Raw genomic sequence first — 220,574 nt, 5'->3', positions numbered from 1 at the left:
TCCTTTCACTTTTTTCCGTTCCGCTCAATCTGTGGATTCCGAGTTCGCGACGATCGTCGTCCCCTTTGCGCGCTCGAAACGACGAATTTCGAAAGATCGGGAGGTTCCCCTAGTTTCGCGCATCCCCCGTTTCGAGGCTCCGGGGAGAGACGAATAGAGAAAGTAGGACTCTATGCATTTTTTACACCTACCCAAGAGCCGAGACCATGCCCGGGGCTGGGTTCGCCGTGGGAGATACTGTCCCCTTCTACTCACGGGCGTAACTACGAAATGTCGTGTGTGTCGTCTTGTGTCGTGTTCGAGTGGTTGTATTTGCGGGCGTATCGACCTTCCACCCGGCCAACAGTTCGAGACGTTGAAAGATCGTCGATCGATCTCGAGTTGTTGCTCGGTCGCTGGAAAAGAACAACGGATGTTCGCCGAGTAGAGGGTCAATTTTCCCGCGTGCGATCGCGTGTTCGTGTTCGTATTCTTGTTCGTGTCCGTGTTCGTGTAGCGTGAACAAGTGGTCGCTTAACATTTAGATTAATTCATTTTCATATCAATTTATGTATATATATATCATATACATAATCTAACAACAATATAATATTATCATCGTCACCATCGTCAACGACCCATTCGGCGTTACTTGTTTCGTATTTTCAAATGCTACGTAATATTTTACGCTCAACGAGAAAGTCGTTCGTGTTCCAGTTTACTTAGCCACTACGCGCGCTACTTCGCACAAGAGATTTTTTCCCTCCCTCCTTTGGTGTCGTTCCTTTCCGAAAAAAAAGTTTTGAAAAAAAAATGTACTTTCTTTGTCCGCCGAGCGAGCTCCGTGCGATTTTTGAACGTTCGAAAAGACCGCGCGTATGTCTCTCCGTCTTCCGTGGTCGGTCTGCTCCGTTTTATACCGTTCCCCTGTATTTCGTTTCCTTCGTTGGATATTTCTTATTTTCGCGCCACCCTAATAGGTAACGATTACAATAATTGGTCGTTGCGAGCGCGGGACACGCGTCGTGCCTTTGAACACGCGTTCGTTTTTCGAGTAACCGTGAGAAGGACCGCCGAAAAGTTTCGTTTCATTTATCGTTTGTTCGTTAAAGTGTCACATGTACGTAGAGTGTCTGTTGTGTGTTGGCGCGTGTTTCGAATTTTTGTCCCTTCTTCTCGTGTTTTTTCGTTTTTCGTCGTAAAAGATGCGTACAATAGTAGTAAATTATAGGCATCTGGAGTATTGCTTCTCGGTTGAACGAATTCACGAATACACCGGGCACGGTACAACCGTGAGATCCAAGCAGCGCGTATCTCGAGAGTCACGTTCGTTGCGATTCTACGCTCCTCGTAAAAAACGTTTTCCACGATCATCGGTAACGTCGCGATCCAATTAGAAACGCGAGTCGTTTCGGTCGGAATTTCGAACAATTTGAAATTTCTCGCAAAGGTGGCAACTTTTGCGAAACTTCGGATCGAGTATGCGCGACCGCGCGGGGAACTTTTCGTATCGAGTTGTTCCTTCTTCGATCGGATCGCAGCACCGTGATCCAAATTCGTGGGTTTTCTCCACGAGGATACGCGGAGAAGAAAACGAGTACAGCGTAGAATCGATACGAGAGACAAAACGAGGATTCGAACGACAACGAGACGCGTTCGCGGGACCGTTTCGATCGGAAAAATCGCACAAGTCCTTCATCGTTCGGTCTCGGTACTCTCGCCAATCGTATCGGAGCTCTCCCTTTCTCTTCCCCTAAATTGTCTTGGTTTTCTCGGCACTCTCTTGTATACAAAGCTAACGTCTACTTACTTAACATTGTGATTTTGCTGCGTTTAATATTTTTCATATTTGTTCTCGTTTCAATTTGTTCGTTAAACCGTCCGTTTAACGGGGGGTGTTCACACGCTTATCGTCTAAACTGTATTTTTTTTTTTTCTTTTCATTTTTTTTTCTTTATCTCGCACAATACGCGTGTACCGTATTTTTTACATACGTGCACCGCGAAGAACGCACAGATCGTGCGACACGATCGTCGTCGAGCGCCCTCGCGCTGTAAGAGAGTATTATTAACAACAGTACGTCGATTTTTGTAACGTTAGGTTATCAATTATTACTTTATAATGCGTTGTGTCGTTGTCTCTGAATAAGTCGAATCGATTTTCATCTTCCGTAGTCTCTCCTTGCCGCGAGCCTCGAGGAACCGTGTCCCATCTCGAGCGACGATTACTCGAGGCTCCCGGTAAACACGGGTTCTCGTTTCGCGTTCGTCCTTTCAATCGCTTCTTGACACGATTACACCTCGAAAACTTGTGGTTACGCTAAAAACGCGGGGTGTTGAGGGGGGTGGGAGGTTTTTGGGTTACACGCGAGACTATGTACATGGAGAAAAGAACGTTACGCAACGTTTCGGCGCATCTGGTGCCCAACGCGGCTCGTATTCCTTGCGTATTGTTTTTTCTCTTTCGAGTGCTTTGTCTCCGATAATTAAGTACCTAAGAAAGGTCCGTTGAATATCCTTTGCGTACGTATACGCGCGTTTACGCGCCTCGACGCGCCTCTCGTCCCGACGAGTCCGTCTTAGCGGACCGATCGAACGGTCGCTATTTGTAATTCGAGAAAATCGGCGCGAAAGATTTCAACATCGAAAGGCAATTTTTGTCCGACCCTTTCCACTTGCGGCGGACTCGTTCGACCGATCCCTCGGGACGAGATCGCGCGTCGCGGTATTTTTTTGAAAAATTTTTTTCTCTTCTTTTCTTTTGCTTAAGTTCGCCCCCTCGATTAAAGTCTATGAAACACGAATTAAGTAGATATTTAAGTATATTTGTTTGTATCACTTGCCACGTGCCGCGTACAGGCTTAGGGTGGCTTCAGGGGGAAAGGTAGCGAAGGGACAGAGCGATAAGACGCCCGAGATCCTCCTCGGGCGTCCGTGGAAAGGTCGAAGTCAAAGTACGCGTTAAAGGGAATTGAGGAGATCGAGGACAGACAGTTCGCAATCATAGAGAGTACAAAAGGAATCGGAGAACAAGAGAAAGTCTCGAGAGTGTTCGTGCGACTGGCAATCGCGAACTTGGAACGATCCGGAGATTTTTGATTTCTCCTCGCGACGAAATTCGCGAAGCCGTTTCGTAGACGGGAAAAAAAGACGATTTGCAAAGCGGAAAGCAGATCCTCCTCGAGCGTGTCGAACACGGCTGAACTCGAGAGACAACTCCCGCCAGTTCTGGACCGCGTTTCGACGAAGATCGTCGCGCGTAGACTTTTTCTTATCTCGGTCTTTCCATGGATCGTTCTTTTTGTTTGTTTGCTTTTTTCTTCTCTTCTAACTTTGCGCGTGACTGTTATCGACGGTGTTCCGTAGTGTTCGCGGCGGTGAAAAATCGTCGGCGATCGGCCTGCTTACCCAACATTCTACCAATCATCGAATCATCTTGAACGGTTCGAAACACGATCGAACGAACCGTCGGCGCCAGGGATTCGTGGCAAAGAACCCTGCCTCGAAACGGGTCGGTCGTCGCTCGCGTTCGAATTAAAATACACGAACTAAAGGCACACAGAAAGCTTTAATCGATTCGTCGGGATTTACATAGAGAGCTTTAACAATATATAACGGAGAACGAGAAAGGGGGAAACGAAATCGGGCTACTTAAGTGGTAAACTTTAACATCGACTAGACAACGCGACGAACAACACTCATGCTGATCACATCGAGAAACAACAACGACACACGACATTAATCGGTAGCGACAACAGCAGGATATCTCTTATTCGTTCGCGGTTTACCCTTATCAGCGCGTCGATCGAGTACGACGTGATTTGAAAGAGAACATCGAGCATAGGGGGTTTACACCGAGCAGGGACATCGAAAGAGAGAAAGTTTTGCTACGATCAAAAGACGAGAGAAAGTACGGTAAGCTGCCTGCTAGATAGTTACGTGGTCGAAGTTCGAAGTTGACGGAATAATTTGATGTCGAGTCGGTCGGAATTTGACGTTCGGTGTTCGAGCGTTACTTGAACTTTCAAAAGATCCCTTCGAAGCGCTTGGTCGCGAACTCGCGCGCGCTTCGTTGCGTTTACGTTTATATTTATATCGAAAGGTCGACAAGAAAAAATGTACAAGTGTGTATTCTCGCTAAAGTCAATGTATGTATGTATGTATATATATATATATATTTATATATATTCTTTTTTTTTGTTTATTTATTCGTTTATTTATATCTTTGGGTTAAGGATCGAGTAATTGACTTGAAGTGTGTATCGAATAGATTGCACGGGAGAAGCAGAATCTGCGAGACAATAGTTCGGATCCGGTTAAGGAACCGAGAACATAGTTGTAGGATAAGAGCGAGAATTACGAAGTAGAATCGTTCTAGGTACTTTCCAAGCATCGTACAGAGAGAGAAAGAGAGAGAGACAGAAAGATGCGACTCGACCGCGATTCCGATTTTGGGAAATCATTTGTTCAGCACTCTCGATCGGTGATTTCCAAAGATCGTTTTCCAACGGTCGAGAAAAAGCCATACCGGTGAATATTCAACCAACGACATCGACATCGACGGAGATGCGTGACAGCATGCACTTAGCGAGCCAGAGACAGAGAGAGATAGTGCTAGAAATAGATAGAGAGAAAGAGAGAGAGACTACGCCGAGTAGATTCAGACACTTCTTTCTCTTTGAACTGTCCCGTTCGAAGAACTTGGCGCGAAACGAGCATCGCGCGACTCCGCGCGCACAAAACGCGAACCCAATTCCGCAACGTTTTCTCGATCGTCCCCGGTCTTCTCCGAGGGATCGAGCGAACGAACGATTAAAGGGATAAAGAGGAAAGAAACCGGACGCGAAACCGAGTCTCCGTTGAAAGTTGTTCGCCGATCCAGCCGGTACGGAGGATATAAAGTCGAGGACTCGAGACGGTGTAAAAGTTCTCGGTTTGTTTTCCACGGACAAACAGCCGCCAAGAGGTATTTCACGGGGCGGGACGAACGTAAAGGGGTTGGGGAACGGTTTTTCGAAAAGTTCGGAAAACTGGGAGAAACTTTCCCCGGAATTTTCTACCGGAACGAAGAAGTTGGTCCTCTCGGATTCGGTACGGGGAATCCGGTGGTCGAGAGAGAGAGAGAGAGAGATCTCGCCGCGATCTCTTCGCACGTTCGGGAACAATGTTACGTATGGGCGAGGCTGTGACGGAAAATGGGGAAAACGTTGCGTCGTTTACGGCGAGTTTCCGCGGAGTCGTGCGAATCGAACGGTGAAAATCGACGACGTGATCGTTACTAACAGGTACGCGCGTTTACATCGAGAAACAAGAACAGAGAGAGAGTGCATTCACGACACACAGAAAGCTAACATGCGTATCCCTTTCGGTTAGAGCGAAACAACGTTTACTGGATAGAAGGCCTTCCGACTTTTGATTTTTCTCGGCTGTCGTCGATTGTTGCTTTTATCGAGTCATCGGGAGCGAATCGGGTCACGGTCCTAAACGCAATGTGCTTCGGTATCGACGTATCGATTCCGTTCTTCGATCGTTGCTCGGTTTATTTATCCGTCGCGATCTACGATCTCGTTCCGGAGCTTGTTGGAAATTTTGAAGCGTTTCCTCGCGCGTGCGAATCCGTAATGGTCGGGGCTCGATACAGAGCGCGTGTTAGGAGAATCTCGAGCGTGGCAAAGAAATCGGAGGGTAGAGCCCTGTACAGTTGCTTCGGAGTCCGAATCGATCGAAAGAGATTCGAGAAGGTTCGATGGTCGAGAAGATATAAGAATAGATCGGTATCGAGAACGAGGAACGATATCGAATCTAAAAAAGTACCGTTTCCTATCAATCTTCCCCTCGTTCGTATAAAAAAACAGTTTCACGTCTCCTGCGTCCATCGCAGATTCGTCTCGCCTTATACATATACCAAAGTCGCTACTTGGCCAAAGGACACGGCTTCGCAGCGCGTTATTTAATTAATCGAGAATCGTACTCAGTCTCTTCGACGCGTAGACCGTCCGTATCGAGGGTGTAGAAACGGTATTGTCTGAGCAAATTGTTTCTTCATTTATTTTTTTCCTTTCTCCCCCCCCCCCCCCCCCCTGTGTTTAGATATATCCGTATATGTATAAGGCTCGTATTGATTCGCCGGCAGTCGATGCTCTGTCCATCCCGTCCACCGTCGTTCGAGCGTCGTTCTCGCGACAATCGTCCCGGCGAACAGGCACGGTGAAAGACCGGTGAACCGCGAAAGGATGGAACAACGGCTCTACTTGGTAACACCTGAAACTTCTTTTCCCCGTAGGCCCTGTCCCCTCTCCAAAATATCTCGCCCCAGTCCGTTTGTTTTCTCGCTAAAACGATTAACCTACTTGTACAATTACGCTCGATAGAAACGCACCGTATAAACGTGAAAGAAAGGCATTTTCTTTGTCTCGGTTTCGCATCGGAAACGCGAAAGTCGGTTTTACTTTCCTAACGACGCGCACGGCGGTCGAGTAACGCGTGTACGTATGCACGCACGTGTGTGTGGGTGTGTGTTTGCATTTTTTTTCGCAGTCGCAGTCGCGTAAATTTTTTTCAACTTTTTTTTTCGTAACGCGTCTTAACTAAAATGTTCCTAAGAATCGCTCAGGTGTTACGCGTTTCGCTAATTCGCGATCAGAGCTACGTCCGGTGGAAGAGAAAATTCGAATTCTGGACGGAAGGGAGAGCAAGGGCCGCCGGTTACTCTCGTATATATTTTTTTTTTTTTCCCCGGTATTTCGTTTCGTCTCTCTCAGCCAATCAGTCGCCGTCTTTCGTCTTTCGCGTTGATCTCTCAGTCTCTTGACGCTAGTTTCTCGTGGCCCTCGATCCTTGTCTTAACTACCATTTTTTTTTATCTCCTTTTTTTTTCATCTAAATACAAACATTCAATGGTAACAATAATAAGAACAATGACCGTGGTAATAAACTATGAGAATAATTGATAACTGCAATAATAATATTAATGACTCCCTCCTTTCTGATCTCTTTATTATTGAACAGTCGTCGAACGAACTAGCGACTACGTAACTCTGCTACCGGTAGTTTCTTTCTTTTTTTTGTTATTTTACCGCTATTCGAAACTTTGCTAGAAACTTAGGTACTAGTTTTCTTTTTTTTTTACATCTTTTTTTCGTTTACTTCTTTCATGTTTTCTTATTTATATATATATATATATATATATTTTTGGTTTTTTTTTTTCCCCTTTATATCCACGCGCCCTTCGACCGCTCACGTTTCGTCTACGCCACGGTGTCGGTACGATGATTCGAAACGAACGAACGATGTGATTCGTTCGTCTCTCCTTGTTTCGAATCGTACAGGCGCGAACGAACATTCGGCTTTCGCCATCGTCCATGTTTCCCCGTTTCTTCCTTGAACGTTGACTCGCGTTAACGTCTCCCGTGCATCTCCTCTCGGTCGCGTCCGTCCATCGTCGTCCATCGTCGTCGACGATTCGCGAGTTTCCCTCGCAGGATTTTCCGCTTCGTTCTGTACGCGGACCGTCGACGGTACTCGCGTTTCGTAAATTTCTCTCGCTGGTCGATATCGATTCGGTTTACTTTCCTCGACGGGTTCGTTTCTCGAGGTCGTACTCCACGCGGCGTGGAAAACCCTCGAGGAAGATCGTTCGTCGGCCGATCGGACGACTAAGAAGGGTGGTTTCTCGCGTGGTCTCGAGTACCGTCGCTTCCCTTTGCGCTACGAGGGACTCGGGGCCAATCGTAATCTCGAATCGATGTACGTTCGATCGACGTCGACGACGACGGCGAGGACGAGGACGGTGACGCTGGTGGCTTCTCGTATCGTTGTTTCCCTTCGTTTCTTCGACACGTCGGATCTCGGTGGTTCCCTTCCTGGTGATGTCGTGGGGGCTGAGAGGCGGATACGGCTCTGGTGGCACATGGTGCCAACCTTCTTACCGACCGCTTCGAAGGTGCAGGTAGGCTTATTGGAGATCGCAATTACCTTCCAGTACTTGCGTTTTGATCTCTTGTATATGCGATTCTATCGAGTTCTTGATTCCTGGAACAGACAGTTGCACGTGTAACCAGCCGAATCTCGCGCGTAAGCTGTGTATATTTCGGCCCGCGACGCGTTACTCGTTCGATTCGCTCGAAATGTAGGGTAACTCTGTTCGATTTCTAGCCACGGCTCGTTAACCCTTCATCGATCAGTCCCTGTCGTGTCGGAGCACCGCCGCGTTAGTCGAACGGACAGCTAGTCTCTCGGTACGCCTCGTAAATTCGCAGACCTCGGTTCTTAACCCCGTTCCGCGATTTCCACGATCGCGTCTCTAGGAAGACGCACGCGAGGTCTTTCGTATTTCCGTTCGAGCAAGAAACACGCGTATACGTACTGGTTAGCTCGTCGTCGTCCTCCGCTTCGGCTTCGGCGGCCAACTCCTCCGGCGTTTTCTTCTTGCGCATCAGAGGATTCGGTTCTTCCTGAGTCAGCTCCTGTACCTCTTCTCGCTTCTTTATGTTGTACTGCAACAACGAGAACGAGATGAATTCGCTCCGCGAGAAAATAGCGAGGAGATCGAGTTCGACGTCGATAACGAAGCGATACGTAGCAGGTAATTTCCGGTGCGTTAGGTTCGTCGTCTGGTTGGGCTTCGAGGACGCAGTTACGCGCGGTAGACGGATCGATGGCTCGATCGGGCGCGTAAACGTTTCGCGCGATTTCGAGCGATCGTGGTCGTGTCGCAGTCGACTCGCGATCGGTGTGGATATCGTCGGAACTCGGCTTTCTCCGAACGTTTTATTCGCCGAAGAGATTTGCCGGTTTATCGAGCAACAAATAAACTATAAAGACACGGGGTAACTCGATTCGCGTTTCACGGGGTCGGTGCGCGCGAGTTCGACAGGTTTTACGAGCGACGTAACAAACGTTTCGGCCCGATATCGCTCAGAGCCGTCGTTTAAATCTGCATTAAACCGAGCGGGTTCTTGCCGCGTTGGTCCGCGCGGGGCCCCGAGTTTCGTTAAATGAAACGTACGCGGCCATTTACGACGGATTCGCGTTTACGCGAGGCAAACGTTCCTCGCGTTTTACGATCGTTCCTTCTTCCCCGGGGCAATTCGACGGGGGATCGCCCGACGAGAGAGTACCCGGATCGATTTCCGATTCCGCGCTCGAGCCTAATTTCTACGGCTCCGCTCGATCCTCGCGCGAGACCGACTCGCGAGTCTCCGAGTTTTCTCGCCGGAGACAACGAGCCCGTTTCCAAACATCGTTAACGAGAAACTTCCGGCGTTACGAAATAATCGAGAGCTTTCTCTCGGTTCGGGGGATATCGGTCCCGAGACGTCTCGTTCCCTAACGAGAGCTCTCGAACCCAAGATGCTCTCGAAATGCCCTTCGAAACGTTAGGTCGTTGCTGACGCTTCGTTGCAACCGCGAGACGCAAAAGCGATCCAGGGTCCTGCGTAGAGATCCTCGGGTGGCTGGAAACTAGCCATCTGCAGGTAGATGTCGCGCGCGGTACAAAAGTTTCGTCGAATTTCGAAGGGTCGATCGCGTCTGGTCCGGTAATGGTATCGGTCTCGTGTATCTGGGTGATCTCCGGGTCTGGAAAGGCGGGTTCGGTAGGTAACACGGTGGTACACGTTACCGCGGTGTTCCCTATTTACGGGGTATCGTCTAGTCGGATCGAGCCGCAACGACGTTCGCCGCAGCACGCGTTTACGAGGCCGTGGCAGGTACGCGCGGCGAGTACCTCGATGCTTTGTACCCTCGGCACTCTTGTCGCCGGACAATGAGCCCGATTGCGGTACAAGCCAGACACGCGATCGGTTGTACGAGTGCTGCTTCCATACCGCGGTATTGTAACCGCCTACGGACATACCGTGGTACCCTACAAACGCTGCACGGATCCTCTATCCCTATCCCTTCCCGTGTTTCGTTGTTATTGTCGTTGTTCCCGTCTCGTTTTCCTTTTTGCATCGACGTTCCGCGTTTTGTTCCGATCCCCGTGCACCGTTCCCTTTGTTACCGCGCGGTGCGAGACCAGACGGGTCTTCTATTCTCTCGATTAGTCGATTCGGTGCTCTCTGTCGCGAAAGATTGCCAACGAGCGATCCTTTCGTTTCGTATGTTCGCGCAGGTGGGTCGTCTTCGTCGACTCGGGTCCAGGGGCATCCTGGTTCGCGAGCGCGGGCCCGTGTATCGACGCGCGCGAAATAAGCGAAAAAACGAACACGGATCCCACCGTTCCTCGTTTTTTCCTTTCTTTCGAATAATTGATCGAGAAGAGCGCCCGCGAACGCGAAGGAAGTATTCAGGTTTCGGTCGTTCTTCTTCCGAGCATTTTGCGCGCAATTACATTTACGTGTATTTAATTCCGCTAGAATCTCGTTTTACCCCCGGGGGGGGAGAGCGTGGTCGGACAGAGACGAATTTGTCTCTCCTTGTTTTTCCGGTGTTCGGTTCCATTAGCACGGCGCGGCGCGGTGGAGCCGCGCGACGAGCAGACAGATACCGCGAGGATAAACGACGCCCGTGGCTGGCGTACGCGTCAAACACGATGCACCGATCCTGACGTTAATTAATGCATCGCGACACGCGTAACGCTCCGACGCGATAGAACGCATCGCGCGTCGTTGCGTTTAACGTCTTGTAATTATCGGGGGGAGTGGGCGGGAGTAAGGGGGAGACGCGTCGTTACCGCGGCCGCGTTGTTTAATTCGAAAAGTCGAGCGGCCTACGGAGGAGAACGACGCTTTGCATAATTGCGACGCACTCGCGACTCGCCCCGAGAAATCTTCAAACGCTAGTCTTTCGCGTTGAACGCCGGCGTGCGTGTGCGAGCTGCATGTGCACGCGCGGCCCGAGTCGCCGCGTCGCATCCGCAAGCCGCGTCGCACTGCGACATTTTCGGCGAGACCTTTTCACCGAACCGCGCGTTGCCTATTTTTTTCTTTTTCGCGTCGCGCGTCCGGTTCGTTCGCAAAGACGGTAGCGCGTTCACAAGAGCGTACGCTCGAGAAACCAGAGTTAATTTCGTAATCGAGGGTGTATCGGTATCCCTGGATCGGTCCACGGGCTCGCGCGTCGATTGCGAAACTTTTTTCCGTTTTCGTATTTCTCTTTTGTTTTGTTTTTTTTTTTTTGCCGTTCGCGGAGAATCCGGGACGGTCCGATTTCGTAACCGACGAGTCGGCGATTCTCCGGTTTCGATTTTACGTCGAATCGCGAACGTTTCGAACGATCGGCGAATTCCAGCGTGCAATTTCATCGCGCGGATAAATAAAGGCCGAAAAGGGGGTCGCGACACGTTGGCCCGTCCGATGCACTTTTTCCTTTTTTTTTTCCCCCGATTTTTTTGTTTCTATCTTCGCCGCGCGCCACTGGACAACAATTTCGCATCGACGCCGTGCACCGTCGTCCTCCGCCTCGCGTTTACAATATTTGATTAATATCGGTACGATGTAATTAATGAAATTCAATTAATTTCGATACACCAATTACGTAGATTAATTTTCTAATTGCGCGTACGCGAGTGCGGCTGCATTAAAATCTGCAATTTCGAGGCGCGGCGCGGCATGGCGCGTTCGACGAAGCGCGAATTTATATTACGGGCGTTTATCGCGCAGAGATTGGAAAAGAATTTATCGACGCTCGTTGTAGTTTTAATCGGGAAATTATCGGTACGCGGTACCGAATCGTTCGCATTTCGCGCGCCGTTTTCCTCGCCTCTCGATCGCGTTACATAAAACACTCGTACGTGTTCGAGGAAAGAACGCTCGAACGCGCGATATTTAGCGCGCATCCTCGAGTACCCTCGCGATGGTTCGGCGAACGTCTTAAAAGGAGTCAGCCTGACTCTATTAGGAAGTCGCCATATTGAATGCAGGGACTCCCTACTAGAGTCAATTTGACCCCAGTTAAGTTCAATCTTCTCTCTTCGGTCGTCCCGCTCGGCTCTCGTTCCCTCGTTTCCTCCTCCGGGGCGCCCGGTTGTCCTCTGGTCTCGGTTGGTCTGGTTCCTCGACTCCTTCGAGGTCGCCCGACTCGTTCCTCTTCTTCTTCTTCCGCCTCGTCTTCTTCTTTTTCTTCTCTTTCCCTCCCCGTCGCCTTTGACGCCCTCCCGGGCGCTATTCGTGCTAAACACAATATCGATTGGACGCCGGATTTTAATTATCGCCGGTGAAACTTAATTAGCCCGACACGTAGTTTGTGTCTCGCTCGATCGAGCCTGTGTTCGGACTATCGAACGACGTTCGAGCGCGAGATGGCCTGGAATCGATGTTCTCGGTGCACCGGCTCGGTACCGGGTGCATCCTCGTAGCTCGAGCGACCTCGAATCGCGTCTCGTCGACGCGTTACAAACGTATCTCGCAAACCACGGGAACCAAACATTCGCAAACATCGAACAATTTTTACGTAAGATCGTTTCGTTTGGCCTACGCGTTCGTTCGTAGCCCCGTGGACGAAAAATATTACGTCACGGGGACGCGCGAGTGGATCACGAGAGAGACTCGGGTTGATTTAAAACCGAGCCGCGTATCCCCGACTTTCCGTCAGTTCCACGCACGACCCACGTTCCCGTTTCTCGGTATTGCCGGGCCGTTTTATTGACACCAGTCAGTCAGTCTACCCGAAGAGACGTCGCAGTTTCCGCGGGTCATGAATTTGTGAAATTGGAAAGCTGTCTGTTTCCCTTCTCCCTATTTTACACTTTTCTCGTTCGTTTTCCGGCGGTATACGGCCCGCGCGCTTCATATTCACCGTGGTTCTAACGCGGAGAAAGACAACCGGCTTTCGGATATCGAGAACCTTGACGGGTTACGCGTCTCGATACCCGTGCGCGTTCTCTCTTTTGTATCGAGTCCGTTTTGAATTTCACCACGACGAAAGAACGACGCGCAACCTTCTCCGTTTCCATTTCGAACGAAATTCTAGGCGCACCGCGTCTCTGGATTCTCTCGACGAGAGCCTAGGCCTAGAGGGGACACGTTTTTTCGGTTCTTTCGCGGATAAGGTGTAAAACAGAAACAATGAGAGAGGGTCGAGCAATCGGAGCAGCTCCTCGTCGATGGGCGTTGCCCGACCGTGGTTTCGTTTCGAGAGGATACACAAATTAACACGATTACTCCGAGCACCTGGTAGACACCCGATACGGGACTTCGATCCGCGGAGCGTCCGTTCTTCTTTCAAAAAGGAGGAAATTCGACTAGAAAACCTTACGAGGGCCTCGTCCTGTGTACCTACGGCAACAAGAGCAACGTTCGTAGCGAACAAAAGGATTCCTCCGATAACGAGGATCGAACATCGCTGTATACGCGGCTAGGTAAATAAGGTATATAAACGGGATATATATTAGATGCATCTCGTAAAGCGTCCCTTGCGTAAAGCGTCCTGCAGTTGCGAACCGACGCAAAAGTGCCCTTCGGCGCTCGTGACCGCGCAACGATCGCGTGCTCGCGTGTTACGAACGTTGAAGCGGTTTCGCCCCGATTGCGGTCCTATCGAAACGTAAAAGAAAGCTATTCTCGGCGGGGTTCGCGAATCGGTATCGTTTTATTCCCGGTGCAACTCGAAACCCGGTTATCGACGTCGTTCGTGACCCAGAGATCCATTATCGTCGCGCGTGGGATTTGGAAAAATTGATCGTCGAGTAGCTAGGAAAATCGCCAGATGGAGCAGCGATGCGGAAAACGATCGTCTTTCGATCAACGGTGATGACGCGTGCTACGGTGGGGGAAACGTTAGGCTCTGAGAGTCGAGTGGGGATGTAAACACTGCGTAGGACGCGAGGACGAAACTGTAGGCATGAGTCGCGAGCATTCGTTGTTCTCCTCGTGGTCGGATGGCGCGTTGATCGTACGATTTGGAAAAATTGGCCGCGGAGTAGCTCCGAAAATCGCCAGATGGAGCAGCGATGCGGAAAACGATTTTCTTTCGATCAACGGTGATAACGAGTGCTACGGTGGGGGAAACGTCTCTGAGAGCCGAGCGGGGATGTAAACACTAGGTAGGACGGGAGTAGAAAAGTGTAGGCCAGAGTCGCTCGTACGATCCGCGAACGAAGAGCTCGTGTCGGAAACGAGTTTAACGGGGATCTCCGAACCGCGATACGGGGGTTAAGGTTACCACCGATTGCCAGAGGAGAGAACAGCTGCTACCGGAGAGACTCGATAACGTACACGATAAAATACAGCGTCGCTGGAACGGCTCCGTCGATGGGGATTGGTCACGACAAGGTGCAATAATGTCGTTCCTCGGGCAATTTCTCGGTAAGAGCAGGAAGCCGGTGTCACGATGGAACAAAGTGCCGGAGATGGCACGGGGCAACATTTTCTCCACGGCTCGAAAATCGTGGGACGTTGGATCGATCGACGAGGAACCGAGGAGCTCCGTTTCCGCGATCCAACGGCCGAGGACCGGCTCGAACAACGAAGAAACAGCTACGCGCGATATTTTTCGGTCGCTCGGGTGCATCGAATGCCTTCGAGCAACCGGTTAAAGAATAATCGGGTATGTATCGATCGCGGTGGAGAGCGACGCTAACACTTTTCCCCCGTTGATACTGCCAAAGATCGTGATATATCGTCGGTAGCGTCCGCGACGATAAATCCCGGCGTATCATATTAGAATCCCTGTTCCATATGGGTATTCTCCTATTTCATGCTGTCCGTTTCTTGTTGGATTTATGGGCGTTCAGTTAGGCCCTCGATTTCGGTGACAGGGACTCTCCATTTCCGGCGTTTCCTTCGCCGCGCGGTCTTCGTTTACATTTTCTATCCAGCTTTCGGATCGTTCGTGGAAATATCGGTCGGTGACGCGTCTCGGGAAACTCGAACGGAAGAGATGAAATTTTCAACGAACGATCGATAAAATGGTACCGCGTACTCGCGATTGGATCCTTCGTTCGCGATGTTGACGAGGAATTCGACGTTGTTTCGTCCGGATGGGTCCACCGAAATATTCTCAACTACCAAAGTCCGTGTTTCGTACCGTGTATCGCGAATTAAGTTCGTCCGGCGACGGTTTGGAAAAATGGTTCGTTTGTTCGACAAATGGAACTCGTGTCTCGGAAATGTACACTCGAAAAGATCTCGAGCCTGCCGGGTAATCCGAGCGAGGAACAAGCAAGCGTATAGATACGCGATCGCGGATCGGATTACTCGCGCTCGCGAAACACGACGAATGCGCGGGAAAAAACGTAAAATATTCCTCGGAACGAGACTCTTTCGCGACGTCTTGTTTCCACCGCGAGAAATCTGGCCGTCGTTGAAGTCTCGTATCGATTAAAATCAGAGTTAGCCAACCGGCCCGTTACTTTGCTCGCCGAAGCTTTTATCGATTCGTATAGTTGAAACTGGGACGCAACAACTATTTCGCTCGCGTCGGTCGAACGTAGGAATGGAAACAAGCCTTTCCCGCGTTCGAATTGAAACGTCAAACAACGATGGGAATTTATATATCCGTGTACCGGCGAACACACGCGCCCGCGCGCCCGCGTTAATAATTGTAAAATATTATCTCGCTATGGACATGCCGATGCAGCGCGTTGCACCGAACGCATTGTTTGTATAATAGCATTGCAATTTACGAGCATCAGCAGCTACCTCCGAATACAGAAACCGAAACAGTTGCGCAACTTTGCCCGTATCGTTGTTACGGAACGAGTTTAAACGGTTTTCCTCGAAAATTAACGGGATTCCTCCGAAGTTTGCGTTGCGATGATGCCGTTCGCTGTTTGGAAATTGCCATCGATCGATGGAATACTCGTAGATCCGAGCAACGGAGAGTCGACGATACCGAGGACTACTGGAAACATTTGGAAAAGTCGCCGCTCTCACGGATTCGATTCTCCAAGGTAAAGGACTACTCGATCGTAACAGTTCGATCGTATCGAACGCGTGTGACCGATTTTGGCTCGCTGCCAGTGTCTGGAAGATTCTTTAATTAATCGTTCGGGTTGTCATCTCTCGGTAGGGATCCTCGAACTTGGAATCTCCAATTACGGGAATAAATCAAGACTAACGGTATTAAGCGAGCGTGCTCCAATCGGGGGTACGATCGGCCATATTTAATTATTTCGCGCAGAAGAATTCTCTGACGACGACGGAGAAGGTATTTCCTGAGAGACGTACAACGAAATCTCTTCCCGATGATCATTAGCCGGAGCTCGTAATCGGATTTTCGTTGACCCTGCGGTGCCGACGCGATTACCGAAGAAAAGCTTCTTGCGGGATAGCTTCCACTTAAGAATACATCTTTATTCTCGTGGGGATCACGGATGTTATTATATCCGGAATTGTCTGCTCCGTTATTGCTGGAAAAATTGCGAACGAAGAGATCCGGGAATAACTTTCGGGAGTACGATTTTTTATCAACGAACCCAGCCGAGTCGAAAGAGGTGCCTCGAACACCGCGTCTAATCCTTCGATGTTTGCTACGCGAGCGAATACCGCGGCCTCGGGAGAAGTGGATACCGAATTGACGGGGATTCCAGCCACGGTAACGAGATGCTCGGATAGCGGTTCCTTCTCGTTTAACGAGGGAGTGATATTTCAGGAACCGAACTGCGCTCCCCGCGTATCTACGCGCCGATGCAAAGCGGTTTCAATTTTCGTAATCCGCGCTTCGAAGCGAATCTACGGGAAATCGATTCCGATCTCTGGTCCAGCGAAGGAGGTTTCGAGCTCGTTTCGTTCGGGAAACGATCGGATCGGTCGTCGTTAATTCTCGAATTCGATACCGGGTATCTTTTCGCGAAATCGCGCTCGTTTCGAAAATCAGCTGCATCGTCGTCGTCGTCGAGGGAAACGCGTTGAACGCAGCCAATTTTCCGAGCACTCGACGAACAAACGCGACGCGAAAAGAATTAATCGCGCGACGTCGCTGCGCCGATTCGAGAGTTATTCATTTAACACGCACAATGCATATCGGGAGCACGTGTATTTTTTTTTTTCTCGATTATTCCGTAAGAGTCCTCGATTCCATCTGGGTCGTGTCAACGCAGCTGACTACGTCCCGACAGGACAATACATCAGGATCGACAATGGTACGATTCCGCGCGACATCCGTTTGTCCTTTTCCATCTCTCGGTGCCTTTGTCGGACCCTTTTTCATCCCGTCGGCTGTTTCGCGGTAAATCGGCCGCGTTGGAAAACTTTTCGAACATCCGGTGGTTCGTCGCTTCCACGAAATTATCGCCCCGGTTCCACCCCCCTCTGTTGGTCCTTCGTAACGCGCGAGGACGAAATTGGAAAATACTCTTTTATTTTTTTAATTCCTTTCGTTGGACGACTTTATCGGCCGTATCGAAGAGAAAATAACGTCGATCGGGGACATTACTGGTGCGCGAGGACAAATTGGAGCGGAGTCAATTAAACCGGTAGATGGGAGACTACGGGACGTCGGTTCGACGAGCAAAATTGGAAAATACTCGAGGATCGTGAATTCCGATATTTTTTATTTTTTTTTTAAATTCTTTTGTTCGGCTCTGCTCGCCGTATCGATGGAAAAAATTGGCGAGGAGCGTGGTAAACACCTGTTCGATGGACAGAGCGGAGTACGAGAAGCTTGGAAAGGAGGTATATTTTAACGTCGTTTCGGATCGAGGGTGTACGAAAAACGTAAACACCCGTTCGATGAACGAACCGGCTGCAAGGACCTTGGAAAAAAGGTGTGTTCGGACACCTGCAAGTTTGGCGTTCGTGGAGCAAACTCGAGTACGAGTTTCGCTCGACGAAGTATAAGAAACGTAAACAAGGCTGGGTTACAAGGACGGATTGCCAATATTCGGGAGAGTTCGGACGTTGATCGTTTTTCATTCGGCCGACTAACGTCGAGTAATATTATTTCCGAGCGATTCCCTCCGCGGAAAGGGAGGAAGATCGAGTTTTTCCCGTCGCGACAAAACCGAGCAAACAATGGCCAGCTTTGCTGCGCGTTTCGCGATAAGCAATTCCGTTTCACGGTGTACTCGTAAATGTTTTATACCGCTCGCGATGCCGCAGCCGCGAAAAGTTCCCGGAACATTCGTCGCTGAATACGCTGAATAAGAGTTACGTACGTTTCAAAGGGAAGTTTTTTCGCGGTGAAAATATCGGTGTTCTCTCGTGCGGTGCAACCCGGAATGGAAAACGCAGGGACAGCGAACTGTACTCGGTGATGCGGGAACGCGTGTCCATACCCGGTGGTGAGTAAAAAATGTTCCGCGAACGTATTCTTCCTCGGAAAATGTACAGTAGCGCCGGAGCTCGAGAATTTTCTTCGATCGTTGGAAATTCGAAGAGCAAGAAAGAAGGTCTACTTGCCCAGTTTGTAAGATTGCTCGTAGCTCGGATCGAACGGAGACGATCTCGGTGATACGAACGGGGGATAAAATGTTCTCGCGTTGGACACGTTTATACGTAGGAGTATGTCGTGTCTGGGACGCGACACGAGCCGTTGGTGCGTGCTGGTGGACCGGTCGCGTAATAAAATTTACATTTTAACTTGCTCGGTTCTTGGCGGAGGTCTGACGCGTCCATCGCGGACGATTTATCTTTTCGATGACGTTTGCCGGGATTAACGTCTCTCCTCGCCCCGGACGAATAATTATACCTCTCCCCGTATTTGCACGGTGATCCAGGCTGGAAATTTTCCCTGGAAATTAATACATTGTCCCGGCCCCCTTTATCGCGTTACTTGTCCACGTTTCCCCCGTTACGGAGGGTTTTTTCTCTCCAAATAGATTTCCCCCGGAATCTTTCGTTTGAAAGGGCGGTAAGCAGCTTTCGTAACGATTCGAGCATCCGGTCGATCCGTTACATTTTCCGGGGCTTTTCCCTCTGTTTGCAAATATCGCGAGCGTGTTTTCGCAAAGCCCGGCAGGAAGCGCCGGACGAGTCGAGCGGACCGTTTACCAAAATAAACGCATTAATCGCGAGCGCGCTTTGAAAATAGACGAAACGCGCAAACGAACGGTATTTTTCGCGGTGGGGGTGGACACCGCCGGGGAGAGGGGGGACGGTCCGCCATTATCGTTCATTGTTCGCGATTCGAAATTGCGCACTTGCGAAAGTTTGCAGAGCGACGCGCGCGAAAATGATCGCGGCTCGAGGATTATTCGTTAGTGTCGTTATCGGGTCCGCGATTACGAAACCGCGGACCGTACTCTCGGTGAACAATGCTCCTCGTTGATCAAACGGTTACGTATCATCGATGACCAATTAGCGCGATTGCAGCCGACGAAATACGGGACAACGTGTCCTCGAATTATGAAATCAACTTTGTCGGATAATTACCCGGTTTCCCATCGACGCCGCGCATCGCGATACCTAACGCGCTCCGACCTTACGAGAAGACCTCCGCCTCGAACGATACGCTCGTTTTACCCTCGTGCTTCCACTTGTCGGGAATTTCTCTATCAATTCGCGAGACAATATCGAGGATTCGAAATTTCCAAGATTCGCATCGGATTAGCTACGCGGTATAATCGCGAGTGTTTGGAAATTCGCTCGCAAATCGGGTTCGTTCCGTGGTCTCGAGGAGCGGAATGTTTCCCCGTTTCGAGGAAAATTTCAATTTCGCGGGCTCGCTCGTCGAGTCCACGAGCGGACGCGTACAACGCGATAATAACGAGTAACGATCGGGGATGAAAATGAAAATGTACGCTCGCGGTGGTAATTAATGGTCCTCGAACGTGTCCTTACGCGGGCGCTTAAAACGCGGCGGAGAATACATCGATCCTCGCGAGCAATAATAATCTCGGCTGGCTCATTTTTCACCAGGATTCGAGAGGAACGCCGGGGCGTAGATTTATCGCTTATCGCGCGATAATCTCCGCCACGGTAACGCGACCAGCTAGTCGTCGAGGTAAGCGATAAGAAAGTATTAGATTCGGTCGCGGGATTGATTTCATCGGGTTGTTCGATTTGAAAAAATCGGCCAAGACGGATTCGTGCGAGCTGGTAGAAATTCTCTGCGAAGAGTCTGGGTCGCGAATCCATCGGCAAACAGAGCCAGCTGTTCGTTTCTCGGGAGGGTGTGAGCGTGAAAAGACGTTCGAGAGACCGTGAATACCCCGTACGTCCCCGATATTATTCATCGGAGCACGGTTCTTTCCGTAGGAATGCACGGAAGATTGTCGCGGGACGACGCTCGTAATTGAAAATTCTCGGTTACGGTGGTCCGAGGTTTCACCTCGAAGATAACAGCGAAGCGAGGGTCTCGTAAACCGGTATCTTTGCGAAGTTATTTCGAGGGTGTATCGCGCGCCGATGCTCTCGAGACGCATCCATCCGCTTTGACGCGAGCTTTGGAATTTTCGAGCGTTCCGAGGCTGGGTACCACGCGCGGGGATTCGAACGGCCTCGTACATTTTGCAAATAACCGGGGTGTGTTTCGATCCGTGGCTTTCCGCCATTCGTTCACTATTTGCGCCCGCCTTCGAACGAAACTGGTTCCAAGCTGTTGAAAGATATCGAAACGAACAAGTCGGTCGTTTCTTTCGTCGTTTTCGCATTGCTCGACCCTAAGAGAACTTCGAAGGGCGATCGGTAGCTTTCGCGCGCAAAGTATTCATCGTTCCCTACCTTGTCCCTGATTTCCTGTCGCATCTTCTCGCGCTCCTCTTCCATTTTACGGTGCTTCTCCTTCCTTCGCTCCTCAGCCTCCCTGATGGCTTCTTGCCTTTCTCTCTCGGCCTCTTCCTCCTTCTCCTTGTCATCTTCGTCTCCGCCTTCGCCACCAACGGCTCCTGGAAAAACAAAGAAAAGGACCAATGACTCGCTGTACGCTCGGATATGTATACTGTACTCGCGTTAGGTAGGCACGGTGCCCTTTTATCCCCCAACCGACGCGACCGATGAGAAACGAGAAGAATTCGCGGGAAATTCGCGCGAGGTTCGTTGTTACGTAAAGCTGGCTCGCTTTGAGTTCCAGCTCGCGCGATGTTGGCAATATCGAGAAGGTAGACACGGACTCGGGCCGAAGGGAAGCGAAAGGGATTCGTCTTTCCCGCTGTCTGGCGGAGAATGATGTGCCAGGACCTCCGGGCTCGAGGAAATTAATACTACTTCTGTCCCGGCGCCGTCTGCCGTTTTCCCTTTCTTTCCGCGCTATCCGTCCGCTATCTCGTCCTTTCTATTTGCACTGTTTCCCGCAGTACTGGTTTTCGCCAACTGGAAAGGTACTTTGAAGTCCGAGCCAGGGACGACGACGTTCCGTTCCGTTCCGTTCCGTTCCGTCCCGTCCCGTCCGCTTTCATTCTTCGAGCTGCCCGACACACGCTCTCGCTCTCTTTCTCCCTTTTTCTCCGTCTATTTCGAATCGGACCCAGATTCTACAAAGTGGCGCGCATAATTGAAACTACCCAGGTAGCCGGGAATCGAGGAACGTTGATTCGCGGTTGACCGTAATCTTTAACAATTTTTGTTCGGTTAATTTTTTCGAGAGCACCTTTGATCCGAACGAGCTGCTCCGATTTCGGTGGAGGGAAAGTCGGATCGTTCGGGGAGGTTCTTTCTTTTCTTTGACGCAAGTTCTGACACGTACGCCGTTTAATTAATTAATCGCGCTCGTCGGCGCTTTAACGGTGCACCGTTTCGGTTGGTCGTACCGTTCCACTTGGCGAGAACGCGTTAAATTTCTTCGTCTTGTCGTTTGCGCAGCGTACACGGTGCATTTACATTATTACGTCGTTCCCCGTTGCGTTTCGCTCGTCCTATCTTTCGAGTCTGGCCCCGTTCTCGCGGAACACGGTCTTTTCGAAAAATTCGTTCCGACGGGGAAACTAAAATCCACTTATCTCCGTGTCCAGCCGTCCGTGGCGGACTTTAATTACATTTACTTGGCGACACCGATCCCGAGCCGCGACCTGGCCCAGTTCCTTTGCCCGAAAGTGTTCGGAGATTAAGCGAGATTGATATAAACTCGCGGCGCTCCGGTTCTCCCTATTGTGACGATCGAATATAATAAAACAATGCGTTCGACCCAATTTCCTCGATTCTCGGCGCGTAAATACCGCTCTCTCGCTCGACGATCGAGCAACTTCGTTCTCTTTTGTTTGTTAAATTCCTTTCAGCGCAGTTAAAAGTCGCGGTAATTTCCGCGCAGCGGAAGAATCCGTTATTAGTCGGACTCTGAATATTATTCGGTCGCTTCGTCCGCTGAACGGTGCTCTACTTTCCTTTTTTCCCCCTTATTTTCTGTTTTTGTCACGGAATTGTTCAACGAGAATCGAACTTTTTCCTCCGGGAATGTTTTGCTCCCGGCGACTGGGAAAATAAGAAACGAAAATAAAAGTCGGACGTTCGTCCACTCGATTTACGAACGATACGACTCATCCGCGCGTCGAAACATCGTCTCTCGGGTGCAGTCGCGCAACAAGAACGACCATAATGGCAAACGAGGACGATTGTCCGCGGTGCAAATCGAGCGACGAAGGAGGGATCGTTTTCATTTACAACGACCTTCTCGCGGATCGACATTTTTACCGAACAAGGATCCGATCTGTCCACCTCCGAGTCTAACGCGCTTATCGCGAGAGGAAGCTACTTCGGCCAGAGGCCTGATTGAAAACCAACGAAGGTTCGAACGAGGTTCGACCAGGTCGCGCGACTGCGCAACGAAACGCGATACTTTTTTATATATATATATATATTTTTCCTCTCCTTCTTTTTTTAACTCGACTTTGGCCGGGATTTGAATACCGGCGATGATTTAAAAGCGCGGCGATGCGCCGGAGTCATCAACGGCTTCTAGTCGATATTTCAGCGCGAGACGAGCGAGTCGACCCTCTTTCGGGCTGTCTTCGCATCTAGGCCAAGAGTCGTTGCAGCTGGCTTTTTGTTCCCGCGGATCCGCGACGCGGATCATTACGCGAAACGATGCCGTCTCGCTGAATCCCGCTTTCCAGACATTTTTTTCCACCGGTATTCTTAATGATTACACGCCCCTTTAAAGTCGACGGCTGCGCGCGGTGTTCCACGCGATAATTAAAATATTCCGTTCCGGAATTACGCGTTTCGTCCAATTACCGTTTATTTATTCGTTAACGGGGCACAGAGGCCCGGGAACCGTTCGTAGAAACGAGGGGATCGAGTTTATCAATCTTCTAGGATTCCCCGCTCGCGAGTAGAACGGCCTATTTCTCTCGAGGTGGAGTCACGATGCTTCAGCCGTAAGAGACAAAAGGATCCGTGAACGGTCTCCAAAAGAAATTGCGACGGAGAAATGCGGAAAACGATGGTCGCGAGTTCTCTTCGAAATCGCCATTGTTTTTCTGTCTGGCAGCCAAACGACAACGACGGTATGGAAACCTCGAGTAAATCTAGCGGTGTGTGCGCGGCCGCGTGTGTGTATTTTCCTCTCTCGGAGAACGGAGAAACGCGGAGAAAAGGTGAAGCATAAAGGGTGCAACGCAAAGGAAACGAGCCACCGCGGCCTCGATAGTCATCGGTAATCATCCGCGTGCCGGTGAAATGAAAGCGACGAAAAGCAATCTCCGACGAACGTTTCTTCGTTCGTTCGTTCGTTCTTTCTCCCTCGGCCGTGTGTCTCTCTGTTTGACAGGGGTCCCTTTTACCCTCGAATCCTACGACTCGCGGCCCTTCGGGGGTTATTAATCGGGCGAGCAATCGAGTTTACGAGCGACGAACGCCCGCCCGTGGATTTTTCCGCGATTCGTTCTACAGGGTGTTCAAGATCCACATCGACGAACCCCTGTTCGATATCGTCAGGTAGTCGCGCAACACCGTGGACGATCGACGTGCGATTTTACAGCGGGATTAAAAATTCCACGAGCGCCTCGGGATATCCCTCGACGACGAAATCGTGATTTTAGGTTACAGTTAACCGGAGAAAAGCTCGAGGAGCACTTTAAAGAAAACGGGCTGCCGGTGGAGGGGACGCCGACTGCCGTGAATGCGCAGTTGAATTCATTAACGCGAATTCGGCCCTCGTTCCCTTTCGCATTGTTGCTCCGCAACGAGGAATCGAGAGAATGGCCAGGAGTGCTAAACACTGTTACTCTCTGTCAATTAAGGGCGAATAACAAAAGAAGAGATTAATAAAGGAAGCTTTTAAGGAAACTGTCGGGAGAACTGGGATATCGGGCCACGACTCCCTCTTATCGTCTCCGGGTGACGCTGAAACTTCTCGCGAGGAGAATTCTTCCCTCGATGGAAAAACTCACCGGGGAATAATTTCAGCGTACCGAAATGTTTCGATAATTTCCAACGACGAGTAACGTATTGTTTGCTCGCAAAAAAATTCTCGGACGCGATAGGGAGGCGCGCGAGCGAGCGAGCGGCACCGAGGAGAGCTCGTCCGGCGAAGATTAATACGAGTTTTCCTTTATTTTTCCCCGTGATCCATTTTTTTTCCCGGCGATCGCGGCTTAATTCCCCGGCGAAGGAATTAACGCGCGATCCTCGTTAACGTCGAGAGCTCGCATTATTTTCACCGAAAATGCGAGAGCTTTCTTTCGCGAATTATTTCCGTCGAGCGGGTAGCGTTCGCCGTTTTCGACGCTCGTGTCCGATTAAATGAAATTCTCCGGCAATCGTCCGAGAAAGGACGTCGGGAAATCGGTGAAAATGTCGGCCGCGAGGGGATTACGCCCGTAAAACGTACGAAATGTGCAAACACTGGACGATCGTTCGGGTTCGAGCGTCACGCGGCAAGAATAATTTCAACGCGATACGCGGAATCGCGAAAGTGCGAAGTGACTCGTGTATTCGGTTAACAAGTATCGCCGCAATTCCCTCAAATAGTACCTATTTATCGCGTTTGGTATAATTTTCCCGATTAAAATTCAGCCGGCCGCGAGGACCGATCAATGGACGTTAAATTACCGATGGTAGCGTGGACGAAATTCGAAACCAGCTCGACGAGGGTCGATAACGTTGTCGTCGGTGCACCGATGAAAAATTAAGCTCCGCGCTTTGATCCGGCATAAAAAATTCAAACTAGCCGGGACAAGAGCGTTAGGAACCCGGAGAGCGAGGAAATTACCAGCTCGGGGAACAATTGATCGCCGCTCGACACGAAACTCCAAGTACGTGCATACGAGGGATGCGGTTTCGGTTAGGAGGAAGAGCCAATTCCACCGGAAGTGGAACCCGGTTGCCAATCGTTTCGGTAAATAGAGAAGGATTAGACGGTAACGAGGTGGTTGGAAATATTTTCAAAGTTATCCGCCAAAGTTGCTCGAACCGCGAAAATATTGTTCCGTTCCGTTGGCGTCGCTCCAAGGTCCGCGCGCCGATTCACCGAACGTTCATCGGAGAGAACGGACCACGAGAAAAGTTAGTTTTTCGCGGACCTATTGAACGATTGGCAGCGAGCTTCGATCGATCTTCGGCTAAGATTCTCTCGCATTACGCCGCGAACTCGAGGAGATTCGTTCTCTCGGTCGGAATACATCGTTCCGTAATATAACGTAATGTAATAATATCGTCTACGCGGACAAATCCGATGGATTTAATCGATCTCTCGTCCCGGTTCGTTCCAGGAGGTATTCTCTCCGCGAATTAAAAAGAGCACGAGTTCCTATCTGCGCGTTTTCTTCCCCCGTTTGCTATCCAACGACCGATATTTAATTACTCGTTTCGTTGATCGCGTTCCACGTAGTTTTCAAGACGACCGAGAGGGGTTTCGAGTTTCTCGCGTGCGCTACAAAAGTTTCGAAAAAGAATCGCGATGATATCGGCATCCCGGCCTCGGCGTCACAGTAGTTTAATTAACTCGGCGGCGTTGATTGAATTTTTTATCGAGCGGAACGCGCTTCGAGGCTTCGTTGCGATACCAAAGAGAGAACGAGAGAACGCGTGCGAAAACTTGTTTCCGTCTTCGATGACAATTTATCGAGCTCGCTCGGAATTGCGAACAAGACGTATCCGTGTAGGCGAGAATCAAATTTGCGATCGCAGCCTCGCATCAATCCCGCAGCGAGACTCTCTCCTCGGCTTTGCCGGCGCTCGCTGGAAAATTCACTCGCGAGCGAATAATCCTCTCGTTTTCTCGGTCCAGCCGGCTTTCCAGCTGGCCCTTAATCCGGCCGAAACAGGAACGGGGAAGAGAGGCGGGAAGAACGATTCCTATATTCCGTGACGGTGTCTAGGATTCCTTTGAAATCGGCGTAAACTTGTTTCGCCATCAGGTGCAACATCTCCGAGCCGATGATTGGATGGCGTATTGTTCGTCGGCGAAGCGAGGATTCGCATCTGCACCGATCCTTCTCGTTTTCTCTCTGTCTTTTTTTTTTTTTTTTTTTTTTACAACTCGTTAGCCGGCCTGTAGCGGAACGACGCGGTTAAGTCTTGTAAAATCCAGTTAAAATGCAGATCCGATCAACGGTAGCTCGATAACGATGTCGTCCCCGCGCTTTCGAAATCGAACCTCTACGTTTCACCGCTTCGAAATTTATGCGAGCGCGTGTTTTCCAACCGGCTCGAAATTCCAGCGACAATCGGCCCGCGTCGTTTCGCAAACGGTTCGCCCATCGCGGAACAAACGCGCGACACGAAGAGAAACATCCGTGGGACCGCGGTCGTTCGTTCGTTCGAGCGAAGATCGTTACGAGCTCGCAAACCCGGTTTTACGATACGATCGTTCGATACGTTTCGTTTTTCGAGGATCGTCTCTCCGGTCTCGTAACCGCGCCAGAGACCCTGGAGGTGTTTCGATGCTCGCGATTCTGGGCCCGCGACAGGTGGAATTAACAAGGACCGAAGGGCGCGCGGAGTTTTCGTTGTTCGAGTCGACGGTCGGTGCAAATTTTCGTTGAAGGTAAATTCGATCATCGGTCCGATCGAAGCCAATGTCCGTCACTGGGTTGTACAGATGTTCCCAACGAGCGGTTCTCGCGTACCAAAAACGATCGAGTTTCGTCGATGGTTTCTTCATTCGTGGATAAATTGTCCTCCTCCTCCTCTGTTTGTAATTTCGCGAGGGAATATCGAAGAAGCACCGAGGAAGGAGACGGGCAACCGTGGTCTCGAACGAAAGAGGGACAATTTGTCGGTGAATTTTCGTCGATCGTTTTCCATTCTGCGCACGTTCGATCGTTGCACGCACGTTCGCGAACGAAACGTCCCCGTTCGGCTGGAAACTCGGCAATTCGCCCGATAAAATCGGCGGTGGTGTATCGCGACGTACGGCCATGCGCGCGTGCAGCTGCGGCCGCAGTTGCGAAATTGCTCCGAAATGTGTTCGCGAACCCGGCCGGGGCTAATTTTAACGAAACTTTGGCCACTTTGGTTTCGCGCTCGAGGACCCGGTTCGTTCGTATAATGCGAAATTCTCGATCGACCGTCGACGCAACTCGTACGTTCCAACGATCCGTTATCGCGTTTAACGACCACCGATAAGAACCGAGAGCACGCAACGGAATTCCGTTTATTAACTTTTATCTCCGTCGGAGGGGACCGAAGCCGATCCTTGCTCCTTAATTTTCCATTTTATTGTCCCACGAACCCGAGCAATAATTCCCGGGGCGGTCGGGGAAGGCACTTGTAAAAAATTTCGGCTCGAGATAACTCGGCCGAGGGCAATGGCACCTAATTTCCGGTAACCGGTTCGCACGGTTAGGCGCGATAGGGCATCTGGTAGCTCCACCTCGAGCGATTCGGGCCTCGTTGCTCCGATCGAGGCTCTAGTTTCTTCGACAAGCTCCGACATCGCGTCGGGGACACAGATTCTTATCGTTCGTATTCTATGGACGGGGTACACGTTTTTCAAGACTGCTGCCTAAATGACTCCTCGGTGTTCCGGAAGCCCAACGAATTCCACGCCGCGTAATAAAACGATTTCGAGGGGACGTCGATTTTTTACGACCAAAGCGCGCTCGTTAGTTCCTTCGGACGGAGGGTTTTTCGAGGGCGGTGATCGGTTTTCGATCGAGGGAACGCGCGGACTTGTTTCTTTCATCGGTTGGACACGGAAGGATCGTCGAAAACCAAGCCCCGGGAAGGGTGAGATTTGCATCGAAATCGGACAGCAGCCCTCGGACTCTCCGAAACTCCCTTTTCCTACGGAATCGCCCTCGGTCCGCGATCTTAGCGCGTCGTTCGCGCGACATCGATTCCCCTTCGATGCTCCTCGATAAGAAGCCGAATCGACCGAGATGCTGCCTCCCTGCAACGCTCCGGGAACAAATTGTCCGGACGTTTTTCCGTTCATGCATAAAACATCGGTCCGTCGTCCGACGCTAATGCAACTAGACGTCGAACTTGCTGCCTCGAATCCAGTGGATTCACGGCTCGTCCGGTTCCGAGCCATCGATCTTATTAACCGCTCCCTTGCATTTCTCTCGATAAATTTCGCGTCTCGTTTTCGAACTCGTCCCGCGGTAGTTTTTCTTTCGTTTCGTATGAACGCGCGCCAGGAATCGGCTAACGAGATGTTTCGGTAGCGGTAGCACCGAAGCCAAATATCGTGCCAGCTGCGTTTGGCGACGATCGATCGACCGAGACTACCTTGACGGGAAATTTCGAATAATCAGATTTCCTCGTTAATTGGCCTTGCGTCGGATTCTCCGAATAGTAGGGAATTTTTAAGAGGGCGGGGTACTCGGCGGCCACCTTGTCCGCGTACACGGTCTTCGAAGAGAGGGGCGTTCGAGGTTGACACGATGATCGCGGATCACGGTTATGGTATTGTCTCAAACGACTGGAACGTAATCAATAATCGATAACCGGCCGAAGCGAGTAATCTGACATTCACGTGACACGTTTACACGGTTACGTCGGAGTAACAAGCGTATGGTTGCCATAAGCTCGAGTCAAGTAGTCTCGATTAAGCCACTCTGGCATAATTAACCGCATCTGTAGAATTTGCTCTTGGCCCGATCGATGCGGCCCGCGCTCGCCCCCGATTGTGAGTTCTCCGCGGACGGTTCGTTGATGTCCGTTTAATGGAATTCACGTTTCTATTTGGCCGTTACGCGATCGGGATATTCCCGTTAATTGACGTCCGCGCAAACGTACAAATACTCTGGGTAATTTCCTCGCGGGGTATCGCCGGTGGCCGGGCAACCGTCAACTTCGAGTCTCTTTAAATGGGTCTCGAACACGCTCTTGCTTCGGTATTCAGACACGACGAGGGCCACTCGTCGGTGCATCGTAGCCCCAAAGTAGCCTCAAGGATTCCACGTTTACGGTTTTCCTCGATCGCGTCGATGTTTCTTCGAAACCGTGACCCGTTGGGCCCTCCGCGTCGAAAAAAGGCAATATTTACCCCGGTGGATCGTATCGTTTGCGATCGAAATTAGAAGGGCGAGGGAGACGCGTGGTCGAACTTGTTTCCCGGCTCCCTCTCCTCGGTGTCTGAGCCTAAAATAACGAGCTCGTCGGATCGCCGAGGGCGCTCCTCGGTTATTCGTTTCCTCGACGAGGATCGGGGAGGACGTATCGGATCTTTCGCTCGCCGTGATTCGTTTATGTAAATATTTGTCGTCTCGAATTTGCAAACCTTCGCGTACCGGCGACTCTGATTTTTCTCGCGATTAATTTCAAGAAGGAGATCACGAGGGTCTCGAGGACGGAAAGAAGAACTCGATAAAGAAACCGGACAAAGTTCACCACGGACGCAGACCGATCGTTTTCGTTCGTGCCGGTCGAGGTTTCGCGTGCTCGCCTGGATTGAAATATTTCCACGAAGCGTCGCTGTTTACGATCCCCGCGAACTTTGACGAGAACTCGAGAACACGGTTTTGATTTACGAGGAACGTCCAGGGCGAGGAATTTGTCGTAGACCTCCACACCTGTAAACCGGTGTCTCGAAACCGCTCCTCGAACCATCCACCGTCCGATCGCGCTGCGAGCAAACGTTTCGAACGGTTCGTTTCGAAGAGGGTCGGTGCACGGGTACCTGGTTTCTTTCCCGTTTTCTTCCCGACCCTTGACCCTTCCTTCGGTATTCGAAAGCGCGGTTGGCTCGCCGTTCTCGAACTCGGCGTACGGGTTTCGCGTCGGCCCGGAGCGGTTACGCAAAGGACGTACACGGATGGGTTTCCATTGGCGATGGTTTCCAACCGTTTCTCGGGGCGAGAGTTCCGCGTAAAATTTCTCCTCGACGCCCCGAGTCATTTCCATTCTCGTTACGAACGAGACACCGCGGTTCCCGGGTCCTCCTATTTCGATCTCGAACGTAAACACTCGGGGTAACTCTATCTCGTGCATCGTTTCCAAAACTTTGCACCTCCTTCCGCGGATGCATCGTCGTCCAATTAGAACTCTCCCCATCCGGATGCGGTGAAAATCCCTCGGGTGGCTCGTAATTAGTCGCAGAAACGGGGCCAGAAAACAGAAGTGTCTCCAAGTTGGTCCCGCCCGTTAGTATTCGGAACACGTCGTTGAATTAGTCCTATTGATTCCTGGTTCTCTCTCTCTCTCTCTCTCTCTCTCTCTCTCTCTCTCTCGCTCTCTCTATTCGACCGTGCCGCGATAACTTCGTTCGGACGGAAACACGAGATGATCCTTGTCTCGGATGCAGCCTCGCTTTGCCCGCCACAATAGCCGGGTAATTCCTCTTCGTATTTCCGCCTCCCTCTTCTTCGTTTCTGCAGCGCGGAGTCGGATCGCGCGGCGGGTAACTTGTTTCGAGTTCCCGGTACACTTTCGCGAAATTGCCAAGTCGGCTCCCGGCCGCGTAGCTGGCCTTTTCGGGCGATCTCGGATCGTTTCGAGTTAATTAAACGGGGGGATCCGGTGCCAATCAGCGACGCTCCCAACAACCCCGAGAGTTTGGTAAATATAGCCCCGTGGTTCGTTGCATCGGTCTCTTATGAAATTGTCGCCGAAGGATGGAACGGATGGCTCGAAACGACGAGAATTAGGTCGAGATTCGTTCGTTGGCCGATCGGTCCTCGAGGAAACCGTTTTTCCAAAGTTTATTCTTCGGTTACGGCGAGGTCTCCTTGCTCGTTCGGAGTTCACCTCGGATACGGTCGGCCGTGAGACCGGATACCCCTTTCGGGTATACGAATCGAAAGCTGTACAGATTCGCAAATAGGTACTCGACGAGGGAAGAGCGTACGCGCGTCCCGTGTGAGCTTTCGAAACGTAAAAAGAACATTTTTCGCTCGATTTCTTTCAGGAGTGAACTTTTCAGCTCCGTCGACAAGTTGCACGGATTCCTCCTACCCTTGGCACGAGTCTACGAAGAGTTTACCGTACATCTGGTTGTCTTCGCGTTACTTTCATCGTAGCCGGGGATTGGAGGTTTTAACGAGTGCACGCGATACACGTAAGGCTGCATGGAAAGTCGTGATACGAGAACGTGGAACGCTCGACCGCCGTCGTTATCGCGAAAGAGACGACGACGACGACGACGACGACGCGTTTCACGACCTTGTCACCAATAAAGCTCGAGTGTACGAGCTCAAAGCCCCAGTAGGTCAAGCATCTGGCTGACCGACGACTCGGGAATACGCTGCACGAAGGAGCGAGCACTCGAGACCCTGCACCGAAGCCGTTCTTCGGGCACGTAAATACGTCGTTCGTCCTTTTTTTTTTCGGGCGTCGTTTAAATATGCACGCGGCTCTTTGCGATTTAGAGCGCAGATATACCAGGTGGCGAGGAAAAACGGCTCGAAACTCGAGGTAAGCGGAAAACTTCCAACAAGAGCGATCTTTAACGCGTCGAGCGCATTTTGGCGATCGGCCAGCAAATTGTGTTCTCGGTCCACGTTTATTGCAACTTTTTCGTCGAACTCGAAAAATTACAAACCTTATCTTTTTCCACTTTGCGGAACACAGCTACGAAGGCACGGTTCTGCTCGACAATGTTCGAGGACGGAAGAAAAACGCGAGGACGATTGCGATCGAAGGCTCATCCCGAATCGGAGCTCGAAAGAGGATCGAGCGAGTATTCCCAGCGGTCGGGGGTCCTTTCTGGAACGAACCTCGGCGAATCTGCCTCCGCTCTGCATTTAAATTACAAATATAACGAGGACTTATAAGGGAGCTTTTGCGGAAAACGCGTCTAGATCCGGTCGGTCTGAAATCGTTCCGAACGCGATTTAACTCAATGGTCGCGGCTGTCCTTTCCGATTATTTATCGGACTCTCGATTAACGAGCGACCAATGAACCGTAGAAACGGTAATTACCAGACAGCGGGTTCCCCATTTATTCGCCGAGCTAAACGAGCACGAACAAAGGCGAATGTTTTATCACCGACGGCTAATAAACTTATCGGTAAGAAGCTTACCCGGAAGTTTACTTTCGCGAAACTCGGGACCAACCGAGACAGACCGAGTGGCTGAGCGGGAGAGTGTTCGTCTATTATCGTACCGACGTTTCCCCCTCGAAGAAACAGGAGATCCACCGTGTTTTGTTTACAGCGGATCGGCCAAAGTCGCATTAACGTTCGCGTCTCAGTTCCCGTGCCGCGAACGGTACCGTTAATTGTACCATTCGTGCAAAACGGTATCGTGGAATTGTTGTAGGCGTGCAATTTTTTACGAACGACCATCGGAGAATCGAAAGTCTCCCGGTACCGAGGTCCGTTTCGATTTTCTACGGTTCTCGCGTCCCAGCAGCCGCTTATCGAGATGGCGAGAGTCGTTAAAAGAATACGGGTCACGCGGCATAGGTGCGCGATAACCTCGAAGAGAAATCTGCCAACGGGCCACCGAAACGGTCGGTGGTTCTTCCCTATGGAAATCCACGGGGGTGGGTTTCGGTGGACGAATTCGCGCAGGTTGCGTCGGCCGTAGCTCGCGAGCGATAATTGTTTATTTTTTTTTTTTCGTTATTGGCCAGGTCGAGCGCGGCCCGTGGAACCGCTGACGCGGTGGGTCTCTCTCGTTCGCGAACCAAGGCGAACGCTCGAAGCTCCGAGCGTTCGGGTAGGGAGAAGTAGGCCAGCTTGTGCACGTAAAGAATCTACTTTTTGTGACGCATAACCCGTCGAGGTCGGTCGAAGGGAAACCTCGGCAATTCAGCGAAATCTGACACGTGACGGTGGGATCGCATGCCAGTCGATCGGGCCGTGCCGTCGATCCTTGAATACGAATTAAGCGATTTCCGGTGTGGCTTTTCGGCCCACGAACCGTCGCCTAGATTCCACCGCCGGATTAAAAACCGGACGGTGTGCGCCGTGCCGCGTAATTTTCCACCGTGGGTTTCGACGTTTCCGAAAATAGCGAGTCGGTTTTTCAGAAACGTGCGAGATCTCCTCTCGCTCGGAACTCGAACACTTTCGGATAGATAATCTTTTTAAATTATTCCCCGACCGCTTGAACGGGTCGAAGCGCGCGCGATAAGCGCGCCCGCTAGCCCGGAGCAAAATACACCAAGAATTATTGCTACGTCGGGATAAGGATAATCCCCGCGTTCGAGGATTAATTGTATAGTTCCGAGTTCTCTCGCGTGAACGCTATCGGGTCGCTTCGATCTAACGATTAAGCGATTCTAATTGCACGTTCTGGCACGCACGTGACCCTCGGGATCCCGGTAAATCGGGCAAGTTCGACGAACGGAGATCTTCCTCGCCACGAGCGGAACGGGCAGCTTCGCGTGGCTGTTTTTTTCTTCGAAAAACGATGCTTCCGTCGATCGTTTCGGGTCCGTTCGAAGGTCCAACCGACCGAATTGCTATCCAGAAGGGAAGCTTCCGGCGATCGACGTTCCCCCATCGCGCGCGTAATTAACCTTTATCATCGCCGGAATCGAATTAATTCCAGACTCGTCGAAGCCTCGACGGTTGTCGATAGCGGCCGCCTTTTCGACTCGGTCGTTAATTACACCGAAACTCGACGAGCAGCGCGTGCACGACGCGACACGGGCTACCTTGCTAATTAGCACTCTCGTTTATTCTTCGGAGAGTACCGAAGAGCAACGGTAGGTGTTGGAAAATTTCGAGAGGAGCCGGTCCACTGTACGGAGGGTCGCTGGAACCCCAAGATCGACAGAGGCGAATATGAAAAGGTTCGAAAGACGAGTCGATCCGTGACCAATTCCCATGTGCTTGGGACGGAGGAAGCAACGGATGTACCTATCGATCGTCTTGGACGATTTCGTCGCGAGACGAATTGCGTCACGCCGGGGAACGGTTGAACAAATTAACGACGAAGATAGCTGCGTCGACCGCAGGTCGTTGGAACGTTTGAGATTCCTCGGCTGGGAAATTCTTGGAGCTTCGTCGTCGAGAGTTTCCGGCCAGGGTATCGTGGCAAAGTTACGCGTGTTCCTCGGAGAAGCTTACCCGCAACGAACGTCAGAAATCGCGCGACGATCGTTACCGTCTTGCGCAAAATTCAGAGGGAAACTTCTTCGGATCGTCGTTCTCGAAAGTTCGCAGCATCGATTTTGATCCTAACTTCCGCCGATCGGCTGCTCTGTTCCGCGCAAACACAACCGCCGGTATTATGCAATTTAGAAACTCGCCTAGTCCTCCCGAGTAAATTTTCGAACTCGTCGATCCACGATACCGGTTACAAACGAAACGGTCGTTAGCGTTTCGAAGCACTCTCGTTAAAATCTCGAACGGTCGACTTTGATTTTAACGAGCTTTCGTAAGACGATACAAGCGCGAAATATTTGCCGCGCGTTCCTCCACGGTTTTAAAGACGCGAACAATTAAAGTTACCCGAGGAGGAAGATCTTGCCTCGTCTCGGCTTTCGTCGTTACTCTCGTTGTAGATTTCTTTCGCGACGAATGGTCTCTTCCCCTGTAGACAGATACCAATGTCGGTATCGTTATCGTTGTTTCGTAAGTGTTCTCAGGAACACCTTTGCGCATTGTCTTTGAAAAGTTCGTTAACGTGGATACGTTCTTTTCCCCTCCACGGTAGGAGAAAGAGAGACGAACCGCGGTTTGTAAGGGAACGAGATAAACGCGAGTGTACGCAAAACGTTACGGGCTACCAAGGAACTTTGAAGCACATATTTAACGAATCAATCGCGGCTCTGTTTGTAATTGGATTCCAATGAATAAACCGAATTCCATATTCCGTGTCGCGTTGCGCCGGTGTTGGTTGATTCGATTAAATTATGCGCGGCTGAAACGGCCCGGTCGTTTGTACGAAAATTTTTGCAGCTCGAGTTTGCTCGCTGCAAAATCTCGCTCGGCGGGTTCTCGATAAATTCAACGATGAAACATCGAACGCGTCCGAGTGCTCTTTATTACGAACGCGCACCCCGATCGTTCCGTTCGGTGAAAGTTCTCCGTTTATTCGTCCCTTTGTTTCATTTTTTCTTCTCTCGCCGACCATCTTCTCTTTCGTTTCAACGGTACGACGCGACGTTTAATAACAACCGCGCGAACGAGGAACAATTTAGCGATTACACCGGCCTTTATCGTCGCGTTGAAAGCGTCCGCGAAATTCCGGTTCGCGAATCGACGCCGTTACGACCCATACCTTGCGAACATCGCGTCCACGATGGCGCGGCTTCTCCGTAAATTCGAGCAGCGAGCCGAAAAACGCGGGAAATTTCCCGCGACGAAGGTTTCGTTCGCCTCGTAAAGGGAGCGGTTATCGTTCGACGATTGCGGCCGACGAGAACGTTCGAAAAACGGGGTACTCGCGGTCGTATCGTTGTAAACGCGTTCGCGAATCGTAGAAGCGGGAGTTCGGTCGCAATCGTTCCCGATTAAATCCACCAGGGACGATATTTTGCTACCGGACGGGATACGAACAGGTAAGAGCGGTCGACTCTCCGCTAACGGACGTTAGGTAATCCGTTTCGCGAACCGAATTTCTATTTCGAGCTGCAAACGTTCTGGAAGTTGCCAACCGGGCGATTTTAATCCCCCTCGATTTCGAGTCGACCTCCTTTCCTAGCCGCTTCGTTTCAAGGGAGAGTATAATTCTCCGCGTTTCCGTACAACTCGTCTCGTAGAAACTATAGTCTTTCGGAGCGAATCGCCTCGAGATCTCGTCGATCCCCTTTTCCGACCGGTCGATTTTTCGGGGTAAATTTCGAGTATCGAAATTACGAACGATCGAAAACCAAGCCGGTCCGTCGCGTGCAACGAGTGTCGGTGATTTTCGAAGAGCGTTTCGCGAAGCGTGCCACCGAAATTAATTTCCCCGGCAAACAGAGACTCGTTCGGTTCACGACGGTCACGTTTTTCGCGAACTCTTTCCACGATGGACAATCGATTTCGCGCGTTCCCGTCGCGCATATATTCGCGCTCGTTACGTGACCAGCTTCGTCGAATAAGCGAAAATTTCCCTCCGTTCCCGCCCCCGTCCCCCTGGTTGTCCGGTATTCGATTTCCAACCCCCTCCCCTCGGAAATCGATGATTTTCCTCCCCGTAACGATCGTAAATATTCCTTCCAGGGGGATAGAGAGAGACACAACGACGCGGCGGGCCCGCTAAATGTGGGCCTACTCCCGAAACACAAGGGGGACCGTGGAAAATGGGAGTGGCTGGAGAATTTCCAGGCAAAGGGAACCTCAAGAGCACGAGAGTGCGAATCTTTGCGGCGAAATGGTATTCGACGCGCGTTTTTCATTATTTCGAAACAATGAGGAACAGCGTGGCCGAGTTTTGCCACGAATACGAAATTCGAGCGCGTTCCAAGGCGAAACGAAGAGATAACGAGCAAACTTCCTTTAACTCGGATATCGCGGCAAGTGGTTGTTTTCCATCGAAACTCGTACTCGGCTTTTTCTTCCCTTTGGAAACCGGAGAGTGGTTCGAATTTCGTTCGGCGAACAATACCGCGGAACAATATCCGTCCGTAGACCGGACGAAACAGGGAGAAGCGTCGCTTCGGAGAACTCGCGAGTCGGTTCGCAACGCGAGCGTTAGCCCGATTGGAGCTCGACGCTGGTTGGTCGCGATTTTCTTTCGAAATTCGAGGATCCGCCGCAGTGCAGTTTGCGCGTCCATCGAACGATCGTGGCGCGCAAATGTGAATCGTGTATTTCGTTGTTTCTCCACTCGGGAACGTACCCGAAGCGGGGTCGAGCGGACGTCCAGCGCGACGCGATTCGTAAAAGCAAAGAAACCGTGCAAAGCGTGTACTCGTGTCGGGTATCGAGTTATATATGGTTGATCGACAGTACCTGAATCCGTTCGGTGTTACGGGGTGCAAGCGGTGGTCGGTGCGTCGATCTGGAGCCCGGTCCCGTGTTCGGTATCTCGCACGAAACGGAAATAGGAAATAGAAAATAAAGGCGTGGACGGAGAAACCGTGGCGTCGTCGGCGTCGTCGGCGTGCTCGAATTTTACGCGTCGGGACGGGCTCCAGTACGCGCGATACTACGCATCGATCGAACGACGAAAACTTGGCGCGAGTATCGCGGCCGAATCAACAAGAGCAAGCGAAGAGGCTAAGTAGCGCATGCTTGACTTTCTAACGGACATACCCAGTATGTCCATGTCTCGGCCTCGTGGCTGCGCTCGTGATGCTGGCGACAGTAGTACTGACGCCGTTTCGCTCGGACTTGGCTCGCCAGCACCGACGACGACCACCACCACTGCCGCCGACGCCGCCGACGCCGCCGACGCCGCCGCCACCGCCGCCGCCTCCACCGCCTCCACCACCGCCAACGCCACCGACGCCAGCATCCTCGGCGTCCCCTATCGAGAACCGAGTTCCCCACCAACGCTCTCGGTGGGCGTGCTTCCGCGCGATACTCGGAAGGGGTTCTCGCGGACAGAGAGGGGTAGAAAAATGTTGCTCTCCCCCTCTGGGAACTTGTGTAACCCACCCTCTCGCGCACCGCAACCCCCGTACGCGATATACCGGACTCTGGCGATTTTCTCGAGGAACGACCACGGGACGAATCGACGACTCTGGCGAGGCGAGGGCTGCCCGTAATTCTCGATAGTATCGTCGATGCTCTCCTACGGAAAGGGAAAAAGACCCAAAAAAACCAAAGAAAAAAATAAAAAAAAAACACGCACGGTTCTTATCGATCGGCTCTTCCGGTCCAATTCTGGCACGGTGTCCGATGTTTGGAAAAGCCGGGAGCGGAACGAATAGAAGAAAAGCGGTCACGACGTCGCGTCGCTCGGAGGCGAGGAAAAGCCCGGGCGAAACGGAGTACGCGATTCTTGCTCCCGAGGGAAATTGCAATTAGGAAACGGGAAAGCGGCTCGGAACGCACGCATTCCGCGCGACGCAACGGGAACCCATTAAGGAATATTCCCGAGCGCGAGCGAGCCTCGCTTAATGAGCGATATAATTTATTGGCTCTACTTAGAAGCTGGTCTACTCGCGGTTCCTAGTTAATAGAACCCGCGACCTCCGACCCATTAACGGCACCAGGTCGAACCGTAAGACGGCAACCCGACGTCGAAGAGACCCGGTCAGTTTCGGCTTTATCGTCGCGCGAACCCACATCGAACTTGCCCTTTGCCACCCTTTGCGGGTTCGAGTCTCTCTTCGTCTCGATTCCGCTCGCTCATTGTCTGGCTTCTTGTTCATTGTCCGCCTCTATCGCAGCTTCTACCGCGCGTATATCCATTCTCCGGAACTATTCCAGGCCCTCCTCCTCCTCCGTCTCCCCCTGCTGCTGCTGCTGCTGCTCCTCCTCCTCCTCCTCTACCCGCTCCGGCCCATTCTGCATCGGGTACGGGCTTGACAGACACGGAGAGGAACGCGCACCCTTCATCTTCCAGGCATCGAGGACCCGAAGATTTATCGGGCTTTTCGCGCAGCCATCAGGAACGCCTACGCCCTTCCTTTTATCGCTTGAAATACGGCGACGGTATTATTTTCGAGCTACGCGGAACTTTGCCACGACGAAGGCCAATCGGAACCAACTCTCGGAATTCTCCTCTCGATCGTTCCTCGTCGAGACTTTTCTCCTCTGGTCGCGTTCCGCGGGAAGGGAAGTTTCACGAGGTGTCCCAAACGGGAGGGCCCTTTTACGCAAAATCGTTTCGGCAAAGAACGTCTCCCGTCTCGATACTCGTCGATACGTCGACACGGACAGGATCTGCGCTCGATCGGGGAGCGGAGGGTTCGAAGGAACCTCGTCGACGTAGCCTTCGAGTATCCGAAGTGCCGTGTCGAAGTAACGAGAGCTCGCGGAACAACCACTCGAACGGACGAACCGACTCGGTAGCACTTAACGAAAAGAAACTCTCGTAGGGTCTTCGCTGCGCGATAAACCAGTCGAGCGTCGCTGACTTATGGCGCGCGTAAGTCGGACGACCGGATCGGCCCGTAGAAACTGGAGAGCAACCGAATCCATAAACATCGGCAATCCACTTCTCGCGGAGGGGTAGCTTGGTCATCGAGAGAACCCGAGGCGATCTCTCACCTGTTTACGCGAACGCGCTGCGACGTGTTCTCGTGCGTGTTCGCCGTGTGTGCACGGGGTCTCGAGCCGACTATCGGCTCGATAAATACAACCGCTCGTTGAATAATGCAACGCCCGTTTCGGTACTCGGGAGTAAACAAGTAACGCAACACCGTGCCCTCGCATCCACGGGATACCGATACGCCTAAACCAGCTACCTTTGCACGCTGGACTCGTCCTCGGTCAACTTTCGCGCTGATTTCGCGTTCACCGTGCTCCGAGATGCGAAACCGTTTCGTTACGCGGTGACTTACTCGCGTAACAACCGACCGAACTTCCTCGATCGACGTATCGATGGTTTTTCCTCGCCCAGGTTTCGGCCCTTTCGTCGCGAACGAACCGAGAAAATCTACCTCTCGACTCGGAACGAGTGCGCCTCGAATTCGAATCATCGAGGACCGGGAGGATCTCGGAAGTTTAAGTTTCCCGCGAGGGTGTTTACTCTTGGCTCGTATTCCTCGCTGGAGTTACACGTGCCCTCCTCTTTTCGATCGGAGCGACAAACGTCGAGGAACAATTCCAAACGGACGTCTACGAGATCGACGTCGCTCGTCGGTCGATTTCCTTCGAACTCGTGGCAAATGTTGTCCAGCTTTCTCGAGAAAGCAGACACTCCGCGCGTATCGATACCGTCTTTAGCTTCCGCGAGTATTTCTAAGCCGACCTCGGGATCGATGTCTCCAAAGGCGGCGCGCAACTGCGATAGAATTCGTCGAGCGGAAAGCTCGTTGCTCCTCTTATTCGTGGAAACTCGCTACGAGAGTCGTGCGAGCGAATTAACGACCGACGACGACTGGTTTCCGTCTCGTCGATTCAAAGCGAGGAGAGCTCGCGGGGCTCGTTCCTTTTCGTTCGGTTAATTGGGCCGCGTCGTCGAAGACGCGAGCAATTCGTCCGTTCGGGGCAGAACGTTTCGAAGACGCGTTACCGGATGTATCTCTCGTTCGTATCGAGTCGAAGTCTCTTTTCCCGCGTTTTCGTAGACGTTTCGAGGGACCCGTTGCATTTCCCAGGGAGCTCGCGAACCTCCTCGAGTAACCGGATGCAACCGCGATCGCATCGAGGTCGCGTTAACGAGATAATTTCGCGTCGTCGGGGATATTAAGCCGTTTCGGTAATTGCGGACGTTAATAACGACAGACGCGTTGATGGAACACCGGTAATCCGTGTCTCGGAATACTAAACGGGACGGACACGCGCGCGTACCTCGATGGACTCGTCCGGCTCTGTAAACACTCGGACGCAATCAACGCAAGATAGCAACGCGCGAATTAGAGACGAATTCCGTCCAAGTTGGCGCGAGTAAATATTTACCGTGACAACGACAAAACCAGCCGAGGACGCTTATTTCGAGATTTCGATCGAGTTTCCACGGTTCCTCGTTGCCGAACCAATTATCTCCAATTAGACGTTGGCCGAGCCGTTACGACTCGCGGCCGAGTAAACACCCTCTCGTTCGTTTTATTCCCTAGCTCGAAGTTTTCCTCCACGTTCGTGGTACCTACCACCCCTTGTACTCTTCGATCGCGAGATCTTTGCGCGTCCAGGGCGTTAAAGGTTGCCTCGTGTTCTCCGTAAACGGTTCCAGGTACTCTGTCGGTTGCCCCTCGACGCGAAATCGAACAGGTGCGCGCCGATGCGATACCTCGAGCGCGAAAAAAGTGACGAGCGTAAACGTTGAATTCCTCGAGAAAACGTACGGTCGACGATTCGCGAAACTCGAACTCGTTTAATCGCGAGCGGTGGTTACGGCTCGGTCGCGTTTTTGTCGAGCGGGTACATCGGGGAATCACGGGTAGACGAAGACTCCCCAGTAATTCGGTTTAATATCGTCGAGAGGGTCGGCCAGGCCGGCACGAATTGTCGAGGATTGTCGTCGTCCTGGTCGGACTCCAGGCAGTCCTGCTGCCAATCATTATCTCGATGGTATGCAGACATACCACCGCGTGCGAAACCGGGTATGCGGGGGCTTCCTGGGAGACGATGGTCTAGTAGGCCGGGTCGATGAGGGAATACGTCGGCGAAGGGGCTGCGTCCGGGAACGAGAAGGGGCCGACAAAGCCCCGGGACCGCTATATTGGCATACCAACGGCCGCTGATATGGGAATACTTTAAGAACAACTTTATAGTGGACGTACACGGCCGAATTGAGACGATCGGGAGTCTCTTTTTCCGCTGGTGGTCCGTCCCTCTCGGTTTTATTTCGCGATTTCGATTTCGTACGCGTACCGGCGTTCAGCCACGGTTTTCCGAATTCTCGATATTTCGCCGGCACGCACACACATCCGGCGGTACTTGCCGACACGTGGGACACCGTATCGTACCACGCCGATAAAATAGTTTCTCGGTGTTGGCTCGTTTCGAAACGCGACTCCGTTTCCAGGACGAAACGATTCCTGGAGTTTCGAACGAGGCGTCGTAACCCTACTCGCGTTACAAGATTCGGTGTTCCTCCTAGCTTCGATTCCCAGAGTTACGCGCCCGAGGGCGTATTAATATCGGCGAATTAACTCCGAAGGACGATCTACGCGACGTCGCGAACAAGAAGAAAGGGAAGAAAGGGAAGAAACGGAGAGAGTTTAACCGGAACGTATGGGGCCGGATAAGGCGTCCCGCGCTTTCTATTGCGCGCCGTCCTCGGCTACGAGAACTTATACCGGGCAATTCGGTCGCCGGTCCGCGAATACTTCCATAAACACGCGCAGCTTACTCCGCTCGGGGAATCCCGTTAGTTCGCATTGGCGACAAATTGAGTCCGAGCGTTTCGTTCGATCGTCGTTTCTCCGATAAAACGAATCGACGAGTCCGTCTCGACGTTCTCGCGTCCCGTACGAACGCGCGCTTCGAAATTCGAGCTCGCGAACGCGTCCACCGTTGGATAAAACCGAGAGGGACTCGGTCGCAGGTTAGGCGCGATACCGATCACCGATCGACGATAACGTTGCTCGAAAGTGTCCGCGAAGAAGGGCCCGGCTGGAAGCAATTTGTTCCGTTCTCGTCTAAATAGCGCCGGTCGTTCAATTTCGCGTCGAGCGACCGATCGAGCGGAGTACATTGTGCCGTCGGGAGGATCCCCTCAAGGAGGTCTCGATCGTCCTCCTAATTGCCGCTGCCTTTCGCGCAACGGTCTCCTTCGCCCTCTCGCGCTCGTTCGGGATCGATTTAGCGCCGAGGGAATCGAGGCCGCGGAAAAACCGAGAACCGAACAGGACCGCCGAGAATACCGTACACCTACCCGATGGGAAGCTCTTTTATCGAGGAATCGAACCAGGAGGAGGAGGGCGACCCTGCCGCCGGACGAGGGACAAAGGGAGAGTTTAAGAGGCGCGGTTCGCGAGGGAGAAGGAATCAACCCGGAAAGGTAAATAAAGAGAACCTCGGGCGCAGAAATTGCACGCTCGAGGAACGAGGGGGAAATTCGGTGGGAGCGAGTACACCTATACGAAAACGAAGAAGCATAGAGACTGGAAGAGATAAAGCTCGCGCGGATATTTCGCGAATGGAAACCGCCTTTCCTCGACCGTACACGGATATACCGAAAAACACCAACACCACCACGGGAAGAAGTTCTCTACCGGCGGTACTAACGGCAGCTTACCACCGTACGGAATAGAATCGTGAAAGTCCGCTCACGTGCGCGCGAACCGCGCCACCGACATTTTACTCTAAATCAGCCTTAAACCGGCCCGGGCAGCTTACAATCAAACCTACTTAGCCGACCTTCCGCCAGACTCGCGGATAAAGTGGCCGAAGACGAAAGCGGAATATATCCCGCGACCATAAAGCATATCCACGTGCCGGCGGTGCGTTTTTACGCGATCGGTCGACGAAAGCCGTCCACCTACGACGGGAAGCCAGGCGGCTCTTAAACGCGACACGCCGTACGTTACGAGTGCCCTCAGGAAACGTTACCTTTTACCCCTCGGTTTACGGCCCTGCTCGCGAAAAATTCCAACGAGCCGTGTCGCGCGCACGGATTCCTCTCGATCCCGACCGAGTAGAATTATCGCGTTCGGCCTTCCTCCGTTCTCCGATTACCGGCTTCCGTCTTTCGCGGACCCGTACAACTTTTACCGCCCCGACTATTTTTACTCGCGAGCTTTAACGGCCACGCGCGCCGGATAAACTTTATCGGGGCCGTTTTTTTATCGTCGTCGAGCACTCGCTCGACGTACACGGATACCCTCCCGATTTCGCCCAATTTATATCCATAATTCGCGCCGCGAACCACCGCGAACGATCACCGATAAACGCCCGTCCATTTACGAGAAATTCGAGCGTACATTGATTCGTACAATTTTTCCTCTTTCGTTTCGACGACGTTACTCGAGCCGATGTCCCTGCAATCGCCAGGACTCTTCCCGAGCTTTCCACTCCCTTCGTTGTCGGGTAAGTCGCATCGGGGTGCATTTAGATGGACACTCGCGACGAATGGAGCGTCGAGACGGTATTAGATGCTCGGTCACGTCCACTTGATCTTCGCCGTGCTTCTCGGAATCTCGGTACCGCTTTCTTTCATCCCGCGGATTTAACACGCGAGCGGAGGAACGCCACCGACGATCGATACCGCGACGAAAACGTATCGTCGCGTACCAGAGAAATTACCAACGCGTCCGGTCCGGGAGTAATTACCTCGCGGTGGAAATTTGTAATTGCGTTCGCGGAACGGAGCGACCGCAGCGTCCGCTTTGCACGGACGGTTTTTGAAAATTGCGATAACCGTCGGGAAAGAAACAGAAACCTCTCGAGGCTTCGAAAGTTCGAATCTAACGATCGATCTAGCCATAGTTTTCCAAGGAGTCTCGAGGATGACCGTTACGCGAGTCTAACGAGATTAATTTCCCTCGCGTTATCGCCAATTTCCATATGACTTCCTCGCGGAAGGATTCGCCGGTTTAACGCGATAACCGGGATCAGAAGGGACCGTTCCGAGAGCTGTACAAGCTTAGACGGAATACGTTAAAGGGTGCAACGATCCGATCGGTGTTGGAGCCCACACGAAACGTTTCTCTCGCTTGGCGAGAATTGCGCGAACCGTGTAAACTGTAGGGAAAAATGTCCGCGAACCCGACTAGACTCGTAAAGACAGATTGTCCGTGTTCGTGACGGAATTGACGCGGAAAGACAACGCGCGATGCTCCCGAAAGATAGGGGACCGTAGCGAGCGGAGCGGGCGAGGAAATTCGCGAGAAAAAGTCGTTAGGGACGCGCGATAACGTAGCCCCTCTCGTCTCTCCGTGTCTCTTACGGCAACGAGAACGGAACAGCAGGAAATACGAGAAGGGGGAAACGCGTGGGTTCGTTGGTTGGTTCGCGGTATTCGAATTTCACCGACAACGCGAGGAAATATCTCACCGGTGTTCCCGAAGCGTCTTTCGAGCCCGTTCTCCGACACGGTGAACATTTTTCTCCACCGAGGGGAACGACCGCGTCGAAACCCGACATTTTATTAGAATTATTTATTTATGCCCTGTAACACGGGGAGTTCCTTCAACGGCGATCCGTGTCCGAGGAAACCCTAATTTTCCCACGGAAAAATTTCCCGGTAATTGCCGTGTTTCGAAGCGGCAAAAAATATTCAATTTAGCAAGGTTTCCTCTCGCTTTCTTTCGTTTAATCGCGTCGCAGTTGCTCGAGCGGTTCCCGCTACACCTCGCGCCGACGCACGTGCCACAAATTACCAAAGTAATTACAGAGATGGAGAGACCCCGAGAGAAACATCGGGGAACGTGTTTTCCTTTTCCGCGTTTGCGGCCGGCGAGTGTTCGCCCGGTTCTGTGATCGATCGCCGCTATGGAATTTATGTAAATAACGAGTGCCGTCTCGATAGCACTCGAGCCACTCCTTTCTAACGAACGGGCGAACGGAAAATTGGTTCCGACCCATCGAGGCGGACGGTTTCCTCTCTGTTCGTAGCGTCTCGCGAGGGAATCGAGCAATTTTCGATTCGAAAAAATACCTCCCGATGTCAAAGTCGAGAAACGATTGCCCAGGGTTTGGCAATTATCGCCGCGAGGACACTTGGAGAGTCCACTGTGAAAAAGAGAAAGAGAGGAGAGAGAGAGACGCGGTCCTGGAACAACCTTGGTAACGAGAGACGACCAGAAATTTAGTAGCTTCCATCCCGTGGAGCCCGGGGCCGTGTTCGCGTGCGTTTCAATTTTCCTCGGTGGGGGAGAAAAAAAAAAAACAAAAAAAACAGGGCGTGCACAGACGCAACGGTGATGAATCGTTCGACCGTAGGCGCGTGTCCGTTTTTCGTCGGTAAACAACGTAATTTTTCTCTTCCATCGACACCGAGGGATGACGCGCAAAAAGCATCCGAGATAAAGATAAAATTGACGGGAAGCGGTCGACAGATGGACGTAAATGTCTTTCTTCGAGACGTTATCGCGGCCGGGCATTACAAGATAAATAGTTTTCATCGAACCGCATCGTAAATCTTCGGGGCGATTCCACGCCGAGGAGAAGCTCCGATGGATCTTTAATTCTATCGCGAGTCTTTCGAGAGAACGCGAGATCCCTTTCGCGACGATTTTCAAAACGCGCGCGATTCGACGTACCCAACGATCGTGCCTTTGCTCGGCCAAAGTCGTGCGATGTCGTGGTCGCGGTTCGCCGATAGCGGCAGTCGAAGGAAGGACACCGGCCAGTGCGGAGCGAACGACTTTCGAACAAAGACACCTGGCGGAACGGAGCGGACCGGAATCGACGACAGTGGAACTAAGGACAGCGAACCGGAAGCTCGGTTTAACCCCTTCCGGCCGCGATACCGGGCGAGCTTCGTGGTAAAGAAATCGGGTCAAACCACACGACGATAGCAAGACTTGTTCGCATTTGTTGGTTCGAGGTTCGTTTCGACCGTCTTCGAAAAGAAAATCTCCACCTAGTTTATCGTTAATTACGATTAGGGTTTCAATCACCGCGTACGCGGAGTAACTTGCTTCGACTTCTTTAGCAGCCACTGTTAATTTTAAACACCCTTGGACAGTGGTTCAAAGGATAGAATAAAAATAAAAGCTGGCCGTTTCGAAACGACCGTTTCGTAAACAGCGAGAGCGAAGGTTATCGACGTCTTATTTCGCTCGGGCAGATCTCGTCGAAGCAATGGAAATATTTTCATAAGAAAACAAACACAAACGATGCTCGTGGTTCCCGTATGGTTGCCCGTTCGTGTCGTATTTCACGGTTTGCAGGTTCCAACGGGGGATGGACGAGGAATTTGTCGATCTTACGGGTATCCAGCGCACTATATTTACCTCCTGTTGGCTAAAGTACGATAAGTTGGAGAGAATTTCGGCCACTTTGCAAGACTCGGGGTCCCTCCTACGGTATTAATTTATCGTCGGAACGGGGTCATATTTTGATAAAGGGTCGATCGTCGTCGTGGTCGTTGGCACGGAAACGAAAAGCGCCGTTTCCCTTCCTTTCTTTCGCATCTTTACGATCTCCGGGCCGAAATTCCGAGATTTCGGGAGCGCTTTAACGGTATCCTCGTCTAATAATCGTCGAGCTCCCGAATGGACGGACCGTCGAAAATCCCCGCGATAAAGACGCGCGGGGAGAAGCCCGAGTAACCCCGATTTACTAAGCAGCGGGCCAGGCTGCGGAGGGGCTGCATGTGCAGGATTTTGGCCGGATGCCAGTTACGGCACTGCGGATGTCGATGGTGACACGAGCTGGCAGGGCTTGGCGCGGGGCTTCGTTCCCTCGGACGAGCCAGCAGCTCCACGCGAAAACCATGGATACCGTGAATGTGTGCTCGCGTGTACACGTCACCGTACAAAGATCGTATTTTCGCTCGACGATACCTAACCCGATCGCCCTGGAAAACGAACCGGAGTCGAAATTCACGTTGGGCGTGGTCAGGGTTTACGAGACCGCGATACGTACTCCCGATTTTACCGCGAAACCGGGATTCTCGAGATCCGAAACCGTTCCCCCTTAGGCGATAAGAGACCACCGAGGATCCAGTCTGGTCGCGCGTTCGTTCGTTGAAATCACTCGCGAGATTTCCGACTTTGACCCAGTGAACTTTTTACCGAGGTACGACAAAGCAGACAACCTTACCGCGCGACTCTTTACATCTAGATCGTTGGTGCATCGTCGACCCTTTGGCGTACACGGATTCCCGATTAGGCGCGCGTAACGAGAAACATCTGTAAATTTCGGATCGAAATTCGAGAGGAATTAGCCGAGCGTAATAAAACGGCCGAGTCGGCGATTCCGATGGGGGAAACTGCCGGAAGGGGTTCGGGATAAAACTTTGTCTCGTTTATCCGGTCCTTTATCCCGAGAGGATTACTCGGGGCGAGCAGGTTTCGGCCCGCTTTAAAACGAGATCCCTCGTCAATGAGAATTACGTTAATCGGGATTATGTAAACTATTTGTTCCTCGGAGGTTAGCGGACACGCCGGTTGGACGTATCCGTGGTTACGAATTACAGCGTCGCGGCCCGGTGTCGCCTCGTTGCCCTAGAAACTACGCAAACGTTAGATCGAGCCGGAAGTCTCGTATTCGAGACTAAAACCGCGTCCGCGGTGGATATACTTTATTAAATCGTACGCGGTAGCTAATATTTACATTTAGCATCGCGCGCGGCCGTTTTCTGCGTTAAATCGAATAATTTCCGTGTGTGCGCGCGGTTCGCCGTACTCCACCGGGGACGAATTTTCTCCTACGCGGGTTATCTCGGTCCAGCCGCGCGCGACCGACGATTATCTTCCTCGGTTTCGGGGTTTCTTCGTATGCAATCGGTGGTTGCAATTAGCCGGGGAACATCGACTCGTTACGCGCCATCATCCGACCGTTTGCTTTCGCTCGCGATGGAAAACGATTCGTCTCTCTGTTCTTCGAGTCTCGCGTACAAGGAGCGAAGCGAGTAATTTTTCTCGAGTTAGAAAAGAATGACAAAGGACGCTCGCATCGTCCGATCGCTGTCCCCGAATTTCGTCCCGCGGTGGCCGAACGCGAGTTCGAAATTACACGGGATTTTCCTCGAGGCTTCCTCATGAATATGCACAGGGGCGTCGGCATCGAAAAAAGGAAACACCCGGTTCTTCTGCATATGCATTCGAGTCCTCGCTCGACGGCCGGCTTTGCCGATATAATAATTTCCCTCCCGTCGTTTGCCAGCCTGTCGCGCGTCGGTCCGCTTACGCGCTCCTAAAACGATCCTTTTAACGAAAGGACGGACATTTCAGCCCGTTCTTCTCTCGGCCCCGTGGACGCGAACGCTGCGTCGGAAATTACTATTTTTTTCCACGTGGTCGTTCTCTCGTTGACAAAGTCGTGGACACTCGCGGAGAAAGTGACAACGATAATAACAGGGGAGAGCAGTCGATGCGCGAGAATAAACAAATCGTGTTGCGTCGGGACGCGATCTCGTCGATTACCGGAATACGTGCGCGACAACAGGACACGCTTAATCTCGGGGATCAACGAGAAGGACGAGGAGCTCTTCTTGCGATTAGAATGAAAGAAACGACGGTTCAGATTCGGGTCGGTCGCGGTGCATCGGAGAAATCGGGAACGAATAAAAGCAGCGAGAACGCAACCGTTATCTCCGATTGCGAGAAGAACAGTCTCGGAGACGATGATACGATTATCGCCTCGGAGTATCTCGGCGAACGTTTATACGAACGGATCTTTGGTTTATTTCGCGTGGTTTTTACGCGTGGTTGTTGCTCGGCTCGAATCGGACGCGGTTGCACGCAAACTCGCATCACCATTGTGCATTCGAGGAGGTTTCCCTCGCGAATGGAGCTTCCTGGAAAGGAATTTATCTTGTCGGGAGAAGACCGCCCTGCTCTCGTCGGTTGCACCGTGATATTCGGTCCGCGTTGTACGTCCCTGGTTTCTTTCTTTCTCCCACGAACGATGATCCCTTTCCTCGCGAGCCATTCTTCGGCTCTCGCTGTCAGCGGGGCTGTCCCGCATCGGCTCTTTTCGGAATCCTCGTGAAAAATGGTCGACCGGTTCCAGAGGAACGAAAAAATAAATAAACCGGAAGAAAACACGGAAACGATGAATGGAGAGAACGCTCGGGAGAGTAGGGCCCTGCTCGCAAGGAATTAATATCCGCAATTTCGCGCGCGGTGGATCGACGGAGGAAAGTTTTTCCGGTCCAAGGTTGGAATAACGATTTCGCGAGGGGGAGAGGAAAGTTCCCCGCGTATCCTCGGCATTTCCATGACAAGGGGGATTCATTTGCATGTTTCTCTCGCGGTACAAAGTGAACCTCGATCTCTTTTTCAAAATCCGGACAAACTGGCCGACCCGTGATCGCTTCAACCCCTTACCCTTGGACGGGATCCGTTCGATGGAAATTTTCCCAACCGCTCGCGAGCCATCGGTGGGGAGGGGCTCTGTTAAAAAATTCTGTTCGCCTTCTCGGTCGACCCAATTTCCCGGAGACCGTGAAACGAGGCTCCGTCGTTCGGGTTAGTTGCTGGACGCGACCGAAAGGTTCCGAGTTTCCGGTATCCGAGCTCTGGGACACCATCGATACTCTGTCAACTTGGAATCAATGGGGTTAAAGCCGCAGGACTCGCGCTCGCGTCCTCTTCGTCCACCGAAACGTCGACGAGCCGTGAATCGTTGCGATATCGCGAGGTAACGAGTCGCCCCTGCGTTTTCAATTTCTCGAGTCACTAGTCCCGCGTTGAAAATAAAAAAAATAGTCGCGCGACCGCTCGAGGTTACGCTTATCTGCGCCGAACACCTGGGTAACGAATCTTTCACGCTCGAACCGATACGATCCGGTCGAGGGGACGTCGCGACGCCACGGACGCCTCGGACGACGCCGCGTTCGCTCCTCGATGCCGTTCGTAACGTATCGCCGCGGTAAATACGTCCCACGGTTTCGTTACCGCTCGTTCTTGCGGAAACGAGATAGTCTCTGGATCTGGTCGATCGCTCGACGAAATTTCTACACTCTCCGGAGAAACTAGCCAGCCGTCGCGACGCTTTAACGAGATTTACGCGAAAGAGCGACGACGAGTTTGCTAGGTTTTCTTTCGCGGTGGAGAGCAAAACCGATCCACGACCCTCTTCGGAAATACGAGAACGCTAAACGGAGGGAAGGTTCCCTCGGTTGATATTTTCTATCGTCGAAGGAAGTCGTCGAGTCGCGCGTGGACCTCTTGGAACGAGAATGGTACTCGATAATCGTATTCGAGATCTACACTTACACGTACAACGGTTTTCAGCCGTTTTCTACGAGACGCGCAAAGTTGGCCACCGTAGCGCTCGCTCGGGAAGAAACTAGTCCGACTCGTAGTAATTAGACCCCGGGACCTTTTTACTCGAACGGAGTTTCGTCGTCCACGGTGTGAAATTGAATTCGCGGAGGCCAGCTTGTCTCGATAATCGTCCCCGGTGGGTCGTTCTCATCTCGAAAAGTGGTCGAATTTTAAGGAATCGATCCGACGGGGGCCGTAACCGCCCGAACCGATTAAGAAGCACTCGGAGGGAATTACGGTTCGACGCTTAGCCACGTGCGTGTATCGCGGGAACCTCGAGGAATCGGGAGTCGCGAAGTGCTCTTAGCTCGATCGACTTCGATTCGAGCAATATTGCTGGCTGGGAAAACAAGGCCGCGAGGACCGAGAGCCTAAACGGAGTCGATCGTTCGCGCATCGAGGTTTCCGGCCCGCTACTTTAACCGCTCCTCTCTCCTCGGAATCGCACTTTGCCTCTCGGTGAATTTTCTCGGTTAATCGCGTCACTCTGGAAAACCGATTTCCAGGCTGGCGCGAGATCGGAGAAAAGGAGGGTCCGTCGTCGAATTGAATCCGGAGGATTCGTCCCGCCGGTAGACTGCCGGTACGTGTAACGACTGGAGCCCAGGTGTCCCCCTTTTCCATCTACCGTTCTCTCGTTGGTTCTCGACCGATGGGAACCAACACCGGAGGAATTCCTTCGACCGGGATTGTTTTCGCGAGATGGACCAGCGAACGAACCAACCAACCAACGAACGCGTTGCCCCGAGGCTTCGCAGTATCAGCTTTTACGTCCTCGGTTTCGAGCTACCCTGGAAATTGGAGAATTCGATTTTCAGTCCCGGCGAACGGATCGTTTTACGCCCGGTACCCTTCCAACGAGAATATCGTGGCTTTCCGCGGGGAATAACAACTCGACGACGATTCGATTAAATCCGTGTCGCCGGTCCGTCGTTGACTCGAAGCCTCGCGAATTTCCTCGTCGTTTTTCCCAAAGACGTATTCTAATTCGATCGAGGTCGATTCTCCCACGGAGAGCTCGTTAACCGCGTTTTCCTCGACGCACCGAGACGCTGGCCGACGCGTGGCAAAGGTCCCGCGAGTCTCTCGAACTCGATCGGTGACCTCGTTGCTAAATCTCGACACTCGTCTCGTCTTATCGCTCGGTCTGAACATCGTCGACGGTTCTAGGTTCTCGAGATCCGTGTCGCGAATCTTTCGGTGGATTTAGCCGGGTCCCGGTTCGAGGATCCGAACGGTACGATCGTCGAGAGCGCGGCAACTGCGTCACTTTATCCGAATCGGAGAACAAACGGTGAATTTTCGCTCGACGACAAAGCGATCGCGGTTGGCGGCCAGGGAGACAATGCGCGCTGATGGGCGACGATACGCGAGGAAATTGCAAACTCGAAGACGCGAGTCGCTCGATCGTGGACAAAACGTCTCCGGTTTTCATTCAACGTTCGCGCGACGAGCTGCCAATTAACCGACGTTGCTCGATTTACGCTAAACCGTCGAAAGTCGAGGCACACGGAGACGAGACCGGGCCAATTTAATTACTTCCGAGACGAGCCTTTCGAGTTCAGTTTCCCGACTCGGATAGTTTCCCCGATTCCTGTTTACCGACGAGACGTTCTTCTTTAATTCGATTTCGTTCGTCCGGTTTCGAGAATCGAACTACGATTCGAGGAAGCCTGCTCGGGGTACGGAGTCGCAAAGTTTGCAGGCGAGAAAAATCGTGGTACTTCGAGTCGAGGTGTCTAGTTACAGTCCGTTTGGAATCGTCGAACGCAACCTGCACCCCCGGTCGATGGAAAAATAATTTCCATTTCCAAAGGAAAGCGCGTGAAACTTGTTCGCGAATGTTGGTTCTCCTTCGCGTAAAACGCGCGTCGTTTTCGCGAGCGTAAATTCGATTGGCGAGACACGGCGCGAGTCGGGGCTGAACGCCTCGAGGAAATCACGGGTCGTTCGTCAGCCATCCAAGGAGTTGGTCGAAACTCGGGCCGGGTGCGACTCGGGTAGACGGCCAACGGGGGTTGAAAGAGCCACCGGGAGGAAGTAAATCGGGGGTGACAGCGCCGAGAAAACGGAGCTACCGCGTAGCGTCGTACACGGAAACCAGGTTGGCCGAGTTAATTGTATAAATTTACAATGAATTAGCGGCTCGGAGCTGCAGCAGCCGGGTCACGGGATTTAGCAACTTTCCCAACGATAGGTTCGACGGTGCGCGTCGCGCTCTTCCCGAATACGAACCGAACGGAGGTAATCGAGGTACTCTCGAGGAAACTTTGCGAATATTTTTCGAGCCCTCGCGAAAAATATTATTGGCAACGATTGCACCGAAGCGACTCGACGAAAGACGCTTCGTGCCGAGAAAAATGAATGTAGGTCGAACGATGGAAAATCGAGGTCGGTGCGTCTCGATACGATGGTCGATAATTGGTATTTTCGTACCGGGTTTTCTCCTCGGGGGTTAAAGTTGCCCCGGTGCAAATTTGCCCCGAGTGGCGCAATTTTTCCAGCGGGTACCGGCGCTTATCACTGGTCCCGTTACTCTTCTTTCCCCGTTTCGGAAATATCGTCGTCCCGTGGCGACGATCGCGATACGAGGAACTCTCCCGTCGGTCTTTCGAGTTCGTTACCGGTGCCGCGTTGATCGCCGATAAATAAATTCGTTACGATGGATTCGCAATCTCGAGCGCGATCTCCGCCGGCGCGTCGCGTTCCCATGGTCCCGGACGATTTATACGCGACGCCTAGTCGCCGATAGCGCATGATGCATGCACCCGGGGAACTGCCTTACGCCGCCCGCGTAAGATATACGTTTATGCGAACGCGGATCTCGTAAATCCCCGCTCTGTAAATAAGCTCGTTCGAGTCGCGCGCCCGACCGATCTTCCATTAAACGGTGGATAAAAGGGTCCCGTTGATCGCGAGGCGTTCGCGCAGGATACCGATATTCCCCAAAGAATGCTACTCGACTCGATCCGCGTTCTCTCGATTATAGTTCTCTACGGAAGAAAATTTCCATCAGTTTCCCCCGTCGCGACGAATCGAGCTTGCGACATCGATTTCGTTCGAAGATACTCGGGCGAACGCAGAGTATCCCGTGACGAGAACTCGATGGACTCGAGGTCCATCGAACGGTCGAGTGGCATTGCGTTCGGAGAATTCGCGAACCGGTCGCTTAGCGAGCGTTTCGGAAACCCGGGTGAAAGTTCTCGCGAGATTAGCGGCGAGTGGGAACAGCTGTCGGGAATGTCGACAAGATCCCGCGGAGCTATCGATTGTTCTCGAAAGTTGGCGAAAGTTGGGGAATAAAGAAGCCGTACGGGGGAAGACGAACGAGGTGCTATAACGCGAGTTAGGGGAAGCGATAAAGCCAAACTGCAGTTTGTCTCGGACCCCCTGCCGCGGAATATCGGCAACCCGCTAACCTTTCGGTCAACTTTGCGTTTTGGTCGGAAAGTTTGCCAGCGAGTGGAACCGCACCGGTTACGTTCGCTCGGAGAATTAAATCACCGATGATTTACGCTCTCTTCCCGGACGCGAACCTTTACGAGCGTTTACGGACGGAACGTTTTCCAACGTCGGAGGTTATCTCGACAGGGAACAGGAACTTGTTAAGAATAATTGCCGAACCGTACAAAGGAACTCGTCCCGTTAACGTCTCGGTCAAGTCGGCGTTTCTCTCGGGAAGTTGGGGCAAAAGCGCCGCCCCGAAATTCCATCCACGTGGATTCGAGAACTCGTCCGATGGAAACTTGGCCAACGTCTACACCTACGCGAGGTTACCCTCGACTTACCCCGAGCTCGCCAAAGCGACCAACTTCTCCGATTATTGTCCCAGAAATTAATTCTCCACGGGAGATGGCGGCCGAGCTCTCGGATCGGAGCGAACTCGTCGCGTTTAGGTGCTCGAAACGCCCCTTTTTGGGCGAGAAAAATTTCCCCCGTAGCTCGAAACACACCGGTCGAGTGCCCCGTCGCGAACCAGCCGGTAATAGTTTGCGATTAATTTCTCTTTAGGCGGCGTTTCGGGGATCGCGTAGTTAAAATATTATTCACGGTCCGCGATCGTCGACTCGCCAGGTCGGGGTTCGGGCTCTTTAAACCGGATTAAGGTCTGGGTCGTGAGATCGCTTGCACACGATCCAACAGCGAAACAAGCTCGCTAACGCGTAATCCGAATTAATAACACGCTGGGCGTGTTTAAGCCCGATCGGAACATCTCTCGAGTCGTGCTCTCGACAAATGCGTTTATCGTTGCCGCATGTCGGCGTTCCGCGCACACGGGATCCGAACGGAACTCCGACTCGAGAAAAGATTCAACGTTTGGAAATGATTGGCCAACTAGCCGACTAATTGCTGGAAACACCGAGCGCGAAAAGTCGTTTCGAAAGGATCGTTCGCAGGGTGAATTTAAAGACAACGACCATCGGAAGAATTACACCGTCCACTCGACCGGTAACGCCTACGGATTATCCGCAATTGACCCAGATAGTCGTCGGCGTTTCACGGCATTGTAAATAATCGTAGGCGAGCTCGCTCGCGAGTACGAGCGCGAGGGCTCGTGTTCGCGCTCGCGACCGTAAAACTTTTATCGCGGCTGTCGCCGAGAGGCGAAACGGGGCGGGACGAGGTCGCGTTTAACGCCTATACGGAGAAAGTGAAACGCGAAACTTCTCCGGTGGCTTTTAAACGGATCGTGTTGTCCGTTTCGTAGCACGCGACCGACATTTCTCTCGTATTAATAACCGTCCGGGGCTTTTAACGCGGTGGCGATTTTTCCGCGAGGAAGGAATTTTTCACCGTAATCTCGACCAATTTCCCTATTGCGAGCTACTCCGCTGGATACGGGCCAAACGGTCCACCGGTTTTTCCCCCATCGCTTCGCGGTCCCGCACACCCTGTCGTTTCATTTTTCCCGAGAGTCCCTGGCCTCGATTCGACCCGCTTTCCATAGTTTTTCTCCGTTCGCGTGCACGCGCGATATTAAAATCGGGATCGGCGACGCGCGCTACTCGAATTATTCGTCGCGAACGAATCGAGGGAGACGATTTTTTCCGCTTTCGACGATTCCATCGCGAGAGAGGACTCGGAGAATTACGAGTCTCGGTTAATCGGGAACGCTCGCGGAGAGCTATTATTTTTCCCTCGGAAGGAAATAAATATCGGCGTCGTTTCGCACCGGGTTTTAAAGGGGACGAAAGTATCTTTGGACGCGGGCCAGCCGGTCCGCGCTGCCAGCTTCCTTCTCCTCGTATCTCCTACCCTTTGTCCATCCCTTTGGCTTTTGTTCTCGCGTCGCGGGAAACCACCGTGGAAAGAAAACCAACACGGAAACTTCCGATTTCGCCCGGATCCGCACGCTCGAGAAACGCGGAAAAGGCCGCGACGACGCTTCCGTAAAATCGAAACGACCGATTTCGCCAAACCGAGGAGAACACCGCCACGAGATGGTCCTCGTTCGTAAAAAAATTCCGACCCGGTACGCCGAGATTAACTCGGACGACTTTGCTCTTCCTGCTAAAATATCGAAGTTTCCGTTCCATTTCGCGGAAAAGGGAACTCCGACGTCCGTGGAAGTTTATTTTACAACGGTTTTCACAGCGCACCGGAAACTTTCCCATTTTTCCGACCCGCTTTCGAACACGATCCGTCCAATTCACCGACCGTTTCTCCATTTTTTCCTTACTCTCCCCGCCCCGATACGCCCGCAAAAATTCACCACCCGCTCGACTCGAAAATTTCATTTCGCGGGAGCAATACCGCGTGTTTTCGAGTTCTCGTCGTACTGCTCGAACGTGCGAAACCTTTCGAAGAAATCTTTAAAAGTGTCGGGCGGTGACCGACGCCATCGGGCACGGAGTTTGCTAAACGACGCGATCTTCTTTTTCTCTCGTGGCTTCGGCTACGTTTGAATAATTCACGAAGCGATCGAAGCCGGTCGAACGGTACGCCGGTTGTTTCTCGTTGTTCGTTCGCGCCCGTTGTTTCCGCGTTTGACGTTTTATCGCGAACCGTTGACGCAACGGTACTCCGTTAATTAATTTGGCACCGGATGTCGCGAGGGCAACGAAGAAGGGATCGAGTAAGAGAAATTCTCGTTCCCGGGGAACCGTGCTCGCAAAGCGAACTTTATTTCCGTGGACGTGCATCGATGGTAAACTATGCGAATCCACGAAGAGAAACGAACGCGGAAGGATATCGAGGTACGAGTTCCTTTTCCGTGTTCCCGGGTTCTGGCCGACGGCCAAACGAAAGTAACGATAATCGATTTCGATGTTCCCCGAATCGATTCTTTCCCGCGTTCCCGGTCTTGTTTCGCGCGCGACAATATCGTTCGTCTTCTCCGAGCCGGAAGAATTTATCGTCGCGCGTACCTCGCGACAATTGCTCGAGCATTACGCGTTCGATCGACGCGAGGGACAGTCCCTGAGTCATCGTTGATCGCGAAGTTACCGTCCGAGAGATTTGTCGCGCGTTTCGCGATCCTTGTACGCGTTTCTTTCGGCGCGATTCGGACCTCGATGTAAATCGATTCCCGAAACCTGGAATCACGAGTTCGCAAGGGCACGATCGATCGACTCTCGTTTCTCTACCGTCCACAAATTGTCCCAGGTTTTTTCGTTCGTTTCGATCGTCGCGAATCGAACGCCGCGCGGAACTCGAAGCGCAACGCCGAGCAGTGGAACGACCAGCCCGCGCCTATCGGACGGAAGTAGTACGGGAACGAAACAACGCGGCGAACGATGGAACGGTTCCATGGAACTGCGAACACTGTTTCCACCGTTTTGAAATAGCGCACGGTGGAATACTACGACGAACAAGACCGAAACGGACAACCAATCGCGCGTGTTTCGAAATAAACCGACTACGAGAGGGACCGACTCCCATCGCGGTGTAACCGGATCCATTGTACGTTGTTCGCGAAAAAAAAAAAAAAATAGGGTTCGGGGACTCTCAGGGCGGACAGTGAGCCCCGAATTCTCGGAATTGCAAACATTTTCGAAGCGAGTTGCTCGCGGCCGTTGGGCAAAAACAACGAATCACCTGGTCCTTTCTTCCGTCGATGTTCACGGAACATTCACCAAAGATACCCCGTTGAGGAATCCCCGTGGAAAAAAGTCGAGAGGATTAAAATCGGGGTATCGAGAGGGTCGGCGGGAAGCGTCTAGTTCGCTTCGAGACGCGTTCTTTCGCGGCAGGAGGGAAGAAAGGAAGGTTCGGGTTTCGAGAAATTGTTTACGAGGCCCCTTTTGTTCGATAGGGTCTCGCGTATCGAGAACGGGCAGTCGTTGCTCGGATTCGATGTAATTTCCATCGCGAGAGGATCTCTTTCGGTCGCGGGGATCGATCGATGGTAAACGATAGAACCGTGGAACGGCGCTCGTTCCTTTCCCGATAATTAAGTCCGCGTTACGTGCAATTATGCACGTGTAACGAATACCAGCCGCGGGGATTACATCGGCTCGCAGCCACGCCGAGAACTACTTTGCATTACACGTACATAGCCTCGCCCGCGGAGCGAGATATACTCCATAAGTCATCATTAATTACAGTGCTATTGGCGTGATTTATCGCGTGGTTGGTTAGTTGGAATTACGATTACGCGTGTTGCCGCACGAGGGATGCATGTTTAAAGGGGCCCCTAAAATAGGTTAATGTCCAGCTTACGTCGCGGGGATCCGCACCGGCACGTTTCCACGGTTCGTTTCACCGTCGCGAGACCCGCGGCCGATTCGATTTTTCAATGGTACGGGTATCTAGACGGGCACGGCTCGGAACCGTCGGTTTTCGTTTCCCCCGGTTCGTTACGACGGACGATTCGAGACCAGGCCGAGCCACTTTGTTCGCTCGAGACCGCCGAGCGAAGCGAATCCTTAACCGGATTTTCCCGGCTTCCTCCATGGAAACGGAATATTTACGATACGTTTCTCTTATCCGCTCCGTATCTTATTTACCGTCTCTCCCAATTTGCCCGGAACGTATCCGCGTATTCCACGCCGGCGTTTATCGGCTCGCTCGAAACCGTCGAATCTCTCTCGCGATCCGAGATCTCGTTCATTTTTCATCCCGGATCGGAAAACTACCGGATAAGAAAGGGAATCTTTCAAATTTCTCGAGGGTACCGAGAGCACGGGAAGGGTTTGTTCGTCGCGACACCCCTGGGTAGACGTATTTCGCGCGAAAGTGGTCGAAACCGATGCCACGGGAAGGGTTTGTTCGTTGCAACCCACCTAGATAGACGTACATCGCGCGAAAGTGTTCGAAACCGGTTCTCCGTGCGCGATAAGCGTTCGCGTCGGTTCGAGTCGAGTGAAATATTTCGTAAGGGAGATAGAATTGTCCGTAGAGGGCCGACGAACGTCGCGTAGTTCGAAAATAGAAGCCAGGCAAGGAGAAGAATAATCTCCGGACGATCGTTCACCGAGACGGTGGCCCTAACCCGTATCGAGGAGGTTCCTCGCGGCCGGTTGCCGCAAATTTGTTAGCCCCCGCGAAGGGTGTCCGATCGGAGCCATTCATCGTGCATGATTAAAGGATTTCGTGTAAACGTAGGGGCCGGCTACCGTAAGGGTCCGAGATTTCATTAGCAGATTACTCGATCTGCATTCGGGGCGTCGATCGATCCGGCACGCAGCGTCGGAAGGCTAACGCCGGCATTATTCCGCGGCCGGCCGCAAAGTGCTCTCTTCCGAGCGCCGATCGGAATTTCCCCTGGCTTAGCCTACTTTTTATCTCCGTTCGGTAAACCGTGGATTTATTCCCTTTACCCGTCTGTCCGTCCGTCCGTCCGTCCGTCCGTCCGTCCGTCCGTCCGTCCGTCCGTCCGTCGGTACTCGTTACTCGCAGCTAATGCACGTGTCGAGATCTCTCACCTGAAACAGACCAACGGGATGCGTTTCGTGAGAACGCGTCGATGGCTTTAAGGTCCAAGGGGTGTCTCGAAGGGTCCGTGTCTCGGACTTACGAAATTATTCGCGGTGTTCCATAGTTGGAAGAGCGCTCAGCGAGAAGAAGGGGTTCGCGTAAACGTCTCCAGCTCCGCGGTGCGAAGCGGAGAGGGTCGCGCGGAACGTAATAACGTAAATGTCGGGTTTCCTGCACCGACCCGGCTGGAAACCTCGCGAAATTCTTTCGGGCTCGTCACACCCCCGGCACACGAGGTTAATTTGATTTTTATCTCGCGCAATATCCGGTTGTTGTACACCCCGTTCCCCCGGTTCGAGCTTCTCGCTAATTTCTTTCCCGTTGAAGAAACGAGTTTATCGTCACCGTTACGATGGAAACGGTGATTCTCGATTTTCTTCCCGCACGGGGCGGTTGAAAAGGGGACAACCGTGGCCCGTCGACACGCGTTTCCGCGTGCGCGTGTACGCACCGGGATCGACGAGCCAGCGAGCGCGCGTTTTTACGAGGACGTTCATTTCCTTGGCGAGTGGGCTGGCCGAGGGTGGAAAGAAGAATATATACGGGGCCAGATAGCGCGATTATAAATTCGCCGGGGGCGACGTGGCCGCCGTTGCTTCGTATTTCAGCTAGGCGGAATAAATTGCGCGTCGTCTCGTATATTGCGGATTCCCGGCTGGAATGTCGCTTTTCGGCTGACCTACTTTTCCCGATATCATTATACCGTACCCTTTCGAACCGTGGAAAAAAATGGGCCGTGCGCGTCGACGCGTTCCGCGTCGTTTTTCCTCTCGAGTCGAGCAACTTTCGACAATCGTCGTTTCCTCGTTGGAAATTTCCTCGCGTTCGAAACGCGTTCGATTTCGAACGACGGGATCGCTTTTGAAAAAGCTGCTCGCTGTTTTCCTTTCTCGCTACCGGTAGGAATCGTTTCCAACGGTCGTTGGACGAAACCGTTTCGAGCGTTTTATCCGCTTTGTCGCGTCCACGGGGCCTCCGTGCTTCGTCCCTTTGCGCGACGGATTAATTTCGAGCGGTCCGCTCGCGCGCACCTGTCGCGCGTTTTTTTCCATCTTTTCGTCGACGAAACGTACCGTGCCCGCGACAAAACGGGAACCTTTTCGCGGTATTGTCGCCGACGGGTTTTTTTTCGAAACGGGAGAAAAGAGGAAAAAAGAATCGCAAAACTCGGAAGCGCGGTTTCCGCTGGAACATCGAGACGCGCGGTACACCGTGCGATCAAGGATCGGTAAACCGAGCCCGACGATATTGCGTTTCGACTCTCGAGCGACGAGACTCTCGAAACGAAAGAACGATTCTCGTCTTCCGTGAAATTCGCGTAAATATCGGGCCGGTGAATTCGGCCGTAAATAAACGCACGGGGGTCGTAAATCCGAAACGAGGGTAGCTCTTAACGCGATGAACGAAGCTCCAACGCGCGGCGTTGGTTGCATCGACGGAAGTGGCCTCGGTTACGCGCGCTTCCGTCGTTGCGTTTCCTTTCCGTACTCGGCCGAATAAATTTCGTTCGAAATTGCGCGCGGAGATAGGATACACGTTTCGCGGACATCAAAGGCCGGTGCACGCCCGGATACGTTCGGTATTCTCTTTGCCAACCGGCACAAATGACGCTTATCCCTCTTTTTTTCTTTTTTTTTTTTCTCCCTCGCTTGGGTTTTTAACCAATCTCCGGCCCTCCAGCTGGTCGGAGTCCGGTCCGGCTCTAATTTCCCATTCTCCGCTCCGGTGTCGCTCTCTCTCCGCCCCGTTTCGCGTTCCTCGCGAAACCGTTTACTTTGTACATTATTAGCTGGAGGTTCTCGAGCTCCGACTCGTCTACGCGTTTCGTTTCCGTAATCGTTCTCCGTAACCTTTCCCGTTCGCGCGTCCTCCTTCCGAGCGTATCCGAGCATCGAAATTTTACCATCGTTTCGCGCGACCGTGATCGCATCAAGGGCCGCACGTCCCTTTGTTCGTCGATAGCGATCCACCGTCTCGACCCGCTCCTCGTCTCGCGTCCAATTAATTTTCCTTTTTCTCGCGCACCGAGAGAGAGAGCAGAGAGGAGAACTCCTCGTCTAGCCGGCGCGCGTCTTTCCTAATTGATCGATCGGTCGGCCGTTTAATTAGGCGGCTTGTTACCGGAACCGTTTTCGTTCAAATATATCGTTGCACGGGGTGTAACGTTTTATTCCAGCAATGTTTCACCTCGTTCGTCGACGAGACTAACGAGCTGTTCGGCTCCCGAGATTTCAAAGAGACGAGGGTAGACGATAATACCGCGGGAACGAGACGGTAAGAGCCACCGCGGACATTTTTCCGTGGAAATTTCGCTCCGTTCCCGCGAATTTCCTCGATCGTTCCGCAACGTTTCGCTTTTCGTTCACGAGCGAAAGATTCCTGCGATTTTTCCAGCGTTTTTACGCGTAACCGGTTCCCGTCGAAACGAAAATACATCGATTCGTTGTACCCGCTCGGGAGCGTAGAACGCGGACAGGAGCATTTTCCGCGGCTAAAATTCCCGTGCAATTTCGCGCGTCATTTGACATTTCGGACCGATGAAATTTTGACAAGTTCCCACGCGAGTGGGAACGCGATCGAAAGCTCGTCGTTCCGGTTCGGGAGCTTTCACGGAAAGAAAATCCACGGGCCTCTTTTTCGAACCTCGAGCACGATACCTGTAAAATGGAACGCGATCCTCCTCGAAGGTATCGTCGACGAAGGTAGGGAAAGGGCGGAAACTGGGGCAGCCAGTGTTCCAAGAGTTCCAAGGTCGATGCTTGGAAAGAACGATCCCTCGAAGCGGGTCTCGAACGAGGGTGACTTTCAGCCGGTATGCAAATCGCGCGGGGAAGGTTTGCGGTCGCGGGGCGAGCCGGAGGGGAAGGTCTCGATTCGTAGTTCGGCTACGGGCCGGTATCAAAATCCTCGGACGTCAAACTCGACGGCCATTAATCTTAGTCTCGCGCAAACATCGATCCGACTTTGTACACGAATACGTAATGTCGAGTTGCCCGGTTCCCGAGTGGGTGCCGCTCCTCTCGAAACATTCCGTCGAAAGCTCGCGAGCTCTTTCAACGACTCGCCGACTCGTCCTCTCTTCTTCTCCGCCCGCTGCTCTCTACACGGTGGCGCGTAATTACGAAGACGAAACCGGCTATTTCGAGCGGTCCTCGTAACCGCGGAACTTTCCCCGTTTTCACCGATATTGTTCGCGTTCCCGATATTTCTCGAACCTCGCTCGTGGAATCGCAGGCAACAGAGCGCGAGGAAGCCCCGCGTAATGCTCTTACGATGTAACCACGCTATAATCTCCGACGGGAAGACCTACCCGGGCTATCTGTCTTTATCTTGAAAGTTGGCCGCGACTTTTCAGGGTAGGAAACTTTCGCCCCGTCGCGGCCTCGCGAACCGCCTCCTTCCGCCTCGAGGTCGATCGATTTTTATTACGCGAGACCGTTTCCGCGCCGTTCTTTTTTCAAACTTTCTCGCGAGTCGTCGTTACGGCCGTTTACAAGAATTCCCGCGCCGAAAATCTCGTTGATACCTCGATCGGAAAATATCTCTCACCTACGAGCGATTTTCGTCGCAACCACCGTGTGCATTCGCGTTATCGATCTCGCGAGCAATTTGTATCTTCGAAGAATTCGCGGCTGGTGTCCGTGGCAGCGAAACTATCGCTCGATATTCGACCGCTCGAACTTGGACCTCTGGGAGCGCGTACACGTTCGTGCTTCCTTTTATCGATATTTTTCGGTCGATGGTCTCGAACGGGCTCGGATCTCGTTCATCGGTAGAACTCGGGCTTCGAGATGATCGGTAATATCTCGGGTAGGAAGTTTTCCTCGGATCTCGGAACTCTTTGGTGGAATTCGCCGCGGAGGGAGTTCGGTTCTCGCGAGGAGAGGACTCGTTCCGCGCGTCGAGTGGGCTGCTCTGGACACAGCCGGTACAATCTCGGGGTTCGTCCCGCGCCGCGTGGATCTCGCGCGATAATGGAAAATAAGGGGAAAACGAGTCAATTTACGTTACGTCCCGTACAGGCTTCTCTATCGGGAAGATTGGTTCCGTTCGTTCGGTCCTCGGTCCTTTCGAGAAGGATTCGATCGGACGCGCGGACGGACGATTGCTCGCAACTGGCAGCCAGGTGTCGCGCGCGGCCACCCAGTTACGCGCTTGATGAAACCCCGCGGAATTTACCCGCAAATCGAAATTGAACGGTAACCGTGGTCGAGAAAGGGGAATTTAACGGTTGGTCGGCCAGCGAAGAAAAATCCAGGGGACGAGAAACGTTCGAATCGATCGGGACGAGTTACGAACGCCTCGCGGTACCTCGGAGAGGAAAATCGATCCCAAGACGCTCGTTCGCGACGAATCGAGACGGTGGACGGTGAAATTTTTCTTTCGTTCGATGCATCGGTATAGCGTCCGGTCCCGAATAAAAACGGCCAAAGCGCATTCGATCGGGCGCTAACCTTCGCGACCCCCGCCGCTCGTTATTGGACTTTCGCCGTCCAATTAACTCCCGTTGGTTTCGGGCTGGTCAATGTTTACTCGAACGAGCGTACACGGTGTCGCGCAAACGCGTCTCGCGAGTCGATCGGAGCGGAAGCTGCGTAAAGTTTCTTTCTCGTTGTCCATTTACTCGTAAAGGCCGTTTCGGCGAGCATCTTTGGCAATTAACGCGCTTTCGAGAAGCCGCGAACCGCGACCGTACGGGGCCCTTAATTGCGCTCAATTAGAAACTAATCTCCCCGGGGATGGCGGCGGTGGCCGCGTCGAAAAGGGAATTTAATCAGAGGATGCATGGTCGCCGCGGGAAAACTTGCTCGGACGAAAATTAATTTTCCTTCCGTCGATCGCATCCGTCCGTACGTCGTAACGTCGGTGCGCCGGGTCACGGACTTAATAACGTCGTAATGGCGGCTCCGGTTCTTCCATTGGCGTTCCATTGAAAGTACCGTCACGCAGCGCCGTCTAGTCTGGGCATCGGCTCGCTTTTCGCCGCGGCTCCGCCTCGAACAATTTTCCCGAAATTAGCGCGAACGTCGTCCCGGCTCGTTCGTCTTATCACCGATAAAGCCCCGGTGCAACGTTTCGATCTCTCGGGACTTACGTCGGCCCTTTCGGTTCTCTCGGCCGTCGACCGTGCGCCTATTTTCCTCCAAAGTCGCGAGAGGATCCGTAGGAAAACGAACTCTGGTACTTTGATAATTACACTCGTCTACTCGTACTTTTCGCATTACCGTTCGAACAAACATCGCGCGTTCGCGTTCAGTGTTCGAGAGGTTCGACGGTGTCGCGTAAAATCGTAAAACGGTGGTCGAGCGGTGGTCCTTTTACGCTCTCGGGGGCTCGGGAGAATTGTCGGCCAGGTTCCGTCGCATAGGCGCGTTCAGGGCAAAGGAACAAGGGGTACGCGACAAAGGAAGAGAATTGGTTTAGTCCTCGAGCGGACGGTCCACTCGACCACGACTTTGGTTACGGCTTAAAGCGATAACTTCGTTTCCGGGGCACGATGTTTCGAGTGGGCCGGAACGAGGTTTCGTTGGCTCGTGGAGAGCGTAAACGTTCTTCCCGAGCCTTCCGTTTTCCACGAAAGTGGACATTCGAGAAGAAACGGGTAGAGATCGATGGGCCGCCGGGACGCGTAATATCGAGGTTGGATTTTTCTTTCGCCTCGGTAACTCTAATTATCGTTCACCGGTCCGCGTTCCGACTCGCCTGGTATTTATCCGTTCGAAATTCTTGGGAAGGATCGAGTTCCTTCGGGAGCGCGTTACGATCGATGGAGATCGTTGCACCGACTTCCCGGCCAGGAAAGAACGCCCCCGGGGGATCGAAGTCTTCCCGGGCAGCCGATAACAGGAGCGGCAGCGCCGGTGGCAACTTCACGGAGAAACGAGCCAGAAAAAGTCTCGATCCCGCAGACCTGTTCCGCGTTCCCGGCGATTGGGCAGTGGCCTGATTTTCATGGCCGACTGGCCGCAAGATAGATTAAGTAGAACCCTCGTACACCTTTCAACCGCGTCTGTACGTGGTCGGGCAGGTTGCTCGCTATACATAGACCGGCTGTGCCGGCGAGATACGTCGCTGAATTTCACGTCCGTGTGGATTTTACAGGATTCGAAACGCGCAGCCCTTTGCGACTTCGCGACCCTCCCCTAAACGCCCTGGATACCTTCGGTAATTTTTCTTGCGCGAGAGTCGCCGAAGAAATTTTCCCAAGAACGGTTAACGGTTAACGTACCCGGAGTCGCGTGGAAAACGGTAAGCGCGATAAAACGTATTCGAAGGGGAAAGTCGGTTGTTTTTTTTCTTTTTTTTTTCTTTTTACGAACCTACTCGCACGGTGGATCGTTCCAGCGCGAAACGAACTTTGCGTAAAAATTGCATTCGTATCTGATAACCGATCGTGGACAGCTCGTGGTCGAAAAACAGGGAAAGAGATCCCCCGTTGTCTCTGTGGGAACGTTTCGGTCAAGAGACACCTTTTTTTCGGCAGACTTGCTACCGGCACGGTGTGAAATTACGTTTGTTCCGCGATACCGTGGCAAAATTGCATATCCCGGTGAAATTGGCCGCGTCTCTCCGTTCTGTTTTCGAAACGGAACGCTTCGTTCGCGTTTCTTCTCTGAATTCGACGATAAAAAGCCGACGCACGGTAAAATAAAAATCCCCGGGTGTTGCGTCGACTCGATGAAATTGTTCGCGCGGTCGGGAATTTGTTTAACCGGGTGCCGCGTAATATTAAAAGCGCGATGGAAATTGTGCAGCCGCGGCGCGTTCCGTATTTATGCAGGGCCGAGTTTAACCACCGAGGTCCGCGCGCGCCCGGTTCGATCGTATCGACGCCGAAAGGTAAACGAAACTTCGTAACCGAGTCCCGGCTCGCGCGTTTGCATTTTGCCGTCTCGATTAGTCGCGCAACAACGCAATCGCGACGCGTTACGATCGATCATTCGTTCCACGCGGAATTCGACCAGCAACGCGAGCTTCGGAACAAAGGATACGGAATTCGAGCGACGAACCCTGCGAAACAATCAGGATGGCGATCGGGATCGGAATTGGGCGGAAAAGAGAAGTCGTTTTTCGGATGAATAAATTTATCGACGGAGAGTAAAGTACCAAAGTACGGAGAATATTTCCGCGACTCGAGCGAGAATCTCGTCCGGATTCCTCTTCGCTCCTCTCGCGATTATCTCGAAGAGCGAGCGTTCCTCGACGATCGAAACGGGCTTCTCGGAGCTACCGCTTGGTATAATTAAAATCCACGCTCGCACGGTCGGTGGTTTCTAATCAACGGCCAATGGACGCGTAGTTTATCAGCCGTGAGACGCGTCGAGCGAACTACAGAGGCCAGAATCCGCGTAATGTTCGGTCGGGTTGCTCGGGTGCCGAAACATCGACGCGGAACGCTCTCGACGCCCGTTTCCGACCGCACGTACCGGAAGTTTCCCGCGTTTCACCTGCGTCCCCGTGTTCCATAATCGCGTACACGATCCGCTCCGGCGGTGTGCGTTCTCGTGGCTGTCGCGCCTCGAATGCACGGATCGGCTGTCAAGATCGACGACGCGATGGCGGTTTCCTTTCGAATCGGTGGCCAACCGTCGATCTCTATGGAAAATTCACCTCGAACCGTTTCGATCGTTCGTTCCGAGGAAAAGAGGAACGGTACGCTCGAACGGAGGAATACGAATTCTTTTCCGGCCAAGATCCCTATGATTTCGAACGGAATTAAGCGTATTTTTCGCGTCGAGAAACACGCAAACGCTTTGGGAAAAGAATCGTGTCGGTCGGAGCCCGTAAACGTCCTCGAGATTGAAAATACCAAGGTGCGTTAAAATCTTGGTGGGTAAGCAGGGTACGTCGCGTCGTATCGGATTCATCGAGGTCGAGATTTACCGGTGGAAAAAGCGAGACGCGATCCCGAATAGGTCGAGCGCGAGGCGAAATTTGCATTTATAACGTATTTGGAGCGAGTTTATTCGTCGCTCGGAGTTCCGCCGGAATACGAATGGCACGGAGCGTACGCGCGTGCCCGTTTTCCACGGTTACCCGCCTAATCCCTTTAGCCGATATCTCGCGCAAAGGACGTTATTGTTTCTCCGATAAAAAGGCCGCGGTGCGCCGCGGTGCGCCGGATCGACGCGAAATATCTATTTCCCCGAGTTAAGTGGTTTCGGTCGTCACCGAACGAGCACGTATCCGCGCTCGCGGGACTAAACGTTCGCGGACTGTTTTTCCCGAATTTACGGTAACCGGGATAACCCGGAAACGTGCTTATCTCGCGCGAGTACCGGCTGCCGTTAGCCACGCGGACGATACGCGCGACAAGTCTCGCGGAAGAACATCGCCGCGAGTTCCGCGCGCTTTACGACATCGAACGTCGTTCGGCGCGAAAGTTGGTCCGATTCGAGTCGAAACCGGGCAGGCTTTGTTTCCTCGACCGAACTTTCCTCGAAGCTCGGCGAAACTCGTCTCGTTAAGACTCGCGGGTAGTTTTTCGGCCCGATCGATCCGCACGGGGGACACTCTTCGATCATCGCGGAACGATGGATCGACCGATCGCGAAAATTAACCAAGAATTCGTACCTTCGTTGCACCTTGGACGATTCGTATTTTCTTCGTTTTTTCTCCGCGTCTCGCGCAAACCCCTCGCGCGAGATTACTCGACGAAACGAAACGATCGTCGGAGAGCTCGGTCGATCCGGCGCGGTTAACGATCTTCCGAGACGTCGGGACGCGTTCCGTCCGCTTCCTTTACCAATTTTTCACGTCGAGGGTGAACCGCGCGCGATACCCCTCGGTTTCGGTTTAAAAACCGATTCCCAGCGAGCCGAGAATACCTCGTAGGCCCCCTCGCGATCCATCGCTCTTCCCCTTTATCGTTCTCGCGTAACAATGCTCGCCGAGTGGGTGCGATTTTCGAGCGGAGGCCGGAGACCGGCGACGAAAAAGCGAATTAATCACCGCCCGGAAAGCTCCGAGCATTTTTTTCAAACTTCCCGCGCGTACACGAGGGGCTTACGTATCGGTGGAGGGAACGATTCACGAGGGTAGCTTCTCGCGGCCACGGACGCGCGCGTTTACGCGTCGCTCGCTCGCTCGATGACAAATTACCACCGCCGAAATTACGAGCTCCTCGCAACGAACGACCACCGCCCAATTTTTTCCCCTCCTCGGCGGTAACGCTTCGATCTACGTCGGTTTCTCCGCTCGATGAACCGGCTTTTTCGCTACCTCTTTGACGAACCACCGTCGATTTTTCACCCGTGGACGCGCAACGAGGGTACGAACTTCTAGAGATCGTCCCTGTCCGACTTTTCGAGCACCCAGAGTTTGTCTCTCGAACTTCGAAGCACTGAACGCTTTCTACTCAAAGTAATTGCTCGCTGCGAATCGATGCGGCGACAATTTTAAAATCGCGCGCGTAAACGACGAGAAAGCGATCGTACGAAGACATTCGGAGTACGAGCCAAAGGACGAGAGCTGCCGGAACGATACGACTAACCTGTGCGTACAAGAGTCAGTCCGTGCGCGGCAAAGGAGAAGGAAGGTCGCGCGTCCCGGTGCTCTCGCCCATTACCCGAATCGTACCTCTGCGCGATCAGACGCGTATCCTCTTTGTTAATTACGCGCGTGGAGACACCGAGACGGAGGCCACGGGTCGAGAGGTGGACGAAAGCCGAGGTGAATATCGTTCGAGTACTCTTCATCGATTACTTTTTCCTCGGTCTCGAAACACCGGTAGACTCGAAAGGAGATTGCGCGAAACGATGCATTCGTACTGCAGCGTGCAGCTGCGTTCGCGAGAAACGGAACAAGACGTTTCTTTGGAGTCTACGGTTCGACGTTTGCGTCGCGTCTATATATTTTTACGTTACTCGAGTTCGATTCCGGGATAACGCGCGTCTGGCTTCGAAACGAGATCCACGGGAATAAGGTAGATTCCACGTTGGGAAACGTACCTCGGCGCGGTCGTTCGTCTTTCAAAGACGAGGAATCGCGAGGAACGAGCCCTTAGCGGGAATCCCGCGTCATCGGAATTCCGCGCCGCGAGTCTCGGGTTCCCAGCGACGTTTCGTTTCTCCTTGTAAAATCAAGAAACTGTATCACGTGTTTCGCAAACCGAACGAGGAACCGAGCGGGTTGGGGCGCACCGGGAAACGGAGAGGAAGAGGAAAGCCCGATTCGGCGCCGCGGACCAATATAAATGCAAAAGCGATTCGGTTCGTCTCGATATTCCGCTCGGTGCTACCGGAAACCTCGACGAGCTCGTCCATCGATCGCGCGGGCCTCCCGCGCGTCCTTTTCGCGTCCGCTTCGACGGAGAACGGTATCGTTGGTCCGCTTCGCGACTCTTTTGTTTCGTGAAACGTTCGTCACCCGGGAACAAACGCGAGGCGAACGCTCGCGATACCTCTCGAAACTCGAAGAGAGTTCGAATTTTTCCAAAGCTGTCCACGGGACGATTCCTCCTCGTCGATACGGATCCCGCGATATCGAAGTCGCGTCTTAGAGTCTCGAAACAATTTTCTTCCAAAGCGGGAAACACTCTCGGTCCACGCGTTTCGAGCGTATTTCGCGACAAAGGGTTTAAATCCCGGTTCGAACGAAACGTCGAGATAACCCGCCGGGAGATGGCGGCGCCTAATTGCGGATAACGTCGGCGGCGGCCGCGAAGATTATGTGGAGCACGTTTGAATCGTAAAGAGGACAAAGGAACCGGTGTCCGCATTGCGGTAATTTAGTTTTCGCGCCGGCGACTCGGAGACTTTAGGGCCGAGGGGGGACTTTGGGCACCGCCGGAGGAGGAAAAGTTCCGGCGTAATAAAAACCGGTGTACCGGGGTATTTTATCGCGCGGGCTCGAAATATTCCGCGTCGGGCGTCAGAGGAGCGTAGTTCGAACGTGTTTTTCGATCGTTTCGCCGCGTTTTCTCGTTCTCGGGACAATGGGACGGTCCGCGCGTGTTTCGAAGAAGAGCGTTCGGAACACGAAGCTCGGAAAGTTTCGATTCCTTTTCCCTCCGCGGATAGAGGACAAGAAAGAGAGCCCGCGTACGCAACCGCGAGTACGGTCTCGTCCGTCGAGCGTAAATCGTCACTCGGAAGCTCGCTCGAGGCTCGGAATCCGCTTAAAATCCGTACGCGGTGGTTCCGGCGACTACTCGTGCCCGTTCTCCGGGCAATTTCGTAACCGGTTTTCCGATAGCGCCGTTTTATCGCCCCATGAATAATCAAGGGCTCTCCCCGGTTCGAACGGAACGTCCGTCGGGAGTTTGCGTTCGCATCGAGCGACGAAAAAACCGTCCGGAAGAAAACGTTGCTCCGACTTTGAACGTTCCGAGAGACGAAGAGGACTCTCCGTCGTTCAGAGATGGCTCGAAACGGTGTCGCGATGTTCGAAAGATGATCGTTTCGGTCCCCGAGTATCTCGTTAGGTTCCACGCGGTCGGAGCGCGTCGCGTGCTGTCGATCGATTAATCTTCGCGGGTAATCCAGGAGGCGGCCGATCAGCGGCCACCATCGCATCGGATTAGAAGGGCGATTAAGTAACGACCACGCGACAAGCCGGCCACCCTTCGCCGACGTAAATAACGTCCGTCGCGGTTGCCCGAGGATCGAGCACGACCCTACGAACCCTTCCGTGGCGATCGTTGTCGCGAGGAACCATCTCGGGGCAATTTCTTCTTCTCCTCGGGCCAAGGTAAACGATCTCGTAACGATCGGTATTCGCGTTCATCGATCAATTCTCTCTGTAACGTTTCGCTCGGTCGTTTTCTCGTACTCTCGGTAAACGGTCGCCGTTTCTCGCGGGCAGGTTCACCCCTGATGGAAGATTTTATCGGACCCCGCGAGCGGAGGATACGCCCGTCGTTCGAGCGCGTAATATTCCGATACGGGCGTCGAGTCGCCTATCGGAATCGCGGATAAGCGAAAGGAGCGGCCTCGAAGAACGCCGGCGCCGCTTGGAACTCGCGCGTTGAAAATCGGAACGAGTTGTACGTAACTCGCGTGGACGAGGCGAGGTTCTCCGCGATGGAAAGTGGCGGGAAACGGAGCGCGTAACCCGGGGAAATTTTCCGAGACGCGAAAGGGAAAAATCCGGTATCCCGTGGGAATAGGCGAGAAACGGAAAAACGGGAGGGTGGTGGGTGAGCGGGGGTCGAGAAAAGGACGACGGTATTACAATTTCAAATGCAATTCCTCGGGAGTCTGGCCTCGACGGGCCACTCGACCTATCGAACTCGAAACGACGACACCGGTTTCCGCTCGCGCGGGTACGAGCAACTGCGAGCCACCTCGCCGCTCGCGGAGCCCACTGTTTCGCATTACCGGGATTAAACGGCTCGGAAAACGGCGCCGATATAAACGATCCGACGGAAGAGGCTGCGACTCGTTCGATAAGTCGTCCAAGGAACGACGTCCCTCTTAAAATAATGAAACGTCCGCTCCCGGTGGCGCCTCCCTTAATTGGATGAAAACAATTAACGCGAGTCCGTGGGACCGCGAGAAGAATCCGTTCGATGGCTCGAATTCCATTTCGTTATTGGATACCTTTTCTTCTCACGGCCGTGGAGTTTACCGCGCTCTCTCGTCCCCTGTTCGTTTATCCCTGGGATCTCCGACAGTGGACACCCTTCCTTCGTCGCCACCGGAAGGAAATAAATACGAGGGAGGAGTTTCTCGATTTTTCAAGAAAACCCGGACAACTCTCCGAGTCGCGCCTCGTTCGCGATCCAGCTCGTCGATCGTCCCGTAAATTTGCGCACAAACGAACGAGCGTAAACGCGAGAGGCACGGGGGGCCGGTCGGTTGATTTCGCGACGCGTCTAAATATTCGCGAGCGTATCGACGCGTCGACGAGATGGAGCTCGGCCAAGAGATTAACCCAGAACGTCGAGGTCGCCGGGCAAAGATCCGGAGCATCGATGGCTCGTTTCCACCCTGGAACTTTCCACCGCAGGATTTCGAAATCGAGGAAAATCGCGCGGGGTATTTCCCCCCCCCCCCGTTTACCGAGCCAAGCTTTCCCCGTGGAACGAGTTTCCGCGATTTTTCCCCGCCACCCGCACCGTTTTTCTCCTACCTCCCGGCGGATCGAGCTCGCGCGCGAATCAACCGTTCGACCGTGAATTCTTCGCTACGGAGATCGCACGGAGCTCGATAAAATCCGCGAGGATACACCGAAACGGATCCCATGGGCGCAGGGCTCGTCTTTCGAAAGACTTTCGGACTGGTCTTTCGAAGGAAGAGTAGCCAGTGGGTGTGGTCGGGAGAGGACGCGTTCGAAAATTACGGAGACCGCTCACGACCACTGTGGCTCCGTTTGCGATCGTATCGGGGCCCTGTCGTTGCGTTCGCGGCAAACTGTGAGTTTTCCACGACGCGTAATCGTAGCCATCGAGCGTTGTACGAGCGCAAAGAACGGAAAATTCCATCCGTAGGGAGCAGGGCGAAGTCGAGTTTCCTCGTTCAATCGGCTCGCAACTCTCTCGCTCGAGTCGATTCGCAGTTTCAGCCGTTAACCCTCGTCGAAACCCGTAGCCGGGGCAAGCTGCGCGCAGTTGGCCCGGTGCCAGCTCGGCGTCCAGCATGGCGGCTCGGTTTCCCCGTTTCTTCGGATCGAAGCGGCTACCTCGTAGACGACGACGTCGACGCGCTCGTAAGCCGTGCCGAATTTTACGATTTCGATCCCGTCTCCGTATTCGCGGGCAAAATCCACGACTACGGCCCTCCGGGGGTGTGTACCACGCCGCGGAGATCTTTCCGCGTTTCCCGAGATCTCGAGAGAGACGAACAAGCCCACCGGGAATCGGTTTACAAGGGATCGAACGACCCTTCGTCCCCGAGATGGGACTCGCCCTCTCGTTGCACTTTTCTCCTCCCCGACGTACGAAACTTTCTCCTCGAAGAAGAAACGGAAACGCGACATCGTCGAACAGGAAAGAATTCTTTACGGAATCGTCGTTTAACGCGACTGGACTGGCGTCGCGACGAGATTCGTTGCGATTTCGGTTGTAAGAATAATGGTCGTCGGGGGCGCGTCTTCCGGAAGAATGTTCCTCGTCGACCGGACCGTAAACTCGACCGTTTCTCCGTTGGTCGTTATTCCGCTCGTCGCGGCGTTAATTTCTTTCCCGCGAACAATGCGACGCGTCGAACGGACAAAGAAGGCCCGGCCGCGATAACGAGGCGAGACGCGATTCTCGCGCGGCGGGAAGATTCGCGGGAAACGGGAATTACGAATCTCCCGAGAGGAGATCGCCGGGAGCGGTTTCTCCCCTCTCGCGCTACCGAGCGAGCGAGCGAGCGAGCGAACGCGAGTCGGGTTCGGTCGAGGCGAACAAAGGGGAGGGTGGCTCTCTCCGCTCGAGACGAGGTTTTCGCATCCGGAGGACCGAAACACCGACCAGCTCGCGATACACCGCCACGAGGAAACGGTTTACGCGTCGGAGAAGAAACTCGGTGAAATTTTCGAACCGCTTGGAGCGGAATCGACGGTGGGAGTGGCTCGATCCCCCGAGGCTGCGCGAAGATACACCACGCGGAGGAAATTTATGGACGCTGGCCAACCGAATGCGCAAAACACGGACGCTGCGGCTTAGATTTATCGTTCCGTAGCGTTTCGTTCCGAGGTTGCGCTCCGAAAGCTTCCCCGAAAGCGTTCTCCGTCCGTCGAGCTCGTCGAGACGCTCGGCGTCACGGTGCGCGCCGCGTTTCGACCGGCTCGTTTCGCTCGCTTTTTCTCACCGATCTTTCGCGAGAAACGTCCCGTAAAGATTCGAAGCTGCGTCGACGGTGAAGGAAAAGGAGCGTATCCGAGCCGCGGTCGCGATCGGTGTCTCGAATCGATCGGGATCCTATTAGCGAGTACTCGCGCGCGGTGGTGCACCGGCGTAAAGAGAAAAATCTTCCACGGCCGCCGGGAACCGAGATTTATCGTCGGCCCTTGTATCTAGCCGTGGCTGCGCGTGACAGGAACTCGATAAAATACTCGTGTAATAAACAGGGTAAACGCAAATTTATATGGAACCGCCTGGCTCGGCCCGGTCGCCGGCTCCGCACGCCGCATTAACCTCCGTACGCTCGATCGCTCATCGCCGGCGAAGCCAGATTTTCATCGAATCGACCCGCCTTTCTTTACGATTACCCGCTCGGTTTACCGTTACTTCGTCAATCGTACGCGCGAAACTACGGGACCGGATTCGGGATCGTACGCGCCCTTCTTCCACGGTCTTTCGCGGAGACCCGTAAAAACCCCGTGAAAAGTTGGAATCCGTCTCGACGATCGAACGCGTGCCGAGAACGGGATCAGCGGCCGCAGATTCGACGAATTATGCGAGAATCGTTCGGCGCGATAGACGAGCTCGTTAAAAGTTTCGCCGCGGGCGAACGGGCGTTGTTCTCGCGGCTTTAACGACGCGCTCGCCGCGAGATTCGCTGACGCGGCTGGAAGAATTCCGCGCGAGGGTACGCGTGCTCGATTCCCCGAACGAGAGCCGAAGGTCCGTCTCGGACCGTCTCGGCGTGATTTTCCTTCGACGACGAGCATTATCCTCGAGGAGGAGTCGTGCCGCGAATCGCGAGCGGCCACTTTGCTTCTCGTTCGAATCGCGCGAGGCTTCCGTGAGACGAAGCCAATATTTCCGCGATTCGATTCGCAACGCCGCGCCAACTTTCCCTACGATTCTTCGATACCGCGTCGAGAATTCGCGAGCTCGTTTTCCACTCTCGAGGATCTCCACGGTGGCGAACGGATCGCGGAAATTCGAATTTCCCCTCGCGAGGAGAGCTCCGGGCGCGACGCTCGCCCCGGGAACGATTTCCAAACTCGGCCGCGAGCTTTTTCCTCGCGTCTGCAAAGTTTCCCTCTTAGGCGCGAGTTTTGGTAACCGGCGGCAAGTTTCGCGAGCCTCGAACGACACGGCCGTTCCTCGATCTTCCGTTCGACTTTTAATCTCGCAACTTTTCCAACGGCGTTCGTTAGAGAGATTCGCGCGAACGCGAGATTTCCTCCGCTCTGTCCTTGCTCCTCGACAACCGGGAACTTTGAATGTTCCGGAAAATTGCTAGTCCTCGTCGGGAAAGTGTCGCGAGCGAACTCGAGCCTTGACTCGGTTCCGTCGATGCGAACGCGTGTAACGCGATCGATTCGTTTCGTTTCGTACCGAAACCGTGTCGAGTGAAGCCCGTACGGTGCTAGGGGAACTATTCGCGAGATTATCGAAGCACGTCGCAACTCGGACTCGTTACCGTTTCGTCGCGTTGCATCGAAATCTCGTTTCGCGAGACGGTCGAGCGTAGTCGGTCCGCGTCGGGGCTATCGACATCGATATCGATACCGTCCCGTTGAACTCGCGAACGTCCAATTCGCGGCGAGACGCGTAACATCCGAGCGAACGATATCCAGAAACCAGCGACGCGAATTTTCCGTGCCCGTCGTTCACCGTACCGTTGCTTGTTGCGGGCGCAAAGTTTCGCGCCAGATGCTGCCTACGAGCCCGATAAATCGAATTGGGAACCGCTCGTTTTTCCAACCTCGTCCAATCGGAGCGAACCGGCTCGCGAATTTCCTCGGTTTTCCACCTAGCGAGAAAGAGGTCGAGGGGCGGATCTCCGGCGAACGTACGCGCCGATTCCACGAACGAAATAATTAGCTCCACCCCGCACGGTGGACGAGCGGCCGGTGGAGACACGGCCCGTTTCACGAGTACCGCGAGGGAATCGCGAGCTCGAGATCGAGTTCCAGCGGAAAGATTCGCAATCGGAGACAACAGAGTCCGATCGAACGGTAACCGCGCCTAATGGGGTAAATCGAAGGACCCTCCGCGAGGAGGAAGAAAGCTTTCGAGACGCCTCTCCCCTCGCCTCTCGCCCCACCGTTGGAAAACACTCGACGCGAACCGCGAGCAATCGGGCGTCCCGACGCTGTTTGCGCTCGCCTCGTCCGCGGGAATTTCTCCTCCGAGGAAGCCGAACGCGTTGTTTGAACGTTCACCGTGCACGCGTCGAAGATTGCGATTTTCTTCGACGATGATTCGATTTACCGGCTCCGCGAAGGAGTTCTCCAAAGAAGGAGGAGGAGGAGGAGGAGGAGGAGGATTCCGATTTCCAGCCCTCGACGATTTACAAAGCTCCGAAGCGGTCGCGTGAACCGTTCCACGCGCGTTGAATCGAGTCGGAGCCGCGAGCGAGGAACGATGCTCGCGTTTCTTCCCTCTCCGTAGGCGGCGAGGGGTGTAAAGGAAACCGAGAGGCGGAGAGCGAATCGTCGTAACGTCCACCGATTTCGGTGCACGCGATAAACGTTCCGGGAATTTACGAAGGAACCGAGGGTCGTAAACGTCGAAAGGTCGACGAGTGGGGCGAGGAGAGGCCGAGGGGAAGCTGGAGCCGCGAGGAACTCGCATGCGCGCGAGCCAGCTAGCGAGCGAACCAGCTAGCGAGCGAGCGGAGCCGTCAGGGCCTCGGGTTTATCCGAACGATTATCTTGGCCCACTTTGCGCGAGCGGGAGATCGACGGGATAGCTCCGAGGGGTGACAGCACTCGATACGACGCCCGATAAATTTACGAGGACGGCCCTCGACGGACGTCGAGGACGTCGAGGGTGTCGAGGGCGTCGAGGACGTCGCGCGTAACGCGCGCCCGCGGCCCCTCGTAAAACCGAAGATCGCCCGCGACGGCTACGCGACGTCCGCTCGTTTCGAGCCGCTGTCGCCGACACCGGTCGGCTCCGCCCGATGGAAATTTCAAACCGAGTGGAAATTAATCGACGATCCTGACAGTCCTCCCTCCTGACCCGATTCGAGCGGACGTCGAGCGATCGAGGTCAACGATCATCGAAACAACGATCTCGCGGTTACCATTTTTACTCCGCGAGATTCACCGAACAATGAGATCCTCGCGAGTCTGCCAACCGTCCTCGAGTCTCGTTTCCTCGGTTCCTCGGTTCAGCGGCGAGACGGAGAGGAATCGCGAAGTGGACTTCGTTAAAGGTTTCGAGGCACGAGAAACGAATAAACTGTTATCGGTGATACGGTAGGTTCGTTCGAAGTATCGCGGAACAAGAGATACGTTCGGTCGCGAGGATCTCCGATCGAAGAGGCTCGGTCCGGTTTCTTGGTAAGTTTCTTTCGCGTCGCGGTCTCGCTGGAAGCTATTCTCGCGAATCGATCGTTTTTCCCCGAGATTTCATCGCTGGTGGTTTTTCCATCCGTTGTTTTTACCGGATCGGTCCCCGCTACCGATTCCATCTCCACCCTCGGAGAATAATGGATTCCACGAGGAGTTTTTCCCCGCTGATCGACTCCGAGAGTTTCCCTCGCGGAGAATCCTCGCCGTTTCTGCCAGTTTTTCCTCCACGGGTTAACAGCTGTACGAAAGTTCGTCTCCGCGACGATCCGTCGGTTCCACGCACGGCTTTTTCCACCCGGATCTCCTCGATGTCTACCGTCGTTCGAAACGGTGCTCCGTCGCGCTCCAATTCCAACGCGACCTCCGGAATCGAAAGTACCGAGAGGGAAAAAATTCCTAGCCGCGTTTCCGCTTACGCGGACACTTTGTACGCCCTGTGCGTCGCGCGTACTTTTCTCGGCCACCGAATCCGCATCGAACGGGACGACGGTTGTAGACGCACGGGGGTTGAGTCGAACGCGTATATATAGACGATGTTTCGGGCTCTGCAGTATGCACGACCCAGATAAGACAACACGGTTAATTCGACTCGAGCGCGTACAGGTCCCTCCCTTCGACGAACGAAATCCTCGAGTCTCTTCCGCGCCGAGACGGAGGAAACATCGACGAAAACCGCTCTCTCTCTTCCTCTCTCGCGTTCTCTCGAAGCGAGTATAAATTATTCGTTCGTACTTTTAGCCAAAGTTGAAAGCCTTCCCTCGTCTACCGGTTGAAAATTTCGGAAAAAGTGGACGTTTCGCACATATTCGAACACTTTTTCGACCGCGAACCCTCTCTCCGGAAATTTAATCGCAACTCCAGTTTTCCTCCCGGAGGATCTTCGCGGCGGTCTCGCTGTGGTCGAGTTCGAGGAGAACTCGGTTCGATCGTCGGGTGCCGCGACGATATTTCGCGTAAAATTCGTTTCGTTCTAAATCCGATTCCGTAGGCGGTGAAAAATGTAACGCGATCGGAGCAGATCGATCGGCGAACGTTTACCTTCGCTTTCGCTTCGACCGCGGCATTTTTCCAGCGGAAATTCCTGGCCGGCGGCCGATTTACGATACACGCGCGCGCGAGCACACACCGGGCCAAGATACGCGCGATTTCCACGGAAATGAAATTCCACTTCCGCCCCCGTGGTAGTAATTGGATTTTCGGATTCCGACGGGGAATCTCGGACACCGCGGGGACTCGAAAAACTCGAATTCTCGATACCGTCGTGCTCGCCATTGGCCCCGATCGCGGTCCAATTCCTCGTTCCCCGTTTCCTTCGTTTCTTCGCCCTCTCGATCGATCCTCGAAACCGGCGATCGACGCCAAAGAGAAAAGAGAAACTCCCGAGAGCTACGCGAGTTCTTCGATTCGCCCTAGACGCGAGGTTTTTTTGGTTAGGAAACATCGGGGGACGCTCGAATCGAGAGGAGACGAGGTCTCCCGAGTCTACATCGACGGTGAGTCTCTCGATTTCTTACGATCGGGGTTCGTTCGCGAAATTATTCCGCCGTTTGTCAACCGCGCGCGCGAGAGATCGGTAGGACGCGAATGCGCGTGCACGAAGCGGACGCGGTCTGTTTGCTCCGAACTTTCGTTTACACCGGTTCGCGAGTAAGAGGGGTAGAGGGACGGTCCGTGTTTGCGCAGTCTGTTTATTCGTCGCGTGTCCAGCAGCGCGCGCTCGCCGATTTCGAGGATCCGAAAATCTCGGGAACGAATTCGCAGCGGTTCGCGTTCGACGTCTCGATCGAGAGCCTCGGTTGTTTCGCGATAATCCGCTCCGTGTCGCGCGATTCTTATCGGTAGAAGGAACGATGGAAAACGGATCCTTTGGCGATTTCGTTCCCGGATCCTCCGACGCGTTCCCCGTTTCTTGTAAACGGAAGGAGAGTATCTCTCCGGTCGTGTTTCTTCTCGAAGGGCAGCCCTCGGTTCGCGTGCAACCGAGACTCGTATCGTTCGTAATTGGCGCAACTTCCGTAATCACTTTGGGCCCTGTTGGTGGTCTCGCGCGTGGAATTGGTCGGCGCGGTTACGCGATCGGTAGGTGCGCCGCGAACGGAGAGAGGTGGAGAGCGGTTCGCGCTATAATCTTCTCGACAAAAGCCATCGGCTTCGGCCGCAATCCGAAATCAATAGCTCGTGGTCCGTTCCCGCTATCCGTTCCGGTGCTCGTAGCTTCGATGTAAATGCACCTACACGCCGAACGGGTACGTTCGATCGAGCGTAAGTCGCGCTCGTAGTCCGGCCGGTAGCTGAAAACGAGGACGAGCGACTCCGCGCGAAACGGGCCCCGTTGCGCCCGCGATACGCCCCGGGGCAACCATCGAGCCGCGGTGGTCCACCGAGCGATTTATATTTTCCTCGTTTGTCTATCGATTTCTATTTTCCTCGTACATCGCGATCGAACGGGTCCGAGACGCCTCCAGAAGCGTAATCGGCACAGTTTCGTAGACCAAACGTCGATTTTCCGCGAGAGTCGCACGCTAACGAAAGGTCCGCGATTCTCCGCTCGGAAGATCTTAACGTGAAAAAATCGTAGCCGCGGTTTCTTCTCGAGATCGATGCTCGTCGCCCCGAAGGAAATTTCATCGTTTCGCGCGAACGGCGAATATCGCGAGCCAGTGGAGCCCCTCTCGTCCCGGAGGAGAGATAGACGGACGATAGGATCGCATCGGAGGGGGGTATCTCGCGTCCGGAGCGCGAACGGTGCATTTTTATTCGTCGCGAGTTCCGTTTCGGCGCCGCGCGGTGCAACTTGCGTGGAAATTCCTCGCGAAAAGGTGGTAGCCTGCGGATTATCGATCGCAGAGTCGCCGGCTCGCCGAAAATGGACGCGCAGGCGCGCGTTTCTGCTCGTAACGCTAGATCACGAAGGTCTGCGCCCATTACGGGTCCCGTGTTTCCGATCCGGAGCGCCTCGTTATTGCCGGCGCATTCGGCGCAGGGTTTGGAGCACGTTCGCCGGCATCGGGGACATCGATTATCGCGGCCCTGGAACGCCTGGTAACGGCTAGCTGCGACCGGGGGGGCCACCGAGGCTCCCTCGCTCGCTCCCTCGCGAAATTGCGGTCGCGGGACTTTTCTCTTTCCTTTCTTCTTCGTCTTCTTCTTCTTTCCATTCCTCCTCCTTTTCTTTCTCTCGTTCCCCTTTTGCCGCACCGCGAGCTCCTTTCGAACCGCATCTCGACAACGGGGATTTTCGAGGGACCGACTCGAGCGGAAGACCAGAGACTTTTCGACGACCGCGACACTCGGCCGACGAGGAACTCTTCAACTTGCACGCGACGCGAATCTACGCGTGCACCGTACACGTAACGCGCAGCGAACTCTATCGGGATTGGATCACCGGGAGAACCACGAAGAACTCGCGATAAGCTCTCGAGAATATTCCCGATAGCCTCGTAAGCAGATTCGGCGAAAGCGGAGACCGCGTCTCGAGGTAACTTTTCGAAAAATGCATCCTTTAGAGACGAGAGCCTTTTCTTTTCATTTTTCATCGTTCCTTTGCAGGTGCCGCGCGATCTCGTCCAGTATCGGCGAGGCGATGGACATTCCCGACGTAGGCTTTCCGCGCGCACTGCAACGAAGTTGCGCGCGCGCCTTTTCATCCGATACTATGTCACTGGAGGCGGCCCGATATCGGACATTCAATATCGTCGGTACTCGAAAAATGCTCGCGCGGAATGCTTACGCCGGGAATTTCATGAGATTCGGTTCGGAGAAGTTACCCCGATAGCGTCGCAGAAACTACACTCGCGATTTTCCAATAAAGAAACACACGTTCCACCGCGCAGCCAGTTCGCTGCCAGAAATATCGGATTATTTATCGGAAAATGTTAACCGATATCGTATCTCGAACACCGGCGAAATAATTATCGCTCGAGTCGGACCACGGACAAAGTTTCGAGCCGGCGTCTCGATTTTACGAGATTCGGCTGGAAAAACCCCCCTAGCGAGAGACCGTACGAATCGAACATTTTGCAACGCGTAAAACGTCTTTCTCTTTGCAGGATACGCAGAATTCCAGCCACCGGTACCCCCCCCCCCCAAGATTCCCGTTTCTTGCAACTACGACGCATACGACTGCAACAGACGACCGAACAGCTTTCCTAAACAACATCGTCGTACAACGTCCAGTAATTACGCTCCGAGTCGCCGACCATCTCTCGGCACTCGGACACAAGGATACGTGACGCGCGTCAAGGGCCCGTTCCACCCTTCTCCGACCCTAAACCTCTAAAAAACGAAATAGCTTCGGAGCGTCAGCTTCTAAACTTTCCAGCGATACGATAACACCCCCATCTCACCGCCCCGACCAACCCCGTCCATCCTTGCCCATGAACACACATACGCACGCACACACACTTCGCGTTACGTGCAAACATTTGTTCGCGCGGGTTAATTTATGTAGAAAGAATTTGTTAGCGATATTTACATAATGTATATATTTATACGAATAAACAATATACATTCGGAATACTTTGAATATTATTTTACAATCTTACGCAACTTTTCCTTCTATCCTATTCCTTTCCACAAATTATATAGCTTTAAGTTAGATTAAGAATAGAGTTACGATCGAGAGCGAGTTTCTAAAGATAAGTCTGAATTTTGAGCAATAGGTTTGGAAAATCGTTGATTTTGGAACTTTGGTATCAGGAGAACACGATATGCGAGGAGGAAACCGTTCGCCGTTGCAAATTTCGCAATATCTTGATGTTTATTTATCATAACTATTAACAACCATCGTAGGACTATAGTTTAAACAATTATTAACAATGTCCTAGTATAAATAATAGCTTAAAAGCCATCAATTTCTTGAAATATTCGCTTAAATCGAACAAATAAAATCGAAGTAACGGCGAGTCACCTTCTCGAGGGTATAAATAGAACCGCCTGCATCGGAAAATTTCATTCGCCCGGGAGCCACCGCGGCGGACGGAGCTCCCTCTCTGGGGGACTTGGACCCTCGGAGAGGGGCTCAAGGTGGGCTGCCGGGGAGAGAGGTGCATCCCCGGCGGCCTCGCGGAGGACTCGCGGCGTATCCGAGGTGGACCCACGGTGGACCCACGTAGGATCAACGCGAAAGAAGTCGATGTGAATGTAAATCGATGTAACTGTAATACATTTTAATAAATTCATTAAGTAAAATATAATTAGAATTTTTTCTTTTCCCACTTTATTTCCACTACTCCAAGAATTACGAAATTTTGCTAAAATTTTTCCGAAAATTCTCAGAAGTGACGTCATTTTCGCGAAATTCCGAAAATTCTCAGAAATGACGTCATTTCCAAGAAGTGGCACGATAGGAATACCTCCTCGCACATCATGTTCTCCTGATACCAAAAGTTCAAAAATCTGACATTTTCTACAAATTTTACCCGAAACTCAGACTTTGGTATCAGGAGAACATGATGTGCGAGGAGGTATTCCTATCGTGCCACTTCTTGGAAATGACGTCATTTCCAAGAATTTCCCCGAGGCGCGAATTTTAAACGAATTTCTGAACTTTGGCTGAAATTTTTCGCCGATTTCGGGACTTTGGTATCAGGAGAACATGATGTGCGAGGAGGTATTTCTATCGCGCCACTTCTTGGAAATGACGTCATTTCCAAGAATTTCCCCGAGGCGCGAATTTTAAACGAATTTCTGAACTTTGGCTGAAATTTTTCGCCGATTTCGGGACTTTGGTATCAGGAGAACATGATGTGCGAGGAGGTATTTCTATCGCGCCACTTCTTGGAAATGACGTCATTTCCAAGAATTTCCCCGAGGCGCGAATTTTAAACGAATTTCTGTACTTTGGCTGAAATTTTTGCCGATTTTGGGACTTTGGTATCAGGAGAACATGATGTGCGAGGAGGTATTTCTATCGCGCCACTTCTTGGAAATGACGTCATTTCCAAGAATTTCCCCGAGGCGCGAATTTTAAACGAATTTCTGAACTTTGGCTGAAATTTTTCGCCGATTTCGGGACTTTGGTATCAGGAGAACATGATGTGCGAGGAGGTATTTCTATCGTGCCACTTCTTGGAAATGACGTCATTTCCAAGAATTTCCCCGAGGCGCGAATTTTAAACGAATTTCTGAACTTTGGCTGAAATTTTTCGCCGATTTCGGGACTTTGGTATCAGGAGAGCATGATGTGCGAGGAGGTATTCTTATTTCGATGATTCTGCGAAATGATGTCATTTCCAGGAATTTCTTCGAATTGAAATTTTGCGACAATTTCGAATGAATCTCTGACATCTGCTGAAATTTTTCGTCGATTTCGGGACTTTGGTACCAGGAGCGATAACCAAGGCTGTATTCCAAGAGGATGCGATATATCGAAGGGTTGATCGGGGAAATGGATGATTAAGGTAATGTTACTTAGACTCATTTTGTTTAACTATAACTAGATTTATTTTCGCTTTACTTGAATATACAGAGATTGTAGATTGAGAAACGTTGTATAATAATCGTGTATAAGGGAATATACATACAATTTTTACAAATTTTTGTTCGTGTGGCGTAGTAAAGATAGTATAAAGAGTAGATGTAGTAAGTAGAGTGGAGTATAGTAGAGTAAGTAACTGAAGTAGTTGTAGCTGAAGAAGCTGTAGCTGAAGAAGTTGTAGCTGAAGAAGTTGTAGCTGAAGAAGTTGTAGCTGAAGTAACTAGTGTTGCAGCAGTAGTTGTAGAAGTTGGAGTAGTTGTAGTAGTTGTAGAAGTTGAAGTAGTTGGAGTAGTTGGAGTAGTTGGAGTAGTTGAAGTAGTTGGAGTAGTTGGAATAGTTGTAATAGTTGCAGTAGCTGTAGTAGTTGTAGTAATTGCAGTAACTGGAGCAGGTCTGGTAGTTGGAGTGGTTGGGGGAGTTGGGGCAGTAGGAGGAATCGAAGTAGCCGGAGCTGCAGGAATAAATGCATTGGATCGAGTATTTGCAATAGTTAGAGTAGCTAGAGTAGTTGGAAAAGCTGGAGTACTTGAATTACCTTGTGTAGTTGCAGTCGTTAGAGTATCTGGATTAACGGGAGTGGTTGGAGGAGTTGGAGCAGCTAGAGGAGTTGGACGAGTTGCAGTAGTTGGAGGAGTTGCAGTAGTTGGAGCAACTGCGGTAGCTAGAGTAACTGTTGTAGCAGCTGTGTAGTTGGAGAAGTTGAAGTAGCAGTAGTAGCCGGAGAAGCTGGAGGAACTGATGCGGCTGGAATAGTTGGAATAGATGTAATAGCTGCAGTAACTGGAGTAGCTGATATAGCTTTAGTAGCTGTAGCAGCTGCGGTAGCAGCAATAGGAGGGTAAGAGTAGTTGCATTAGCTGGAGGAGTTGGAGTAGTTGCAGTAGCTGCGTAGTTGACGGAGTTGAAATAGCTGCAGTAGCTAAAGTAGCTGGTGTAGCTTCGGTAGCTATAGCAGCTGCAGTCGTAGCAGTAGCTAGGGAGTTGAAGTAGTTGCAGTAGCTGTGTAGTTGGAAGCGCTGGAGTAGCTGTAGTAGCTGCAATAGCTGGCTTGTTGGCGGAGTTGTAGTAGCCGAAGCAGCTCGTATAACTGGTGTAGCAGCAGTAGTTGTAGTATCCGATGTAGCTGGAGTCGTTGCGTAGCTGGAGCAGATGGAGTAGCTGTAGTAGCTGCAGCAGTTCCAGTAGCTACAGTAGCTGCGGTAACCGAAGTAGCTACAGTAGCTGCGGTAACCGAAGTAGCTGAAGCAGCCGAAGTAACCGGTGTAGCTGGAGTAGTTGGAGCAATCGTGGTAGCTACAATACTAGTAGTTGGAGGAGCTGCGAAAAAGATCCCGTCGAAAGATCCCTCTGCGCGATCGAAGCTTCGGTGGTCTCTGCTCGAACGCGGAGATATCCGAGAAACCTTCGATGCTCGTAAATAATTACGCGAACGGCTTCCGTTGTTCCTATCTCGTTTCCAGATAGCGTTGTTGTCGGCCGGAAACCGAGTATTACGAGAAGGAAAAAAAGACGAGTACGAAAAAGTTGTAAAGGTGGGGGGCGAATTCTCTGTCGATGGTTCGTAATACAGGGTAATAGAAGCGGGGGCGTTGGTCATTGTTCCACGGGAAAAGTTTTACGAAACGTTGAAACATTCAGGGAACGACTGACACAAGTATCTCCACCGGAGCGTAGTCGATCCGATGCATTAATAATGCAACAATGGTCGAGACGAAGAGAGAGAGAGAGAGAGAGAGAGAGAGAGGGGGAAGGAGGTCGTGGAAAAATGTTGCCGGCTACTTTGCGAAGACTCGCTCGTTGAAATAAAATAATCAGGCTTCGTTCCTCGCGACGAGCTCCGCTTGGAAAAGTTTCTCGCGACGTGGTTTACGGCGTTTCTCCCCGGAGAAACCGCTCCGGAGCACGTTTCCGCGCGTGTTAAAGCAACGACGAGTGCCTTTCGTTCGCGCGAACGTCGACACGATCCCAAAACTGCTCTTTGCTATCTCGGGGAACAAGTTGCTGCATCGGCGTAGCTTCCGACGCAAAAGAAAAAAAAAACTTCCCCGTTCCTGTATCTTCGACGAGCGAGGAAAAGAGTTGCGGTAAGGTACACGAGGAAGAAACGTCCCACTTGGCAGGAGCACTCGCTCGCAGGATCTCGAGAGCACTCGATTATACGTCTACCTCGAATCTCGCCGGACGATGAAGATCAACCAAATGCAAATGTTTCGCGCCGATTCCTCCCCGTTAATTCCGAATTCTACGGACTGTCGCGCAGCGTGAATCAACTGCTTCGACGATCCTCCTCCATTCTCGGAGGAAATTGAAAAGAAAGTCGAGCGATTCGGACACGCGTCGATTGGAATTGTACCGTGCGCGACTCGTAAGAAGTCCCGGGAGCTCTGTACACGTAAGTGTTCTAATTTTTTCGTCGCTCGCAATCGTTACGCGCGATTTGCCCAATAATGCAAGAGGAGTGGTCCTTTTACGCTTCGGTCGGTGTTCCTCGTGTAAGATTTTTCGTCAGAAGCGCACGGTGGATCGCGTCGAACAGCGAAATTTTTCGATGGAAAAGTTTAAACGCAAACGAGGTCTCGGGTGTTCGACGCATAATTGATAATTGATAAAGTTTTCCGCGGCGTATTCGAGGCCGGAAACCGCGACGAACGCGATCCTTCCGAGCATCAACGACGCGCGGATGGTCGTTAAAATCTCGTTAAGTGTTCGCGGCGTTCCGTCTTATGCTAATGTCCGGTCCGTGGGAAAGAAACAATGCCATTTTTCGCGAGAGCGATTAAAACTCCGCGCTTTGTATTTCGACGATGCCGCGAAACAGCGGAGAAGAAGAACGAACCGCCAAGGAAACGATACTTTCGACGAAACGACGACCGGTGAGATTATTCGAGAGGTTTGGAAATTATCCCGAGCCGTCGAGTTCTCTTCGAATTGTGCACCGATAACAACGCGGGAATTGTCGTCGGATTGAAATCTTTTCGAGTTTCGCGCGAGAAACGATACGCGAGACAATTGCGGATCGAAACGGGTTACTTTGTCGAAAGTAAAGTTCGTCGCGACGAAAGGGCGAGAAAAGAAAATTGACTCTTTCGCGGATCGACGACGCTTTTTTCAGGCGTTGGTGTCGTTCGCGAGGTAACTTCGGTACCGCGGTGGTTCCGTCGCGCGGAAACCGAGACTCCATTAGAACGCGGCGCAAACTTCTCTCTCGGACGATGGGAATTTCGCACGTTTTAATTTTCCGAGCGGAAAGAAGAGGATCCGCGGAATTAGTCGCCGGTAGTTCTAATTAGAAGCGAGCGGTAACGAGTTAAAAACGGACGGACGCGAGGGTCTCGAGGAAGCGGAAAAGCTCCGAAAACCAAGAGCGAGAAAGAGTAGCGGCGAGCAGTCGGCAAACGATGGTCTATTACGCTCGGTCGCCGCGACGGAAAGAATTACCGTGTCGACCAATGGATTTCCATTTTCGCGGATCTCGCTCGCCCGCTAAAGTTTCCGAATTTCTTCTTCGCGATCAAAGGGCCTCGATTCTGCGCATCCTGGCTCCGTGGCAGAGGGTTTCAACGCGGCAACTATAGAGTCGTTCGTTTATCCGAGGCTCCCGAGGAACTCGAGGCGAAATCGCTCGCGAGGCGCAATTATTCTCCCCGGGGGCGGAATTCTCGCTCGCCGGGAATCGAGATTACTTTCGATCGGTGTCGACGATTGTTCCCCGAGAGAGACGGGTGGGGACGGGGGTGGCGGGGTGTCGAGCGGTCAGGTCGAGGAGAGGGTGCTCCTCCGACCTTGGTTCGTTGTTCGTTCGGGGTCTCGGAGGATCCTTCGAGGACCTTTTAATTCCACGGAGCGAACCGCGCAGCAGCCACCGGCAGCCAGAAATTCTATTCCGGGTCTGTCCAATTCAAACTTAATAAAGCGTCGCGCGCACACACCGGCGGGCATTTTTCCGCGGTGGCACGAAGACGCTGGAATTGAATGCGGCGAATGCTCGTTTAGCATCGCGACGCGGCCCGTCTTCGATGAAAAGGGAAGGGAGAGAGATCTCCCGAGCCTGGATGCGGCAGCATCCTCCTGGAATCCTTAATATAGTCCGACGAAAAGGGGAGTGCCGGACGGGGGAGTGGAAAGGGCGAGAATGGCACGCGAGAGGGACGATATCTCGCCACGGCGAAAATTACGTCCCGTGCCACGCGATATACCTCGATCCCCCTGGGGGTAAATGGGCATCGAGAATGGAACATCCTCGGGACGACGAGCGACGACGAGCGACGACGACCCTCTCTTGCCCGAGAAACTACGCTCCTACGGATGCAATAAGGACTGCGAGAGAAGAGGGTGCGTTTTATTGATTTCGAATCGCGCGATCGTTTCTCGCGGGGAATCTTCCCTTCGGAGAATTTCTACGGCTGGAGAAAAGACCCACCCGCGGCGATACGCTGCTTGCTCTCCTCACCGTTCACGAATCTCGCGAGAGACTCCCTCAACGCGGAAAGGACTTCCGATTTACCGTGTTCGTCCAAGGTAACGCTCACCGCGTTGTAAATCTTTCGATATCGTCCCATATTCGGGATAATTTCCGAAATTTCGGGACACGGTAATCGTGTCGTTTGTGAAAAATCGTGGACGCGGACAAGCGGGAGACACAGCGCGTATCGGTTGGCCAAACTCCGTATATTTTATTACGGTAGTAGCGCTGCGCGTCTGCAATTATATCTCCATGCAAATGATCCGCCCGAATTAGCCAGCGCGACCGATTAATTAGCGTTGCTGTCGCCGGTAACGCGCGCGTTGCATCTGCAGATCCTTGTCGATCGATCGACGGGTACGAGAGAGAGAGAGAGAGAGCGCGAGAGAGATATACAGAGAGGAGGGAGGAGGAGGAGGATACTGTCACGCCGAGTGATCGCAGCTGCAGCAATTAGCATAATCGCGACGGAGACACACGCGCTCGTATGCGCGGGAGTTGGAGAAAGCGCGACGTTTTAGTTACGCGAGCGAGGCGCCGTGTGTACCCTGAACCACGGGAACGAAAACGCGATCGATCATCGATCGGAGATCGACGCAATTGTGCGGGGAGAGAGGACCTCGAGAGATTATCGATCCCCGTCGACGAAAGCTATTAAATAATAAAACCCGAGGCGCACCGCTTTTGCTTCCGTCGTTTCGTGCATCGGAAAATTTAAAGAGTCCGGTATATTGGGGAGAAACGTGGGTCAATTAACCGGTTAGTAGTAGTAGTAGTAAAGTAGTGTAGTAGCGCGGTGGTAGTAATAGTACAGTAGTAGTAATAGTAGTTGTACATAGTAAAGGTTATAGTAAGAGTTTTTAGTTAGTAGTAAAATTGTAACTAGTTTCTCCAAGATTTTTCTCTAACGCGTATTAAAATCTTTTTTAATTTCGGTATTGGCGCGACGACTCCGGATACGGCGATTCATTTTTTAATTATTTTTTCGACACCGTATCTCTTTCGAACGAACATTTTATCGCGGAGAAAGCCAAGGTCGGATTCAATTGACGAGAAAAATCCTTAAACCTAGAAAATAAAACTTTACACGCGTTTCGATCGGGAATCGAACGTAGGTTTTCCGCGTGGGAGTCGAGTGCCCTACCACCGAGCCGTTCGATTCGTTCACGATTCCTTCTTTCCGTAGAGTATACGAAGAATCGCATCGCGCACAGGTTACGCGAGATCACCAACGTTGCAATTTTGACGCACGTCCCGTGGACCGATATCATCGGGAATAATCGTAATCGTTCGGTGCAATTACGATCGCGCGATCGAGGAAAACTTGGAATCGATCGTGCCGCGAAAGAGATCACCGAGGAATCGCAATAGGCGGACTCGTGCTTCGTATCGTACCGAAATTAATTTTCCGTCGAATAGGTATTTATCGAGCTAGTATCTAAGGATAATCGCAGACCGTAGGAAGGTTCGGTTTCGGGCGAGGAAACTCCCCGGTTAAAAGTAACTCCCGGGGTACTCGGGGCCGAGGAAGAGGAGGTTCGGCTCGGCGTACGCGGCGCTTCATCCTCGGTCGATCGAATATCTCGGCACGAAGTTGGAATCGATCGCGCGACTCTCGACTCCGAAGCCGCGTTCGTTAAATACCTCGGCGAACCCGATCCCGTTTCCTCGAGCGGACGCGGGCGAAACTTGGAGCTTTGTTTACACGGCCAGAATTCCCGGCGTTGATGCATCGGTATCGATTAAACCGGTCGGTGTACGCCGACGAATAATTGCAGCCACGGCAATCAACGTAATTACGAGCCACGCGATGTCGATTCGCGTACAACGGGCGCGCACGAGAATTCCTAAGCGCGAGTCCGTGTTTATCTCTCGCGAATTGAAAGAGTACGCTGGAAAAATAATTAACCCGAACGATGGAACCGAACGTCCAGCGGAATCCGCGGCGATCGTTAATGGGATTAACGCGGCCGTTCGATGATCCTGATTTGTCGACTTCCGCTCGACGGAGCCCGAATACCGTGTAATAGGTTTTTCGCTCGGCGACGGGTGCTCCGATTCTACGCGCGATTGGAGCAGTCCGCGCGGAATTAGCTCCGTTGATGGAAGATGGAACCCTACCTATGGATATTTCCACGATCTCGATGCAACCGACTTTTCGACCAAGCTCCGATTCTTTCGCCTTCCAAACGAATACTCGATTTCCATCGACGACGAAGAAACGAACGTTCGGTCGATGTGCGCAAAAACGATGCAAAAAAAGCACCGTACCGTCGAATACGCGTACTTCTCGTCCCGCTGTCTTCCTCCCCGCGAGTCTGGAATTTATGCAACGGTGGCTGGAGCAATTTCGCGAAATTTTCTCGCGAAAAACAAAACCATTCCGGTGGTTCCGCGTCCGGTATCGATCGTACGAGAACCGAGGGAACCGTCCGATCCACGTAAATCTCGATTCCCCGAGGGACCGTGTGCTCGAACCGCTTGGCAGGAGCTTTCGATTCGGAGTCTCTCATCTTCGACGTCTTCCGGCGGAGCTTTCGTTCCGACTGTGTCCCGGAGACCTCGGCCGGATGGGCGTGTCCGAATCTTCCATCGTGGAACGCGGATTCGAGGTACCTTCTCGCCGAAAAATTAACGAGGTTCCGGCGATCGTTGATACGAACGCGGATTCTCGACTGCCGGTTTACGTTCGCGGGACGGTCGTGTATTTACGAATGCTGGGAAAATATACGAAATTTTATCCAACGTTTCCTACCCGTTGTTTCCGTCGCGGTACGTATTCATTTAAACGTACGGTCCTTTCGTTTTCGAGAAAGCAGATGCTCCGTGGAAAGAATAGAGAAAACGCAAAGAGAGAAACAAACAGCAAACGAAGAGTCTAGATTCTCCCACTAATTCCTATCAAACGATCCACGGTTCGCGAAATATCTCGCGAAAGGTTGTCGCGAGGGTACCGGATGGTTTTCGTTTCGTTAGCATTTAACCGGTCTAATTCCCCCGGGAATTTAGAGCGCCTCGAACGCGAGGTTTTCGTTCGGTCGTGGTCGTTTCGAGACGGAAGCTCGGCCGGAATCGGCTCTTTTCGTTGCCGCGAAACGGGAAATTACGATCGTTTCGAGAGACGCGTTCGAGTTTCGTCGCGAGAGAAAAAGGTTTCCGGGCCCTCTCGGACAATATCGAGACAAAGGGTTCGCCGAGGACCGGCTCGAAACGCAACCTGGAGACATCCGCTCGAGGGTAGGGAACGTTCTTCGAGGTTCGGATCGGTTTCTCGTACTCTTCCGTGGAAAACGAACGCGATTGAACGATCCTTTTGATTTCGATCGGAAGAGGCTGCGACGCAAAGTTCAAGTTTGCACACTCGCGCGAAAGGTAACGAGGAAGGGCTTTGACTCGGTCGATGATCGAACGACCGTGAAAATTCCTGGATCCGCGTTGGCGAGCCTCTCGAGGAAAGGTTAATTCTCCATCGACGCGAAGGAACGAGAGCCAGGTAAAATCAATCGGTTAATAGCGGATATCGAGGTAGGGAATTGCTTCGCGGAAGCGTTGCGGCGGCTTCCCGATGCTGGGAAACGGCCACGTGGATGGCCCGTGTCCGCGAAACGTTCGATGGTCGACGGTAAACGCGGTTTGCTAACTGTTTCCAACTATCGACAGAACTTTCTACCCACCGACGCCGGGGAATTAATTGAATATCGCGAAACACGATGCCTCTATAATGCAATCGCGCGGTTACAGTTTTACGGGAAACGGTCGAGTCGTTTCCCTTTGCGTTCCGCGCTCGTTTCACCGCGCGCCGTGGAAAATAACGCCGGAAACTAACCGAGTCGATATCGTTGAAGAATCGTTTCATTGCCGCGGGGACGAGAATTTTTTACGGGCAAAGAGAATCGTACGAGGACTCTCCGAGACCCGAGTTACGAGAACGAGAAAGATTCGCGAAAAATCTTTGGGTGAACATCGATCGAAGAGAAGGGAGCCTCGAAGGAACTGTCGTCGAGAGGAATCGCTCTGAAATTTCGCCAGAGGTTTGTCAAGGTTCCGGGTGAAACTTGCCACGCGTTGATCGTAGAATTCCTCGGTGGGAAGGCGCGTGACCGATCGCTCGAAACCGTCGCGCGGATTTTATAAACGAGAACCGTTTCGTTTTATTCTCCCTTTCCGTCTTCGCGACAGCAATATCCGCGGGCAGCCCGTGTCGCGCCGCACCGAAATTAAAGTCGCAAGATAAACGAGCCGCGTTTACGAAACCGCCAAAAAATTCCCCGCGAGCGAAAACGGATATCCTTCTCGCCCGTCCCGTGTCCCGGGAGAACGAAATTCCGCGGCATCTTGGCGGCAACTATGCTCGAGTAAATTCCAAACTCGAAAATCGTCTTCTCCTTCCCCTCGAATATCAGAGTTCGGTCAAAGTAAACGTTCCTCGCTCTCGGCGAGACTCGAAACTTTCCACGTTCGACTACCACCCCGAACGATTTCGTTTTAAAAACGGACAACACGGCCCGAACTTTCCTCTTTGATAATTCCCGCGGAAGGAACGCTCACCGTACGCGGCTGGTACGCGTCAACCCGCCCCGCGTTCGGGACGAATTTTCATTTTCCCGAAGACCGAATGAATAATTATCGCGAGTCGGACATTATTATCGACGCACGGACAGCCGAGCCGGTTATCGGGATTCGATTAATTCGAGATAAATTATCGCCCCGAAGACACAGTCCCGTCGAGTACGTGTATATTTTGTTAATTAATAATTTCCGCGAGCGTCGAGTTACGACGACACCGATCGAATCTGCGTTCGACGATCGTAATTCCTCGATACCGATCGCAAAATCGCGGGAATTCAACGTCTAATTGCGGGCCGATGACGAGAGCATTGTCGTTACCGTTCACGGTGGAACTCTTCGGTACGATCGCGCACGATAACGCGGGATGATAGGTGAATCTAGGAAGGAGCTGTACGCGAAACCGGGAGGCGCGAATACGCGAATAAAATGGTAGTATTCCGCGATGTAAAGCGAGCGGATAATACAATTAAATTTACCGTGCTACGGGACGCGGTTGCGTACACGCTAAGCCACGTGGATATCTGGCAGGAGCATAAAATTGAAATAGTTGGAGAATAGCCGTGCTCGCGATGCAACCGTGGAATTAATCGTAGCTGTATCGAGGTCGAGTAATTTCGCGAGAGAACATCGCGGAGCGTATGCTAGCGGCGTTGCTACGCTTTATCGTTCGGTGTCCATGGTTTTATCGGTCGGTGAAAGTCGAGGGGAAAAGAAGCTTCGAGCGAGTCGCGTTATCGATGGTCGCGATATTGACTCGCGCGCGGATCGCGGGGCAAATACGCGAAACGATCGAGACACGGGGGGAGGGGGGGTCCGCGGGAACGGTTCGAGGGTTATTTTTAGCTCGCGCGGCGGCTTACAACGAGGCTGCGTTTTATCTCTGCCATCTCCGAAGCTCGATCGATACGTTCCCTGTGCGCGTCCGACCGCAAAAACTCGGCCTCGAAATATCGGAGCTTTTTAGGCCGGTGTCGCGCTCGCGAACCCGGACACGTCGAGGGACAAACGGTGCCCCGAAATCCTCTTTCGACTCTCCTCGGACGCTTACGAGATTTTCCGTTCCCCTTTATCGGCAACGAGCGAGTACCTTCTTCCGCGGGCTGTGTTTCGATGAACCGCAGCGAGGGTGGAACCCGATTTTCGACGCGGGTCCATCGAAACAACCGTTTGCGCTCGAAAGGTCCGAGGCGCGTGAACGTGGCCGCGAAAAAGTTACCTCCCGAAGTTGCGCGTAATGTTTCTTTCCTCGTCGTGGAATCTTCTCGCGCGAAGGGTAAATCTTTCACGGAGAACGGTCACCGATGGGAAACAGTTTTCCGATAGTTGTCGGCCCGGTCCCGTGCCGCGACACTTTTTTCTCCATCTTCGACTCCGTTCGAGCGTTCCCCTCGAAAATTAAGAAGTTCCAGCGATAACAAGTACGGTCTAATTGCCGAGCAAGCGGTTCAACGAGCAAAGCCGGGATTCGCTTCCGTCCGCGGCTCGTAATCGAAGCAAAACCCGTCCAATTACCCGAGAAGACCGAGCGCGACCGAGCGAACCCTACCCCCCGAAGATTCTCGGGGATTCTTGGCGACGAGAAACCGCGCAAATGGAGTATCCGCTTGATTAATTCAAACATCTCGAGCGGCGGCGGCGGCGACGGGACAAAGCGAGAGGGAGAGGCCGGGGGAGGCGAAAGCACGGCTTTTGTTCTTATTTAACGCGGCACGATCCCGAGATAAGGGTCACGGGCGCACAATGCGCGACCACGAGAATTATTTCACCCCCGCTCTCGACCCCGCGACGTTTCTTCTCGCGACGACGCGCGACGTTTTCACGGGAGAGAAAAAAAATAGAAGAAAAATCAGCCGTTTCGCGAGACCGCGATTCGGTCGTACGCTTTTCAGCCTCGAACCGTCGACGGGTTGCTCGCGGAGAACTGTGCAACGTTCTTGTTTAAATTGTCCGCTCGGATCGCTCGTTCGAGTGGATACTTCGAACGGCCGAGAAACGGAATCCACTCGTGCGCGAATTAATACGAGTTCTCTCCGAAGGAAACGCGCTTTGGCTACCGCTACCTCGATGAAACTGAACGGTTTTCCGTTAACCGTGTACCGGATACGTTCGAAGGAACGTCTCGATGGAAGTTTGTAAGGGCGGAAAGGTGATTCAATTTTAGGGACTTTACAATTTCGTCGGTCTACGTTAAATTTTCTACGGTAGTTTACTCGCGCGTCGAACACGATACGCTCGCGTAGCGACGACGATGACGATTGGACGACTCTTCCGCGGAAACACGCTTGCTACCAGAGGGAAACTAGTCTCCCAAGTATCTGCTCCTATCGATACGCGTACGGTCCCTTACCGACGAGTCCATCGGCAGAAGATGAAACGCGTTATTAAATTTCTTTATTGCGCTTTATACGTTATTTTGAAATGCGACGTGTGTGTATCGTTTTCTCTCTCTCTCTGCTGCCTCTTCGTCGACCGTGGAAACTACCTATACGATTGCCATCTTCGTTCCTCGTTCTCGTAATTTTTAATTATTTTCTTATAGAAGGAAAAGGAATCGGGCCGATCGGAGCGTTGCTTTTGACGGAGGCTATCGGCGATTTCTTCCTCTCCGTGAGCTAATACGCTATCGCCTACGTCGTTTAATAACTCCGATTTTAATTTACTACCGGCTACGACTCTACACCGGGACTGCTGCCCGTGTAGAAACGAACGAAAGAAGTCGAATTTGTTATACGTTGCGTTTGTTCTTCGTTTTCGCAAAAGAGATACTCTTGGAAAGAAGAGATCGGAAAAGGGGAAGTTGAACGCGTTACGCGAGTTAAAGACGTACTTTTTGATTTTATATTTGCTCTAGTACGCGCATCGAAAACAAAGAATTCTGCAAAGTTTTTGCGGGACGAGTCGAGTAAAAAGTCAGAGCGGAGGAAGAACTCCAAGAGGAAGTTTTTTCGAAACAGTTCCATCCGGACTTGGCGAGTACGCCTCTGCTCGAGAATACAAGTTCGGTGCTTACTTTTGATATTCTTGTACGTATTCTGGTCGATCGAGTTAACCTTCGGAGGTTGGATCGCGAGAACTTTGATTTCTGCGAGCGTCCTCCGAGCCTCCGGTCGGCAGACTGATGGATGGGTCGCGCGAGCACCTGTACTTATAGACTTTGCGGTGACAGGCCCCGGCCAATCAGGGAGGGTTCCCCCCGTAGCGCGTCGCTGATTGGCGCGGGGTTACTTTCCTTTCGCTTTCGCGAGGTACGCGACGCATAGACGGAGTTCGTACGCTCTCCGGCGCAACAATAATGGTAAAAATTATAAAAAAAGGAAACGGAGTAACGCGTACGCGTTCGATTCGTATTTTCCAGAGGAATCTCACGAAAGACGGTTTACGCGCATTCGTAAACCCATTAGAAACGACAGGCTTTGCGAAACGCTGTTACTCGTTGCTCGCAAACGTACGATGCGTTCGTCGAGCGACTCTCGACCTAATCACCCTAGGATAACGCGATTCGTTCGGTTATCGTAGAAACGGAGCGATGCAACGGGCGTTTACGCGAATATCCGGTAACGGGACTCGAGGGGAGTAATTATCGAAAAACGCCACGGTGCCGTCGCGTCGCGTCGCGGTCGAACGGCGGTCGATTTGCGTACGCGTTACTAGATCCCCGTTTTTGTTTGTTTTATATTCGCTCGATGATTTACCGACCCCGCTGAGAGTGACGTTTAATTATTCCAGCTCGTTTTGCGCACCCATCAGCGGTTAATTTAATAACTCGACGTGGATTCGCGCTCGGTGTCACGCTCTGTGTCGAAACACTTCCGACGACCTCTCGAAGCTAATATCGGAAGCGTTCCTCTCCCTCTCGTTGAGGCGGGGTGAAATCGTTGTTATCGGAGCGAGCGCACGGGGCGGTAGTAAAAAAAAAAAGTCGAGAAGTTAATTCTCGATTCAGGCAGGAGCAGAAAGTACTCTACTCCGTAAAAGTCGCAACGGCGATCTTCGACTCGATCGCAGTTTCGTTTCAACGAACGTCGTATACTGGAATTTTCGGAATCGGCGAATCGCTGCTCGCCTCTGCGCGACGAGCGAACAGGACGAACAAAGGGACTCCGTTTCGAATTCGAGCCTGTGGAACGAAGATCGAGGCATCGCCGATGGAATCTATCGACGCTTTGGCTAACGTTTCGGCCTACGAGCCGGCCTGTTCATCGATATCGCCGCGTGACAAACAATCGTCCCAATTAATTATGCGAGCCGTGATTTATTCGAGGGTCGGTCCAGGCATTTCAACGAGCCATGACGGCACAGCTGTCTCCCTGCCGTTGACACGAATGGACTTTGGAAAACAATGTACGATGCGACGTCGACCACTCGCGCGTCCACTCGAATTCGTCACGGTAGGGCCAAGGTACCCCGCGATGTTGCACGGATCCTCGAGGGATGTTTCAACCGTGCAACTTACTTTTCCACACCGTTCTACCAATTTCCCACTCTTTTCCCCATGCGTTACCCTCGTCTTCGATTCGTTCTCCATCTTCGTGACTCGCAGCGTTAGATGCAACTTTTGTCGGCTGGAAATAGTAAGCCGAAACGCAATTGGACCGACGTTTCATCTCCGATCGTGCGATGGGTGCATTATGCATCGCTCGGACAAGGTCAATTTGGCGCGTGACGCGCGTGAAATGCAAGGTTCGAAACAGGTGCGTTCGAAACCTTGATAATCGTCGAACGAGGCACTTGGCGTTTCGATCTAGCGCGATTCGACGCGTGTAAAAATTCGTTTGGGTCGGTTTCGAGGCTGAGAATTCTTATCCGCGTGAAATATCCGCGTAACGGAAATAGTCTGTGATCGGTGGGCGGAGAAGGGAGCGAGTAAAATGGTCGTCCGGTGTTCGGGTGTTCGGGTATTGTCCGTTCGGTTCTCCGACGGTGCTCGAGTAGCTAAATACCGTTGGAATTATCGGCTCCGACGCTGCTTTCCTCGAAATCGGTCGAAATAAAGACTCGGTGAATAATTAAAACACAGGGAGCGCGGCGTAGGAACGGTAGCCGTTTCTCCTCTGTTCGCGTTTCCACGGGGAAGGTAAATCGATCGTTCGCGAGAAGAGCGTCGCGAGTCACCGCCGGGGAAATAATTCCACCCCCGAATGGAATAAGTCGCGGAAAACTTTGTTCCTCGTTCGGTGGCCCTTTGTCTACCGCGGTCTTTGTTCTTTCCCCGTAAACTACGGTAAAAAGGAGCTGGCGTCGTTGCTACCGCTCCTCGTAAATAGAGTTCAACGCGGGAGTTCGTTTAAATTGCACCGGGATCGTTCGTTCGGGTTTACCGGAAACCGCGCGAGCGCATCGGGCTACCAGCGACGACCGAACTCGAACCGCAGCCCGGCAACCGAACCCGGTTCGGATTCGACCGGTCCCCTGGATCCGATCCAGGATCCGGAGAGACAATTTACGCGATTTCCGTCGTAGCTGCCCGAAACGCTCGACGATCGCCCGTTAATTAGTTTTCCTCTCGGCGTAGGATCGCGGACGAACGATCGGTCGGGGACAATTTTCCCAATGCGGGAAACTTTTCCTTCGAATCCTGCTCCCGAAATCTCCGGCAGATTCGTTTCACCGTGGTTTCACAATATATATATTTCTCGCGGGAAGTTTAAAAAAGTCGAATCCTCGGAGTGTCGGAATTTCCGAGGGAAACCCGGGCCGGCCCGTGGCTTCGAAATAAGTTTACGTTCAGGACCGGGGAAACTTTGACGCGGTGGTCAGCTTAATCTCTTCGCAGATCCTTTGAGCTCCATTAGCGAGTTTGCGGCTCGGGGCCAACTCGGTTCGCGAACCGGTCGAAAGAAACGCGGTCGCTAGAGGGGCGTGGTCCGATTTTTTTTCGTCTTCGAGCAGTATCGGGGAAAAATTCAACGGGAACGAGCCACCGTCCACGAGCACGCGCGAATAACGCAGCATCGATAACGAGCGCACCGTCGCGTGCACCGGTTTCGCGAATCGAAACAATGCCAGCCGACATTTGCATACCATTTGCGTGATTTATAAATACGCGAGCGAATTATCTTCGCGTCCGAGCCCCGTAAATATCACCGCGGCTCGCAATACGAACCCTCCTCTGGCCTCTTACCGTACCGAGTTATTTATTCGCGCGAAAACTCGACCATCGTTTCCAGACCGTTTATCGCCCGATCGGGGATTACGCTACTACCGTTTCGATTATTTACTCTTCGGGAAAACGTTGATACGCGTCGGATTTATCCGAAACTCCTCGCGGATCGTACGCGCGAGATTTTCCATCGAGGAGTCGAAAGAGGAAGCTCGAAGGCCAATGGCAGTCGTGTTCCCAGTGGCGTAGGTCGCGGTCGATCGATCCTCGGGATTTCAATTAACCGACTGCTCGAGGAAAAACTTGCGGACGACGGAGCCGGTAAAGGTGAACGAAACGGAGAGGGTGAGATTCGCAAGTTACAAATGCAACTTTCGAGCCGAGGTTTCGTACGGTGGTTCGCCCCTTTCGACGCGCTTTAATCCCTACACCCGACGTTCGTCGAGTACGCGCGAGGCTCTTCTTTCGGCCACCCCCGCGCGGGTTCTGGCTTCCCTCGAGGGTGAAACAGAGGCAGCTCCCGGCCCTCTGGAAACGGAGGAGGGAAGGCACGCATCCAGGTCACCGCAAACTAATTGCCGTTCGATTCGTCCACTCTTCGAGCTTCGCGAAACTTTCCCACCGCATTTCCCGCTAAAACTCCATCGTCGCACCCTCGAACAAACCTCCGTGTTCCGGGGCTCTCTCGGAACTTCCGACTTCTCTCTCCTACTTCCGCGATTGCTTTACATCGCGACCGACAAACCCTGACAATTGCTCCCGGGAACCGATTTCGAGGCTTGTTTGTTCGACAACCCCCGTGGATGGGTTTTCGAGTCCTTCGACTTTGGGACTACGAGAGAGGACAGGAGGACTACGAGACTCGGTACGGAGAAGAAAAACGGTACCTCGTTAGGTGTTTCCGTTCTTGAACCCTTTCGATCGTTTCGAATCGAACCGACGAACAAACGAGTAAGCGACCGGAGCCGATTCGGCTCGTTCTCGCGCCGCGAGGGAACACGCGTGGAAACTCGGGGCGAGAAACGATCGAGTCGATGTACACGGAACGGGGGACGACGTAGGAAGAAGCTACGACGGGTGAAAAAGGGCCGCGACTGGGCTGGATGGATCGATCGTGTCCGAGCGAGTTAAGGTTAGCCCGAAGAAAGATCCGAGGTCGAGGCTCCACGGCTTGACGAAGGTCCCCGTTTCCCATTACGGATTCCCCCGTGCTCGTGGGGTTCGCGGGGGCTGAAACTTTCCCTTAATGACAGAAGTTTTATCGCGGGCCATCGTTCAAGCTGCCAGCGAGCCGACAAGCCAGACGGCGACGCGCGGATTCCGGAGCTCGCGGATGCTCCTCTTCGATTCCCTCTGCGAGCTCACCGGGAAGATTGAACCGCAACCATCGAACCACCGATCGCCATTTTAACCGCGGAAACTCGCAAGAAACCGAACGACCGATTTATTTACCGAAGAAAGCCACCGGATACGGTTTTTCTAACCCGTTTCCTGACCCAATGCTCGTTCGAAAGGTTTTTTCCCCGTGCAAAAAATAGCTACTCCCCCGAGAGTCGAGAGTTTTCTCAACCCGCTCGGGAAAACCGATTCCGAAACGTAACCAGGCCACGGTATTGCCGTACGGCAACGAAATGTTATCCCAGTCGGCGCGTAAATCGCGTTACTAATTTCAGTTGCAAAATCCCGCCCGGAGCGAGATTCAAAATCGGATTCGAGGAAGCGAGCCGCCGCCGCCGCCGCCGCCGTTGACGCCGCGTGGACGATTAACCGCGGGCTGATTCGATTACGCGTGCCGATTTGGTTTCGCTGCGATTCGATTGGCGGCTGTTCAAGAGCGATTAGCGACCCGACTGTTCGCCGAACTCGGTTCGTCGTCGACGAGTTTTCGATCTCGAGAAACCTTGGAACTCGTTTCGAGACGCGCGTGGACCGCACGAGGAACGGTACGATGCCTTAAAATTCACAAGAGGGGATCGTGATTTTCATAGTTGCCCTTGCAATTTTATTGGAAGCTATTTACGCCAGTTTCGAGGGGTAGCGGGATGCTCGAAGCCCCGTCGAGGAGGAAACTTTTTCCCAGTGTCTCCGGGGGTCGTGAAAATTCCCCGAAACTCGACGTCACCCGTATCCAACCCCTGCAACTATCGTTCGAGGGTTTGCCCTTTGCCTATGAGAATCCACCGATGAAAAAATTCTCCGACGATAAGGCGAAGGTTACCGAGCTGCTCGACGAAATTTCGAGGGTTGAATTTTCGACAAACGGTCCACGAATCTCGTCGAAGACAAGCTGGAAACGAAGGAACGGTGAGTTTTCGTCGCGTGGTCGATACGCAGGGCGAAAGGGGCGCAGATTCTATTTCGAGTGTCGTTCCGTCGCATCGGCGCGTCGGTTAAGGAAAGATTCTTTTAACTCGGATCGATGGGAGGACAGGAATAGGCGCGTTGCGGACGAATCGAGCCGACCGAAAGCAAACTTTTTTCTCCCCAATGGCGAGAGGAACGCTGCTTCGTCATTCGGACTAATGCTCTCTTCCTTCCTGGTTCGCGCGAGCGATCAATCTTAATTCGCGAGCAAAATTACCAACCGAAAGGCCACCGCCCCGTCCTTGCCCCGAAGAAATATATCGAGACAGAGTGAAACGGAGCTTTTTTCAACGCGCCCGGTATCGTTCCGGCATAGATGATACGCCACTTTCCAAGGCCTCGTTAATTCTACCCTGCCTTGCCCCGAAACCCTCCACTCGCCCTTTGATGCGCGACAGTTTATACGGATTACGAAACGAGTTTCGTTGCTTCGAGATTCGTTCCCGCGCGAAACATTTTCGTGAAACGCCAATGGAATAGTATTCGGTCGAAAGTTCCGCTCGCCTTTGGGAATCGAACGACGACGGACTTACGCGCGGACGAACACGAAAGAAATTTTCCTACGAGACGCGGACTTGCCAACGAATCGAAATACCTCGACCCACCCTCGCAGATTCCATTCCCCGTTCGATTCGCGCAACACGGATAGATCCCTCGGGATTAAATTCCAGCCGATAATCGGGTGACCTCCTCGCGAGAACGAACTTTCTCGGACGATGGAAAGGAAAGGGTTTCGCGATTTGCGCCAAGTACAGAGGCGAAAAGTTTACCCGTGTTGTCTCGTTGTATTACCTTCCGCGGACGAAAGTACTTTGCGGTTATATTTCTCAAAGCGAAGGGAACAATCTAGTACGCGTTGCAACGTTTCATTGGATTCTACCGATGTGTCACCGGGTAGGGAAGCTTACGAAACGATTGTTACTCAATGTATTCTTTGCTGCAGAGACGCAAAGAAATAGTGTACGCGCGAAACGTCGAGCTCCTAACTTCTCGTCTTTGCGTAGCATTCATTCACAGAATTCACCTTTGTAGTACTTAGACGCGATTCGCCAGGAATTCGTTTCGGATGCATCGTTGATTCGTTTCGTTGGGGGCAGAGATGGACCGTTTGGTCGTTATTAATAAATATTAATTAATAAATTGTTCGGCCAGTTGTAATTACGTTCGATCGTGTTCCGACTTCCCTCCCAGGTTGGTTCTACCGGTTACTTTCGCGTCGATCGCGAACAAACGAACGTAAATTCGTAACGAGAAGCGCACCATTCGGAGCTGGAGGCACGCGAGCGAGCGGGAGAACGCTCTTGCCTCTTTTCAGCTCCGAAACGCGCGAACGAGAGACCGGAACGCACATTGGGAGGAAGCTTCGCCGTCGAGACACTTTCATCGAAGAAAAGAATCGTCGCCACTCACCTTTAACAGCGTTCAGCTTGTTCCCGACCATCTGCTTCGCCACGAATGCTGCCATCTTGGTGTCGGTGGGTGTTTACCGGGTGTCCGTGGAACCTGGAACCGTAAACGGTAACGTTTCATCCGACGAGAAATTTGTTGCATAAATTTTCATCTCGTTCGTCAAAGTCCGCACGATCCGGTGGTGTCGCGGGACTTTAATATACGGTGTTCGTAAATCTCTTTCGCCCGAGAAATAACCATTTCGGGTAATAACGTTATACGGTTTTCACCTCGTAAATTCCTTTTATGACGTCATGAAAAGTAATACCGCGTTCGATCCGATTCGAAGTTATCCGAAACGGTCCCCATCGTATACGACGGTCCTGGAACGAGGATCCCTTTCCCGGGAAAGCGGCGCCTTTTTCGAAGGTGCATCCCGAACGGTTTACCGATGAAAACGAAACATCGACGAAGTCGAAGAAATCGATCGGTCGAGTACTCGCGAGGAAAATGTTCCTGGACTCGGGAGCGCGGAATTCGTGGCTCTCTCCCTGAGAGATATTTAAAAAAATTAACGCCAGATGATTTCCACTCGCTCCGAAAACACGAGAGATCGTGGAATTCTTCTCGTCGCGGGCGAAAATTTCTTTTCGTTCGCGAGACAGCGGTGGCAGAAAATTACGTCCAATTAGGAACGCACTTAATTGAGAATTCGCGGACCACGTCGGTCGGTAATTACGAATATCGTGGGTTTCCCGTTGGTATCGTCGCGGTTTCGTTCACTCCGGTTCGGTTCGAAATAATATTCGTTTCGGGCAATAGGAGCGTCTCGAAAGTCGCGCGATCGCAGGACTAATCGTCGTCGAGGGGGACCCTTTGGCTCGAAATATTATTCCGTGCTCGGGCACGTTTCATTTTCTCTCTTTTCCCCGACTCCGTCTGCTACCTTCTCGAGTGGTTTTCGGTTCGGCGCGACGCGCCGGTTCCCCGAGAAAATGAAATACGTCTCTCGAGGGACGAGCACGGGTGTCGTCGTCGTCGTCGTCGTCGTCGTCGTCGTCGTCCTTGATCCGACCGCGATGAAAAGTATTTTAATCTCGCGGCTCGTCCACGCGTCACGGGCGTCGCGACGTCGCGACGTCGCGGGATACCCGCAACCTCGAAGACGACGAATGTTCGAGGGACTGAGCGATCGAGAAGAACCGGTTCCAGTCGACGAACGAACCTTCTTCGCGAAAAATCGATGATTTACGCGTACGAAGCACCGAGCTCGTATTCCGACGATCTCTACGCGTATCGGAGAAACTCGAGCTACCGGGAGAGACACTCTCTCGATACAAGGAGAACGAGCGAGGGAGAAGCACGGATTTACGAGTTCGTTTAGGCGTGGACCGAGCTCGAGTTTCGAGGAGGGAAAATCGATCTCCAGCGTTGGCCGAGTCTCGAGTTTGCCCGTGTTTGGGTTTCCCTCCTCTTTCCCAGAAAGACGAGTCCGTTTTCACTTATAATTTCCACCTATCCGATTATCGCGCTGTTAACAAAGTTCGCCTTCCGTCTCGTTTTCGGCCGGTTAAAACGGTTGAAAATTGTGGAGAAAAGGGTCGCACGAGTCGAACCGGGGGTCCATCGAATCAACGTTGCCAAGATTTCGGCCGCGAATTCTAATTAAATCTCGCGCTTAATATCGCGAACGCGTCGCGAGGGAGGCTACGTGCCGCGAGCGACTCGGCGAGAGGAATTTCATTTCGTTCGGGGGTGCGAGGGGATACGTGTTAATACGCGGTGACGGTAGAGTCGTTGGAAACGGGATCGTCGGACGAAGGTTGGTTGTTTCCGTGGTTCGGGGTTAGAGGAGGTAGCGAAATAAATTCCAGGAGGGTCGGTTACGGTCCCGATCGGTTAGGTGCCGAGGCTGGGTCCATCAGCGTCGCTTATCCGGCGTCTAGCGCGGAAACGACGGGAGCGGAGTGGCTCCGCGAGCGAAGACAGGGAGCGGAGAGGATCGATAGGAGAGGAGTCGCCGGCGACGGGAACCAGGGCGGCTGCGAGAAGACGACGCCGATAAACCGGCGGTAAACCGGCGTCGAGACGTCTCGGCGCCTCCCACGCCCCTCCCGCTCCTCCGCGGTCCGGTCACCGTGATTTTCCAACGACGCGCGACAACTTTATCCCGGCGACAATGGACAAAACGAGCCAAACCTCTCTCTCTCTCTCTCTCTCCCTCTCTCTTTCTGTCTCTCTCTCTTTCTCTCCTCCTCCCTCGGATATTACCACTTTTTTTCACCCTCCTCCCATTCCTCCAGTGCTAGCTCGCGGTCGCTGGAAATTCCGACGAGCTTCTCGATCCCGAGGACGAGCTTTAAACGCGCCTCCGTTTACGCGCACGGAATCGCTCGTTCGTTCTTGTTTACGCTCGCGATGGAATCTTCGTGAACGAGGCTCCGATCGAGCCTACGAGGGCCGTGACGCGCTACGAGCAATCACGAGGATGCTGCGCCTCGGTAAATCCAACGTTTGTACGATCGTTGGCCATACGATGAAAATATTACGTACGAAGGGAACTCGATCGAGGGAACGAGGCCCTTTCGCGACGAATGCGTTACCAACGATTGGTAAATTCTCGTAAGAAGCTACGGTTTCTCACCGATCGCCGATTTGGATCTTCGGTAGGATCTCGAGGGCCGGATGAAAGGGTATCGCGTTAAGGATGGCGACTACCCGCGCTAGCAAAGAAATCCCGCGCCGCGGAAATTCTATCCACCGGTAAAACGAGCTTACCAACCTCGGAGCTGCCCGACACGATTTTCTTTTCCCGCGGTGTCGCCTTCCCTTTTCACCCTTTCGATAAACAACCGCTCCAAGAGCGCGAGAAATATTTGCCGTTCTAAAGAGTCACTCGAGCAATTTCGTCCTCGTGGAATCGGAGAAGCTTCAGGAGGAGGAGGAGAAGGAGGAGGGTCCGTCCTCGAGGAGATTCGAAACGTTAATCGCGGTTAAAAGCCCAACGGACCGTCCAGCGACCAAAGCGGATGACTTTCGATTGACTCGATCGGGACCTGGATACCCTCTGGAAAGGACGATCGACGAGTTCCAGAAACGCGGACGATTTTCAAATATCCGCGAACGATACGTTTGCAAAATTGTTCGCGATCGACGGGGACAAAAACGAAGTTTCTTTACCTAAACTTCTCTCGATCGACGAAACGCTATCCGTCTCTACGGTGACCTCCGATGGAATTCTTCCCTCAGGTACTATTATTATTTGTCGCGTTCTCCGTATTTTCTTTCCTCGACGATATATACGTTTAACGAAGTACCGTGCGTTTTATTTTTCCCCGTTCAAATATCCCGATTCAATCCTTGCGTATAACCGTCACGAGTCGAACCCACCGATAGAGGCGGTTACCAGGGGGGTGGATAATCTTTTATTCAGGATTTTATTCCTCCTTGGACCTAGAGAAGCGTAGATACCTTCGGGAGAGGAAGGAGAAGCTGTTTCTCGATCGGAGGGATTCTCGAAACGATTTCAGGGGCTCGTAACGATGCCAGAAGTCGCGAGGAAAAGTTTCATCGTGGCGAGATGCGAAAGCTCGCGACTCGAGAAGATCCTCGACCGCTCTCTTCGAAAGGGAGCCAGCCTCGTTAGAGCAACGATCACCTCGGGGCATCCTTGGCCCTTGATCCCGTCCGCTAATTAAATAGAGACGCGAATTCGACGATTCGCTCGCTCGCGAAAATCTCGCCGCTGCGGGCCGCGGAAACCCCTCGAACCGAAATCTCGGGATCTCCGTTTAACGGGGGGTTAGTTAATTATCGCGTCGTTCTTTCCGGCGATTTCCCCGCCCTTAGCCTCGTTTCGCTCGCGAGCGGCTAACGAGCCGCTGTTTTTTCGAACGGTCGAGTTGTCTCGCTTCCCGGAGGGTTACTTTCCAGCGGAGTTTCGTCCGGTGACGGGGGGACTGTTTCGAGTTTCCATTGGACGAGAGTTTTCCTTGGGAAACGCGGTACCGAGTTGTCCTCCGAATCGAGATTCTTTCGCGGAGCGTTCGAAACGCGGAATCGATGTTTCTTTCGCGGAACTTTGCACCGTGCGAATGTACAAACGGCGGTGTACTCTGTTCTCGAAAAATTCTCGAAGAATTCCTCGAATCGACGACAATTAGAACGCAAATTGAACGGATAGGAGTGCAAACAGTTCGGTTCGATTTCGGGAACGTTGTTCGCGGCGTCGCGAAATGGCGTCGGTTCGTGGGAGGTTCTACGTGATCGCGGTACGCTCGAGGAACGAGGTCGAACGTGACGTTCCGTCGGCCAAAGTTCCCGTGAAAATTAAGAACGTTGAAAGTCTTCTCCGACGTCTTCGAGAGAGTCGCGATCCGCAAGGGGTTGGGAGAATCGAGGACGTTGCTCGCGAGCGGAGCCACCCTTGCCTCGAACAGCACGCCCCGAGTGCTTCCGCGTGTAATCGAGGATTTCTCGCGGTGGACCTTGGCTAGAAACCGGTTTCCGGTACACGACCCTTTCTTCGAGACTTCCAGTCGAGGTTTCCACCGGAGCTTGTTAACGGAAGCGCGAGATTTGTCCGGGAACCGCGCCACGGCTAATGGAGAAGTTTGCCTTTCGAATTTCGCCGATTCTCTCGGACGTTTTCCGCCGGGTTAACCGCGTTACCGTGTCTCGACGATCGGGAGGAGTCGTTCTCTTCGTCGTCGGTGGAACTTTCTCGATACGAGCGCAAGAACCGATGTTAAAAGTCCGCGAGAACGCGCGCGCGAGATATTTCGAGCGATCGATTCCGTTCTAATTTCGTTAGAAGAGGAACGACGGGGACGATCGTTCTCTCGAGCAGCGGGGGGAAACGACGATAAACTCCGGAGAGCGAATGGGAAAATAATTAGGCGAGTCTGTCGACCCTTCCGTCGCGACCCTTGTTTTTGTCGAAAGGGGTCGAGGGTTGAACGCGCGAGAGGAAGCGTCCCGGCGTAAACCGGGTACGAGTCCTGGCCCTTTAATTAATTTCGGCTCGGTTTCTTCCGCGGAAAATTACGCGCGAATTCGTCGCGTCGCGAGAAACGATGCGAGATCGGCTTCGAAAATTCACCTCTCACACCCGTTCCAGTCCCAGGAATCCTTTTTCGAGTGTATCTCTCGGTGAATTTCTTCGATTACTTACGATCGTTCGGAATGTCTCGTCTTTTATCGGCGTCGGAGCTGATTGCGGGAGAACAATACCGTTCGATCTCTTTTCCGTCGGTTGCTCGCGCTTCGTTTAATCTTCCGCCTCCGTTCGCCATTTCCATCGGTCTCACGGTCTCGGAGTCGACTCCGAGGACAGTTTCCGGTCGAACGAATCGGCTCGTTCTCGTTTCGCGAACGCGACGAACGTTCCTTCCGCGAACATCGTACGCGGGGGTTTCCATGGACGCTGCCCGGACGTCAAATACGCGGTGACGTTCACGCTGGGGCAAACCGAATGTTGAAACCGACACGAAATCGTCTCGCGAAACGCGGACGATGGAAAATTTTGGAAATTATTTTTCGACTACTCGAAAAATACTCGGCTCGATTTACGATGCGTACGAGTCTGATGCGCGAGCGTAGAAATCGGACTCGAATTCAGAATTTTTCAAACGGTAGCTTTTTTTATTTCCCCCGTGCGGTCGTTCGCGGGAAATTCGTCGTAACAGAGTTTCCAAAACGCTCCCTGAATACACACACTTACGTATTCTCGAGCGAATTGATTTTATTAACGCGTTACTCGATTCGAGCGCTCGTCCTGGATACGGGCTAACCACGGGGCATCCGACGTTCGATACGGTCGATCGCCGATAACGTTAGCCGGATCATGAATATCCAATGCTCGTTCGAGTTTCGTCGTTCTATTTTCGCGCGGCTCGTGAAAAATATATGAAATCGGGCTTAACGCGAGACACGAAGCGCGTTACTTTTATTCACCCGGGGAGGCTTTTTCGCCGTCGATTCGACGCGAGCGTCTCGTTCAACGATTCGCTGAACTACGACCTCGTTGTAAATCGGATACAATTTTCCAAGAAATAAACGCGTCCTTTCGACCGATTCTCGAAAAACGAACGATCGATGCTCGAGGATTCCGTTCGATCCAGGTTGCGTGGAACCATTTGCAGCGCGCCCTCGAAATACCCGGATTAGCTGCACCGATGGTAAGTAAGAAGTCGTGTAACACCGTGGATCCATCAACGCGAGGTGGTCGATCCATCAAAAATGATCCAGCTCGGTGCCGCGTGGTTGTCCTCGAATTCGGAAGCCGCGATACCAGCCGCACCGTCCATTAATCATTTCCCCGCGATCTCTCGAGAAACCGAGCAACGGTGCCCTCCGCGTTTAAACGTCTTCGGTAACCGTTTTATCTCCCACCATTCCCGGAACCAGATACCGAGCAAGATTCGAGAACGCCGCAACACTCGGCCCGCCGACTAAGCTCCCGAATTATCCCGCCTGTTAATGGCCGGAGCTCCATCAACGACCCCTTTCGCTCGAGTTCCAACCCCCCTCGGTGCGCTGGTGTAAAATTCGTTGACATTCGGAGAACATTATGCACCGCAAACTATGCAACCCGTGCACCGCGGGAATTACGGGGCAGCTGTCGCTGGACGAAATAACTCCGGTGCCTCGAGTGGAAAGTAAACTTGAAATTTCAGGGATACCTGCCCGCTCGACGAACGACACGAAGCTCGAAACCGCGGTTCGATATCGACCTTAATTAACGTTCGGGCGAAATGGTCTTCCGGGAGCGAGAGAGAGAGAGAGAGAGAGAGAGAGTGGGAGAGAGGGAGAGGGAGAGAGGATCGGTGACCATTTTACCGCCGCAAACACCTAGTGTAAACTATTTTTTTAAGGATACCCTAGGGGTCGTATTTAACGCTTTAACGACCGTGTGTACGGTTACGGATTTAACGTCGATGGTCGGGACAGTTTATTCTACTTAAATTAGATAATTGTATAAATACTTGATGCATCGGCAATTCCTAGCTTTACCAGTGCATCGACCGACTTTCCCCGCGGTTACTCGAGTAAATTCTACAGTATCCCGATCGACCGTACCATCCAAGCTCCAAATGACGATGCATTCTCGGAATAGTTGTGCAAGATGAACCTTGACTTTATGCGTGGACGAGGTCAGAAGAGATATGTAAATTGAAAGCAAGGAACGTTGGAAAGACGAAAGATTCGATGAACCGGGTCGATCCATGTACGAACAGCAGCTGACGCTTCCTCGAGGACTCCGGTCGGTCGACTGATCGACCTCGGCTCGCGGACCTATATTTATAGACTTCGCGGTGACAGGCTCCGGTCAATCGGAGGCTCGCCTCGATCTGGCGCGACCGCTGATTGGCTCGCTGCTACTTCCCTCGCAGCGCGATTTTACGAAACACGTTGCGATGTGTTTTCTAACGCGTGTTTCCAATGAAATCCTTCCCACGATTGAAAGAATAACGTTCGAAAATTAGAGCAACGTTACCGGAAGTCTTTCGATAAAGCCGAGTATCGATCCCCGTGGATCTCGAGCAATTTTACGCTAAATTTCTCTTACTTTACCCGCGTATTTTAACGTCGGACGACTCTCGACGGAATTCCGAGTCGCGATTAACCCAGCCTGGCCCGTTTCGAGTTTCGTTAGAATGGAAACAAAGCACGGCGATAAACCGACGGCGAAACAATGGAACGAAGGGTTTGCAAATTTGAAAAACCAGTCGGTAGAGAGGAAAGGGAAGCAAAAGTCCAGTCGCGACAAGTTTTCAGTCACCGTCGCAGATAGTTCCGGGGGTTCTGGGACGCACAAAGGCGCGACCTGTTTTCTCCTTTCTTTTTTTTTTTCCCCAGTTTTATCGCTCGACCGACTTTTTTTCCCTCTTTTCCCCGGAATGCATGTCGATATCAAAGCGGCTCTATTTTCGAGATTACGTTTTCCCTGGCGCACCATTCGTGGCACTGGGCTGCGAAACCTTTGGAATCCACAGCCGTGAAAAGCTTTGACGAAGACACGGAGCTGCGACGGAACCGGATTTTTTAATCGATCTACCGCTCGACCCGCGCTCGTCCTTTCCCTCTTGGTCGTCATTTTTTCGGGCAACTCGACCCCCGAGAGGGTCGATTGCACCGGTAGGTCTCTCTGTTTGCGGAAACCTTCGCGATACAATATCTGGATCCAACACCTGCTCCACTGTCTAGACAAGAATAGCGCGCGAGGAAAAGAATTCGCATCTGCGGGTATAGATCCGCTCTGGATCCACTCTCGTTGCGTTCTAGGGTCCCTGTACCGAGCGTTCGTATCTTCTACGATTAGATTTATCTTGAGAATATTCGGTGGTCGGTCCTTGGACGAGGATCGCTCGTCTCCGTAACGACGAGCACGTAAATCGTCCCCGTAATTGAAAGACATTTGGCCGCGCGCGTAGAATCGCTGGAATATCCAACGAGTAACGGTATCCATCGCGTGGATACGTCGCGCGGATGTTCGACGTTGCATCCAGCCACCACGGAATGCAAAAATTCCTGGTGGAATCTCGCGCGGGACGGGGTAGATCTCGTCGCGGTTCGATCCTTGTTCGAGCGCGTTGGATTCGTGTCGCGACACGTGCTACGATATCCCGATACACTCCTCGCGTTCCTCTCGCGCTTCTCCTTTTGTTCGTTCGCCTCTCTCGAACCTTGTCGGAGAATGTAATAACTCAGAACCCGCGGTTGGCTCCTGGGAAATACAACGACGGATACGGATTCCCGCGACCAGGGAGAAGGAAGTTGCCGCAACCCGTTGCACGAGACCGTCGATCCGGCGTTGTTTATCACCGGCTCCCGCTACCTAATGTAATATCTTCCTCGTGACGCGCGAGAAGAAATCGCGAGACGAGCGATAAATTTACCTATACGGGCATCGCTCGCTAACCCAACCCTGCCTCGACACCTGCTGCGTGTTTCGACGCTCGTCGATCTGGAAATGTCAATATCGGCCCGGGTAATCGCCGGATGATGCTTAACGACTAACTCGATACTGCACTTTCAACGTTATTAACGGTGATCCGAGCGTACGGGAGTCGCTTGAAACGCTTCGGGAAGATCAGCTCCAACGCGAGATCCTTGTAAATTTTTCTTCGGACGCATCAGTTCCCTTTTACAGTCTCCAGACCTCCGAGAGACCGATTACCCCCAATTTTATCCTCGACGTTGCAAGTTTTCCCTTACGTCGTATCTTCGCTTTTTTCGAGATTAAATCGTCGCGAAACGGAGTCCTCGTTTACGTGAAATTCGCCGACAAGCCGAGCTCGGATCGTTTTCGAAGAACAAAGACGAAGGAAGATTCGAATACCGGTGGAAAATGTCCGCTTGCGGTGATAAAGCCGAAACTGTGCCGTATCTCGCGTCGTGGTTGGATTAAATGCCGTCAGAAATTTCGCGACCCGTGATAAATCGGGTCGACTCTTCGTCGACCTCGCGCTCCGTACAGAAACGAACCGGAATGAAGATCAATGACGGACCAAAGACGGAAGCGGAGAACGGGGGATGGTCGGGAAGACGCATCGTGGCCATTGTCTCGCGAATGGTTTTTCTAGGGACGAATAAAGGCCGGAACGCCGATAAATGGGGGCTGAATCGAGCTGGAACAACACCGAGGGAAGGTTTCGCGCGAAACGGAGAAATATTAAGGGTTGCACTCCCGATATTAGAGATCCCGTGGGAGATCGGGTCGTGATTCGTTCCGATAAACGGTTCCTCTGGTCGCTCGCGCGTGTCCTCGACGAGAAAAAGCGCGATCCCAGCTACCGGAGACCAGAGCTGCGGAATTCCGCGACGATTCGAACGCGAGAAGAGGTCTGCTCGTTCGAATCACCTGGACCCTATTGCGCTTTGGGATTTTCGGATCGATGAGGTTACACGCTTCGAAGCCTCGGTACTCGTGGGAACTCGTACTCGATGTACAACCCTCTTCGCGATAAGAGCTCCCTACCAGCGTCGGATACTAAGGAGTAGACGTTTCTAGTCGAAGACACCCTCGGTCCCGATTGATGTCGGCGGCTGACGGCACAAGGGGAACGTTCGCGACATCCTCGAGTTAAATTCACCACCCCGGTGGCTTTGTAACGTTCGTCGCGTATTTTACGGGGAGAAGTCGTGACAAGCGACTCTGCGACCCTGTGAATCGTTCTCACAGGGTGAAACAAACGTCCGAAAATTTACTGTTCCGCTGCGTCGAGGCCCTAATTTTCCGCGAGTCTTTTCACCTCGTTTATTCCTGGTTAAAAAATGTTTCATTACACGCGAAACGATCGAGAAACCGCGACTCGTCGAACGACAGCTTAGAATACACCTCGATCGCGAACCGAATCTTCCTTTTCTCGAGCGTGCACTCGAGATTATTCGTCCCGGAGGTGGTTCTCTTTCTCTGTAGACTCACGGTTTACTTTCGAGGTAGATTTCGGTAGCCGTTCGATGAAAAGCGTAGGATTCTCGGTGCGCGTCACCCTGTATATTCGTTTCGGGGCTAAATTCGTATTTGGTTCGTGCCTCGCGCTTATTCTCGCCGCGTCCGACGTAATTTTCGCGGCACGATACTCGCGTGTTCGGTGTGGCGTGCGGGGCTCCACCGAGGAACGAAAACTCCACTGGTCGTGCAGGCCGGGGTTGGAGGGGTGAAAGTTGCTCTCAGCCACTGGAGAATGCACTTCCGGCTCCGTGGTTGAAGAGCGAGCGGGCCGGCGAAAATCTTGGCCCGAGAAACTCCCGGGAAAATTACGGATCGCTGCCGCGGAAATAAAGTAACCCGGTCCGTGGTTGGATTCCCAGCCACGCGGCGACCTCCCTCTCTCCCCGAATGCGGAATAATTTCCGTGCTTCCGTGTCGTTGGTCGTTTAAATTCCAGCCACCGTTCGATGCATCCGCCGCGAAACCTATCCGAGTCCGAGGCGTTCCCCCTGAATCGACCGAATTCGATGCATCCCCGTGCTCGCGTTTTTTTTTTTTTTTTTTTTTCCCCACCGAGTCACTCCGTTAACGAGAAAACGCAACGCGGCGTACGAGGAGAGTCGCGTCGAAGCTGTATATTACTCGCGTTCGAAAAAAACTCGTAGCGAAAGCGTGTTACGCCCCGGTGCGGAAAGTGGCCGTCTCTGGGAAACTCCAGGAGGAGAAGGAAGATCCGTGCCCGCGAATTACGAGGACTCGAACGTTCCCTCATCGGTCGAAGGAGATTTTCCTCGCGAAAATCAACGCGGGTACATTTTCGGGACGAGTCGCCCGATCGAAAATATTCCGAGCGGACGATACATCCCTCGTGTACGACCTCGAGCGTTATCACCGACGTGACTCCGGTTATCGATTCGCGGCGTACTTTGCCCGACGAGTCCCCCGCGAGGCCGTCGCGATGCACTCGTATCGTCTGCGTTGCATCCGAATGCACCGATTCAGCGTTCCACGGTAAACCGAACACGAGTGCAGGTTCGTCGATTCGGTCGATGCCGGCTCGGTTTTGCTCCGCGTTCCTCGCAGAGACGGCTACCCTGGAAACCGAAGCGCAGCGTGTTCCTGGAATAACCACGTTCCCGTGGACGACCAAAGAAACACGGAACGGTTCTCGATTCTTTATCATTTTCGAAAAGAACACGTTTCACCGGCGTTACTTCCCTCTACGAGAAGACTGACTCCACGTACTGGATTTCTTCCACTTTCACGCCGAGATTTCGACAAATATTCGCCAAGCGTCCGTTCTGGACAACGATCGCGGTTAGAATCGTTTAGACGGTAGAAGGCGGTTAGAATTTGCGAGATTTCCGCCTCGTTAGCCCCGTCGAGGTTATCGGACGCTGTAACCGCTCCGAGTATGCGTTTCACCCGCGGAACTGCAACGACGAACGATCGCGACTCGAAAGAAGAAAACACGTAGCTGCGACTCGATCGATACAGCTTCGAGGTCCTCTGTGTCGTAGACCTGCATTGTACTCCTTTCGACGAAACCGCTCGTGGTTTCGAAGAGGGTTCGGACGAAGCCTCCGGGAGTGGTTTTCCGCGCGAAAAAATCGGAGAGAACGATTCTCTGCGATGTTCGATGCACCGAGAAGACGGACAACGCGAACCGGACGCGGAAACCGAAGCCATCGAGCGGTCGGGAGCGAGTTAACGCCGACTGTCGCGTCAAAGGCGTTATCCGCTGTGAAACATCCGATAACGAAGTCCGAAAGGAGTTACGAGCGACGTTTCTGACGATTCTAACGGGGGTCGACAACGAGAACTAATAATAGAGAGGATCGATACGCGATGGTAGTCGAAGTCACGGCATCCCCGTTCGTTCCCTCTTTGCTCGACCGGACTGTACGCTCGAAGCCAGGGATCCCCAACCGGCGAAAGAACACCCCCCGAACAGGGGGGTCGCGGCAGAGATACTTTCCAGTATGTATGTCCGAGTTCGACCTTTTCTTCCTGGAAAACATTTCCACTCTGAATACTAGTCGACCGTGTTTGCGCCCTCGTACTTCGGGGAAGATTTATTTATTTACGGATCAGCTGGTTTGGTAAACAAAATATAGAAAATCTATACAGAACTACTAGGAGGCTGACGTTGTTTCTAAGATTAGTAGAAGAATTTTTTAACAAGAGATTGCTAACATGGATACACGTTCCACGGAGACTATTAAATGGACCGTAATTTGAAAAGAAGATGGCGTTCAAAAAGAATCTTGACGAAGCATCGACACAGGCGAAGGAATAGTTTAAGATCAGGAGGATGTTGATCCACCCTCTTGGCACCTCCTCTTCGGAAGTAAGATCAGGACAAGCGAAGAAACTGTTCAAGATTCGAAGGTTCCGCGGATGTACGCGGAGGAGGTGCAAGTTTCGCGAAGCGCACCAGGGACCTCCATTTATTTAATCCAGAGGATGCAACATCGTCCATCGATTTTACGGGCGCGTCGGCCCCATTATCGACTCGTTCCACTGTCTCCGGCAATTCGAGTCCGCGAACCCGACACCGTGGCCGGATTAACGCGTTCCGCGACTTTTGTTCGCGTTCGCGAGACAATCGGGAACGACAACCCTGAGTGAAAACCGGACAGCGAAATTGTCTGGAAAAGTTGACAGTCGCTGGCCGGGATTTCCGACAAGTAGACCGAGACGGGTCTTCAGCGAGCACGGCGAATAAGCGAACGAGACGTTAAAATATTCAACGCGAGCCAACCGCGGAGAATAGAAGTTTCTCCGTGGCTACCCTCGCCAAGAAAAACCTTTGGATCGGGAAACTCGATCGAGAATCTTTTTCAGCGATAGTCCATCGTCGGTCGAGATCTCAGAACGATCCATCGATCGTTGCTCTTTTTACCCTCGAATTAGTTTTCGCGAGAGTACCGGTTACATTCTCCGGAAACATTTCTCGACGTCGTTGCACCAGAAGAAACGTTCGTTTCTGGAAAAACCCGTGTACACGGGTTCGATGAATGCATTTTCGCGACGAGTGCTTACGAAGGGCGAGCTTGGTAAACGAATAATATTTTCCAAGGTGTGTATTCGAATGTTGCGCGGTTTCGTCGTCCATCGTGACGAGTCCGAGGGGCCACGCGAACACTTTTGCCCCGCGGAGAGGGGTTGGAAAGGATTAAAAAGGGGTTGGATACGGTTGAACGCGTTCCTCGACGGAAGCCTAAAAAGCGAGCGAAAACGGTATCTCGCCTGGTCGCGTGTTGTTCGACTTCGCAGTACCCTCCCCGTTCCAGCTTTCATGGGCTCGTGACGAGGGTTGTTTCAGGGAACGGATAAAAAAATTTTAATCCCCCACGGACGAAACGCCCCACGGATCGCTATTTCGGAAGCTTTCAACGCGCTCGAGAAATTAAAGACGATTTCGGCTAGCCCGAGCTAATTGGAACAAGTCGAGCTTGCGTTTCACCTTCAACGTTTTTTTTTCCCACTAATTTTCGAGGTCACTCTATAATTTTGCGCACCCATCTATCCAACGAACATTCAAAGAGAAAAGTCTATCCCTCGGGTTACGGGAATCGTACAAAAGTTGGGCGCGCAGACGCTTCTTTCGCGGGCCGACTAACCGATTCTCGTTCCCGCTTTGTTCTCGCGGTTCTCGTGGAAATATCGCGGTTTTTTAATGAAAAACATCGCCGACGATTCAGAAACGTTCGAAGAAAAGAAGAACGACTTACCGGCTGGGAATTAACGAACGCTCGGCTCTTTTATCTTCTCCCGTGACCCGCTTGGTAATATGCCCGAGTTCGCGAGGGAATCCGAAATCGGATGAAAATCAGCGCTTCGTTTCGCGAATCCTCGCTACCGTCAATGAGAGAAGAGAGTTCCGCGACGTTAATGCCGCCCCAGAGACGATTTTCCCCCCGTAAACTTAATCGCGCTTTATTAACGGGTGACCCGACAAAATTGTTTTCCCTCTCGCGGCCAAACGGCTCGTATTTATCGAACGCGTAATTAACGAGTCGGGCGCAAAGACCGTCCGCGATATTAATTCACCTCGTGGATTATGCAACGCGGGTAACACGCGAGCGGGTGTTGCAGCGGGTCTGCACCCTCGAAAGGTTTACAACCGTGGCAGATGGCGGCCCGTATAAGGCGGTCCAAACTACTTCGAGATGTTCGATCGGTCTGCGAGTCGTAAAATCTGGAGAACCGAACCGTTCCAACGAAACTTTCTCCGAACGTTCAATTACGGCGCGATAATTACGCTATAAACGACAGCTCGAACGAATCTTTCATCGATAATTCCTCTACCGCGGCTCGAGCGAATTTCAACGTTCTTTTCCATTTTATTCGAGCACGTACCGTGTACGTTACTCGTACGAGTAACTGTGAAAACGACGAACCTTCTTCCGACAAGGAGTATTCTCCGCTCGAGGCGAACCGGAGTGATTTTTTCCAAACTTTGTACTTGTATGTTTCACAAGTGACCGGGCAGTCACCTCGGGGAGAAATGTTACGATTTACCGAATTTTTCGAAAGCAGCGCCAACGAGCGACAAACCCGAGAGGAAATTGTATCGTACGGGTAGTAATTTGGTTCCGGTTCGGTCGTAGACTCGTCGATGGAATTATTTTTTTCACCGTTGGAAATAATCACGATTCGATATAACCGGCGCACGGGGCCAAAATTGAACGCGGAACGTCCATGTATTTGATCATCCAGAGCCAATTATCGTAGAGCTCGCTGAAATTATGTAATCAGGGCTTACGCCGGTGGCGGATAGGAAATTACAATTATGGCAGAGAGTCACAATTATCCCGCAGTGATCGCGTCCAGTTAAATAAATGGATTGTTGCCATCGCGTCGGGATTAGCGAATCTCCGAGCCGCGGTGATACACCGCGACGAATTAACCGTTATCGTTCCCTTATCGTTGCCACGGAAATGATCTTTTTCGCGAAATTTCGATACCGAATCTGAGAGCTCGTCGCTGGGATTGTTCGCGAGACTGGAAAAATCATCGGGAACATCGTTTCGTTAATGTACTCGGGGAATTGAAACTCGGTCGCGGTTTACCTCGAACGAAACGTTACCGTAATGTTACTTGCGCGGTGTACTGGACCAGGAAGGAGTGCTCGCTTGTATGCAAATCCTCGTTTCGTAACCGTAAAACGCCCAGTCTGTGAACAACAAAGTTGTTTCACTTACGAAGAAAGAATCCCGCGATACGAAGCGTCTGCTTAGCAAACAACGACGTCGTGATTCTCCGTATTTGCGAACAAACGGTAAACGGGTAAGGAATCGCGAGACTCTGGCTCGAATTTCGACCGGTGGAGGGGAAACTAATTTCGAAAACCGGCGCGCAATTGCGGTGTTTCGACGAACGAATCCCCAGGGGGTATCGGCGAGAGTTTTCGTTGGCGATAAATTGTTCGAACGTTGCCTCATCGAACGACCGAGCAACGAAAAAAAAAAAAACAAACGCGACGTTGGCTTTCGAGAAGAAAATCTCAAACGTTGAATAGAGTGTTTCTTCCTTGGAGAGTGACGTTACGCGTCGTTACTCGAAGTATACGTTTCCATGGAAAGTGGTCTTCGAAGGAAAATCTCGAACCTTGGTTTAAATATTTCCCTCGATGGAAAGTCCAGGATTCCAGGATGGAATTCCAGTCTCGACGCTAGGGAAAGGACGAGGATCGAATGCGGAGGCTGCCGGTGGAACGTGGTGCGGGGAAACGAAGCGTTTCCGAGCTCCTCTTCCAGAGGAGGTGGGGTGTGTGTAAACGGAGTGTTTCGTCGCATCGTAGATGGGAACGAGCGTGTTTCGGCGCGATCTCCTGGAATTCCTGCGCTGTAGCTCGTTGCGGGTAGAGAAAAGAGAGATCGTTCAACGCGAAGAAGAGGCTTCCTCCGTACTCGGAGAAGAGGTATTAACCGGTCCTGATTTTCCCGACGCTTGGAATTCTTACGGCTCGTTAAAATTTTGAAACGTCGACGAGTATTTTTGAAACACCGACCGTTAGGATTCTCGAGAGACGAAACGTACGATACGAGTGTAACGGTTCGTCGCGTCGAGCTCGAAGAGAAAAACGCAAGCGACCGAGAAGAAACGAGAAACAGGAGTGACGGAAACGATTTCGCAGCGACATCATCGGTCTTGTAACACCGGGGCATCGAAATCTCTCCGTCGGTAGATTTTTCGACGCGAGAAAACTTTCCCGGGAAAGAATCTCGCGTTCCAAGGTAGAGGTAATTCGAGAAGAACAAAGGAAGAAGCAGATTTCCATCGAGCGAGTACTCGGCCACGGACGCGGCAAACAGTGATTTACCGTAAAGAAGAAATTACTGAAATCAGCATCGGATTCTAATGGATAATTGGCCTCGTTACCGAAGCTTGGTATTCGAAGGGCTCTTTTCTCTCTCGGGAACTCCGTGACCGTCGATTGGCGAGCTTCCGGAACGCGGAAGAAAACCGAAGAGAGTCTTAGTCTTCGTTAAAGGTACGGGCTTAAAATTGGAGCGTAAAAGTAGAAGGGTGGGAAATAACGGAGCCATCGTTATTCACCGAGAACGAGGCTAAGAAAAGCTACGTGCTACGTTGCTTTCTCGGTGCACCGTCGGACGACTACATCCCCCGACACTTAATAGGGATAACTACCCAAGTGCGCGATAAATTATTTTCGCGGTCGGACTTTGTCGCGAATTCGCTAATTAACCAGAGATTTAACGACGCGGGGGATGGGGAGCACGAGATAGGAATCAAACCCACCTCGGCGAATAGGAAACTCGATCTCGAGGAGAATCGAGTTTCGAGGCAAGAAGCGCGACCCGAAGCCATCGCGTTATCCGCTCTCGATGGAACCGACCAACGGGTCTACCATTACTTACGAGAATCGAAATTATCTTTCTTTCGAGAATAAAAGTACGCTCTCACCTGCTCGAGGAGTGTCCGTTCGTACTTCTCGTAGGTGTGTCGTTTCCGAGAAGAAGTTGACGAACAGAGACACACCGATTTATATTTAGTCGAGTATGCACTTCGAGACCGGGGAAACGTTGCGAAGTTTTTGTAGGAGGAGTCGAGCGAGAAGTCGAAGTACCGCGTAAGAATCATCGTTCTCGCTCGCAATAAGGAAGTTTCTCGGAACGGAGAGAAACTCGAGAAGGTTTTTCGAAAGAGTTCCATCCAGGCCTGGCAAGTACCTCGAGCTCGTCTAATCCGGGTAAGAGCCTCTGCTCGGGAATACAAGTTCGGCGACTCTGGATTTCCCCGTGCATCCTGGTCGATCGATCTTTTGAAAATTTGATGAATTCGGCACAACGGGGTAAGAGTTACCGCGATGGTTCCTCGGAGACTCGTCGCGTTCGATTGAACGAAGAGCGTCCGCGGATCCGTGTTTACGCGGTCCGCTCGCGATAGGTTGCGGGGGTCGTCGTTACCTCGACGCGGATTCGTGACGTTTCACTTTGGTTTCAACGTTTCGCGTACAAATTATACAAAGTGGAAAGCAAAAAATGTTCGTTACTTTGTAAATATCCGTTGCGCCGTTCGTGCGTTGTTAGCGTTGTTTGGGGAGTACCGTGCACTTTGAAAGTTACGAGTCCTGTTTCCTGCGAATAAACAATCGAAACGAGGTTAACGGGACTAATTCGAAACGGTCGCGATTTCCCTGGTCGAATTTCGTTCTAACGAGCCATCGATAAAACCGAGCCAACACCCGGGGACGGTTCGGTCAATTTGCCGCTCCTCGGCGGCATCGAGCGTCCAGACGTCGAGCAATCATGCGCGAAGAGGAGAAGACGTTCCCGGCGCGTCTCCCGGTTTCCCCCGGTCTCCATCCGAGAGACAGCCGCGTCAACGGTAGAAGCAAATTCCCGCGGGGACGAGGCGAAAGACGAGACAGGAAGACGAGTCCTCCTTGTTAAAGTTCAATTAGCCTGCGCCGAACGACACGGGGAACTCGTGTCGCGGCCGATAACGAAGAGAACCCGGGATTCCCGGGGCTGGGGGATTCTTCTTACAGCCCGTAGTCTCTCCGCGAAGGATTAATCGTTCCCTCGCGGAAAGGTAACGAGCGGAAGGGGGCGAAAAAAAATTGCCGACGAGGATGAAGGGGACTTTGGAGAATTAAAGTTCCGCTCGTCGAATAGCGACGATTAAAAGCGCGGCAAAATGGGAGCCGGTGGATGGACGGGGGGGTCGATATCGCGGGTCTCTCGCGATTTTATTCCCAGGTGGGGCCAAAGACGTCCAAAAAGACGGCGAAGGTGAATGGAAAGGGTAAAAAAAATTCCACGGTGCAACGATCGAGCGATAAATTTTCGGTGAAAGAACAAGCACGGTGGGTGGGTGGGTGGTTGAGGGAGAGGCAGAGGCAACGCCGGGGCAAAAGCGATTGTACGAATTCCATCCAGACGTAATTCCTATCTCCGAAAAGAAAGGCTCTTCGGCTAACAATGAACCGTGCTCCGCTCGGACGTAACGAGCCGTTATCTTTCTTCCACGGTGGAAAATCTCCGAGTACGCGGGAGGACCGGTGGAAAATCGTCCGAATTATCGTCCCTCTCTCTTTCTCTCTCTCTCTGTCTCTCTGGCTGTTTACGAATTACCCAGGGGAGTTGTTTCGCTCGCGAGACCCGCTCCCGTTCGCGTGCCGCGAATTCGTTTCGGAGCCACGGTGAAACGTTGCCGAGGTACTTGGCGAACCGAGCGGATGTTTTCGTCGGCTTCTTTTGTTTACAGTTATTACCGCGGAGAACGCTCGTGATCGTTAAAAGCACCCCCCGTTGGGAGAAGCCGGAGTTTACTTCCAGGGGACGCGATCCCCGGGACGACTCGCGGAGCGGAAGTCACCGTCGATTACTCCCCGTTCCGCTTTTGTTCCCCAGCGCGAAACGAACATCGGATTTCCTAGGTGAACTCCGACATTAACCGCACCCACGCGCCGCGCTGACGCCGCCTCGATGCAATTAACGTCCTCCTTCTGGCGAGCGGATCGGAAGAGAAAATGCACGAGGGTGGTTTCGCTAGCGCTGGTCGACCAACCGACGAAAGCAAAAATCAGCCCGCGACCTCGTCCTCTCTTCCGCTCCGCGATACCTTTAACGAATTTCCCGTCAACGATTACGGCTTTAAAGTTTCCCGGCGATATTAATATCGGTCGAAGACCACCCTTTCAATTAACCAACCGCGGTTTAATATTGCCCGGGGTCTCGAATTGACCCGATTCGTAAGGCGACACACCGCGAGTACCCTCGTTACGAAGTCATTAAGGCTACCCCGGAAACTTCCCAGCCGAAGATATCCGGTCGCGTATCGGAGACGAAAGCGTTTCGAGTCGCTGGAACTCGCGATAATTTCACCGCGAAATTAATGGGCTCGAACCTATAGCCTCCGCCGCGCGTCGAGAAAAAGGTTCGTTGCGGTTAGTTCGAGGGTACAATAACGGAGCATTCCGAGAACTCGTCGAGGTGCAAGATCGAATCGCAAGTTTCGACGAGAAAATTAAAGAAGAAGACAGCCCGGTTGCTTGGATTATTCAATCGGGTACGAAGGGAATTCGAGGAAGATTGATTTTCCATCTCGACGACGTGCAAGGTAAATCCCGCGCAGAGGATTTGTCAAAGATGCAGTTGTATCGTTACGACGTCGACCTCGATACCACCGTGATGTATTACGTTCGCAAGGTTGCGCGAAACTGGTAACAGGATCCGGTTGAATTTCGCGCAACGTGTCAGGGAAAAATTACTCCTCCTCCTCGAACAATACGTGGCCGAAATTCGCTAGCGAGGGATCGGAGGAACGAGTCGAAAGTCTAATCGTCGACTCGAGGGACTCGATGCTCGATAAAAAATCGGAAGGACTCGAGGGTCAACGCGGTATCGAATCGAGATCACGGAGAATTCGCGGCGTGACCTCCGAAATTACCATTTCAAGGGAGGGCAATCGATACTGCCCCCGATTTCGGATTAGAGGTTCGAGTTCGCGATAATTCGTGATTATTCTTTCCACTGAACGCGCTAACGAGTCGCTAATTGCCGCGGAAAATATTCATCGGAATAAATCACGGCGAGCGGCCGCTTGTTTCTCGATTCGCCCCGTGAAATTTTGAATAAAATTCAAATTAATCGACGAATTACGGGACGCCCGATGAATTATTTGCTATCGGCCGACCGACCGGCCACCTTTTTCGTCCAAGGAGAATCGAGTCGATATTTTCACGGACGAGTAAAAGGAACGGGGAGAGGCACTCGAGATGCGAGTGTTTAGTCCCGAGGAAAGTCTTCCGCTCGGTTTCTCTCTCGTTGGAAAGCTCTCTCGAGAGGGAGTGTGCGTCTAAACAGAGCCACGATGAATCGGTTGTCCGTGGCGATGGCACGCACCCTTGAGAGCACCGCTTTTATTATACGCGGTTAGGGCGGGGAATGAATCGAAAAAGCTAGTATCTGCACCGTGATGCACCAGCTTATTACCGAACTCTTTCGTGATCGGCTGTCTCGAATGCTGTTCGTCGATCATCGGGGCGATACTCGGGGAAATATGAAAAATGGAACCGCGTCACGGGCAGGGGTGGAAATTTTCGCGCGAAAGAAACCAGGGGGGTTGTAACTCAACGCGACGTTTTATCGCGGTCGAAGGACGATCCCCCCGTCCTCGGAGGATCTACGAAGGACCGGAGAGTGGCGTCTCGGAAACCAGGGAGAGCCAGCTCGTCCAAGTTTCATCGGGTTGAGTGCTCCTCGACGACGCCGAAGAATATTTCTACGGCCCCGCCCTCGTAGCTTTCGTCGCGACGCCGTCCTCGAGATCGTGGGCGTCGACTGGACGCGTCGGTCGCGGCGATTTCAATGCCTTTTTGGCCGGACGTGTGCTCCGAAACCCACGGTGATGTACAGGGTGTACCCGATCGAAGAGACTGCCAATCGAAAAGTCTTCTTTCGGGGGAAAAGAAACTAATTTCCATCGAGAGAGAGATAAAGAGAGAGAGAGAGAGAGAGAGAGAACCGTGACTCGATTCGAGCGATTGTTTGCTCGCCAGTGGGTCGCTGATTTCGAGCTAGCGAAATTTATTTAGGCCGACGCGAAGCATGCGCGCGAACGGTGGAGGGTAAACGAGCAACGAAAGACCGGAATACGGACGACCGAGAAAGTCAATAAGAGTGCAGAAATAAATAAGACGTTCCTCCCGGAGGGAGGGCCGCCCCCTCTTTATCTCTGACCTCTTTTTACGACGGCCAACTTTTGCTACTGAAAATATACGAGCAGCGGCGCAGCCTACGAGCAAATATTTGACGAGTTGTCTCTCCCGAGAAGCAAGATGCACGCCAGATTCGAATAGGAGCGAGGCAACCACGGGATCGGAGAAATACCGGTATTATTTATTCGCTGGTTTGTTTCGGTGGGTGGACTCGGTTCGACGAGCAGCGAGAAACTTTACGAGCGATACGTGCACTCGCGAAAGGTGGATAAGATTTAAGTCGAAACAACGCGCCAACGAGGAAGTTTCACTTATCGCGCGTACGATTTGTGCAGCTGGACCAGCCGAAAGTAACTAAACGTACCTCGATGTACGAGCTTTCTCGATATTGCGCTCAAAGATTAATTCGTCCCGTCGTTGTGCTTTATTGTCTCGAAACATTGGGTACACGAGATTCTTCTATCGAAAGGATCTTACAATCGTCCGTGTATTCGTTCGTATAAACATTTACCGGTCGATCGGAGGAGAAAAGTCCAATACCTTGTGCAGGAATAACGGACGATTCGACCTATTTTTCCAGCGATCTCCAAATTGACAAAGATACGGAGTTTGTCGAACAAGGAACGTTTTCGGTAGTCTATATAATACGATTTCCGTGGAATCGATTCTCGATAAATTTTGCATGCTCGTGGACGCGTAGTCGAGGCAAGGAACGAACGTAAACGTAACAAAAAGCTCCCGATGCGAACGAACGAACGCGGTTGAAACTTTCACCCCCCCCGACGAAAGTTCGTATTTTCGCCTACGTTTTCGAGAGCACTTTTCGCGTGCCTGGAAACGAAGAGACCCAAGATTGGCAATCACAGTTGCCGGGACATTTGCGCGGCTGGATGGCGCTTAATAATTGGAATAGTTTTGCCCCGGGCCGGTCGTCGCCGACGTGGAAACGAGGCGAAAAGCTCCGGGTTCCTTTGTTTTCCCTTAATATCCTCCGCGCGGGTCGCTGAATACCGTCGATGACCGATAAAAACCAACGACCTACGGAGTAAGCTTTTCGAACGGGAACAATGATAGGTAAAAAAATTCCATTTCGCATTGCCGGAGTAGATTTCCTTCTTTTTTTTTCTTTCACCGAGAAATCGTGGAAGAAGCCGCGGTTTCGCGATCTACCGAATCCTATCCCGGTTAATGAAAAGCCTCGTGCAATCGACACCACCGGATCGATTATCGATCGTAGAGGGTGGCAAGGTTTGGATACGGGTCCCGGAGCTCTTGGAAGCCTCGAAAACGAATCGTTACGGGGGATGATGCCGAGTCGAATGACGCAGGACGAACGTTCGAAAGACGGTCACGGGACATTTCGTTCTTTCTTTCCACGGGATCGATACGAGAGACGAGCGTCTCTTTTCATCGAGACGGACGAAAAGGACTCAACGCGAAAAACCAACCCTCTATTCGACTCTCGTCCGTACATCCCTTCCGGTGAAATATTAGCGAAATAATTGTTTCGGTGCGGCATCTTATCGAGGTAACCGCGTTGCTGATGTCCTCGTAGTCGTGAAGTACGCAACGTCGATCGAGTACCCGTCGCCTCTCGGGCTCGATTGTCCGCGTATCTCGGCCATGGAACAGTTTACAGCGTCGCGAATAAAGGTTTACAGCGCGTAAAGAGCGATTCTCGCGAAATCGTCGTTCCGTACGATAACACGCAGTATCGCGACGACGAGCGGCCCCGATAAAAATACGACAATAAAATACGTCGATTCTCGCGAGGCGACGTCGCGAACGCGAGGAACGTTGGGACACGTGATCGTCGCGCGGCTTATCGATTTCTAATTTACCAGGGCCCGTCTCCGCATCGAGAATTACCACCGAAAGGCCGTGTACAGGGCACAGGGACGTGGTTGCGGGCAACCCAGCTGGTCGGCGTATGCCATTGCGGAGGTCAAGGAACCGCGATAAGCCGCCCGTAGGACAGGAGAGCGGGATCGACTTACGCGGACGCGTTTCCCAGCATCGCGGTAATGGCTGAGACCTACTACTAACCTACTCGAGAGACCCGGTTCCCCCGATATTGCGGAATATTGCGGTCCGAGCACGGAATTATCGAGGTTGGCTCGCCGCGCGTAATTATCTTCCGTTTAAAAATAATTAACGATCGAACGAATACCCCTGGATTCGAAATTGGAAAATTTCACGCTTTTCAACTTTTCTGAAAGATTTTCAATCGTAACTGGAAATTTCTCCGATCTTTCAAAACTCGGCTCCTTTGCTAACCCACTCCGAAGACCCAACGCGAAAGTTAGTCGCGTTGACCGAGTTAATTACCTTCCATTTAAAAATGGTCGATGGATGGATAAATTCTACCGTCTTAGAGATCGTAAAATTTAACCCTTTGTACTTCAACACGGTGGGTGAGTACTCCCTTCATTGGCGAGAATTTCGATCGTCCGTTGAAACTTGTTTTCGTTTAGAAACTCACCCCTAGCGATACCGTAGCACGGAATTAATCGTACACGAGTAGATAGATAAACGCGAAGGAGTTTTTCTTCGGGAAGAAAGTTTCGTGGAGGTTCACGTTCGAAGAATTTCAGCCGCTATTAAATCCGCGAAGGCGTGTATTTTCGTGGAAAACACGCGGCTAGTCCGTGTTCGCCGAAAATTATTCTTTTTCGCTCCATTACTCGACCGCGAGGGTTCTTCCGCGCGTAAGAACCAGGACGGGAAAAGGGAGAAACGAGCACGAAACGAAAGGGGGTCTCGACGTGTTCGATTTGACAAACGACTGACGGCTGCCGAAAAAAGAACGATAAAATCATCCATCAAGCCGATCGTCGGTGGTCCTCGAGGAAATTACGGTCGCGAGCGATATTCAAACGTATCCGAGGGTAATCTACTGCGACAAGATCTTCGAAAGGAACGTTCCGCGACACGATTAATCGGTTCCCCGTTGGAATTTCTCCTACTGTAGCTTACGCAAAGAAAACGATTCGATCGTCGTCGTAACGTTCTACTTTTGCCCTAATTTCGTACCTTGAAACATCCATCAGGGAAAAAACCCAAATTGTCGGTAAACACGCTGAACTTGGATCGTCAACTCGAGCTACTGGTGCGTTACGTTGAGTTGCGAAAAAAGCGAAAGAATAATCAAAGTTGTAAAACTTTACCAAGTTACGAAGGCAGTGGAAAGTGAATGAAAGGGTGCTAGAAATTGCATAAAGAGTCTCATTAATGGAACACAATTTTTGTACACAATTGAAAAATTTCTATTTCGACTCGTTTCACGTTCTAACCGGCGACAGTTATTATATCCAGCCAGTGGTCGTGCGCAACGATAATTATTTGGCCGATCCTGGCCCGTGAAATTAACCTACGATCTCGAATTTCGTTCGATCATCGTTAACCCGAAAAATCACCGTAGAATTCGGTTTCGAGCGTACAATTTCCGCGCGAAATTTTTACCTTTAAGCCCTCTCCCTGCGAAATTAGTCGCGTTTCGAATTCGTTTCGCGGGAAGGCACCAAAGTCGGTGTTTCCGCGCGCTGAACACGTAACTCTTGTTTGCTCTGATTGGATTCCGGGCCAACGGCTGCGTCAAAAGATAAGGTACGTCCTTCGGGGCCTCTGCGCTGTAAATACGCTCGACGTTCGTACAGCACGGTGCAAAAATTTCTACAGCCTGTAACACGGTTTTCGTGTAACTTGGATAACTATTGTACAACGCGAATACTTCCCGTCGTGCTAGCGTTCGTCGAAGAAGACTGCAACGGTACCAATGATAACCATACGTTCTTCGATAACACGGTTTCCGTCTTGAGAAACGCGGACGACCTCCGTACACCGCGAATGTTGCCACAACACTGGCTAGGTATCGCTCGGCACCGTGTTACGGAGAGGTCGAGCGTAGATACGATTCGTCCCTCGTCAAAGGAAACTCAATGACGAGGCTTCGAAATGAACGCGAAATGAAAACAACGCGCCTGGCTTTACTTTCGTCCGTTAATCTAGCTCATCGTCGAGCAGGTTATTTATACCAACAAGTATTGTATCGTTTCGTTTTCAAAATGGAGAATACATAATTGAATAAAATGTTTCGTACACTGTAAAAAAAGGGTGTTTCATTTTCCTCGATTCCTTTAAGAGAGTCCGGGTTAGGAAAAATAATTTTTCTTCCACGGGTGAACAGTTTCGCGTCCCGGGACGGAAACTGTGCGAAAGCTTTATTGAATCGGGTACTCGAGAGCAAACGTCGTTTCGGTGCCCGATGGTTTTACATCGAATCCGTATTTTCGAACACGGAGAACGGTTAAGCGAACATTCGGGATTCTCTGGGCCGCTCGTTGGAACGAGGATTATCGTACCGCTTCCCAAATATTCGCGGAGATCGTAGTCACGATCCACCGGCCAACTTCGTACAACTCACGGATCCAAGCTGGAAAGGACGCGATAAATACACGATATAATTCTGGCTAACCGAAATGGAGCGTGCTGGAAACCCAGTCCGGGTCGTAGTTGTCCGCAAGCTCTTTAGCGGAGCGGGACGTCTAGCTGGGAACAATGTAGCCAGCAACTGTCATGTACCGAATATTTGTTCTGCCGACCAGAGTACACCCGTATCCGAAACTTCGTTACGTGCCGTGGATGCGGACGCTGGAACTTTCCAACAATAACGGCGACAGATGGGGAACCGTACAACACGGCGGTCCAGACTCGCGTCGAAATATTTCTTTCACGTCGCGCTGTTACTTCTAAGAGACTCCCGCGAGAGGAAAAAGCTTTCTCCGCCAAGTAGCTACCACCGTTTTCGACGATTCTTAAAAAACCTACGGACCTCGAGAACTACGTTACCGTAACGTTCGTCCGAGCGTGCCCTTGATCTCGATCCGAGAACGTTACGAAGTAAAAATATCCAATCTCTGGTATCTACCTTTAGAGGATTCGGATTCGGAATAACTAGACAGGAGAGACTCCTCCGAGCGTAAGTTCCGAGCAGTAGTGTTCGCGGATACCGAGGATTCAACGCCTACGACCCAACTAATCCGTAGATCACGAACTACGATAGTACCTACCACTTTCGAACGAGTTCGACTCGGACTAACTAGAACCTCTCTGGGGTAACGATGATTGTACACTCTAGTCTCCGGTAGATACGTACTCTAGGCTCATTTTTACCGTTGAAGTTTAACGCATCGAGTATCTAGCTGCACAAGCGTACCTCCGACCCCATCGACGATCCGAAGATCGCGAACTAAGAACGTCTACCTCGAGCGAGAGGGTTTTACTCGGAAATAGCCCTCTCGTCCTGCTCGATACATCGAGGACCCTAGGCTGGAGTCGTTGCTCGGAAGAACGTGTACTCTTGGCTGGTTTTCCGTTTGCTCGGACCTAGCTGGGATTCCCCATCGTGCGTTCGATTGGCAATTATTCCGTGGCCGCGGCCTTCCGTCGCTAATCGAGCTCCGAACGAGCGATTTCATCTCGATCCGACGCGCTTAAACGCAGTCGGAGGATCGCGAGTTATCGAGTTGCCGAATCGGAAACCACCGATCAGCCAACGGACGTTGCGTGCACTCCTGTGGCTCGAAATTTCCCCGAGTGGTAGCCCCGGTGTCGAAGATTCGCTGAAATCCGACAATATTTCCAACAAAACTCGCGCCGATGGAAAATTCGCAGTGTTACCGAATAAAACGTCACGGTTTAAGAGCCGACAAGATTAATCCAGGCGTCGAGTTTGAATAAATGTAGAGGAATTGAATTCGTCGGTCCTTTGGCAAGGGTGGTTCGTGAAAAATATTAAATCCCGTCACAGATAACGGAGGATGTTGCACGGGGGCAGTTTGCCCTCTCCGTCGATCTTCGTGGTTACGTTTTACGTTCACCGCAAACGTTCACCCTCGACCACGGATAGCAACCGATCGCGAGTCGCTGGTAGTAAAAAAAAACAGAAAGCAAACTCGAGGAACAGTTCGGCGGCAACGAAGCTCGATCAACTCGTAAAAATAGCTCGGCGAGGATTTACGAGTTTCTCGAAGGTCTGGCCGTAAATGGTGGATAGGCTCGCGGAGAAAGAACGCGGTAACGTACGAGGCAGCTTGCTCGAGTAGCCGTAGCTTCGAGAGTGTATCTCTCCGTTTGCACGGTTCTCGTATTTACCGAGCCAGAAATCTGGTGAAAAGTTAACGATCGTGCCGCCACGATGAAGAGAAAAGAGTCTGCCCACCGAAAACCACCCTTTACCTCCAACCGGTGAAAGAGCTACGAGTACACGGTCCGCGAACCTTTAGGACTAGTTTTTAGGGCCGGTTTCCTCGAATTTCTTTCAAAAGTATCGGTGCGTTAACGTCGAAGACACTCGATGAACCCTTTCACCGAGTGCATACACGCGTCGAGATTTTCCACACTGGGACGTCTCGGGGGTTAATAGTATTCCGGTACTCGAGTTCGGAGAAATTCCAAAGTTTCACCGTGTCGCTCGATACAAGGGTCTGGAAAGAACTGTGTCGAGAACGGAAGAAGGAAGAAGCTTGTTTTCTCGAGAGTTTAATTTTTTATCAACTCGATCCTAAAACGTACCGAGTACACCTGTGTCCCTCGCGTTCGAGAATCGGGATCGACGATACGCGAACCAAGGGTGGAGAAATTTGTCGAGAAGGGAAATAGAAGACGTTCGTCTTGTCGCTGTCTCGGTGAGAGAAATAGAAAGAGAAAAAGAGAGAGAGAGAACAGCGATACCTCTGGTATTGTTCGAAAATTGGGACCGAGAGCTGTCGATACGCGAAACAATGGCGGAGAAGTTGGTACCGATCGAGTCGAACCGATACCCGAAACATTACGCGATGCTTTCTCGAACGAAAAGAAACGAATCGTTGTCAACGTAATTCGATAGGACGGGAGTAGCTGCATTAGCGCACCGTTACGAGATAAAATTCGGTACAACGTCCCCCGACGAACGTAGCGTTTGACGGAATTACTCGAATCGCGGCTAACAAAATCTGGGCGGAGGTTTCGGGGCCGAGGTCGCCAAGGGCGCAGCTTGGACGACGCTAAAAGCTCGTTGAAAGCGGTCCGCGCGATTTCGGCCCTTGTCCGCGAGTGCACGCGCGGCCTCGTTTAATTAAGCGCGCCGCGAGGAGCTTTTATCGCGAATTACCCGCGCACGGGCCACCGCTTCATTGATCGCGCGAGTGGTCAGTCTCGTTTACAGCCGGATCTGCCCACCTGGATGAAAATTACGGAGCTGGGGCTTTACTCGGTCCACGTATCGCGTTCTCGGCCGATTTCCACGAGGAGAGAACACGATCGTAACGGAGAACTCTAGAATTCGTGATCAGAGTCGTTGCGATCGAGAAAATAAAATATCGGATGCGTTGAAATCATCCTTGAAGATTTCCATGTTAAATTTCATCGCGTCCAACTAGTTTTCGAAGAGTTCCTCGTCGCAGTTTTCTTTTATTTCTCGTTCCAAGCTGTTCTCGCGGTGAATGGTGCGCGAGGTCTTCGAAGCGGCGAAGAAAAAAAAACTGGAAGATAATTGCTCGGTCCGAGAGCACCGTGGAAAATAATAGCGGGCGACGAGCCGCAAAATTCGTACGTCGAACGTAATCGGTGGCTCTCGCATCGGATACGGTTAAAGACTACGGGAGAACACGAGGTTCGAGGCGTTTCGCTATCTCCGATCGGGAAGGGTGTACTCCACCCTCCCAGGGCATGAAATACGAACGACAATCCCGGCCGGGCCGGCGTTGCACTGAAAATTCATTAGAAGGCACGCGAGAGAATCTGGAACGACGCTCGGGATCGCAACAAATCGATTCTTCCAATTACGGTTGGAATCGACCGGACCTATTTCCCAAGCCCTGTTCGGCCCGGGCGGACTCCCTGCGCACGACCTATACATTTATCTGTTTGCTCGACCGTTTGTCGCTGTATCTCCCTATTTATCTTCGCTCCTTCCTCGCGCCGCGAGCTTTTGTATCCTAGGGAGCCGAAAGCACGCCGATCCGCGGATAATACAGTCGACCCGACCAACGATCGAATGGTAATTGATAGCCCTGGATAGAACCGAGAAGAAGAACGAGAATCCTCGATAAGACGGTTTTCAGTCCGCTCGAGGGGACGGGGCGAGAAGAAGATCGAACGGAGCTTCTCCAGTTCCAGAGAAAAGAAAAAGAAAAATGAATTTCTGGCTGCGAAAATCGAGGCTATCGAATACAAGGAAAGTAACGTTTTTTCGTACGAGGCTTCGAGAAAATCGGCAATTGGTTCTATTTGACTCGAGCTACTTCGGACTAGACAGAAAAGGATAACACCGTACCATCGTCGAGTCTTGGAAACTCAAGTAGAAAGAGCCCGTACTGGGCGGACCGGACAGGCTGTATCTACTGAATCTCGAGCATTGTGTTTCTCTCGAAAACCATAACTCGAACGAGGAAACGTTGCTCTATATTTAATACACATTTTCTCGCGTAGAACGACCACGTTCCAATTCTACCAGACGTTTCTTTGAATCCAATTAACTGGTCCGGTTGGACCGTGGTACTCGAACAAGCATGGAAGTCACTCCTGTCGGAATTACGGTACTGGTCGCGTTTCAAGAATCACCGGGGTGTCGAACAGGATGGAACTTCCATCCCCGGTGCCAAAAGTATTTAAAGAGGATCTCTCGCGATCCCCAAGGCCGTGCAGTAGTCGGCGAGGACCGCGAAAAATCGAGCAGAGAGGATAAGTGGGGTGTTGAATGCACGAGGGGAGGTGAGAAACCAGCTGCAGCAGTGGACGAGATTGCACGTTGACGTACGAGCCTGGATGCAGCTCCCTTGCAAAGCCCGGAGACAACGAAGCGTCTCGGGTTCTGTTAAATTTTGCAAGGGCGCAAAAAAATTTGACGAGAGCTTCCATAAAGGTGATATTTCGAGGAATCGTCACGGTCAACGGGCGTCGTTTGACAACGGTGGCGGAGAGGGGGAAAAGGAAATATTCAAAGGTGGGCGACGCGTCACGGTGAAAGATTACGCGAGATAAGCTTCCCCTCGTAGCGAGGCAGCCCCTTTAATTAGCGCTCGAAGCTCTTTTCTGCCGAGTGGCCTGGCTCGGAGCGCCTCGAAACTCTGGCTTTAGAAAACCCGGGCTACGGATATTCGACCCAGTTTTTCGAGTATCCGCCACGCGGGAAAAACCCAGAGACGTAGCTAGGCCTACGTCGACCCCGTTCCTTCTTCCGGGTCGCTCACGAGGTTCCATGGGAGATTTCGTTTACGAAGATCGCCCGACGTCCTCCGAGACAATTGTTCTCTTTCCTCGCTCCCTCGACCCACGAACGGAAAAACAATGACAGAGAGAGAGAGAGAGAGAGAGAGAGAGAGAGAGAGAGAGAAACTGTTAATTTCGATAGCTCGTCTCATCGATTTCGCGTAAAATATGTCGAGTCGAGAGCGTGAAATTGCCTTCGATACTTTTTTCTCTAGATTACCCACTTGGAAATAGAGTAGCTGCACAAATTCTGTCCACGACGAGTTCCATTACTGAGGAAACAGCGACGAAAGGTAGGTCGAGGAAGCATCCTGGACCGAACTTAACCGAGAACGTTTCGGTGCAAAAACGAAGGTAAACGAGGATCGATTTATCGTCAGAGGTAAATGTACGTTTTCACGTGAGGGTAAAAGTCGTTCCCGGGTCTTGTTTTCGCGCCAGGATTGTCGCGAATTTTATCACTGTCATGGTGGTAATCTGACAATTTCGAGGACCGATTAACAAACTTTGTCGCTTCGAGAACGATGTCAACGAATGGTGAAACCGATTGATCAAAAATAATAAGCGTCGTACGACCTGCATAAAAGTACTCAAGAAACTACTGTACCGTATCGTTGCGCGAAAATCTACCTTAACGATATTTTTCATAGCTTCCCAATACGCTTTCCCCAGAATTATATTTAGATTCCTCCAGCTCGCGTTTTCCCCGGAATTTCGCTAGAAATGCATATCCGTCGAGGAATATCGCAAAAGCTTGCGTTTTAGTCGCTCGCAAAGATCCCATTGTTTTCGCGATACGGTGGAGTAGAATTGTTTCGCAGCGTTACTTTCGTCCAGAACACTCATCGACGAGTTTCGTACATTGTTCCAGTCCTCGAGAATTTTCCAGAAACGTTGCGAAAAATCCGTGTCGCGAAATCACGACAAACATACGCGTGGTTCTGTACGCGCGGTTTCCTCGCACTCTCCCGTCGCTTTAAGCGTATTTCGATCGGTGGAGGGTTCGCGGGGATAAAAAATCGGAAAGGTGGTAAGTGAGAATTCCGTTTACGCGGATGCAGAATCAATTACACCGTTCGTTCGACACCGGTTCCCCGATCCTCTCTGCAGATCCCCGCGTCGTTCTTCCCCGAGCATCGTTGCGCAACTTGGCCCGAAATACTCCAAGGCCGAGGCGTCGCCGCGAGATTAGTTATTAGATTACAAGACCGACTCAGACCTGCCGTCCGGTAATGGAATAGGTATGGAAATGGGAACAAAGATGAGCCCCGAGTGCTGTCGGACGTAGAAACCTTGAACGTCCGTCCCTCTCTTCGTCGTTTGCGACAGGAATGGCAAGACGTTGCTCGAAATACTGCACCGATCGCTCGATTATCGGAAACGGGTGCCAAGTAGATGTATTCTGTCCCTGGACAGACGGGTTGCTAACGACAGAAAGCGAAGGAAACCGAGTTACGCTCTACAATATTCCGTAAAGAACCGAATTACGTACAGGACGATTCGTAAAATCCATAGCATGTGGCTCAGTTTTCCACCTTTTTGCCGAGTGTGAAAAATAGATTAAGATTATCGTAACTCGTGCGATCTAGCGTACTTAGTCTGGCTCATTATGTTTTTACACTCCGAATATTGTACATTGCAAGAAGTTACCGTAGCTATTGTGATCATTCCGAGAAGATTAACAAACTACGCCCGAGCGTTTAAACTGTTTTGGACGATGGATAATCGAGGAGTGTGCGGAAGAGACCGAGCGTGTCCATTTCTAAAGAGTATGGTACTTTTCAGTATACGCGAGAGGGTGTACGCGCGCGTGGAGGATTTAGGAACGAATGCAACGAGCGAAGAGGCAGTTTAAAATTCGAAATAATCAAGTGGAAATTCAACGTGGCTTTCGAATTACGGAAAGTGTGTAATCGTTCTCGATAGCTCGCAAACTGCGGAAAGGAGTGAAGATTAACCAAAAAAAAAGAAACTCTCGACTTACCGAAATACGCGACTCTCCGTTGGTGCATCGTTGCGGATTAAATGCAAATTGGCCCGTGTCTCGAAAGACGCAGAATAGGTGGTAGAACGTCGAGGGATCGTAAGGGAAGAGATGCGTCTTCCGGCGTTGATCGTGGCGAAATGAACGGGAACGAAAATATCGGTACAAATATTGCGTTGCATCGGTGGTAAGATATTCCCTGCGAGTAGTCGAACAACGTAGCGACGCGGATATCGCGCTTACGGCGCCGAGGAGCGGTAAAGGGGGAAGGAGGATTGGTGGATTACGCGTAGGAACCGGAGGAGGAGTTCCGGGACCGTTTGAAATTCGCTCAACTTCCCGACAAGCTGCTCCTTGTCGCGACAATATCGCGCGAGTCGTCTTTCGTGAGGGGAGAAGCGAGACAATTCAGCGCCGGGCGACGAACCCGATTCCCAAGGAACACACTCGGCCCCCGAGGCTAGCTTCCGCTCGAAACAACGAGAACAGATATAGAGACAGAGAGAGAGAGAGAGAGAGAGAGAGAGAGAGAGAGAGAGAGAGAGAGAGAGAAAGGGAGAGGGAGAGGGAGAGAGAGAGACACTTTGTTTCTTCGACTCGAGAAACGATCGATCCTCTACATTATTTTCCCATCGATCCGCTTTCCCAAGGACATTCGTCTCCCGCAAGGATAGACGGATGAAAGGCGAGGCGCGAGGTCGAAAGCACTCGGTTTTGCAATTCATGAATCACTAATTACTCCGCAGACTCTCGTTAACAACGAAACTAAAGGACCGCCGGGACTTATCGATTCGAACGGAAATTCGGGGCTCGGTGCCGTGAAGGGCGGAATGTACAATTTAAAGGGAAACGACGGACCCGTGGCGGAGAGCAAGACGTTTAAGTGAGTCGTTAATTGCGTTAAGTAAAGTGCCGTCGCCGCGCCCGGAGACGCTTCGCTCGCCGAAACGAGACGGATGGGAAGGGCTCGCGGAAATTTCACCGAGAATTCCACGAGAGAGACTTTCGAGATTCGGAAAATCGAGGATGACGTTTCGGAGCCGTGCGGGAGACTTGTTTCGCGAGGAATGTACCGAGCGTAATCTTTGGTAAAATCGCTCTCGAGATTCCCATACGACACGGTGAGTACATTCTCTTTGATCCGAGTGTCGTCTTTCCAACTACGGACTGTACACGATCTACGAGATAGGAGGTTTGCAACGTTTACGAGATACTTTTACTCGTCACGGTGCACCCTGCACACTGTTATCTTTGTTTCCATATCGATCGAAATCTTTCCCTTCTATCGGCGTTCGAGTCTTCCTCGCTGCGAAGCTACGCGCTAGACGAGTCTAGGTGGACTAAACCGAGTTTCATCGATCCGTTGGTCGCACACCTCGCGTCCTCCGTGATTTCAATGGCTCGTCGAGATCACGAATATCGAAATCGTGGAAATCTTCGTCTCCGTCATCGCCGCGGGCAGAGTGAAAATCGATCTCCCGGCCGCGACGTGGAAGCGTAAAATATCCGGTATCCGCTAATCAAATATCCAGCGTGTCCTCCGCCGGAAATCGTGGGGACCGGAGACGGAAATCTTCGATCAAGGAGCCGTTCATCTCGAGATCGCGAAAGGCGCACCGTAGAGCCATCTCTGCGATCGAGCGCGAAGACGCCGACCGACGCCGAACGGACACGGGAACGCCACCGCGTACGCGCCGGGGACGAAAACTCAATTTCCCGCTATCTGAACTCGCGACACACGGCCGCTGCCCGAACTTACTTTTCCTCCGGATACGTGTTCCGTCGCTTCACGGTACCGGACCGCTCGGAACGAGATAAGGAGAAGTCGCGAGGAAATACAAGGAAAGATAACGCCCGGTACGGCAAAAAATCTCTCGCCGCGAGATAGGCGTGTGTTAACGACCAACGAAACGAAAGCAATTTTCCCCCATCGAACCACGCGAGATAAAGAACGAGACGCGTGCGTGGACAGAACCTCTACTTTCTGAGAAGAGGGTTGCGAGACAGACGATCTCTGGACCACTCGTGCGACTCGATACCGAGAAATTGAAAATTACACAGCGAATTGTGGCGGCGCTACCCACGTTTGCCACCAGAGGGACACTGACCACCGACCGTTTCCCGCAAGTTACCGTACTTGCTCCGATCGGTATATATACGGTCTCTTAACGATCTCTCAATGTCCCGAAGTATAAGACAGGGCCTGCTAGGTTGCCTTACCGATGAATCCACTAGCAGGCCCGGGATTAAACGCTCTCCCTTTTCCTTTCCCACCTTCGACACTAGAGGACCGTCAAAGAATGAACGCAAGAGCTGTCTATTGCCACTATAGAGACCGAAAAGTCGACCCTTTGTGTCCCGATAAGGTGAAGGTAGACCGTGATAGATGATTGTAGGTCCAGGTATCGAAGTTTTTGCGTTCGAAGACACAAAGTGACCTCCATTTGCGAGTTAATGCGTAAAAATTGAAAATCGCGCACGGTGGATGAGCGTGTACAATCTATTTATCGTGATCATGGGGTACTGGAGAGTCGCCACGAGGACGTACCACGAGACTGGTGTTGGTCGACAGGTTAACCCGAAGCTTGCATCGGAACGTCTGCTTCGAGGAGCAAAGCTATCCCCATAGGTCGGGCGTATTTCGACGAGAGAGAACCATTCACAGCCAGCATTAGTCAGCCGAGAAGATCCTCGGTCCTGAATGAACCGACGAGAGGTATTACGACGTTGATGCATCAAGGCGGTTCAAAGAGATAACAAAGTCCTCGAACACGGAGGCTAAAATATAGATAAATAGAGTAGCAGGTGGTGTGTGTATGTGTGCGGGTGGGTGGGTGGGTGTGTAGGGGCAGAAAAGATGAAGAAGCCGCCGCGAGTTCAATCGAGCGTAGGAATCCTTTGCGCGAAGCTTTCAATCCCCTTCTCAGGGATGCCGTTCGCGAGAGTTTTTCGAGCTTCTCGCCATAAACAGTGGCTCCCTTGACACGCGGGCGAACTGCTCGAATTTCTCCGGGATTCTATTACCGTGCTCTCGTTTCCAAACTCCCTGTAAAACCCAAATGGAATCGCGATACCGAGGTACCTGTTATGATACGCGGCGCCCAATCTTCCCTAAGCAGTTTCGAAAACTTAACTGGATATTCGATTCGCTCCAGATTCAAACTGTGTACCGGGTGTATTTCGTAAACTCGTGGCCATCGTAGGGTAGATCCACGCGCAAGCAAAGTCTTACGAAAATATACACACATTTCGAGCTACGAAGAATCGAAAGATACATAGAACGAACGTTCACAGGAGGAAAGTCTTTACACGTTTCTGTTTCACCCTCTAAAGTACGAACTCGCATTTGCGAATCACCCTGTACTTTCCAGGATCCTCCCCCGGTAGAGCTAACAATATTTCCGTGTTTCTCGACGCGAGAACACGCAATTCGACAACGACGAAAGCAAATTTCGAATGTCTATAATCGTACAATTAGGAACTCCATTTCCACGCCCGCGTTTTCCCTGTTTGTAGCCCCGGTGGCTCGGTATTCCGCGGTCCCACATGCTACAAACAGCTATTTGTCTGTCGCCCGTCAAACGCAGCCTGCGACGCATTGTTTATAATTCGCCTGGCGGTTCGAGATGCCGGCACCGGTGACGCCAGTTGTTTCGACGTTGAAAGACAAGCCGGGGACGACGAGTCGCTTCCTCGAGACCGTAATCGAAAACTAGGAGGCACCGTGGGGAACCGAAACCTAACCCGAGGAGCCGCGTCGAGGATAACCTGGGTTTCCTCGCGCGTAAGCATACAAACCGCCAGCCGTCACCATCGTGCCAACAAACAAACAACGAGCACGGAGAGAAAAGGAATTCCCAGCTGAAATTACGCTTCGTCCGCTTTTCGGGTGAGACCGATCGGGATTCGAATTTAAATGAAAACGGGAAAAATTAGGGAAAGAATTCGAATCGTTGTAAATTAATCTCGCATCGATTGGTCGCAAATAGAAAGGAGATTACGCGTTTATGTTCGATGTCGTAATAGGAAATACACCGTTCGCGAAGTAGAACGTTCGTGGCGATATTTTTCCGAATTTCTGTCGCGAATCGAACACTTCGAAATTGAAACGCGCCTCAAATGTTATTGGGAACGATACGTCGGTATATTATCTCTAATAAATCTCTATATCGCTCAAACGGACGCCCGTTGGTGCAAATTTGCGCCGAGTTAATTTATACGCGCGACTATTGTTCCCGTGGCCGTCGCGTTGATAAACGTCCCGGGTATTGTTGCAAGTATCCCAACTGGTCGGAGTTTATCGCTTTTAACCTCGATGGATATCTTTCGCGATGCACCCGTCTATTTTGATTCGAATTCAAAATAGAGTTTCCACCGAATTAACTGCCCGGATTAATAGATATCGATCCGAGTTATCTAATTCCCGACAGCGGCCCGGCGAATGGAAAGTCCCCCACCTCTCCTTCCCCGCGTTTCGACGTTTCCACGCGATCCTCGATAACCGAGAGGAAAAACCATAAACCAGTGGGTAAAGTCCGACGTTTATTAGGAAAGTTGGTCAATTTTCATCGAAGTCGTTGCGAGTTATTTCGCTGGTGGATGAAAACGGTTTGACGAGCTTGCTCGGCGATAATTCCTACGAAATTGCTACGAATCTCGAGGCGTAAAATATATTTTCAAAAAGATACTCGAAACTATTCGACCCAGAGACCAAGAGGAAAAGAGAGACAGAGAGAGACAGAGAGAGACAGAATACGAGAAAAGGAGAGTACCAGGTGGATGAAATGCAGTTTTATTAGAAAAGTTGAGGCACAAAGTCAACATTTGCTCGCGGCCGCGCTGCGCTCCGCTCCGATCATCGATTCCCTCTTCCGAATTTATTTCGGGCCGCTACGAAAAACCCACCGAGGCCGAACAATTTTTCACCTCGATCGAACGGGAAAAGCTTTTCCCGCCGGTTGCGCGAAATCTCGAATATTGTGCGAAAAATCATTTTGTTTTCGTCGTAAGTTTCAATTTCGAACGTTTAATTTTTATTTACACGGGAACACACCCTCCGGTCCCTAAACACGTACAGTACGAACGATGATAAAATAGACATCGAGCAAACGTACGCGAGAGAGGAATTTACAAATTGTTCACCGTTGATATCGAGCGTTGAAAATAAATGGTTTCTCGGATCGGTAGACGGTGCGCAAAGATGTACTTTTGTCGCGACGTTGGTACAAATTATACGATAGAACTTTGTCGACTAAAAATGTTTCTCTGGCGGTGGTCGGATCGCTGGGAATGTCTTTCGTTCGAGGCTCGAACGTCGCTAGGTTTCCATCGAGCAATCGTGTCATCGGGAACGCGAGAACGGGGTAAACAAATAAATAACGCGCGCTGGTGATGTTACTCGGCGCGAGACGGTCGCGATTCACCGCGACAAAAATACGGGGAATAGTTGGTGGGGGTATCACGGGAAATGGATGCGGCGCGGAAACGAGGGAAAACGTCGATGGATGTTTACGTCGGTATTGCGAGGCTGGCAGCGTCCCCGTTCCTTTTGTCGGACGAATGTAAGCGCGGCGACGCTCAGCCTGGGGAGAATAACGAAGCGATATTTCCGCGCACGCACAGACGTCGGAACAAACGTGTAATCTCGCGGAGAAGGTGGAGGAGGAGGAGGAGGCCCGCGCATAAATAACCGGCCGATAAGCCGCTTTGTGGATGGAACCGGCAACGTTTCCAACGATGACGCGAGCCTTGAAATAAACGAGAGCCTCGAGAACGCTCGCGCCAAACTATCTCGAGCTCGTTAACGGATACTACTGCCGCCGTGAAGATACGGAATCCGTTTCTTTCCGGTTTGTTTGCTCGTTGCGCGAGAATGAGACGATCCTTGGAAAATATAATCGATTGGTAGAGTCAGTTTGGGCGAACGATACGATCGAACGATGGAAAAGTCCCTCTGGATGAAAAAAGACGCGGGCGTGGCACGACGGGGGTTGGAACGACCGAGAAATCGAGGGGACGGCGATTCAGGCCGAAAGGGGGTAACTCGGAAAGTAAGTCGAAAATGTGGAATAACAAATCCGGGAGTGGAGAAACGAGTCAGTCGGTTTCTAGGCTCTCCGGAGAGGGTTGGAACGGTCGAGGCGTACAAACAATCGAGGAGGACGTCTCTCGGCCGGAGTTTGCGTTTTCGTTGATCGTCAAGGTGACGGGAGAGGAACTCGCTGATCACAGGTAGCATCTCTCGGCTACTAATCAGTCCAACTATCTCCCCAATTACAGAAGCTCGAGGAGATGGCAAATTAGAGATAACGGATGGGAGCGGGATAGACTGTTTGCCAAATATTTGCCGGCCAACAATGATTAGCTTAATTCTACTCGGCCTTCCGAGGTCGTAACAAGATTTACCCTACCCCGTTCAAAGTTCCCGTTTCTCCTTCGGGGGTTGGTCCTCGTACGAACAACTTCCCCCGGGTTCTTAGGCCGTCGACGTTTCGTCGTTGAACGCGAACTATGAAAATTCTCGGGCTCCAGGTGTTCGATGTATCTTGAAAGCAACGGGGCAAATAATCGGCTTAGCTTCTCGCGAACGTTTAATAACGTTAAAGACCGGGCACTTCGAAAAGAAGATCATTAATCTGTCGGAGTACCCGTCGAAAGTCCCGTAAGACAATTACTTGGGAACAACTTCCATGGCAGCGAAGAAGAAGGGGGAGGGGAGGGGGGCCTTTGCTCTTTGCTGTTCGAAACCGTCGAAGCAGTTCGAAGAGACTTCGCGGGGATTAAAAGCGAGGCGGGAAAAAAAAACCCTCTCGATATTTTTTTATGAAAAACGGGCAAGAAAGCCCCGAACCGGAGAAGAAAGGGGAACGAAAGCCGCGCTCGGTGGAGGGAGAGAACGAAACGAGGCCAACGAGGAGAGACTCTTTCAATTAGTTGGTCGGAATCACGGGCTCCGGTTAATCGACTCGCCTCTCGAACGTCTCGCGGCACTAATGGTCGCCAAAGTCGAGAGAAACGCCGGATGGTTTCTCCATTATGCAGGATGTCGAACGCATCCATATTGATAAGCCCTGGCTCTTGACTCTTCCGCGACATCTATCTGAAAAACGCTTCGAATAAATCCTACCGCAGAAATTACCGCGATGGAAATCGAAGCCTCGAATTGCGCATCACCGATCGGGACCAGGCTGGCCACGCCAAGTCTTTGCGCTTTTCTTTCTACTCGCGTTCCGTCGACCTAGACTCCCTTTCCACCTCTCTGCACTCCCCGTGGACCCCGTGGATGTGGGTAACGCGACGCAGAGGCCCTGGTTATGGTCCCATATCGTTGAACAGTGCAAGGTAACGAGGGCCCTTCCGTCGCGCGACTTGGCCTTCTTCGGCTCGAAATCTAGCTTACTCTCCTACTCGAAAACTTTACCTGGTCAACCTGGTCAGCATACGAATTCCCGATAATCCGTGGTCCTCTCGATTCGAAGCCGTTCCATCTATACGTGACCGGTGCTGTGCAACGAGCGACCGATAAATACGAAATTCTGGCCCGAGATTCCGTATATTTCCCAGGAACGATCGCCGACGGAGAAGAACTCGAAAGTTGGTTAATCTTTCAGCGATATCGAGTTCGGTGGTTCCAGGAATTCGAAGCGAAGATCCGAACCGGCGTAGAGCACGGTATGTCCGAGAAATTAGTGGGTCGAGGGCCGTGCACGCGTCAAAAGAGATGAAATTTTGAAATTCCTGCGGTACACCGACGAAACGTTTCGGTCGAGAATCGCGCTCGAAGCTCCGAGGAATTCGCTAGACTACTCGAAAAGTTTCCTCGAGTAACGAGTTACGAGCCGAAACGAGCCGAGACGACCACGACGTCTTGGAAAATACCAAGGGTAGCCGGAAATCGGTCGAACGGTTTCCTCTTTGGCAAGAAGATTTTTCGAATCGATGGAATCGCGGCTCGTTCTTTCGGTCGAACGAGATGAATCGAAGAACCGCCTATAGACCGAGAATTTCCATAGACGCTTAAGTGGCTGTCGTTCAGGGACGAGCACCTTAAGAAGTCCCCTCTCCTCCTCGAAAGACGAAGAAACTTTAAGTTCCTCGTAACGAGCTCGAAAATTTTTTTTCTTCTCCGATGTCCTCGAGCTCCCGAGACCCTTATCGAGCGGTTCGCGAGGCTCCTTTGCCTCCTCCGTTGAACCTGGCCGGGGAATCGAAGACGAAATCGCTTTTAATCGTTTCGTTCTACGATTCGAACTAATCGAAAACGAAGGATGAAAACCGGCGAGCTCGATTTCTCGACGTCTCTCCCGCGGTACGCTTTCGAGCGGAAAAAATTGGCTCCAAGTCACCGGGTCGTGGGCATCGATCGGATCGACGAGTAAGAAAAATTGCTCTTTAAATTATTGCATCGACCGACAGCCGCCGATTTAATTTCAAACGGAAAGCCGTGGAAAATCCAATTACCCAGCCCCTTCCCGCGATACGCTCTCTTTGAGCCAGGCCACCAACGGGAGGAGCAAGGTTCGCGATCCCCGATTTTCATTAACGTAAAATTCCGTGGCCAGCGGCTAGTATCGCGAATGAAAACTAATGGCCGGTCAAATTCAGGCTCGTACGGAATACCGGGGACGCGATAAGGGGGGCACCGCGCGCAATAAAGGGGGTAGTGTATTTTCGAAGCGACGGGACGGCTATCGTTCACTTTCGTCGGCTCGAGGTTTCATAAATACCGATTAAAGAGGAGCTCGAGCTTCGAAGCGACGCGCGAAACTCCGTTATAACCAGCCGGCGGACCCGAGAAAAAGGTAAATCTCAATTCGAGCCGGTTCGCGCAATACCCGTCGGCGATTCGACGTCATAAACGTCCCTCGATCGTCCGAAATTAACCGGTTTCTCGGATAACGAACCTAACAGCCAGCTTACATCGTCGATCACGCGATCGCGTGATTAATCCCCGCGGAACAGCGCCAAGTTTCCGATGTTCGGAAGAGGAAACGTTTCTTTTGTTTGTTTCTCGAAACTGGCCCAATATTGGAGCGAAATCTCGACGGGTACGCGATATCGTTACGTTTTAATACGCTACGTAGTTTTACGTTATTGTATCGTTCACGTAGATGGAAGCTACAGCGTTGAAAAGACATTATCGGGTGTTCTATTATGTATTACGTAGTACAGTAATACTCTAAAACTTCCGCAAGAGTATACGCGCGAACCGACGACGATTTCGGTGGGGCTTCCTGATTATGCAACGTCTACGAGTGTGATTTGTTCTTCCTGTTGGAAGGCTGTACAGTGACGTTGCGCAAAGTCTCTCGTTCGAGGAAAATCGTCCGATAAATTAGAGGCCCGTTTGTACTCTGTCGCGAGCTTACGAGTCAATTACCGTAGAGATGGCACGGCTGGAATCGTTACCACGGAAAGTTGCTCGATGTATTCTCCGCTCGTGCACGAGTCCTTAGCAATGGTAGCACGTGCCGCATACGCGATAACCGATGGTTCCAAAAATGCCACTACCACCGCGATACGGCCTTATCTGCTATACGCTCGTTTCTCGCGAGTCACCCTCACCGATCACCGCCCAAAGAAGCAGCAATCTTTGATCGATTATCGCGCACACTGGAAAATTCTTTACCTCTTCGTTGCGCGAATTCTAGGATCGATTCGAAGAATTTACAAAGCAGTTAATTCTCGAGGAAAAGGTCTCCGATATGAAGTGTTGAACTCTACGAGACTAATCCGTAGCCACGCGATCTTAAGGGTACGCGGCGCGCGTGGCCCAATTCATTAAAAGCGACTTCATTTTTCACGTGTTCGTGACTCCGATGGAAGGGGGGTTACGGTTCATTTATCTTGTCCCGGTGAAAAGACACTCTCGGGTAACCCACGCGTCGTTTGCACTCGCACGGCACGCGCGCGATCCTTTATCGAGGGGCGCGCCGGAACGCTTTAACGAGGGACTCGTACGGCTCGCGCGAACCCGTTCCGGAAGCGAATCATTATTTCGCCGAGTAGCCGAGTATTTTTCAGCCGGTTTAGTCCGAGCGCGCTTTAATGAGAATTTTCCGCGTGGATTTTCCAATCCGGCTCCGGTCCGGTTGAAAGCTCTCTCGATTCCGTGTGGGCGTCTCCGAGCGTTCCCGTACCGCCGAGCAGAGCTTCGTAAATAATCCATTACGGTCGAAATGCCGAAAACCGCGCGGATAAATCGCGAACAAACGCAAGGCCGTTAATTAACGATGGTTTGCCCCGGCGACAGACCCGATCGAGACTCGTCGGAAGCCATCGGGTAAAAATAGCGGCGCTCTATCGGAATAATGGAATTGTTCGGAAAAAGCTTCGAATGTTGAAAAAAAAAACAAAAAAAAAAACGAACCCACGCTCCCGGAAGAATCCGCGTCCTCGCTTTTAGGGGCTAGTTCACGCGCGGAGGAAAACGTTCGCGAATCGTCGGATAATCCGAGCCCGCGGTCCGGCGAAAGCTTCGAATTAAATTCTCCGCATAATAATGACTTTTCTCGCGTACGGGGGGGTCCGCGGAAAAATTTACCAACGCGCCCTGAATTATTCCGTCGATTAGCCCTGCCCCCGTAAGTGGCACGAGCGTTTAACCGCTTGGAAACCGTCGCGGCTCGTGCAATTTTCATCAACGAACCGCGAGACTCTCTCTCGATCGTTTAATAACTCACCGAACCGGTGACGGAACAGGAAAAACGTACGGGTGTCGACGTACCTGCAACACAAGAAAAAGCGTGCGCGTTAATTTCACGTGGAAAGAATATGCAATCGCACTTGCAGAGATCATCGATCGAGTTATCTCGTAAAGCGAAGAACGTTTCCTCTCGACCGGTTCCGCGGGCAGAATCGTGACGCACGTACAGTTATTCGTAGCTATCGAGCGACAACATTCGTAGAACGAACGAGAAGAGGAAGAGATCGGTGTTACCGGAACGAGGATTACGCGGTGCGCGTTCACGGGAAACGGGTGTTGTTAAAACGTAGCAACGGGATACGGATTCCGAATAGTCGAGGGGCGCCTAACTAGCTCGAACAGGTCGCGAACAATGTCTGGATTTCCATAGTTCGAACGGATCAATAATCGGAACGAAGATGTTACAAGGCAACAACACCAGCAGGCATTAGCATCTCCGTAGCCGTCGGTATCCTCCAAGTACTTTCCGATACCAATTTTACCAACCAGTTAACACCGCTAACAAGTTATCGGAGCGAGATTGAAGGAAGATAGCCCGGCCGGGTAACCCGTACGCTTCGCCGTCGATATAAACTCACCCCAGTTTGATCGGCTTACGGAACTTAGCCCGCGGCTACTTCGGCTTATCGATGCGGCCGGAGCCGCGCATAGACGACGCTCTCCAATTTTACCGCCCGTGTGTATTGTCTCCGTGGGAAGACCGGCTATATCTTCGCGGGAACTTCGGGAACGGTAAAATTTGCGAACCGGCCTTATCGGTGAGTCCGAGATTCGCTTTCGGAGCGAGCTACCGAAAACCGAGCCACAGAGGGGTCTGGTAATGGCTGCAACCTAAAGGGAAAACTTGCCCCGCGAAACTTTTGAGATATCGCGACAACGGTGTACGAATTGTCAAAGGTAAACGGGGTTCGTTCCTCGGCTGCGAAATATGCCCGGCGAGTAAAAACCGAGTCTCGTGTAAACTCCCACCGGCCACCGTACTTTCGCGTTTAATCGAATTAACGCCGGATTACACAACGATGGCATAAATTAGGAAAAAAGAAAACAGGACGAACGGTCGAGTGTATTTCCGTGCGAGTATTTCGAGTAGAAAGTTACCCCGGTGGCGCACCGAGCCACGGATATTCCGACTGGAAATCCCCCATTGCGATTCTTGGACTATCTACTCTAAAGCTTCATTAAACGTTTATCACCTTAATGGCCCCCGCGTCAGCCGTGAAATAGTTCCGCTGATTTTTAAACCACTCCACCCCGAGCTGACCCAAAAAGACATCGCCGTGTTCCTCTATCTCCTCGCCGAGAGCGTTGAAAAATTTAGACACCCAACAGTCCCGACAGGGACGATATTTTCACCGAAATCCCGCTTTAATGGCAAATTGCGATTCCCGCTGGCGATCACCGCTCCCCTCGCCCTCTCCAGTCCGCGCGGAACGTTAAGACCGTACGAACCCGGGTTTACGGTACGCGCTGTTTTTGACGATTCGACTGCCGGAAATATCGACGCTCCGATCGCCTAATTTCAGCAAGGATCGAGGATCAACCTAGAAAATTCTAGCCCTCTTAACGCGATCGACGTTTGAACGTAACCGACCCTTCGCGTCAGATCCCCCCGTTAATGTCGGTGGCTAACTGCGATCAGGTTTTCGGTTAGGTTAAATTAAGGCAAAAACTTGCTGGTCGATTCCGCGGTAGGAGGTAAACTTTCGCGACTAATATTCGAAAGAAGGCTCGGTCGTTCCGACGACACGCCTCGAGGAATCCCGTGCGATACGTGCTCGCCGGGAGTTCCCGACTGTCTGCAGGCAGAAACCCGGTCTCCGTTACATTAGAAATCATTCCAGTATTTCATTTTAACGGCCCCCAGTCGCGGCTGGTCTCCGGACGATGTAAGTACCGGGTGTACGGCGAGCCGAGCTCGGGAAACCAGGTGTTACTCATCGTTGGAAAGGTTTTCTCGCTCGATTCTTGATATCTTTCTTCCCGGCCCCTCGAGCCAACTTTACAACGGAATCACCGTTGTCTATATCGTTCGTCTGCACCCGATTACGCGCGCGTCTCGCTTTAATGGCCGTCGAAATATACGTTTGCTTCGGCCGGGAACAGCTGCGGCTGCGTCTGGAGATGCACCGGAACTTTCGAACGATGTATTTTAATAATTTCGAACCACTCTACCCCCTCGACCAATGGTTTCTCGTACTCCCGTTCGTTGCTGCACTTTGCATCGGGTACTCGGTATTCCGGATATCGGTATTGCGGTTTAAATAAAAGTTAACCGCGAGAGAGATCACCGCTCTGCTTGTTCAAACCTTCCGAACGAAACTTCTGTTATTTTATCGTGCCTTCTTTTCGTTTCTACGGAAAGTCGTGGCAACGTATCGAGCGATGGGAATGTCTCTCTGGGCCCGAAAAGGCCCAAACGTGGCAAGGGGGAGGGTTGCACAGCGTCGCGCCATTATTCGCATAATTTTCGCGTGTTCGGGGGGGAGGATTAACATAGAGCGAAGAACGCAGCCAAGACGGAAGCTCGTACCTCGGGTTAAATCTACCATGAATTACGTCGTCCGGATCATAAGCTCTGCTCTTCCTCGTTAACTGTTACAATGTTCCCCGCGGAGTTACCGCGGTAACGCTTTCAGCGAAGTTAAATGGATCTTAGCTCGGCCGTAAAGCGATCCCGGAGTCCTCGTCGTTTCGCTCGGTGGAGTTATATCAATTCGCGGAAAATATATATTTCCGTCCCGATTAATCGACGACAGGCCGAACCATTCGGTCGAGACGCGACACAATGGAAGATAAGACGGTTCGCTCGTTAACGTCGAGTCGAGCAACATCTTCGCCGATATTGTCGGGTTACCGAAGACGCGACGGTTCTCCCGCTGTATGCAAATGACCGACACACGTTCTCGGTGCATCGGATTAAGTCATAGCTTATGCGTCTAATCCCGGATTAAACTGGATTATACGCAACACATTGGAGGAACAAGTACGGTAGTAACATTTATCAGCACCGTGGAAGGAACAATCACCGTTGTCGCGTTCGCAATGCGGAACCGTCGACCGGAACGTTTTCATTCGTGGAACGCGGTGACTCGTGTTTCTCGATTATCTCAAGACGCGCAGTAACGGGTCCATTTGCGCGACGCTCCGATGATTACAATTACGGAAACACACCTGCGTTTCGGTGCACGAACCACCGATAAGGGAACAACGATCACGGACCGGCCCTTTCTTCCCTGACAAGGACTTTACGGGGCACAAGAATTAATACGAGAGAGGGACAGGGCACTCTTGGATCGCTCGCGCAAAGTCGTTGAAACATGCGATGCGGTGCATTCGATGCGGTGCACTCGATGCAGAGATCGGTGTACGGAAAATATCGAGGGAAATCTTTTCACCGGGGCATTCTTTCCCAGAAAATCGAGTTTAGAAATTTCTCGAACAGAACTCGACCATTTCTAACGATCGAACAAGACCGTACTCGTCTAACACTGCCGTAAGTTGAAACAGCCTACAATGAACGGACACGTTTCGTTTTTCTCGCAGAGCGACTGTACGTGCGATCCTTAACCTTGTAATATTTATAAACTCCCTCCACTAAAGTGCATTGTATCGTCGATAGAGTTTCTCGCTCGATCCCAAAGAACGCGAGGTAAGAGGGTGGAACTTCTGGACGAGAATTAGTCCCGAGAAAGCCGATTTTCGCGAGAATGCCACCCTACGCGGGGAATATGTTTACAAGTTTCGCGCGCGCCTCGGTCCCCGGCATTAACAACCGACGACGAGGCGTTTCGCCGAGGAAATGAAACCACCTTTGACCTTCTCCATTAACCCAAGAACGGGGCGAAATTTCGGCAGCGGTGGCGGGAGCCCCGTGAACTGTTCAAATTTATCAGCACCGTCCAAGTTTCCGGCTGCTGGCTGAGACCGGAAATTTCTCTTCGGCCAAAGCTTCTTACAGCTTTCAGCGAACGCGCGCCGGCTGCCGACTGTGAGGAGAGTTTGGGGAACTTCCTGATCCGAGGCGGTATCTCGAATCGATTTAATAACGTAATTCTCTTTGTACAAAGGGTATATAAATATTGATGGAAAAACCGAGAGAACACGCTCGTTTATTAATTTCCCGTCAATTTCCCTCCCTCCCTTCCTTCCTCCCACCCGATCGAAGTTAAGAGAAAGTAATTGGAGCGAGTTTTAATTACATCCGAACGTCCAAGTTTTCGATTACTTTCAATTAACGCGCGAAATTCGCTGCGAACTTGCTGCTAATCCAAAACGACGCACTCCCTGAAAGCATGCCGCTCTAATTGGTAATCAGAGTAGCTCGCGATATTACCAGCAATGTACAGAGTGTACCGTTTCAACGGGAACCTTCAAAGGTGTCCAAAGAAAATGCTCGTTACGCGATCGTGGAAATTTTGTAAAATCGGGAAACGTATCCATTTCGAAACAACCTCCGCGAGAAAATTATCTTCCACGAATGGTGTTCTTTCCCTTCGAACAGCGTGGTTCGATACACCGATAATTCGCTGGTACATTCTCCGATCCACCCTGTACGTTCTTCGACTCGGTTCGACTCGTATTTCATCTTAGACAGCACAGGTTGGGTCTGGCTATAATTAAAGGAGTATCCAGCCCCTTCAACGGGCTTCCGTTAAATCGTCCTGGCCATTTAGGTAACGAGATCCACGGCAGTTGGGAATTTTTCGAAACCCCCTAGTTCCACCCCTCGACCTCTTTTTCCCTCTTTGTATTTATATCTCGAGATTGGTCCTTTTCCACTCGTCTCCTCGCCGATGCATTTGTCTGGTAAAGGGAATTTCCCGAGGTAAACCTCTACCCCGCAACGGACCTCGTCCTCGCTGTCTTTCCGAGTTACGAGTCACCCGGTGTCCTCGCCCTGACCGAATCGAAAATTGATTGCTCCGGGCGATCGACGCTCGGACGAAAAAGTAGAAATGGAAAAACGAATCGCGAAACTCGGCTCCTTGTCTCCTTCGACCTCCGTCGAGACGTAATCGAGCCAATTTGGCCGGATCGATCGATCCATCCATCCATCCGTACACCCCCAGAGACCTTACGAAATGGATTCGAGAGTCGTGGTAAAACCACAGGGACTTGTTTTCGAGTTCGCGATCAAAGAGTCGTCCGAGAACAAAGTGTTCGAAACGCGTGCTCGCAAGATCGATAGTCGAATCGAATCGAAACACTTCGACTACTCGCGTCATCCGAATCGATCACGAAGGCACTGTTCGCGCGATACGTCTACCCCGATTAAACCGAATCAAAGTTTTCCACGTCACCTGACCGAGGCAAACCGGTTCGTATTCCCGATGGAATTCTCTTCAACTCCTGGAGCAAGAATAAACATCCTGTCGTCTACGATTCAAACACGATGATAGATCCAGTTATTCCGAGTTAACACCCCCCTGAGAGCGATGGACGCTAAGAGGTGGGTATTCTTGGTTGGCACTAGGTAGCCGTGAACGCTACGTGGAACTCGAATAGCAAAGATTCGTTGTTGGATTTTTATCGGACGACCGGAGAGCGAAGTAGAGTACTCTGTATCCTATTCTCGAAGTCTCGAGTACGATGGAAGTTATTCCGAGTCGAAATCACCCGGTAGGTGTATTTAGTTCGCGATCTATATTTCTTCGATCGGCTGGAGACAGAACTTTAAATATTCTATTCCTAATCGTTCACGTTCTCCGATAGTACTCGGACAATGGTCCAATCCTCGCTCGTACCCTACCTGGGGACGTTCCGTTCCCAGAACTCGCGAGAAATTTCGAAACAAAGATTCCTTCGAGCTTCTCTTCTAATTCTGCCTCCTCGAAGCTAGGCTCCTCGTGGACTCTCTCTCTCTCCAAGGTGTACCTTTTCCTGGAAATCGTTCTCCAGGGGTCTGGGTTCGTTACAGATTCGACGAGTTTCTCTCTCGGAGTGGCCGAAAGTGTCCTGCAGCAAGAAACGGGTGTTTGAATCTCGCGTGGGTGGAGAAAGATAGTCCTCGTTCTGTAGGACTGCAACGGTGCAGTTTCCAGTTCACGGTTCGCGGCGGTGCGGAACTTGGCCCGTAGTTCTGATCGAATTACCGTGCCCGGGGTGTATCATGGTAATTGTGAGAAGTTACACTCCGTTCTCGGCGCCTCGCCGTCCGTGGAACGAGGAGGTGCTAGGAGGAAGAAAGCGGCGGAGGAGAGCGGAACGGGGCAATTGAACGACGGTGTCGCGAGCTGGCCGTGGAAGGATCCTCTCGGGCCGGTCTCACGGAAATTAGACTTAATTGTCGGTTACAGGAGAAGATATCCCAGCGTCGACAAACGGCCGCGTTCGCCACGCCTGGGTGTCGTTGGCAATGCGCTTAGCATGTAGGTCGTGGCTCTTTACGAGGATATCTCACAGGACGGTGTCCCGGGCGCGGTGTACCGTGCACTTTGCGCGAAATTACGGCCAGTATGTCGATTATCGAGGATCGGGTGTCTCGGAGGGAGTCCTTTTCGGCGTATAAATTGACCATTGCCGGGGGTGATCCAGTTACGAGGCCACGTCGGCCATCTTAGAACGCTATCGACGGAACGTCGGGGTCAGTTTCGAGAATTACGCGCAACGAGGTAACGCCTCTCAGGAATAGTCGGAGAATCAACGAAAACCTGTACTCGATGTTTCTCGATACTCTGCATCGATGTGCTCGAATAGAAAGAAAGAGTACCACATCGATGCGCTCGGAGAGAAAGTTTCCCACCGCTGAAAATATACTTTCCTTAGAAATTACGATAAAATCTACGTAGGAAATAGTTGAGCAAGTTAAGTAACAGGGGTCCGTGATCGGGCGTACCGGTGGTATCGCGAGGGTTAAATAATGGACGAGGAGAAACGATCCGGGAGGTTTCGAGTGTTTCTCGCGGACCTCCGATGAATACGGTACAATTTGCATAACGGTTCGCGGCGAAGAAAACGCGGAGGATGGCGGATAATCGCGCGAATTAACACGTAAGACAGTCGTTGGAGCAACTCTCGCGGAAATTTCTCCCCCGAGCACCGCCGTACATTGTTTCGGCGCGTTGGTCGCGAGTTAATACCCTCGTGCAATTTGGCGCCGAGAGGGTAGCTCGGGGCGGTTTCCCGAACAATACAACCCGAACGGGGCGGGTAACGTACACGTTCTTACGAATCCGAGATACTCGAGACGAGACGCGGAAACATGTTGCAATTACGTAACGCCGGGCGCCAACTTCCCTCGAACTTATTTCGAAGCTTGGTACGGAGATCTTGGCAAAATATCGGCCCAAGGAGAAGGTCCTCCACAAAGGAGAAGACAGCCCGGTCCTGTGTCGACCTTATTTGGAACGTGCACCGGGGAGTTTAGCGGTATCCGAGATGCTGCTTCAATTTCTGTGGAAGCTGCCAGAACGTCAGACTCAGCTTCGAGCTTGAAAGGTGGTAGGTGTCTGCAGCTCCGCAGGCCTTTAAACTCGAGCACCGTCAAAGATATCCGTCGCCACTCGATCCCGCTCCGCGAAATCTCGGTCGAGTTAACGAACATCGAGACGAGAGATTCGACACCGTTTCGCCTCCTCGGTTTTTCGTCGCGACGCGTGTGCGTATCGACGAGACAACTCCTTTTTAATTAGACACGCGCGGGAACTTATTGTACGCCTGGGAATTGTTGCCCGCGACTATCTCGCGCGGATAATTTAATATGTAAATCTCATTACCGTCATAAATCCGAACCAAGTTCGCATGGAACTCGCTGGAATATCAAACTATGTAAATGAAGTGCTTTGACCTACATGCGGCCAACGGATAAGAATCTCGCCAGCTTCTGTTAACGATCGTTGTGCCACGGAATCGCGAACGGATGCTGGACAATCGATAAATATTGCCGTTCCGTTCCTCTTTCTTCGATAGGGAAAGGAGAATCTCGTCGGTCGGTGTGCGACTAAATTTAAAACGATCGGAGCACCGAGCGTACGGTCGACCAGGTGTAAGATCTGAAGGTTAAAATCGACGAAACCGGAAAAGAGAAGCGCTCGAGTCTCGAGAGTCGAGAACGAAGGTCGAAGCTCTACCGTAGCTAGAAGAAGACTAACGAGTTTTCGCATCTCCGCTCTGGGTTACGACTTACCAGTTTCCCCACCATCGTACGCATCGATGTTATTGGCAGAGAACGATGACAGTGTAACGAACACGTTCACGGATTTGTTTTGCAGCTACCAAAGCAATGCTACGAATCTATAGAGAAGACTGCGTAAATCACATCCAAACGACCTTCCTCCTTAACGGATGCTTCGTTGCTAGATATACCGACCAGTAACCGTACAATTGCTTACTCGGTAGATATAGACACGCAACCCGGTTAAAATAAAACTGTATTTCCACGAGCAGGGAAACTTTCCCTTTGAATCCGGCCCGAAGAAAGACGATCCAGCTGGAGCTCGATGAAACGATAAATCAGGGGAAGGGGAAGAATCCTCGGTAAAAAAGCCGCGCGAAAACTCGCAGCGGAATTCGAGATTTTAATTAAGGTGGTTCGGCCAACACCGGAGATCAAGATACCGTTCTATCGGTCGAGGGGATGCACCGCTCGAAAACCACTTTTTCATTTAAATGCAAAGTCGGCGAGTAACGAGAATTCCCTGGACGCGGGCAGGGAACATCTTCGTTCGTTTGGCCTACGAGCTTACCGGCCTGGGCTTCCGCGCGAACCAACCGGGCAAAGAATGCGCTCCGCTCGCGACAGATGCAGGGAGATACGAGCGATGGCTACAATATTTTACGAACGGGATAAAGATACGAGACTCCTGGACCGGATAAGTTTAATTAAACTTCGCGCGGGACTTCCTTAAGGTTATATTGGATATAAAAGTAACGGGCGAGGAGACTCGTCGAACAGACGCGCGGCGATATTCTCGAGAATTTTATCGCGGTGACGGGGAAGAATGTAAATTCGTGAAACGTCCCGTAAAAGATTAATAAACGGGGATATTCGGGACGCCCGCGCTGGCCGAAGCGTCGATCGATAAATTCGCGACGCGTTTCCCCGATTTTCTCGTCGCGTAAGACGGAACCGAATCACCCCGAGGAGGAAAACCAACTCGCGCCCGATACGCGAGTGTCCCAGTTACGGGAATCACGCTCGCGACTACGCGTTTGGCCCTCCTCGTAATTTGCAAGATAAATTGTAAAACCGTCGAAACTCGACCAGGCCCGAACGGGAGGGCGGGGGCAGCCGACCCATAAAAAGTTCCACTTGATAAACTTTGCAAATTTTTCTCGACGCGGCACGGAAGAGACAACAAACCGAGTTTGCGTCGATTGTAACAAAAAATCCAGCCGGCGAGATTTCTTTGATGAAAATTTCAGTTTCCCCGACCGCTGTGCAACCACCGCTTACGTTCCTCTTGCGCCTACCGTTACAGGAATATCCGTTAAACGGATATATCCGGTGTCGGTGTATCGATCGTTGAACCATAGCTAGCCTGTGTTCGAACTGGCCCATTGTGCGACAACGACGCGATAACGTCGCGACGACACGAATATCGCGAACGTACGAATATGGCGTTTCTCGCGAGAAAAACGGGGAAAATTTCGATATCCTCGAATTTCCAAAATTCCAATTACGCTTTCTCTCCCTTCGACACCGAATAGAATAAAAGTTACGGTTACCCAACGCGCCGGATGATAGACGAGAGCGCGATGGTACACCAGAGGGGGATGTACAGACTCGTTAACCTTTTCCCCGCGTACGGAGAGTAGACGGGACGAATCGATGAAGAGTGGAATTGCATCGCGAGCAATAACAGCTTCGAACATTTATCTTCGCGTGTAGTCGTCGGTACCGGCGCTCGAAACAGCGGTAATTCGCGCGCTCTGGGTAAAACCCGTAGCAAGCGGTAACAGTCGTCGTTAAAACGCCGGGCAAGGATAAGCGGGGCTGAGCGTGTTCTAAGCGTTTGTCGACGCACGAACCCCCTACCTTGGAACGGCCGGGGGGTCCTGGGTGGTGAAAAAGTTGCTGAAATATTGACGGACCGTTGAAAGACTTCCAGTGTTCGACGCGGAGATCCTGGCCCTTCTGTTTCGTCGGGTGCACGGCCGGAAACGGTAACACGGGGGCTTATGCTCCCCGCCACCCGCTCGCTCGCTCGCTCCTTCTCGTTTATCGGCTCGCGTTTTTCTCTCGAAGCACCTCGTACGAGAATCGAGGCGTACGAGGGTACCCGGGGCGGACCGAGTTGTCGTTCGATCGCGACTAGATCCCGTGGAAACGACCAACCGGGAGCCGCTTCGTTGGTTTTGCATTATTAAATCCCTTCGATCTGGCCGTATGTTTAATGCATGGCTCGGTTCTCGTTGGTCGTGCGGCGTCGAACGAAGTCGGGCTTCAAACGCTACCGGACCGACGAACAATTTTGCCTTTGGCTCCTGGAACTAGGCCGATCGTTCTAATTAGTCGAGAAATCTCGAGCCTGTGATCTGACCACGACCGATATCCGACTATTCGTGTAACCCGCCGCGTCCGTTTCCTTTGTTGTCGGCCGGCTGGCAGCCCCGTGACCCAATTCCCGGATAATTTAAAACCGAGTGGTTACCAACTTTCACGTTCGCGCCAAGAAAGACGACTTTGAACCGTTTACGCGCTTCTATCGTGTATCGAGAGGAAAGAAATCGTATCGGGTTTCGAGCGGGAGGAATACTCGGTAAATTCGCGACGATATCGCGTTTTATTCCGAACGTTGCCGGAACAAGACTCGACGGATACGAACACGAGGGAGAGATATTCGTACGGCGCATCGCTATAGATTATTTAAGAGTTGAATCTCGACGGAAACACCGTCACCGTAAACAGCACGCTCGCCCGCGCACGGGAGCGTCACGCGATAAAGCAGTTCGCGAAAAATTGCCTCATTCCCTGAAATCACGAGCAGCGCATAGGTAACGACCTCTATATTCACGGTACATTGTTCGTGATAGCGTCGGGCTGCATTTCCCGCTTTTTTTCCCGCGTTAAACAAATTCTTCGTTTAAACCGGCGATGTACACCCGCCCCGCCCCCCCCCCCCCCCCGAATCCCATCCCTTTCACGGACGTGAAATATAAACGAAAACTCGTGCCACCGTGCACCGTCAAAGAAGATAAACTCGTTCGTACGCGTGCCGGTTATTAGCGGGACGAATTAAATGCTCGAGTTTCTCGCTCGGAGCCGATAAACTCGAGAAACGAGTCGCGTACCGAAAAATTAAACCAGAATTAAAGAAACCAAGTGTAATTCCCGCGAACGGGACCAACGACTCGCGCGAATCCCCGAATAAAACACGCACGATCTGCGTCGTTTGTTTTATCCCCGTACGGTGGAACGTCTTTTGTAAAAATATATTGTTTGGAACCGAGGGGAAGATCACGGTGCGGTATAAATAATTTTTCCAGTCACCCTCCGTACCAAACGTTCGCGAGAACATTTTTTTATACCATCGGTCGCTCTGTGTCCCGTTTGAACGCGTAAAAAGTACCATAGAAAGGTTAAAGTCGGGGGAGACGCCCAAATCTTCGAGAAGAAAGTTCACCGGAGGCATCGAGGTTGTTCGAAGGTCGGTTATATTTTTTTAAACGGCTCGACGGTAACGTAACGACGCGAGTTTTGTCGGACAATTTGCAAATACAACGAGGTAACTTCACCGAGCCCTGCTATGAATACCTCTTGATGGACTATTGTCGACATCTCGCTGATTACTTACCATTGATTCGACACACCTGAACATCGATGCGTTCACGAAGGTGTCCTCAATGCGACCTTTGATCGCCACGGGGAGTTCCAAGGGGACGTTTTTAAATAGGTTCGCGACTCCCGTTTTAGGATCTCCGGGATTGGCTGACCAGCGACTGGGAAATTCCCCTGTGGTCTTGAAAGTGACTTGGTCGGGAAAAAAAAGGAAACAAGGACGCGTGGTTGTTGAGCTCGATGGAAGTACACTCGATAATTGGAATCATAGTTCATAAAAGAAAAAGTGTACCCAGTGTACCGTTAAAAAGATACATCAGCGATGCCAAAACCTAGCCACTCTCTACGAGGTTCTTTAATCTTCCAAAAGTAGTTTTTGATAAATGTAACGCAGTTTCTAAGACGTATACAGGATGGTATCTGGTACACGGTGGTAAGCCTCGATACGCGAGAAAAGCAACTTTGAATATTTCTCAAAAACTCTTGAAACTGTCTTCGTCTTGTTTCTCGACCGAAAATGGAGCGTCGTGGAGAAAAAATGGGCGTTTTCTCGCGCAAGTTAGCCTTGTATAACGGTACCGAGTTACCAGACACCCCGTATGTATGCATTTACGGCGGACAACCGTCGAGGAAAATTGGATACTTCCGCGGGTCGACCACCTTTGTCTCTAAATAAGCAAATAAGTAATCTCGCGCAAAGAAAATCTTGCCCAGAGTGGTCCACTGAAAGCGAAAAGATACGCTTCCAGTTTCCGACCATTACGAAATATGTTCCGAGCGTCGACGAATGGTACTCGAGGGATACAAACAACCTTTTCATCAAACGTTACGGACCGGTGGAACTTTCCAGCGACACGGGCTTGTTAGTTCAATCCCTCGTATAAGGTGTCTCGGCCAGACTTCCGTTACTATTTCGTCGTCTTGCCGGTACCACGACTCCGATACTTCTCCCGGTGTTAACTGTACCACGCCATCCCGCGGAATGAAAAGATACGTGCCGGATACCGGCCACCCCGGATCCTTGGTCCTTCTCGCCTTGAATCGCGAGTCGAGATTTTTTTTCGTACGAGGATCTCGTCGTAAATTCGTTCGGTACGAGAACCGCGGTAAACCCCGATCATCGGGGTACAATATTTATTCGAGGATATCCTTTACACCGTGCGAGGGAAACGGGCCCATGGAAATTCCACGGTGAACCGTACGTCGAGTATCGATCGATCGCCGACGCGAAGTTTAATCGCGAAATTACATCGAAATTCCACCGCGCTAATTGAGATTCCATAACTTTGCTTTTTCGATAAGAATTCGCCCCCTATGGGAGGGATAATGATGGATCGAGCCGTCGACGCGTGGAACAGAATAACGTGTTCATCGATGTTGGGAAAATTATTTATCGAGAAAGAACGGAGACCCGTGATTTTCCTCTTCTACTCTTTCGAGTAAATATTTGTCGATCGCGTAAGAAAAGTTCCAACCGAGGACGTAATCTTCGTTTCGTAATTTTCCCTCTTTCGAAGGAGGAGGAACGAGAAAACGGTTCGTGGACGTTTCTTTCTAAAATCGCGCGTAGAATTTTCCGAAACGAGAGTGTTCGCGAGATATCGCCGCGTAAACACGACAGGAAGCTAGAAACGGCAAACTGAATTTCTCGAGGAACGCTCGTCTGGAAGAGATAAAGAGAACGAAAACAGACGAATCCTTTTTCAAAGTTTCTCCGCGACATCGCAGGCACCGAGACACTGGAAACGGGAAGGAAACTGTCCCGGAATACCGTGGGAATTATTTATCATCGCCCTAGGGCGTTTCCGTCACCGGCTCGACAGAGAGATCCGGTTTAAATGCGGGGACAAATACGCGACTCAAAGGCAAAGAGGAGGAAAGTCGTAATGAAAACGCAAATTCCTGCGTTGTACTTAGCCCCGCGGATGGGGACAAACATTTACGACCGGACGAGGCAAAAATCTCCCGAAAGATCGGAATTGAAGGGCTTGGAACGCGAGACGTTGCATCGTTCGAAAATCGAGTAAAACTTTCCTTTCGAATCGTGTTCGATCCAACTCCTTCGAGTCCCTTCGAGTGCCTCGGAAGTCCCTTACATTCTCCTAGATTCTCTCCGGGAGACCCTTAAAGTACCTCGGAGTCCCTTAAAGTCCCTTGGAGTCGCGAATTTGCACCGTTTCTCACCGAGAAAATATTTAACCAACTCGAGGAGACAATTTCCACGAGAAGAAATTCATTTTCTTTCGCGAGATCGCGCAAAGTCCTCCGCGTCGATGCAAACAGACCACGGTATACAACGGATGTTTGTCCCTGGACTTCGGTTGATTAGAAATCCCTCCGAACCGAGGCGCGAGATCACGATCGCGAAACTTTCGAGACAACTTGCGACGAGATAGTTTCGGTGTCGGTATCGGTGCGCGCGGTGTCTTGGATCGCTTCGTTAAATCCGTACCGCTACTTTCCCCGTCTACACGGATATTATTACCTAGGAAAATTTCGCTCGATCTTATCCTTAACCCCGTCCGCGATCAAATCTGGTCTCGAGTGCCACGAAACGAAACGAAACGAAACGAAACGAAACCACCACCCGAAGGAACAAATTAAACTTTCCTTTAGTGGCGTAAAATCCGACGTTCACGGTGGAGGCTGTGCCTACGCATTCTTCGGGGAAAGACGAGGTAGCAGGGAGGAACAAACGAATTCCAGCACCTTGTTTTCGGCGGAATTCCGCGCTCGCAATGACGCGATGTCGAATGCCTGCTCCTCTCCTCCCCCGAGACCCCCCCTTCGACCTGCACAAAGCTGCATATACACGTTTCCGGGAGCTGTCTCATCCCCGTGGCTCGCACATTGTGAGACACGTTGTATATACCGAGAGCCAATGTGTTACATCGGCTCCGATAATGGGTGTGCTTTGCATGCTGGTAGCTTTGCCAATGGCACACGATACGATTCACGAATCGATGTAATTAAAGCTGTGGCACCGACACCAGAAATTCGGTGGGGGGCGGTGGGGGCCGTTGGTGGGAGGATTTCGGGCGCAGCGGACCGAAAATCACGCATGCCAATTCCGTTACCGGGTCCTCGCGAAACCCGAATAAAGGCTCGTCTGTAAAATTCGCGAATTCGTTTCCAATCGAAACGACCCGTTACACGTCACCGCCACGGGTTCCCTCTGATATTGACATTCGCGATTTCGAGGGACGCGCGCCTAACACGAACACCGAGTTTTCGTATATCGATGGTGGGGGTAGAATTCGGCCCTCTCTCGAACGTGGCGCCGCGTTTAAATTTCCATCGATTCGAGAAAGTGGGGGGGGGGGGGCGGAAAGTTTCGCGATTTATGGTCCACGAGGGTCGCCAGAGCGTTAACAGATTCTTCGAAGTGACTGAACGATGACGAAGCACCGACACGGTGGAAAAGTGTTTCCGATAAAAACTCGCTTCGAGGAGCTCGTAAGCGAATCACGAACCCCGAGCTGGCAGCTTTCTCTCGGAAGTTGTACGAGCGGAGTGGCGGGGAGGGCCTTAACAACGGGGTCCATTTTTAAAACGTGAGGAAAAGTATGGTTACCTTACGTGTACGATACGTTTGCTTCGGTCGCTGAGGAGTCTCGTGAGTGGCCCTGCAAGAATGTTCTTTGAAAGCAAATAATAAGAAAAAAAAAACGTCCAGGGATCCGTTGAATCATTTGCACATCCATCCTCCGCCCACACTGTACGTCTTACGGTTCCGCAACCGTGTGTATTTAAACATTTAGAAATTGGGCGATCGAATGGGTCGAAAAAAAAAATAATTCGAAAACTCGAGGGCGTTCCAACGACGGAACGAAACTGGTTCCCGGTGGAAAAAAATGTCGTTCATCCACGAATCGTTGATTAAATTGGAATAGGAGATTCCAACGAGCGGATGTAACATTTTCCGGAAAAATCTTTCGGCCGGCCGAGCGGATTAAACGAGAGAGAAATTTTAATCGCGGGACAAGTTCGACGAATCGACTGTCCCCCGCTGAAAGAAAAATGAAGCCGATATCGGACACCGGGGGAAGTGGTTTCGTAATGCGTTCCGACCGGCTCCCTGATAATAAATTCATAAATATTCCGGTTTTTACTGTTTCCACAATTTTTTATTTAAATTCACTCGTGTAACTCTGTCACGGACAAGCAGAGATTCTTTCGCAGCGGTAGCCGCGAGAAAAAAATCCGCACGGTCGACCATCGTGCGGAATATCCACCAATATGGAAAAAATATCTTCGATCTGGTTCGGAAAAATGTTAAAAATGTTTGGAATCGCTCGCGCGAATCGACGAATTTGATCAAAAAATGGACAATTCGTCTCTATTAATCGTAGAGCGGACACGAGGCAAAAATTTCGATCTTTTATCGCTGGTCGCGCTAATTGCGCAATATCGAGGAAAGACTCGCCGGCGAAACGTAATCGGATTATCGAGATTCTTTGACGACCGATTACACGGGACGTGGATCTTCCCTGTTCCATGAATTATGGAATTCCATCCAGATGGACCCCGGTCGCGGTATAACGCGCCGCGCGGCAAATGGCCGTGGAAATTTATATTACCAGAGATCAAATATTTCGCCGGAAATCGGTGGATTGAAACCAAAATTGTATCCTCGGACGATTCGAATATCGATAACTAACGCGCGCCCGTTCCCTCGTATTTAACGATTATTTGCCGGCGAACTGTGCCCGGTTTATTTAAAACGTGCTGGATTCGACGCGCGGGACAAATACACGATGCGTGTAGCGCGATAGAGTAATTCAGAAATATACACACTTCGGAATATAAATCTACCCAATGGTAGATCTAGCTTGGTCTTCGAGTCACAGATTGTAATAGCTTTCGTCCTCTTTTATCGACACTTTGAACACTTTGATCGCCCATAAATGAAAAACTAAGGTGTACCGGAAAAATTGAGCAACGTATTTTTCTGAATCGTACTCGAAACGATAAACGGGCTTACAGCGAGAACGAATCGCGAAGAAGCGTAAGAAAACTCGAAAACAACCGAGGGAAAGCGGGTCGTTTTGGCAAACTTTCGCGCTCGATTCGAGGCTAATCCGATTCGTTTCGCCTTTCGCAAGTTTTGGGCAGATACCGGCCGTAATGCTGTTAAGAAGTTGGCCATGTTGACGTTACCGTGGTATTTACGGGCCAGCTTTTCCCTGGTAATTAATCCCAATTTCCCTCGCCGCAAAATACCGACACGACTGTTGCCTCGACGTCCTTACGTTCCAGCGACGATTTCAACGCCGACGCAGAACGCAAAACCAGAGAAGAAAAAAAACATCGAGAAGCATCTGCGCGTTCCCTTTTTGGATACGACCCTTTTTTCTCGGGCGATATGCAAACCGCGAACTACCACGCGCGGTCCCGAAGCTGCGCGATCCCAACTCGCGCGCAAAAACCGCGGAGAACGTTTCCCGGTCGCGATAAAAACGCGTTCTCATTATGAATTTGGCGATATCGTCGACCCGGCCAAGAATAGAAACTCACTCGGGAACAACATTTTTCATTCTGAATAAATGTGCAAACGTTTTATTCAACGGTGAGCCAGTAATTGGATACCGTCGAATGTTATCGATAGTTTGGAAACTGTTCCTACGTTGGAATACCTGGATGTCACGAATGCAACGGTAACGTAACATGGTAGATTTAATTACACGACCCGTAATATATAAATAACGTAAAGAAAAGCAACTACGTCTTATTCTTCGTGGTATTACACTTTGAAAAAACTTCCCTCGTGCGAACAGTGCTTTCCTATCTATACCAGAGATTTCGCAGTACCGTGCAAAGGAGAATCTATGGTGGAAAAATGGCGTCTAGGATTTAGAGAGAAGATGGACACCGCGAGTATTCCCAGACTTTCCAGTACCTCGACTCCCGCGGTTCAAAGTGTCTGGAAATTTGTAATACGTACGCGTACCGCCATTTCGCGGAACAAGGATGTCGTTTATACGAGGAACGAAGGGCCGGGGCGCCGCGAAACGTCTTCAGCGTCTTTCTGGTACCTGTTACATAAATTCAAAGATCGCTAGTTCCACGGATACGTATCCCGGATAAACGGAGGGAACCTTCGGACTCGGGGTTTCGTATTATTCGCACGTTTTGAAGAATGGCCTATTCGTGGTTCGCGAGCGTGTAACTGGAGGCCAAGGGGGAGTTCCGGACGCAGTTATGCGTCGGACAAGAGGATCGAAACGGTCGTTTGAACCTCCGAGGTCGACCTCGGGAACCTACCGATCGTTGAGCAGTGATTTTCCTTTGTTCTTTCTGACTGAGAACACTTGGAGAGAAACTACCAAGAGGTCCATCAACGTAGAGACAATTTTTCCAAATTTTCCTCTCGAGAAAATACCCACCAATTTCTACAAAAATCGATTCTCGGTCGGATCTGATAGTTATTTTTCGACGAGATGTTCGAACGTTCGTTAAGTTTAAAAATTTATAAAACGCGACGATTTTATTCGACCTTTTCCCTCGCCGAGAAGAGCGATCTATCGTCGATTTTGGAAAACTCTCGCCCCCGTCCCACGTCCCTGGCCAATGGAAACTTAACAAAGAGATTGTCCTCGACTCGATTCGTTAACGATCGATCGATACATTGGTCGGTTATTGGAGTTTTTCGTGTCGGTAAGCTCGAATCGACTCGGCTCGCGGTGGTGGCTCGCGTCGAGTAGGGAAACGACGCGGGGCAGTGAACAGAGTAAACAATAACGATATTGTTCGCTTTCAGTCCCTGCGGACCCGCCGCGTACAATCTCCAGCGTCGGCATTGTCTCGTTAATTAAACGGATAAGCCGTCGAGACCACGAGGACGACGCCTTCGTCGCCGGCGTCGTCGTCGTCGTCGTCGTCGTCGTCGATGTCGACGTCGACGTCGACTCGCCGCGGCGACGATCACGCCGAACTTGACGCGAGCGAAACTCCCTGTACAAAGCGTCGGAAGCGTTTGACGGGGGTTGACGGACGTACCCGGAGATAACGAAGTTGCTACGTTCGAGTGACATCGGGGGTGAGAACCTCACCGTCACGGGGGAACGGAGAGCCCTGAGAAGAGAAACGCGAGAGGAAAGAAGGATAATGATATACAAGAGACAAAAGAAAACCTCGCGAAACCAAGCCAGGGGACTCGAGGACCTTGATTCTTTAAGTCGGAATCTCATCGCTGGAAACAATTAATTAGAAGCTACGATCCGAACGGTGCAAATTACGAGAAAGAACCCTTACGATGAAAATGCTCGCCGCGAGAGGTACGAAGTATGCAAAATTCACGTCGAAAAATCCACCGCTCCGTTTCCATCGAGCCCCGGGATCAAAGCACCGGAGAAAAGTACGACCGAGGTGGTGAAACTCGATCGAGTAGCTCGAATGCGAAGACACGTAAAATATTCTAATGTTTCGCGACGACTTTGCACGGTTTGAATCGTTTCGAAAACGTTCGTTAATTGAAAACTCTTCGGAGTACTCGGGCTCCGAAATATTCGCGCGGAGAGTCGAGAAAAACAAAGGAGCGGAATTACAGAGTCGGGAGCTTACGAGGAAACAACTGTTCGAAAGAAAAGAGAAGAAGACGAGGTCGCGATTTCCTCGAGTTTTACGCTTTCACGGTCGACTTCGCGGACGAGATGCAAAGCACACCGAATACGATTTCCCGCGGAGCACTCGAAAATCCTAAACAACGGTTAAAGTTCGCGTTTAACCGTTTCAGTCCCAAATAGCGCGATCGCGCTCTTCAGATTTTATTCAGCGTTTCAACTTGTCTGACCATGAACACGCATATCTACTTGTGTATGATCAGACAAGTAGTGTGACCCTCGTCCATAGCAGGGCAAGTAGTATGACCCCGGTTCCTGACCAGACAAGTAGAATGGCCCTGCTCGTGATCAGACAGGTGGTATAACATCCGTTCATGATCAAACAAGTAGAATGGTCCCTGTCCATAATCAGACAAGGGGTATAACACCCCGTTCGTTATCAGACAAGTCGAATTATCCCTGTCTGCGATCAGACAAGTAGTCTGGCCCCCGTCCATGACCAGGCAAAGTAGTACGACCCCCGTTCGTGGTCGGGCAAGTAGTACGGCCCCCGTCCGTGATCAGACAAGTAGTACGGCCCCCGTTCGTGGTCGGGCAAGTAGTATGACCCCGTCTGTGGCTAGACGGGTAGTCTGCGCTACTGTAATGGCTATAACGTCGTTAAAAATAATCGCATTTGAATGCTCCCGCGCTCGTTTGAAAGGCAAATGACTGCGCTATCCGACAATCTGACCAATAATTTATTATACCAACTCTTTTTTTAACCGTTTGAGTCCCAAGCAGCGCGATCCCGATGTTCAGATTTTATATCGAGAAAACCCAGCACACTTGTAGCGTTGTCGACAACTGCTTGGCTCTTCTCGTTTAGAAAAAACGCGTTTGCGCTGTTCGGGATTCTTGGAGAATGTTTTTTCAATACCCCCTGGGACTGAAACGGTTAAAGGTTGAATTATCGCAAGCCAGAATATCGCGGGACCGAGAGAAGATATTAAATTTCATACGCACAAAGGGTACCGCGCACACCGCTAAGTAAAGTCGTTTAATTAAACGTGCCTTTTACCCGCTACGATTTTACTGTCCTCTCGCTTAAAATTTCTACAATATTCGTTTACGATGCTCCAAGCGCGGCGAGAAATCAAACATTAAACCCGCGACGTTAATTGTTGTACAATCGCGATTAATGGACATCGGTGATCCGTGCCAGAGGGGGAGATTAATTATCGTAATAACGGGGCGTTTATCCGCAACGGGATCGTTTCGAGGAAGTTGAAGGAAATTCGTGAATTCGGATCACTGGGAAAATTTACGCAAAAGGGATAAAAGGGGGATTTCCAATAAGAGCGATAAAACTTCGAATCGAAATAAAATAAAAACCAGGAAAAGACGATCCGATAATCGATGTCTTATTTCGTGGTGCATTCGATCGTACATTGTGCACGAAGTGCACGAAATTGAACAAGAATTTCGATAATAAATTTCAACGATTTGAACGCGTCGAGCAGCCACACCGTGTATCGATTCTCGACGATTCGCGAACCACCACCGAATACAAATGTCACGGGACTCTGACAATTGTATAACAAACACGGTCGCGACGATACAAAGTTCCATCGTTCTTATTGGAAAACCCTATATAATTCATCGTCGAACGATGATGGCCAATCCTCGTGAAATTTGTTCCCTTCGTAGTTTACCTTGTTCATTGAATTAGCTTTATCATCGACGCCGAAGATCGATGACGTGCCACGGGAAATTCGAGGCATCGAGGAGGCTATAAAACACGAGCCACGAAGAATGCGTGTGTAAAGGATGTTACGGTCCCGAATCGAGGCTGTATTCAACGCGATGCGTTTACGGGCTTCGTTCTGGCGCGAGTAAAAAATTCACGGGCTTCTTTTTTTCTTTTTTTTTCGGGGTAGTGCTCGTTCGAGAAAATCCTCCGTAGAACGATGTACTCGCACCGGCGTATCGAGACCGATAATATTTTTACAAGCTTCTTTATCTCGGAGAAAGAAACGACGAAAATATGTCCGATCGAGCAGCCGGCTGCACCCCATAAAATGAAAACGAGTATGTCGGTTGAACCCTCGCTCGTGCCGTACCGCCGACATAAACGACGCGAGTAGTACAAGACGATGATTACGCGGACGGAAAGAGGCAGAGACGTTTCTGTTTCCACTTTCCTTCTCTCTCCTACGCGAACACGAAGACCAAGCTGAACGGGAACGAAAAAAAGCAAAGAAAGAGCGAGATGGTCCCGAGAGAGGACCACCGACACCGCCAAACCTCCGATCAATTTTTCACTTATCGGAATTTCTGCCCTGCACAATTTTCCGAGCTTCTATTCGCCGTGACGAAGTTCCCACCAGGGAGAGACACGATCGACTTTGAAAATAGTCTCTTTCTCTTCCCTTGTATCTTCCACATTCTCCGGTTTAAAAAAAAAAAAAAGGAAGAAAAAAGTATTCTTCGTAAAAATTGCGCGGAAAGAAGATATTTTCAAATCTAACAGGCGCTCGTTTAATAACCGGTACAATCTCCCCTGTTGGCTCGATAATCGCCAACGGGCGAATCTATTATTGGATATTTGTAGCAAATTTTTTACGAGACCGTTATTTTTCTCAGACTTATCGCGTCCGCGGAAGAGAATGCAACTCGCTGTATTCGATGTGGAACAAGGTCGAGGGAAATTAGGGTTTCTTTTAAAAAGACATATAATAGAATATTCCGGGCGCGGCAAGCTGGCTTGGTGTATTCGATTACCTTTGAATCGCGAGTCGCGCGCTTCGTTGCGAACGATTTCAAAGCGTAGTTCGAGATAGCTTACTCCCGGTGCCTCACGGGCGTCCGTTCCTAAATAATTTAATTGTCCGTCTGTCCGTAGCGAACGAAAATCAAAAGGTGCCTCTATCCGTCTACGAGAATCGGGGACCGATAGAACGCGGATGGTAGACGAGGGATGGGAATTGGGGGGGTGGAGGTGGGAGGTGGCTTGCAAGAAATTAATTTACAAGCGAAATGGTCGCGGTAATTGAACATCAAAATGTCCATTAAAACTCTCTCTGTGCATTCGTAACACAATTTTCCATGCTTTTACGACGCTTCACGCCTTTCGTCGCGAGCCATCGCTCCCCTTTTTGCGTGAACACCGACGAAGATTATTAGGCTCTCCATAGTGTGACGCGGAAACGCGCCGCTAATAGACACTAAATGCATTTACTAATAGTTACGTGATCCTTCGCTGGGCAGATTCTAGCCGGAACAGAATCTTAATTAACGCCGTGAGATTCCATTAAAATAGTATAACGTCGTCCAAAGGATACTCGTTTATCGCTGCCGGGTTAACAAGATGGAAGATAGCATACGCGAAACGCGATTCGTTCGCGCTTTGATAGAAAATTTACGTCCTTGGTCCGTAGCAGAGAACGAGGAATCGTTTATTTTCCGTACCCACGAACCGACGAAATTGTTGTTCGCTGTCTCGAGATTGGTCGTATCGCGAATATTGGCAATCGGTAAGAATCGATTCGCAAAAGAGACCACGCTCGAGCAGAGAGTGTTGCAATTATCGAAAGACGAACGTTCGAGAAGTATTATAATTTGGAAAAAGGTGTTTGCTTCCCCCGAATGATTGGATACCTTCGCAGCGAAAGATTCTTCCCGTGAGAAAAATTTCAAGAGATTTAACAATTCCGTCGGGGGTGAAAAAGGGTTGCGAATCGTTGTCGGTCCAATTCCGGCAGTAAATCGGCGCGTATACAGGGGGAACGAGATGAAATCCCGGGGGGGAATACGGAGCTACAAACGGCAAATCGGTGTGCCTCGGATGCTGGCCGTCCCAGCTCGTTTCAATTTGGATATATTTGGGTAACGCGCCATGTCGGGTAACCTACTAAAAATCGTGAACGAAAAAGAGAGACAACAGAGGAAGATAGAGGGTAGACGCGCTACAAATAACGAAAATATCGCTCGGTACACTCTCGCGGGAAAGTTTCGCGAATCGTTGTTTAAAGTTGCGCGTCGTTTGATCGGTGATCGAAAGCGTCTCGATAAGACAAAGATCGTGCGAAGAAAAATCGAGCGGCGCGTACCGAAAGAATTTCCATTTTCCCTCGATTCGGTCGCGAAGCCAATCTTTCGGTTCCATAAATCGTGGAACGGAATTCGGGGCGTCGTCTCCGGGGCTGGTCCGACTTTACAGGAACTTGGTTCGAGCGTGCGTGATCGATTACGGCGATACGTGATCCGCTTTCGGCTCCTTCCCTCCGATGTCCCAGCTATTCTCGAATAATTGTAAGCAGTCGGTCGAGAGGAATCAAAGGGAATCTCGCGCGATGCCTACGAAATACTTCCAAACCCCGTGAACGCAAATCGAATACAGAAAGAAATTTTCCAACGCGGATATTTAACGAATTTCCCTTTCGTTTCTTCTTTCTTGACAACGATGACAAAGTTTGGAAAGTCGAAGAAAAAGAAACGGTAATGGTTAGAAAAGCTGTGGAAAGTTACCCGCCAACTATTTAACGTCTTTATTGGAATCAGAAAACGGTTCGAACGGGTTGGCTGTTTCTCGAATTGACCATCGATCGAGAGGGTTGATAAATATTTATGAAAAAGATTACCGGCGCGACTTTCGCGATTGAAAGAGTTAAATCGAAGCTAAAGCAATTTGATCGACGAGGGCTCGAACGCGCGCCAGAGGGACGAAGGAGCGACGATCGGAACGAATCTCACGGTGGATATTGGAAAAAAAATAGAACTCGTCCCGGTAACAATATTCGACGGTTGATGAGCTCATCAGGAACGGAGTTTATTAGTTGGAAATAAGAACAATATAGACTCTCGGTCCGGTTTCGTTCAAACTCTCCCGAGGGAAGTTCTTAATCGAAGGATAAGAGAAAGGAACCGGCTCGCTGGCCGCGGCCACTTGACGCGAAATAATTGGCCCAGTTTCTCATCTTTTTTCCTCTAATAACGGAAAATGATAGTGGCTTTCGTTCGAAAACGCGTAACCCCCCGGGAGAGGGAGAGACCACGGTTTTTCGCTACCGGTAATTTGTCTTTTAAAACAAGGACGAGATTCATCCCCGATAAAATGTAAAATTCGAGAGATATATTCCTGCTCTGTCTTGTTTCCACGGAGGAGATCCAATTCGAGGAAAAAAATGTACAAATTGCAAACGCGAGGCAAACACGAGGACCGAGGAATTTCAACGCCATAACTATTCGGAAGTGATGTTTCGCCACGGATGTAAAAATTCTTTGGTAAACTTCCCCTTTTCCCGTAATTTATCTTTCAGAACGAGCACAGGAAAAATAACATTCGAGAGGTGTGCATTCTATCCTACCCTATCTCCCGCGAAGGGTTCGTTTCGAAAAAAAATGTACGGATTACAAATTGGATGAAATTTCACGAACGTAAAAAATTCCTTCGCGAGCTTTGCTTTCCTGGTAACCGATAAAAGCTAAAATTTGAGAGATATTTCTACCCTATCGCGAGCTTTGCTTTCCTGGTAATCGATAAAACCTAAAATTTGAGAGAGATACTTCTGCCCGGTTCGATTCGACGAAAAGGAAAATGTATAAATTACAAATTCGGAGAAATTGTAACGCGACAGGTATTCGGAAAGAATTGCACGTATCGTTGTAAATTTGCCTCGGTTTCAGGAGTCTGTGCAACGAATCGAAACAAGAGCGAGATGTCGCGCGACTGCAACGAACAGGGTCGAACCAAACGAGACTCGCCACCCAGGCATGAAGGTCTTCCCGACGAAGCGAGAAGCCAGCGCGTCACCAAACCGTAAAATTCAATCCCGGAAGTTGCTTCTCCATCGAAACTGTGCATACATACTTTCCACCTCTGGCACGTAGATAGAGCTGTCGTCCTAGGACAGAGAAAACGGTGAGAGAAGGAGGGGCCAGCCCGAGAGAAGATATCGCCTCGTTCGATGCCATATTTTGATACGAGGAGGCGACACGTTACGATCGACCAAGGTACAACCGAGGGACGAAGGTGGAAAAGGGCGAGCGAGGGAGACAGAGGTAGCCGGAAAACACGAGCGTGCGCGGAAGTCGAAGAAAGGGAGAGCTTGAGCGATATTACCGCGCGTACGACGAAGACGGTACCTCTGGCAAAGGGTTCGGAAAGGAAAGGGAGAGACGATCGCGATACAGAAGAGAGGATACACCGATCGCGAGGGAAAGCCCGAATACAGAGGAGAAAAGAAACGAGGGTGAGAGTCTTTGAGAAGGGAGGCCGGCAGCCTTTACGCCCGAAAGCTTCGCAAAGGCTGGCCGCAAGTTCGGGTACATTATGCAGCGACAACCCAGTAGGTCCACGGTAGGGTGCATTTTGCGCCGGATAAGGCTGCACGGGGTGCATCCAGTGCTTGAACGTAATCCTGACGTCTAGATTTACTCGGTGCCTCGTGCTCGTAAGATACCGTAACGTCTCTGTATCACATGCTAACGGTACAATTTAATCCCGTCGGGGACGAGGAGGTGGTCGCTTCGTATTTCTTGCGGCAGCTTCTCGCGTCTTCGGGGTAACGCGTGATTCGCGAACGTAAATTCCTACGAAGAGAGGAACACACGCTGCTTCGTCTATACGAGGGACAGAGATCGTAACTTTGAAACTAATCGATCTTTAACGCGAATACACGATACTGTTTCAAAGAGAGTACAACAAGGTACGTATCGATCGATGTATAAAAGATTAAACTTGATGAAAGAACTCGAGGTAATCTTCAATTTTTCGATCGTTTTCGTAATTGCATTTTCTCGCTGGCCAAATACCGATTAAATTTCCTTCGGGATATTTTTTTAGTATTTGAAGGGAAATCGAGTGAAAAATGTTCGATGTTTCATTTATCTTCGTTAAATAGAAGAATTCACGATCCATTTCGGAGTTTAGAACTTGATACTCGTCGAAGAGATTTCCATCGTGGAAGGTAGATCGTTTGTGGCCGATCGCGAGGAAACAGCGCGCCATTAGTCAGTTACGAGTCTCCCACGGAGCAAAATGGATAAGGATTTCGAGGGGGCGCGGTTTCGCAGATGCATTGTGCAAGAAGACAATCCGTTCTACATATGCCAGCTATCTATATGCACCGACGGTATGCATCTCAAGTGTGCGCAACCAGGCACTTGGCAGATTAATCCAACTGGTAATTTGCCGTCCCGCGAACGAGTCTCCGCTCCGAAACTCGGTTCGCTGCACATGCTACCGTCGCGTCTGCACAGACGACGCCCGTGAATATTTCCTACACCGAGAAACATAACTTCGTTTCCATGTTTACCTTTCGTACGCGATATGCACATCCCCGTGGAATTCCCCGATACGAGAAAAAGAAAAATGTTCGATGCTACCGCTTCCAGACGGTGTAAAATGTGTCCCGCAAAGCGCAGTATCGCCTAACAGGGGGTAATTCTACGCGAAAAGTAAATGAAAAACGAAGGGCGACATTTTTCGAAATTGTACACTTGACTTTTGAATAATAACCTGGTGGACCTATGGGTAACACTTTGCTCTCGAAGCGAGACACTTTTGCCCGATATTCGGGTATAAAAATACACCTCTTACTAGAATCGCTAAACTTGACACTTCACTTTTATTTACAGGGTCGCTTGCAATTGCGTTTCAAATTATACGCAGAGACACGAGTACTTTGGAGAGAGTTAACCCGATTCGGGTAAAATGAAGCAAGAAGGAATATTTTTCTCATCTCGCGCTAATAAAATGGCAGATTTTACAAGGAGAGATGTACAGGAGCACCGAGTCGTTAGCCAAGAGTCAAATGTACACGCACTTGGTTTACTTTGTAGATCGATCATTCGAAAATAAAGCTTTGTTTCGTAAAATGTTGTTCTTTCCTTTCGACTCGCCTTCGAGGTCCCCCTTACCCTCCATATTTAACAGGATAGTTTCTCCAATAACTCGTCGCGAAATAAACGTCAGCTGAAACTAAACCGGTGGTTACTCCGACTCTCGAAGCACGACGTTCAAGCGGAATACGGTACGGTGGTATCCGCTCGCGAACGACGCGAGAACGCAAAAAGACGCGTGAAAAATATCGCCATTTGCAACCACAAAGATGTCCCATACGGATCTACTAGCCGTACATCACGCACCGTTACCCGTACGAGTTACGAGACCATGATTTATTCGAGTCGCAAGGAAACTTTTAAAGTGGCTCAGCGCCCGCGCGATATATTGGTCAGGAGTGGCTCCGGAGGTGGAAACTGAAAACGAACATTCTCGCTTAGCACGCGTTTCCCCGATTTATACAAGCGGCGTTAATACCGAGGGGCTGAGCCACGTCGGATTTTCCTTTAAAATGGACTACCACCCCCTAACGTAAACCCTGCGATTTGATTTCGATCCTCGAACGGTACGCCAAAATTGAATTTCTTCGTGGCTCGTAATTTTTTCGACGAACGTGAAACAACGTGAACATAAATTCCAGGAGTCGGAATAATATTAATACGGATGCTCGCTGCGAGCCAAACATTACCAATTTTCTGTACAGGGTGTAGACGTTACGATAACCGTCGTTTAAATTATTTAATTCGACAACGGAACGATGAATCGCGATGAAAAGAATTTTTACGTAACGATGTTTACACTCGATGGCTGCGTGACGAGATTCAAGTGACAGTAATCGGAACGTCTGCTCTAAATTCGAAGCACTCGAAGGAGATTCGGACAACCAGACACAGACATCCGGTAAACGTACGACCGGAAGAACACTCGATATTTTGGACAACGCACGATCGGTTGAAATATTCGAAGATTACAACCGGGACTAATTTAATGAAACGCCCTACGTATCAATACGTTAATGTATTAAACGGCTCGCGCGCGATGTAGGTATTATATTAAAGTTCGTAATGCAGCATAATTTTGTTACTCTCATTATGCAGCCATAATGGATATAGAAAGGACACGTAATTTAATTACGTTTCCATGACGGTGAAGCGCCACTGTAAAATTTCAGTTCTCGGTTTCACAGGAAATTCAGCGCACGGGAGGGGTTCCTAGGAATAAAGGAAAAGAACCGCCCTCTCGTCGACTTATTACCGAAATGTGCCATCATCCGGCCGGCTGTAGCTTCCGGCCGCAGGAATTACGAAGTCAAATGGCCGCTGCGCGCGCGAGAGCACGGCTTTAATTTTTTTTTTTTTTCGCGCATCGCTCCCCGCTCGGATAAAACGTAAATTACCGTGTAATAGGATTTTGAATGGCGGTCGATGCTAATCCTTGCTTTAATAATGTAGGTCAGGTGCCAAAGATTTAGCGCGACGTTGCTGATAACTCGTTTTCGCGCGACAGCTTTTTTCGGCCGTTAAATAATCCCCGGTTACGTAATTCGATATATATTTAAAGGATTCGTTATTTAAATATTCCCCGGGAATTTTAACCGACCCCTGGCATTTCGGTGATCTCGCAAGGTGCCCAGTTCTTTTTTTTCCCACCGGGAGCAAAAAATTCCAGAAGAATAAATTACCCCGGTTTCGAAGGTTATCGCTTATGACGAACACGCGCCGTTAATTACGTCCCATCGATATCACCGCGATCCAGGTCAACCGAAATATTTTACCGAGCTGTTTCCGTTATCGAAACGGCGCACGAAAGTAAATGAAAACTATACGTCTCGTGAAAAATCTTACACGCACGTGTCTCTACCCAGGAGGGAACGTTACGATCGAACTATGTCGAACTATGTCGAACTGTGCCCCGTTTTCACAATTAGCGGTATAAAAATATCCAATTACGGTTCTATTTTCGGCAAAGTTCAAAGAGCAACGATAATATCGCGTTGCACCGCTGAGAAAGTCGTTTCGGGTCATCCTGTACGAACGTAGCGTCATTCGTGGAACGAATTCCACGAAAAAATGTATTGCCTAGCCGACGGAAACCTCGATTATCCGTGCATCGATTAACCGAACGCCCAACCATCCGAAAGTAATATCGTTCGCTGTATTTTGTTGGCGCTCCGATCGACCCAAATCGGAGCGACCGAATAGTGCCGATGTAGGTCGCCCGGGTTACACTCGCTCATTTACAGACTGTTTCGTAAGAGCGTGGACGCGATATTTCCAAAATACGCTATCTAACGAAGAAGGGACTGTAACTGATCGAGCTAGTCGGAAAAATAAGCCGAGTCCAATGTACAAGCAGTAGAGAAAGCAACGAGAGTAGATATTGGTACACCAGGTACAAGATAACACGATACACCTAACTGCGATAAAATAAGAACACTCGTTACCTTTCCCACTCCGCCACAGAAAGTAGTATACCCAGAAATATGCCCGTCGATGGGCCCGCTAACGAACAAGTTTCTTTTAAATATACTTACGATCTGTGCGAAAATAATTGCAAACGGAACATTAACGTTTTGCGAAACAGACTGCAAGCGATTACGCGCAATGGAAATTTGTCTCTTCGTTCCTTTATCGTTGGAAATCGCGATGGCCCGACATCGGCCTAGATCGACGAGTTGCATTAATCTCGTTATCGTCCGAAACGTATCGGAGGGGGAAAAAACGATCGTGCACGAGAAAGAGAGAAAGAGAGAGGGAGCCAGAGAGAAAATGAAACTAGAATATACGCGATCGTCGAACGGATACCGCGAAAGGTCACGGCTTTGGTCGACAAATGGCGTCCTTGCGTATCTCGGTGGCTCGCAGGACAGCCAAAGTACATTATGAAAGCATTTGCAGCTTTCCGCCCGCGTTGTCTCGGGAACTGTACGCTCGCCGCACAGAGACACGTGAAAATACGGGAGGATGCATCCTGGAATCCTGCCCGGAACTTCACCGGGTTCTCCCACGGGATTGCGCCTTACCGGATCCGTCCGAGGAAACTTTATTTTCTCCTTTCTATCTGACCGTGCACAACGTCCAAACATGATCAATAACTTACCAACCGAGAGGGGAAGAGAGCGTTTTTGGCCCCGAACGGTTGACAAAAAGTCGGATAATCGATGGAAAAAAAAAAGAAAAAACGCTCGAGATTCGGTCCGCGCGAACTTTTAAACGTTTCGCGAGGATGAACCTCCGGGGCGTCGAATCCTTGTAATTTTTCCTGGAAACGATGAACCGTAAGTGATTTCAACGTTTCGTCGGAATAACATCCGAGATCGACGAAAAACTGAACCGCGCTTGGTTCAATATCGAATAACAACGATGACCCAATTTCGAGAGATTAATAGGCTCGCGGACAGCGCACGACCTTTGCTCCCTTACTAGATTAAAAGCAAATAAGCATATACGGATGAATCGATCGGCGGGCACTTTTGCCGGCTAACACGATCCGTTTTCTTTTTTTATCTCCGATCTCGGTACCGTCCAGAAACTACAGAGAAACATGGAGCTGATCGCGAGAAGTTTCCACCGAGTAGAATTAACCCGTCACCGGTAAGGTGGCGTCTGACCGGTGTACCCACTTCGTTGTTGTCGAGAATTCAATTTACTCGGTTTCTTAATCGAATAATAAGAAGAATCCACGACGTTGAATTTTCTTTTCTCGAAAATATCACTGTACGTGAGCACGTTATCGGTAAACGTTTAACGTTAATTGTTTTCACGGTAGGTGTTCCGTGATCTTTGACCGTTGGAATGTAAATGGTCCCGATGGAGACGGTGCTTCGAAAATCGCGACGGTAGATTTAATCTTTCCGCGCGAGACCGATCGAGATATAAGCATAATCGAGCTGACGGCGTTGTACACGAGGCGATAGCCGATGTACGAGGATAGGCGATGGATAAGCGCGGCTATATTCCGAACTGATAATCGACGATAAGCCGTAGCCGGCGGTCGATAATCAAGGGGCTTGGCTCGAGAACTCGTCGTCGCGTGTGCAATCGCGTCGACGCGACGAAATTATACGAAACGACGGGACACGTTACGGGCATGTTCGCCATCGGCCGGCCACGGAAACTAAACGTCGAGGGAAACAGAGAGAAAAGAAATTAGGACGCCCTTTGCCCGCCCTCGTTGCCGTTTTCAGACCGAACGTGGAAACCAAAGGCGAGCCAAGGGAGGGCTGAAACACAACGGAAGAGACTCGACGGGGGTGCACGAAGCGGAAGAGACCTGACGGGAACAAGGGCGCGAAACGAGCGCAGAAGGGACCGAGATTAAAAGAACGCGAGCTCGCGGAGTTTCGCGCCTCGAAAACGACCATCGGATACCCCGGGTTCCCCTGTTTACCTTCCAACGGAAATACCGTGCCCCAGATACGGGGCTGCACGGATGCCAAGTAAAAATTTAATTCCATTCCTGCGAATAGATTTCCAGCCCGCGTAAATTCAAAGCTCTCGCACCGTGTCCAGCCATCGTCGAACCGTTCTCGAATTTAGTAACAGCCCGGACGTTTTCCTTTGTCGAATCGCTACGAATCTCTACCATTTCCAAGGCTTTCTTCAGCTCCGATTTTAACTAATACATCGGTTTCTTTATTTCGCGTTACCTATTCAAGCTTGTACATCTCTCCGCGCCTTTATCTTTCCGTACCAAAGATCTCGCGAATAAATAATAATAATAAATGCAGAGAGCATTCTCGTACCAAAGGGTTTGTCTCGCGAGTAATAATATAATAAGAAGAAGAAGAATGAACGGAGAGACTGCTCGCGTGTTTGTTTTCGGGTGAATTCAGCTCGTTCCGTTCGCGAGAACTCGCGACTCCTCGTTCAAAATCGAAACTCTATTATCGGTAAAACATCGAAACCCCCCCCCCCCCCCCCCGGTCGAAGGAAACAGAAACACCATCGCAGCGGTTCGTTCCCAGTTAATTCTCGTCGAGCATCGAATTACGGAACACGGGCAACTTTTCTTCCCGAAACTATTTGGCTTCGCGTCGCTCGCCACCCGCGCGACTCTTTCCTTTTCTTTCCAAGCTTTTTCTCGTTCACCGGTGTCGATATGTATCCCCTAAAAGGTTGTCCAGATTCTCCGACTCGACGATCGTGGGCCCCCGGACACCGCCCGTTGCACTTCCCCACAATGGACCGGTTAACGAGAATTCGCTAAAACGGTCTCTTTTTCCCCGCCATTAATTCGACCGAATGTCTCTATCGAGGTACGGGGATCGCGACGACGAAAAAGTCTCGAAACGAGCGAAGATTGGTCGCGCGAAAGATACGATTCTCTCCGCGTGCCAAAGATCCTCGCCAAGACCGAGGAACCCGTGTCCGAACGAGCGACAATAAAAAGTTCTAGTGTACAAATCCGTGAACGCAAAAACCGTACTTGGAAAACGAGCATCGAGGACTCGAGGGCACGAGGATACGCCCTCGAAACCTTTCGATTTGGATTTTTCGAAAACGGACGCGAGGAGGTGCAAGGAAACGAACGAACTGGAGAAACCAATGAAAGAACGAGCCGGCCGAAGCGAATCGACCGATCGATACCGAGGCGAATTACGAGTCTTCTAATGTATGCCCCTGGCTTTCGTTTGTCTCCGTTCCTCGAGCTCTTCTTTCCTTTCTACCTTTCACACCGACGTTCCACGATCCACCCTCGAATCCAACGACACTCGAATTATCGCAGCGCGTCCCGAAGCCCTCAAAGCTTTTCCAAAATTACTAGTCGAAAAAATAAGCTAGACTTGGAGTCGAAGGAGTGGATACAGCGACGAGCCTCGTTCTCTAGCACGGTGAAGCGAAACGAAGGACACAACGAGTGTACATTATAATTTTTAGTGTTCCTCGAAGAAGAGCGATATTCTTTCGTTCAGAGGGGCGCGTCCCTTTCGCCCTTTCTATGTACCCGAAACCGTCGCCCAACCTTTGGTCCCTCTCCCCCGTCCTTTCGGTAGAAAAATATCACTGTCGAAATTACGGGACAGTAACGATGCCGTTGGTCCTTCTAGCGTAAAACTGGCGTCCTTCGAAGTTCGAGGTCTCACTTTTAGCAAGTCGTTTCCCTGGATAAACGGTATAATTCCGTCTCGAATTGATGGCCCCTAATTCATTTTTCCACGCGCCGCCGCCGCCGCCGCCGCCGCCACCGTGTTCCCCGTGGCGTTATTATAACCGTTTCTCTTTTCCAGAAGGGAAACGAATTGTGCCCTCGTTTAACGACTTTTTCGTTGCTCGGGTTTCAAGCGCCCCGACTCGCCGTTGAACCTTATCAAAGTATTAGGGTGGAAAAATCCTACGCGTCTCCGGGCGGCCGATATTTCGAGTCCTGCGAAAGACGCTGCACACCGATGGTCTTTGAGGCAAAAACGTCCCAAACGTGGAATAAGTGTTTTCCGCTTTACGATGCAACGAGAGTACTCGAGGAAAACGGGAACGTGCCATGGAATCTATCGTAATTGCTTTAATCGTGGCAGGACAATGTACAGTAGTACTCTCCTATATCCAAATACTCTAACATACTAAACAAACTGTCGATTCACTTGGAATAAATAAAGTTTAGAGATCCTCTATATCCGGATACTCTGATACATATTAAACAAACTGTCGATTCCCTTCGAATAAATAATGTTGAGAGACCTTCTATATCCGGATACTCTAATGTATATTAAACAAACTGTCGATTCTCTTCGAATAAATAATGTTCAAAGATTTCCTATATCCGGATACTCTGATGTATATTAAATAAATCGTTGATTCTCTCCGAATAAATAAACTTCCGAAATCTCCAACGTCCGAATAATTTAATGCACCGAACCGACAGTCGATTCGCTTCGGTTCTATTCGAATAAATAACACTTATATCGAAACAGCGACCGTCCCATTGTTCAAACACCTAGTGTCCCTGTTATTTCGTCTACGGGATGTTTTATCGTACTACCGAAACGAAAAAGGCCCGAGGAAGCCGCTGAAATCACTAGAGCTCGAGTTTCGAGGGTAATTTCTTAACGAACGGGCAGATATCTCCGATCGAGCAATCCGCAGTAGATAACGGACGATGTTTGGCCAGACAAGACACTTGCCACCCCTCGACATCGTTCCGATGTACAACCCTCGCTGACCGGGTTAAAAGGCCACCGCTTAAAGGACCGTAGATAGACCAATTCGATTTAACTGGCCGTTATAGAAAGACACTGGCTCCATCGAGGCCTTCTATTTCGAGCAATATTCGGGCGTGTATTAAAGGCACCCCCACTCGACGTCAACTGGGTCATCGTGTATTTCGCGTCGAGGGAACCATTACGCGCAGACGTTCTCGAACCCCGCTAATCTTCCTCGACTCTTTGGACCCTTTGGATTCTCGGTCGATCATACTCCGCTACTAGCGGATAATAAATCGTTTGTTCGTAGCAACCCTCGAGAACGCAATAAGTCACGGGCGGGGATATTCGAAATCAGCATCTTCCGGTCGTAAATTACGCTCGACGAGATAGCGTACGAACGAAACGACGAAACAGGAGGGAAGTCGCTTTACGCGCGATTTATGCGTACGAATCAACGGGTTCGATTCGACGCCGAAGTGGCGGCGCCGGGGCGACCGGACCGACTATCGATTCGGTTCGATTGCCGAAAAATGGTAATGCGCTCGGGCAGAACGGCGAGCTTCTACCCGGGAAGGACGTCTCAATTTCGATACTACGTGCGAGAGGAATGCGAAACGAGGACACTATCCTACGGAGGATTTGAAAAAGAGCCGCGACGTGCAGCTACGAATTTCGCGGTTAAATCCCTCGTCGATAAACGGAGAACACGTCCCGTTAAAATCCAAACAAAATACCCTCCTCTCGATCCCAGTATCGCCATCTGACAATTACGGGGTACACTATCTCCGTAGAAACCGACGATTTTGAAATTATTTCAAGAACATGGTTTCGATGGCCGAGAATACAAACGAGTACGGTTCGACTTGCCGCATACGTGGATACGTTGCGAATGGTCCTTGATCGAAGCTTTAATACCCGTTTAAGAGTATCGACGGTTTCGCGGCGGTGTAATTTTTACCTCCGAGTTTCTTCGATCGGCTATTCCGTGGCCAAGAGATCTTGCGTCGATGCCAGGGAATGGGTTTAACGATCGAGAGGTACACCGCGCGACAGACGTCCCGTGATTCGTTGCGGTAAGGTTAAGCCTATTCGCATAATCAGACAGCGACGTATCAGCCCTGCTATTAATTACGAAACCGTGCAACGCGCATTTATCAAGCTGAATGGTCGGAGGGCGGCCCAGGGGATCGGGTGAGGAGACACGGAGCTGGCAAATGGTCGTGTCAACGACGCGTCAAACCTACCGATGAACCAAGGAAAAGCCCGAAACGATCGATGAAGCCTTGAACCGTACCCGAGGCTCGGGACTCGCGCTATTTCGGTGGAGGAAACGCGACAACGAACGACAGCAATGATCTCGGGAAGTTGCACGTGGAAACTTATTAGGGCGTGAGGGAAAGAAGCTCGAGAAAATGGAAAATTAAACAGAAAAGTTCCCGTTCCCACGGTGTGCCGCGCTCCTCCGCCCAATTCGCGAGAAGAAATTAATTTCGAGGCGGGGAGGCTAATGCTTTGACGCGGACTCGATCCAAGTTCGCCTTGGAAACTTCCCCGGCGAAGAAATTTCAAATCCTCGGTATCATAACGGACTCGAAGATCGCCGCCGAGCAAATGGATTCGCGAATTATTCGCGCGCAAAGTTTCGAGCTTTAAATACCAATTGGACTCGCGGCGAATTCGTCGGTCTCTCTTTCTCCCTCTCTCTCCGCGAAACGTGCACGAAGAATTCGCAGTCGTCGCGAATCCACCGAGAACGTTATATTTTCGCAGGGAAATTCCACGCGATTCGAGATAAACGAAGCTACGGTTAATACGCTACGAGAAGGTAGATAAGAGCCTTGAATAATTAATTCAAAGACGTAGCACCCCCGTTCGCGAGAACATGATGGAACATCGCAACAGCGGGGGGGAACCTTTACGAGGAAGGAAAGGAAGAAACAAGGTTCGCTGACCTTCGTCCGTCTTTCTCCGACCTTCCTAACCTACAGAAGGAACCCTCCGGGCGTCGAGTCCCTGCGAACACCTACACCGAGCAAACAAAATCGTTCCGCGCTACCGAGGAGAACGTAAATACCAGCGTGGGCTCGTTCTTGAATTAGGCATCGATCCGAATGGATTATCCTCGAAAACTCGATACAACTTGGACACGTCCCCTGGAACGCGCTTCCATCGCGGAAACGGCACCATTTTAACTGCCACTCGATTTAAGAACCTCCCGTGGTACATTTCCCTAATGGAACCCAATTTTACGGCGAACGATTACGCCCGCGTAAACGTAATTTCGACTATTTACTCGACGTCGTACGATATTCCGCACGAACGACGAATTCTATACCTGAGAAATGTTTACGTTCTCGCGTTCAAAGGCGAGTCGGAACGCGTCGAACCTTTTCCGGGAATACGTCCTTCCGCGAATACCGTCTCGAATTACGTAGACCCTTTTTTCTACCCCGCTACCAATTACCGCTAGACGGTTTGGCAACAAAAATATATCAACGCGAGTCGAGAGCTACGAACACACGGTGATTTCAATGATTCCAGATAGCAACACCTGGCTTTCGTGTGTTCTATTTTTTACGTACCTTGCAACCAATTCCTCCCTTCCGTCCATTCGTACTCAGTACTCGTCGTGTACTCGTACATTTCGTTACTTTTATTACTCGAAGAACGATTTATCGGTTCGAACATTCGACGACCTCCGACGCTGTACTCGGAAGGATGCTTGTTAAAAATATAAAAGGTTCACCGATTTCTGTTACGTTCGATCGACGATACCGGTGGTCGGGATCACGGGACGACCCGACGACCAAAGACGGAAGGGAAATAGAAGATCGTGGACCTCGAGGAACGCCTCCGCGTAGAGATCGCTCGGTACGAGGAGACTTTGACGACGGGGATCGCGGTCGAGCGAGAAACGTCGACGATTTTGCGTGGAGGAAAAGCGGGAGTGCGGTTCGAGATCGATCAGAGGGGCCCGCAGCGGCCTAACCCTTGCGTTTTATCGAGCTGCCGCACACGTACCGCACGCCACGAAAAAGAGAGAGCAGGAAAATACGCGACCGCGACGCAATCGACGAGGAGAGGGTACGTACGCGCGGTGCAGCGTGAACGTAGCCGCGTGCCGCGGTTCCTCCTCGCGATTTCAACGCGTTCGAAATATCTCAACGTCTCGGCGAAACAACGGTTTGTTTGCGAACGGAGCACGTGGAAAAAACTAATACCTCTCCGTAGCGATGCGTATCGTTGACCAAGGAAGCGAGAAACGTTCCAAAGTCGCTCGACTTGTGAACGACGATGCGTGTGTAAATAATATCGAGTCTCGAGGACTCACCTTGTTCTGCGGATGACTCTGCGTCGAAAGAAGCGCACGAAGTACAACCGAGGAAGGGCTGGCTCGAACAACAGTGTACGACGAGGACTACCGGCGAGGACGACGACTACGTCCGTACGAGTCTCACGTTTAGACTACGTGCGTCTCCCCGGTCGGCGGCGGTGGCGGCGGCGGCGGTGGTGGTGGTGGTAGTGGTGGTCGGTGGTAGTGGTGGTGGTGGTGGTAGCTGCTCTCCGTCCTCCAAGCGGGAAAAAGAAGGGTGGAGAGATAGAGAAAGACGGGGAGAGACCGATGAGATCGAAGTCTCGTGGCAAACGGTCGTAGACTGAGTGAACCCGAGGTCCAACCGAGCGACTATGTCGTAGCGGCGAGGGTGGCGCCACTCGACGGAGGGTTACCGTACTAACATCGATCCATCGAAAGTGGTATGAGGCTTTGCTACGCCAGCGGGGAGAGGGGTTGCCGCACCGACGGAGCCTCCAAGAGGGTGCACGACCAACGGGGAACCCTACTCTCGGCCCTTTGAGAGGAAAAGGGAGAGGGAGAGCGACGAGTCGAGTTGGGAAGAGGGCGGGGCGTACGCGTACCACACGTTCCTATCTCTGTGTCTATACCTGTGTCTTTTTCTCCGTCTCTCTCGCAACCCCCCGCGTCCGATTCTCTCTTTTTCTCTCTCTCTCCCTCGGTGTCTCTCCGTCTCCGTTTCGGGGAGGCGCGCGCTCGCGCTCCGTACACAAATAACCCTCTATACTCGTCTATTTCTATGTTTTCGTACACTCTTTACCCGTCGTGCCGTATTTGTACTCGCGAGCCTCCCTCGCGCTTTTTCGGCTATAAAAAGTGTTTAGCTATTAGTCGACGCAACATCGAGGGTGGATCGTGCGCTTCGAAACGATACGGACACTCGCTCGTAAAAGCGTGAATCCTATCTGACCTTGTTACCGAATTACGGCCGGTCGTGCAGTTTCTTCTTCGCGGAGGGTTGTTTCTTTTCAACGGAAACGGGAGGGTTTAGTTGCTCGATATTTATTCGCAGAGGATCGAAAATATCCTGGCGTCGTCCTCTCGACCTCGCGAGCTTCGGTTTCTTCCTGGATAATCGTCGAGGATCGTGCAGGTGCGCTAGCCTCGAAACTATCGACGGAGGCCCCCTATTAGGTGCACCGGGAGAACTTTCCTCGTACGAAGTTGCAAAAAAGGGTATATAGGTCGTCGAAAGATGATGAGAATTTCGGCGGTAGGTTGCATCCCGTTTTGCCGCGGATAAGATGAGAAATTTCCCCGCCATCGTAAACGCTTTAGCCTTAAAGCGTCTCTCGTAAAATGTTCGACGTAAATACAGTGTTCGTCGTCTCCGTTATACCCCGTTCGAATACGTCGGCCCCGTATACGGTCGCGTATTTTATGAATCGATAAAAGAGTCGAGTCGGTCGTCGTTGTTTCGTTCATCTGGCTCGATACCTAATAATAGAGACGCGGTTCGTTCGCGGCTCGACTCGATCCGGGTATCGCGGACATTTTCCAACGATAAAAGACGTTCGCGCATACGTACATCGCCTCGAGATCCATTAAATAAACGCAACTTCTCCGCGAGAGCTGTCGCGTACATGCAAACGTTTTTAACCGAGAGCGCTTTGTGGAAAAATGTAAATCTAGGTCAACGTTATTCCGAATAGAAAACTGACGGAGATACGAAAACACGGACGAAAGTTGGCGCTATATTTTTTCAAGTTTCTCTTTAAAATCCAGTTGACGGTCGTACGCCAGACGGACGGAAACATCGTCGAACGCGAGTTCCTTTCTCGAGACTTGAAAGAAATTTCAACGTGTTCTCTCGGTGTTTAGAGAACACCGAGGAAAGGGAACGAAAGTCGAGAATCCCGCGGTTCGTTACGAACTCGGCCCTAGGAGCGCCCACCAGCGACAACGCGTAGAAACAACGATCGTCTCCCTTTATCAGGGCTTCGTTCGAGCTCGCGCATTGACCATTTCGGTCCATAACGCCGCGACATTATCGTCAAAATTTTACGAGTGTCTAGAATCGCTGCTTGGCATGGAAACGCTATTGGATACGCGGAACTAATGGCGTGACATAGCTCAGCTTTATCTCGCGTTGTTGGATGAATCACGGGTGATCCGACGATAAATCGATGGCTTTCAAAGGTGAGCCAGACACGATACTTCGAAACGTAAATTCATCGGGAGATTCGAGCACCGGAGCTACGCAAAACCTGGCTGCCGCTGGCAAATGCACCGAGTCACGAGCATCGAGTAGATTATTTATCGAGCTAAGACGCGGACGCATCGCGAGACTAGTTTATTTTTACGTCGAACGGGCACAGCCTTTCGATAGTAAACATTGCCCCGATCGATTATTTACCACGGAGAATACGCGTGTCAACGACGGTGACCCTCGAGGCGAAATGTCTCGACGATCTCCTCCGTGCAAAGGTGACCGGTAACAGCTTCGAACCAACGGACAACCGAGCCTGTCAAACGCATCTTACGAACGCCAGAAATCTTTACGCAAAACGAAGCCCGACTCCCCGCCGACAGGGAAGCCGGAAATTACGTAATTTCCTTACATTCTGCTAGGTGTTGCGCGCTTTACGCGAAACACGTCCCCCGTGACCGAACATAGAATTTCTAAACGAATCGATAATTACGGGACACCGGACGAAGAAAGAAATTGAAAACGCTTTTTTCCGTGGGACCACCGTCGCGTACAACGTTTTCCTTTTTCCCGTTTCCTTCCTCCGCGAGGAAAAAACGAGGGAGACGAGGACGATGACGAAGGTGCAACGCGGAAAGAAATCGCAGAAAGTCGAATCTCCTCGTAGCTGCGAGAAGAACGCGTGTTACGTCGATGAGAGGAAAAGTGAGGCGCGTTTAGAATCGTTGTTTGAATACTTACGCGACGCGATATTTCCAAGAAGAATCCTTTTGAGAAATTCTCCTCGATAATTGCGAGGAATTTGCCCATTTCACGAACAACGAGAACCTTTCTGGAGAACGAAATGGAAAAATTCGTGTACAGGGTGGTAAACGAAAGACGTACGATCGATCCAACTCCTACCTAATTGATCGTTTCGAGATAAAATAATTTTTTGTTGTTTAGCAAGCGCTATACATTGAAAATAAACAGGAATTGATCCATTAGAAGTACATTGGTTCAAGGTTAGGCGCTTCGTCGACGATACGAAACTTTCTGATCGCGATCGAAGGTACATTTTATTTTTACGTTACGTTGTATTTTCGTCGATATCAACGAACCGACACTTCGAAACCAATTATTCCGTTTGCGTTCGATTAGCTGGGGAAAAGATTCACGACGTCGAACGTTCATAAACGACGAAATTAAAAATTCTACGCCTAAAGGATCGATCGCAGGATCTGCGTCGATGAAAGATTTTCCGTTCCGGACCGTTATTTTTTACCACCCTGTATACCACATTTGTATGTGCGTATGGATTCTCGGTGTTCCTCGGATGCCCGCCAGACTTTGGTTCTGGGAGGTACTACTGGAATCACGTCCTGAGACTGGCGAAGTGCAAATCCATGTTAGTGGTATAATGCTCCGCTATAAGTCTCGGAATTATGTGGACCGTGATAAGCATGTTGAAAAGCGAGGAAACACGATTGTCTTTCCGCGAATGTGCCCGAAATTATTTCGTCGCGGTTTGAACCTCTCGCGTTCATTGATAACCAATTTCGAGAGTCACCGAGTATCCAAAATAAGCTTCTCGTAAAAGGAATGGCATAATTTCCATCGAGTCGGCGACGAAACGATCGAAAAGAAGTACAGCGTGTACCTATTCCGAGCGAAATCGATTCTAAATTTAACGATAACAGACGCGCGATACTTTTCGCTATCCAATGTAAACGCGTGTTAAAGACATCCCCTTTAAACACGGTTCAAAGTGACCGGTAATTTATTGATCCACGCGGCGTGTTCAATCCACTTTCCGAGATTAAGCCTAGGTTCGCGTAACAAAGAGGTTAACGCTGTTTTCTTTGCACACGGGTTTTCACACGCGAGTTTTCCCGCGTTTTGGGGTTCGTCGCGCCCCGGGACCTCGCAATTCTGATGAAAAAAAAAAAGTCGAACGCCGCGAAGAAACGACGACGATTCAACGCGCGAAGAATTTCACAGCTGGTGGCCGAAGCGACGCGTGTGGACACACGTCGAGGTTCTTACGGCCATCGACGGTGTGCAAACGGACGTAAGCAAACTGTAAACACCCTTTGACTATCGAGTGTAAGGAACGAAATTCAACTCCAAATCGTTCGCTTTACCTGCGCGGGCTGCTGCCACGCTGGTGCTCGTCAACCTGGAAAATCGCGCGCCTTCCGTTCGCATTTAATTCATTAACAACGAGCGCAAAACGCTTTTTCTCGCAAAACGTACGAAAAGAAATGGAACACATCGGGTTTTATTTCTCGATCGTTTCTCTCTTCGAAAGCGTTCCTTTTGAAACTCCTCGAATTTCAATTCCATTGTTCTTGAAACGTGCGACAACAACTTTAAAAGTTAATTAGAAGCCAGTTTCGGTCGATTCCTGGCGATGAAATCAATTTGTGCAACGATAGAGCTCGAGGCCTCCACCTCGAGATATTTTGGTCCCCTAACGAACAACAATGGAGTAGAAAATATCGCGTCGAATGTATTGTTAGAATCGTTACGTCGTCCGAACTCGGAATAGATTGTTCGAAAACTAGGTGTTCTTCGCTACTCAGGGACCCACTGCAACCCCTCTATTCCTGGATGGCTAAAAATTCACGGAGATCTCAATCTTACGGGGTTGACGTTAAATATGAAACGAGTCAACCTTTTACACGGTACGCTTCTCGCAGAGTGGAAGATGCGCTCCACGACGGTTCCAAGTTTTCAAGTTCCGAGGCTGATCTAACGCGATCGGCTATGTACCATTAATTTATAATATAGCGCATCGTCCGAACTTGCGACAGATTCTTCGGAAACGAGGTGTTACGGTCTCGTGGAACTAATTTTAACCCTTCCGGACCTGGCTCGTTAAAAGTGAATTTTACAGGGTGCTCCGCGATAGTTCGAAGTTTGCTAAAAAATACGATCACGCTTTAAAAACGATCGAAACTTTCCAGCTGCCGTTAATTTTTAATATACCGTATCGTTCAAATTTTTTTCCCCCTTTTTAATTCGGTAGCCGATTCTTCGCTCAAGTTCCCTTTACAATGTTAACCCTTCTGTTCGTGGATCGATAAAAATTCACAGAGGTGACGATTTTACCAGATTGACGTTAAAGACCGAACGATACCACCTTTTACAGCTCCGGAGGCAGAGGTGTTCAGCGACGGTTTCGCGAAAAATGCGGCCGCGCGCGTTCGAGGGGTTGACCTAATACACTTCACCGATGAAAAATTGCTCCGAATGGAAGCAATAACCGCATTCTTGATCGCGTGGACGTTTAATAAAGGACGCGCTCGGCTATGCCGAAAGGCGTCCACCGCGAATATTAGATTTTACCTTTAGTTTCGCGTTCACGCAGCCCCACGGTTGTCATGGCGGGAACGGCCGGGACGTACGCGCGACCGGCTTAATTAAACTTTAATTACTTCGATGCATCTGCGATCGCGTTTCTGAACTGTCACGCCCCGCTGGAAATGAACTTGTTGATCGTAGCAATCGTCTACGACTTTCAAAACGGTCGAGGGCCTTTCGCGCGCCGTTAAAGGGCAGCGTTATTTTAATCCCGGGGCTGTGAAAATCCCCCCGAGGGCGCGCCACCACCGTTTGAAAATATCCTTTTTAAACCGTGGGTACAAGCCGCGCGCAGAATACGCGTTCAATTTCATCCTTCGGCTCTTATTCGTCGAACGTTCGACGCCACGACTCCGCTTGCTTTTTAATTACCGTCTTAACGAGCCCGGATCTAAACGATTGTTGTTCTCCGCGAAAGCCCCGGGAAAGCAATTACCGTGAGACTTATTTATTTGGTTTATTCGTTTATTTATCCGCGAGCATAGGTCCTTTTGTATCGAGGTACGATCGATGAAAAGAAAAATACGGACCGAGCTATAAAATGTTTGGCTCTTCTTTTTTCACGGCGTACCATTTCGAACGTAGACAGAGATAGATAGTTTCGACAACGTTAAAAATCAACTGTTTACAAAGTTGTTCGTACACGCGCGTGCAGCTCAATCGAGAGAACTTTTGCAACCGTTTGAAACATTGAACAGAAGTAGTAGTATTGCTCGTGTAATAAATACAACGTTAACGCCTCTTGTGTACGATACACGGGATCGTACAATATCACGTTGTTGTACGATTATGACGGTTATTTTACGTTCTGGAAATACACTAATGGAAAGGACCGACATCGAAACGAGTCTCCACGGAGAGGGGGAAAGGGGAGAGGGGATATTTTGTGTCCACGTTGTTCGATTAATATTCTGAAAAATGTAACCGCGTCAAGCTCGAGCGTGGAAAAGAAACTTCAGCTCGAAAAATGCATCGATAAGCGAGTGTCTGACGGGGAGCTCGAATCGCCACGATATTTCATCGATCCGAATTTTAAAAAATTCCACGGAAATATATCACGAGGGAGAATTCATCCGCGATGCGGTCACGGCGACCTCAGCCAGAAGAATGGACAACTGAAGAGAATGGAGTTGATAAGTGAGAGATCTGCAGCCATCCGCGCGCCATTCTTTTTCGACGTCGTTTCAAACCTTCGATAACTGTTCGTACTCGAAGCTGCAATTGCACTTCGTGTTTCGACAATTTACATCGTATTTTGCGAAAAACAGAGCAACGAAAATTGAACAGTTTTTTCGGGTAAACTCTTCTCGAAACCCGACAAATCGAGAAACGGTACGCTTTTAAACAAACAACGTTCCTGCACGGTGGAATAAACGTCCGATGATCTCGCGATTGCCGAAAAATGCAACGGAGCTGGTCTCGCGAAATTCCTGGGTGCCGACTTTGAACGATCGAGCACGCGTCCAGAGAATGACTTAACGAAACACGGCGTAACATAAACGAACGTTTACTTTACAAGGTCGCTGAGCGGAAAGTAAACGCGTGCAAAATGAAACTAGAAACGTAAAATCGCCGGCGTACACGTTGGTGCGCATGACGCAAACCTATGACGAAACCGAACGGTGACTGGCAGAAAAGGTTATTGCTCCGTACGAGAATCGGCGATTTTGATCGAGATCGAGAGAAGTCGGAGAAAGCGGCGAATAGAATATTCGGGGCGTGCAGCTTCGAATACGTAATTTCAAAAATCGTGGATAGCAATTGGACGCCGTCTCCGCGCGTCTACTCGGAACTGTTCCAAACGAAAATCACTCTTTCCGTGATCGAAGTCGCGTTACACTTGCGTCGCGAAAGGAAGCGCGAAGCTGGTAAAATAATTTCGATCCCCGATCGTCGAAAACGCGGAACACGAGTGGAACGAAGCGTGTCACGGTCAGCCAAGATCGCGTCGAACGTCGTTATTTTTCCAGTCTCGGTCGTTTCCGCAAATGCTGAGAGAAAGGGACTGGTTCGTCGCCGACGAAGGCGCGAACGTATCCGTTCAAGGAGCACGAGCCTCGAATCGTCGAGCGATTCGAGTGAGAGGGAACGCTCTCGGGATTCGTCAAGGCCGATCCGTCGTCTTCTCGTACCGTCTTTCCATTAAATCGCCTCGTTCCACATGCGCGATTTTTACGACCACGAGGACGGAAAAGCCGCGGGGAAAACGATAATCCCGTAATCGACCAATCGATTGTGAAACGCCGCGAGAACCGCCTCCGCGAATCCACGACTCTTCGTTTACTGCCCTCTTAATTCCAATTACCCGAGTTTCGACGACCTTTCACCCTTTCTACGTACTCGCAACGAGCGCGTCGCGCACAGACACTCCACCGTCGCGCCTCGGTGGAGTCTCCGTTCTACGAACATCCGTTACGCGAACGTTACGCGAAAGTTCTATCGTACGAACATTGTACATCGAAGTATTACTCGCGACCAGTTTATACAAGGTGGCTCGTCGCACGTGGAAAGTACGCGATAGGTTCGAGACACCGAAGCGGGGAAAAATGTTCCTATTTGATCTAAACGTTGTGTCACGGTTACGTGGATACCGCGCGATTCGATATTGGACGTAAAATCGTACGGAACGGGCTCCTAATTAGTTGAAGACTCTACTCGGTGTGGATACGTCCATGGTCCACGTGGTATGCGATTATTAGACACCTGTACACGTTAGCGGTACCGAGAGGGTCCGGAACGAAAATCGGCTGGAAGGTTTCGTCGACGAAGAGCTTGAAAATTGCGCGTCGAGCGATAATCGTCGGTAGAATCGCGATACAATGCCGTAACCGCGGCATTATCGCGATTCGATGGAGAGTCTCGCACACGCCCGGAACGTTACGACACGCAGCGCGGCTACTCTCTTCTCATGGAGATGCCAGAACGTCTGAGAATGGAATCTCCCCGACGCCGAGGGCGAGTCGGCGATCTCACGGTGCGCATGTGGCATTGGACTGGCGAGAGATCTCGTCTCGGAGTTACGCGCGTTAATTCGTTAAGACGCGACAGCCGCGACGCTATCGAGCGTGGATCGTCGAGAGTCCCTGAGCTGCGCGGCACGCTTCGTTGAGAGAAAGGCGATCGTCGCCAATTTTATTTATCTCTTTCTTTCTTCGCCTCGACGATATTAACGAAAACGCAATCGGAAAAATCCGTCCCGCGAGTCTCGATCCATGTTCCTCTTCCGTTTTTCAATCGAAACTACGGTACCACGGAAGCGAGCTGTCTTCTTTCTTCAAAGGTTCGGGCGTTCCACAATCGTCATTGATCGGACACGCGCGTGCAACGAAAAAGTTGCACCGATCCTTTTGAAACGAGACCTTCGGGCTGCTACGATCGCGACCTCCAACGAGACTCGAATTATGGATCACGAGTCCCCCGAGGCGAGAACGTTTAGGCGCGGGGACGAAGTCGCTACGAGGCTCGATTTACTACTCGAAACGAAACACGTTGTCGTTTCGAAGAGAACCCCACGGGTCGGGAGAGACCCGGGGAATGCACCAGAAACGAGTAATCTCGTTCGAACGAGCAACACTTTCGTCGCGTACTTCCAGTTACTTAAAGGTTTTCTTACCCTAGTTGCGAAAAGTACTCCGTAGGGTTTAGAGGCCGAGGAACTATGATTTATCGTCACGGCCGCCACACTGCCAACATACATATTTTAGAAACGCTCGAGAGACTCGCGAGCGTTGCAAGCGTCCTACGTATCGGGAATAACATTGAGCCACGATACTCCTCTTTGAAAGTCCGCATCGAATTAATCCCGGCCTTTGATCAATCGATCTAGTCGCGGAGCCCTTTACGCAGTACGGTGCATCGCGCGAAATTGCGCCGCAATATCGTCGCGATGGTATTTTATCGAAGCATAAACCAACAGTCATAGACAGAGTCGCGACATCAATCGCGACACGATGCGTTCCCCCCTCTACATTTCTTTTCACCGAGCGTATACACAAATCCGCGACCCGACCCAAATTGAATGTTTGGATTTTATTTATTGTCCCTGGCGCGACTCTGTCCGAAAGGACACCCGAAATCGAATTTATCCGTGGCAATTTACCCGAGGCAATTTAGCCGCACAGAGAGGGGGAGAGGGTTATCGGGCCGCTGATACAGCGATATCAAAACAGCGGTAATCAGTGCGTAGAATATTAGATTCTCAGGATCCGATTCTCTACCGCGAAGTACAAATCGCGTTTCGTACCGCGACAAACGATCTCGCGGAATTTTATTCGTTCGTTCGTTTCGTTTCTTTTCTATCTTTTTTTTTTTTTTTTGTTTTCCATCTTTTTCGACCATCGCGGGGTGGACGAACGAATCCTCGTCGTTTTGCGGTATCGCGGCGTCCCTCGTGCGACGAACCCTTGCGAAATTGGGCGGCCGCAGGAAACGCGACACGCCCACGGTTCGCCAGTTTTGTAATCCGCGTTTTACGAGAACTGGGTCAGGAGATTCGCCGTTAACTGGGTCGCCGTAATTACTCAGATTGCCGTCAAACCCTCTTCTGCCGTCTACGAAACACAATCGCGCGATACTCGCCGCTAAACGCGACCTGTCGCCGCCTTTTCTTCTTTCCTCGCTCTTTTTCACGCTTCGTGGTACCACGGGTACTCGGAGCCGCCCTTGCCACCGGGGCGAACGAGGCCCGGTGCTCGAGGGGCCCTTGCCTTCAATGTTAATTACGCGAAAATTTGATAAAAATATTGTTTTACCGAGCATTTGTTCGTACAGGTGCTTCACGATAGCCCGAATTATTATTCGGCTACCGAGGTGATAAAATTCTAGTAGGTCTCGACCGAAACGTTCGTTTTACGATATTTCTTCTAGCGATTTAACACGAACCGGTGAATGGCGACTGGCAACGTTTCTCCAAAGGACAAGGACCTAACCCAGACCTAACCCTGATTGTAAACTTTTAAAGAACCTTACCCTCGTTGACAATACTACGAAATACCGAGCGCAACAAAGTGTAATTTTCTGCGAAATATAGGAGCAACGTTTGAAAAGTTTTCCGATCGAATTAAGGTATCCCTCGGGCCCCGTCGATCTCTAGGGGCGGCACTGTGATCGATATTTGTTTTCCACGTGTACGAGAAACCCCGTTGTCGGAAAAATCGGCCACTGGTTTCCTCCATCGAGCGAAGAGATTCTAACGAGAACGCGTGTGCTTTGTTGCGTCAACTTTCTTTCTGTTCCATTCTCGCGAGACACGCGATGCGTTGCCGTAACAGTGGTCCCGGTAGCACGCGATTCCGCTCGTATCGGGCGGATTCCGCGTACTTAGTAGAGCACGGACGATACGGGCCGCGTAAATTCATCTTCTCTCTCGGCCGTTCCCACAACGAAGCCAACTCGAAGGTGAGCGGGTCGTACGATCCTCGGGATGGAAGGATCGAAGGATCCAAGGATACACCGTGGCGCTTAGAAAGCGGTACTTCGTCCAACAGCCCGCTGGAATTCCGTACACCTTCGTCTCACCTTCGTACCCTAATTGGACTCGGAAGCGTAACACGGTGTTTTACGAACTCGATCGGCCAAGATAGAAATTAAGTGGGTTTCCTCGCACCGACCGTAAAACTATCGTTAATATATTTCCATAAAGTCGTTCACGGTTTCCTGGCGGCGTTCGATTCGGAAAAGGAACCGTGTAACGCGTTCAACGTAATTTCCTGCTATTCCGAACTCTTTGAAGCACCGGTAATTCGATGTAACCGGTGAAATTTCCGTGTCTCGTTGATCCAAATAGCGGTTGATTAAAGGAACGCGCGACCGTGTGGCCCCGAACGCTGAACAACCGGTGGAAAACATTTTCCTCGTTTCGTGCAAATGTAACAAAAGGACACGCGTTTATATCGGCGTTTCGAAGCTTCGAGGTTTTTATTCGTTATCGAAGGAGCGAAGGAAAAACGCGGCCAGACACCGACTAATTTCTCACGTCGTTCCGCGTTCGAACGAGCCGAACAGCGACGATGAATACGACTCCGGGTAAAAATAGAGAGAGAACCGCAACGGTAAATTCTATCGACCGATTGTAATTTCACCATTATTGCCGTGAAATTGCACGGTGGAACGAACGGTTGGTTCTGGGTCGGTTACCAACGAACACCACGATGATGCTTACGTGATGTATCTGGACCACGCGGATTGTGCAAAACGTTTTTCGTCGTCCAGGCGCGGAGCCGGTGGAACATCGAGACTCGTCTCGAGGGCTTTACGCGCAATTAAGACACACCGGAAGCACGATAGGTAGTATAAATCGTAAAACGTACGAGTTACTCGAGGTAAAACGTTTCGTTAAGGTAACACGCCCGGAGCAACAACGCAAACACCGGCGTTACATTAGGACAAACACTCTCTCGGGACGGACGATCGAATTGATTTGCACAATGGAAGTTACACACAAGTTTGCTCCCCTACCCCCTCTTGCGATCGAACACGATCGCGGCGCGTTCTGTGTTTATAGTCTATCCAAACATCCGAATACACGTACACGCAATCGAGGAATATATCTAAACCTGGAGAGATTCCGCTGCCCTGGAAACAGTTTACTCGGATGTTTGTATAGATGTACCTCGGAGGAAATCTTTATTACGGACGCGTTGGTGTAACCAACGTACGCGAGCGTGTGCGATCGAGGATCTAATTAGTTTCTCGGAATAATGAATTTATTCGTAGATTTGCGTAGCCGGTAGGAGAAATCTCGAGATTTCGAATAATCTACCAACGATAATCAAGAAAGAGAGATCTCGAGATCGGTCCTGTGGAACCCGAACGATACGTCTCGTTCCGATCTTACTATTAATCGATCGAGGACCACGTGCATGGAAATCGGGGGTGGGGTACGACAAATTGTAAAAAAAGGGGTTGGCTCGACCTCTAGCGGCGAGCACGAGAGTACAATTTTATTTCGCTTGTTTCACGGTTAAAAAGATCGTTACCTCGTCGTTTCCCCTTTACTGCATAATTCATCCGAACAGCGATTCTGCGATATCTGCAAGGTGAAGACGCAAGCAGGATCGCGGCTAAGTATCGGCGTCCTCCACGAATCATCGACATCGCGAACATAAAACTTTGACAAGAATGGCAGCTACGTGTACAGGTCGAAGTCGATTCAGGATCGTGCAGGAAAGGAATTGATTGGCTTCTGGTGACAAGTACGAGAGGTACACACGATATTGTTAAATTCGTTGCTAATTTATTTTTTTTTTTTTTTTACTTATTTTTCGAATAAAAATTATTCGTTACCTCGTTATTCCTCCTTTCGGTCTGCAATCGAGCCAGCATCGATACTGCAGCTACATAATGTTTAGTCGAAGGAGTTGTTTTGTCCTCGTTGAATCAATGGTACCGATTTACTCGGAAAGTAAACTTCTTCGTTCGTTCTTCCACTTCTTCCGAATTTTCTTCACAGGAATTAAACTTCCCCCCCTCCCCTATACCATCGATGTGGAAACACTCCGTATATAAACGTCGGGGACGATTCTCGATGTGCGAGAAAGGGATCGGTTCGGTCGCCCTCTGACGACGAGCGCGAGAGATTGCGATCCTTTTGCTCCAGATCGAAAGGTATCTCGCGTATCGACCAATCGCACGTACGATCGTATTGAAATTTCCTCCAAGTGGAGAGAAGCTCGTGAAAAAGAGTTAAACGTCGATCTCGATCGGTCTCTTCCGTTCGGCGACGGACCTGGAAGTCGTACGTATTAATTGGTAGCCGTGTTTCCTGTATGCAAGTCGTGCATGCAATAGCGCAGCGACTGCGTTCGTTCGGGCAAGCTCGTCGGTTGCACGCGAGTCCGCGTGTAATTGTACGCGGGTCAAGGAGTTCGAGTGAAAGTATTAAATATCACCGGCCACTGAATGGAAGTATCTTCCACGCGGTGGACGCTCGTTTCTCGCGCGACGTTCCAACGCGTCGATTTTTCGTTTTTCCAAGCTGTCGAAAAAGAAGTGGAAGAAAGAAAAAAAAGAAAAAACTCTCGCTCGTGGAAGTTCGTTAAACTTGGCGGTAATTCGAAAATTCGTGCAACCGTCGAGTCGCTCCGACGCCACGGTGGGGAGAAACTTCTCGCTGGAAATTTGCCCGCGAAACTCGCTCTTCCATAATCATCCTCGTTCGAGCTCCCTCCCACCGTAGGATAAGAAAGACTTATGGAAATATCGGCACGAGTTGCGAAAGAAGAACGCGGCGGGGCTCGAAGAGTTCCCGTGCGCGAACTTTTACGAACTCTCCGACCGGCCAATTAATAAAGATCGTCGGATTAAAAACGATTTCCGTATTTGTTCGATGGTTGAACGAATTCGGTGGACCACCGGAAAGTCCCGTGTCGGCGGCAGGTTGCGTTGCGGCAATACCGGCGACACGGTTGCGTAAGAACGAGTCGTTTTTGCAACGCAACGCGACCCGCTCAGCATTTTCCACTCTGTTTCAGCTAAATTGCGCACGTTGGGGACGAGGACGCAACCACGACGCATCTTCTGATCCCCCGTACCAGGATCCACCTTTGTTCCGCTCTTCTTTCGTACACCTAGCCACCGTGCGTCCTGGTAAAAACGATCCCACGATCGATCGCGAAATCGTTACAATTAACGCTAATCTCCGGGCGTTGATCGCGTTGCTCTTTAATCTTCGAGTATTTGGCAACGCGTTTAAATTCTATTCCGTAACGGTGGCAACTTTTTAATTGCCGCGTCGGCCGTCCCCAACGGGGCCATTTGTCATCGAGATAAAGGAGCGTCGCGACGCGCGGAGGATTCCAACGGGTGGAAGATCTCGTTCGAACGGGATCGGGACGTATTTCGTGGGCACGGCGTTTTCTCGCAATTTATGAACAATTAAAATTCATGGATTTTCCAGGCGAAATCTGTGTCAGGAAGGCGCGTCCACGGGAACCTTTCCCGAGATCGTCGTAATTCAGCTGGAGATGTATAGAGATATCGCAATCCATAAATAATCTTTCCCATTACTTCGCAGCTACGACGTGTTATCGTTCCGTGCGGCTGATTCTATGCATACTTAAGCGTCTTTTATGCAACAGGACTGGCACGCCTGAGTCATATGGACGGAGATAATCCAGCGGTTGAACGACCGTTAACACCCGGGGCGAATGCTTTTCGAGTGTTGGCCACCGGCGACGAGCCGACGAGCCGACGAGCCGACGAGCCGACGAGCCGACGATCCCTCGAGCTTCTCGCCGCGAATTATCGCGATGTTTCGATCTCGCTCGCGAGAGGAGAGATAAAAGAAAAAAAAAACGAAGAAAAAAAAAGAACGAAGAAGAAAAATTCCACGTTGAAATCACGAGACAATGGACGCAAGGTGTGAAAGTTTCCGATCGTATCCTAGAACCGAGACCGAGCGTCGATCATCGGGTCGGAGTTTCGGTGCCAAAGCGTTGCAATCTCCGCGAAATGACTCGATGAGAGCCGTCGATGCGACGCTAAAACTTTGAGCTGTCCTAAAACCGGGATACGCGTTATTAAAGTCCCGCTTTAAGCGACTTTAACGCGTTATCGATCAGCCGGCCGGGGCTGCCAGCTGATGTGTCCCCGAACCCGTTTGGAAGTCCTGAAAAATTCTCGAACGTCGTCCGCGATCGCCGCGGCAAGGCAAACTAGTTGTTTCCTCGCTAAATTGCATCATCGACGCGCAATAAAATATTCATCGGGTTCGTCGGGCGTCTGGAAGACAATCTCCAGGTGCAGCGTCCTCTAAATATTGGCTCCTTCGCGGGAGTAAAACCGTTTCCTCCAAATATGTTAATAGTTGCACTCGCTCGGTGCATTCTTTCCCCTCGTTACTTTCCATTGGCGAAGCCAACGGAATTGCGATCGGTAACTCGTTCGTTAATCTTCGCATAATTTTTTTGTATATAAACATGTACATAAATATGTACACGTGTAATTTTGTACATAAATATGTACACATAAGTACGAGAGGAAGATTCGTTGCACGGTAACAGAGAACTCGTTGGTTCCGTTTTCACGGAAAGAATGCCAGTATATGGCCAGGACGTTTTTCATCGATTTTGGCTGTACTTACGAGAGAATTACGAGTCAATCTGTACAGGACGATTCAGGAATACGTAACTCGGAGATCTGCGCGCCAAGATGTGTAAAAATTGTACGAGAACGTACGCCCTGTACACCTTGGTTCTCGAGTTATGGACGATCGAAGAAAACGTTCAAAGTCCCTTCGGTTCTTAAACATTTTTAGCCAACAACGTAGGTACTGTAACGAACAGCTAACGATAAGTTTTTACTTATTGTTTTTACTTACTCGACACTGTCCACATTCCTGTACAACACGTTCTACGTTTCTCTGAAGGGAATATTCCGGTAAAAAAAGGATTTGTTTTTTACATTAAACGTTTCCTTCGATCGTCCGTAACTCGAAAACTAAGGGACCGTACGGGACGTACGTTCCTAAGAGATTTTTGACTCGCTTGGAGCGTAGATTCGGCTACCGGTACAGGTACTTTTAAATCAGCCTGTAGATTCGTTGGAAGGAACGGTTAATGGGATAAGAAAAAGTCCGATCCACGATGAAGAAGACTTTGACCCCGTCGATGCCGTTTACGCCGGAGAAAGTATGGCTCCTCTGGCGAGGTGACTCCACCGCTACCAATCGCTTTCGCGTAATGTGTCACGGCGCGCGTGAACACGGAATCCGTGATAACATTATTAACGATGATCGCGTATTACGCGCGTAAACACGATGCTTATGCAACGTGGAGAGGACCGGTTGTCGCTCGTAAAAGAGGAGAGAGACCGAACGTCGTGTCTTCTCGTCCTGCCTTTCCCCGCTTCTGGTACCGTTAAGCACCCAAAACCGATTTCTTCTCGATTCCCTCGAATCGAAGAATCGATCTTCACGGTGCCGAAGAGGTGGAAATAAAAAAAAAAACTAACGGCCGCTCGAAACAATTTTCTCTCGTTAATTCATCGGTCTTACTCATTAACTTCCGCTAATAAGCATGGCCAAGTGCAAGTGAAACACGGCCGAGCGTGGTAATTGCCGTAGCGGTAATTGTCCGTCCTTTGCCGCCGAGGCCGTCGAATGGCACGAAGGAAATCCACCGACGGGGGGAAATCGAGCGAGAAAAATCGTCGATTTCGAATTCGCGGAATCACTTGACGAGGCGAGAAACTCGGCCCTCGGTGCAATTGCGAAAAAGTATCGAGGCGCGCGCTCGCCCGATTCGGCATCTTCGATCGCGCCACGCAATCTTCTTACCGAGTTTCACTTTCGACGCGCGCGCTCGCGTTGCAGATGGACTCGGAGGCGCATAGTTCTCGGGAAAATCGGACGAAAAGAAACGTTTCGGTCAACGGTGGTCCGGTGATCGACTTTCACGAGTATCTCGATCATCGAACGATGTATGCAATGCAAACGAGAGAAAAGATCGCGGCCGGTATCCGTGCGTGAGTAATAATCGTCTGTAATTACAAACCGCGCTTCCCACCCCCTTGTCGAGCGGGCGACGATCCACAGAAGGCGGTTTCTAGGTTGAACAGAAACCTCTTGGTTTCTGTTGGTACACAACCGGCCCGCATACCAGTCCAGCCATGAAAGAATGGAGAGCAGTCGATGCCACGAAATCCTACGATTCGACGCTCGGCCAATTATAGAGAAACTTTCTGGTAATAACCACGGGCCACGCTAACGTTTCGTTTCCAAATATTAAATCCGTCGGAAAGTTCCACGCGCGTGTTTTCCCTCGCATTTGGAATCGTTTGACGTCTTCGTTCGTAAATCGTCGGGTTACCCTTGCGCTACCAATCTACGCGAAACCGTGATTACACGGAGCGAAATTTATGCCGGTAGCAGCCTTGTAGATTGTCTCGAGAAAAATTGAAGAAATCTCTTCGAGTGCTCTCTCTTTCAATGGGTAAAACAGTTGGAAAATTTCCGTCGCTGAGGAGCTTTCTATACGGTTTCGACGATGAAAAATACGAGTACGTGGCAAGAAGTAAGGATGATCGAGAGATCGCGGGAAAGGACAAAGATGAAAAATCGCACGACGGTCGAAGCGTGAAAAAGGTCCGCGTTCAGATGGGACGTTTACTCGCAAAGCGACTCGACGACGAGAAAGTCGAAGATAAACTGGAACCTGCTTCCGTTTCGCGGCAATTATTTCTCGAACGCGATGTAGTTACGCGAACGTGGCCCGTTCGCCGGCGGCGACATTGAGGATCGTTCGTTCGGTGGTATCGAAGAAACAAAAGGGGAAGAAAGTTCTGGCCGAACGTTACCATAATCGTCACCGGTAATTCCGTAATAACGTTCGTTCCTTAGCTAGGTGAGACGGCCGGGACTGCACCGTGGCCAGCCACCGTCCCGTTCTCATAATTATTCCGCAATTATTACTCGCAATGTAGGCGAGATTAAAGTTAATCACAGGCTACGAGAGAGTGCTTACGCCGAGGAAGAAAGATCCTTCCAGCAGCGGACGGCACGTGCAACCTATTATCTCGGCACGGTGCTCTCCCAACGGAGGGGGAGACCTAAACAAACGCAACCGACCATTGTTACAAAAGACAATGACCAAGTGACGCGTGTAATCGTTTCTGTATCTATCTTCGAATCGCACCTGCGACAACCAGCCTCGCGCGTCCGAATCGCGGAAGGTCACCTGTGCGCTCTCCTCTCTCTCTCTCTCTCTCTCTCTCTCTCTCTCTCTCTCTCTCTCTCTCTCTCTCTCTCTCTCTCTCTCTCTCTCTCTCTTTTTCTTTTATCTCTTTCGCACACTTGGCGACGAAAGGAAACGTACACGACGTTTCCGGAATCCCGGGATATTCTTTCTGCAGTTCACGGGGATATTACCTACCCCGCCGTGTATGGGAGTTTGGGAAAAATTTCAATCGAGCAGCGAGTTTTAAATGGAATTTTAATTTCGTCGTCGTTGTCGGCGCGCGATATCGGCGCGGAATTAAAATTCCTACGCGCGAAAGTTTTTACGCGGTCGGTGGAAGCAAGTTTCCAAGGGAACTCGTTCGAGCGGGCTCCTCGTTGTTTACGCGACGAGAACGTGAACGAGAAGCTCGCAAGCTCGATCTACGAGATCCTCGCCGCGGAATAACCTCGTGTCAACGGTTATTTCGCCACTCGGATTCTCGAGATGCAAACTGCCACCACCGTTCGACCTTATTATTTTCTCGCCTCCGTTTTAACCCTTCAACGACCGAGCTTGTAGAACGGAAACTGTCCTACGTTCTCCGGCGTCGTTTCTATTTTGCCTTCTTTTTTTCTACAAAGTCGTTCCGTTAAACGAGGTATTATATGAGATTAAATGAGGTGCGTATTGTTGTTCCTTGCCCGGTACATTCGTTACAAAAATCGAGGAAGAGGGGATACTTTTATATTCGATTGAATTTTCAAAGTTTTATTCTCGCTGAAATTCCGAAGAGAACGCGACGACGTGAAAGTCTAATTATTCAACGATTCGGTCGAAAGGCGTTCAACGAAGGAAGCAACAAAGATACCGGCAGCTTCCCGAATGAGAGAAAGGCGGCTTCTTTCGACCAAGGTTCAATTTTTCGAAACCTTCGTCATGCTTATTTTCAGAAGCACCTCGAATGTCTTATAAAACCGCGTTAAACCCACGACCCGATCTGTTTACCTTTTTTTGTTTACGCCGCGCGATACCGTCAACTCGAGCGACTCGAGGCTTGCGTCATAGATTGCAAAAATAAAGTGGGAAAAGTTCAGAAAAAGATCCGAAGCGATTTGGAAAAGTTTGCGAGGAATTTCGACGAAGTTATCGCATCGTAGCGTAATATTCGACTGTACTTTTCTTCGTTTTGTGATTTTGAAATTTTCCTTTTCAATATCGGAATATTGCTTATCTTTTATACCGTTGATCGTCGACGATCGAAACGAACTAAAAGGTCTGAATAAACGTGGCTCCAAATGTCACCGGTCTCTCGGAGTTGCAAGACGTTTCCATTAAACTGCAAACCGTTTAAAAAATATGAAAATAAAACGTGAAGTAACTCCGCGACGATCGACAAAGTATAGTAGCTCTTCCATTGAACGACATTGATTATCTGTAAGTAGGTAGCGCTAGCGTGTTTACTTTGCTCGATAAGTAACAGTCCTGTAGCTCCGAAACCAACGAAACTCGGTGTTTTTCACGCTTTGACGAGTGTACTGCACTTTGAAATTCGAGGCTTGCAAATTCGTGCAAATTGGTGCAAATTCGTCCGAAACGAGTACCTTTCCTATGAAATTAATGTAACGGCGTTGAGATCGTGTTACGCTGACCGAGCAAAATAGAAACCCACCTTGCTGCGTCGGTTTCTCGAATACTATGTAAAGCTGGCGTAGAGTGCGAACGTATTGCGAAATATAATTGCACGGTTGCGACTATTAACGCAGCCGGACTTTTCGTGTTTACCCACGGAGGTCTCTATCAATGTCTCGACTGTTCCAACACGCCACAACTGTCTTTACACTCGAGCACATAGAAGCGTATTAACAGATCGTTAACGTTAACAACTCCGTTCGGTCCAAAGATTCTTTTTACTCGTTCTATAGAACAGTTATTACACTTTCTCTGTAGGAATTTTTGTTAACATTCCTCCTTCCTTTCTCTTTTTTTCCGCTCTTATCTTGCATAGCTGGGTGCAATGATTTTCACGCAATTTTCACGCAATTTTCATGCAATTTTCATGCGAAGTTAATAGGCCGTTGTATCGTTGTTCAAAGATTTGTAGGCATATTTAAGAAAGAAGAATCTCGGTTCACCGATCACGGATCGAATGATCTCGCGGCGCGCGTACCATCGGATTGGTTCGCGCGTGTGGCAAATCGTTCGATTTCGAAGTCTGCGCTCGCGATCGGATGTAAACAGCGAGAGAATCGTGACTTCTCCGTTCGACGTGGCTCGTTCCTGTTTGTCGCGAGAGAAGGGACGACAGGGAACTAAAGCGTGCTCGTTGGAAAATTTCATTCGGATTTGGATCTTCTTGGTCTCGAGGACGCGTATTCGGGTGTCTAGAGCGGGTTCGGAACAAAGGAAAGAGAATCCCTTTCGCGCGATGCGCCGCGACACGCCGAAAACGTCCCACGATCGAAAGCACGAGGACGCATGGTGACGCGGAGGGAAAACAACGAGGGGTGGACGGAAGAGGGAAACGTGAAAATTACGGATTAACAGAAGCAAACAAAGTAGGTGGGAGAGGGGTAAAGAGAAAGACAGACCGAGGTATAGCAAGGCGAGCCGGTGATCGTAGTGGGATCGACAAAGCTACCTGGATCCACGACGGCCACTTTCGACGGCAGTAACCACGAAGACGCCATGACGACACGATCACCCACATCGTTCTCGGCTCGGCTGTCCGCTGTCGGTCTAGTCGCAGCGGTCTTTCTTCTGCTGGCAACACGTGAGTTCACACGAAAACGCGGATTACTTACGAGAAAGTATCACAAGGGCTGTCGAATACCACGCGCCGACGGAGAGAGTCCTCGATTCTTCGCGATTCCCCAAGTGTTCCTACGCGATTCGCTCGCTGGCTCGCATACGTGATTTCCAAAGTTCTCGGTCTTTGCGAGTGTACGTCGAGAATCTTCCGAACACCCTGTCATCGGGCTAATGTCTCTTCCCGTTGAAATAAAATCGAAGATCGCGTCGTAAAATCGTGAACCGATCTCGCAACCGGACAAACCCGTGAAAGTCCATTCGGCGAGACACAGTCCGCGATCTTACGCGAACAAAGTGCCAACGCGTACGAGTTTGCGCGAGTCGGCGGGAAATCGTGCCGGAATTTTCGAGGGGAACCGATTTCTCGACACGGGGGTAGATAACGCGCGAGATCGAAGACGGACAGGTTTCATTTGTAACGAATCGCGCCAATTACCGAACGATCCGGCACGCGCTAATTACTCGAGCCAATTAACGACGCGAGCTCTGCAAGCTCGTTCGACGTCTCGATTTGCCGGTCTGTTTCGCGTCGCCGGGCGACTTTCGCGTTCCACGCTTTTCTCCGCGGACCGTCGTCACGCGGAGAGGAGAAAGAGATTCGCGTCGATAACGGGGAACAAGAATAAGAAAAAAGCAAATCGATACACGGGAAAAGAACGCGTTCGACGCGGAGTTCGAGATGGAATTCTCGAACGCTTTCCCCTCGAGAATCGACGCCCGGCCACGCGAAAGTGCAACCGTGGGCCTGTCCTCTCGTACACGATGGACGAAACTGCTCTTCACCGGGACGATAATTCCGTGTATCCCGATTGTGACTCGCGCCGACTTGCCGACTTGCCGACTTGCCGACTTGCCGACTTTCTCCGTGCCACCGCGAGTGACTAGGAAAAACCAATCTCTTCTCTCGACGATTTTCCCGGTCGAGAGAAAAAATAGAAAAGAGAGGGTAAATCCAGTTGGTCCTAATCGGGAACGATCTTTCCCGTGTTCTCTCTCGTGTCTCGACTCGCGCATTATTTGGGCCGGCGACTGGTTGCGTAATCTCGGTTCCACTCGAACGCGAGACTCTCGACGGATAAATGGAATTTGTCGGGAACAGGCGTGTCTCGATATCCAATGATAGAATCGTGGCAGTCGGAAACGCGAAACTCGATATTTCGTTTTAAGAACCGAGGGGGAGAAAAATATTACCAGCAGGGTTTCCCTCTCGGAAAAATTAAACGTTTCTCGCCTCCCGGGTTTCGGAATCGGGATGGGGGATCTTTGTTTCGTCTCGTCGGAGAATACGCGCGTTGCAACATTAGAGCTCCGAGAGTCGCATTATGTACGGGCTGGCAATTACGTTTGTCCGCCTTCTGCTTTCTCTTTCGTACGAAAATGTCAAAGGTCCGATATGTATCTCCGCTCTCTCCCTCTCTTTCTCAATTTTGTCGCTTCTCTTCTTTTTCATCGTCTTAACGCTACGTCGTTGACCTAAATTCACGACGAGTCTTCGGTGTCCACGAGAACCCGATTGCCAATAATTCGCGCTCGGGCTGCGCTAATCGCGAACTTTCCTTTTACACCGTCGTCTACCCGATCGTTCGGCTTTTTAACCTCGCGATTCCAGAACCTCGTAACGATTTAATCGCGTCTCTCTCTCTCTCTGCCTCCGTCCGTTCCCTCTCGATGTCATTACCGCGACAATAATTACGCGCTAATGGCTCGCGGCCGGAACGACGAAATGCATCCTCTTGGAGCTCGAAACCGACGCTGCTTCGACGCTTCGGTTTCGCATTAGCGATTGATAGCTCCATACAACTACCACCTGTATTCGAGGAGCGTCGTCTGTCCGCAAACCGCACGCGCCCGACCACGCTCGGAGTTTTTCCGTGCGAGGAAAACCGGAATCCGTAATACCGACCCTTTGACTCGAAACCTGTACCGTGCGCGGAAAACCTTCTCGCCCTTTGAACGTGCACGCGCAACGAACGCCCATGAGCGTTTACCGTCACCGGATAGTCTACAGGCCGCCTATAGAGAGCTAATAACGCTTTACGTAACGAAGAGGTATTCGCAAACGCAAGAAAGTTTCCTCGGTTCCGCAGCGAGGACGGAAACCTTTCGCGATCGGCGCGAAAATTGAAATCGCTGGAATCGATTTCGTTGCATTTACGTGGAAAAAAGTTCACCCTCGGAGTACTCACCTTTCTCGAGCTGCATCTTACCGTTCCTAAACATTTTCTTCTCGCGCATTTACCGAAGAACAATTCTTCGCGATAGATTCAATCCTCCGAGTCCTCTGCCGGGGTAATTTCCAACTCGCATCAACGTTTCGCTAAAACAGATATATTTCGCTGATACTCGCTATACTTGGCTGTAATCATCGGGAACGTTCGATCGTACGTACCTGACTACCTAACGCGTGCAATCGTCTCGATGAAAGTGACGAGTCACAAGTGACTCCGACACAGCGTTCGGAGGGCACGCTCCTCGAAGAACGGTTCTCCGTTTAACCCTTGGACCGGGATAGACGTTGGAAAAGGTATCCAGATGCACGAACGAGCCCATCCGGTCGAGGACCGTAACAACGTATTTTTGTCCAATTATGAAATACCACGGGCACGGGACAAAGTGGTACACGCGATCCCCAGGTGAACGTTACATCATCGATTACAAGCGACAGTTAACGGCACCACGAAACAATCCGGGCTCGCTACCCGAGACGTGTCTAATTTTCCTCGGCTCGGCCGGCGATTTTTCCGGAATTTCCAAAGAGACCGCGGGTCGCCGTTTACCCTGGCAGGATTTATGCCCGAGCACGAATAAGTAAATCTCGTCAGGATGGACGATATCCTGTCCGTAACGGTACGCGCTCGATCAAAGGGTTAGCGATCGGTCGACCGGTTCCGCGATTCGTTAGCATCTATCGCGAACGATGCGCGCCCAAGAATTGGCCTTGACGTTCGATCCATATTTATGCGTGTTCTAACCCTGATTCTCCTCGTGGCCGACTCCAGCGCGCTTGTTTACCGACCTGTCTCCCCCTGGACGTCCTCTCGTATTCACGTATAACGGTACGAGAGCTGAATCGGTAACTGGGACGCGACTGGTCCGCCTCGCGAGACAATTCGTTAACCAGGGGGGGATAAAAGAAACGTGTAACGTTGCTCAACGTCTCTTTTATTTGCGAACACGTTCTTGTACCTTGGACACGATTAATCGATTGTCCCTACCGTTGTCCCTCGGATCGAAAAATGCTCGTTTTTTACTCCCGAACGACACGCTCGCCTCCTAATATTCATCGAGTGTAAACAGACGCGCAATGTCTGTGCACTGATGCGCGAAACCGGGAAAAAGAACGCAATTTGGGTATTGGAATTGTTTTATTCGTACATCGTTCCGTTGCGAGATAAAATAATCGATCGAAACAATGACTCCGACGGTTATTGGGACATCTACCCTAGATGACCGGTGCATTCCGTGATCCCTGCACGACACGATCTGCTCCACATGCCGTGCATTCGGGGCACTCGCGTTTGCATACCGTGTCACGATTGGTAAGGATCCCCCCACCTTCGTTCGGGCAATAATCGATCTTCGACTCCGCGAGTCGACTACCGTTAACCCGTCGATCGACGCCGGAGGATCGGTAACCGCCGACCAACGGAATTTATTATTCTAACTAGCGCGATCCCGAGATCCGATTAGTTATGCATGCGACCGGTTTCTCGATCTTCGAGAGACGTTCGCGTCCCGTTCTTAATTATTCGGGAGGCAAATCGGCCACGGGCAACTTTGACCCGCGATCGTTTATCACAGGTCGGAGGTGTCCCTTTTCAAATATTCAAATATTTCTTTAACAAGGATCCCTTGTCGATGATCCCTGGAGGACGATTAATCAATTCCGATTATGTGTTCGCAGAGGCACGCAGCCAGGCTTATTATGGGAAGCTTATTGGCAAGCTGTCGGAAATTCATCACGGCGTCAGCGGTGAAGTTTACGCCGTGGACGGGCGAACTCTGTTCATCAAGGACTTCACCTACGACGGCGAAGCACCAAGTTCGTAACCAAGAACCACCCAGAATCGTCGAACTTTCCCCGTTTCGATCGCCCGGTTTGCATTTTCGCGGCAAGTTCTTCGAACGGTTCTACCGTGAGCTGCCGAGGAACGCGTGCAAGGGACACACTTCGTATCTCGCGCGTTTACAAGCGGAGCGTGTGATTGGCCAAATCGCGCACCAATTGAAAGTGACGGAGAAAAAAAATGTACCACGAGGAGCTGGAAAGCTGTCGCTCGAATTAGGGGTAACGTAGTACTCCTTACCGCGTGCAAAGGGAACTGTGGACTCGATCGAGTAATTTTTGTTTACTGACCTTTGCGGACAATATCCACCGAACGACCGTTTTCTTTCCAGCTCCCCGCGGTAGAGGAGAGGCTCTTTTAATCGCGATAGAAACAACGAGCACCACGTTGAATTTTCAACGGACGTAAATGAAAAAAGAAGCCACCACGGTCACGGAGGAGATTATCGATACCGGTATTAAATTATACCTTCCAATTTGACGCGAAACGAATCTGGGGAACGCGTATTGAATTTTTCCACGTCACGCTGGATATTTAATATCGCGTGAAAAGCGGATAAACGAAGCGTATTCGGGACGCAGCGTTGTACGAAATTCCGATGAAAACATCCCGCTTGTTTTACATCGACTCGGCCGTCGGGGATAATGGTAAACATCCTGCGGATACCGCTTTTTCATCGTTCTTCGTTTCCATCGCCGCTATCGTTGGACGAATTCGTTTCGCGTTGATATATAGATCGATTACGAGGCATTTGCGAGTCTTGTTCGCGTCCACGAGCGATTTTACACCACCCCGAGGTTCAATTTATCGTGGTTCCTCGGAGCTGGTTCGACAGACCAGCGCGGAGAAATCCAAACAGCTTTAAAGTTGTACCGCGAGTCGTAAAAGGTTCTCCCACTTGTCCCTTTCGACTCGTTCGAGCTGCTCTCACTTTCCTGTTTACGTACCGCGGTTCGATAAAATCGAAAGCGTTCGGTTCACGAAGGACGCGCCGACTCGCGACGACGCTCCAACAAATTAACCGAATGGAAACGGGGTGCTTGTAAAAAAATATTACGGAGAAACGCAACCGGACGATCGAGCGACGCAACCTTATGCGATAGCGAATAGCGACTGTAATCGTAATCTTCTTTCAGCCGCCTACTTTTACGTGGGCACCTCGAAAAGTCCCAATGGAAACGGCATCAGACTTCGGGACGAGCGTGGATCGTGAGTGAACATTCGTTTTCCTTGTTAAACGACCCTTAGTAACCCTAATAATCGGATTCGAAGGCTTCGTAGGTAGTAAGAATTGCACAGGTTTAAAAAACCGTGCGCCAACGATAGAAAGAGCACTCTCGGTGCTCCGTTTAGCCTCTAGTTGTGTTGTTCTCGTACGTAGAAAAGGGCACGCGAAAAGATCGTTCGATAGCGTAGAGACGACTTAGAGCGTTGTAACGAATCGGGGACCTTGGACTACAAATGTGCCATTTTCTCCATTTGCGACAGAACGGACACACTGAGGCGATATCGAAGGAAGGACGTCACGCTCACGTTACCCGACGGCAAGACTCTGAACAACATCAAGTGGTTCTGCGTGTGGTGCGACGAATACGCCGTGAGTAACGAATACACAAACGGTGAAAAATGTTTAACTCGTAACCGTTCTTGGTACACTCTCACCTTTCTCGACGATGTAACGTTGCGCAACGCATAGATGGTCGGTTTCAAGGTTCCGTTCGACCCTTGACCCAATGGAGAACTAGCTCCGAGACGTTCGAAAGGTTCTCAAAATACGTCGACGGGATCGCGGCGCGTATATTGTGCTCGTGACCTTCGGTGTCACGTCGATTCCGCTCGAACGATACAGAAAACCGGTATCCGATCGTTTCCTCGGCGTGCAACTTTCACACTCGTGGTTGTTGCAACGCGTGCCACCAGCGGATAGAAAGTAATCGCTTCGATTGGCGCTGCGCCACGCGGACGACACCGAATCTACCCGCGAATTGGATTCGATCGACCCTTGGAACGATTCTTGGCTCGGGAAGGGAATCGAGAGCCCGATTACGACCTCGAGAATTACTTACGGAGAGCCACCTCGTGAAATATCGAATATAACGGCCGCGGAGCTTCGCGCTGACACAGTTTGCGTCGACGTACGATCCATCGGACGTGATTTTTCCTCGAGAAAAACACACGAGAGGCGGGCAACCCGTGAAATATCAGATTTAACGAGCAGACCGATAGAGGAACCGGGAGACTCGCTTATCCGTGGCAGTTCGCATAGGTCGTCGATTTACGCGCGACGCAAATTTATTCCGAGTCGGAGTATCCAACGTCCGGTGGCAGATACCGTATGTTGGAAATTCCGGAACGATAAGCTCCAACGCGACAGAACCAGAACGCGAACGCTCGATTTTCCGATGGGAAACGAACGAACGCGAACGATCGACGAAGAACAATCTGTAACGATCTTTGACTGCTCTCTTCGAGGTTATCTATGCTAAAAGGAATTCTCCCGTTAAAACCATTCGAATCGCACGATAAACAATTTAAGCGATCCCTCGACACGACGGAGCGTTATTGTAATTAGATTTAGACCCACCACCGTACCCTATACTCCAAAAATTGAGTCTTTTTTCACGCAACGTGCTCTTTTAGGTGAACTTTGGAGACGTGAGAATACCCAGGGGATTCGACTACCCGAAACCACAGAAACTGGCAGCCCTGAGCGGCGTGCACGGCATCAGTTCGGAACCGATCGTCGTCGTCGACAGCCAGACTCTCTTGATACCTAGCTTCAGCTACGACGGCGAAGCGCCCGGTAAGCTGCAACCCCGACAACAATCGACTCGATAACACGCTCGTTTAACCCTAATCGTACCAAGACGTACGACCATCGCACGTCCCGATACGTTTGTTTGATATTTCGTAACCGTTGGAAATAGGATCGTTCCACCTTGGTACGCTAGGGGACAGAAACTAACGACGGTGCATCGACGAATTCTTTTTTCGCAGACGCGAAATTCTGGGTGGGGGCGGGACCCACACCATCGCCTCAAGGAATCCGCGTGCCCGATGAGAACGGAAAGGTGGTGCCTCTGCGTCGATACGATCGCAAAGCCATCGTGCTCACGTTACCCGACGATCTGACGATCCACCAGATCGGCCACTTTGGCGTCTGGTGCGAAGCCTTCACCGTCGACTTTGGCCACGTGCAAATCGCGCCGAATCTTAACGTGCCACCCTCCCTGAAGATGCTCGGAGTCTCGCCGCAGGTAAGCTGGAAAGTCTTCCTGTAGTCGGGGCAGTTCGCTGCAAGAAGAATCGCCGGCTTGGACGTATTCGATGCTCACGGTAATATCAAATAACATCGAGCGAGTCGATCGAAACGATTGCCGATAGTCGTTTCGATTGTTTCGCTCCCGATCGCGAGGATCTTTGAAGAAAGCCCCGATGTCTTAGAGATCGTGGTTTCCAAACGTCTATTAAAAAAGGAACGAGAAGAAAATGAATTTCTCGTACGTTTGAAACGTTTTTCGTACGCGTCGTTACACGAATCGAAATACAGACGATAACCGCGAAACGGGGATCTCTAAGATCCGTGAACCGATTACTTTTCTAACGCGGCCTCGAAGTATGGAGCATCGTTCTCGCGTGGCATTGTACAGACTGCGAATTTCCATGCCAATCACGTTTCGAGCTGACAGAAGGAAAGGGATTCGAACAGGGCTTTTACCCCGTTCTCGATCGATTTACATCGTCTTTAGAGACTCGATGTTACTGCGTCACGTTCCGTAAGTTTTCCTTGGGTCCCGGAACGAACTTCCACACGGTTTCATATTCCGTCCGACGTTTCGCGAGCCGATTTGCTTCTCCCGTCTCGCGCTTTCCGCTCGGATAAACGGCGTTAGGTCTGGAAAAATTTGTCCTCGAAGGCCGACGGAACTCTTTCTGGAATTTTGGCTCCTCGACGAGTCGATACGCACTCGGTACTGTTCCACGAGGGATTCGAGTGGACGTCTCGATGACGGTGGCGACACGATTTTCACGAATTTTCCATGTTCCAATGTTCCCCTGGGCACGGATACCTCTTCCTCTGGTTTTCGATGTTTACTCGAGTTCACGACGTGTTCAGATCCTCGCTCTAGACTACGCTAGATCCCCTCAACATCGCACACATCGTTGCTGTTGGCCAAGGACGGTGACGAAGATCGACATTCGCTTGTTTAATAACGGTGTAGAAAAGAAAAGGTTTGCCCTCGGAGGCAAGAATAACCCGTTCGAACGTAAAAGGGGATCGGAGGTCTTTATCTTGAGAGAAGATCGTCCTTGGTGGAAGCAGAGATAATTCTATTCCATCGGTAGTACGATCGCAGCAGGCTGTCGCTAAATTTGATCAGAGTTCGAGAATATGAATTTGTTCGTTTGCAAAGGCCTGTGCATAACATCCTGTCTCTGTCCTTGTGTTGCAGAACGTGCACCGCGGAGGGCAGGGACAGACGCTGGGCCAGGCGAATCTCTTCGAGCTGACCCCCTCGTCGTCGTCGCCGTCGTCTTCGTCGTCTTCGTCGTCTTCGTCGTCGTCGTCGTCGTCGCCATCCACCTCGTTCGCGAGCGCGTCATTGACTCAACAGCAATACCAACGTCCAACGACCTATCGACCGGTCCTGCGTCGAGAAGATCAGGTCCAAGTGGTCCAGGCGATCGACTATCGAATACCAAAGAGCCTACAGACCCAGGAGCCGCTCGCGCAACAACTCCATCGGCTCCAACCTGGCTCCTATTCGCCGCAGACTGGAAGATCGGCCGCGATCGTTCGATACGGTGACGATGCCTCGAACGTAGACGACACCGCGTATCAGGAGCAGTTTAGAAACGACGGTTTGTCCACTTACGACTCTAGCCGAGCGGGACGGTCCAGGTCGCGTAGTCGACTGGCCGACGAGCCTTTGACGAATTCGTACGCCAGGGTGTTGCGATACCAAGGCGACAGAAGGCTCGATTCTTTCGTGCGCTACTAACCCATTTCCACCGAGAAGCGGAATATTCCGGATCGTGTTATCGGGCGTGGAATAATCCGCGGGCATTCGGTTATGTACTATCGGTAGCTGAAAAGGTGTCATTCGAAGACCAAGGGAAAGACCAGAATCTAGACACCATTGAGCAATTTTCGGCAATTCCCTCCAGAGGTTATCTTCTCGGTATCCGCACAGTAACGTCCCCTACGGGGAACTAGAGAAATGGCATCCGGACGAATCCAGTACCGCGTGTAAGGGGAATTTCTGCCCGAGTGACATCTTGCCAGCTGCCCATTGTACCGTTTGAGAAAAGTGATATCGTCGATAACGGTTCGTTTAAAAATAACTTTTCAACTTGTTCCGCTTCTGGATGCAAATGGACCAACGGATAGGTACCACCGGAAAATTTCTGATACGACTCGAGAAACCTACGAGACACGGACTCAGGGACTCTCGAACGAAACCGGAAGTCTTCGAAAACGTCTCCAGCTCCATTTTTGCATAGAAAAATTCACCCCGAGAGAGGAAAGTAATCCCGAATCGATCTACGCGTCGTGCTAGCCGGTGAATCCCCGTTGTAAATCGGCCCCGGGGCTTCGTCGAAACTCGGTCGAACTCGTGTTTCGACAAATTAGCGAAAGTTCGCCAAGCGGGCCGCCATATTTACCAACGATGATACGTACCGCGGAAAACTCGGCTGGCACAGCTGGAATAATATTGGCCGGGGGCTCGTTCGCCAAGTTCCCCGGTCGCGTGCAGCTACTTTGGAAACTTCGCGAGAGGAGAGAGCTTCCCTTTATTTATTTAATCGGCTAGCCGTTGGACAGGGAATCCCGGGACACCGATACATTTGTACACGTGGGAGCGAGTTACACGACGCGAGTCACTTATACAGGGTACAGCGTGGCCAGAAAAGTAACCTAAATACCGTGTATACGAGGATTCGAGGAAGCAACGTGTTGTATTTGGATACACCGATACAATGGGGACACCCCCTTGCTTCCCTCGCTCCTGGTAGATGGAACTCGTGTTAGTTTTCTGGCTACGCTGACAGTGTGAGACTTTCGGTGACTTTCTTTGAAAATGGTTTCAATTTCTCTGGCGATCGCCTCGAGAGTAATAGAGGAACGAAAAGAAACGTACAATGCAGCTGAAAAGATGCCTCCCGAATCAAGGGTAACGTAGTACAAACGTGGAACGTGGACAGACCTTCGTACGATTCGCGATTAACTTCCAGAGGTAAACTTCTCGACTACGCACAGTACCTCGCTCGAAATAAACCATCACCCTGCACGCGTATGGAATCACCCGCGAAGTAGACGCAATCTATGCAGACACGTGCCTAGAAGGCACGCCTTTAATCTCTCCAATCCCCTCTAGAATTCTATTCCAAGGGACGTACAATCTCGCCTACCGTACAAGTGGATGCATCGCGTTCTCCTGGAACAATACGAGTCGCCATAATTCACGGTCTACCGTCTCCCCGAGTCCGCATGAAATATATGTCGATATTAGCGACGGTTGGATACACACGTGCACACGTATAGGCCTGTCTCTCCAAGAAAATGGACCATTGTCGCCAGCAGCGTTATCCTCCAACATTTTTAACCGGCCCCCTCGAATGTATGTAAGACGACGCGAGCGTGAGAGAGAACAAGCGTGGGAAACGTAAATCTGTTTTGCGTGATTTACGGGAGAAATCGAAGGGATGGAAATCGAAGCGATTGCGTTTTAATGCACCGACCGAGGCCGAATGGCACCGCGCGATTGTAACCTCGTCTCGGTCCTCCTCTGTAATCCAGCGTGCAGAAACGACAGTTTTGTAAAGTCGTGCGAGAATCCGGTGAGACAACAGGTGGAATTTTTGCGACGAGAGCGATGCTCCATGGCTGTGATACGAGGGTGTTAATTCTACCCTAATGTTTCGCGCTCGAAAAAACGAGAATACTTCCAGCCTAGGCCAGTTCTTCCTTCGTGCATACGGGACGAAACACGTATATCCACCATTACATAGATTATATTTACACGCACGCGAGATGCGATTATTTTTTCTATCGACTTTTTTTGTACGTTTTTACCTGAGATTAATGCGAATAAACGTATTCTTCTTCAAACACGATATCTCCTTGCCTTACCTCGACAGAGAGAGTGTGTATGTATGTGTGGACGCGCGTGTGTTTTTCTACGATTCGTACTTCCGATTCGCGTTTCGACTTCGAGGCCCGCGAAACCGTGAATCGTCGGATCGATTTCGTATTTACCGGGCGGAATGACACGTCGCTGTTCCTCTAAGCGATGGTAAAACGGTTTTGTCGTTTTGATTTCAGTCGAAACTGAACTGCGAAGTTCTCGAGGACGGGCTGGCTTTCGAGGTGCGATGGGCCGTGGCCGGAGACAGCATAGTCGCCCAGCTCGTTGGAAAACTTGGTGAGTATATATTTCCGAGCTGTTCCGCGTTACCATCGTCACAAAAGGGCGAAACTTTCATCGCGGTTCGTTGAAAGAGCCGTGAATTTACACACCTCCCCCTCCTCGATCGACGAACCGCGGATCCGGTCGAACTTTTAATTAACAATGCCGCTTCGTCACCACCGGTTGTCCGGCAGATAACGCGGTTTTACAAATTTCTCTCGACGCTCTCCGAAGAGATTCCACCCGCCCCTACCCCCTTCCTCTCGATCGATCGCCTCGCCTCGCCCTCGCCTCCACCGCAAAACCTCGGAACCGGAACACGCGTCTCCGTAGCTTACGAATCCGAAAACCGGGCTATAATTGCGCACCCTATTTGCGCCCACCCTTCGGATCTGGTCGTTCTTCCGGAAAAAAAGTGCAAAAAAATTGCATTTCACGGTCTAATTAACGCGCGGAGGCGCTAAACGTTAAACGGACCGTTCGACGGATTAGGCGCCACCCCAGCGAACCGATCTTTCACGCGTGATGGAAAATAAATTTTCACGCGCCGAAATTTATACGCGGAATAATTCCGCTTATACGGTAATACACCGTCGATCGATCTCGAAGATCGGATCGTAACGAAACAATTAGAAATTATAGGTGTACAACAATCGCACGCAACCGCTGATCAATCTCAAAGTAGAGTAATAACCCTCTGAATGTTTTCGGGCCCAGAGAGACTCTCGTATCGCTCGATATGACACGGTTGAGAAAAGTACGATAAGATAACGAAATCTTCGTTGAATATGTACGGAGAACGTCTCTCCCGTGATCGATTAAGAACCGCTGGTATCGCAAAGGTTAACTATCGCTTACGAAACTCGTCGTATCGACAGACGATGGACAATACATGGCCTTTGGGTTATCCGGGGACCCCGTAAGAAGCGCGATGGTCGGCGGGGACGTTGTGGTCGCCTGGGTGGACAAGCAAACGCTTCAAGGATACGCGGTCGATTATTTCTTGGACGCCAAGTCTCAGTGCTCGGGTGGTCGTGGCAGTTGCCCGGATACGCGCATACAGGTACGTCACTTTTAACCGCCACCTGCAGCGGCCGACACCTGGTCATTGGGATTGTCCCCGGACAAAAGGGAGCCCTCGATTCAATCGCGTTCCTTTACATTCGATTAACTCGTCTCAAACAACGCCGCCTCGATTCCCCTTCTAGGAGAACACGAATTCCATTCGATTGTTGAACGCGGCCCTGGTGGACGGATACAGCATTGTCACGTATCAGAGACCGCTGAAGACGAACGACGAGCTGGACCATCAAATCCTGACAAACGGCTCGCAGGCGATCATCTGGGCCATCGGGCCTCTGAATGAGAGACAAGAGGTCAGCTTCCACTCGGACTATTTGAAAACCGACCGCCTCATCGAGTTCGGTAGACCACCGGTTTGGAATTGTCCCGTTCCAGATCAGGAACAATCTCAGCTATTCGTGGATAACGACGAGAAGGGCAGCGGTAACCAGGTGATCGATAACGCACGGAAGATTATTAACGACGGAACCTTTCGAAAGTAGTTTTCCCATAGTTTTTCCGAGACTTGGCGAGATTAACTCGATTTTGCGACGCAGGAATTGGTCACGACCACCAAGAGGCCCAAACGCATGCCACCGAAGCCGGCATCGGCCCCGAAGACCGACGCTTGGGTCATCCCACCGATTCCGTGCGACGAGCCCGACGATGGGGTATTTTACGCCCAGATGGGACCAACCGGAGGCAAGCACGGATACCCTGCAATCACCGGTACGAAAAGCGGGCGGACCATCTGTACGGGTATTATCAACCGGGGACTAAAGTACGGAATAATACGTTTCACTTTCCCCAGGTCACGTCGGTTGGGGTATCGCCTGGTACATAAACGGTCTTCTAATACCGGAGATCAACGTGGTCCGTGGCAATAAGTACTCTTTCGTCGTGGAAGGCGGTGAGAACCCTGACGCGCCCGCCCTTTATCATCCCTTCTACATAACCGACGACCCCGTCGGCGGATACCAGCACAAAACACCCGAGGAGAAAGCCGTAAGCCAAACACGCCTAAACGAGGCCCCCTCGTCCCTCTCGTTCCCCTTGTCCTCCCGTCTCGTTTCGTAATTACGTCGAGGATCGACGAACGGTAAAAGACACTTTTCCTCCGCGAACAGAAAGTGAAGATATTCGCCGGTGCTGAACGCCAACGGGGTATATATCGGCCCACGGGTGTCGGACGTCTGTGCAACTGGGTCCCGGATCAGAATCAACCGCTAGCGAACGAGTTCTCGACGTTCGGGGCTTATCAGCGCACCCTGACCCTCAAGTGCGACAACGGAGAACCTGGTCTGGTGGAATGGACCCCGGACGAGAACACACCGGACACCGTGTATTACCAAGTAAGTCCGAAGTCGAATCGTTAATCGTTGATCGTATCGTGTACTCACGCGATTTTCGCGGGTTCAGTGTTTCACGCACCGTTACCTGGGCTGGAAGATCAACGTGCACAACAACTGCGACGCCGGTGAGACCGCCGGCAGCGAGAACCACGAGGTGTACGTGGTGCCGAAAGATCAACGACCGAGCGGGGACGATCTCGAGAGCAGCTCCAGCATCCGCGTCTCGAGCAAGGTAACGCCAACGGCGGAGTTTCTTCAGCAGCAGCTTCATCATCCTCATCGTGAACACGGGCTTCGTTATCCATATCATCCAGCGACTAACCCCGGCAATCTAAGCTCATCATACACGCAGCTACTAACGACCGCTAATAATAACAACAATTACGTGCGCTTGCAATCACCGTACGAGGAGCCGTTCGGTTCGAAGCCTTCGTACAGCAACCACGGCCACGGAGCCGGGCCGCATCGTCACGAGGTACGCGTGAAGGATACGCATCACGCGCACCTCGACGAGGATCTCTTGCAGTATCACCACAACCACAACCACCACCATCATCATCATCACCATCAACAGCAGCAGCTCGCGCCGATCTATCGCGAACAATCGGCGACGGGAGGCATCAGACCCGTCTCGGCCTCCTCGTATCCTCCTGGCCGACAACAGATCACGGAGATCGAGCCGGAGCTACTCCAACAGGCCTCTAACCAGCAATTGTCTAACCTCGTTGCAGATAACCCACGACCACTGAGCCACGGGACAAAATACGCTTATTCGGCTGTCACCGGGCCGCAGATCCTATATTCGAGGCCGCCGCCGCCTCATCATTACGCGACCAATTACCACCATCTTTATCATCACCCACCGCTCCCTCACCATTATCACTACCATCAACCGGAGCAGAGGACCCAGCTGATGTTCGTCAAGAGACCGGTGCTGACGCGTCGTCCGATGTTGCAGAGTGCTCCTCACCCGATGCCCCAAACCACCTTCCAGTCGAGACCGACATTTCTGGAACGGAAAAAGGCTGTTTACAGACCAACGTCCTCTACTTACAGGAGAACGCTCGAGAAACACTCGACCGGGACCACGAATCCCCAGATCGCGAAACTGAAGAAGATCGACACCAAACAGAGGAGCAAATTGGAGGCCAAAGTGTCCGACGCGGTGGACGTGTCCAACGTGTTCACCGGACCAATGAAACCCGCTAGAAACACGGGATTCGACCCAGACTCGATAGTGATCGAGGGTGGCTTCAAACCCATCATCAGAAGCATCGACGCGCCCGTGGAGGCTCAAAGGAGGATCTCGGAACAGAGGACCGAGCAAAACGAACCTCTCGCTCGAGACACAACGTCCAATCACAGACCCGTGGACAATTTCGAACCGGTATTCATACCCTCGCCACCGGTACCAACGATCGACACGACCAAGAAGTCCAAGAAGAAAACGAAACGTCCCAGCGAGACCGACGACATGGAAATGGCAGCCGACAGATCGAACGCCTATTACCTGCCACCGGTATCGAGCACCATACCCAACGAGGCGCGATCTTCGTCCGGGGTACTGATCACCTTCGACGGGAAGAGATTGAAGGACTCCAGCCTGGCGAGATCGATCTCCGGGATCGAGGGCCACTCTAACGGCAGATTGTCCTCGGACCTTCTCAGTAGGACCCCTCAATTCGGCAGATTTAAAGGAG

The 220,574-nt window shown here is 51.1% G+C and overlaps 2 protein-coding genes across 3 annotated transcripts in view; one reads left to right on the top strand and one right to left on the bottom strand.

Moving 5' to 3' along the window:
* Window positions 1-7,139: 7,139 nt before the first annotated feature.
* Cpx (synaptic transmission protein complexin) lies at window positions 7,140-184,308 on the bottom strand. The gene is made up of 5 exons (XM_076308182.1): window positions 184,000-184,308; window positions 102,870-102,962; window positions 20,522-20,685; window positions 8,344-8,473; window positions 7,140-8,009 (listed from the first exon to the last, which is right to left on the bottom strand). Exons 2-5 carry the CDS (start codon window positions 102,922-102,924, stop codon window positions 7,933-7,935), a joined length of 426 nt encoding a protein of 141 aa, XP_076164297.1. The 5' UTR covers window positions 102,925-102,962; window positions 184,000-184,308; the 3' UTR covers window positions 7,140-7,932.
* Window positions 184,309-204,843: 20,535 nt separating this feature from the next.
* The window catches only part of Skeletor (DM13 and DOMON_DOH domain-containing protein skeletor), a 16,039-nt gene continuing 308 nt past the window's right edge, over window positions 204,844-220,574 (top strand). Inside the window, exons 1-14 of one of the 2 annotated variants that reach the window (XM_076309119.1) lie at window positions 204,844-204,943; window positions 208,886-209,023; window positions 210,185-210,257; window positions 210,537-210,645; window positions 211,689-211,851; window positions 212,046-212,305; window positions 216,376-216,475; window positions 217,339-217,523; window positions 217,669-217,974; window positions 218,080-218,251; window positions 218,334-218,527; window positions 218,650-218,874; window positions 218,942-219,106; window positions 219,833-220,574. The exon at window positions 219,833-220,574 is cut by the window's right edge and continues 308 nt beyond it. In XM_076309119.1, the coding sequence (XP_076165234.1) occupies window positions 204,859-204,943; window positions 208,886-209,023; window positions 210,185-210,257; window positions 210,537-210,645; window positions 211,689-211,851; window positions 212,046-212,305; window positions 216,376-216,475; window positions 217,339-217,523; window positions 217,669-217,974; window positions 218,080-218,251; window positions 218,334-218,527; window positions 218,650-218,874; window positions 218,942-219,106; window positions 219,833-220,574 (2,917 nt within the window). In that variant the 5' untranslated portion in view covers window positions 204,844-204,858. Of the gene's footprint in view, window positions 204,944-208,885; window positions 209,024-210,184; window positions 210,258-210,536; window positions 210,646-211,688; window positions 211,852-212,045; window positions 212,306-216,375; window positions 216,476-217,338; window positions 217,524-217,668; window positions 217,975-218,079; window positions 218,252-218,333; window positions 218,528-218,649; window positions 218,875-218,941; window positions 219,107-219,605; window positions 219,727-219,832 lie in introns of those variants that run through there. The other variant, XM_076309120.1, reaches the window with a different exon arrangement.

Source organism: Ptiloglossa arizonensis, chromosome 4 (genome assembly GCF_051014685.1).
Source record: "Ptiloglossa arizonensis isolate GNS036 chromosome 4, iyPtiAriz1_principal, whole genome shotgun sequence".
NCBI lineage: Eukaryota > Metazoa > Arthropoda > Insecta > Hymenoptera > Colletidae > Ptiloglossa > Ptiloglossa arizonensis.
Note: the sequence above shows the minus strand (reverse complement) of the source record. Positions and strands in the feature narration are given on the sequence as shown.

Bases quoted from the DNA above. Each gene is read 5' to 3' on its own strand.
- Cpx (XM_076308182.1), bottom strand. From the start codon at position 102,924: ATGGCAGCATTCGTGGCGAAGCAGATGGTCGGGAACAAGCTGAACGCT. The intron at 8,474-20,521 runs GTAGGGAACGAT...TCGTTGTTGCAG, and splicing joins GACAGGAAATCAGGGACAAG to TACAACATAAAGAAGCGAGA. The intron at 8,010-8,343 runs GTACGTATACGC...TGTCTGTTCCAG, and splicing joins GGACGACGACGAGCTAACCA to GAATCAAGAACTCGATAGAA.